Source organism: Heloderma suspectum, chromosome 4, assembly GCF_057233095.1.
Source record: "Heloderma suspectum isolate Gila_16-S chromosome 4, 16-S_ref, whole genome shotgun sequence".
NCBI classification, from domain to species: Eukaryota; Metazoa; Chordata; class Lepidosauria; order Squamata; family Helodermatidae; genus Heloderma; species Heloderma suspectum.
In genome coordinates, this window is record NC_139461.1 from 276,632,473 (window position 1) to 276,877,001 (window position 244,529).

Consider the following 244,529-nt stretch of genomic DNA (forward strand, 5'->3'; position numbering starts at 1 on the left):
CCGGTTTAGATTCCCATCTCCAAATCCCGCCCTACAAAACACGCCTCGGGCTGCAGCGCAGCGCAGCGCAGTTTCGTTCAGTCGCCCGCACACAACCGCACCGACTTCTACACAGACGCATTGTGTCTTTGCCCCGAGAAAAGCGTCAGCCTGCCTTTCATTTTTTTATAGGTCTATGGCGGTCGGTTTGAGGAACGGAACGCTCGGCGTGCGGCCCTTGTTTCCAGTCGGAAAGGGGAAAAGCACGGGCCGGGCGAGAGGCGCCCTTCCAGCCGGGCGATGGAGGCGGCCGGCGGGGTGTTCCCGTTCCGCGACGCCCGCTGGGAGCCGGACCCCGTGCTGGAAGCTAGCCCGGCCGTGCGCGCGCCGAGTCCGGCTCCCCTGGTGCTGGACAATGGCTCGTTTCAGCTGCGGCTGGGCTGGGCCTGCCCGGACCCCGCGGTGCCCGGCGAGCCGCTGCTCCGTTTCCGCTCCTTGGTGGCCCGGAGCCGAGGAGCCCGCGGCGGGGCTGGCCCCGAGACGCAGGTGGGCAACGACCTGGGCAGCCCCGAGCCCCTCCGCTGGCTGCTCCGGTCGCCCTTCGACCGCAACGTGCCCGTCCAGATGGAGCTGCAGGAACTGCTCTTCGACCACGGCTTCCAGCGCCTCGGCGTCTCCTCCGAGGTAGGGAGGCTTGGTGCGGGGAGACACCAGCGAGGGCTTGTGCCTTTGGCGTGTGGAACACTTGGTATAAAGGTCCACTGGGCTGGCACCTGCGGAGCCCGAGGCTGTTGAGCCTCGTTTAGCCAGAAGGCCGAATTCAGTGTCGGAGAAGCTGGGGAGGGGCGCCATTCCAGCGGTCGGTGGGACCAAATTTAAAAGGGGTGGAGTCAAAAACACCAGCATGTTTTAGCTCAAGGGTGCAGTCTCCTTCAGCATGCCCCAGCCAGCGGTGCTGGGAGTTGTAGGACTTTTTTCTGTCTAATCGTGCATAGGATTGCACCCTTAAGCTCTTGCTGCCAGTAACTAACCCTTAGGAGAGGCATTTCAGCCTTTTACAATGGGGGTAAAATCCTGTGCATGTTTACTCGGATCTAAGTCCCATAAAGTTCAATGGAGCTTTGTTGTTATTCAGTCGTTCAGTCGTGTCCGACTCTTCATGACCCCATGGACCATAGCACGCCAGGCCTTCCTGTCCTGCACTCTCTCCCGGAGCGTGCTCAAGTCCATATTCATTGCATCGGTGATGCTATCTAGCCATCTCATCCTCTGCCGTCCCCTTCTCCTTTTGCCTTCAGTCTTTCCCAGCATCAGGATCTTTTCCAGAGAGTTTTCTCTTCGCATTCGGTGGCCAAAATATTGGAGCTTCAGCTTCAGTATCCGTCCTTCCAATGAGCACTCGGGGTTGATTTCCTTTAGGATGGACTGGTTTGACCTCCTTGCAGTCCAGGGCACTCGTAAGAGTCTTCTCCAGCACCACAGTTTGAAAGCATCAATTCTCCTGTGCTCAGCCTTCCTTATAGTCCAGCTCTCAAAGCCATACGTTACTACTGGGAAAACCATAGCTTTGATTAGACAGACATTTGTCGGCAAGGTGATGTCTCTGCTTCTTACTATGCATGGCTACAGTCATGGCTTTCTTTCATGGCTACGGTCACTGTCTGCGGTGATCTTTGAGCCCAAGTAAATAAAATCTGTCACAGCTTCCATTTCTTCCCCTTCTATATGCCAGGAAGTCATGGGGCCAGATGCCATGATCTTAGTTTTTTTTAATGTTGAGTTTCAAACGAGCTTTTTCACTCTCCTCTTTCACCCTCAACAAGAGGCTCTTTAGATCCTCTTTGCTTTCTGCCATTAGGGTGGTATCGTCTGCATATTGGAGGTTGTTGATATTTTTCTTGGCAATCTTAATTCCGACCTGTGATTCATCCAACCCAGCGTTTCTCATGATGTACTCTGCATATAAGTTAAATAAGCAGGGTGACAATATGCAGCCTTGTCGTACTCCTTTCCCAATTTTGAAGCAATCAGTTGTTTCATGTCCAGTTTCTACTGTTGCTTCTTGACCCTCGTACAGGTTTCTCAGGAGACAGGTAAGGTGGTCTGGTACTCCCATCTCTTTAATGATTTGCCACAGTTGGTTGTGATCCACACAATCAAAGGCTTTAGCATAGTCAATGAAGCAGAAATAGATGTTTTTCTGGAATCCTCTTGCTTTCTCCATGATCCAGCGAATGCTGGCGATTTGATCTCTAGTTCCTCTGCCTCTTCGGAACCCAGCTTGTACTACCAGTAGTTCTCGGTTTGCATACTGCTGAAGCCTAGCTTGCAGGATTTTGAGCATCACCTTGCTGGCATGTGAAATGAGCGCAATTGTGTGGTAGTTTGAACACTCTTTGGTGTTGCCCTTCTTTGGAATTGGAATGTAAACTGACCTTTTCCAGTCTTGCGGCCACTGTTGAGTGTTCCAAATTTGTTGGCATATTGAATGCAGCACTTTAACAGCATCATCTTTTAGGATTTTAAATAGCTCAGCTGGAATACTGTCATCTCCGCTAGCTTTGTCGTTAGTCATGCTTCCTAAGGCCTTGACTTCACTCTCTAGGATGTCCGGCTCAAGTTCAGTGACTGCACTATCATGGCTATCAGGGACATTAGGATCTTTCCTGTATAGTTCTTCTGTGTATTCTTTCCACCTCCTCTTAATCTCATCTGCTTCTGTGAGGTCCCTGCCTTCTTTGTCCTTTATCATGCCCGTCTTTGCACAAAACGTTCCCTTGAGATCTCCAATTTTCTTGAAGAGATCTCTAGTCTTTCCCATTCTGTTGCTTTCCTCGATTTCTTTGCATTGTTCATTTAAGAAGGCCTTCTTGTCTCTCCTTGCTATTCTCTGGAAATCTGCATTCAGTTGGCTATATCTTCCCCTTTCTCCCTTGCTTTTCGCTTCCCTTCTTTCATGCGCTACTTGTAAAGCCTCATCAGACAGCCACTTTGCTTTCTTACATTTCTTTTTCTTTGGGATGGATTGAGTTGCTGCCTCCTGAACAATGTTACGGACCTCCGTCCATAGTTCCTCAGGCACTCTGTCTATCAGGTCTAATACCTTGAATCTATTCCTCACCTCCACTGTATGTTCATAAGGGATATGATTGAGGTCATACCTGAACGGTTTAGTGGTTTTCCCTACATTCTTCAATTTCAGCCGAAATTGTGCAACAAGAAGCTCATGATCTGAGCCACAATCAGCTCCAGGTCTTCTTTTTACTGACTGTATTACTCAGTCAGTAATACTGACTGTTACAATTACATTAATACAGTAATTGTTTTACTGACTTCTCCATCTTTGGCTGCAAAGGACATAATCAATCTGATTTCGATATTGACCATCTGGTGATGTCCATGTGTAGAGTTGTCTCTTGTGCTGTTGGAAAAGAGAGTTTGCTATGATCAGCATGTTCTCTTGGCAAAACTCTATTAGCTTTTGTCCTGCTTCATTTTGTACACCAAGGCCATGCCTGCCTGTTATCCCGGTGATTTCTTGACTTCCTACTTTAGCATTCCAATCCCCTATGATGAAGAGGACATCTTTTTTGGGTGTTAGTTCTAGAAGGTGTTGTAGGTCTTCATAGAACCGAACAACCTCAGCTTCTTTGGCCTCAGTGGTTGGGGCATAGACTTGAATTACTGTGATGTTGAATGGTTTGCCTTGGATTCGTACTGAGATCATTCTATCGTTTTTGAGATTGTACCCCAGTACTGCTTTTCCCACCTTTTTGTTGACTATGAGTGCTACTCCATTTCTTCTAAGGGATTCTTGCCCACAGTAGTAGATATGATGGTCACCAGAATTAAATTTGCCCATGCCTGTCCATTTGAGTTCGCTGATTCCCAAGATGTCGATGTTCAGTCTTGCCATCTCATGTCTGACCACCTCCAGCTTACCTTGATTCATTGATCTGACATTCCAGGTTCCTAAACACTATTGTTCTTTACAGCATCGGATTTTCTTTTCACCACCAGACACATCCACAGCTGAGTGTCCTTTTGGCTTTGGCCCAGCCGTATATTGGACACCTTCCGACCTGAGGGGCTCATTTTCTGGCGTCATCTCTTTTAGCCTTGTGATACGTTCCATGGGGTTTTCTTGGCAAGAATACTGGAGTGGGTTGCCATTTCCTTCTCCAGTGGACCACATTTTGTCAGAACTCTCTGCCATGACCTGTCCGTCTTGGGTGGCCCTGCACGGCATAGCTTATGGCTTCACTGAGTTACGCAAGCCCCTTTGCCACAACAAGGCAGTGATCCATGAAGGGGTCAATGGAGCTTACTCCCTAGTAAGTGTGGTTGAATTGCATGGTTAGAATACGCAACTATTGGGTTGGCTAGAACTATGGTTACTCCTGAAGAATAATCATGTGTTGTCCAAAAGGAGGGAGGCATGCAAGGCTTTTTTTCAGATGACAAATTGAGACTTAAGTAGATAAGGAGAGCAGGATTGTGGCAGTTGTATTGGCCCCAGGAATGTAGCCAAGTCATTTATAGTGTTAGAGGGTCCTAGAGATCCATAATGCTTGCTTAAGTTCATTATTGTTGCATTTCCCTTGCTGGTAAACCTCTGAGCATGTGAAGATGATTCAAAGGGCTGATGGCACTGCCAAGCACATTCCATACTAATGAGTGAGAGTGTTATCAAGCCCTCTGCCTGGGAAGCGGTTTGTTTACAGATGGCTGTGCTTGAGAACCAAATGCTGTTAGTTTATGCTGGGAATGAACACTAGGGGCGCTTGCTGCTGCTGTGCTGCCTCATGGCTAACATGTATTGTATAAAACCCATTTGACCCAATGGCTCGGGGTTCAGAGAAGCTGTCTGATCCAACCATTAGGTACTCCTGTGAGCTGTAAGTTACCCAATAAAGTCTCCTTGTAAGTAAACCTTTGAATCTGATTTATCACTATCTTGGCACCTCTAACCTAAGAGTTCAACGCCCACGGCCGGGGCAATACAGCAATTATGTTCCTGTCCCTGAGTTACACATGTATGTCCAAGGTCCAAACAGGTCCTGCATACATATAAGTGTATGTGTGTAGGGACCTTTCTGCATACCTGGGAGCCTTCCTGTCCCCTCAGTTTTCAGATTTGTCTTCTGAAAAGGGACTTGGGAATGGATCTGAGAAGTTCAGTCCTCTCTTCTATTTTATTGCACTTGAAATTCACAATAAATGCTCTTAGGTAAGCAAGGTTGCTAAAGGAACTTCTGCCATGGAAAGCTGATGCCAGACAGACTTGTTATAAGGCAACTTGCTATGACAGAGAGACACAGAAATGCAGGCTCTCACTGCAGGTGTGAGGAGGCTGGCTGTGAGCTGTGGTTCAGTGTACATTGTGCTATCTCTGCATGACCCCCAAATATGTTGACCAAAAACAGCATCCTAGCCACTGTAATAAAATTGACACTACGTTATCGGAAACGCTTCATGGTTATAGTATACTTGCCCTGTGATATAGCCAGAGCATTACTTACGAACCCCTAAGACAAGACTGAACCTTCATTGCAATATGTCTTGATGCAATTCACAATGTTAGAAAGCAATTTCCTTTTATGCTGAGAGAAACAGTGGCCAACATTTTACTACCCCTTAATTAGAATTTGGTAGAATTCCAGGAGGCCAGATAAATGAGTCTGATGGGCAGAATAGAGCCCATGAGTTTCGAACATTTCCCAAAACAAAGTAAATGCTGTTTCCTGTTCACACATGTTGAATACTTTACTTTAGAAAATGGCAGGTGTTGTGGCTGTAAAATATTTTATATTCTCATGTGCTAACATTAGCATATTAAGAGCTACATCGAATATCTTCTCTCCGTGTCCTTGTCGAACTTTACAAATATTTCAAAATTTAGACACCTATTTGACCAGGTACTCAGATTTCCTCTAACCCTTCTTTTTTGTGTTCCCCAACTTCATTATAGGGCTGTGTTGACCATCCAGTTGTGATAACGGAAGCTGTCTGCAATCCTCTCTATTCAAGACAAATGATGTCGGAGCTCCTATTTGAATGTTACCAAGTACCAAAGGTTTCTTACGGTGTGGACAGCTTGTACAGCTTCTATCACAACAAAAGGCAGGGCTGGCCTTGCAGTGGTCTCATAGTGTCCTCTGGATATCAGTGTACCCACATTTTGCCAGTCTTAGATGGCAGGTGAGTTGTGTGATGATTACAAGGTTGGATATAATGTTTTACAATGTGCGCAACCTGACTTCTGGCCTAGGTTTCGAACAAAAACTGCCTTCATGGATCACTTATGCAGGGGAATAACTTGGTGGATAACATGCTGGGGAATGGTCAAAGCAAGTGCAACCCTGTTGTTTCTCCTGGACCTCTCAGTGGCTTTTGATACCATGGATTATCTCTTTGGGATGGGACTTGGGAGCACTGTGTTGCTGTGCTTCTGGTCCTGTTTGGAGGGTAAGGTCCAGAAGGTGGTGTTGGGGGTCTTCTATCTCTTAGTCACTGGCTTTTTGGCTCCTTTAGGGTACAATCCTATGGCTGCTAGACAGCGTCTAGACAGCCATAGGATTGGCTGGTTTCCGGGAGCTGACTTCAGAGCCTGCGCTCCAAGGTCAGTTCCTGGAGAACCACTTACCCACCCCCTCCCCTGCCACCTTGTAGGCAGCACAGATCATCCCTGGGCTCCGGGCTCGTAAGAGCACCACGGAGCGGGAGAAAAGGGGATGTTCCTGGGGGTGGAGAGTGCACAAGTGCTGGTGCAATGCTTCCTATGCATCATCCGGCCTCCCCACCCCACACTCCAATGTCCCGTGGCTACACAGCCAAAATCAGCCGTCTAGCTGCGAATGTAGGGTGGCTGGAGCATGGAGGAGGGGATTCCCTCCCGCTCCTCCTGCTGTGCATTGGATAGGCAGTTGCCTCCGAATATGGAGGGGGCCTCCTCTTCACATAGGATTGTACCCTTAAGGTTCCAGCTTGTCCCCATGCTTTTTAACCTCTAAGTGAAACTGTGGATGAAGTCAACTGGAGCTTCGGATTGACATGTCACCAATATGCTGATGATATTTACCTTTCTTTGCCTTCTCCTAATCCCAAGTAGGTGGAAACCCTGAGGGCGTTTTTTGGGTGAATGAGGGCAAACAAGCTGAAACATAATCCAGACAAGAATGAAGTGTTGTGGGTTGGGAAATCTGCTTATCTGGATGGAGGTGTAGAACTGGTGCCAGATGGGGTTCCAGTTTGGGGGGTCTTCTGAACATCATGGAGGTACTGATGGTGTTTGTTGCTAGGAGTGCCTTTTACTAACTGCAGCCTTACTTTACTAATAAGGCAGACCTTGCCTCAGTGATGCATGCCTTAGTTAAAATCCAGGCAATCTGCTGTATAAGTGGTTGCTCTTAAAAGCAGTCCAGAAACTTCAGTTGGGTGCAGAATGTGACAGCTAGAACACTTGTAAGAGCTAGGTGTTTGGGTCATATTTTACCTATTCTGTTCCAATTACATTGGCTTCTTATCCATTTCTGGGTCTAATATAACATCCTGGTATTTACCTTTACTGTCCTAAATCAGCCTCCCCCAACCTGGTGCCCTCCAGATATTTTGGACTACGACTGCCAGCATTCCTGACCATTGACCATGCTGCCTGGAACTGATAGGAGTTGAAGTTTAAAATGTCTGGAGGGCACCACGTAGTAATGTGAGTTTTCTGGAAAATTTTGAATTGAAAAATTTCCCTGTGCAAATTAGAGTAATTTGCGTGGGGTAATTGGCATTGGAAAAATTTCTTATGCTGTAGAGTGATCTAATTTAGCATGTTTAGTTTACTTGTGTTTGGTAAACAAACCTTTAAAAAGTAACCTTCGTTAATTTTTTGTCCTAATACACAACTATTTGACCTGAATATTTGAGTGAGGGAATTAAAACACACAATGTGATTTAAATGTTTTATTATGTAGAAACTTGTATTGGAATACTTGTAAAAATTTAATGACAATAGCAAGTACTTCCCTTATATTGTTTAAATTTAAGGGGAAAAAACAAAGGTGCTGAAAACTGTTAACATGCTAATAAATTTTAGCAACTGAAAAACTGCATGGTATGTTGACAACAATTCATCTGTTTCAACAGAGTTCAACTCTCTTTCACTGAGGTGGTTGGTGCACCTTCAGTTTTGCTGTCACTACTTATTTGTACATTAACAAATGGTAGTGACACTACCATGTCACACTGAGACATTTATGTATTTCAATGACATATATATATTCTCCCATATACTGGTTAGGGATAATCACCTGAAAAACATTAATTACAACTTTTGAAACGGTCAAACGTACCTACTATTGTATTTGCAATGGGCATCCATTACTTTAAAAAAATATTTTATTGAATTTTACATTAATAACAAAAGGATATAACATCCATTACTAAGGAACTTATGAAATGGAAACTTTTCTGTGGAAAAAATAAAGCACCACATCACTGCCACCAGGTTGAGGAAGGCTGTCTTAAATGGTTAGTGAGTACCGGAGTCAGGGCCTTCTCTGTGGTGACCCCACGTCTCTGACATATACTCTCCAGGAACACACGTACACCGCCTTTTAGAAGATCCTTAAAGACCTTTTTATTCTATTTTGCATTTGGGTAATTGTACTGTGCTGTGTTTTAACAATTGTTTTATCTGAAGGTCTTGAAGGGAGCATTCCTATGTGGATCGACGGTCGCCTCTGAGCCTGGGAGCGACTGCCTATCCAGTGCAGGGTGGGAGGAGCGGATCTCCTCCTCGCTCCCCCCCTGCTCGGCTTTTGCAGCTAGACAGCCAATTTCAGCTGTCTAGCCGTGGGACCTCGGAGCGTGGGAAGCAGCAGCCGGACAACACATAGGATGTGTCATACCGGCATTTGTGACTTCCCTGCCCTGGCACACCCCCAGGAATGCCCTGTTTTTGCCACTCCGTGCTCCTCTTCCGAGCACAGGGCCGTTCCGCGCTGCCTATGAGGTGGTGCAGGAGGGGGTGGAGGTCAGTTCTCAGGGAACCCACCTATCCTATGGCTGTCTAGCCACTGACTAGCGGCCATTGGATTGCACCCTTAATGTACGTTTGTATTACTGTTTTAATCACTTGAATTTGTTATATGATTACGTTGTAAACTCCCTTATGAGAGTAGATACCAGGAAAGGCAGGCTAAAAATCTACTGAACAAATATACTTCACAGGACTCATTTTTAAGGTTCAAACGGAAACAAAGAGCTCCACAGATTTGAGCTCCTAACATCTTTCGAAAATGTATCTTTATCAAGGGAATGTTATATTCCCTTGATAAGGTTATGTTTTCGAAACATGTTGCGAACACTTATCTGTGCAGCTGTCTCCGTTTGATTTCTTTACAGCTGTAATTGATCCCTTGCTTTTTCTGTCCCTGACTTTGAAGGATCCTGTTGGCTAGTATATGCACAGATTGTACTTGGGAAGATGCTATAACAGTCTTCCCCAACCTGGTGCCCTTTATGTGGATTGGTCATTGGCTTGGAATGTTGGGAGTTGTAGTCCAACCCATCTGGAGAGCATCAATTTGAGAAAGACTGCTAGAATCTCTTGTTAGTGGGTCAGTTTACATAGCTACACGTTTAGTCATTGGGCAGTCACCCCAGTTTGCACTTCTTGAGAAGGAGGGGGAGGAGAACTTGAAGGCCATAGCTGTTTCCCACATTTGGCACTTCTTATTTTTGCCATATGAGTGCCCAATTTCCTGAAGGCAACAGAAGGTAGTTGCCATATGAACTGTCATATAGACACTTTCATTCAGTTTCTTCCGAATAGCTAGATAAAGTGAGAAGTTGGATATATAAATATAGTACATCTTACAGGCTAGAGGCATAGTTGTGAAGATGTTGAATTTAGCACAACACCATCAAGTACTTCCTTATGGTGTTAATTATGTGTTCTTTTTAATATCCTTCTGTAACTCTTTATGTTTGATCTCCCTCAATGAGTTTTCTCTTTCATTTTCTTCTGGCTGCAAATATTAAAATAACTTAGGTTCTCTGTTCTGGATAACTTCACTTTAAGCATTTTTTTCTTCTATGGCATTTACAGAAGGGGAGATAGTGTTCACTGTAAATGTTTCACTAGTTTTTCAATGTTTTATTATATTATATTTTTCATTATATGTAAAAGATGTAGATCTCTAAGCATTACCTACTGATTAGAGGGGGAAAGTATACCAGAAATGTGGTAAAGTATAGTGAAAATGTTGGCTGTGAACCTGTATGGGCATTTATTTTAAAACTGTTCAGCATCCAGATGACAAACCTAGATGACGAGATGTTTGGTAGAAAGAACTCAACAGACTATTCTTTCCATGTTATGTACAGTCTCACTTTTGCTTTGTTTCTGTGAGTTGCCAGGTTGGATGCTAGAAACTGCAAGCGTATAAATCTTGGAGGATGTCAAGCTGCTCTGTACCTTCAACGTCTCCTGCAGCTAAAATACCCTGGGCATTTTGCTGCTATCACTCTCAGCCGTGTGGAGGAAATACTTCATGAGCACAGCTATATTGCAGAAGATTATAAAGAGGGTAACCATTGCTTTCAATGGCTCTCATGCAACTTTAATTAAAGTTTCCTACTTGTTACCTCTTTGATCCCATTGGCTCAGCTTGCATATCTTGGCCAGTTCTGGGCTCATTTAGCCCAGGAATTGGTGGGGGAGCAAGTGAGTGCACTGCCTCCCACCTGCTCACCACTTCTGCTTTCAATTACTAACCCAGGAATGTGACATCCGAAGCAGGAAACTCTGAATTGTTTAGGAGCTCAGACATCACGATAACCCAGGAATGTGGCATTCCTGGGTTGCTAATTGAAAGCGGAAGTGAGCGAGAACCAGCACGCTTGCTCATGGGTGCACACTCACAAACACGCTTGGTTAACAACCCACGCTTTGTTAACAACCCACACTTTGTTTGATAATGTTAACCAGGGCATTGTTTGGTGGTAATAATAACCATAATGCAGACATAATTCTGTGTCATGGTTAGTGCTGGAAATTAATTTGATTCTACATTATTAAGTTTTTGTTTGGTGAACACCTGCTCAAATTCAGTACCTAGCAAAGTTATTCCAAGCTGCATTCAACGGTAGAGACTGCTTTGAGCAAATTTATTTAATCATTATGTATACTTATATTAAAGAAGTAAAGCACAGAAGTAAAGTTGATCCAAACTAAGTGAATTGAACTTCGATCCCATTTAAATCAATGGTACAAATTACTCTTAACTTGATTTAGGATATGCACAATGGGGTCTGGACAGCAACTGGTTTTCTGAGGATCATTTTGTGAAGGCAGTGGAAGTCTATAGGCCTACTGTTCACCGTACCCTGCATTGTCAGCAAGTCTCACTGCTGAATATTCTTTGAAATCCTTCTTCCTTTCAGGTCTGCATCTGGGGTAGGGGGGGCAGAGGGGTAGTTTTGTCAGGGAATAGAATTAGGCATTGGGGCTTCTACTTGCCTATGGCAGTGGTGGGGAACTTTTTCCATCCCCAGGCTCAGATTCCACTGTGGGAAATGTGGTAGTAAGGTAGGGGCTGAGCTGTCAGTGTGGTGCTATGTACTGTAAAAGGGGGAGTGGAGGACCGATTTAATCCCAGGGTGAAAAAGTCAGAGGCGCTTCCCCAGCATTCAAGCAGCATTGCTACGTCTTGCAAAGCTCTGGAAAGAAACAGAGAAGATCACAAAGTGTTCTGGAAAGGGCACCTGAGGTCAGTACAGGCTGGAAGGCAGGAGAAAACCAGAGATCACATTCTATAATCAGTAATCAGAGGATACAAAAGGCACAGAAAAAAGTTGAAAAAGGAAGTTCAAAGGCAAGTGGGTGATCTGGATAACAGCTAAGGCCTGAAAAAGGCAAGTGGGTGTGGTGGCAGAAAAGGAGTGTGTCTGACTTGGAAAGCTTCACAGATCGGAGAGCCATGTGTGCTGTATTAGTTCCCCTGGCTGAAGTTCCCCATGTTTGTTCTATGGCACTGTTGGAGCAAATATGAACATCTTGGGCACCTTTCCTTTCCTTTCCTTTCCTTTCCTTTCCTTTCCTTTCCTTTCATCTCTCCTACAGCTTGGTGCAAAGACATTAAGTCCAGTGCACTTAATTTCTCCTGGAATGGCTTGATCACTTAGACAATACGAGAGAGAATAGTGGGCAAAGGGGATTTGGTGCCTCCCTGACTACATCGCTTCACCTTAATTTCCAGAAATGTGTACAGTACTTCCCAAAGGCATTTGTGCAGGAGGGTGTTGGTTACACCTGGAAAATCTCATTATTGTGCTTTTTAAAACATTTGAACAGAGATGCAGAAGTGGAGATCGCCTGAATATTATGAGAGCAATGTGCATAAGATGCAGCTGCCTTTTTCAAATAAGCTCCTGGGGAGCACCCTGACGTCTGAAGAGAAGCAGGAGAGGCGGCAGCAGCAGCTTCGACGGCTCCAGGAGCTTAATGCTCGCCGGCGAGAAGAAAAATTTCAGCTTGATCAAGAGAGGTTAGACAGACTGCTTTACGTTCAGGTAAGCCTGTGCAATGTTTGAGGTGCAGTTTTGATTTTGAGGAAGCTGAAAAAGAGAAGCAAAAGGGAGAGTGTACCATATGCAAAGGCCAAATGTGATTCTCAGAAAAATGCTTAATGTATTGGATCACTCATCCTTCCAGTGAAGGAATTGCCGAGATCACATGGTTGTCATCAAATAACGACAAGTTCCTTACTCATTTTGGAAATGCGTTAGTTTCTCTTTGCTGTACAGCAGATGGGACTTTCTACAGTATTCCCCTTGGTTATAAAGCATGGAGTGAAAGCCAGTGGCTCTGTGATAAATTAAGTGCTGATAGTAAAAACCACTTCATTTGTTTCTACAGGAACTGCTAGAAGATGGTCAGATGGATCAGTTTCACAAAGCTTTGGTGGAACTGAACATGGACTCTGCTGAGGAACTTCAGTCTTATATCCATAAACTGAGTTTGGCCATTGAGCAAACCAAGCAGAAAATCCTACAGGCAGAAGTTAGTGTTGAAGTAGATGTTGTGGATAGCAAGCCAGAGGTACCACAGTGAGGTTATGTTACTTCGGTTAATGCATACAGATACACAAAACAGTTTCAAGGCTTTGTCTTAATTGACTGTTCTACAACTCCATGCAAACGTATCTACTGCTGCCCCCTCTTTTGTCTTTTTCTTGCCACCTATCATCATTACTCCTTCTGATAGTGAACTAAGATGCTGGGGCTACTGAGAAACAGGACGGAAACTTGGGGAAATCCCAAGGTTTGCAGAAGGGAAACTTGGGGAAATCCCAAGATTTGCAGAAGGGAAACAAAAAAAATCTTTAGGAAAAATCCTAAGGGAGATTCCCTTCCCTCCAAATAAGGCCCATGCTCAGTGGCCTCTGGGAACCACTGAATACTACTTTTACCAGACAGTAGAAACAATTAAAGAAGCAAAGAAAGAAGTCTTGCAGTGCCACAGGGAGAGTGGGCAAGGAGGTGGGGAAGGTGAAGGAGCACCTGCTGCCAGGGCCATGATGAGACAAAGGGAGGAACTGCAAGCAATTTCTAGTGTCATACGAGAAAGACTGTAAGCATTTCTTTTTGAGTGAATGTGGGTGCGTGCGTGTGTGTGTGTGTGTGTGTGTGTGTGGCAAAACTAACCTGAGTTCAGTGGAATGGTTTTGGGATTCAGCTGACTGATACTCATGCTTAATCTTTATCCCACATTCAGCTTCAGAAAGACAGAGCCCCCCTAGCCCCCCTCCCCCAGCTTTCCTTCCCCTTCCTTCACTGCAGGCTTCTCCTTTCGCCTACCTGAGGCAATCTCATATACCCCCTTTCTTTTTCTTTCTCTACCTACCCACCTTCCTTCCACTCTGTCTATATGCCTCTTTCCATCTGCTACAGTTATTTCTCTCCCATTGGTCTTGCCTGCTTGCTGATCAGTATCATTCTGAAGCAGCCTGGACTACTGGGTCCATGCCATTCATCACTAGAAGGCCCTCCCCTCACACATCCAAAGCTTGCTGGGACTTATAATCTGGTAAGGAGAGATAAAAATAGAAGGAGAAAGGGAGCGAACTCCAGCTCCCAGAATGCACTGCACTCTCCAACCTAATCTTAACCCATAACAATAGAAAAGCTTTAGATTTATATACCCCACAGCATCCAAATTTAAAATCATGGAATTTTAGAGGACAAATTGGAACCCAGGAAAAAAAATGGACAGGACTAAAAATAGAGGACAGTCCATGACAAAAGAGGACATCTGGCCACCCTACCTCTGCCAAGGAGTGAAAAGCTCTTACATCCAATCACCAGCTGATCAAAGTGCTGTTCCCTGCTTAGCACTGAAAACAGCCCCCTTTCTCAGTGCTTGGCAGGGGAGAGCACTTCTCTCCATTCAGCGATAAGACCTTTTCCCTGCAGGGCAGAGGGGACAGAGTCAGGAGAGGAAGCTGCTGAGTGAAGTCCTGCTTCCTTCTGAGTCTTGTCCTGCTTACCTCTTAGGAGTCATGCTGAGGCTTGCTGTGCATACTTGAAAGTAGACATGCTCATGCTTACTTCTGAGTAGAAATTCTATTTGACAGTGCTGCTGAGTGATTCAGTCCTGCTTCCTTCTGAGCCTTGTCCTACAGGGGCTCAAGTAGGCATGCAAAGGCTTGCCCTGCTTACTTATGAGTAGACATAATACTCATGCTTACTTCTGAATAGACAATGCTTCCTACTATAAACTAATAACAATGGAATTGGGGGGTGGATTTTTTCAGCCCCATCCACTTTTGCTTGTGGCTGCATCCACCACTGCAAAATGTCCCCTCCCCCCTCCCAAGAGCTTCTCGAAAATGGAATCCGTCCCTCAGGCCAAAAAAGGTTCCCCACCCCGATCTAGAGAAACTAGATGGTAGAACAATGTCAAGTTATGAGGATAATGGTAGAAAAGAGAATGGAATGTCCGCAAAAATGGATGTGTGTGGAAGTTCAGGGGGGCAGGGGAGCTAATGGCATGCCACATTCTGAGCCTATGATTTTTATAGTAGCTAAACTACATTTTCATACTGGCTGTGTGTAGCATTGTTTCCATGAGCATTTATGTTAAGTCTGTATATTTTTTTCAGTAGCGGGGAAGGAGGACCATGAACTGAAAGCAGTTACATCTTTTAGGCAAGAATATTTTTTGAGAACACATTTTACTTACATGCAGAGTAGTCTCTAATCTTTATCCTTATGTAAGCCTTTTTTTAAGGTTGTGTAAACAGTTTTTTTCCCCGCATTTGCTAAATTTAAAAATAGCACATTTGGTTTACAGCTGGCAAAGCAAGTTCTTGGCATAATGTTCCCAAACCCCAATTCCCTAGCATTGAAATTCTAAGAAAAGTAGCCTAGCTTGGTTTGAAACCTCACTTAGTAAATACCTTTAGCCAACAGTGAGCTATAGAGTCATACCTATTCCTGGGATTTAGCCTCCTGGTCTTTATAGCCATTTGGGGGCATAATAGCCACTTTCACTAAATATTGCTGCCTGAAACTAGCAATTTTCCAAAATTCACATTCCATTTATTTATCCAGCAAATATTGATTTTCCAAGATCACATCAACAGGGTACAGAATAAAATGGCTGATCTATTGATCATTTTGCAACCGTACTGAGTTTGGAACATCTTCAAAATCTAGGTTAACCTGATGTGGAATGATCACACCTTTGAGCAGTGATTTTAGGGTGGATAACCTGCCTGGGCATGAAAGTAATTGGAAATACATAATATGTGATTGCCAAATTTGCAGTTCTAACTTCACTAAGTAGGGCATAAGCCAGGGGCGCAGAACCTCTTTCAGCCCAAGGGCTGAATTCCATTTCAGAGACGCTCTCGTGGGTTGTATTCCAGTGGTGGGTGGGACTGAAGACAAAAGGGGCGAATGGACGAAAAGCAAATGGGACAGGACCAAAAATATCTCTCTTAAAGCACTTACTGCCAATAACTAAGCCTTAGGAGAGAAACGTTTTAACCTTCTAGAATGGGGGGAAAGCTGCTGAAAAGCTGGGACAGAACCAAACGATTGGTGGTCTGAGGAAAGGGTATAGAACTAAGGGAGGAGTGGGTGGCCATCTGGGGACCCCAGGTGGGCCGGATTGGGATCCTAGAACTGAAGTTCTGCACCCCCAGCATAAACTCTACTGAACATGGTGGGGCTTTAAGAATATTTGCCTCTTCTCAAAACTGAATACTGCAAGGATGGAGTTCAGCCAGCAGGAAAGGATCATTTATCCTGGTCACAGCTAGTTTTAGACTTTGGCACATCCCTGATAGCTTGTGTGGCTTTCCTGTTTCCTGGAATAACCGGTGGTTTTTCTTTTCCAAGATGCCTGACCTGGATCCATTGGGCAGTGAACAATCCATGGAAGATGTGGAAAGTATGAATGAATTTGAGCCTTTATTCGCTGAGGAGCAACCTGAAGTTGAAAAGCCAGTTACTACAGTACAGGTTTGTCTTTAGATAACACACACTCTCAGTTCCACAAAAATGTCTGTGCAGTCTACTGTCTGAAATCTGTTGCATCCAGTCAGTTATGCTGGGCATCCATCTGAGAACAGGATCACTAGTGGCTCTTTGAGGAGTGTCAGTTCCAGACTTCAAATAGTCATGGTGGTTGCAGATGTTGGGAGTTGTAGTCTGTCACATCTGAAGGGCATCAGGTTGGGGAAGCTGGTCTATTCCTTGATGAAAGTTTCCTTCTTTGTAAAATAAGAATATTACTGCCTTAAATCGCAGGGTTGAAAAAAGAGAGATGGTAAGCCATGTTTTTCAGACATGGACTGCTTAACTCCCATTGATTGCACCCTAATCCTATGCACACCTGGGAGCAAATTCTATTAAATTCTGGAACATGCTTCTGAGTAAACATGCATAGGATCAGGCTGCAAGGAGTGCTATGTGGACCACTTCAGGAATATAACAATCACATTCCTAGATCGAAGTTGTCCCTAGTCCAGTATCCTGTTCCAAACAGTGGCCTGCCAGATGATTCTAAACTATGGAGGGGAACCAGTGGCCCATGGGATGGATGCAGCCTGCCAGGCCTCCCCAAGTGGCCCATGACGTCCTCTCCTCAGCCTTATCACTGTGCACAGAAGTTGAGCTTTTAAAAAGCGTCCATTAGTGCCAATGGACATTTTTAAAAAACCTAATTGCGGGGGGGGGGGATTTTAGGGGGCTGCAGCTGTGGAGGGAAGGATTAACTGCCTCCCCTCCATGCTGCAACTCCCCCTCCCCCAAACATAAATTATCCCCTGCATGACAATTAGGCTTGAGAAGTCCCTCCCAATGAAGGCAATAGGCTTTTTCCACATTTAATTGTGGGTTCTGAGGGGCTTTCTTCATCTGTGAAATGTGTGTGTGTTTATATGTGTGGATGTATGAATGTGTGCGTGAGTGGCAGGGGGAGGTCCAGTGTGTGAGGGGCAGGGGGAGGTCCAGTAGGCAGCCCCTTTTGCAGGAGGGGCTGCCTACTGGCATGCAACCTCTGGAAGTTTAACCATGAAGGAATGGCCCAGTTTGCACATCACACTGCAATTCCAGGGTTGATTAACCCAAGATTTCCCAGGGACGAAGGAAGCAGTGAGCACGCTGCCTCCCTCACGCTTCCTGCTTTGCTTGTCCCCAGCAATTCCTGGAATAAACAATTCAGGAATTGCAGCATGACATGCAGATCAGGTCAGTGTGTGTCCCTTGGGCTAAAGCAATATTCCCTACCCCTAGTCTACATGCTTATATGCAGAGCATGGAAGTAACTGCCTCCTACTGTACTTGCCCCTAGCATCAGGTATTTAGAAAGATCCTTCCTATGTATTTAAAGGTTCTGTTTAGCTATTGCAACTGAAGCGGTCAATGCTTGGCTAGTTCTGAGAGGGGCACAAAGTGGAAGAGATGTTCCCAGAGGTATCTGCTGTCATCTTGATCACAGGCTGCAAAATGTATATCTTGTATGACAGATGTAATCAAGACCACCCATTCAGCACAAATGTTTTCTAGATGCTGTACAAACATAGCCCCTGCCTGCAGGCTTAGAATCCCAATAGGCATGGTACAAAAGGAATATGGGATGGGGAGGGAAGAGGAAAAGAAGCAAATTCAGACACTAAATTCCATAAGTATACAAATGTTTAATGACCAGTTGGCATGGGAGAGAAGTCAAACGGTAGCTAGCCCCGGCCGAGCCAGTGGAATGGGCCATGCTCTCTCACCTCTCCCTCAGCTGCAGCCAGGTGGAATGGCTGCTGAGAGAATGTGTTAAAAATATGAAGACTCTCTTTGGATGGGGGCAGAGAATACACATTCTGGTGGTGGAATAGCTTGAACCATACACATAACTTGTTCTCTATAATATCTGAAGTGTAAAAAAGTTGTTCTGAAGAGTACCAGTACTCTTAAAGAAGAGCTGTTCTGACTCTTGATGTTTTCACAGCCTGTGTTTAACCTGGCAGAGTATCACCAGCTCTTTCTTGGCACAGAGAGAATCCGAGTTCCTGAAATTATCTTCCAGCCATCCTTGATAGGAGAAGAGCAGGCTGGGTTAGCAGAAACCATGCAGTTTGTCCTGGACAGGTTAGTTTACAGGAGTGCTGAACTACTAATTGAATTAATGTGCTTAGCAACAGGCTGTTGGTATTCAGCCAATATTTGCTTTTACATTTTCGGATTCTTCTGTAGAACCCAAATGATTAGTGTTCCTAGTCCTTCCAAAAAAGAGAGGAAAGGCTAACATTTGCAGGATTCTGGGGAAGCCACCATTTTATGCACTGAATAGGGCATTGTGCGATTATGCGTTTTGTGAGGTACCATGAACATAGTGCATGAGGCAGGATACACGTCCAGCAAAAAGGTGTAAAGGAGGAGTATTCAGACACACATTTCACACTAGGTTCTCATGCCTTTCTGAAATGCTGTTGAAATGTGTGACTCGCACAGTGGCTGCATTCAGGCAAAATGCTAAGCCACGGTGTAATGCTACATATAGGAACCTCAGTGAACCTCAAGATTCACGTGCTGTCTTCTCTGCCCAGCAAGGGGTGGTGTGTGTGCAAGTGGGGGAACTCCTGAGGATTAAAGGTTCCCTGTCCCTGACATGTTTTAGTGTTTTCATTCAAATGCAGGCAGTAGATCACCTAAAAGAGGAACATTTTCTCTCTTGAACAAGGGTATACAACCTTTTCAGCCACAAGGACTACATCTAGTGCCAGCTGGGGTCTGTACATGTGCACACTTCCCCCCCACATACACACACACAATCTCAGCATGCAGGGATATGGAGGTTTAAACCACCCTACCTTCCCACAGAAATCTAGGGATTGCTGTGTGTGGTGTGTGTGTGTGTGTGTGTGTGTGTGCGTGCGCACGCACGTGAGGAGGGGGCGTGTTTTAAGCCTTTATCGCCCCCAGTGTTCACCACCAAAATTATTGTTTTGGTGCCCCTGATAGCAGCAGGAAAACAGAAGCCAAGGCACATAAGGAGAAAGTGGGTAGGGTCCTGCCAGCTTTGAGGGCTACACTCCCATGAACATAGGTTGTGCTCCCTTCTCTAGAAGGATTTTTAAACTGGAAAAACTAAAATCTGATTTTTTGAAAAAGTTCTTGAAATAGTTTAAGTTACATCTGCCTCTATAGGGATTTTTCTCCTTGGAGCTGCTTGCACCAGGTCTTTATGTTGGGGGAACTAAATCCTTGCTTATATAATGACAAATCTCATGAATTTGTTATCAGGTAGATGAAGTGCTATTAACAGATGGAGCTTACAGCAGTTTTTTTTCTTTAGGTATCCTAAAGAGCAGCAGGAAAAGCTTGTCCAGAATGTCTTCCTTACTGGTGGGAACATGATGTATCTTGGAATGAAAGCCAGAATCCACAAGGAACTGCTAGAAATGAGGCCATTCCAGTCATCTTTTCAGGTGCAGTATTAACTTTGGCAATGCAGTGGGTGCATGATAGCTGAATACTCTGCACACCAACATCAACAAGACTTTGTCATGTGTGTGAAGCTATTAGGCATTTGAATTGATTTGAAATACCATCTGAATTAGATGACGTACACATATTGAGCAGTGTTCAACACTGCTTCTTGACTTATACAACTGATGTAGTGCTAACATAAATAACTTCTAGTGCTATGCCAATGTGTAAGCTGGCACGAGAGATTTACCTGGAAAATTTGCTGTGCCAGCGTATGCTATTGATGCAGTGCTAGAGGTCACTTACGCTAGGGCTACATCGATTAAGTGGAGTAGCAGCATTGGATACTGCCTATCAGGTTGGTTCAGATATAACGCTAAACCATAGCTTAGCATTATGAGAATGAGCATGGGCTCTCCCCAGGCTTGTGCACTCTCTCCTTCCCTAGCTTGGCCAGGAGGATGAGTTCGGAAGCTTTCACTTCAGTTTTAAATTAACTGTACCTTGCTGTGTCATTCAAAATCAACCAACTGGGGTTAATCTTAACTGTGGTTTGTTTGAAAACAAGCCAGCTTCAAATCATGGGTTATGAGGCTGGCTTGTTTCAACAAACCATAGTTAAGAGTAACCACAGTTTAGAGTGTTGCCCAAAATTGTGGTTAATCTAAAACAAAAATGCAATCTTCTGATCTCCTTGCGGTTGTACCAGAGGAGGAAAAGGGAGGCAGGGACCATATTAGCTCAGGGCTCACTGTGGCTCATTCTTGGAACACTGAAGAAAAGACTAAAAGCCCTGTAATTGTGCCTCCATATTCAGATACAGCATGCTATTAAATAAACTTACCGGGAAGTAATAGTGTAGGAGAGCTGTTGCTTTCACAATCTAAGTGTGGATTTCCTGCAAGCATATGGTTGGTCACTGTGGGAAACAAGATGATGGACTAGACAGACCTTTGGTTTTGATACAGCAGTTCTTGCAGTGGAATGATGAATAGGGCACAGGTTCTTGCTCTTCTCGTTTTAAACATATACCATATTCCCTTTTATCAGCCTCCAAGGCAGCTAACAAATAACACAATGAACGATAAAGATCCAAATATACAGCACTACGAAACAGGAAATTTAAACACCAAAGCAGCAGTACCATCAACCCAAAAAACGTTTAGGAAAATAAAATCATTTTAGGTTGGTGTCTGAAACATTAGCGTTGGCACCAAGCAAATCTTTCTTGGAAGATATTCCATAAGTGGAGAGCTGCCACTTAAAAGGCCTAATCTCTGGTTGACACTTTGTCTAACCTTAGAAGGCAGCAACACTTGGAGCCCAGCCACAGAAAATAAGCAGGCAGTTTCCCACACAGTTCTTCAGGTGTTTGCACTGTACAGCTTTGCTCATGTGTCATTATTCTGGTTCTCTGACATCCACTTTCGCTAAGCAGATCCCTCTGTTTTCTTGTTGGTGTGTAGGTGCATCTTGCTTCCAATCCTGTCCTAGATGCCTGGTATGGAGCTCGGGAGTGGGCCCTGGAGTACATGAACCGCGAAGAAGGCTGGATTTCCAGAAAAGATTACGAGGAGAAAGGTGGTGAATACCTTAAGGAGCACTGTACTTCCAATGTCTATGTACCCATCCGTCTCCCCAAACAGGCTCCGCGGACAGCTGAAACTCCAACATCCAGTAAAGCAGTGGGGAGCACCCCAAACAACGCCTCTGAGCAGGTGTAGTATGCAGATCTGCGAGGGTATGTAACTGCAAGATAGGCATGATCTGTGCGAAGGATACTGCTTTCCAGAGCTGCCAAGCAGATGCCACTCTGCAGAACTGGATGTGAACTGAAGTCCAGCGTTTCTTGTTGGGCTTAGCATATTAGGCATCTCAGTCAAGGTATATAAACAAGTTAAGGGGCAGTTAACTTTGTATCTGATTCCTACAGTGATAAATCTCGACTGTATTATGTACATAGTTGCCATGGAAAGATTATAGGCTCTGCATCAGTTTTTGGTGTAAAAAGAAGCAAAGTAGTATTTCAGAGAAAATGCTTATTGGCCTCATTAGGGCTAATATGTTTTATATTATGTTGTAAAAGCTGTTGGCAATGTAAATAAAGTGCCTTGTTTTGTTTTTTTCATGGTTTTTGGTGTCAAGCACTTTGTTCCTAACACACTAGAGTAGCAATTTCCAGAGGGGTTGCTGTTTCAAAACAACAGTCTTGTGCCACCTTTAAGACAAACAGGTTTACTGTAGTGGAAGCTTCTGGGGTAAGAGCCCATTTCATCACGTGCACCAGTAACAATGTTAGTCCAGAAGGGGGAGCCTTTACCTGAAGGAAAATGTTACTTTAAAAACAACTCTTCACTGAAATTAGGATTTCAGGTTGTTGTTTTACATTCATTATTCTCAAATCATCTTTTTAGCTGGCTGGGGGCCTTTTCTCTGTTTAGTAGCTAAAGGACATCACTCATACATAGTTACAAAAGTTGTGTTCCAGTGCAGATATGTCATAATTGGGAGTTTCAGCGGTGGCATAGGTTTATGAAACCTTTTTTTTTTTTAAATAAGGGAGGCAGAGGCTGTTGGTGGCTGAGAGAGGGACTCCACTTTAAAACATCCTATGCATTTGGTTCATTTTAGGGCTTCCTACAATAGTGTCGGACCACTAATTGAACACAACCTCAATGCTTAGTGACCCCCCCCCCCGCCCTGCCAGCATCCACAAGTGAACAAACCCCTTGTGCATTTGTTCTCGCTTATGTTAAGCAACCATTGTTTTTAGTTTGCCACAGTGCCGTATGGCTTCTCTTCTCTAAATGCATGTGTCCTTATACACTTGAACATCACCTCTGTTAATCAGACTCAGTTGTATATTAAGGAAAAACTGTAACCCTAAAGGCCACAGGAAAAAAAAGTAGGGAAAGCAATTAGCCCAAATTATGTTCCAGTTTCAACACTCAATTACTTGTAGTGCCACCTAGGTAAAAGCAGAACATTTACCGGCTAAGAACTGATCTAAGATCCCTCTTACCTCCAAAGCTGGAGACATTTCACAATGTATTGCTGTCTACATTCTTGTCTGTTGGGCTTCAGCTAGCCCCTGACACTTATTTCATCACGTCTGTATTTACTGGCCCCGGGTGAACTAACAAACTTTCATTAAGGTGTAGCAAAAAGTTATGTCATTGTTTTCATTCATAAGGGGAGAAAACTTCAACTTCTCAAGGGGGAGAAAGATTCCTTTGAGTTCATATGTAAGTGTACTTAAATCGAATGCTGTGCTTGAGAGCATGTGCAGCATAATTTAAACTCCTTACTGCCAGTTGGCAGGCACCGTTCACTTGTAAGGGAACCACTTTGTGCTGGGTAATATACATTTGGTCCCAGACCACACTCAGGACAATAGTGGCCCCTGAGACTACAGAACAGAGACTGGTGACCCAGTCCCCTCCAGATGTCTTGGACTACAACTCCCATAAGCCCCAGTCAGCATGATCAGTGGTTAGGGATTGTGGGAGGTCATTTAAAGCATGTGGTGGGCACTAAGTCACCTATCCCTGCTATATACCTTGGCCATCAAGGCAGCTCGCAGATAGTCTGGTTTCAAGCTGCCTCCACCCTGTTTGTTTTGCACAAATAACTCTTATAAAGTAGTTTGAACTCTGACATTTTTCCTGAATAAAGGTATCCAGAACTGAACAGTGCTGCAGATAAGATCTTGACCAGTGCTGGAGAGAGTGGTACTATTTCTTACTTGCTCTAGGTGCACAATGCTTCTCTTCAGGTTGTGGCAGTGGTTGCCTTTCTTCCACACCTGTGTTTAAAAGGCAATAGACCAGATTTTGTAAACTTTATTATACCTCACTGAAAAGCTAAAGAGGCTCTTAAGAATTCTGTATCCTAAGCAAAGTTGTGCATCATTGCATGTATTTGTGAAATATACAGAGCCCTGAAGACATATACAGGATGAAAAAATAATACTCCCTAAATGTGGAGCTTCTTGCCCATGTTGCCAGCATGCGTATGATTTTGTCATGCTAGAAATCTGCTTATAAATAATCCTAACCTTATTTATACACTTCTTATGCTCTTTGAAAAAAGATGAGAAGCAGCAACTTAATGCAGCTGACTGCACACTTTTGTTGTTTTTATACCCCCTCCTGGTTAACTTAAAATGGTTGTGCATTGATTCATTTTGGCAATTTCCCCAAAGATCGTCAGTTGAGGCTGCAATCTGTAGTTCAGAAGTGCTGCTCCATGGGTCGAGAGGAAACCTACCAGCAGCGCAGTACTTACACCACTAGAGGAGGCACTGTATATCTGTAAAATTGCACCAACATGCATCATTGGTGGTCCCTAAATGCGGAGCTTTTTGAACGGGGGTGGATCGCAGGAGGCCTCATTCCCGCAACACGTGCCCCAAAGGGGGGTGGGGAGATTATCCTCGCAGGCAGTGGTGGCTGCAACCCCTATTCCACACACCTTGAAATTGCTCTGCTAACCTTTTCCAAAGAAAGTGGCAAAACTCCCATTGATTTTTAATGGGGCAGGAGTATCTTGACTTGATTCTGCAAAGATAAGCAGGAATAAACAGGTGCTACTATTTTTATTCCATCCTGCTCCCTTGGCAAGCTTTCCAACAGCACTTTCTCATCAAAAGTCATTCCCAGAACTCTACCATTAACAATAATAATGGTCAATTAAGTGTACCAGGAAGTAATGATGAGGAAATAAGAGAAGTGTTGATTTCAGCTGCCCCCAGATAAAAGAAAATTAATGTTTGCCAGGAGGAACAAGGAATCAACAGCAAGGGAGTAGAATAAATATTTTCAAGTTTATAAAGTCTTAAGAAGAACACAACACACTACAATCTAGGGCTGCAATCATAAGCACACTTTCCAGGGAAAAAGGTCCCATTCAACTAAGTTGGGCTTCCTTCTGAGTAAACATATCTTGGACCAGGTGGTGTCACCTCACCAGTGTCCTTTAGAGCTTACAATTCAGTTTAACTGATTTACAACACCTTAACCAGCAGGTTCTCAAGATCTTGACTTCTGAAGCATGCTTACAAAGCACATTCTTGCAATGTGGTTTTCTTTAAATCCTGGAATGTTTTTGTTTTGTGTTTTTCATTTTTGTAATAAATGAGTCAATTTCAACACTGAGCATTGTTGGGCAAAACTGATATAACTGATGTCAGAAGAAACCACACTTAGAATCATAGAATAGTAGGGTTGGAAAGGGCCTATCAAACTATCGAGTCCAACCCTCTGCTCAGTGCAGGAATCCAAGTCAGAGCATCCCTGACAGATGGCTGTCCAACCTCGTCTTGAATGCCTCCAGTGTGGGTGAGCCCACCACCTCCCTAGGGAATGGGTTCCATTGTCATATTGCTCTAACAGTCAGGAAGTTTTTCCTGATGTTCAGCTGGAATCTGGCTTCCTGTAACTTGAGCCCATTATTCCGTGTCCTGCAGTCTGGGATGATCAAGAACTGTCCTTCCTCTCTGTGACAACCTTTCAAGTACTTGAAAAGCGCTATCATATCTCCCCTCAGTCTTCTCAAGGCTAAACATGCCCAATTCTTTCAGTCTATCTTCATAGGGCTTTCATAGGTATAACCACTTGAAACTTGTGATTATAATTAGGCAGGTAGCAAATGAGTTACTGGTCATTTTGTCTTCAGAATGCAATTCTGCTGTCTTAAGTGCCAATTACAGATTAGACTGGGTTGGATCCACACTTAGTCATACTTAGAGTAGACCGACTGAAATCAGTGGGAGTTATGTTAGTCATAAGTAACTTCTCCCGCTGATTTCAATGTATCCACCCTTAATATGACTAATCTGGAACCAACTTTTTGAGTTGTGGCAGTTACTAAATCAAATGTGCTAACCAGTTTTTCAATATGGTCCAATGAACTTCTTTAATACATTTCTAACCCACCTTTTAGGAATGTCTTCACAAGGCAGCTTACAAGAAAAGCAAAACAATTGAACAAACCTAGAAAAATGTAATGAAAACATCAGAGTAAGAACACAAATTATCAAAACACCTGCCAGAATTTTAAGGCCAGAATTAAAGCTTTTTCATATTGGCTTGAGCTCTACAAAGCCCAGAAATTGGAAGCTTAGGTTGATGCCTTAACAGACATGACCTGCGAAAAGTAACGATGCTGTGCAATGTTACAAATTGGGTTTGCTTGCAACTTGCCCTCCATGCACCCACACTTTTCCTGGGTCTTTCAGGCCCAAATCCAGATGAGGAGGATGAAGTGCCTGGGACCAGCAAAGATGCCCCATGTTGTCCTGGCCCTGTATTGCCTTATGAAGCATCCAAGCCCTACTGCATTGTTAAAGGAATCCTCCTGTGAGGTGACCCATGTCTGTTTATTGCTTGTAAGCACGATTGTAGGAGTCATCAGCTAGATTATGGATGCCAAGTTTCACATTATTAGCTCTACAGGTGTCATTTTTATAAGCAGCAGAATTTTGAGGCTTATAATGGTGGAACCTTTTGTTTTTTCCAGCTCACCTTAACTAAAGGGGCACTCCCATGCCCCTTTAATATAGGGGACCCATAATAACTTCAATAAAATCTTAATGGGAGATGAGTGTAGGTATTTTTATATGATAAAGGTTGGGTACCTTACAGGTGGGTCTCTGTCTAAAAATCAGCCCATAGACCGGATGGGAAGTGCCACTGCAACTTCCTGCTGCTACTTTGCCTATTTCTGATTTATGCGCTTGGCTATTCAAGCCTTTTTGGAAAGAATGGTTCTAGTCTAGAGTACAGTGTGTGATTGGTCATGAATGGTTGAACTTCTCTTGAAGTTTGCAGGTTACTGCTTGGAGGGAGGATTGAAGATGGTGATCTAAAGATTCGGTCCAGTTTCTCTCATACACACACACTGTGTGTGTGTGTGTGTGTGTGTGTGTGTGTGCGCGAGAGAGAGAGAGAGAGAGCGAGAATGTGCAGTTGTGTAACTGGGATTTATATATATGGTATTATTAGGAAAATACCCTGGGCTCTATTTATGCTGTGGCATGAAGAGATAGTTGAGTGACTCCAATATGCATGTATTTCCTTTACAAAACACACAATGCTTTCCTCCCTTCCTGCATGCTGGCTGCACTCTGCCCAACCTGCCTTCTGCCAGACTTTCAATTCTTTGCCACTTAGTTTCTACCTAATAAAGTATAAACAGCACCTACAGTTTCCTAAAGCTGCTTTGCAAGATAAATCTCAGGTCACACTGGAAACAGAACCTAGTGTACTTTAACTCATTGCAAATTACAATAGTGCCTTAAATTCCCTCTAACTGGCTTTCTCATTTTAATAGTTAAATGCCCTAACTTTGCTTTTAAGGAGATACAGCCATGTGTTCTTTTTCCTTGAGTAATTGAACTTCTAGTCAAACTATTGGGGCTGTTCACAAAACATGCTAACCCCCACTCAATAGTTGAGTGTGGGTTGTTTTGAACTGTGGGCTGTTTGTTGAACTGTGGGTCATCATGTTGTCTGAACGCAGTCAGGGTGGCTTGTTAACCACGCATTGTGACTTGTTAACCACCCTGAACAACCCAACAACAAACCATGGGTTATTTAGGTGGCTTGTTCGAGAAAGAAGCCACTGCATGCTTAACAAGCCACCCTGGCTGCGTTCAGACAACATGATAACCCATGGTTCAACAAACTACCCACACTCAACCAATGAATGTGGGTTTGTTGTGTGAACAGCATCATAGTACATGCAAATGCATAGAGCAGTAGCCTGATGGCCATGTTAGAGGGTTGTTTTTTTAAAGGAACTGGGGATGGAAACACAGACAGAATGGGTGTCTAATCCTTTCCCCATCCCCATTTTCCTGCTCCAGTTCCCTCCTAGTGTCTCCTGTTTCTCACAGGATTTCAGATGTTTGCAAAAGCAAATATACTTTGAAATCTTGTTTGTGTTTCACCAGAAATGAAAGACACTGGGTTATATCCAATGTTACGCTAGAAGGAAAAAGTACAAGAGGTGGTGGTGTTCCCCTAGTGCTTGTGTGCAACTGCCAGCACAGCCTTCTCCAGCCTGGTGCTCTCCAGATGTGTTGGACTGCAACTCCCATCAGCCCCAGCAAGCATGGCCAATGGTCATAATGCTGGGAGTTGTAGCCCAAAACATCCTGAGGCACCAGGCTGTGGAAAGCTGTGCTAGCAGAACAACTAGTGGAAACAACACCTAGCCCAATGAAGTCGAAATGCGTTGCAGAACGACTTGCACAAGTGGAATCAAAGTACTGGATTTGACATTTGCATGTATATGAAAATGGATTTGTGCTTGACATAATGACACCATTGGATAGAACCCACTTCTATTTCAATGGGTTTTTAGCATGTAACACCTAGCTTTACTGTTGCTGGTTTTAATATAACATCTCTTACGCTTGCTGCCTGTCAGGAGCGCCCTAGCGGCCTCTTTCAGTACACTCCAATAGCCAACTCAAGACACAGATGAAAGGATTCTTTTTAAGGCTTTAATCCTTTTACAACTTAATGACTCTTTCAGATGCTAATCACCAGCGACTAAGCAATGAACATCAGAGTAGCCTATGCTCTGGGTAGGCAGATGGTGCCCGTTCGAAGGAGAATCACTTGAAGACCCTGAACTTATGGGCTAGGGAGAGATCCTCCCTCTTTCCCTTGGGTCCACGGGACGTGGCCATTGCTTGCATGCCAAACGGGCGCTACACCTCCTTTCCACGCCCTCCCTCGCTTGTCACTCCCTGCGTCTGCGTCGAGCATCTAGCAAGCCCCCTCCCGCACTTTCTCACTGCCAGGGTCACTATCTATCCCAGGAATGCTGGCAGGAGGAATCTCTGCCAGCTGCTGTGCCTGTGAGGGGTGAGTGGGCTCCTCTCCCACGGATTGCTGATCCTCCTCAGAATCAGAACTGCTCTGGGGTTCTATCGGCTCAGTTTCCACCCTGACACTGCCGCTAAGTTTGTGTTTTGTTTTCTTTTAGGTGTTGGTTGTAGTTTGTTATTACTTTTAGAAATTGTTTGTACTTGATTATATTATATGGTGTTTAATGACTATGCTACACATTGATCTGGGTACGTAAAGTAGAAGAGTAAGGTATGAATGTCACTATCATTAAAACCCCATGGAGGGCAAAAGCTACTCATTTGCAGGGACATTGGGATTAAGTACCCCTGCCCTTAGCTTTGTTCAGTCATGGGGTTTCAAATGTGTGTTTTTCTCTTGTAATCAAACATTTGAAAAGCCATGGGTAGGACAGTGGAGAAAGGAAAGGGCATAGGCATCTCTTCCCCTCTGCTTCTACGGGGAACAGGGAGAGATTTGGAGTATGGAAATACGTGGTGAAAAGATTTACATACCCTTACCCAGCTCCTGTTTGCCTTCACCAAAAGCAGTTTCTTTCTTAGACTAAAATAGCCATAAAGCAAACTGTTCTATGCAGTTGTATATAATGTATAGTTTGGGCTTCAGTAAGCATAGTGTTAGAAGTTCACTGTTCAGCTTGGTCAGATGCACTCTTTCAAGCAACTGAATGGCAAAAGAGATTGACAGCTCTGAACTCTTTTCAAGACATTTATTACCTTGGGAATTGACACACATTCCTGTTTCTAGGTCGCTCAAGTGTCTGCTAGTGCTTTGGAGATGGATATTGCTGACGAACAGTGTCATATCATCGGAGGTCTTTAGAGGAGGTCAAGGGCTCCTGGGACTCCTTGTCCCGCCTCAAAAAATGGAATGTGGCGGGAATCACACACACCCCTTCTGTGTTTTAGAGTAGGTAGATTCTTTCTAGAAAAGACCTCTCCCATGCCAGCTATTCTGCACTCAGGGTCACTATTGTTATTCATACAATAAAATGGCCCTGTTTACTAGTTATGCATGCCAAAAGCACAAACCTCATTGTTGACATAAAAGGGGTAGCTAACACTGCTGTATTTACTGGAGGGAAGAAACAAAATGTTCACAGAAAATACATATAGATTTTGGATTTTAACCTTAAATATACTTTAGAACAAGCCTGCTGAACTCTGAAAGAGTGCCTCGGTGCATATGTCTTAGAGCATACTATGATACTCAGTGTACCTACCTGTGCTTTTAAAATGGATAGATGGATTGGGGGGGGGGGAGAAATAACTAAAAATACACCTTATGTCAGAAGGGACTGGTATGAGTATGACTCATATATAGCAGTTCTCCCAGAACTTTCTTAAAAATGCACTTCTTGGGTCTGGCTTTTCTTTCGAAGCAAAGATAGGAGTTTTGAGACATCTTCCAGATGCTTCCTTACATTTGTTTTTAAAAGGCAAGTAGGGAATACCTAGAAGTAGGCTTCAGAAAATATCTGGATACGAAAGCATTGATTGATGTTGTGGTTTGCAGGTCTTGTTTTGGAATGAATTACATGTGATCTCTCAAGCAACATGCTGGTTCCACCTATTTTTGCACAGTTGTGTTCCCATCTATGTAACATTTAACTCAGAAAGGAGACTGAGGGAACAATCTGTGGATATGAGGTATTGATCATAGATTGCCAGTGATGATGAGACTTACTTGGGAATAAGTTCCACGGAACTCAGTAGAACTGACATGAATAAACTGGTATAGGATTGGGCTGTTAGCTATGAAACTTCTAATAATCACTGTTGTCATATTAGCAGCCCAGACAGCATTACATTCTAAGAGTTAATTACTTTTTAGTGCCTTTAAAAATCCCCAGCTGTAATTCTTGGGGTTTCTTTTATTTAATGGCTGTGGGCAGGATTTGTCAGATCCTGTCTGGAGTCATTCCTAACTTCCATTAAGCCTATGGCACATACGCATTTAATTCCATCATGTGCCTCCTTGTCTCATTCATGATGATCATTCCTGCCCTGAGCCACCTGCTATTTTCTACAGTGCTCAGATAGGCATGGCAGTAATGTTTATTTCTCTGTTAGTGAGTCAGCTTCCCAAGTGGCTTCAGAGTGCAATAAACAGGTTTGTGGAGAAGGGTTCGTGTTTGCCTTTTTGCTAAGAGAATAAAGTCACATTGCCTGTGTCTTCAAAGCATTAACTTAAATGGCCCTATCGTACCTTATTGCTTGGGTGGTGTGAATGCCAGGATTCTGTAGAGGTGCACAGAGAATGTAGTATTGGATGCAGAAGTCAGCTTCTTGAGAATCTCAGCTCCGTGTGTGTGTGTGTGTGTGTAATATATATACATATATAACATTGCTGTTATATCCTGCCTTTTTTCCTCTTGCAAGGAACCCAAGGCTTACATTATCCTCCTCCTCCATTTTATCTTCACAACAACAACCCTGTGAGGTAGGTTGGGCTGAGAGTCTGTGACAGGCCCACAGTCATGCAGTAAGCTTCCATGGCCAAGTGGGGACTAAATCCTGGATCTCCCGACTCCCAGTCCAACACTCCAGCCACTACACCACACTGGCTCTAAAACCAAATTTCTTGCCTTTCTGCTTGGGAAGATATGCTTGAAAGTCAGTGATGCAGCTAGGTAATTTTAGACCCGGGACTTAATGGTCTTACGGGGTCCCCTTTTAAACAGTCATGTCTATTACTCTAGTTGTGAAGAACACAAATAGCATTTCTATTCTCTACATGCGCGCACGCACGCACACACACATAATTCCAATGCTTTACAACTGCTTCTAAATTCCTGATATATTAGAGCAAAAACCCCCAAAAGCAAAAGTGTTTGCCAACCCTGATACAAAAAGAAATACTCTGAGCATGTGCAGTTTTGCATTTTAAACTCACTGAAATCATCGCATCATCATGACTACAGGGGAAAAAGTGGGAGTTTGCTTCTGCTACCCTGGTGCTAAATGGGGAATATGCATCATTTTGTTGTAGAACAGGATAATATATTGTTAAAGCAAAAATAATAAAACGAACATCTGTTACCACCAACATGCCCAGGTGGGTGGCCCTGACTATAAAACATTTTTTAAAATAAGAAAGGATGCTACAGCAACCTTTAGCATCAGCCCCTTTTGCCGGGTCTGTTTGCTGTTGCCCCCATTCCCTGCCATTCTCTGCATGGTCATTTGGAGGGCCCCTGGGCTACGGGACCCTGACTTTGGTGCTGAGGTCTAGCCCAAGTTGCACCACTGTTGAAAGTACATGGATGGTAGCAATACTTGCTGCTGTCTCAGAACTCAAGAGGAATGGCTAAGAGTTCTAGTAGTTGGGCATGGGGTTTCAGGGCCTTGCAGAGCTCAGTTGTCCTCCTCCCTGACTAGTGAATCAAGAATAACAGTGTAATCCTATGCATGTTTGTTGTTGTTCAGTCGTTCAGTCATGTCCGACTCTTCGTGACCCCATGGACCATAGCACACCAGGCCTTCCTTTCCTCCGCTCTCTCCCGGAGCGTGCTGAAGTTCATATTCATTGCATTGGTGATGCTATCTAGCCATCTCATCCTTTGCCATCCCCTTCTCCTTTTGCCTTCAATCTTTCCCAGCATCAGGGAAAGATTTTCTTCTTTTCCAGGGAGTTTTCTCTTCGCATTAGGTGGCCAAAATATTTGAGCTTCAGCTTCAGTATCTGTCCTTCCAATGAGCACTCAGGGTTGATTTCCTTTAGGATGGACTGATTTGACCTCCTTGCCAGTCCAGGGGACTCGTAAGAGTCTTCTCCAGCACCAGAGTTCGAAAGCATCAATTCTTCAGCGCTCAGCCTTCCTTATAGTCCAGCTCTCACAGCCATGCATTACTACTGGGAAAACCATAGCTTTGATTAGATGGACCTTTGTCAGCAAGGTGATATCTCTGCTTCTTACTATGCTGTCTAGGTTTGCCATAGCTTTCCTCCCAAGGAGCAAGTGTCTTTTAATTTCTTGGCTACAGTCACCGTCTGCGGTGATCTTAGAGCCCAAGAAAATAAAATCTGTCCCTGCTTCCATTTCTTCCCCTTCTATATGCCAAGAAGTGATGGGGCCAGATGCCATGATCCTAGTTTTTTTAATGTTGCGTTTCAAACCAGCTTTTGCACTCTCCACTTTCACCCTCAACAAGAGGCATGTTTACTAGGAAGTAAATCCAGCTGTATTCAGTGGGCCTTGCTCCCTGGTACATGTGCATCAGACTGCAGCATTGATGATGCAGAGGGACAGAAATTATACATACCTGTTCAATTTGCATCCTGTAGACCAGTTTCAGAATCCAGCGCAGAGTGACTATATGTATATACTCTCTCTCTCTCTGTCTCTCCTATCTGTTGAGCTTTCTTTGCCTATAACCAAAAGTAAATGGGGACACGAGAAGTGTATCAGACGACAGAACTATATTCTGGGTGCAGTGCTTCAAGTCACTGGATGCAATGCTACAGGCTGGCAAATTATAGGACTGGGGTGCCAGCCACTGCCCACTCCTTCGTCCCATTGCAACAACATGTTCTGCCAACAGTTGCGATTTGTCAGGACTTTTATTTTGATAGATTCCTTCCTGTTAGATGTGTTCAGCAGAAAAATTACCACTGTGGTTGCCAGACAGCTGCGTGATTAATACGTATTATTGCTAAACAAACAGCTCATTAAGTTCTCTCTATGAAGCATTCTACAATACACCACTTGAGTTTAACATGAAGATGTTCTAAGGCTTTTGGAGATAAGTAAAAAAAAAAAAAACACTTGAGGTTGAAAATGAGCAAATGTTGCTTAACAATAAATAGATCTAAGTGCCTGTATTATGGGGGACTACTGCCTAGGTTATGAGCTTCTATCCAATGCCAGATTTCAAAAAAGACCATTGAAAACCTGGAAAGAAAACAGTAGGCTGCTATGATGAAAGAAGTATGCTTGTTCAGATGCAATGTGTTAGTTAAAAAAATATCACCATTGTATTCTTCCTTTCTTCCAGAAAGGCAAGCACATAGGACATTTCCATGTTATCGTTACAACAAAACTGTGGGGTGGGTTAGATTGCGAGGTGAAGGCTAGCCCCAAAGCTAGTGCTGTGCCGAAAATTTCTCCCACTTTTTTTGACCATTCTCATTCAATTTGATAGAAAAGGAATTGCTTTTGAAAAGAAATTCAACCGAAGAGAAATTTTGGAGAAATTCTCATGGGTTGGGCGTGGAGTTGTTGTGCTTACCTTACTTATGAGGTGACTGAGCAGTGTGCATGACTGTCCTGTCTGTCATTGCACAATAATCTCTGTGGCAGCCTGTAGCCTCCTTGGCTTCCCGCACTTCAATTAAAGCCATCTTGAGGCAATTCCTCCCATGGGGCTTTTTCAGTTCAGAAAGTGCAGATGGCCTGGGAGGCTGCAGAGCAATGGAAAGCTGTGTAATAGAGAGAGAAAAAACACACACAGCACCATCAGCTGCCTTGCGGTGATTAGGTAAGCGCAAAAATACCACCATAAGAAATTCAACATTTGCCCTCAAAAAAGTGGAAGCCTCAACACAGCTGATGCTGTTGCCACCTACAGAAGCCATGCAATGAACCAAAAACCCTTAGGAAAAAAGAAGCTGTGCTACAACCCCTGCCAATAGAGAGCGCTGTGAGAAATGGTTGGAGAATTTCTCCTCCCTTAGGAGAAATTTGGTGAAAATGTGCTCCCAATTTCTCTGCCCAAAAATAGGCTGGAGAATTTGGAGAGGCCATTTGTGCACAGCTCTACCCCAAACCTTCACCTAGCTTTATATCAGACTGGGAGTGGAATCCAAAGTCCAATACTGAACTCTAAGAGTGCCTCTTTTGAGTAATGGGAGAAGCTTTACTCATAGAACTACATGGTCTTACTAAGAACATTAACAGTCTTGCTGGGCTTCTGAGCATCTTACTGGTATGACATGAACACGATGGTTTTGCACTCGCATATGGAGTTCAGCGGTATTGTAGCCCAGTGGTGCAGATCCTGTTTCACCTGAGGGCCATATTCCATTTTGGGGAAAGCATTCAGCTTTCAGTGGTGGGCAGGGCTGAAGGCAAAAGGGGCAGGGCCAAAGGCTAAAAGTGCAGGGGCCAAACTACCAAAATATTTTAGCGTCACGCTCTTAGTGCCAGTAACTAAGCCTTCGAAGAGGGATTTCAAAGTTCTAGAATATGGAAAAATTTCATAGAAGCTAAGAAACCACCAAAAGATTGGTGGTTGTGGGGAAAAGGAGGCAGAAATCTGGGACACCCAGGCAGGGTGGATTTAGTTGCTGGGCCTGAGGTTCTCCACCTCTGCTATGCATTCATTCATTCATTCATTCATTCACTTACAATATTTATATACCGCTCTACATCAGAAGATTTTGGAGCGGTGAACAACAAAGGTAAAAGAATAAAACACCAGATTAAAACAGTTAAAATGGTTTTTTTTAAGACAAATTCCCATACGGTCGAATTTAATAAACTGCGTTTGGTCACACAAGGGAAGCCTCTCGAAATAGCAATGTTTTCAGAAGGCACTGGAAAGAACACAACTAGGGATGTCTGAGACTTCCGCCACGGACTCCAGTGAGGCCGGATTCCTTAGAATCCGGCCCCCTGGAATCCGTGGCGGAACAGCCTCCCCCCCCCCCACCGAATCCCCTGGGATGGAGCTTGCCTGGCAGTGGATGCGGCGGCGGATGCAGCTCTGGCTGGTCTCCCGGCCACTGCCGGGTTGCTGCGGCTGCAAATGGCAGCCGTTGTAGCAGCCGCCATTTGCGTGGCTTCCTTTTGCCGTGATAGGCTACGTAAATACTTAGCTACGTGATAGGCTACGTAAATACAGCCCCTGCTCTTTGCCGTAATAGGCCGTCATACTGTTTGGCGTAGCGGCCATCATTTGCGTGGCTTCCTTTTGCCGTGATAGGCTACGTAAATACGTAGTTACGTAGCCTATCACGGCTTGGCAGCCACGCAAATGGTGGCTGGCGTAGCAGCTGCCACTTGTGGCCGCAGCAGCCCGGCGGCTCTGCAGAGTCATCGCGGAGCACAGCCAGCCAGGGAGGATTCCGGGGGGAGGGATAGAGCGCCTCCCCCCAACCGCCGATGTCCTGGAACGGATGGGTGAGTACATTTCGTACATCCCTAAACACAACATTGGCGTCTGCCTGACCTCCAAAGGCAGGAAATTCCACAGGAAGGGGGCTGCCACACTGAAGGCTCTTTTCCTGGTAGACTCCAACCGGCCATGGGTCTATGTGAAACCACCAAGAGCATGCCCTCTGATGGCCTCAGTGACTGGGCAGGTTGGTAAGGAAGAAGGTGCTCTCTCAGGTATCCTGGTCCCAAGTTGTTTAGGGCTTTGTACACTAGTACTAATACCTTAAACCTGGCCCAGTAGCGAATAGGCAGTCAGTGCAGTTCCCTCAGCAAAGGAGTTGCACACTGAACATGTAGGTTCCATTTAGTTTCTTCCCCTTTTCTGCCTAAAAGAACTCCATGCCAACTGCCAGGTGCCATGAGACTACAGAAGTGAGGGAAAGAACACCGCCTGTTTCTCTGGCCGGTGGCACAAGGGCTGCTGGGAGCATGCGCTATTTCTATTCAAGTAATATGATCCTATGTATGTCTACTCGAAAGTAAGTCCCATTGTATTCAATGGGACTTACTCTCAGCTGTGTGTGCATAGGACTGCAGCCAAGAATATCAGCAACAAAAGATCAGGTAGCCCAAACGGGGTATACACTGTTTACAGTTCACCACTTTGTTCTGGACTGTCAAACCCATCTCACTCCTTTACCTTCACCTTGCACTCTCCTTCCCTTGAGCTCCCCCCCCCTTTTTAGGAATAGACATGTTCAACTGGGGAAGGGGGGGCGCTTTTAAAGATCTCAGTGCATTGTTGCAGAGGACAGGTAGTGGTCTCACCATTATTGTAAAAGGGTTACACAAGTCCTTATGAAGTCCGTTGGGGCACAGCAGGGAGTGAATTAACCTTTTACAGAACCTAATAAAGAATATTTTTTAAAAACCAACAGCTGCACAGGCATGGGAAAAGTGTCTCCTATCACAGCGGTGGTTATAGCCACTAACTAACCAACAGGTGGCTGTGGCAGTCACACAGCCAGATATGTATGTGGAAACACACATTTTTGATTGAACTGCTTGAGTTTGCCAGCAACTGCAAATTGTTGGTACAACCTGATTTCCCTGCAACAGAGGCATGTGTTGTATGGAAGATGCCAGAATAACGTCCGCAACTTGAAGGGCTACAAGTGCACTTTGATCACAAGACCTTTGTATACACACAGGGCCCTGTTGCCCTCTGCTGCTATTTCAAGAAAAAACTGACTAGGTTTAAAAAAAAAAAAAAAAAAGGAGTTCAGGGGCCAAAAGGTTAGGACAACTTTCAGCCTGAGGGCGGAATTCCATTTTTGGAGAAGTGCTTGGGGGCCACATCCCAGTGATGGGAAGCCCCCCCCCCCCATACCAGCATACTGTAACTTAAAGCTCTGGCTGCCAGTAACTCAACCTGAGATTCTGCACCTCCTAGGTTAGGAGGAACAAGATGCCAGAGTTTATGCTAGCAGATATTGACAGAGCAATCCTATGCATATCTAATCCTATGCATGTCCCAAGGAAGTATGTATAGGATTGCAACCTAAATCACACCAAAAAATATGCCAGTCTGGACACATCTTCGATCTACCCAGAGCACCCTCTTAATTAATCCATCCACTCGCCAAGTTCTCCAGACAGCAATACGTGCACAGGCATTCTTGGTGGCTTCCCCACAGCTCTCAAACTCCCATTGGGAGACTGACCTGGACCTTTTTCAAAAGTACTGGAGACTTTCATATCCAGTCTGGCTCTGGTAGCCAAGTTAAAGCTTTGAATTGGGTATGACAGTTTAGTATTCTTGGAGTTGTATATTAATGTTTATTGTAACCAGGGCTGTCAGCCTGTTAAACAAATCCTAGTCAGTTGACTAATTAAATCTGAAAATGGGTAGTAGCAATAGTTCTGAAGCAAGAAGCACCCTATGTTTTTAGATGTATTACAGGCAAGAATTATCTTAACATTTATCCTTGCAGTTATTCTGCATATGAGAGAATGGGGAATTCCACCCTTCTTAAGATGGTGCTTGCTGTCTCCAGTTTTTGGAAGTACTTGTATTTAAAATACATTTTTTAAAGATCTTCTGCTTTATTAATAAAAGAGCACTTTCTAGTTGATTTAGAGTGCAATCCCATGAAAAAAGATCCCACAACTCCCAGCATTCTCCAGCCAGCATGGCTGTCTGGGCAATGCTGGGAATTGTAGGCCCCTTTTCTGTCTAAACATGGATAGGACTGCACCTTTAAAGGCCTTATGATTGAACAGAATATGCTTCAGTGTTTAGTAACTGGTCCTGAACCAAATAATGCTACACAGATTAGGCATTTAATATGTTAAATGAATAATGTTAAGAGATGGGACTTGTATGCCATAAGGACTTGTATTTAAAATAATGTTTAAAAAGTTCTGCTGCTTGATTAATGAGAGGGAGCTTTTCCGTTGATCTAGGGTGCAATCCTATGCATGTTTAGACAGAAAAAAGTCCTACAACTCCCAGCATTCCCCAGCCAGTCATGCCCTTACAGCACAATCGTTTACATTTCTATTCAGAAGCCAGTCCCAATTATATTCAGTGGGGCTTACTCCCAGGTAAGTAAATATAGGATGCAGGTATAAAGTTTTAAACAGCCCAATCCTATGCATGTCTATTCAGAAATAATCCCATTAAGCTCTGTGTGACTTACTCCCAAAGTGTTGATAGGATCGCAGCCTAAATTGATCAGTTGTTCTAACCGATCAATTAAAAGATTACAGCCATAACTATGACCTACCCCAAAGCCTTGGTGTTAGGTCAGACGCCTGAATAAATAAAAACAGCTTGCCAAATAATGTACTTGAACGGTGAGTTATAAATAAATCTGAATAAATAAAATAAAGCAAACATGTCCTTAAACTTTTCTTCAAGTGCAGGTTTAGACACCTTTTGCTATGAAGGCAAGCGTATGCTCAGTTAAGGGAAAAGGCTTGGTTAAGAATAAGTTGGTTTTTCCAAACTGGCCTGTAATGTGTTTTCTAGTTTAATTGCACCCTCAACACTAACAGTACAATCCTATATATGCTTATTCTGAAGTGAGCCCCATTGTGTTCAATAGGACTTACTCCCAGGTTAAATGCTTAATTTACAGGCTTGCGGCCTAACCTGGTGTGTGTGTGTGTGTGTGTGTGTATGTGCATGTACACGCACGCGCACACACACACACACAGCCCCCCCTACCTGAAGTGAATCTCTCAATTTCACCTCAAGAATGGCCCGGATTAAGTTTACACACCCAGTTAAACCTACAAAACACATGAACTTTGGAATAACTTTATAATTTGCAAATATAAATGAACAGAGTTAAATATTTACATATGAAAAGCAAACAAAAACAACTCATACGTATAATTAACACATAGGAACATGAAACATATAAGAACACTCGGAGAGAAGGTTAAAAGTAGCCCTGAGGGGGAAAATAATATCACAAATGATATATCCACAAATGGAGGATACATTTACATGGTACTGTAATCCACACATTCCTGTAATCAACCAGTTTTCCCCCGCTACCAAGCCTGCTCTCTCAGTCCCCTTTGCAGCCTCTCTTGGTTTTTTCCCCTCACCAGCCCTTCCCAACTACCACTCCAAGATTCTTAGTTGACATTTCCCACTCAGAACGTTTGCAAGCAGGCCTTACATATATAAGTACACACTGATATGCTTTGTAATGGCTGATTTACTCAGAATGTGGATCGAAGGCATGCTGTATGTAGGCGCAAATGAAAACCTAGAAGATCTGCTGATTCTGCATTTTCAGTCATAATTAAAATGCTACTAACATTTGGAAGCAAGCTGGGAGTCGCAGCAGTCCACAACAACTGCTTAGAATTTCAAGGACTAGTAGTGCGCCTTCTACCAACATCTTTCAGTTTGGGAAGGAAGATCGGCAAATCACCAACCATAATCTCGGTATCAGATATTCTTGAAGCCTGAAACAAACACAAGGTATGGGAAGAACTTTGGGGATCCTCTGTTCCCAAGCATAAAAGTCTTTTAAAAATGAGAAGTCATGCATCTAAGGCACTTCCTTTCATCAGTCATGAGTGCAAACTTTAATATTACAATTGCAACATTTATCTTTTCAATAAAGGGTTGGATCCAGACTTAGTTATGACTAATTTAAGTTCCACTGATGGAACTTAAGTTACTCTGTTTGACTAAGTTTGGATCCAACCCTACAAATTATTGATATTAAATTTCAAACCTTGGATTTCAGAACTGTGTTCCTTGGAACCCTAGGTTCTTTGGATGCTTACCAAGGATACTTCAGTGAGGCCAGAAATGACTGATAAGGTTCCATGAAAGATAGTTTGCCCGCTAATTATTATTCCTTGCAATGAGCAGCTACAGCAGCCTTCCTCAACCTGGTGCTCTTCAGATGTTTGGGACCTCAACTCCCATCAACCCCAGCCAGGATGGCCAGTGGTAAGGATGATGGGAGTTGTAATCCAGAACAGATTGGGTGCCAAATTGGGGAAAGCTGAGCTACAGGCTTTAATACAAAAGAGGTTCCCTTCAAGCTGGAAAGGTTGAAAATTACTGCTTCAAAATAAAGCACTCTACATCTTCAAAGTACACATTGTACACATTGTGTACACATTGAGGTATTGGACTGAGCCAACCTTGGGACACTTAAGTGCAATCTTAGACATGTCTACTCAGAAGTAACTCCCACTGAATTCAATAGGGCTTCTCCCAGGTAAATGGGTATAGGATTGTAGCCTGAAAACCTCAGATGGCATATGTGTGTTTAATACATCTCTGCTATTAATTTTATAAGCCCTATTTGCTCTGTGTTAGGTCTGAGGAAGTGCCCGATACAGACAACACAACTTGCCAAGAAGTAAAACTAAACAGTGTTTATGTACATTTCTTTCCCTCCACATCTTGAAGGCTTTGTGAGGGTAACATTAGTTTATGAAAAAATATTAAATAGGAAGGAAATCCTGTAATATTCTATATTTTCTAAAATCACCTGGCTCTGGGATAGCCCTAGCCATAATACTCTTAACACTCATACAAGATTTGTATTACTTATGTCAGATGAAAGTGGCTGTTTCACAGCAGTATTAAGAAAGCTGCAGCATGGTTGTTTTTCATGCATCAAAAATCATGGACTGAACCTATTTTAATCCCAACATCTAACATGGGGCAGAAACTCCTGCTTGCCAGAAGGAAACTATGCCATGAAATAAAAAAATAACTACCAGAACAGTGGAACATAAGAAAAGCCCTACCGGATCTGACCAAATGTCCATCTAGCCCAGTATGCTGTTTCCAACAGTGGCCTGCCAGATGCCTTGAGGAAACTCTCAAGCAAGTAATGAAATCCACCCCTTTTCTGTTGTTACTCCCCAACAACTGGCATTTGGGGGTACACTGCCTCTGACCACAGAGGTTCCACTTATCATGAGTAATAGCTATCGACTGACCTCTCCATGAAATTCTCCAATCCCCTTTTAAAGGTATCTAAAGCAGGGATGGGTAACTTGTGGCCCTACAGCTGTTTTGGCCTACAACTCCCATCAGCTCTCACCACTGCCTGTGCTAGCTGGAGCTGTGAAACAGCCACTTTCATCTGACATAAGGAGTTATCCCAATTTCGGGCCAGGAATGCACTGGTGGTCTTAGGCATGCCACTATCTTTCAGCATCCTTGTGACAGAGAGATAATTATGGATAGTTGATGCAGTTCTTTCTGTCTAGATAGACAAATAGATAGAACTAACTTCAGTCGCGTAACCAAAGATGAGAGGTGCCTGTCCTGAGGAACTTACAATCTCAGTTTTGAAAGTGGAAAAAAGGAACAAAGAAGGGATAGAGGTAAGCAGATACAGTTACACACATGTAGTCTTAATTCTTGGGAAAAGTGGGTTTGAGAAGGGAGAGATGTGAGGCCTTATGAGAGAAACTTTTAAGCATAAAGAAAAGCAAGGGAGAGAAATGGGCAGAGGCATTTAAAATAGCAGGGGACTTCTAGGGTGCTAAGAGTTACTTACATCAGGGCTGTTTCTAGGGTTGAAGGCAAAATGCTCTGGTGGACCCCCTCCTACATCAGTGGGCCCAGCAGCAGTGGCAGGTAACTGCAGCAATGCCGCAATCAGTGCCAGGAGCCTCAGGGTCGCCATTTTAATTTCCCACAAACCCCTCCAAGCATCACTTCCAGGCCATTGTGAGAAATTTAAATCATGGGGACAAGTCCTCAGTGGGCCTGGCAGAGCCCCTCTCAGCTGCCCGATGATGCCGTGTCTTGACGCCGGTCCCAGTTTATATCCTGCTTCTTACTTTGTTTGAGGCGGCTCACAACCACATAAAGCATTCCAAAAACGGCTATAAACAAACCATAACAATTGTCCAAAGACACATACATGAAATAAAACAGCAGGAAGGAGACGCAGAACCATCCTAATAAGACATTAGCAGAATCCTCAACGCCCTGAACAGCTTTCTGGTATAAAGAAGCCTTCTGTTTTTTTCCCACCCTGAAATCTAGCAGCAACATACAATTAAGAACTAGGGAGCTCATTTCACAGCGTTTACTGGGTTACTGAATTAATGTATGTCAAGTGCTTTGAGCATTTTGGAAAAACACCATTTAAAGACCTGTGTATACACTTAGAAGTCCATTAAAATGATATAATAAAGGCCAAAGAAATAGGACCTGGAGCCCTTGGATTCCAGTCATCTATGCCCCATCCTCTGTGTAGCCAGTTGTCTTGGTTGTGCCGCTGTCAGGGCTGTACAAATTTCAACTCAGAAGTTGTATGACTAGGCCAAGCTGTGCAAGCAGGCAATACATGTGCGAGTTACAGTTCAACAGTGGATAGGATGACAGTGTGGTCCACTTTTCAGAGGACAGTCCTCTATCTGAAGGTGTCCTCTATTTGAAGGGCTGCCTAGTCCTAGTCAGTTTTAAGGATAAAGAAGGGAGAGCAAGGCCTTAGTTTCCCATCAACAGTTGGGAAAAAACAGCGCCTGGATAGCACAGTGAGCAGGCACACAGGTCATTTAGTCACAGTCTTCCCCACTGTGGTGAGATGTACTGCATTTTCATTTAAATTATAGTAATTATTTCCAATTTTCCATCTATACATATAAATTAGCATATGCAAATAGTACGCGAACCAGCGTCACCTTCTTTGGTGATGCATTTCCTCTTTTTTGGCAATTTATTTGATTTATTCTATTTGCACGCCACCTTTCTACCCAAAAATGGCACTCAAGGTGGCAGTGCGTAAATGGGCCACCCTAACACCGGAACAAGTGAACAGAGCCAGGCCAGGCCTTCAAGGGGTTTCACATTACCAGCATGTGCTAGAAAACCAGGCTGATAGAAAACTAGGTGACCCTGCATGAAGCTCTTATAAGAGCAGATAGAAAAAATTTTGGCAGGGGCAAACCTAGCTGAAACTCTTTGCCAATTGCTTGTATTCGAGTTGGTTCTTAGGGTGCCAGCAAAAGCTATTGTTTGTCCTGCTAAGGCTCCCTGAGGGCCAAACTAGGTGCAATGATATAGGTTCTTTATTGGTACTTTATCTCTAAAATTTCAACAACAACTTAGTTTGATTGGGACCACAGGGCTAGGGGGAGCATTGACTTGGGGGGCATTATCAATGAAAATATCCTCCACCCCAAGGTTGCTATTGCCTCATTAAGGAAACCTTACACGTACATCAGAAAAGGAGAAAGAGTAAAAACCCCTCCTGTTTCTACAGTACTGATCCAAACTGGGTTTGAGCTGCATTTTGCAAAAATGTACAGCAACAGGAGATCCAATCATAGATTTCCATTTTCATGTCCACCTTGACCCTAAATTGGTGTGCAGGCAGATGTAATATTCCAAGAGCAGTCACAGTAAACTCTTCACCAAGCGTGAACCCAGCTTTGCAACTTTATCATATCCAAAGGAACAGGAAAATACAAGAAACAAATATGGTTTAAATCTGTTAGGGGGTGATCATTTGTATGTGTAAAGTGAATAATGGGTGTTATCCAGCCATAAGTTAATCACTTTTAAGTTAATTGATTTTTCAAAGGGAGAGCATTTAAATATTTCCTATTGAAATCAATGGGATTTAAAAGCAATTACCTTTGATTGGATCATGTCCAATATCTTAACAAATATTTTAAATTCTTTTCTACTAGTCTTCTAAACCTCCCTGGCTCTACTCTGGAATTCAGTTTTGCATTGTGAAGTGTGGGCAATGCACATGAATAAGTTCTTTGACTCATGTATCTGTTTATGTTGTTCAGGGCTGAAAACTAGTCTCTGCAGTTTTGTTTTACCCATCACCACTTTCTGTAAGCAGCAATTTATGGGTTATATATTGGTGTCTGCTAGAACATCCAACCAAAAGCTAATAGAGTTTTGCCAAGAGAACACACTGATCATAGCAAACACTCCTTTCCAACAGCACAAGAGACGACTCTACACATGGACATCACCAGATGGTCAATATTGAAATCAGATTGATTATGTCCTTTGCAGCCAAAGATGGAGAAGCTCTATACAGTCAGTCAAAACAAGACCTGGAGCTGACTGTGGCTCAGATCATGAGCTTCTTATTGCAAAATTTCGGCTTAAATGGAAGAACGTTGGGAAAACCACTAAACCATTCAGGTATGACCTAAATCATATCCCTTATGAACATACAGTGGAGGTGAGAAATAGATTTAAGGGATTAGACCTGATAGAGAGAGTGCCTGAGGAACTATGGACGGAGGTCCGTAACATTGTTCAGGAGGCAGCAACTCAATCCATCCCAAAGAAAAAGAAATGCAAGAAAGCCAAGTGGCTGTCTGAGGAGGCTTTACAAGTAGCTGAGGAAAGAAGGGAAGCGAAAAGCAAGGGAGAAAGGGGAAGATATACTCAACTGAATGCAGAGTTCCAGAGAATAGCAAGGAGAGACAAGAAGGCGTTCTTAAATGAACAATGCAAAGAAATCGAGGAAATAGAATGGGAAAGACTAGAGATCTCTTCAAGAAAATTGGAGGTCTCAAGGGAATGTTTTGTGCAAAGACGGGCATGATAAAGGACAAAGAAGGCAGGGAGGTAACAGAAGCAGATGAGATTAAGAAGAGGTGGAAAGAATACACAGAAGAACTATACAGGAAAGATCTGAATGTCCCTGATAGCCATGATAGTGTGGTCACTGAACTTGAGCCAGACATCCTTGAGAGTGAAGTCAAGTGGGCCTCAGGAAGCATTAGTAACAACAAAGCTAGCGGAAATGACAGTATTCCAGGTGAGTTATTTAAAATCCTAAAAGATGATGCTATTAAAGTGCTGCACTCAATATGCCAACAAATTTGGAACACTCAACAGTGGCCACAAGATTGGAAAAGGTCAGTTTACATTCCAATTCCAAAGAAGGGCAATGTCAAAGAGTGTTCAAACTACTGTACAATTGCACTCATTTCACATGCCAGCAAGGTTGTGCTCAAAATCCTACAAGCTAGGCTTCAGCAGTATGTGAACCGAGAACTACCAGAAGTACAAGCTGGTTTTTGAAGAGGCAGAGGAACTAGAGATCAAATCACCAACATTCGCTGGATCATGGAGAAAGCAAGAGAATGCCAGAAAAATGTCTATTTCTGCTTCATTGGCTATGCTAAAGCCTTTGATTGTGTGGATCACAACCAACTGTGGCAAATCCTTAAAGAGATGGGAGTACCGGACCACCTTACCTGTCTCCTGAGAAACCTGTACGAGGGCCGAGAACACAGCCAGACCCCGCTTATCTTCAGCAAAGTAGCTGCATCGTGTATCCTCAGACCATGCTCTAGGACTCTAATATGAGCATCTCTTCCTTCAGTTGGTGAAAGCACAGCCCCTAGGAAAATCTACTTGCCTTTTCTAGACACAGCTGTGGTGCTTCTACTTTTGCAGAAGAGCTTTACAAGAGGAACATGAGCATCATTGTATGGACACAGTCTCACCCTGGTCAGCCTCTATGCCACTAAGTGAAATTCCTTCCATACAGGACTGTATATGTGCTTTAAAAAAAAGAAGTTTGCAGCAAGGCAACACAAATATTACCAAAAAAGAAAGAAAGCTGAAGTCAGCGGCTTGTAGACATTACTTAAACTTGTGCATAATTGCTTATTTTGCAAAAAGCACTGCAGGATGCTAAGAAATCTTGCTTAGTACCCTGGTTGTGTTGTATTATTCAGGCCCAATTAATTCCCTGTTCCCTCAAGTAAAGTACAGCCCAGCCTTCTGAGCTCCTTCCCTTGGACTAGGGAGAAACCTGGATGCAGGCTTGCTTTAAGGACACTATTCATAGAGCTAATTAAGCTACCAAAATTTGTGGAGCCTGCACCCAGTATCAAGATTCAAGAGACAACACACTGGTCACCAATAGCCAAAGCTCTCTGGATGCTTCACAACAATTAAAACCATAAAATATAGATGATAAAATACAATATAAAAGTTTAAGAGTTTAAAACTACAATATAAAAATAATAATCAAACAGAAGATAGAGGCAAAAAAATTAAAATACAGTCCCAGATAAAAGCAAGCTGAAAACTGTATCTGGTGAACTCTTACCTCCAACACTATCTTTATGTCCTATGTTACAAAACACAGCTGGGATTATCAAGATGGTGAGTTGTGCACCCCATACAACTCCAGTGCTTCGGAATATGCTGCTTTGAAGACCAAAGTGCTGGAAAGGCAGGATATCAATCTTTCAAACATACATACACATGATTGTAGGGCAGGGGTACTGAACCTTGTTTAGCTCCAGAACGGAACTCAATTTCTGAGAAGGTTGGGTGGAGGGGGTGCATTGCAATTGTAGGTGGGACCTAAGGCAAATGAGGTGGGCCTGAAGGCAAAAATGCCCCAGCCCCATACAAGCATGTGGTACCTTAAGGCCGCAATCCTATGCATGTTTAGACAGAAAAAAGTCCTACAATTCCCAGCCAGTCATGCTGGGACTTGTAGGATTTTTTTTCTGTCTAAACGTGCATAGGATTGTGCCCTAAAGCTCTTACAGCCAGTGAGAGTCAGCAGAAGCATTTTAACCTTTTAGAATAGGAGAAAAACTTCACAAGAGCCAGGAAACCATCAAACAATCAGAAACTGGGTGGAAAAGAGGCATGGCCATTTGGGGAAACGCCTAAGAATCTGACTGGGGCCCTGGGGATGATGGGAATTGTAATCCAACATATCTGGAGGGTGCTGGGTTGGGGAAGGCTAACGTGCCATCCTAGTACTAGCAGTATACATTTGTCCAGTAGTATAGCTGCTAGTTGACACTGAAAGGAATATGACCACAGCTTCTTTCCAGAGACTCTCAAGTCATCTCTATTACACTAAACACATCATTCTTTAAGGGCACAATCCTATGCATGTTTACACAGAAGAAAGTAGATCTATTGTGGCATAAACTTTCATGGACTGGAGCTATGCATTATATTCAATAATGCAAATTATACATGAACTGTGTAATCCTATGCGTTACTCAGAAGTAGGTCCTTCTGAGTTTAATGGGACCCACTCCCAGGCAAGTGTGTCCAGGATTAGAACTAAAACCTGTTAGCCTCTAAGGTGTCACACTTTTTGCTGTTGGCTAATGGTCACACTGTCTGTTATGGTGATATTTAAATTGATATTACTTCCTGTGTTCCACTCCTTAAATTAATTATGGACAGGACAAGATCCTGGAGTAGTTCATCGACCAAAGGGATATAAGGTGGCAATTCAGTCAGTGTGCCACCATCTAGCTATGGTCAAAGGAGAGAACTACTGAGAGACCAGCAAAAAGCCTCCCTTAACAAATAAGAGTTGTATTTCTATATGATAAATGTCAGGACAGAGGATGTGCTACAGATAATCAAATAAATGCTCGGCATAATTCACATTTCCTCCAAACTCTGCCTCCTCCCCACCTGCAGAAATATGAGGAAAAATAATCTTCCCTGTACTTCCCGCCCTTTTTTTAGAAACGTGCATTTATTAAAAATATTTATAGCCCATCTTTCCAATAAAAAGGCACCTTGCAAAACAATGGAATAAAATGAACAATAAATGCAATAAGATATAAGTTATAACAACAGTAAAAAGGATAAAACAGCAGGAAGACATAAATTCTGATTTAAAAACCCAGGGATATTAAAATTTAGCAAGTTGGCAAAGCAAATGTTTGTTGGAACCAAAAAACATCTTTATACTGAACTGGTTTAGGCCATCCTTCCCCAACATAGTGCCCTCCAGATGCTTTGGACTACAACACCCATCCCCAACCATTGGCCATGTCAGCTGGGGCTGATGGAAGTCATGGTCCAAACATCTGGAGGGGATCAGGTGGGGGAAGGCCGGGTTAGCCTAACAAAGAGAAAGCCCTGATAAAGAAAGACCTTACATCTCTTATAGTTCAGTCCTAAGCATGTTTACTCAGAAGAAATCCCATTGCCTTCAACAAGACTTACTCCCTAGTAAGTGTATTTAGGGGTTGCAGTCTTAAATGCTGAGCTCCTACAAAGCAAGCAGTCTGCTGATATTTTCATTCCCTGTCACTTCCTGTCTGTAACTTTCCTTTCTGCTTTTTAGGCCAGGTACATGGAGGACTTTGCTCCATCTGGGTCACAAAGCTGTGTCAGATTCTCCAATCTCTTGAGATTAAACAACTTTTACTTCCATATCTAGAGAGGATACATTTAAGGCATGTCTATTTAGGTCAACAATTTTCTCCTCCTCAGAATTATTGGTCTTGTAGCCTTAAGAACATGATCAGATTTACTTGGAGGAAAGTAAAGGAGGGAGGGCACCTCTTGTACTTTAATAGTTATTAATGTAGAAGAGGGAATTTTAGTAGGTGCAGCTTGTTTTACAGGGATGGAATAAGCTACACTTGCTGAAAGCCCAACTTCTATACAATTGTTAAAAGGGTAGGTTACCAATGTTTGGCCTATCCCTGTAGGAAAGCTTTTAACAGCAGTTTTATCTCTAGCAAGTAACAGGTGAGAATGTTCCAACCAGCTATGAAAGGCTTCTGCACATCCACAGGTATTCTAGGCCCAGGAACAGACCAAAACCTTTCCCCCTCCTGATCAGTTGGTAACCTTAATTAAAGGTACAGGAATCCTTTCCTGCTTTGCCTCTGGTCACCTGAACCAGGACAAATACTACAGTGGCCTGCGTGTTCCCCAAACCCCCATATTGTAGCTTTTGCCACAGTCTAGTTCTGGGAAAAAAGTAAAACTGGAGCTGCAGAGCAAAGAGAGATGAGGAAAGGGGCCAAGCAGACCATAGCTGCACTATAACATTGGGGGAATGGCAGAAAGACATTCCTCCAGTTATAGAGTTTTCAAGAATACTAGTATTCCAGGCAGGAAAAGAAAGGGGAGGAAAATCTTCCTGCTATTTTTATCAAGAAAGAGCTCACAGCTCATACAGTAAGCCTAGAGCTGAGTATACATGGGAGAGCTCTAATAAATACCCGTTTACTTGAGCTTACCTTAATAGACCCACTACTTTAAACCAAACCTCTGTCAGTTGTACTTAAACCTTGGACCTCTAATTACACTAATGAACTCCCAAAGGCATTTTAGGGGGATAGCTGTATGTCTTTTTTACAATACATATACCCTTTGAATGAGCATTGGCATTATAGTCTAATGGTTAAAGCAGAATGCTTTGAACAAGGACCTCCAACTTTTGCTTTTGATTAGGCCCTGTCTCCAGTGACTTCTTTGCTTCGTTGATTCATTAACTTATACTGGAGCGCTTTGAGATTGTTCAGCAACCTAGAAGTACAAAATAGTGTTAATGCACCAGCAACTTGAATTTTACTATTCAGCTTTGCTATAGACAAAACAATGATTCCTTCTCTAGCCACCAGAATGAATCCATTTAAGGGCAAACAGGCTTCAGATATCAAAATGAACTTTATGGAAAGGGAGGCTCACTCAGCTGCTCCCCTCTCTCAGCCTTCAAGAAGAACATCAAAAAGAGTTTATTTAGACATGTTTTTAATGCTGTCTGATCCCCAGAGTTCTATTTACAACTCTACTGGGTTTTTTAAGGCACAATCCTATGCATGTTTAAGACAGAAAAAAGTCCTACAACTCTCAGTAGTTGTAGGATTTTTTTCTGCCTAAACTTGCATAGGATTGTGACTTTAATGGGTTGGATCCAATGCTGGTTGTCTGCTTCTGGAATGGATTTTCCCTCCCCCCTGCAACCCCCTCTGGAGGAGATCATCCAGAGCAGATGTGGGGGCACTTGGGGGGACCGTACAGGGAGGAGAGCAAGTGGAAGTCCTGTTGTGTGAGTGGAAGTCTGCTCATGTGATATTCAATTTAAGTCATTGTTATGGTTTTGAGCCATATAAATGTTTATATATTAAAAGATTATACGTATGATTATTGGGGATGTATATAAAGCACAATTACAGTACATATGTATCATACAGCTGGGTTTGTTGTTTATTTAGTCAGTCGCTTCCGACTCTTCGTGACTTCATGGACCAGCCCATGCCAGAGCTTCCTGTCGGCCATCGCCACCCCCAGCTCCCCCAGGGTCGAGTCCGTCACCTCCAGAATATCATCCATCCATCTTGCCCTTGTCGGCCCCTCTTCCTTTTGCCTTCCACTTTCCCTAGCGTCAGCATCTTCTCCAGGGTATCCTGTCTTCTCATGATGTGGCCAAAGTTTTGCCTTTAATATCCTTTCCTCAAGTGAGCAGTCTGGCTTTATTTCCTGGAGTGCGGACTGGTTTGATCTTCTTGCAGTCCAAGGCACTCTCACAATTTTCCTCCAGCACCACAGTTCAAAAGCATCTATCTTCCTTCACTCAGCCTTCCTTATGGTCCAGCTCTCGCAACCATAGGTTACTATGGGGAATACCATTGCTTTAACTATGCGAACCTTTGTTGTCAGTGTGATGTCTCTGCTCTTAACTATTTTATCAAGACTTGTCATTGCTGTCCTCCCAAGAAGTAAACGTCTTCTGATTTCCTGGCTGCAGTCAGCGTCTGCAGTAATCTTTGCGCCTAGAAAGACAAAGTCTGTCACTGCCTCCATGTTTTCTCCCTCTATTTGCCAGTTATCAATCAAGCTGGTTGCTATAATCTTGGTTTTTTTGAGGTTTAACTGCAATCCAGCTTTTGTACTTTCTTCTTTCACCTTCATCATGAGGTTCCTCAGCTCCTCCTTGCTTTCAGCCATCAAAGTGGTATCATCTGCATATCTGAGACTGTTAATGTTTCTTCCAGCAATTTTAACTCCAGCCTTGGCTTCATCAAGCCCAGCATGTCGCATGATGTGTTCTGCGTACAGGTTGAATAGGTAGGGTGAGAGTATACAACCCTGCTGTACTCCTTTCCCAATCTTAAACCAGTCTGTTGTTCCGTGGTCTGTTCTTACCGTTGCTACTTGGTCGTTATACAGATTCCTCAGGAGGCAGACAAGATGACTTGGTATCCCCATACCACCAAGAACTTGCTGCAATTTGTTATGATCCACACAGTCAAAGGCTTTAGAATAGTCAATAAATAATTGTAAATAAATAGTCAATAAAACAGAAATAGATGTTTTTCTGAAACTCCCTGGCTTTCTCCATTATCCAGCGGATATTGGCAATTTGGTCTCTAGTTCCTCTGCCTTTTCTAAATCTAGCTTGTACATCTGGCAATTCTTGTTCCATGAATTGCTGTAGTCTACCTTGCAAGATCTTGAGCATTACCTTACTGGCATGTGAAATAAGTGCCACAGCTGGGTAGGGTGATACATTTTAAACTTATGGTTTTTATATTTTACTTCGTTATTGTATTTTATGGTTTTAAGTTTTGTCTTCTGAGCCACCCAGAGAGCTTTGACTAATGGGTGGAACAGAAATGTAATAAATAAATATATAAATTAAAAATATCCTTCCTGTAAAGCACTTATCTAAAAATTTTACCAGTTCTCAATGGCAGGCTGTTTAGGAAGTCTTGGAAATAACAAGTTTTTGTTGTTTTTACGAGATCTCTAGCTCGATATGAAAATTGTTCTAAATTTGAATAAAATTGGCTGCTTTTTTAGGCTTTCACTGTTGCATCCCAGTTGATAAATACAGTGCCAAATGGGATTCAAAAACAATATTATTGACTTGATATATGTTAGAAAAATTCAGCATCTTCCTGTCTTTTAAGCAGTATGAGCAACTTGGCTTCAGCTGACTTCAAAAGGTCTATCAGTCTCTAGCATGGTGGAAAATGCATACAGATCTTTACTGTAATTCAGTGATTTTTTAAAAACTGCTGCTTTAAGACCAGAGTTAAGACTATCTCAAGTTGGGTCAAGCTCCGCACAGCTGGGAAGGTAAGGCTGATGCCCTAACAGACATGCCAAGTGATCAGTAATGATTTTGTGCAATGTCACAAATTGTATTTGCTTATAACTTACCCTCCATGCACCCACACTTTTCCTGGGTCTTTCAGGCCCAAATCCAGATGGAGAGGATGGAGTGCCTGGGACCAGCAAAGATGCCCAACATTGTCCTGGTCCTGTATTGCCTTACAAAGCATCTGAGCTTTACTGTATTGTTAGAGGAATCCTGCGGTGAGTTGACCCATGGTTGTATGTGTGTTCATTCAGCCCAGGTTCATCTGTACGCATTATGATTATGTAGGATTCATAGAATCATAGAATAGTAGGGTTGGAAAGGGCCTACAAGGCCATCGAGTCCAACCCCCTGCTCAGTGCAGCAATCCAAGTCAGATGCAGGAATCCAAGTCAAATTCTACTATCTGTGTACAAATCAGGTATGGACACACATAGACAATAGCTCTATTCAGGCATTTGAAAAGCATAAGTGTAATGGGGAGATGGGGAAAGGATCCACAAGATTGTTTGGAGCACTGTAATTGCATTCATCCAAACTCTGATTCAGTTTCCCCATCAACATGGTTAGGTCAGGGTAGAGTCTCTCCTCTATACTTAAGATTTTCAAATGTCTGAATAAGGTTAGATTCTCACAACCATCTGAACAGGCATACATAGCGTGGAACCCACATCCAGTGTAACATGTGAATACCTCTACTGTCAGGCAGGGATCAGGGTTTGTGCTATATTTCCGCCCTCAGAAAGGCAGCACAAGGGCCCCAATCCCCACATTTTTTTCTCACCAAACAGAAAGTAAGAGCAGAGATTGGGACCCTTGCACTGTGTTTCTGATGTCAGGAAAGTAGTGTGTGACTCTGATCCTTCCACTTCTCCCCTCACCCCCCAATTCCCTCAGGGTCAAACTACATGTTACTCTAAAGCTGTAGATATGTCTTGTCTTCACTTAAAAAAAAACAACAACCTCAAAACTAACTGCAGGGGACCTGATATGGATTGGGACCCATGTGTAAGGGGAGGTAGGGGGCATTAACCCTTGCTCCCACTGTGGTCCCTATCCAAATCACCCCCACCCACCTGTGTGTGGAATTTATGTCACAACTGGATCACTTTTTGACAATGGAAATTGCAGGTATGGGCCCTCTAGTCTGGACTGGAACTACAGGGGGGACTTTAAGCTCTCTCTCTATTACCCATGCTAGGGTCCCAGTCTATATACTAACAGGTGGTTTGACCCTGAGAAGTCACATTCCATATCTAAAGGAATAGGCATTGCACATAAAATCCAATGGATTCCTTCTGCAACACAGAATCTTTCTGCAAACACTGGAGTACTGGCTGTATGCCAGCTTCAGAATGTAACTGAGCATGTACTGCATAACTCTGCCAGCAGTTGCTACCATAGGCTTTATTGGGCAGGAACACTTTAATAACTTTTGAACTGCTGTTCAGAATTTCACTGAACCAATGAAGGATGATTGCCATCCTCAACAAGTCTGAGTAAAGTACATTAGTAACTTTCATCAAAATTTGAAACACACACATATATGCATATTTTTTAAAAATCAAATGAAATAAGTAAGTGTATCTATTTTCAGCACCTTTTAACTTGCTGTACGTGTGGTAATTTGTATTGGATAGGCTTGAAATTTGGCACAATCACATAGCTCATGGATGCCAAGTTTCAAGATATTAGCTGAACAGAATGTTGAGACCCTTCTTTTTTGGCAGCTTGCCTTAACTAAAGGTACCTTCCTGTGCCCCTTTAATGATCTCTGCTCAGAATGAAATCCTGGCTTGATATAATGTTCATGGGAGTGGAGTTTATTTTTTCCCTACATGTAACTCAGATTTCATGGTAAATGTGCATCAAATTGCAGTCTTGTATTCAACTGGGCTTATTTATTGTTCTGCTGTTTGCTGGATTGTATGACAACAATCATTCCTGTGGCTGAAAGCCACAAATCCCATGAGCTAGAATGCTTGCATTTAAGCTGACTTTGTTTGCAAACCTCAAATCAGGTAAACCAGAGTAATTGGACTTGGTTCTTCATTTTGTAGAGGTTTAGACCTACTTCTGCTGTTCTAGTAGTTCTGATGAAGTCGCCCATGCTGATCCAGTGAATCTGTTTCAACTAGCAATTGGCAAAAGATCAGCATCCTGAACCTACTGATTACAGGTGTTCTGATTTAGTGATGATCATATGCAACTGTCTACATGCACTATCCAGTAGAAGTTTTCATGCACAATTAATTTTGGTGGGGCATTTGCAGAGCTTCCCAAGAGATTATGCCCTCTATCTCAAAGTGCCCTAGTTTGCATAGCGCTTTGGAGTGTTACAAGAAACCCACTATCAAAAATGTGCATGGTTGTTTCAGGTCAACATGTGATTCTTCATCTCTGCACCTACCTCTTGGCCATAGGTAGCTCTCTTCTCCATTTATGGGCCGGTTTTCTTGCCCTCTCAGATTCATGGTGACCCTGATTTCCCAAATTCCCTGGCTACATAGGTCTGCTGCTGTTTCCAGTCTCTCAGTGGTCATGCTGGCTGGGGATGTTGGGAGTTACAGTTCAGCACATCTGAACAGCATCATATTGGGAAAGGCTGCACTAGGGCAAGTCAGCCAATCACTGCCAGGGGCTTCACCATATCTTCCGCCATGACCTGTCCGTCTTGGGTGGCCCTGCACGGCATAGCTTATGCTTCACTGAGTTATGCAAGCCCCTTCGCCACAACAAGGCAGTGATCCATTAAGGGGTTAGACAGAATAAAGTCCTATACATTGCAGCATCCCTCCAGGCAGTCTTGCTGACTGGGGTATGCTGGGAATTGTAGGACTTTTTTCTGTCTAACCCCTTCATGGATCACTGCCTTGTTGTGGCGAAGGGGCTTGCGTAACTCAGTGAAGCCATAAGCTATGCCGTGCAGGGCCACCCAAGATGGACAGGTCATGGCAGAGAGTTCTGACAAAATGTGGTCCACTGGAGAAGGAAATGGCAACCCACTCCAGTATTCTTGCCAAGAAAACCCCATGGAACGTATCACAAGGCTAAAAGAGATGACGCCGGAAGATGAGCCCCTCAGGTCGGAAGGTGTCCAATATACTACTGGGGAAGAGCAGAGGGTATTTCGAAGTAGCGCCAGAAAGAGTGAAGTGGCTGGGCCAAAGCCGAAAGGACACTCAAGAAGAGGTGGAAAGAATACACAGAAGAACTATACAGGAAAGATCTTAATGTCCCTGATAGCCATGATAGTGCGGTCACTGAACTTGAGCCAGTCATCCTAGAGAGTGAAGTCAAGTGGGCCTTAGGAAGCATTAGTAACAACAAAGCTAGCGGAGATGACAGTATTCCAGCTGAGCTATTTAAGATCCTAAAACATAATGCTGTTAAAGTGCTGCACTCAAAATGCCAACCATTTGCCAACAAAAGCAGAGGACAAGAAGGCCTGGAATGCTACGGCCCATGGGGTCACGAAGAGTCCGACAAGACTTAACCACTGAACAACGACAGTGCGTGTGTTGCATTTGCTTGAGCAACAGATCCCTTTCCAGGCCCGGCTTGGTCTCGCACAGCACAACCCAGGCCTGTGTGTCACTGTGTTCAGTGGGGCCTACTCCCAGTTCAGTGTGCTGCTTTACTTCGGCCTGCAGCCTGAATCTCTCTCCCCTTCCCCAGCCCCTAACTGCTGGCGGCTCCTCACCTTCCCGCTCAGCATCTCTGGTCCTCCTCCGCCCCTCGCAGAGCTCCGCCTCGGAGGCGGGGCTGGGCGGGGGCGAAGAAGGCTAGACCCAAACGGCTGTATCATCAGCGCCGGCTGCTTCTTTAGCCGCGGGTTAATCAGCCAGCCAAGGAACGGATCTGCGCCCGCGGGGCCGCAGTCGCCAGGAGCTCCGCGTTGGGAGGGCTCCGCTGCTCTTGCTGCCAGAAAAGCTGCCGCCAGCCCCGATCGGGCTCTCCCGGCCGAGCGCCAGCGGTGAGGGGCTGTTGCTGCGGCGGCGGCGGCGGCTTGTGGAGCTGGCTGCGGCGGATCTCGGCTGCTGCTGGTGAGTTGCATTCAGTGAGCGACAGAGCAGCTGCGGCTTGAGAGGCGATTGGAGCGGGTGGGTTGCTTGCGGGCGTGTTTCGCATCGAAGCCCACGATCGCTTCTTTGGGGTTCGCCAGGGCCGCGCGTCCAGGCAGCTTTGGAAAGGGGTGTGTGCGTGTGTGTGCGCGCGCGCGCGCGTGTGTGTAGGGATTAGACAAGTGGCGGAGGGGCAACAAGCCGGCAGTAGTTCCCGTTAATTACCTGGAGGGCTCATTATGACTCTAGATCGCCTGCTAGACTGCGCCACCGTTAGTGTTATTATTATTATTAGCCTTCAGGACATATTATTTCTTGGCTATTCTGGATAGTATCCGGTGTTAGTCCTATGTAGAGTAGACCCATTGAAATGAATGAGGCTTAAGTTAGTCACGGCTAACTTAGGCCCCACTCCTTTCAGTGGGATTACTCTGTGTAGGACTAACGCCGGATACTACCCTCTCTTTTCCTCCAGGATGGAGAAAACTTCCGTTTTTTTATTTCTGAAGTTCGTAAGCAAAGGTTAATGAGGAGGCACTGGGACTCACGGTTTTCCCGAAGCCGCCTTTTCCTCACCCGCAATACCCCCGTCAGTGTGGCGCCGGATTGCGGGCATTCAGAAGCCGTGTTCACACGTTCAGCGTGAACTTTTGGGGAGGCGAGGAGGGGGATCGCGTTCCTCGTCCCCGCTTCCGACCTCCGTGAGAAGCGGTGTGTGTATGTGTGAGTGGGCGGAGGAGGAGGAGGGGTACTCTGCGCATGGTTAGAGATACTTTTTTCTTTAATTTTTGTTTCGGATGTTGCGGAGCTGACCTCGGTATTCGAAACATGCTCGGGCATGGAGCCTTGACCCAGATGAAGTCCGGCTTGTAAGCTGATCTTAGGGCAAAGAGGCAGAAGGCTGGAAGCTGAAGCACGGGGGAAATCGAGTCCCTGTAAAAAGAAAGAAAGAAAAGCAGCCCTAAGCTTTGCTTTTACTCATAGGGATGCGCTGTGCCAAAGAGATCCCCATGTCTTTTTATGCTTCTTCATAGCATGTCTGTATACACTGCCGTGTTTGTGTGTGTGTATATCTGTTTCCCTGGCAGCTTCTAACCTTCCATAGCAAGGCGACTCCCAGATCTCAAAGCCGTGGGCAGGTGCAATGCCAACCTGTCCCTCCCATGTGCGTGTTCCTGCCCCGATTGCGTATGTTCAGTGCTTCTCTCCTGCATATCTCTGGTGAATACATATCCGTTATTTCCTGACACCCCTCTGCTATTTCCATTCCGTACCTCCACCCCCTCATAATACCGATAGGATGGAAATCAGGGTAGGGAGTGTGATGATGGTGTGTTGGACTGAGGGTGCGGTTATACTGGCCCCTTGTTAACAAGCCAGAGCAATGCTGGCATGCTTAGGTTGGGAAAGACTCCTCTGAAGATGGGGCAGAGCAGAGGCACTGAGAAGTTATGGAGGAAACTGGTATAGAGGGGCAAATTGGGATTTTAATCTCTTTTTTCCAGTGTGAAGCTTAATTTTAAAAGTTATGTTTATTATGTATGTATGTATGTAAAGTATATTTATCCTGCTTCTTACCCAAAACGTCTCCTGGAGCAGCTCACATATAATACATAAAACAAGACAGTCTCTGCCCACAGGCTTACAGTCTAAACAAGACATGACACAGAAGGAAAAAGGGATGGAAGCGGGGAAAATGTTATAATTATCCTTTTAATTTCCAAGAATTCATTTTTAGCTGCTAGACATAAATTGTTACCTCTTTTGGAAGAAGGTGAAATTTAAAATACTTTTGCAATAACATGCTCAATTTGTGATGATGGTGTGTGTGTGCAGGAATTGTTTGCTTTTTGCTCGAAAGAGCAAAGTGATGGCAGGGAGGGTGAGGACAGAGTTAAAACGTTGGGGAAAGTAGGTGTGGAGAGAGAGGTATACTCTTCCCTCCTAGCTTCAAATCAATTATTTAAGGGTCCTGCCCCTTGGACACAGCCCTGTGCTGGTGCCTACCAGAGACCTTTTTAGACAACATAATGTGTAGAGTGAACTCACACAGCCCATTAGCCCCTGGCCTATGGGTGTTCAATTTACGCATTGTGAACGTATCCTACCACACAGGTAGGTTCTGTGCATGCAATCTGGGGTCCTTCAAAAAGTTGGGTACCTGACAACACAGACAAACGACCATGTCTGTCGTTTGACCAAACATAAGATTTGTTTAAAGGTTAATCTGAATATGTGTGTGTGTGTGTGTGTTGTGGGGTGACGCCAGCAGATGTGATGCTAGCTCAAGCACACCCAGCATGTTGTCTGGAAAGGGCTTTTGTGTTCTGTTTCTCTATAACCTTGAGGGCTAGAAACTTAATTTTTTAAAAAATCAGAAGGTTAAAGTTAAGGTTCTCACTACAATCTATATTTGTACCAAGTACCAATTTATATGTGGAATCATGGCAAATGAACAGCAGTGATGTTTCCTAATGTATAGAGTATCTCCCAGTTCTTGGTTTGTTAATTCACTTAAATCTCTCTGCTACATACAGTGATGATTCCTTTATATTATTTGGCCTGCATGTTCACAGCCAATGACTGTTGTCCAGAACCAACTGCTGTGATGTCACAGTAGGCCTGGGCAGGCAGAAACATCTGTGGCAAGCTGCAATGGGTTGCTGTAATGATGCACCCTTAACCTCCAGGGTATTTTGGTGATAGATGAGGTTGTAAAGAACCCCTTGGATAATCTAGTTCAGCCCTCCTACAGCAAGGGGGATAAGGCTGTGTATGTTAATCCTTGTGTACTACTTTGGAACATGAGGGCAGTTTCTTCCATTGCACGACTGGCTTTGGTGTTATCGATTTGCATAGTTTCCATTATCGCAGAGTGGTAGCAAATTCAGATTTTGTCTTCCTGCTGTCATTCTTCTGTGTCTTTCAATTGCTTCACTTTGAATGTTCCTCTGCCTTGGATGCAATCTAGGTACCATCCTGTAGTTAAGCAAATTGTGAGCATTATTGAAATGAGCAGCTCTTTGAAGAGTAAGAAAGGAGTTCTGGAGCATCTGGCCTTGATTGACTGCTTCTGCTGTGTATCTCAAAGTGAGAATGTCAGTGAAAAAACTTATTTGGGGGAGAAAAAAGATGGTTCCAGAGTTTGGGCTGATATATATTGTCTGAATAAAGCTTCTAAACCAGCCTTTCCCAACCTGGTGCTCCCAGGTCGTTGCTGCTGCTGCTGGTTGTTAATATTTATATAACACTTCATTTGCTAAAGCAACATCAAGGTGGTGTGTTGTTGTTCAATTGTTCAGTCGTGTCTGACTCTTCATGACCCCATGGACCATAGCATGCCAGGCCTTCCTGTCCTCCGCTCTCTCTCGGAGTGTGCTCAAGTCCATATTCATTGCAGCGGTGATGCTATCTAGCCACCTCATCTTCTGCCGTCCCCTTCTCCTTCTGCCTTCAATCTTTCCCAGCATCAGGGTCTTTTCCAGGGAGTTTTCTCTTCTCATTAGGTGGCCAAAATATTTGAGCTTCAGCTTCAGTATCTGTCCTTCCAATGAGCACTCAGGGTTGATTTCCTTTAGGATGGACTGATTTGACCTCCTTGCAGTCCAGGGGACTCATAAGAGTCTTCTCCAGCACCACAGTTAGAAAGCATCAATTCTTCGGCGCTCAGCCTTCCTTATAGTCCAGCTCCCACAGCCTTACATTGCTACTGGGAAAACCATAGCTTTGATTATACGAACTTTTGTCGGCAACGTGATGTCTCTGCTTCTTACTATGCTGTCTAGGTTTGCCATAGCTTTCCTCCCAGGGAGCAAGCGTCTTTTAATTTCATGGCTACAGTCACCGTCTGCGGTGATCTTAGAGCCCAAGAAAATAAAATCTGTCCCTGCTTCCATTTCTTCCCCTTCTATATGCCAGGAAGTGATGGGGCCAGATGCTATGATTTTAGTTTTTTTAATGTTGAGTTTCAAACCAGCTTTTGCACTCTCCACTTTCACCCTCAACAAGAGGCTCTTTAGATCCTCTTTGCTTTCTGCTATTAGGGTGGTATCGTCTGCGTATCTGAGGTTGTTGATAATTCTCCCAGCAATCTTAATTCCGACCTGTGATTCATCCAACCCGGCGTTTCTCGTGATGTACTCTGCATATAAATTAAATAAGCAGGGCGACAATATACAGCCTTGTCGTACTCCTTTCCCAATTTTGAACCAATCGGTTGTTCCATGTCTGGTTCTTACTGTTGCTTCTTGACCCTCGTACAGGTTTCTCAGGAGACAGGTAAGGTGGTCTGGTACTCCCATCTCTTTAAGAATTTGCCACAGTTTGTTGTGATCCACACAATCAAAGAAAAATATCCCTAAAACAAAAAACCCCAAGAACATTATAAACAGTAAAAATATAAACATTCATATTTTAAAAGTCTGAGGGCTTTTCTGTCTAAACATCTGATTCATATTTAGACAGAAAAAAAGACTTACAACACCCAGCATCAGAGGACTTCTTTCTAAACATGCATAGGACTGCACCGTAAATTGAAAAGATGTGTCTTTGCACCCTTTCTAAAAGCCAAGAGGGTGGGAGCAAATTGTCATTCCATAGTTTAGGAGTGACAAAAGAGAAATCCCTTTCATGTGTACTTGACAAATGGGCCTCTGCAGGTAATGGCACCTTCAAAAGGGCTTCTCTTGCAGATCTTAATAACTGGAGAGGTTCATAACGGGATAGGGCAGTCCCTTAGACAGCGAGGTCCTAAATCATTTAGGGCTTTAAAGGTTAAAACCGCCACCTTGAATTGAGCCCAGAAAGCAATTGGCAACCAGTGCAGGTCTTTTAAGACAGATGTAATATGGGCCCGATATCGTGCACTGGATAGCTGCTTAGCTGTGGCATTTTACATTAATTGAAGCTTCTGGATACTCTTCAAGGGTAGCCCCAAGTAGAGCACACTGCAGTAGTCTAAGCATGATGACTGGCTGAGGGATGCTGGGAATTGTAGTCCAACTCATCTGGAGGTAACCAGGTTGGGGAAGGCAGCTGTTCTAAACCACTTAAGAGACACTGAAATTTAATATTGCTTATCATTTATATAGCACTTCCGATAATACAAAAGAGTATGTTACAATAATATTATTTTCCATCATAAAACGCTTAGTATTTATATTTGTATTCCACCGTATTGCGCAAGCTTGGAGTGGGTAACATTATTTTAACTTTTATTAAAAGCAGGTCACTATGAGAAAATGATGATTGTTTAGTGACTTAGCCCTCTCACCCATTTGCAATCTAACTTAGCCCAATATGTAGTACATACAAAAAGATCGTAGGACTGATTCATGTATTCAGGTCTCCACACTTTACTGTTCTTTATAATTTACATCTCTCTTTTCCTCCAAGTAGCATAAGGTGGCACACATGGTTTCCCCCTGTTATCCTCACAACAACCCTGTGAGATAGGTGAAGCTGAGAGTGACTGGTTTAAGGCCCCCTACTGAGTCTCTCAGCCGAGTGGAGATTTGAACCTGGCTCTCTGTGGTCCTATTCCGACACAATAACCACTACATCTTGTTGACTTGTGTTAAAATATAATTTACATATTCTAGACACCACATCATATGGACTTCCTGAGGTCTGCTCTATGCACGCAACAGAATGAAGTGGTAGCATGGACTGTATACCACTTCAAACTGTGGGTGGTGGTGAGGAATGCCATTTTAGAATTACATTAAAAGCAAAACTCCCTACAAGTAGAAAACTAGCATGAAGGGAGCAGGCTGGAGTAGAATCTTTCCTTGTCATGTGCTAGCTTTTTACTTGCAGAGAACTTCTTCCCATGGAGGAGCATTCAGAATTGGTATTGCCCTCACTTACTGTCTGAAGCAGTATAGTTCATTCTACCACCTCAGGCTTTTGCACTGTATATGAGGTGATCGAGCTGTCTGTGGTTTTAAATCTGTGATGGCTCATTTACACCTGTGGGTGACCCACTTGATGCTACATTCACTGGGTGACATACATGCATGTGCAAGCTTTCCCTGGCTTGTCGTTGACTATTATGATGCCGCTCCATTTAATTGTTTCTTTTTATTTATTTCTTTTTGTAGTTGTAGTTGCAATTGTTAACAGTATATTTTAACAGTGATCTTAATATCTTTGTATGTAAACCGTTTAGGCATTTTATATTATTAAGTGGTGTACACATATAATAAATAAATAAATAAATAAATAAATATGTGAATCAGTGCTGAATCACTTCAGAAGACAGGTGAGGGGTTACATGTTAGAATATTACCCTTTATTAAAACCCAAAACCTACTCCCTTCATAAAGATAACTAGCATATTAGGTATAAAGGTAGGAGCATTGGAAGATGCATTAAACCGGATTGGACTATTTGTCCATGTAGCTGTCTGGTGGTAGCTCTGTATGGTGGAATAGCTCTCTGCGGTGGAGTGCTCCTGTTCAGGATTTCAGCCAGCCATGTCCTTTTCCACAGCACTCCATTCCATCCCCCCATCCCATGGTTTTCCGCCACCCCTCCCCAACAGACATTCAAGATTATTTGGCCGGAATGAGCATACTCTGTCCTCATTGAGCTATTTTGTTTTTTTCCCCCACCCTTAGGGCTTCCCCCCCAAATATTTTTGGACTTCTGCAAACTTTGGGGTTCCCTCAAGCCTGCTGCTCTAACTCCCTTTTTAGTATGGATGGTGCTGTTTGGGCTACATAAGGATCCACACTTGGAGAATGAGCTTGCTTCTAGTATTTAGGATGATGAGGTCTAGAACTTTGAAAAAGGCACAAAAGATTCTAAGAAATGGTGGACTTAGAGGCCTATCCCACTCACAGGTAAGCCATTTTACTCTCAGCCAGCTGCAGCTTCTGGACATAATTTTTGAGGGAAGCCCTATGAAGGATACATAGGGATGTATGGGTTATATAAAATCCATTCCATCTGTGTTTTGCAGATTGTCATGTTCTGTCGTATGCCCAGCACCGAAATCGGATTTTTTTGTTTCGAGACTTGCACAGATTCGCATTAGTGCAAATTCACACATGCGAAAATGGGCCAATTCCCCCCCCCCCCCCGCTAATTTTCATGCTTTAGCCTATGGGGGAAATGTGAATTTGGGGCTGAGTTTTTTTTATTTTGCATGTTTTTCTACGGCAAAATTTGTGCAAAGTTTGGGAAAACGGACTGCACGTCCGTGGAATCCGACCAACAGGGGAAAGGCCGGTCTGCTACAGAGTCTGTGGGTCGGCCTCATGAAAATCTGTACTCAATTTGTTTCCGTTGTGGATTTGTCTGACATCCCTAAAGATGCATTTCCAGAATTGGTGGCTGCTTCAGATGTTGTTAGATGTGTTGGTGAGGAGATGCACAAATGCTTTGTAATGTCCGAAGTAGAATTCATGCTAGGAAGATGTGCAAACTTCAGCTATGCAAGCACTGTTTTGAGAGAGACCAGAGTATCACTGTCTGCTTTGTGCGAAGACAGATAAAAGCCTCCAGATGACTGACTCGGCTATAGGTGCCAAACATTCCACATCTGATTGGAGAGCCCATATTTCAAAATAGTGCAGCACAGCAGATGTTTGTAGCCAAACTAGCGCCTTAGATTGTTTTCACAGGTGCTATATATATGTATATATTTGCTGGAATAATGTATGTTTGATTTGAAACATCTTTCCTGTTATACTACATCAACATTTGCTAGTGAGGTATTCCAGATCAAGGCTGCAATCCTATGCGCACTTACTTGGGAGTAAACTTTATGAAACCTGGTGAGACTTCCTTCCAAGTAAATATGGATAGGACTGCACTGTGAAACCTCTGAAGGTTGCAGTCTTGTGTGTATTTACCTGTGAGTAAGCCCTACGGAAAGTAGTGGGGCTTTCTCCGGACTAAATATGCATGGGATCACACTGCATGTATCCTTGTGAAAATACTCTTACTGTGCAATCCCATTCATGTCTAGTCAGAAAGAAGCTATACTGAGTATGATTGACTTCCAGGTAAGTGGGCATAGGATTGCAGCCTTAAAGTAATTTTGGATGTTACCAGAAATGTAAACAATCAGCTCTGTAAATCCCTCTCCTTTCTCCTTTTGGGAGCACGGAACTCAGCTTCCTGGGAAATGGCTGTTTTTAATTTTTTTAAAAAACAAGCTTCTAGCCCATATGGCTACAAAGATATGCTCAAAAGTATGTGCCTGCTAAAATCTCAGAAGGAGGAGAGGCTGAAAAAAAGGGTCCAATGGCATGTTAAATAAATATGTGCAACAGTACTTTGTCTTTAAAAACAGCACCAACAAGAGGAAAAACTGCTTTTGAAGGGGATGACTGGGAGAGGAGAAGAGATGGGGAAGGGGTACATAATTCTTTTCCTGCTGGCCATCTTTCCACTCCATATAGCATCACCTTTACAGGATTTCAAATGTTCATATTTAGAATAGTTGCAACAGAGAAATGGTAGGTGGGGAAGGGTTATACACCCCCTCTTCCTCATATTTCTTTGTCCCCAGTTGCCCCCAAATGAATTTTCACCTTTAAAAAGGAATAGGGGCTATTGTACACATTTGCATATAACCTTGCCCCTAAGTTTTCAATTTTTGGAGGGTGGGTCTTCAGCGCCTTCTGTAATGCCTTGCCCTTCCCCACGACTAAAACCAGAATATATTTTGCAAAATAGAAAAAACAACAACAAACAAATAATCTGGGCAAAATGTGAGAGCTTCTTTAATTAGCATAACTTGTACAGGCTGCTGAATTTAGCATTTCTTGAGCAAGAAATCGAAGTGCTTTGGTGCAGTGTGTGTGTGTGTGTGCATAAAGTGACACAACAGCAAAGCAACAAGGATGCTCTGGATTCACTATAGATGCAGTCAGTCTTAAGGTAAAATATATAAGAAAGGTAGGCTAACAACAGAGTAATTTCAAAATATATTTAGAGCTAAATATTTTGGCTTCCTCCCTCTTCAGTAGCTGTGATATTAAATGGATGCCAATAGTGGCAGTTCAGAATCCTGGGAGATGAACATTCCTAAGAAGAAAAAAGCAGCGCTTTGAGTGGTATGAAGCTTATGAATTGTCCTCTAGATTAAGGCCATATGGACTAAGAGTTCATATTTATTTATACACACACACACACTTAAAGCTCAGAATGCATACCGCTCTGACCACTTCCAAACAAGTTCCTCTTCAGGCATTACGATGGAAGAGCAAAAATATGGAAGTGCGAGTCACTCACAATCCCTTTGTCAGCATTTTTTAATAAAGTGTGGAAGTGGCTCCAAGCCTCAAGGTTATGATTATATTAATGATAATTGCCAGATTGAAATCTGGGGGAGAAGGTCACAGGTTTCTTATGAGAGGGAGCTGGTGAAACGCAAAGCGTTCCTAGTTAGTTGCTGCCGCCGCCCGAGTTTCAAGGTGTACAATGTTGAATTTAGAAGTATCCCCATGCTGTGGATATTATCTGAGTGACCATGGGAGGTAGGAACCAGCAACACTCCCTTAATCTTCCTTGATCAGTTTGTTGTCTTGTGTCCATCCCAGCCTCATCCTCAGCCAAGCCCTGCTTAAGGACAGTGCCCATTAGTGTTCTAATTTTCCCCCCTATCTGGTTTGAAGCAATATTGTGCCCATAGCAGGTGAATTCCTAAGGTAAGTTCTCTGACCTAGGTCAGCTCTGATCTATTTTCTTGATTATACATGTCACCCTGCCAAGTGGCAAGCAGAATTTGACCATGCAGCGAGTGAAAATGTATGGCTGGGTAAGTGATAAAATGGTTGTCTGTATGGGTCTGTTATCTGCCCTGAATGTTTGGGATAGGGCAAATAATAACTGCATTGCACCCCCCACCTCTCCCTGGTGCTGCAGTATGCCACCCATCCCCTTCCCTTTCCTGTACTGCACCCTTCCCCTTCCCTCATTGTGCCCCCATCCCACATTGCACCCCATCCCACACTGTGCCCCCACTCCTTCCCTTTCCTGCATCATGTCTCCCACCCCCTCCTTTTGCTACATTGTGCCTCCCCTCCATTCCCCTTAACTTTACTGCTGAACCAGGCTGCACGGCTATTCAGAGAGCCAGCCAGGCCAACGTGCCTGGCTCTGAGGGGGTCCTTATATGCATAGATGCAAATTTAGAAATTGGGCATTCTCCAGTCTTCTGGTACAGAGGCTTGATGTAAGGACATGTTACATATTTTTGTTGGAAGATCAGCAATTTCACGTTTGAGTTCTTTAAAAATGTTACGATGGATATCATCTGGGCCCTGTGATTTATTAGCTTTCAGTTTGTCAATAAAGTTGAGAACATCATCTTTTACCACCACTATTTGCTTCAGTTCCTCAGACTCCCTTAGCCCTCCTTTAACTTCATTGTCTTGCAACAGTCCAACTGTCTCCCTAGCTGGTTTCTTGTTTCTGATTTAAAGAACTCTTTATTGTTGTCCTTTTTGTTCTTCTCATTTGGGCAAGACTACCATTTTCTGAAGGAAGCTGCCTTTTCTCTGATAGCTTCCTTGACACTGCTTATGAACCATGCTAGTGACCTCTTGGACTTGGTGCTACCTTTTCTAACCTTTGGTCTACATTCTAGCTGAGCTTCTATTGTGGTTCTGAGTAACCTCCAAGATATGCTCTTGGCTCTTGCTCTATGTTGCAGTAGGTCAATGAAATGTTTAAATTTGTCAAGGAGGTGGGTTAATGAGTGGCTCTCCATGAGAGCTCCTATTTTAACATGGGGTGGGATTTGCTGATCTTCAGGTTCCTTCCTGCCCTGTGTCTTACTCTGTGAAAAAACAAATGTTACAGTTGGGTGGTATTAAGAGACGGAGGCTAATGTTTTGTGAATTGCAAGTGTGAAAAAGGGCATGAAATCAGTCATGTACAAAGGCTTGTGCTGAAACCTATGCACAAAGATCATCAGTATTCTCGTCCGCCTCCCTTAAAACTCTTTATCCAGCCAGTTCATTTCTAACAAGGTTTCTTTATTGGGAAACTGACCTTGTATGGATTCTGTTGTGCCCATAGTACCAGCTCTATCTTGGTATCTTGAGTGTTCTCCCGCTTCTTTTTTTCCTGCATCATATCTAGGGTGGTTCTGCATGTAAAACAAACAACTTTGTGTTTTTAGTTGATGCCTAGTACTTGACTGTCAACTATAGAACTGTTTCATGCCCTACTTTGACTGAATGCTAACGTTCATGGGGTATTTATGCCAGTGTTTGGCTGTGGTGCTGATCACGCTGTTTCTGTTCTTTACATCTCAGTTATAATTATATTTCTTAGTCATGATCAGTTCTCCCTGGTTGTACACCAGCAAATAAAAGCACTGATGCTGAATAGTTCTCTGTGTCTTACCTCCTTCAAAACCTAACTGCGTCTGTCTATAAATTCATTTGGTGCCACCTTAACTTGATTGAGCCCCATTTCCACTGAGATCCAATTTGATCTGCTGGATAAATGGTGGCTTTCAAAATACCAGTTTGTTTGCCAGGGCTTTTGATGAATGATGCTGTTCTCTGCAGCCAACAATTGGCTTAGTTTAGTTATGGCTTTATGGGATTTTATTGTAGAGTGTTTCTAATTTTTCTAAAATACCTTTGAGGGTCTGTTATGATGGAACTTTGTTATTACATTTTAGCTTACCCTCCTCCATGTCTATATCTTGAATGAGACTATATTTATTCAAGAAAGAACATATATGAAAGCTCACTGGGGAGAAAGCTATAAGTAGTCCTAATCTAATGCCATAGAGTTTCTGGATTCCCATTCACCCAATAAATAGTACAGCAAAGAGTGTACCTATATAGGCAAGACTTAAGATACTTTGGCTTTGCCCCTTTGTATGCTCTTCCATGTTTCTGGCTGTTCACCACATACCTTGTAGGGTGGCCGATTGTCCTCTTTTACAGAAAGCAGCTCTCTGTTTGAAGGTGCTCTCTGTTTGAAGGGCTGTCCTATCCAAGTCCAGTTTAAAGATAATAAATCATAAGAACCATTGCCTGTCAGCCGCTGACAGCAGGCTGAACAGGTAGGCACGCAGGTCACCTGGTCACAGTCTTCCATATCTCATGGTATGGTGAGATATATTGTGTTTCTATTTATTTATGATTATTTCTAAATTTGCATCTATGCATATAAATTAGCATATGTAAACGTTATGCAGATCACTGTCCTCTGTTATCCACTTTTTTTTTTCTTTTACTATTCATAAGTGGCCACCCTGTACAGTAATAACCATGTGCCATCTGATCAAAGTCTCAGTGATTGTGGGCTCAGCTTTTTGACTAACAAACAGCAGTCAAAGGTTTTGATATTCAAGTTCCCTATCAAGTGTTTTTCTCTGATAATGCCCAAATTGTCAGAAGACAATCTGCTGGAGGCCATCTTCTAGTTTTAATTCCTTGGAGGACCTTTGAACACTTCCACATATGTTAACTTGTTATCCAGGCTACATCTTCATTTATAACTGGCCCAGTATGCCTATATCATTTTTTCACACTGACGAGGCTTTACACAAAGGGCATCTACTAGTAACACATTCAGAGGGGTATGTGTTTGAATTTTCTAGGCATTGCTAGCTCAGTGTTCTTCACTGCAATGCAAAGGGCAGCTCCCAATCATCTCAGGTGCATCTCTCCAACTTTCTGTCTCATATTCTCTCTCTCTCTTTCTCTCTCTCTCTCTCTGCGGTAGCAGCTTCCTCTCAACAGGGGCTCTCTAGGTTTGCCTTGTTTGCTTTAGTGGTGGGCCAGCTGCTGTGATCTGGGCTACCGGAGGAGACATCAGGGGTGGGGAGTCAGGAGACCTGTTGCTCATCAACTGTAAGTTAGCTGTAGGGGTGGGAGGGAAGGAGCCCAAGAGGCAAATTGCAATGGAATTGGCTAGCTACATTCGGGTACTGTGCAGGCATTATTATTATTATTTGAGGGAGTGCTGCGCTGTCCATACAAAAAGGGCTATACCACGTGCTCCACACACAGACTCACACTGTCCTCCTTCTAGAAGTGATCTCGCCCACCGATCTGAGAGATTCAGCCCCCTTCCCGCTTCCTAGTTCACTTAGAATCATAGAATCATAGGGTTGGAAGGGGACTACAAGACCATCGAGTCCAACCCCCTGCTCAGTGCAGGAAGCCTGATTCCCAGGCGGTCTCCCATCCAAGCACTAACTGGGGCTGGCCCTACTTAGCTTCTGAGACCAGATGAGATCAGGCACCTTCTCCTCCTCCACCCACCGCTTAGCAGGTTCTCCCTGGCTGGGTTGTACCCACTACCCCTAAAACTCTGTTCCCCTCAGAAGCTGGCTGTGGAGGCCACGATGGTCACTTGGGCAGGGAAGCCATGCTCAGTGTGCTCGCACAGCTGCAGCTGCCCAGCGTGTCACAGGATGAGCTCAGCTGAACGCAGCCAGGCAGCAGTAGTGCTGCCTCTGCCTCCCCTCCTCATGGCCCCGCCTCCATCTCCCTCTCTGGAAGCCCCAGCCAAGGGTGAAGAACAAAAGCAGGGCCAATGGCCGGCACATGCGGTCACTTCCTCTCTCACTGGTTCACTGCTGGGAAAGTGGAGGGGAGCCGGCTAGGACACATCTCCAAAAATAGTACTGGGTTGAAGACCCGGTGCGACCTGTCACAACTACAAACCTGTATGCCACATGGCCCACCCTATGCCCCCTAAGCTTGGCTGCTGCCCTCTAGTGCAGTGGAAGATGCTGACCCCTTGCCATTGTCAAAGGTAAGATTCAGCTGCCAGTCTGGGAGGGGGACATCATCTTGTGCTTTGCCTTGGTCAGCAAAATACTTTGGCCAGGCCCTGCTAATCCATACTTCTTGGAGCATCTCTACACCAGCCTAAAATCCTGCATTTAAAATGGGACTTTCTGCTTCCATTTTAAATTCAGGATCATGACATACTCCCTTTACACATGCTTCTCCCCCCCCCAATTTCCCCCCTCCTTTCCCCCTTATCCAATTCTTCGGTATGTTTCATTATACAGCTGCTAGACGGCTCTGTGGTCTAACTCCTCTCATTGTGAGTTTTCCTCTTTTCACTGAGGGATTTCAAGAGGAATACAAGCAGGGTAATTTGATACCTCATTATCTCCAATCTTTTAAAAAAATGTAAGCAAGGTCATTTAGTGCGGGAGACGCCCTGGAGACTGATGGAGTCATCTAAAAGGCCCACAAACTTCCATGAGTAAACAATCTCAGTAGCAGGATAAAAGCTCCGTGTGGAGAAACCCTTGGTCTACAGCTTCTGTTTAGGATTTCTGGTTGCATACTTTTTCTTTAGCAAGAAAACAACATAGACAGTGCAAGGCAGGTGGAAACTTGCCTTCTAGTGAAAACTTTCCTTCATGGGTCAGAAGTAGGGATGTACGAAACACTTACCTTATTCTGCGCTGGGGCATCCGCAGTGGGGGGGAGGCGCTCTGTCCCTCCCCCCGGAATCCTCCCCAGCCGGCTCCGCTCCGCAGTGGCTCCGCCATTTGTGTGGCTGCCTTTACCGTGATAGGCTACGTAAATACTTACGTAGCCTATCGCAGCAAAGAGGTCGCCATTTGCATCCCTGCTCTTTGCCATGATAGGCTACATATATACTTATGTAGCCTATCACAGCTGCCTGCAAGCACACAAATGGTGGCCACTACGACAGCTGCCATGCAGCAGCCTGGCAGCGGCCAGCCAGGAGACCAGCCGGAGCTGCTGCATCCGCCCCAGGTAAGCTCTGTCCTGGGGGGATTCTGTGGGGTGGCGGGGGGCGGGAGGCCGTTCTGCCATGGATTCCGGGGGGCCGAATTCTAAGGAATCTGGCCTCACTGGTGTCTGTGGCGGAATTCTCTGACATCCCTAGTCAGGAGGACCCAAAATATGAAGGGTGAATTACTAGAAACTGACAGTCATCCATTATCTCTAAACCCTGGTGATTTCCCCTTCCATTGTGGTCCTGTGCTCCTCAGGTAAGTAAGTAGTAATTGTAGACAAGCTATTAAAGGAAACAATTTAACAAATTAATTTGCACTTTCACAAATATGCAGCAAAACAAATGCCATGGTGATTTATTATGGATGAAAGGATTCTCTAAGCCCATGTCAAGTGTGACATTGGCTGTGGGAGATGGGGACATTTCTTTGCTTAAGATGAGGGTGAGCAAAATAGCCTGAAATGTTCTGGTGCTTGAGGCAGAAATACCAAATGGCATCATCCCCATGAAAATAAAAATAGAATAATACAAGAAGGTAATGGACAATTTCCTTCCCTTTGATGGTACCCCAAATCGGCTTGAGAAGTTTAAGCATGATGTGCTCTTGCTGGCTGAGGCAGCTTTATGAGGAAATCTAAGACATTTGCTAGCAAGAGATGTTTTCCAAACAATGCTTGGGCCGATCTATCCACATTGAAAAGACATTCTGTCATAGAATACTTTGGGTGTTAATTGTGGGGAGGGAGGTGAGGAGGGATCATCCCAGGCAGTGCTGTATATAGTAAGAGAGGAAGTAAATGCCATTTGCAAGTTCTGTACTTCTTTCATTGTTGGAATAGAACAATCCAAAACAACCCTGGTGCCCTTCAGATGTTTGGGATTTCAAATACCAATAGTCCTGGCCAGCATGGCCAATGGTCAGGAATGCTGGGGGTTGTAGTTGGAGGATTAACCCTCACCTCCCCAGCCTGCCCTGTTGATCCCAGTTCCCAGTATGAGATTTCATGCCTTTCCATGATGACCCTGGAAAGAAAGCAGACAGAGCAATCCTACCCACGTGGCGACCATTAGTGGTGGAGTCATGGCGGTATCCAAAGCTCTGCTGGCTCACAGCAGGCAGGATGGGCAGGTGGTGAGTTCTCTGGTCTTTTCACCAGCAGTTTTTTTTTTCTTTATCTTTTCCCTCCCCTAGAAACCAAGTGTAGGAAAATTAACATTGCCATCTTCAGGCTGGCATTGTTAAGGGGCCTGATCCAGGGGCCTGTTGAGGAATACTGGGGCTTTGTATTCAGTGGTTACAAGGCCACCTCTGACATGACCCCTGGAATGCCCTACTGAGCCCCCAATCACCAGTGGGAACACTGCCAGCAGTATTCCTTCACCCACGGAGCTTTCTGCAGGCATACTGGGGATCTCCACAGCAGATACTTTGCCTCAGTGGTGGAGCTGTTCTCCACCGGCACTGTATATCCCATCCTAACTCCCTCAGCATGCCTTCAGTGGGGTTTAGGATCGCTCTGAGAATCTTCAGGTCAAACCTTGGCAACTCTATTTACTGCAGCTTTAGAGGACCAATGATCTAGGTCAGCCTTCCCCTACCTGGTGCCCCAGCCAGTTGTCATCCAAAACATCTGGAGAGCACCAGGTTGGGGAAGGCTGCTCTAGTGTATTCCCTCCTTCTGCTTCACCTGTCACAAACAGTGCCAGAGCGACTTAGTAATAAACTGCTCATCTTTATTTTTTTTAATAAAAAAATAAAGGAATAGATGGCTGAGAGGGGAACAATATTACCTGATGCTAGTACAGATGTTCTTACCAGTTACTGCTTACCACATAAATAGCTTGAGCTATGCTTCATTTTTTTAATAGACCTGGAGTGGGGGGGTTGGTGTAAAGCTGCACACCAGCAGAGCAGCAAGGAGGCTCTGGATCCCCTGTAGATGTCATCAGTCTTAAGGTAAAATGTATTAGAAAGATAGAAAGGCTAACAACAGAGTATTCAAAAATGTATTTTAAGCTAAATGCTTTGGCTTCCACCCTCATGAGGATGTTAGCCGAAACGTTTAGCTTAACATATATTTTGTGATACTCTGTTGTTAGCCTTTCTCTCTCTCTCTCTCTCTCTCTCTCTCTCTCTCTCTCTCTCTCTCTCTCTCACACACACACACACACACACACACACACACACTTTGATCCTCTTCTGTCTAGCCTGAATGGAGTAAATACATTTCCTCATTCATTAAGTATATCCATTAATCTTTCTGCCATTCTGTGGCTTTTCTTGAACTTGCTTTTGAAAACCATGCTGCCTACAAGGCTTAGAAATGGTAGGTTTGAAGCAAGATGTATGCCACAGAATTCTATTCTGCATTGATTACTTTGCCCCCCCCCCCCCCGCAATTTCTGGTCATGGAAAAACTCCAAATTCTGCTATTTCATTCAGGTAAAACTGGTTACTACTGGGGGAAAAAAACCTCTACATGTAATATTGGTGAAGCGTGAAGAATGAGAGGATTAACGGCACAAGCCTTTCCAGGATACTGGCTGGGAAACGCTGGGAATTGTAGGACTTTTTTCTCTCTAAACATGCATAGGATTGCACCTTAAGTGTTTTTGTTAAGAGTTTTTGTGGTAGATGATAAAGGTGGCATAGAATGTGAAAGACATTGGGAGAGGGGACTGTGTACAGTCATGGAGTGAAGATAACCCAGTCCCTCTGCGTACGCACACTTCAAGCAAACTGCCTTTTGCTTACACAACCAGACTGTGGGCATCTCTACACCCGCCTAAAATCCTGCATTTAAAATGGGGCTTTCTGATTCCATTTTAGATGCAGGATCATAACGACTCCCTTTTCACCTGCTTCCCCCCCCCCATATCTGAGTCTTCCATTATCTGTCATTGATCTCGCTCCTCTTCTTGCCGCTTTTCCTCTTTTCACGGAGGGAACTCAAGCAGAACACAGCGGGGTAGTTTGATAGCTCATTAACTGCGATCTACTTAAAAACGGAACAGAGGGCATTTAATGCAGGAGACGCCCTCAAGGGGCATGGTGTCAGGTAAAGATCCTGCAAACTTCTGTGAAGGAGCAATCTCAATCGCAGGATAAAAGCTGTGTGTGAAGAAAGCCTGTGATGGGGAAAGGATGAATTTTTCCAGTCTGATCAGGGGTGGCATGCTGCCTGCTTCACTTCAGTGGTAGTGAGAACATTTGTATGCTAAGGGCCAAAACAGACATTAATTCCTAGGATCACAATCTGAAGCTGCTGTTTGCATTTCAGAGGAAGCCTGTATTGGTGCTGACAGGAGCTTGCCTTGAAATGCAAACAATAGCTTCAGAGAGGAGATTTTTGTCAGACCTTGGCAGGGAGAGAAAGGGCTTGTTCGCACGTCATGCTAAGCCACCCTGAGAAGAAGACATGGTGAGTGGGTGGGTGGCTTGCCCCTTACTCCAGATAGATGATTGCCCACTCAGCAGCTTCCTGTAGTTTGCTTCCTGTGGCTTATTTCCTTTTTGCGATCTGATGTCAGAGGGGGGTGAAGTTTCCCTTGTCAGCCAGTAACTGCAGTAGACCAATTGCCAAAAGGGCGCTTCCCTTCCTAGTGAACACCTTGTGTTTTTAAAGGCTGCTTCACGTTACATGTTACACTGAAGGCAGCACACTTGCCCATAAAGCTCCCTTTCTCTTACAGCTGCCAGACACAAATCTCATGGCAAAGCAGTAAAACGGAGGGGAAAATTGCGCAAATCTCATTGCAGAGCAATAAAACAGATGGGGAAATTATATATATAAAAAAATCCTAGCAGCGGTTACTCACTCCTGCACACTTGTGCAGAACCAGATTTTTTTGAAAAATTGTGAACATATTCAGGATACTCTCTGGTGTCCGGTCTTCAAGATAAGTTAGGCTTAAAAAAAAAAATCCATCCTGGGGCTGAGAAGGGATAAAAGAGAATGGCGGCGGCACTAGCGGGATTGTGAGGAGCAGCAGAGGCTTTCACTGCTCTTGCCAGACAGCTCTGTAGCCGCTCACAACAACCCTTGAAAAAATTGCCCTGTCAGGTTCAGATGTAACTAAAGCCACCCTGAGAACAAGTCACTTAAACAACCCTACTACAAGACATGGGTTCTCAGGGTGGCTTGTTTGAGCAAAACAATGCACGCTGGGAAACCTGCTCCGGGTTCGTATGTCATACTAAGCCACTCTGCGGCCATCGACAATAGCACTCCACCATGACTTAGCATGACATGTGAACCCAGTCCAAGAGTTAAACCCACACTTCAGAGGCTGCTCTGGCTTCTCCACAGCTGCTATTTACGTAACAAGAACATGCACATTAATTGCATTCACTTAATTAACAAGTCACATCTACTTTGGCCCTTGTGGTGTAAGCTTTCACAGGTAAAAGTTTTGAAGAATGAGAATTGGAATGGAGGTACATTCTGCATTCATAACAAAGTCACCTTTCCCATGAAGTTTTTATCGTAACCCCTTCTGTCTCCATATCCTACTAAAGCCTTCACCAACCTGGTGCCCTCCAGATGTTTTGGACTTCAACTCCCAACACCCCTAATCAGCATGGCCAATGTTTGGAAATGCTGGGAGTTGTAGTCCAAAACATTTGGAGGGTACCATGCTGTTCTACTGTAACTAAGCCTTACTCCAACCTGGCGCCTTCCTGATGTGTTGGGCTACAACTCCCAGCATCCCTAGCCAGCCATGCTGGCTGGTGATGCTGGGAGTTGTAGTCCAACACATCAGGAGGGCACAGTTGGAGAAAGTTGTGTTAAGACGTGTAACAAACAAATGCATCTCCTTCCACCGTTTACTCCTCCCTCCATCTCCTTTACCTCTGTTGCCTTCTCCTTGTTGAATTTTAGCTTGTGAGCTCCTTAGGGCTGGGACTGTGTTCTTGTATATCTCAAATCACCATGCACACTGTGAATGTGCATGCAGATACATAGTCTGATTTCTATTTTACCTGTGGAAGCCTGTAAATTTTCCCAGCTGTTCAAGCAAAGTTCCTCCCAACAGAGCAGGAAGAGAACTGAATGGAAGAAGCAGCCCTAGGACAGGAAAGGAAATGACTGTTCTAACTGAGCACATTTGTCAACTTACACCTCCTTGAACTAACTTGCCAGCTGGATCACCCTTTAGGGAAACAAAGTGGCTTATTGTGATCTTACCTGAAATCTGCCTTCTCCAATCTTCTTCCCATGTGCTTGCTTGTTCATCCATGCAGATAGATCCATTCCATTCAGGTGTGTGCACACCTATCTCGTCACAACCTCGGCATTAATGAAACATGCCTTCATTTAACAGTGTGCTCACTTGTGAAGCAGGCTGCAGCTTCTTGCTGGCTTCTGAACATCCTTTTCTCTTCATATTTGCTTTTTAAAGGCTGTCTCCTGGGTACGATTGCTGCCAGTTTCTGGGGGTTTTGTGCAGTTGCCCTCGAGCCTTGGTTGGCAACTTTAGATTGTGTTCGAGGGTCACTTTGACAAGGGAGTGGCTTGAGACCAAAGCCCCCTGCTTCCCAAATGGCCTCCATCAGGCCCAGGGACCACCAGTGCCTTATTCATAATCTATGCTGATGCTTCTGGGGGCTCATCAAGACTTAGCTCAATTATGATGGAGTCATAGCTGCCATTACTATTATTAGCAATGTTGGATCAAGACTAAGGCTTCAATCCTATACTCACTTACCTGCGAGTAAGTTGCAATGAATTCAGTGGGTCTTACTTCTGAGTAGGCATGTATAGGATTGGTAAAGAGACAGAAGGGGTGCGTTTTTGTTACATTCTGTATTATTTTATCTACTCTAGGGCAGAACCTCCAAGGAGGGCTAGATGCTACCTGGCTAAGTGGCTTCAGGCCCATCCCATCCCTCATAATGGTGTCACCCTCCTTGGAGCTGCTGAGTTGGTGGGGAGGGTCCAGCTCTCCTTCCAGGCATGTCCATATGTCCATTGGGAGCAGCCTCCTGTCAAACACTGTATGTTGTCTTGAAGACCCTTTTTGGGCAGAAAGGTGATTTAATAAATATTTTAATTAATAAAATAAAAACAACTGTGAAAATATAAGTGGGGGAAGATACTGTGGGGGGATAATCCTTTTAAACCTTTTCTTCATTATTAATTTGAGTTCCTTTCCCATAGAAGTGGTAAAGGTGTTTCTGGCCTAATCAATTTCACTCCTAACTAAGGAAACCTGAGAAAAAGAAAGACAACTGTGCATGCACGTTTGTGTGTGTGAGAGACTTTTACCTTTAAAATAAATAAATAAATGGAGCTAAAAGTATGGATAAGTGATCATCCTTTCATATACTTACAAATTTAAGATTACAAGAGCAGAAGAATGTAGGCTTTTAAACTCCACCTGACCAGCCTTTTCCAGATGTGTTTTACTACAACTCCCATCAACAGTGGCCATGTTTGAAGATGATAGGAGTTGTAGTCCAACACATCTGGAGGGTACCAGGTGGCTGGTCAGGTGGTTTAAAAGCCTGTATTCTTTTGACCTTGTAATCTTACATTTTTAAGTAGACTATGCTGTATCACCAGCCTTAATCTTTCGTCAGTTGCATAATGAAATATACGATATTTCAAGCTGGGGTAAGAGATATTTTGTTTTTAATCTCCTCTGGAAAAGGTGATTTAAGGGTGGGAATACATTTGGTACGCTGAGATGATGGGCTTGTGTTACAGTGCGGCAAACGTCTTGTGTATTCCACCACCATCACCCTGCTTCTCCTGGAATTACGGAAATGAATTCTGTGGTTATTGTTCTGTTCACACTTAGAGCGATTTGATAGAGATCAGGATTAGTGTGACTAAATGGAGAATGTGGAGCCAATCTGATAAATGTCTATTTACCAAGAGGAAGGAGTGTGTGTGTGTGTGTGTGTGTGTTTCAAGGTAAAGTTTTTCACCTGAAGCAAGCACGGTGTTTATTTCAACTGATTTTCATAAGGCTTGAAACAATGTTGACTGTTATTGGTTAAGTAGTATAACAAGATAATTAAGGCTGCAATCCTATCCCTACTTTCTTGGGAGTAAGCCCCATTAATAGGACTTATGTCTGAGCAGACATGCATAGAATTGTGCTGTAAGTTGGTTTTACTACCTGATTAGTGTGTGTGTGGGGGTTCTCCCTCTCTTTTGGTGGCAGCGCTCTGCTTTAATAATTTGGGGACCACTGTGTCATTACCCCCTTTCCCCTCAAAGGGTTAAAGTGCTGTAAACATGTTGTGTAATTATTTCCATTTTATTGAGATGAAAGCACAGAAAGAAAAACCACAGAATGTGCTCTCAAATTGCTTGATAAAGGAACAGTACATTGTAAATACTAATAAAGGACCCCTGCTTTCTTAGCAACCTAGAATAGTTACTCTTCACAGGATGGAACCCAACAAGGGTGTATTTCTGAGCTTAACAGTACAGTTTGAGTGCTTGACTTCTTAAACTAGGTTGAAGCCTGTGGGGACGTTGCATACCATTTGACTAGAAACTATTCGTTTTTAATCCCAGATGTGTCTAAATTGGTTGGGTTAATGGTCAGGGAAATCTCTGCACATGCTCAAAGGCAACTAAATTATTTTGACATGTATTTGAAAGTTAACATGGCAAAACCAAATGAAATACAAGATTCTGGGGTGGAGTCCAAACTCAGTTTTAAGTTCCATGAGTTTTGTCAAGAAGTCTGAAGACGTTTAAGATGATGCTGTGAAGGTTTGAGGCCTACAGAGGCAAAGGGAGAAAAGGTCGGGTTTAGAGACCTAGATTTTTTTTTGTTTGGAGGGGGTATCCCTGAGAGGAGTAATTTCATTTCCCTGGGTAAGTTTCATTTTCATTTCCCCAATTTAAGTTTCATTTCTTGAGGTTTGAAGCAGTACTTTTGGTTTTGAGGGAGGAGGGTATATAAAGAGAGCGAGAGAGCCAGTAAGAGCAGAGCTGAGAAGACCAGAGCCTGAAGGGAGAGCAGGAAGGAGCAGCCTGGAGAAGTCTTAAGTACAGCTAGGATAAATGCAACTTTTATTTTCGCTTAATCCCTTTTGTATCACTCAGCTCTATTGTGTAAATACTTTTAGTTGTGATTTGCTTGCTTTAATTTACCAGTAAACTGTTGTGTTTATACCCTGTGTCTAGAGTGTCAGTCACCCCATGCCTACAGCCTAAACCCCACGTTATTGAGATGGGAAGTTTAAAAGAAGGAAGGTGGGACTCTTAAGGAGGCAAGAGATCCTTAAGGGCTTGCTTCGGCAGGTCTAGGTCATAAGGGGAAACCCTGATGCACTGAATGAAACTCATTTTATAATAATTGAACCATCTAGTCCTCCTGGCCTGAATAGATATTTACTGTTGTGAAGCTCATGTTAATAGAGCATTCATGAGTTTCACAGCCTACATGAAGAGGAAGGGAGAATGGAGAGATCAAACTGCTACAACAGTGTGTGTGCGTGCCTTGTGCTGAGTTCTTTCAAGGTACCACTTTGTTTTGAATGGGGATGATGAGCAAACCTAAAAGGAATCAATCAGGTTGTATCTTCATAATTTCTCCCACTCCCTTTTACTTCAGCACTAATTTGCTGACTGATGTGCCGTTGGCCTAGTCATAACATTGCAGAAGTGAGTAACAATGAAAGCCTATTCATGCTGACTCCAAACCAAGCCCCCCTGTGCTCAGTGGGGTTTACTCCTGGGTAAAGTGTGTATAGGATTACAGCCTAAGACTTTCCCAACTGTATGGAATACTGGGATATTATGCAAAATCAGGGGACAGTACAGGTAACAGGAGATGAATTTCCAGCATGGCTGACGGAACAAACTGCTCCTTACTGTTGGGCCATGCTTGCTGCCCCCCCCCCCAAATTATATTTGTAATCCATACATGGGTTTCTCCCTATTTATATTCTCCAAACAGCCCTTTGAGACAGGTTAGGCTGAGAGACTAATTGAAGGCCAGCCAGTGAGTTTTGTTTTTTGAGTTAAAATTTGAACCAGGTTCTCCCCAGTCACAGTCTTAATTAGTGCTGTGCTGAATCCTGCCTCCTATTTTTGGGAACGTTTCCTCTCCCTGTGAAAGAGGCATTGTTTTTTTCTGCCTCCTTCGCAGGGAGGGGGAGAATTTCAGAGAATGTTGTCCTTGGGAAGGGGGTGAGGTTTCCATGTACCTTTTATTAAGTGTAGGCAATTCTCGAGGGGTCTTCTTTCTATTTTTTATCTTTTTAAAAACACCCCCTGCACCTGCAGGAGCCCAGGACTCTTCTCCAACCAGGAGTTCTTCCTGAATGCCTATTGGAGAGGGTGAGGCCACATGGTCTCCTGGGAGTTCAGAAAGAGCTGCTGGGCTGGAAAAGAGTCCTGGGCTCCTGCAAGTGCAGGGGGTGTTCCTAAAAAAATTAAAAACAGGAAGAAAACCCCTCAAGAATCACCTACATTTAAAAAAGTGATGTGGAAATCCTGTCCCTCTCCCCAAGTACAAAATTCTCAAGCCCTCACCTCTCCCAGCCTCTCCCGCTAGAGTTTTCATCCCCCCCCACCCCTGCCAAATGCTGAAAATGGAAGAAAGAAATTTTGGCACAGCACTCGTCTTAATACAATAACCACTATCCCACACTGATAACTATCTGAAATGCACTAGAGGGGGAGGCAGGGGAGGAATCCAGATTTTAGTTTTCTTTCAGCCCTACATTGGTGTCACCCTGTACTATACTAGTCAGTCGGTGTACACGGCAGCTATCATCTGAGGAAAGGACTGAATGGCAGCAGTGCTTGTAGATCATTTGAGCTTTGTGCAGGCAGTAGGCTTAAATAATTTTTAGCCATCCGTTGTTTTTTTCATGGCCGTTTGTCTCTTCTTTGCTGCTTGGTGTTCAAGATTTGGAAGAAGAAGGAAAAGGCCTAGAATGCTGTTCACATGTGGCTTAGTCCCAAGCTAGAGGTACAGTAGCCACTTACACATCACCAAAAAAGGGGACAAAAGAGTAAGCAGATTTACATTACATTTGCACATGCTGGTTCATGTATAGATGAGAAATTTAGGAATAATTACTAACGTTTAAATAGAAATGTGATGCATCTCATTATAGTGGGCAAGACTGTGACTAGGTGAGCTGTATGTCTGCTTTCTAGGTGCTAAATGCTGATGGGCAACTCCAAGGCCCTGATCTGGACTTGGACTGCACAGCCCTTCAAAGAGAGGAATATCCTCTGTGAAGTAGGATACATGGCCACCCTAACTGCAGGTGCTGTTAAGTGTGTGTTTCCATGTAATGGGCAGATTTTAAAAGCTGCAAATAGCATGAGCTGGAGAAGAGTTGACAATTAACAGGATCAGAGCAGGCTTGGAGGGGAGAATTTAACCCTTTCCTTCCTTCCTTTGGTCTGGAGGAAAATCCCTTCTCTGAGTCCTTTTCCCATCCGTTAAGGAGGAAAAGACAGAATAGCTGCACAATGCCTTCTGAGTGGTAATGATAGGAACCCTCTGTCTGGAAGTACCCAAGCCATCATACTGTTCATTGCCCTTTCTGTGTGGCATCTGTACATTGTTGCCCCATTTTTGAGGGGGCTGGTGACTTCATGACTCATACCTAGCCACTATAAGGAGGTTTGGGGGAAGACATAGAAAAGTAGCAAATCTGACTAGTTAATCCCTCACTTGAAAGAGTTCAGCTTTAGGCCTTCAAGGGAACAAGGTTCTACAAGTTTCATGATGGCTTGTTTAACATTCAAAATCTAATTCGACACAATTAAACACTCATTTTGAAGTCCAGAGATACTTCATTTCAGCAGTACTGGAGGAAAGCAGCTTTGATGGAAACTCAGTTACTGGAAACATTGTTTAGGAATCGTTCTTGTGCCTAGGAAGCAATTAAAAGGAAGACGCACTTATTTCTTTGGTGCCAGAATATGCAATTCTCATAGCAGCCAATAGCTTCATAGTTTGTCACGGTAATCAGTATTTATATTTTGGTGCTGCTCTTTGCATGTTCCTTGTACATGTGCACAGAAGACTGCTCTTTAATATATATGATAGTGAATTTCTCATTGCATTATAGATGGCTAGTTAGGTGAGATGCCTGGGTGAGGGCCAGTTATATGCCTACCTATATTTATTCTTGACCCTTTGCTTCCACATTTTGTTAAGGATAACAGCCTTTGCCTCATTGCCTAGTGTGAGGTATGCTGGTTGCTAGGCATACAAATAGGTCTGAGATGATGATGGGGACTGAAGTAATGCCTGCTGATACCAAACACACTGATTTTTGTCCTAAAGCTCAGGAAAATACTATAGTTCTAGGGGGAAGGGGTACTTCTTTGTGGAAAGTTTCAGGTTCTCTATTAAAAGTTGATTACCAATGATCCCCCTCAGCTTTCTGTCAGTTCTTCTGCTCACTCCAGCAAAACAATTTGGGAGGAAAAGGTGATAGACAGGCAAACTCACAGACATTTGGAAAATAAATGATATAAGTGTGTATGTTGATATATGTGCAAATACAGCCTTGAGGTCTTGTGAGAAAGCTGTATAACAGGATGGATGCTACAAAGATGCATGCTCTTAGGTGGAGGTACAGAGCTAAACAAAAGCAGGGCCTCTGCAATGAGGATTACTGCTTCCCCAGATCTATTGCATCTTGTAAAGGAGAACTGCAGCAGCTGCTGCTGCAGCTTCAGAATTACTTTTCCTGGGGCTTAAGTGTCATTCCTGTGCACAGCGCAATTACTCAAGCCATGGATGGGAGCACAGATTAAAGAAGCCTCCTCATTTACTGAGCTGCTTCTGTTAAAACACAGTCTTAGAAGACCTGCACTCATGTGCCAGGGAAGGCAGCAAGTTCATCGCTCCTGTGCTTCTTTGTTTTTCAATTTTCCTCTTTTATGCTGAAGGCCACTTAAGTTCCTGACGGTAGAGGCTGATGGCTCCAGTGTCAGTGGGGCAGTGAATTCGCTCTGGGTTTCAGTCAGAACTTCGCACCTTGGATAGCTCCTTTAGAGTTCTGACTGGTTCTGACTGAAGCCTGGAGCGGATTCACCGCCTCACTGACATTGGAACCACCAGTTTCCACAGGTTCCAGAACCAGAGAATCCACTTGGGCGTTTTGTCCCAGGCTGCTGTTGTGTGATGCTTTGCTCAAGAATTGAGCTCATAATAAATAAACAAACAACACCAAGATCAGCATAAAATACTAGAGGGTCCTTGACATATCTTATGCTTTGGAAAATCAGCCCTGGGACAGTGGCCAGCTATTGACAAGTCAGCTGTCAGCAAGCGCTGAGAAGTTAATTCACTGCTTTTAAGATGACTAATGGTGTCATTTATTTATTTTTATTTGTTTTTACATTTATTTCTTGCCCTCTTCCCTCTTGCAAGGAGCCCAAGGCAGCTTGCATTGTCCTCCTCTTAATTTTATCCCCACAACACCTCTGTGAGGTAGGTTAGACTGAGAGTTCGTGATTAGCCAAAGTCACCTAGTGAGCTTCATGGCCGAGTGGGGACTAGAACCCAGATCTCCTGGGTCCCAGTCCAACACTCTAACCACTATACCACACTAGCTCTCCAGTGATTCTGTTTTGAAAAAGTTCAGGTAAGAGGGGATACCTGTTTAAGAAAGGGAACATTTCTTGAAAAAGAGAGACCCACTTAAGATAAACAAGACACAAAAATATTATTATTTATTACATTTCTATACTGCCCCATAGCCGAAGCTCTCTGGGCAATTTACAGAAATTAAAACATTAAAATACAATATACAAAGCTTTAAATCCATTTACATAAAAGTGCACAGACAATATACACAAAATAACATATAACTAAAAACAACTTTTAACAGTCAATCATAACTAAAGACACATCCAGGACCGATTAAAACTCATCATGTGCTGCCAAATGCCTGGAAAAAAAGAAAGGTCTTAACCTGGCACCAGATAACAATGTTTGCACCAGGCGGACCTCATCGGGCAGCTTGTTCAATGGAGGGGGGGGGCACCACTTAGAAGGCCTTCTCTCTCGTTGCCACCTTCCGAGCTGCATAGAAATATGTTCTAAAATTATTTCTATCAAAATATCTGGGTAAGATTTCTAAGAGGGCAAGGAAACCAAAATCGTCCACTATCACCGGAACAGCCTGCTTCTGGGCTTCCTAGAGGCACCTGAATGGCCAGCTGCTGTCGGATGCAGGATGATGAGCCAGATGGGCCCTTGGCCAGCTCTATCTATTCTCTTCTTTCATGCAAGAATAACTGAAATGCTAAAAGATCTCCCTGCAGAAGTATATGAAGGGGCTGAAGGGAAAGAGGGGTTTCCCCTCTTTTTAAAGAACAAATTTGTTATATATACACACACACACACACACACACGCATTTGCACACATATAGAATCCTTATAAATGTCAACAGCCTCCATTAAAAATGTTCCTCTATGACATTTCTCCTCCTGGTACTAGGGAAAGGTTTAGACAAGGGAAGTCTGTTTCTAGCTTGCCAGATACAGGCAGGAAAATTAAAGTGATGATTTTTCAAAGATTTTTATCTGATAGCTTTATTATCTGGAAGAAGATTGACTTAACTGTGTCAAGGCAACAGCTTGAATTTTAGATTAATTGCTCTCGGAAGCCACCCATCACTTGCATAAATGCGTGTGAAGTTTTCATTATATGGAAAGCTCTCCATTGTCAGAAGGAGAATGATGCCCTGTGTAAGGCATTGTGTATGATAAGAACATGAGAAGAGCCCTTCTGAGTCAGGCCGAGGGTCCATCTAATCCCAGCCGGGATCTTGCTTCCTGCAGTGACCAACTATTTGGGTATGAAGACAATGGTCTCCCTCCAATGTTTGACCTCAGCAGCAGCAGCTAAGAAGTCTATTGCTTCTGGAGGTCCCATTTAGCTGTCACTCATGGCTAATAACAGTGGTGTTCCCAGTGGCCTCCCAACCAACAGATGCAGGAGGTCTATGCCCAGGCAGCTTTAGCAGTGTTGTGGCAGCAGTGCCCCCAGAACATTCACTGGCTATTTTATTTATTAATTAGTTAGATTTAGATCCCACCTTTCCTCTTGCAAGGAGTCCAAGGTGCTATACATGATCCTCCTTTCCATTTTTCCTCACAACAACCCTGTGAGGTAAGAACATAAGAAGAGCCATGCTGAATCAGGCCAAGGGTTCACACAGTGGCCAACCAGCTGTCGACCAGGAACCCTCAAGCAGGACATGAGCACAACAGCACCCTCCCATCCATGTTCCCCAGCAACTGGTGCACATAGGCTCACTGCCTCTGATACTGGAGGTAGCACGTAGCCATCAAGACTAGGTAGGTTAAGCTGAGAGTCGATGACTGGCCCAAAGTCACCCAGTGAGTTTCATGGTCAAGTGGGGACTTGAATCCCAGACCTCCTGAGTCCCAGTCCACCACTCTAATCACTACACCACACCGACTTCTACACTGAAATGATTGCAGTTATTTGTGCATTCCTCCCTAAATGGCATTCTTGATGATAAAAAAAAGGGGGGGAAAGGCTTCTTCTGGAAAGGTTCTTATCTTAGGGAGACTGGAATAATGTTTTTCTCTCCTTGATTTAGGGGAGTACACTTGAGAAGCCTTGCTGTAGTCTTCAGTTCATTCTTTTGTTCTCCATCTCAAGGCACATCTCATAAATCAGTGCTTGGCTTTTGGTCAACTTGCTTGACCCTCTTGTTCTGCAATACACTGCTGTCTTCTTAATTATAAATCATTGCTGCCAAAGAGCATTGGTAACTATGGAATTGAAAGACACATTATTAATGTAAGGCATTTCCTATTAGTAATGGTTCTATAGTTTTTGCTTCCAGCTAGCTGTCAGTGCCCTTCACTGTTGAATAATGGTCAGGTCCAAAAGCATTCTCTAGATTAGCCTTCCCCAACCTCATGCCCTCCAGATGTTTTGGAGTACAGTTCCCAGCATCCTTGACCATTGGGCCATGCTAGCTGCTGGGGCTGCTGGGAGTTGTGGTTCAAAACATCTGGAAGGCACCAGGTTGGGGAAGGGAAGGCTGCTCCAATTGCTGGCATATTTTGGTGCAGAGCCACAGCGCTACAGGAAAACGAGACTAGGGACTCTACATGACTGGAGATCTTTGGTATCAGTTTATGTCAGTTCTATTTCTAAAGCTTCAGGGAGGGAATGCCATTTTTTTAATCTTAAATTTCTGAGATAGGACATTTTTGCCAAAACTATCTTCTGTGCATTTTTCTTTTGTTTGTGGTAATAAAATTCTGATTTCTGTATAAATGTTTAAAAATTCAGTTTGCATATATTTGGTTATTTATGCACCTGCTGATTATGAGGAGAGTCAGAGAGCTTTGCAGGGCATTGAAAGTCTGGCAATTGGAAAACCGGTGCCTGCTCAGCTGTTTCTTCACCTTGAGACTCTGAACAGGCAATTTATTTCTGAATAACAATGGGAATGTGTTCTACAGTATATCCAATTCAACATTGGTAGTTTGGTCACTGTGCAACCATGATAGAAATATGCATGTGTGGTGAAGGGAGAACACTAAGGGAACCTCACTAGAGGGGTGAGGTGCGGGTGAGAGAACCTGTTGTTTCCTAGCCTGATTGCAGTGGCTTTCTCTAATCTATATATAAATCTCAAGTGGTGAAATTGATCACACACAGTTTCTGGTCTAGTCAATTTCACTCCCAAGGGAAAGGGTGTGTTAGAGAGAGATGTAATTGAGTGACAGGACATAGTTGAAAAGGAGAAAAAAAAAACTTTGCACTCAGGGGTTTTGTTTCCTTTTAAAGGAAATGTGGCTTTGCAGATAAGTGTTTGTTCTTTACACACTTTGGGAAAACATATTAAGGTTTTAAAACAAGTTCCAAACAGTTGCAGGGGGAGGGTATTGCTTATCAGGGACACTATGCAATAGGTGCCCCAAACAATCACCAAAACGTATGCTCAACTATTGCCACAGTGTTGGTTACAGTGTGGGCATTTAATGTAGGTTTTTGAAGGACCGACAGAACTAGTTTAACTGTAGGTCATGGTGAGATACCAACAATGAGTATGTATTACCAAGGAAATTACCCCTCTATATTATTCTGTCCAACTCTTTGAAAAGCGATAGTCTTTATGTAGACTGAGATTTCATCTGCTATTGCCCACATAATTTCAAGCCCATTTTCATTGTCTTAATGGTTAGAAGAGTGACATTTTTTATTAAAAAAAAAAGAGATTCTCAGGATGCTAAATTTTGTACCTAGTACAAAATTTCTATACTCTCTTGGAGTGACCAAGGAATCATCTCTGGGAGCTCCGCTATGTGAAAAACGGCCACTATGAAACTTTTAAGTTCTTCCTGAGATGCTAGCATTCTTTGTGCAGACAGTATGTGAAGGACCTGGAGAGGGCAAACATTTGAGTGCAGGGTTCTCGAGGGGAATCTCCTTGGAAGAATAATTGTAGGAGCTATTCGGTTGCATGATGATTTTGCAATAAGGAGACTTAAATGTGATCTACCAAACTGGCTGTCACAAGATGGACATAGGTTTTCATCATAATGTTCAGGGGGGGGGGGTGAGAAAAGAAGCAGAGAATACTGTTCCTCAGCATGCAGCTCCTTTGTTGAGGGAACTGCACTGGCTGCCTATTCACTACTGGGCCAAGTTTAAGGTGTACAAAGTATACAAAGCCCTAAACAACTGAGGACCAGGATACCTGAGAGAGGGCCTTCTCTCTTACCAACCTCCCAGTCACTGAGGTCATCAGAGGGCATGCTTCTAGTGGTTCCACACGGACCCATAGCCAGTTGGAGTCTGCCTGGAGAAGAGCCTTCAGTGTGGCGGCCCCCTTTCTTTAGAAATCCCTGCCCCTGGAGGTCAGGCAGGCGCCAACACTGTGCTGCTTCCAGTTCCTCCTGAAAATAGCTCTTTTCTAGAAAGCATTCTATATCTGACCAGCCACAGTATTTATTGGTATTCTGTTTTTAAAAGAATAATTTTAATATGGTGTTTTAATGCTTTCTATCTTTTTACTATTTTACCTCTTATGTTCACCACTCCAGAATCTGTTTTAGATGTGGAGTGGTATACAAATGTTGTAACTAAATGAATAATAATAAATTAACTTGTAATCTAATGTGGGATTAACTGCTATTCTTTTCTGCCAATGAAGTTCATTGGCACATGACTTGGCTTGATTGCTTGAGTCATCTGGGCAGAGGACTCTTAGTCTCTCTCTAAAGGACACAGGAAGTGGTCTTATACCAAGACCAGCCATTGGTCCATCTAGCTCAGTATTGTCTCTGATGACTGGCAGTGGCCATACAGAGTTTCAGACAGGAGTCTTTGCCAGCCCTGCTTTGAGATGCCAGGGACTGACTCGGATCTTCTGCATGCAAAGTACGTGCACTGCCACTGAGCTATGGCTACTCCCTTGGTTTGGATATCCTGCCCCTCATGGTTAAAGGGGTCCACAGATAGTTTCTCGTTTAGAGGCCCCCAAAATCCTTTACAGAGGGAGCCATGCTGGGGTGGCAGTATACAGCGTCTTCCGCCCCTTGTTGGCTTTCTCTGCTATCCTCTAGTCTGATTTCATCTATTGCACTTCCTCATGTCTGAACCCAACATTGTTCCCTTAAAATTTGGATGAGGAAACTGTGTTGCAAGGGCTGACTCCATTGGGAGCAGCCATGCCAAAGTGCTCACCTCTTGCAAGGTGCAGCTCTGCTGTGCCACATGATCAGACAGCCTCGTTGGACTCTTTCATTCAAATATTCTTGGCTATAGGGAAGCGGCAGCCATGCCATTCCAGTACCGTCTGAATGGTTTCCAGAAATCAAGACTGAATGCTGGCTAGCAGCTTGTGGTTTTCCTTGGGATTGTGGGCAGATCACTCCCTCCCCGTGCCCCATACAACTGATCTGTGATTTCTGCAGATATTAAAATGATCCTTTGAACCTGCCTTTAGTTTGAATGTTAGAAGGGACGTTAGAATGTTAGAAGGGATGTTAAAAAGGGGTTAGACAAATTCCTGGAGGAAAAGGCTATCAATGGCTACTAGTCTTAATGTCTGTGTGCTACCTCTGGTACCAGAGACAGTGAGCCTGTGTACACCAGTTGCTGGGGAACATGGGTGGGAGGGTGCTGTTGCACTCATGTCCTGCTTGTGGCTTCCTGGTCGACAGCTGGCTGGCCACTGTGTGAACAGAACGCTGGGCTAGATGGACCCTCGGTCTGATCCAGCATGGCTGTTCTTATATCCAGTGTTTTTTTAATTTTGTTTTTAGTTGACAGCCACAAAGAAGCTCAAAACAGGTGTTAACATCATTTGGACACTTGCCCTTGGTATTTGGCGTGGGCTGGTAAGAGCATGCCTATTGCTTAGCCCAGGGATTACAGGGAGCTCCAATTTCCATTGCCTAAGGCAGGATTGACTGGTTCCAGAACACCTGCTTGTAGGTATTGCATGGTATTTTATGAAAGGTTCTGGCACTGATGGGAAAGGCTGTGTGCCAGGAAGCCTTAGGCTGGTGCTCAGCAATGCAGCAGACAACCTTGAAAGATGTTTGGAGATGCTTTAACTCAGCCTTTCCCAACCTGGTGCCCTCCAGATGTCATCCAACACATCTCCCATTATAGTCCAACACACCTGGAGGGCACCAGGTTGGAAAGGGTTACTTTAAAAGTTTTTGAGGGGAGGGGGTGCAGAAGAAGTGGTATGGGCCAACCTGGCCCCATTGCCCCTAGATCCAGACTGCATGTGGGAATATCGCTCAGGATCCTTTGACCAGCAAACGCGTTCTATGTTCTGCTCCTTTGAACAAGCAATTACATATACTTATGGCTTAGATACACAAAGTGGAGACCTGCGACAATACATTGAACTGGATCCCCAGCCTGTAACACAAGTGTTCCTATTCAGAACTCCAACCAGCCTGGAAAAAGAGCCTTCTTTTGGAGCTCAGGAAGGGAGGAGAAAAGAGCAACTTTTTTTTTCTTTCCCATCTTCCTGAAACCTTCCCCTGTGGTGCAATATAATGCCGAAGGACTAAGATTTGGGGCTGACTGCTAGTCCTGAACCTGTGCTTTATTGCTATATATTGGGGTGTAGTGGTACATTTTTAAGTTCATCATGACAGTCCTCCTAGCTATGCCCTCAAGGAGAGCTGGGTTGATCTATATCAACAAACTAGTTACATCAGATTTCATCTGCAAGGAGCAAGTATACTGGGTTTTCACTAGGGATGTACGGATTCCCCACCGTCCATTCCAGTGGGGAGTCTGCAGAGGGGTGGAGGTGATCCGTTCCTCCCCCCCCCCCGGAATCCTCGCGGAGCGGCTCCGCTCCACGAGGATTCTGCAATGCTGAGGGCTGCCTACCTGAATCAACCGGAGCCCTTTGCCTCTGCACCAATCACCATTAAAAAAAAAAAATGCGATTGGCAGGATGTGCCCATACACTTATACGCAAAATAGAACCATGAATCTTGCGTATAAGCCTATGGACACATAGACTTATACACAAGATTCATGGCTCTATTTTGCGTATAAGTCTATGGGGACATCCTGCCGATCGCCATTTTTTTTTTTTTAAAGGCGATCGGTGCAGAGACAAAGGGCTCCTAGTGCAACAAGCAGCCATGCTGTCCCGCATGGAATCCTCCAGGAGAGGAGGTAAGTGGGGCCGATCCGCCACGGATTCCTGAGGCTGGATTCCAAAGAATCCAGCCTCATTTGAATCTGCACCAGAACATCCCTAGTTTTCACCCATTCAAGAAAAGACCACCCCAGAATACTTTGCATCACAACAAGGATAGCTCACAACTATACACTGATGCTGAGAAAATTCATTCCCCTCTCCTGCTACTGTGAGAATTACAGCTAAACTCAGAGGGAACAGGGAAGTCTGAGAGGTGTGGCTGATGACATCAGAGTCCCTGCTAATGAAAAAGTGTTGGTGCCCCATCTATGTGAGCTCTATACCACTGTTAGGTTGAGGAAATGTCTGGAGACCGGGAAGGGGAAAATGTGTCCTCGCTCCTCCCTGAAATTTCCCCCATAAAGCGCAAGGAGAGGTGGTTTTTTTTAACTATCTGGCCTGCATTCCCCGCCTCCACCCCACTCCTAATTCTCACCTCCAGGGGGGTGTCTCCACCAGCGATTTACTCCAAGCCAGCTGCGTGTTGAAGTCGTTAGGGACACATGATGTCATGGCCATCCAGCAGCCACCCCAGAGCTTATCACGGATAAACTGGATTTCCTGAGACTGCTTAAAAGTTCGATTCTTTTCCTCAAGTCAGGTTCTCCTTGGTATAGTTGCTGGGTGCCCCTATCCCCGCATTGATCTTGCGTATGCTAGCCCTTCCCAGGGGTGTGCCTTTCACTGTGACCCCAGTCAAGGGGTTTCCTGTGTGTTTCCCATCCTTGCACAAACCAATTAGTGTCTACTCAGAAGTAACTCCAATTGTGGTCAACGAAGCTTGTCCCCTGAGTGCCCACATCAGAATTTACAGAGCTCCCCCTCAATTGAAATGGCACAGTTTAAAGCACTTTCCCTAAATGCTCTAAAGCACGATCTCGAGGTTCTGATTTGCCATTGTTTGGTTTATTGCCTTAGGAAGTAACTACTTCACAGCTTCGTTATAGAGATACTGTACAGTATCAGTTTCGTTAGAAAGGGGTCTGGTTTCCCATCCCTGTGTTCTCCCCCTGCCCTGCCCTTCCCAGCACAAGCATATGTGTGTCTACTTAGAAGTAACTCCCATTGTGCTCAGTGAGGCTTGCTCCTGAAATGCAGGTACATCTGGACCTTCAGGGGAAAAACAGAAAGGGGGGAGGGGAGGGGAGGGGGGAGCCTCTCTTATTGGTTGAGCAGCCCCTGCCAGTCAGATGATGTTCACTCCAACCCCCACCTGGAAGTATGTTCTGGGAAGCGATTTTTACTGGTGCAGAACACTTGCTTGTGGAGCCCTGCATGGACCAAAGTGCAGCAAAGCTGATTCCTTAAAAAAAAAAAAAAAAATCTGTCTTCCGTGTTGTGGAAACACCTCCCAGGATACTTACTAAGCTCTTAGGAGCTTGAGCAGCCTGTTTCTCTCTCTACTTTTTATTTTCCTTCCCCCTCAACAGATAGCTTCAATGTTCTGTTGAATTCTAAAAAATCTAAAAACAATTGCCCCACAAATACCCATGTAGGCCTTTTCCTCCATATTACAGGGAAAGAGTGTTGTACAAAAGCCTTGGAAGGTATCCCATTGTTCATATTGCAAGTTAGAGGTAGGTAAGGGAGAAGGTGTAGAGTAAATTAAGTAAATTAAGAAATCTACTTAATTTGCCCCCCCAAACCTTCGCAGCCCCAATCCAGCTCATAATCACATGCAGAAGCCATGTGCTCCACTGACTTGCATGCTGCTGCATTGCATTTTTAAATGTTTAAGAACTTGGACAAAAATGATGAAATCACTACATATTTAACCTGAAATAAAACCAGAGTTAGAAAGAATACAAACTCTCTTCTCTTGGCTGCTACTTGCAGGTTCTGAGCGAATATGCCACTCAAGCCAATATGCCACTCAAGTTAGTTCACTCAACTCCCCACCCCTCTGCAGTTTTCTTTCCTAACCAAGTCTGCAGTGGGACCCACCGTTAGCACAACGAGGAGCTAGTGGTTCAAAAAGGCAATCAGAAATGAGAGGAAATGCTTGCATTCGGAGCAAGGCAGCTCGGCAGAGCTTGCAGAAGGAAGCTGCACTGACCTGTCCCTTTCTGGAAACTAGTGTTTCTGCTTGCTTCCAGAGTTGCCTTTTGAACCGCTAGCTTTCTGTTGTGGGGGCGGTGGCTCCCGCTCGTGCAACAGGACTAGCAGGAGCACAGCGGCAGTATTGGATACTGCCCCTCGTGTCTACTGAGCATGCCCAGTCCTCCTTGCGCTGGCTTTTGGCTGGGGATGCCTCCTTTGGGTGGCTTTTTTGGTACTTCCACACACCTCAGGCTGAGCTTGCTGATATCTCTCTCTCGTTTCTCAAGACAGTGGCCCCATTGTGGTTTCATTTCTACTGGTATTTGCGGCACAGAATTCACTATTAGAGGGAGTAATGCTGCAGCTGATACCAAATGTGTGAATCCATTCTTTATTATTACTTTGTTTCAACAGATGATTTATTTTTTATTGACATCTATATCCTGCCTTTCTTCCATGATGGAATTCAAAAGGAGCATGCATAGAGTTTGTCAGGCGATGCAGTCTTCTATCCCAGCACTGCCCGGGCCTGCTTAGCTTTAGCAAGTTTTCTGCCTTCTGTGCCTTCAGGACACATGCCTGGGCCTGGATATGATTTGTCTTATATTGACCCAGCTATAGTGTATCTCTCTTAAAATGCGTTATCTTGTTACAGTTTATCCTTGATTACACTCACAAGTGAAATTTGCTGTATCAACTCTGAAATGGTACCCCAGTACAGAAAGCATATTTGACAAACTACTTTAGGGTTCCATAACAGAGTTCTCAAGGCCTTGCTGTGGTCCAGTTCCCAGGATTCTTTGGGGGAAGTCATAACGATTAAAGAGGCATAAGACTGATTTAGGTTTTTAGTGTGGATAGGGCCATACAGCGGCTGTTGTTCCTGCCCTTTCTTTGGGGCTGTCTGACTCCCCACTGCACATCCCAATCAACTTCAAATGTCTTGATTTAAGAATCTTGCTCTCCCCCCTCTCCTGTTTTACTGCTTTATCTTGCTACACTTTTTAGAATTGAAAAAGCATGAATGGATTTCACCTGGCCAGGCCAATGGTCCAAAAAGTCCAAAAAGTTGGCTAATGACATGTTTAAAATATGGAGTTCAATCAGCCTTTTAAAATATGAGCTGCTGCTTCTAAAAAGGTTATTTAGTGCTGATGGCATTGCTAAGCAGTCTCTGAGCCGTTTTGGAAGTTATGCTTTTAAAAAAAGATGATTTCCTAAACAATAATCAACATTCATGTTCATTCACTTAGACACGTATGTCATTTGTATTGAAGTCATAGTATTTTGATAAACATACAGGGGGTGTGGGGAAGAAATGTTGAGGTTGAGCGCATGCTGGGGCCTTAATTTCTCCGTGTGTCATGTCCATCTTTTTCCTACCACTTTCCACTGAACAGATTCTTTTTACTGATGGCCAACTGAGTGCCTTTATCCAGCTTTGTCTGGGTCACCAGTTATGACTGTTCCTGCATGGGGATGGGCTGGCTACAGTGATCCATGATCTGAGTAGCCTCCCGATTGGATTACTATTATGTATTGTATGTGGGGCTGGACTCAAAGACAACTCAGGATCTTGAATTCACACAAAATGGGTCTGCGAAAATGTTAACTGGTACAGCCAGATGAGATAACGTTACACCAATTCTTGAAACAGTTGAATTGTCTGCCCATTTGCTTCCAAGCCCCATTCAGGGTCCTAGGGCTTACCTTTTAAGGCCCTGAACAGCTTGGGGCCAAAATACCTGAAGGAGCATCTCTCCCGAGACCAACCAGACCAAGGCTTTTATCTGGGTTCCTCTTGTGTACTGTGCTGATATCCTAGGATGAAGGGCAGGTTTAATAATACTTTTAATAAATACAACTTAAATTTTTTCAGCTGACTAGCTCCAACCCAGGGAAAATGTTTGCTGTTTGGCTGTACTGTCTGATTGTATCCAGGATTAGGGCCACAATTTGTTAGTGGAGCGTGACAGTAGTGTAACACATAAGCAAATCCTACAACGTTCAATGAGAGTTAAGTCTGCATCAGTGTGCATAGGATAACAGTCTTTCAGACCAACCCTACATGTGTCTACTCAGAAGTAAGTCCCACTAATCTTGGTAAATTGATATAGGATTGCAACCTTTGATTTTCTTCAGAGTGGTAGATTGACTTGCCTGGAGGCTTAATGAGTAGTGCAAACCAGGTTGAGCAACCTTGCACTTTGTCATCAGTGCAATGCCTGCAGTGTAATACATTATAAAGCATCTGAATATTTCTGGGGATAGGAATGGAATTGGTGGCATGACTTTTTGTGTGTGTGCTCCATATACTAAATGTTGATTGGAAACTTTAAGGCCCCTGCTCTCTCTTTTTATGGTTTTATCTTTAAACTGAGCTTGGCTTAACACAGTTCTGCAAATAGAAGAACTGTGTTCAAATATAGAACTGTCATCCGTGAAGTAGGATGCATGGCCACCCTAGGAAAAAGGCAGAGGCAGAAGTGGAGGGTGGAAAGATGCTGGAATCCCCCACTGTTTATATGGCATAGCATTCGTGAGAGGGTGAAGTCTGCAGGATGAAGGTTTCATACTGCTAACAAACATCTCCGACACTAGACATATCTGAGCAGTCAGTATCTGCAAACATGGGGGAAAGAAGAGAATAAAAAAGCAAGGGTAATATTTCAGGGTGAGAATACATGTTAGCAGAAACTGTGTACTGAACTTTTGTTAGCTAAGGAAATATAGAAATGCCTGGCACCTTCTTTTTTCCTCCTTAGCAGCTTCTGGAGTTTTGCAAAACCTGTAGCCCAACAGTCATAAAATGGCTTTTCCCCTTACCACCCCCCCTCTCTCCCTCATATTCATATATATATATATATATATATATATATATATATATATATATAAAATTTGCTTTGGTTTCTGAGGTAGATATTCTCCTTTTCCACACTTCTGCTTGTGCATCATGGCTTGCAGGATGTTCTCAGCACATCTCAAGAAACGGAAGTGCTGAGCTCATGGAAACAGATCTGGGCTCATAGAGAAGAGCAACACTCTCCTTTGAGAGGCCGAGGGGGCGGGGAGAGGGGGCGAGACAGAGAGCACATAGTTGCAATGCCTTGCGAACTACAGTGGCCTCCGCTGCTTCACAGGTAAGTGAACATTGTGGCTGTGCTATAATTAGACTGATCAGTGTGTGCAAAAAGCAAAACCGGCAAGTGTATTAAAAAAAAAAAAAAAAAGACTGGGAAGGAAACTAGGTCATTTTGAAAACAGGCAGCCTGAGCAGAAGGACTGAGACCTGCATGGGGTTTCTGAACTGTGTCAAGTGCTAATTAAGAAGTTGCACCAAAGTCACAAAGAAGCTGGCTGGTTGCCCTTCTCTCAGAGTTTGCATGCAGATTATGTTGTCTGCGTACCTGCTGCTGCCACCCGGCCCTTCCCAGCTGCTGCTCTTAGTGGCAACTGCTGCATTTGCTTCTAAGAAACTGAACGCCTTCCTCTCAGCAGTACTCATGGTAGTTCGTTTGTAGTGAAACGAAGAGGTTGCTTGCTGGTAGCAAGTGCTGTGCTCAAGGATGATGGCTGGTTTTGGTTAATGCCTGAGTGAGTGCACGAAGGGCTGCTGATTTGATAGAGTGCCTCTGCTTTTGCCTTCGTCTCCACCCTGGTACGGCTTCCTTAGCAGGTGAGCAGGGTCTGCAGAGAACTGCTTTTGTGCTAGCTGTGTCACGTGCATGTGCACACATAGAGGAAGCGGCCTCATCCTGAATCAGACCGTTGGTCCTTCTAGCCCAGTATCGTCAGTGGCTTTCCAGGCTTTCAAGCAAGTCTTTTTCCTGCCCTTCCTGGAGATGCTGGGGATTGAACCTGGAGCATTCTGCACACAAAGTATGTGATCTGGCACCCAGCTACGCCCCCTCTGTAATAATAATACTTTATATTAGAATGTTCAGTAGACGAACTTTGTATACATTATCTTGATCACCTTTACAATAACCACTTAGAGAAGGTAAGCATTTTTATGCCCATATTGCTGATGGGGAACTGAGACTATGATAAGAGAGACTTGCCTGAGTCCACCTGGTGAATTTATGCCTGCTGTGAGATTTGAAACAGACTTCAATGCCTTGCATCCTTAGGCAGGTGCTAGTCTTGGCACAGCCCACTGCTGATGCCTGCCCATTAAATACATGCTCTGAGCAGTGCTGGGCACCTGAGTCTAGCCACCATATTAACTTCCTGATGTAGTATGGCACTGGGGCATTGTGGGAAATTAAAATTAAAAGGGGCTAGATCTGGTGCTGCTTGTACCGTTGCTCAGAGCACTGTGGCCGGCCATTACCAGATAAACCCCAGAGACCCCACTGACAGAGAGAAGAGGAGCCCCACCAGAGGTCACTTTGCCCGGGGCCCCTCAAAACTTGAGCCAGCCCTGGAAACGGGAACTCCGCTTGAAGACTTAAACTGTAGCATGGGGACAGCTGGCCAGCAACTGAAGACAGGCATAACTTTGCCACAAAGCAAATACCATGAAAACATCATATGTACACAGCCCTCAGAGATGTATTTGTTTCTTTGGGGTTCCTCTCTTAAAATGAATTACAGATTCACAGGGTACGGGAAGCTGCCGTGTTACCAAGTCAGACCATTTGTCCATTTTACCCAGTAAAATTTTACTCCTCTGACCGGCAGTAGATGGCCAGGGCCTCAGGCAAGTGGATGCTCCCATCACTTGCTACTTGTCTCTTCTAATTAGAAATTCCAGGGATTGAACCTTGGGGCTACAGAGGTCTCTAGACTGTATAGTTATCCAGACATTCTTAGAGATGTCTGGGGTGTTCCATCCTAGCGCCTATTTCCTCTCCTCCAGTTCTTTTTTCGCGTGCCCTAATGTGGTCAAGATCTGTGTAGGTTTCATCATGCTATTGGATAGAATAGAGTGGACAAAAATACTGATTTTTAAAAATTATTATTTTTGTTTCCATTGATTTAGTACCAAAAACAGCAGAGAAATGGTGGCAATCATTGTATGGACATTATGAACCACCCAATTAAATTTTTTTTGTGGTGGTGGGGGGGGGGGGATTCACAATTTCACAAAGTATGATCCGGCAACTATAAAGTAAAAAAAAATTACCGTTCATACTTTTTAGGACATTTTCTCATGTACTAGAAAGAACTAGTGCTTGAGTATGTTCATTCCCCCGCCCCAATCCCTTTTCCTTTTGTGTCCATGTCTTTTGGATTGTAAGCTTGAGAGCTGGGACTGTCTTACTACTGAACTTTGTAAGCTACTCTGGGAGACTTTTTTGGCTAAGAAGTCGAGTAAAAATGCTAATAAAATAATGTTATAGTAGATTCTAGTGTATATGTGTGTGTGAATGAGGTCTGGCATAAGGTACAACATGCTTTTTTCTGGGTTCAGTAGTTCTAATTTTAATTTTTTAAATGGCACTTTAAAGTGTTTTTAGACTGAAATATATCAGGTGATCAGGCTACAGTACGGGCTGAAGTAAAGCAAGCATCACATCCACGTATCTTCTTCCTTCTTTTCTGGGAGCACTTTAGGAGTAAAAAGGATACTAGGGCAGAAAGTGAAAGTGAAAGAAGAGCTACTATATTGCATGACTTTCCAGGCTCTTACCAAGTTTATGCTATTTATTTATTTTTTCCCTCACAGTCTTAGGGTCAGACTGCGACTTACCTTAATTGCATAGTTCTGGCTGAGGATAAACTTTTTTTTTCACTACAGAAGCAGTGGACAAATTTGGGGGCTCCGGGGGCCACACCTTTGGCGCTGTGTGCCACTGAATTTGAGGGGCAGCACCAGGATCAAAACAATTGGCAGTTTTCCACAGAATTTTGATGGCAAACTGCAACACTGGCTTTAGCTTTAAAGCCTTGGTTTAAAGCTAAATTTGGCCTTTTAAGGCCACCATTGAAGTTTGCCAGCAAATTCAGCAGCAAACCACCAATTGTTTCACTGCTGCCATCACCACAGCAGCAAATTTGGCAGTTGCGAAAGGGGGGATGTGGCCCGCTGGCTGCGTGTTGCCCCTCCCTGCTCCAGAGTAAGCACGCACAGCCCCAATTCAGATCAGGACCACCACACACAGGGTTAAACCTCCCCCCAGTGTTTTTGCCTGGACCTCCCCAGCAGGGGCCAGTTAAAGAGGAAAAACATCCATTGATTTTTCTTTCTTTCTTTTAACCCTGCCCCCTCCCTCATGCATGGTGGTGAATTGGAGCCATATACACTGTTAATTATCCCAGGTAAGCAACGTATGTTTATGAGAGGAACAGTTAAAATAAATTCACAGGAAATTGAAGCCAGGAATGAATACGATGAATACTTGTAATCTCCTAAATCCATTCCCACCCAGTTAATTCCATCTACCTTCCAAATATTTAAAATTTGCCTGAATTCTCAATTTTTCTATTCAAATTTAAGCCTAATATTTTAAGTTTAAAATTCAAAGTCTTAATTGAATGTACATTCTCTCCCTCCCCCATTCAAATTTTGCGGTTTTCATATTGGCAGGTATCAAACATGAAATCTCATGCAGACAACTGCCAAATATAAATACCATTTTGTGTTCTCTATCAAATACTATGTATCACTGCAAGCCAACTAGCGAATATATCATTACTGAATAAAATATCAGTACCTACCTAGGAGCAACGAAAGGTTACAACGTTTGGGTTTAGAAAAATGGTGAGTAAGAGGAGGGCATGATCAAAATGTATTTCAGATGCAGCTTGTTCAATAGTATGTTTCCATAATGTTTATTCATGCTGGAAAATTTGCATGTTATGCACCCTTGCGGTTTCACAAAAAGAAAAAAAGTTCTATGCAACTCTCATCCCGAAGGTGGACAGAATTGTGTTGATGACTATAAAAGATCCTAAAGTTGTTCTAGCTTTTCAGGGGCAGCATTGTTAAGGGACAATTCTGATAGCTTGGGCATTTAATTTAAACTCATGATTACTGTCTTTTCACCCACACAAAGCTAGAATTTGTTTGTCAAATGCAGCGCCTCCCCTTCCAGCTGCAAAAGCACATGGGATGGTTATTTCTTGTTCTTGAGTCACTTGGCTATAATGTGTGTGTATGTGCGTGCGTACGTGTGTGTGTGATGATGATGTTGTTTGTATGATTTTAGTGTTTTGGGCTGTAAGCTGTTCTGAGATCTCTGTCTTGGAGCAGAAAAGACAGAATAAAAATTCTTTTATAAATAATGTAAAGTGGAGGATGAGAAGAAAGTAATGGAAAATGTGGAGCAGTGGTTTCAGACTCCTGATTTCAGTTAACAGACATAATTATGTAATGTCAAATGAAATGTGTGTAACAAAGGGGAATATACACTGTGTGTGTGTGTTTTGGTAGCCACGCTGCTCCATCAGAAAAAAAAGCCCAAACACAGTTAGGGTAATAACTTCCTTAGGATTGACTAAAATGTCACAAGTCATAAGCAAGCTTTGGAATTCTCCAGTACTTTTCTTCATGCTGGATATTAAGCATTACAAAAGGGAGGGGAAGCAAAGCAGGAAAATGTTGGGCATGATGTACAAACCCCAAGGTTTGCACTCTGAAACAGTCTTTAAGAAAGAGTGCAGGAAGTATTAATTCAATTAGGTTCCATCCTCAGCATCTCCAGGTAGGGCTGGAAAAATCCTTCCTGAAAGCCTGGAGAGCTGCTGCCAGTCAGTGTCAACAGTTCTAGGCTAGATAGACCAAGGGCCTGTCTTGGTATAAGGCAGCTTCCTATGTTTCCATTAGTATTCAGTGAACTTGCTTGGAGGAGAGGTTGGGGCCAATAGAGAGAGAAGAATTATGGGCATTGCAAAGGAGGCAGTTAAGTACTTGTTGGCTACACATTGCAAGACACCAAGGCCCTTATGCTTTCCATAAGTCATCCTAGGATACAAAATGGTTTGTAGAGGGATGTTTGCAGCTAGGTTCTGATCAGCCTTCCTTGTGCTTCTTTCTCTCCTCCCCCTGTGTTGCTAGGAGTAGGAGTTGAACTGTTCAGATTTCCACCTCTGCCTTTGCTTCCAGCCATATCTATCCCCCCAGAGGCTCTCTCAGCACTAATCTTTTTCTCTGTGCATCTCTTTTTAGCATGGATGTTTCACTCTGTGTGGTAGAGTGTTGGATGAGTCAGAAATGCTCTCCTTTAAAAATTAAAAGAAAATACTGTTCTGTTTGCCTTCCAAAGGATGAAAGATTCTTCTAGCTGCAGAACATTTTGGGGAAGAGATGGGGCAAGCTATTGTGTCCTGCCCTTGCTTCTGTTGCCCCAACAATTCATGTTTCTACATCTGTACCTCAATTATATTAAACCAGAGATTCCAAGTGTGAGGCAGAATGCCTTGTTTTATTCCCCAGTGTTGAACAGTTTGCCACTGTGTCCTAAAAACAAAGCTTGTAAACTTTAGTCATCGTTAGCAGTAAATGGATGGGCTCATAGTTGGCAGAAAGTGATATTTAGGCTGCAATCCTATGTGTAACAACTTGGGAATAAATCACATTGATTTCAATAGAGTTTCAAAATAATTCCCAAATAATTCTTGATTTAGATTCTTAAATGAGCCACATTTCTCCTTTTCTAACTCAGGAGCATCTCTGCTGTCTATCCATATATAAGAATTCCTCTGCTCATACCACATACACCACCTCTCAGTCTCAACCTTACCAACAATTCCCAGAGGAACACGCATTGTAAAGAGAAGAAAAGGATAACCTTACTACAAACTCTTTTAAAGTCCCTTGGCCAAATTCCTCTCTATGGACCATGGTTTAAAGGATTTAAGGATGTCAGTGAGACTAGAATACTGTTGAAATTCCTTCGGGACAAGAAGAAGCCCCAGTCACTGGATAGAATTCCTGCATGAGGGGATTGATCAAATTCACCAAGTCTGTAGAATTGCTTCACCAGAGTTGTTGGTCCAGGATCCAAATCTTTAGAGCAGATGTAGGCAACCAGTGGTTCTCTAGATGCTGTTGGACTCTGCAACTCCTATCAGCCCCAGCTAGCATGGACAACAGTCCAGGATGATGTGAGTCATAGTCCAATAACATTTGGAGGTTGTCCACTCTTGCTTTAGAGTATCATGCTTTGACAGGAAGCCGTGACGTGACTGGGTCCACTATATAGAGTTGAAGATCTAAGGTTACCTACTCTTCTTTCTGGCAGGGCTCCTGTGCCTTTGACAGCTGTCTGACTTGCAGACATTCTGGCATGGAAGTGATGGGGAAAGCTTTCCTGGCTACATTTCTGCATTTCAGGCAACTGTTAAGGCCCACCAGGAAAAAAAGGTAAGACCTTATGAAAACTTATAGGATCGATTTTCACTACACGTAGAGAACTTAGAGCTGAAGAAGATATATTCCCATTTTCAGCAAGGTGTGAATGTTCAGGAACTTGCCCTTGAGAAGTCATTCTCACTCTTGGTCTGATATATGTGATCTCATGTTGTGTAGACAAGCACAACACCTGGCTGTCATGGGTCTTTTCCATGAGATCTGCACCTTCCATTCCAACTAGGTGCCCAGCAGGTATGAAAAACCAATGTGATAAGCCATACCTGTGTAGCTCTATTTTTCACATGCAACCCCTAGCCATGTGGGATTACACCAAAGCTCTGTACTTTGTATAAAGTTCTCATGTGCAACTAGGCCAATCTGAAAGTGTTACTGCACATGGCTTGTGTGAAACTGGAACTCTTTGTGACTTGTGTAGGAGGGAAAGAGACCTAATTAATGCCAAATTCTAAGTCAGACCTTTGTACAAAATTCAGTCTATGGCATAAAATTTCCCATTAGAATTATGGCCTTTTAACGTTCTGTTGCACAGTGATTTTTTTGAAAAAATAAGTATTTGTTTTTATTTGCATTATGATAACCTGTTTCTTTTCCACTGCATGTAAGTTTCAATGGAATAAAGGTCTATTTGCACTCACTGATAACTCACAGCATTTAATTTTACTAACTCGATTACCTGTATTTACACTGTCTGAGTAAGACTATCAGAAATTATATTTGAAAAAAAAGTTGGTAATGGTATTTGAAGTCATTTGGATTTCTAGCCCAGTAGAATCTGCTGAAGACTCAGAAACCAAAAGTGGCCTTGGTCGTCATCCTATCTGATTTCATAATTCCTTGTCCTGTCTTCCTTTGCTAACTAACCTCCTTTCATTTAATGACTGTAGTCCAGAGGTGGGCAAACTTCAGCCTTGTGGGATCTACTGTGTTTTTTATAAGAACCCTGAGATCCAGCAACAGAAGCCTGGTGCAAAAGATATACACATAGAATTAAAGAATTCTGATCTGAGTGCCAGAATGAAATGCAGCTCACAGTCCTTCTTCAACATAAAACTCCACTCCTGATTACCCCAAGCTTTCTTCATTTTTCAGCAGTATAGTTTAGAGCAGGACAAGTCATTTTGTTGTTGCCATCACCAAAAAAAATAGGGAGTCGGAAGTCCTTGCTGATCTACTTCAAATTGCCCAGAGATCTACCACTAGATCCTGGCCTAACTTTCTTGCCTTAGTCCTCAGCCATGCTGAAACTGAAAATGAGTTGACATAATTAAGGTAAGATAGAAGAATCCCAGTTGCTTGGGACCAGTGGCAGTGGGCTATTGCCTTCTTGTCCTGCTTGCGGGCTTCTCAGAGACATCTGGTTGGCCACTGTGGAGAAAAAGGATGCTGGATTAGATTGGCCTTTGGTCTGATCCAGCAGGGCTCTTCTTATGTTACAAAAATATTAATATATATGTTCTTAAAAACTGATTCAAAATAAAGCAAATGGATGAGTTGAGTAATCTTTTCACAGGAAGTGGCCTTATACCGAGTCAGATCTCGGTCCATCTCAGCATGTTGTCTTTACCAGCGTTGAACAGACTTCAGGCTTGTGAGATCTACTTTTTTTTTCTCCTAGAAACTTGAGATCCACCAACCACAACTAGACACAAAATGGTGGCTCAGGCAGTAGAGCCAATGACCTCCTGCAGCCCATGAGCCATATATCTGAGATAACCTGCCTATACATGTACGGAGTTACTGCAGATCAAGTATTGTGACACAAAACTCTAAAACTGGCCAGTAGAGCTGAACAAAGACCTAGTCAAAGGCAACCAGTCAGTTCTCATAGTTTACACTTGAGGAAAACTGCGGCTGAGAGAAAAGTATTTAGTACAAGGTCAGCCTTTTTGTTACTTAAAATTTTACTTGCTATTGTTTAAACTGCTTGGAATCAGAAACTGCAGTCTCTAGTACAAATCACCCAGAAATCTACCAATAGATTCTGATCTACATTCTGCCCATCTCTGGTCTACATTGACTAGCAACAGTTGTCCAGGGTTCCAAACAGGGGTATTTTCCAGCCCTTCCTGGGAAGGCCAGGGCTTGAACATGGGACCTTCTTAATGCAAAGCTATGGCCCGTTCCCAGTAGAGTAGAGAGTGCATCCAACCGATGTCATTTTAATGTAGGATTTTTCAGATATACACAGTAGATGAAGTAGGCATGCATGTTTAATTTCTTTGCATAGAAATTAGGCAAGCTTTAGTGCCTGTTCATGCAGTCAAGATTTAGTGAGTTGCTATTCTGGGATACTTCTGTCTACAAGAACAAACAATCCCCAAGTTTTTGTGTAACTCAGGTCCCCTCTGAGTATCTCGTTCATGCACAATGATTGTGTATATTTTATAAATCTGTAAACCCCACCTATCAGTAGTGCCAATCTTCTACATTATCATTTATCTTGCCATAAAATCAAAGTGATTTAGAATCCCTGACATTGCCAGGTTGGTGGAACTGTTTTTAATTCCAGTTTGAGTTTAAATGCCTAAAGAAACAAAATATGACAACTGAATTTTGGTGGGTTTTGTGGTTGTGTTCTTTGTTATGACCTATGGTATTGACATGTGAATATATGGATGGATGGATCGAAACAAAAACAGCAGTAGAAATTAGTTCAGGGGTTATTGTCTTAGGATAACCCAGCACGTAAAAGAGATCTTTTAGAGTTCAGTACTCTTCAGTGTACATCCAATTTCTATATATTTAGATAAGATGCACAGGTCTGACCGAATATCTAAATGCATTAGTAGTTTGATGTACAGCTGTTGGGGAAAATGCTTTTCTTGTTTTAATTATTTGTTATAGAAGAAGTAAAATAATTAGTATATAAAATAGCAATTTAGAATCTAGCAATTTGGGAAAATGCTATTTTCCTATTTTCTATTTGGCTTGGTGTTTTGGTCTGGCACAAGATGCACATACTTATTTTTGTGGTTCTCTCCCTCCCTCCCTCTCTCTCTCTCTCTCCAGGATTCCACCATGTGCTCTCCAGACTCTAGAAAGTGCTGGTGGTCACGGTGCAGCCACATAGTGCTCTCTTAGTGCCAGGCAGCTGTTGCAAGGTGCTCAGCGGAAGTGTGGCTGACCCATTGACCCATTTGCAGAAGCAATGGACGCCCACATGGACTTATTGACAGAGCTCCAACTGCTAGATAAGGTCCCCACCCTAGAGCGGCTCCGGGCAGCTCAGAAACGCAGGGCTCAGCAGCTGAAGAAGTGGGCTCAGTACGAGAAGGAGATGCAGCACAAGAAGAGGAAACATGAGAAAAAGAGGACTGTTGTCAACCGCAAGAAGGTTTCTTTTGAGGCCAGCGTGGCACTGCTGGAAGCTTCTTTAAGGAATGATATTGAGGAAGGTAAGAGATGCTGCAAATTCAGGGATCACATCAGCCTTCCCCAACCTGGTACCCTCCCAATGTGTTGGGACTGTAACTCCCATTCCCAGCCAGCATGCTTTGCTGGCTGGGAATTATGGGAGTTGTGATCCCAACATCTGGGCAGTGCCAGGTTGGGAAAGGCTATTGTACATCTTCCGTACGTGTGACTGTAAACAGCATGTAAGCACCAATTGATGTTCAGGGCTGTCACTGGTTGGGGAGTTAAAAGCAGATTTTGGCCCTGAAGCCACAACCACCACATCTGTACAGTTTTGAGTGGTTATGTTGAGTACTTTGGAATGAATATTCAGAGGGTATTGTGGCTCCAACATCTTCTCTTTCTATGCTGGGCCTCATTCTGCTGCTATCTGTACTTGGTATATTGCATCTACTGTTAGATTGATCAAGTTTACAGCTTGAGGCACTCAGCGCTATATGTGGATGTACAAGTGGTGGGGGTGGCCAGGAGTTGCCTTCTACCAGTTCAGTTTAGTGTGCCAGGTGTGATCCTATCTGGGAAAGGCAGATCTGGCCTCAGTTACTCATGCACTAGCAACATCAAGCCTAGACTCCTGTCATGCGCTGTATGTGGGGCTGCTTTGAAGACTGTTTGGAAACTTCAGCTGGTGCGAAATGCTTCCTCTTAGATGATGTTGGGGGCAGTGTGGTTGGCAAATGTGAAACTAATATTGAAACAGCGGTACGGTTTGCAGGTGCATTTCCAGACCCAGTTCAGAGTGCTGGTACTGATTGTTAAAGCTCTAAATGGTTTGAGACAAGATTATCTGAAGGACTCCCTTCACCCATATCAATCTACTCATACTTGAGATCAACTGGAGGCCCTGTTTTTTTTTTTTTTTTTTGCCCTCTGGTGAGATCAATTAGGTTGGCAGGCATAGGGCTGCCATAGCGGATAGGGCTTTCTCAGTAGTGGCCACATGCTGGTGGAACTCTATTATAGTATGGGCCCATATTTTCAGGCCTTTAAATGGGCTTTAAGGACTCACTTGTTTTGAGCTGCCTTTTCTTTTTCTTTTATTTGCAAATACAACAATAACAGCAACTACAACATAAAGCACCCCCCCCCCCCACACACACACAGAAAGCAACAACAGGGTGGGGGAAGAAAGACTATATCATAAAACAGATCCATACGCAGTAATCATTAATGTCACCCTTGATATGGAGGAAGGAAGGAAGGAAGGGGGGTGGGGGGGAGAGAATTTAACATTTCCATTTCAAATATATATGTCAATATAAGCAATATAAGCAGTCCATAATTCTAAATAAGCATGCCTTTTCCTAATGAGATATTATGATGCTGTTGGTCTAAACTGATATTGAAATAGTTTTTATTATTTTTTCTGTTTTATGTGTTGGCCTAGGTGTTAGATTTTAATTTTAATTCTTGTTAATTCCCACTGTTTTATGGTGTTCCTGGTTAAAAAAAAAAAAAGATGGTTAATTATGTATTCAGTGTTTCATATGTTAGAAGCAAGGGTTTTGTCCCTAAAAGGTGGGCTATAAATATTTTAAGTAAGTAACTTACTTTTGTGTTTTCTGTACATAATCTTCATAGGGCCTATTCCTACAATATCATGTAGTGGAAAAGTCATTACACAGTGACTATTTCACCACAAAAGAATGAAACTTTGGAGGAATTTAATTTGTCCTAAGGTTACAGTACAAATAACTTCGCATTTTACATAGCAGTGAAAAAGAAGTTAAAGACAATTATCTTTCCTAGAATTGCTCTCAGGAAGACTCCTGTCTGAAACTCTGGAGAGCCATTGCCCATCAGCGAGTAGACAATACTGAGCTAGATGGACAAATCGTCTGACTCAGTGATCCAATTTGGACAATCAGCTGGGGAAACAATGTAGTGTTAGTTGTTTTGCCTGCCCCTGCATGTGCTGGTTGCGTGACTGGGATTACCCTAATTACCCGTGCCGTGGGTTGCTGAATCATCCAAACCTGGCACACAGTGCAGCCGTGATGACTTTTCACCCACCCTACAACTCATGGCTTGCAGTAGGGGTTGTAAGGTGGGTGAAAAGTTGTGCCATGTGCCAAGTTCAGGCAACAAGGAAATCCATGACACGGCGAGTAATTAGGGAAATGATTTACCTTTTGCGCAACTGGCGTGCATGGGGGTGGGGGAAACAACCAACGCTGCGATGTTTCCCCTGCTGATCGTCTGAACACCCCCAGTGTATAAAGCAGCACCCTATATACCGAAAACAATACTTGAAGTGTATTTGCATATTCCTGTTGAGAATAAGGCTCACAAAATGTCTAAGGAGGATTCTGTACATCTGTAAATTGTTGGATTTTGCCGAAAGCAAAATTCAAAGTGAATCTGGAGGTTCTTCCTCAAGTGGAATAGCTGAGAAATGTTGAAGCAAGTCAAACGAGTTTTGATAAGAAGGATGAAATTGGTTGGGGCGGGGGGAAGAGGAAGGTTCACATATCCTTAATCTGTCTCTCGACAACTGAATTTTAGTGTTTGGTCTGAATAAATATTGGCTATGAATATGGACATTTTACCTGAAGTTTAAAACTAGGTCTGTTTTTCCTCATTTACTTTGCCAAATGTGGAGCAAAATAATTGGGGCAAAGTTTAATGATCAAATTCTGAGTTAGAGAGATAAATAGATAGATCCTACACACACACACACACACACACACACCCCTCTGTGTGTGTGTGTGTGTGTGTGTATAAATTAGAAGGACTAAATACAAATACCCTGCAAAAACAAACAGAGAAACAAAAACGTATGTGTAAAGGGAGGAAGGGAGGTGCTCAACTTCTGGTAGTGTAGGCCTGGGCATAAGGTTGATCGGATTGAGCACTAATCCAACAAGGTAGGCTGCCCCCACCCCTTTATGTCCAACTCAGCCTGAGCCAGGGGACTCTCAGACCTTACAGGACACCCTTAAGATTTATGAAACAAGGGTCCAAGTCAGCACCCTCTATTTCAAAGCCCTAAGCCTGAAACCTTATACAGTAGTGATAGTCAAGAAGAAAGCTCTGGACTTAATATCAAGGCTTATTTGGAATAAAGCACACACATTTAATTTTGATAGGTGGTAAGTTTATTTACAGAAGGAGAAAGGGGAAAGGGAGTTACATGAGAGCCAAATAGCAGGAGAGACATGTTTGGAAATATTATTTCCAGGACAAAGCAATAAAGCTGACTAAACCTGTCTATATGTACCAGCAGTACAGGTCCTCAGTAGAACAGGACCTCAGACAGCTGGCATCCAAAATCAACAATGGAAAGGGCAACATAAAACCAGATGAAGAGAGAAGACAGCTTCTTACCCCCTGGTTTTATACCCAAAAGCCTTTAGCACAAAGCTAAGGTGATTCTTATTAGCCAATCACAAACCAGCTGAAACAGTCTGCTCAGGCTTTTGCAGCGGTGCGGGGGGGGGGGGAGTTCCCACCAACCCTCTGCTGAACTTGTTCAACCCAGTTAATGACAGTTCTGCTCTGACCTGGAAGCCAGGAATGGTACGAGATAACACCTATAGAAGGCCTAACAAGTACGTGCAGGCCCAGCCTTACAGAATGGAACTTTTACAGGCTGCTAAGACCCAGAAAGAAAATGGATGTCTTGATAATATAATAAAATGTATACCAAATGTTCCTTTTTTATTACTGGGCTGTTCAGCTGAAACAGATCTCTGATAGGTTTGGTCATTCAGAACGTGATTTGGCTGTACTTTAGACTACGACAGAAAGTACAGCTGGACCCATTAGAAGCATTAGTATAGCTTGAAAGGAAATACCATGTAGGTCTGAATTATACAACAAATTTGTTTAGAAGCTGAGAAGATGAAAGTAGGATTAGCCCAGATATTTCCCTACTTGGCTCTGTCATTACGCATAAATTGTTCAACTAGGACAAGACAGTAGGACCCTATGGTGTAATCTGATCTCAAGATGTAAAGATTGGACTGATGGAGGGAAGGTGATATCATCTAAATGATGTAGTAAACAGAACGAGGAAAGGAAAAACCTTTTATTTTTTTCAGCATTCACACACATTTGACATTTTTATATCAAATGTTTGGAAGCAGTTTTAAAAGTAAATGCAAGCCAAATAACTATCAGGATATGACATGATAATTAGTTTGGTATTGAATAACAAGGAAAATAATTAGAGAATAATGGGAAAAGATTTGTAATTGATATGTACATCTGGAAATGTTGCAATTTACTGTTGAGATCTGAAAGAACTTACTTTATACAATAATCACAAGAGGACCATCTGAGCCCCCTTGGGTTCCTTGCAAGAGTAAAGAAGTGGGAAATAAATGCAATAATAAAAATATGAAAATACTTACCTATTGATGTTATCTTAAATCATATAGATTAAATGTAACCATGCAAGTTAATTTCCAGGACTCAATATATACAGGGCTAGCCCAAGACATGAAGCTGCCTAAAGGCCAAAGTAGACATTCTTTTGATGTGTAGGCAGCAGCAATGTATCTTGGGGTGGCTGGGGAAGGGATTTTTCTTGGAACACACAGTTCATGGGGTGGAAGCTTATTTGTTCCCTCCCCAATGTGATGGGAGTAACCTCCCCTCCCCTGCACAGCTAAAAAACATAGATGAAAGGCCCACATTGACATCAATAATTGTTCTAGGTGCCCATCATGAGGGTTTTTCATTCCAATCTCCTTTTAAACTCCTCTGGAAATGTCCCCTTTCTTGGACTGCTGTAGAGACACTGGTATTTTGATTGATGGGCAACTGCGATAAGAAGTCTTCCAATGGGCACTACCCATTAAGGACCTGACTGTAGATTTTGAGATACACTTTACCTGGTGGCAGCAGAGGGTGCTCATTCCATCAGCCTAGCTGGAACCAACTGCCACAGGGCTCCTTCCCTCCCTGAACAGTCGCTGTCGGAAGCCCTCTACCTTGTCCTCATGTAAACAGTATGAAAGCATTGGCAGTTGAATGTGTTTTTTCCCCCTCCTCATTCCTTTTTTTCCATTTGTATTATATTCCCCAGATTATAAGCCATTGCTATAAAATGTAAGCCCCCTTGAGTGCTTCAGAAAGGAGGTAGTGTATAAAAGTAGTAAATAACCACTGTAATTTTGTGGTGTGTGGATAGTGTTATTAAATAGTCCGGTCACTAGGTTGCACTGGACGTAATTGTATCTGGATGGAGTCAGGAGTTTCCTGTTACTGCCCTGTTTTTGTGTGAGACACAATCAAGTTTTAGCCTAACTTCCTGACTAGTGTTTCCTCAGTGCCTTCTATAACAGTAATTTACTGTATGTTGGAAGCTGCCTTTCCCCCACCCCCCATCCCCATGCCATATACTTCCTGACATCCTTCCAGATACAGTGGTTTTCAATAAGAGGTGACTTAGCCATTTAGCTCTAAGCCATTGCTCACTAAGTGAGTGAGCTGGTGTGAGCTGCCATTAGGCAGATTGAAGCAGTCACCTCAGGTGGTAGATGCTGGGAGGTGGTAGCAGGGTGTTGGAGGAGAGACCTGTGTGCAGTGCAGCCTGCTCTGCACCTCCTAAGTTACCTGCTGCCTTCAGGTGCAGTGCAGGATGCTCTCTTATCATCAGTGTTCAAGACAGATGCTTCTGCCAGTCCAGTTGGCTTTTGTACATGGAATGGGAAGGAGTGCCACCTTGTCCTTTACCACAGGCAGCAAAAAGTCTTGGGCTGCCCTTATTTTATTTATTTATTTATTTCATTTTTATACTGCCCAATAGCTGAAGCTGTCTCGGTGGTTCACAAAATTAAAACCACAAAAATATGACAGAAAATACGATATAAAATATAATAGATTAAAACTACGGAATAAAAATACAACCAGAGTAAAACCTAGCAGCAGTGCAGATATTTAAAATGCAATAGCAGATTTAAAACAGCAGAGCTAAAAAATTGGAATGCTAAAAATGCCTGGGAAAATAAAAAGTGCCAGAAAGAGTTTAACGTAGGCGCCAGGGAAACCTCTTTAGGGTTTGTTCCACAACCATTTGTTCCACAACTGGGGTACTACAGGAGAAAATGCCATTTTCCTGGTAGCCACCTGCCTTACCTCGTTTGGCAAGGGCTCCCGGCGAAGGACCCCTGAAGATGATCTTAGGGTCCAGGCAGGCACATATGGGAGGAGGTGATCTTTCAGATAACTTGGCCCCAAGCTGTTTAGGGCTTTGAATGTTAATACCAGCACTTTGAATCGGGCTCAGAAAGGGACGGGCAGCCAGTACAGTTGGGAAAGTACTGGTATAATATGATCTTGTTGGCCAGTCCCCGTTAACAATCTCTCTACACTGTTTTGGACCAGCTGAAGTTTCTGGACTGTTTTCAAAGGCAGCCCTGCATATAATGCATTGCAGTAATCCAGATGAGAGGTTTATCAGAGCATGGATAACTGTAGCTAGGCTATCTCTGTCCGGATAAGCATGTAGTTGGTATATCAGCGTAAGCTGATCAAAAGTGCTCTGTGCCACTGAGTTCACCTGTCTCTCAAGTGACAGTTCTGGGTCCAAGAGCACCACCAAACTATGAAACTGATCCTTTAGGGGGAGTGCAACCCCCTCCAGAACAGGTTGAATCTCACCTAGCCGGCCAGATGAACCACCCGCTAACAGTACCTCTGTCTTGTCTGGATTGAGTTTCAGTTTATTGGCCCTCATCCAGTCCATTACCGTGCCCAGGCCCTGATTCAGAACAGCCACTGCCTCACCTGGGTTTGTTGAGAAAGAGAGGTAGAGCTGGGTGTCATCCACATATTGATGGCACCTCAGCCCACACCTCCAAATGACCTCCCACAGTGGTTTCATGTAGATGTTAAACAGCATGGGGGATAAAATAGAGCCCTGTGGAAACTCATGGCATAGTTGCTAAGGCACAGAGCAATAATCCCTCAGCACCACCTTCTGGAGTCGGCCATCCAGGTAGGAGCGGAACCACTGCAGCACAGTGCCTCCAACTCCCAGCCGAGACAACCTATCCAGAAGGATACCTTGCCCTTACATGTAAATGTCAGTTAGCCAGTGAGCATTGTTGTTTGAGTCTGTGATGAGCATGCATTATCATAGAGCATCATGGTTAATTGTTGAACAACTGATATAACCTGTGGATGTTTAAATCCAAAAAATACTACAAGAGCATGTGGGAATGTTGACTGCTTTGACATGCTTTGTTCAAGATTTCTTTTTCCTTGGCAAAAAAAGAGAAAACAATGACAGAGAATGCTATTTGGTATTTCTGATGCTGCTTAGATTTGGGACTCATTTGTCAAGGAAAAAAGAAAAGAAAATCTATTGAAGCCTTAGCATATCCTATTGCAAATGCTGCTGCTTATTTGTGTTGTATCAGCTACAGGCTTAGCTCCCATTGTTGTTGGTTGTGCAGAAGAAACAAAATAAGAATAATCCCTGCTTTAAAAATCTATCAATCTAAATCCAAGATTGATAGTTAGGCATGACAAAGGGGGCAAGCTCAAGGAAATAGTGGCAGGATTGGGTTTATCCTGATAGACAGGATGCCTACAGTGTAATCTTTATGGAGGACACTGTAGGGGGCATGGCACAAATAGATCCTAAGAAGAGATTTGCACAAACATTATGTTTTTGCAGCAGTAATAGGGCTTGAGGTAAATTACTAGTAGAATGTTAGTTCCATCCAGTTAATTACCTCTAGCCACTGCTTAGAGGTCTAGGGCTCTAGGTCATTAACTGGATGGAAGTAAGAATTTATACTAGGTTTGCAGTAACCTCAAGGGAAATGCTACAGCTACCATGTGATGAAACTACTATGGGTAAAATGTATATGTGTGTAAGTGGTAGCCCTTGGACTACTTTTGGGCAGGATTTATGGGCAGATAGAGTTCTGGCTAAGAGCAGTGTGGGTGTTGAAGTACGTTACCATTTGATCCCTTATAACTCAAGGATTCTGAGGACAAAGAGAAGTGAGACACTAAAGATGTAGTCCACACACAAATGACCACATTTTGTTGGCTTCTAAAAACATTTTTGTTCAGATAGGCCATAAGGCTGCTTGATTTTGATTGACTTCCTTCCTGGTGTAATTTTTATCTACGATTTGTTTATTTTTTTTACTTGTCTTGTTGATTGTGGCTTTCATTTTCTGTGTGATAGCTGCCTTGAACGGTGCAATTTTGAGCTGGAAAGGTGGGATATAAATATTGTGAAATGAATGAACATGGTAAAAACCTTTCTAGACTTTACTAGTTCAGACTCCAGGTGGGAGATCACATGTTTGATAGAGTCCTCACACTGAAAGGACAAAGCCCTCAATTTACATAGAAAACCAAATGTTGGAGCAAAACATACTAGCCCAGCCATCTCCCTAATGTGTTTGGTTTTCTTTATGTAGAGGTTTTAATTTTGTGAGTTACCATTTCAACATGGATCAAACCTGCAACCTTGCAGAAGTGGAAAATCCAGGAACAGTTGGACCTGGCTTGTATCGTATCTGTACATAAGGCCTGCCTAATTTATTGTGCTATAAGCTTTTATAAGCCAAAGCAGGAATAGAACTGGCCAGAACAGCCCCTTTTTAAAAATAAATTGATGCTAAAAACAAACTGATGTCTGTACACTGCCTTACAAAAATCTATTTACCAGATACATGAAGTGGATAGGGGAGTTAGAAAGGACTCCCACATGCAGATACATGGGCAATGGGACAGATTTACAAGATGAGAAAAGGAACACATCCTGACAGCAGAAAACATAATTCTTTAAATGGATTCTTTACAGCATATCATATGCATTGTTTTATGTTTTAACCCTGTTAAATGAAAACATCTGACCCAAGCAAGGACTGAAGAACCTCACCTATTTGATATTCAATTGTGGTGAATTATGTCTGCGCTGAGTTTCCCTTTGTGATGACTCCTTAATTCAGTTATAAAATAATTGTATTAAGTAATAATGAGCAGAGTAGATTTTATCATACAGTATATCTATATCTAATATCTCTATCTATCTATCTATCTATCTATCTCCTGTGGGCTGTTCACCACTTTCAACATAAAACCAACTTTCTCAGTTAGAAAAACACTTTTAGAAAGAGCTATTAATTAGCTTCTGTAAATTGCTTTCTCTAACTATACTTATTTTTTTAATGCCTGTAATTCCCTAGGTGTCAAACCTTTACAAGGTGCCTTAAATTTTCCATGTACTTTAAAAAATATATTATTATTATGGTCCTTCTGAAACTGGCATTTTATGCCCATTCAAATCTGAAGGCTTTGATTCAGTACCTTTGTCCCCAGAAGTTTTTATGTACAATATTTATAGCAATTAAAAGGAATAGCAAAGGATGGAGAATTAAATATGCAGATGTAGGAGCCCGAGGTACCTATGAACCTAGAGAGCTGGCTTCTACAGAATCAGTCCATTTACCATCTATCCCTGTCCACTCTGGCTGATGGTAGCTCTTCAGGGCCTCAGATAAGGATCTTTCCCAGCCCTGCTGCCCAAACTCCCTTTTGACAGGAGATGGTGGGGATTGAACCTGGGACCTTCTACATGGAAAGTATGTGCTGTACCACTGAGCTATGGGTGAGCCCCTTTTGGCTTGGTACTGATGGTAGATGGCTACTACTGTGAATGAAAGAAGGGTGTGTGTGTGTGTGTGTGTGAGAGAGAGAGAGAGAGAGAGAGAGAGAGATGCTGCCCACAAAACTCTGCACACATGGAGTTGTGCATAGCCCTTCAAACCCACAATTCCATCTGTAGGAACTTAAGAAGTTGTCTTCTTAAGACCATTGGTCCATCAAGGACAGTATTGTTGACACTGACTGGCAGCGACTCTCCAGGGTTTCAGGCAGGACTCTTGCTAGCCCCACCTGGGGTTGCCGGGGGATCAAGCCTGGGACTTTCCGCTTGCAAAGCATGTGCTCTACCACTGTTTGCAGTGGGATGCTACAACTGTGTGTGACATTACAGCTAGTTCTGCTCATGAGGAGCTTCAGCTGACTGCACCGTAAGGTGGTCTGGACTGCTGGCTCTGCGCAGCTGGCATTAAAAGGGTACAGGCTGACTGACTTTGATTTCTAACTTCTATACAGTACTTTAATTATTTACACTGAAGCAATCATCCCACCCACCACCCACTATGCCCTGAGACTGTTGCGAACCACCTTGGGTTTTGGGAAGTGGCAGGACAGAAATTGCAACTGGAGGGTAACAGCTTCATTTGTCTACTAGATTATTCTATCCTATTGTTTTAATGTCAAAGTATAGTATAGAGCACATCATGCGACGTGCTGGGCTTGATGAAGCCAAGGCTGGAGTTAAAATCGCTGGAAGAAACATTAACAATCTCAGATATGCAGATGATACCACTTTGATGGCTGAAAGCGAGGAGGAGCTGAGGAACCTCATGATGAAGGTGAAAGAAGAAAGTGCAAAAGCTGGGTTGCAGTTAAACCTCAAAAAAACCAAGATTATGGCAACCAGCTTGATTGATAACTGGCAAATAGAGGAAGAAAACGTGGAGGCAGTGACAGATTTTGTCTTTCTAGGTGCAAAGATTACTGCAGATGCTGACTGCAGCCAGGAAATCAGAAGACGTTTACTTCTTGGGAGGAGAGCAATGACAAATCTTGATAAAATAGTGAAGAGCAGAGACATCACACTGACAACAAAGGTCCGCATAGTGAAAGCAATGGTATTCCCCTTAGTAACCTATGGCTGCGAGAGCTGGACCATAAGGAAAGCTGAGTGAAGGAAAATAGATGCTTTTGAACTGTGGTGCTGGAGGAAAATTCTGAGAGTGCCTTGGACTGCAAGAAGATCAAACCAGTCCACACTCCAGGAAATAAAGCCAGACTGCTCACTTGAGGGAATGACATTAAAGGCAAAACTGAAGTACTTTGGCCACGTCATGAGAAGACAGGATACCCTGGAGAAGATGCTGATGCTAGGGAAAGTGGAAGGCAAAAGGAAGAGGGGCCGACCAAGGGCAAGATGGATGGATGATATTCTGGAGGTGACGGACTCGACCTTGGGGGAGCTGGGGGTGGCGACAGCTGACAGGAAGCTCTGGAGTGGGCTGGTCCATGAAGTCACGAAGAGTCGGAAGTGACTGACCGAATAAACAACAAAACATAGTATAGAGCAAGCTTTCCCACCTGGGTGCCCTCCAGATATGTTGGACTGCAGCTTCATAATTCTCAGCCAGCTGCAGTCTGACACATCTGAGGGGCACTTGGTTGGGGAAGGCCAATAAAGGGAGCCAATATCACCAATGATGGTAATTTTGCCATCTATCTTACTAGGGAGTTCTCCCAGGTCCTGCTACATGGAAGCTGTGACTGGATTCCTGATGCTGGATCAACCCTATTCAGGTGGGGGGGGGGAGGAAAGGGCCTGCACTCGCTAGCCCTGCCTCCTCTGTTGTGTCATTATGTCCACCCCGACATCCGTACAGTTTAGAACCTGCAGGAGTCACCTATTGCTTAGTGCCCCTAGAGCTCGCAGCCTGCCTAGAATAGTGCCTGCATCAGAAATTACTTGCTAGGAAGCCTCCCATGAAGGAATTGCAATGGAAACTCTGATATAGTGTCATAATTAAGTCTGTCTGTCTGTCTGTCTGTCTGTCTATCTATCACATTTCTATATGACCTTTCTGGAAAAACCAATTAAAGCGGTTTACAAAAAAATCCAGAGTGCACAACTTAGAAACAAATAAAAACAGAGTAAAATGTTGAAAAACAACCTTAAAAACCATAAGAACAATTTTAAAAGGCGAATTAAAAAGATGTGACTTGATCCCCTTCCTGAATGCAGAGAGAGTAGGACCAGTTGTAGATCCAGAGAAAGTGCTGTCCAGAGTTTGGGAGCAACACAGGAGAAAGCACTTTTCCACCTTTCCGACAAAGCTTCAGTAAAAGAGGGTGTCCAAAAGGGCCTCTCCTGCTGATCTTAATAACTGAGCAGGTTCATAGCAAGATAGGCAGTCCCTCAGATAGCTAGGCCCTCAGCTGTTTAGAACTTTAAATCTAACACCTTGAATTGAGCCTGGAAACAATTGGTAACCAGTGCAGGTCTTTCAGTACTGGGGTGATAAGATCATCATACTGTGCACCGGTTAGCAGCCATTTTGTACCAGTTGAAGTTTCTGAATGCTCTTCAAGGGTAGCCTTACGTAGAGTGCATCACAGTAGTCTAACCGTGATGTAAGCAAGCCATGGATAACTGTTACCAGACCAGACTGACTCAGGAATGACCACAACTGGCATACTAGATGTAGTTGTGCAAACATGCTCCTCACAACCCCTGCTGCCTGAAGGTCTAGGGACAGTATAGGATCCAGAAGCACTCCAAAATTGTGAACCTGTTTTTTCAGGGAGAGCATGAACACATCCAGAACAGGTTGAATCCCACTTCCCAAGTCAGGCTTTCTGCTGACGATGTGACTTTCTGACTGTGTGCAGTACTCATTTCCTTCATCCCCAAATAACTATCAGTGTTCATTTTTACACTTGTGCTTTAAAGGAAGGCATGTTTTTCTGCACATCTTTTGCAGCAGTTAGGCTAACTAGTTTGCCCTCCCATAGCAATACTTTTGGAATTAATCAGCATTACTCTCATTGGTTTGTCTGTATGAGGTAAAAAATTTAAGGTTGCCATCTGCTTTCCAAGCTCTGTGTTGCCAGATCTCAACAGGGGAACCTGAGGACACAGTGTCCCTCGTAGCTCTCTGAATGTTATTGATTTTGGCAGCTGAAGACAGACTTTAAGGACTATCAACTGGCTAAAGAATGTTTAGTTCCTTAATCAGATATTTCAATTGATTTGATTAATCTGTAAAATTCATAAGTGTACATATTGTCAAAACTTCAACATGCATGCCTTTTTTAGGTTATTTAAGGAACAGCACGTTTTCTTAAGATGCACTGCTAAAAGGAAAAGCCATTTTCAGTCATGTCTTGTTAGTCAGTTTGGGAACTGGAATACAGAGTATTCCCCGTTATGCCAGAGTCAACAGTGCTTTCTAAAACAGACAAGTCCAAATCACATCAGTATTGGAGAAGGTCCAGATTAAAGACATGGATTGAAATTGATTTCAACTGCTGGCTGGGGAATACTGGGAGTTGTAAGACTTTTTTCTGTCTAAACCTGCAGAGAACTGTGTGTTAAGAGCAGGAAGCATTGTCCTGGTTTTGCTTCAAGATGTTGCCACATAGCCTGTCATATTTGACTATGTGATGATGTCTGGAAGCCAATTCAGAATGGGGGCAAATGCCTTCATGTTGGCATTGTGCTATGTTTAAAAAAAAAAAGTAGTGGGGGAGAAGTGGCACTGAACAGTGGTGTGTGGAGTGCTGTTGCCCCCTTAGCATTAACAAGTGGTAAAGAAGGGGCAAAAGTGGTGAGCAGGGTGGCTTTTATGGAACGATATCTCCCCTCTGCACCCTTTGCCCAAGAGCTGAAAGGATTCACCATCTCAGCCCTAGTACAGGCTACGTCCTTCTAGGTAAATGTTTATGCCTCCTTGTCTGAATATGGACTGTCCTAATTCACATCAGAATATGAGTTTTTTTTACAAAGGCCATGTTCATCACAACGTTTTGTATAGTTCTAAAATAGCCACCTGCAAGGGTGAGGTGAATATCCATGATTTTCCCTAAGAAGGAGAGAACCGCATATTTGTTGTTGCAGATACGTTTCTAAATAGGTACCAGTTTGAGAATACTATTGTTCGATACACAAAAGAATAGTGGAGATTGGATGTGCAGTTAAACCGATTGCACGTTGTGCATAGCACTGCCTCTGAAATGCATTACACTAGTTAGAGGTCTGTGCTCTTGAATGAGGAGACTGATGGGCAAATATGTAGTGTAATCCTATGCATATTTACTCAGAAGTACATTCCGCTGTATTCTGCGGAGCGCTGAAGAAAGCTGGGAGGAGAGGAAAGGAGCCTATAGACCAGTGGTGCACAATCAGAATAATTGATTTGCTCCTCTCTGGGGAAGAGAGAGGGAATGGGCTTTATTGAGAGTTCACTTTCTCCCCACTGCCCCCTGTCCTTAATAAGATAGGCAAGGGAGAGTAGCTAGTTGTGGTTGTGCTTGGCTTGAGACCCTGAGAAACTTCAGGCCAATGCCCTAAGTTCCCTCTCACCCCTGTGGGTGCCAAAAATTGGTTGTTTTTTTTTTTTTAAAAAACAGCATCCATAGCTGCTTCACAGCCCCAGAGGTGTCAAACCTAGCTTGCAAACAAGCTAGTTTTGACCCTTTGGGAGCTCTGTAGCAGCTCTGGAGGCCATTTTGGCTGCAAAAAAAATCTTTAAAAAAAATCTTTAAAAAAATCTTTTGGGGGGTCTCCTGAATTTTTTTTGCAGTGGCAGGGGCTGCACAGAGGTGTGTGTGTGTGTGTACATGTTGCTCACCCCTGGCTTAGGGTCAGCAACTCATAAGAAGTGATATGGTTTTCTCTCACTGTGTAGGCACAGCTCCCCAGGATTGCAAGGGGCCTGCAGCAAGGCCAGTGATCCCAAGATGGTGGTTGTGGTTGTCCCTCCAGAAGGGGGAGGCCCGTGAGTGTCCTATGAAGAAATATTAAGCCCACAGTGTGATTGGGCTGTGCCATGAACAGAAGCTGGTTGGAAAGTCACAGGGGGTGAAACTCTGCCTGGGTGTACAAGGCAGCAAGGTGGTTTAAGCAAAGGGGGAGAAAGGAACTCTGGCCCTGGAAATGTGGGTTAGGAGTGGCAGAGTGCTAGGAAGGATCAGGAGTGGGCTAAGAGCCAAGCAAGCCCTGAGTGGGTCATGGAGCTGCGTGACAGTCTCTCTCTACACCAAGTCCCACAGTGGGTGCTTGACGTCATTGACTGTTACAGGCTTCAGTTCAAAGGGGTAACAACATTGGGTAGACTCGGGTAGGAGGAAGGGAGCAATAGATTGATCCTGGGCAATGAAAGAAAACCCAGAGGCGATTCCTGGCTACTTGATAGAATTAAGCTTGACTGGCTGAGCATTACAAAAGCCATGCTTTGGGGAGACAGGCAGAGGTGTACAGAATGAGAAGGAGTAACGCGAGGGGTGCCCAGGTGGTGAGTTAATCTGCTGATCTGTCTCGGGGGCAAGGGGTATTCTTCAGGATTGAACCTTGTTTCCTGCCAAGGTGCTAGATGGACCAATATAAGGGTACCATCATGGGTTCTCTGGCTGGGCTGGCAACTTGGTGGTTAGGAAGGCATTTGTATTTATCTAGAGTTCCCAAGATAAATGCACCAGGGCAACGCCTTTGATTAAGTTACAGTTGAGGACACACAGGGCAACAAATTATGCAAACGTCAGACACCAGCATAAGGATCTTCTTGCTCCTAGCTTGTGCCCAGGCAGCTTTTCTCTGAGCAACAATACGTATTAGACAACTTGCTGTGGTAGTGATGCCAACATAATACAAAATATAAACAACATGTGTATAAAGCCATCATGGCTGAGCATCTCAGGAACCACTTCTCTGCTTCCCTAAGCCCTTCTTCCTGTCCTGCCTCTTTCCAGGAACTAATCATTTCAGCTTATATCAGCCAAAGATTCTTCCATGGTGCTTTGCCTCTCTGTGATATCAGAGCAGTTCAGTGAATTATTGTCGCAAGCCACCACCAAATCTTTTAGAGCGCAATTCTGTGCATGTCTACTCAGAAGTAAGCCCTACTGAGTTCAATAGGACTTACTCCCAGGTAAGTGTGTATAAGATTGAAGCAGTAGTTTATTATAATATCTATTATGACCCATATTTAGTTCTCTTAACATCGTTGCTAACAAAATAAAATTGTTGAAGGTTGGATAAAGATGAGTGTGCGTGTGTCAAGGGCTCCTTGGAGGGCTCTCAGTCTAATCCAGTAGCCAAGTCCAGACACAGACAAAGGGATTCTTTTCAAAGCTTTATTCTTTTTTTACAACTTAACAGCTCTACAGGTAGCAACTAGATCTGAGCAGCAGCATCCCTATGCCCTAAGTTAGAACAGTTGGTCCCCGTTTGAAGGGCAATTACTGGCAGACCCCTGCATATAAGGACTAGGGAGAATCTCTCCCCTTTTCCCTTGGATCCTCTGGGCGCAACCGTTCTTTGAGCGTGAACCATTTGGCGCCGCTCTCTGCGTCTGCGCTGCGCATCCCCCCCAGTCTGCTATCTGTGCTGAGTCACTCCCTGGACTGCTTTCTAAACTAGGAATGTGGGTGGGAGGAATCTCCGTCAGCTGTTGGTCCTGGGAAAAAAGGAGCGCGCTCCTCTCCCGAAGGAGCGACTGCTCTTCCTCAGCATCAGAACCACTCTGGGATTCTATGGGCTCAGTGTCCACCCTGACAGCGTGTGATCCCCCCCGCCCCATTTTTTATAATATGCTTTTCTTGGTCTGTGTGTTCTGTTCAATACCAAATATTCTTGCAATAGCAAATTCTCATTACAACTGCTACTCTGTGCTTTGATCCCCTTTAGAATAAGGCACATTTCATATGTTTTAAACATGTTGATTAGGGTGGAATAGCCTCCAATCCTGGATTAAGTGCAAGTTGACCAGGGTTACTTGGTGGTGAGGGAAGTACATTCTGTACATGCTCAGAGGCACTCCATTACTTTTTTTTGTTAACATTGAGCCCTGGCCTATAAAGCAAGCTCTGTGGGTAGACCATGGTGTAGTCTGACTCAAAATTAAGAACTGTAAAAAACGTTATTAGCATTAAATGAAAGCTAAATTGGTATCTAAGCAGCCTTGTGAGTGCCCTTGAATCACCACTGAACTGATGATGTCTCTTTCTTGAGGTGGGGGTACTAATCTTCTATATTTGTAGCAGTGACCTTTAATGAGAGGTACTGCTAAAGCATCCCCATGCTTGTGAATATTCTTCATACTTAAAACGGCGACAACTGTGTAGGGTGACTTCCTTTCATTTCCACTACGTGGGAGTGATAGGTCGAACACAGGCAGTGTTATATCCTCTGGCATCCAACCACCAGCATGGGCAGCAGTTGTATTGGTTTCATATATTGGTGAAACTCATATCTTAACTGTTTTCCATCCTTCTATAATTAGCACTACAGTCTCCTTAACATCTGAATTTTAACCACACTCCAAATATCCATGTTTTCCATGGAGTCAGAGAAGTGGTTGAACCTTCACAAAGGTGAACCTTGATTCTTTTGTTCTCTGCAGCCATGGAAGATATGCAGTCCTGTCTGGGATGTAGAAGCATGCCTAAGAAGCTAGTCATATGATCATTTCCAGCGCAGTAACCGCTTGGCCACGTGTCAGTTATGTGTGTCAATGGATTGAATACAGAATTAGTCATTCTTAGGAGAAGATCCATTGAAATCAGTGGGACTTAAGTTTGTCATGACTAAGTGGTCATGATTTCAGTGGGCCTAAGTAGAGGGGCCGCGGTGGCTTAGTGGTTAAGATGCTGAACTGCAGACCGGAAGGTCGGCAGGACAGCAGTTCGAGACCCGAGTGCTGCGTGACGGAGTGAGCTCCCGTCTTCAGTCCCAGCTCCTGCCAACCTAGCAGTTCGAAAGCAAGAAATTGCAAGTAGATAAATAGGTACCGCTTTGGCGGGAAAGGTAACAGCGTTCCGTGCACCTCAGTGTTCAGTCATGCCGGCCACATGACCACGGAAGCGTCTTCGGACAGTGCTGGCTCTTCAGCTTAGAAATGGAGATGAGCACCACACCCTAGAGTCAGACACGACTGGTTGGGGACACCTTTACCTTTTTTTACTCATAAGTATGGCTGTGTCTGGATTCATCTCAATAGCGTGAGGTGAGGCAAGGCAAATCAGGCGATGTTAGCTGTCGAAAGACAGAAGGGCAGATTCAAAATTAGAAACATCTTGTGTGATGAAGAGTACATTGATTAAATATTGTTTCATGCTCCTCATTTCTTCAAGTGATGAGAAGTTCCAGGGGCAGCGCTACTGGGTGTAGTTTCCTTTGGATAAGAGAGCATTCAAGACTTCTGGTGTCTTTTTGTAATATTTGCTTGATTAAAATATAGTAGCCGAGTATAAATGAATGCAAAAGAGGTATTCCTATAAGGAAGCAGATTTGTGACCCAGTATCAGGTTCCCAGACGGAGATGCAGCATTGTAAGGTGCTTCACCTTCAATCAACTCATAGTTCTCTTGGTCCCTGATTTTCTGCGGGGTCTGTCCCTTCCTCTTAACTAGAAAGATGTCATTTTCTCCATGCTCTGTTGTGCATCTCATTCAAGATCTCAACACAGAGAGATCCTCACCTTTCAGGAGATAATAACCATTATTCCCAGTGATAAAGCAGCAGTGATTATTCTGCACTATTAATCTGCCAAACAAAGCAGTGGTCAGCTAGCTGTAACAGTATTCACCCTGCCTACAGCGCCTTTTAGACCTTCTACACATGTTTGTTGTGCAAGTGCATATCAAACATGCACATGTACAGCTGTGCCCCTTTTAAAATCTTTGACTCTGTGTGCAAAACGAGGGCAGAGCCAGAGAGGTGTGGCAACATCAACAGCGTGACCCTACACTCTCCTCCTGGGTAGAGTGATTGTGCAGAATAGAAGGCCTGAAACAGCTGGCTGCTTAACCCCGGCCCAGTGCAAGGTCTGTAGTGGCCTGTGGTGAGAGAGAAGATGCACTGCTGCATCACACTGGCATGCCCACCCCATTCTCACAGTGGCCAATCAGCTAGGCATGGGAAACGCACAAGCAGGACATGAGTGCAACAGCACCCTCCTTCCCATGTTCCCCAGCAACTGGTGTGCATGGGCTCACTGCCTGTGATACTGGAGGTAGCATATACTCATCAGGACTAGTAGCCATTGATAGCTTTCTCCTCCAGGGATTTGTCTAACCCCTTTTAAAGTCATCCAAATTGGTGGCCATCACTATGTCTTGTGGTAGCAAATTTCATAGTATGTGCTGTGTGAAGAAGTATTTCCTCTGTTTGGAAGCTCCCACCAGCAAGGCTGTCCTCCCAAGTATGACTTCTGCCAAAAGGCCAGTAATGCACTGTAGCTGAGCCCTGGGTGGGGTTCAGGAAGCTCTGGCTATACAAGCCTTCAGTTTCAGCCTAGCCATTGCTGAAACACCATCATTCTACCAGCTCCAGTGTCTTGTATCCCTGTCCTTGCCTTGTGATTGAACCTCTGTGCTACTGACCCTTGGACTCCTGCTTGACTCTGCTTTTCTGTGTTTCGACCCTGTTTGTGCCTCAGACCTCTCTTCTGGAATGTACTTGCTCGATAATACCGTTCTTGACCATTTTGCTTGACTCCTTGACTCGCCTTTTGGATTGCCCCGTAGTTTGCCCTTTGAGCCTGATTCAACCATAGCAGGACACGCAGCCAGAAGAAGTGGCTGCAGAGCTGTCTTGAAAGCTCCACAGCTGCTTTGGGCTGCATGCGACAAAGGAAGGAGAGGGTATACAGCTGCTCCAGGCAGCCCTGGTGGCCACTTTCTTGCTGAGGCAAATGCCATGGCAAGAAGGCAGGCGGGGCTGTCTAGAGCACCCACTGGAGGCGGTGGCAGGGATGGGGATGGGAAGGGGGAGTTGCGTGGCACAATTTGCCACTCTGCCGCCTGATGAGAGCACCTCACTCTGCTTCATGGGTGGGTTGGCCATTGTTTAACCTATTTAGGAACCTGGATTTTTCATTCACTTTTAGAACTTTCCCAACTTGACTCACATTTCATTAGTTTTTCCCTGTAATTAGTACATTATGTCATACTTCTTTTGGACAGTTCAGTGGGACTTGGTTTTAATTCCCTTTGGCAAAACTGCGTGAAATAACTCTTTGTTAGGAATGAATCTTAGTATTTATTTAATTCCAAAATTCTCCAAAGCATAGCCCCACAGGTTTCTCCTAGTATGAGATCAGTAATTGTGTATGATACCAGGTGAGTTCTGACTTTTCTGCTAGCTTTGTTGCCTATTTACATGGACATACGTGGAGCTACTGAGCGCTGAATCCAATGCCCCAAACAATTGCTGTCCATTTGCAGGACGGATAGCTACAGAGGGTGATTACATTGGGCATTTCCAGGACTCCCAAGACTAGGAAACAGGACTGCAAGCACCCAAACAGCGCAGACTTTATGTATGTATACCACCCTAATGGCAGAAAGCAAAAAAGATCTAAAGAGCCTGTTGTTGAGGGTGAAAGTAGAGAGTGCAAAAGCTGGTTTGAAACTCAACATTAAAAGAACTAAGATCATGGCATCTGGCCCCATCACTTCCTGGCATATAGAAGGGGAAGAAATGGAAGCAGGGACAGATTTTATTTTCTTGGGCTCCAAGATCACCGCAGACGGTGACTGCAGCCAAGAAATTAAAAGACACTTGCTCCTTGGGAGGAAAGCTATGGCCAACCTAGACAGCATAGTAAGAAGCAGAGACATCACCTTGCCGACAAAGGTTCGTATAATCAAAGCTATGGTTTTCCCAGTAGTAACGTATGGCTGTGAGAGCTGGACTATAAGGAAGGCTGAGTGCCGAAGCATTGATGCTTTTGAACTGTGGTGCTGGAGAAAACTCTTACGAGTCCCCAGGACTGCAAGGAGGTCAAATCAGTCAATCCTAAAGGAAATCAACCCTGAGTGCTCATTGGAAGGACAGATACTGAAGCTGAAGCTCAAATATTTTGGCCACCTAGAGAAAAGTCACTGGAAAAGACCCTGATGCTGGGAAAGACTGAAGACAAAAGGAGAAGGGGACGGCAGAAGATGAGATGGCGAGATAGCATCACCGATGCAATGAATATGAACTTGAGCACACTCCGGGAGAGAGCGGAGGATAGGAAGGCCTGGCGTGCTATGGTCCATGGGGTCACGAAGAGTCGGACACGACTTAATGACTGAACAACAATGTATGTATGTATGAATGTATGTATTTATTTGCATTTTTAGGCTGCCCAATAACTGAAGTTCTCTGAGCAGTGTACAGATAAATTGAAAACAAAATGCAAGATAACGATAAAACCATGACAATAAAACAGCACATGATGACTGTAGCAAGATAAAACTAGCAGCAGGGAATAGGCTAGAAATAATGCAGACAATAATAAAACCAAAAGTAAAACCAGCAGCATGGATAAACTGCACCAAGATCTAAAATAGTTCCTAAAATGCCTGGGAAAATAAAAATGGTTTTCACCTGTTGCCAAGAAAACCATAATGTAGGTGCTGGGCAAGCCTCTCTGAGAAGGGTTGATAGTAGGACATCACAACTGAAACGGCCATTTCTCTGGTAGTCACCTGCCATATTTGGCAAGTGAGAGGAGCAGATGATGAGCTTAGGGACCAGACAGAAATATGGGAGGAGACGCCCTTTGGTTAACCTGGTCCCAAGCCATTTAGAAATTCAGAGGTTCAAATCAGCACTTTGAATTGGGCCTGGAAATGGACTGATAGCCAGTGCAGGTGGCAGTGCAGATGACATGATGTGATTGTATCAGCCAGACCCCTTGAACAATCTGGCCCTTTTTGGACCATTCTGACTTCACTTTGCACAGAACACCTAAGGAGGTCAGAGGCAGTCTTCACTGGACAGTCGTTCAAGCAGCATATCTCTCTTGAGCCTTAAGATGCTGGAACAAAATTTGGGTAGGCATATTTACAACATTATTCTGTATTTGAAATTTGAACATCAGCTCAACTGATTTGTTTGTGTTTTTACAAGCAGAGAGAATAAAATACATTGCAGTATAATATCCACAGCAAGGTGTTGAATATGTTGTGCTTTTTCCTTCTATATTATGTTTAAACTAATATTATGACTTCTTGGTTTAACAGGATTTTCTTTAAAAAAAAAGAAAAGAAAAGAAATCCTGTAGCAACAAAACTACTTGGCTTTGGCAGTGCATTAGCATCTGGGTGTGAATTGTTTTTCCACTTGGCTTTGGTCACCAAGTTTAGGAATGTAATTTCTAGCATACACCCTTCTCCTCCACTCCTGTTACACAGGAAGAGTCTCTGTGCTTTTCCACTCATGGCACTGGAAGATGTGGGCGAGGTTTCCAGTGAAACACATAGCTTAATGGTAGGTGTTCTTTCACTGTGATACGTTGTTCAGTGATTCTAGTCAAGACAGGGCAGATTTTCTAGTTTTTTGGGGACAGGGCTGGCATCAAGCATAGGCATGGCTGGGCACTTGCCAAGGCACTTGCCCACACCCCAGCAGAGCCCCACTGACAATAGCCTCTTGGAGTTGCTCCTTCTCTTCACCATTGCAACCTGCTTGTTCACTTTGACCCAGACATAGGTGGTGGTGAGAAGGAGGAAGAGTAAATGCCACTGCCTACTTGCTCACTGGCCTCCTACCTGTCAAGCAAGCAAGTGGTAGCAATGATGAGAGGAGCAGTAACAGCTAGTGACAATGATGGTGAGAAGCTAGACTCACTGAGGGAGGGTGTTTTGCCCAAGAGCCCTCAAAACCCTGGGGTTGGCACTGTTCTTGGACGTATCTCTAAAATCATCTATGCTATAGCTCTTTGTGTCATCCTTACAGTTGCAAAACTGGATTTGGCTTCCACCTTACGGGTGTTCAAAAGAGCCCCCTCCATGTATACAGCCAACATGCAGAACTGGGTGGTATGCAGGACAGAAGAACTGGGAGGCATGTGAGCATCGGTGGTGGGACAGAAAATGTGGTCCTGCTTCTCCTTCTATGCACTTACTAGACACATGGAAGGAGCCCTTCTCAAAACTCCTATTGCAATGGTAATATATGGCTGTTCACATGCCAGCTTCCCATGCCAACATTGATTCTCTGCCAAGGCTGCTGATCCTGGCATGGAAAATATGCTCATGATCTAGGCTTCCCATGTGATTCAGAACATCCATATTTCAGCACATCCCCCTCATTAATGACCTTCTTCCGGATGACTAAAACCTTCCTGTTTAGGAGGGCTTTGTGGATGCGAACGATTTTGGGATATGAATGGTTTTTAAGATTCTGCACCGATCCGTATTTTGACTTGCTGTGCTGAACTGTTTTTATTGCTGGAGCATGTCAAGAAGTTTTAAGGGCTGCCTTCTATCATTTTGTATTCTGGTGCTTTTTTTTTTTAGCAAGATTGATTTTATTTGGTTTTAATGTCTTGTACTTAGCTGCCTTGAGCTTTTAAAATGAAAGACAGGATATAAATGTCTTAAATAATTAAATGTTAAAAAATGGAAATTAAAGGAACACCTTCGGCTACATGAACCTGCCCACCCAATGGGATCTTTGGTGGAGGCCCTTCTTCATGCACCACAACTGTTGGAGGTGTAGTAGGTGGTGACGTGGGATAGGGCCTCTTCAGTAGTGGCACTGGGGCTCTGGAATGTCCCCCCGCCAGGGCACCTGTGTGGTCCCCAGTCTTACAGATGTTCCAATGCTTAGTTAAAATGATATTGTTTTAGCTGGCCTTTGGACTGCAGTGGTTTTTGTGTGTGGCTCCGTTGTTATTTTTGTTGCTGTGGATTTGGCTTGTTGCTGCCCAGGATTTATGCTTGTCCTTTTTATGTGGGGTTTTAAAATATTTTATTGTGGGGTGTGTGTGTGTGTGTGTTTTAGTTATAGGCTGCTTTGAAGGCCTTTGGTGGAAATGTGCTTTAAAAATATAACCAAACAAACATTACCAATTCAGTCTGAGAGCAAAGGCAAAAGCAGCAAATGAATGGAACCTATGTTTTATACTACAGCCTTGGGGTGATGCTTTATCCAGTTGTCAAGCTGTTGTTGCTCAATTATTCTGATATACCTCTGCAAGCAACTATTGGCAGGAAAGGCAAGAGCAGAAAGAGCCACTCAAGTCCCCATGACACAAGATTTCTCTTTGAGCCCATGCTGAGATCTTTCACAGCTAAGATGATACACCCACAAAGCTTTGCACTCCATTGATTAAACCACACTATGACCAGATCACAAAGCAGTCAGGTAACCACATTTATGTATGGTGGAAGATAGCTACCGTGCCCTCAAGTGATTGTGTGAACAGGTGTACTAGAAGATCAAGGTTATAGCAAAACCCATCCGTGGCTTCTCCCAGAGAGAAAATTATCTTTACTGGTCCCCTAGATACAAGTCCATCTCAGTTAGGGATGTGGAAATCAGCAAAACTGAAGTTTTCCGAATTGCATCTCAAAGTTTGTTCCGACTCGAGTCCGTATTAGTTTGTGAACTCTGTTTTATCTTTTTGCATGAACATCCATGCGTATTTCCATGCTTTCATTCCCAAATGTATGTATCAATTGTGCTCATTTTTAAATGTACACATTCTTTTGCCATGATTAAAGTGTATTTGTGCACATTTTTTAAAATGTACTCATTTGGAAATGTATGCATGCTGTCAACAGCTTTTTTTTGGGGGGGGTGTCTGCGGATCATATTACAAGCTCCAAAATGTACGGACTGCAACCACAGATTGCATCCAAGCCTGTGTTTGGTCCAGAAGGTGCGAACTGGGTAAAATCCTTCTCAGAAACAAACTGAAATGCATTTCTCATACGTCTTTAATCTCACTCACCATCCATATATTAAATGTGCCATTCTCTGAAGTATCAAATGAAAGAGCTATAGCTCAGTGGTACCAAACAGACTTAGCTTACAGAAAGTCTCAGGTTTAATCCCTGGCATCTCTAGTTAAAAGATCTTGGTAAATAGGGCTGGGGAAACTTCCCACTGAGACCCTAGAGAGTTACTGTCAGTCAGATGTTACTATGACTGATAGATCAATGGCCTGAGTCAATATCAAGTATCTTCATATGTTGGTCTCATGGACCAGGACCCTGCACCCTTGTCCTCAGAGAATCCTGACCCCTTGTCTTCTGAAGAAGAGGCTCCAGAGTTAATGGTTCAGGGAGAGGACTCAGCCATGGGAAGGAGTCATGAGGCTTCCACCTCCCCAAAACTCAGTTCTCCAGGAAAACCCTGGGGGTCAGCTCTCCTACATCCAGTGGAGGTCACATTACTGTCCTCAGACTCCAAGGACTCAGGCCATGAGGAAGCTAGCATGTCACAGCGACTTCCATGTCGTTGCAGCCTGAGATTGCTAAAACAGCCCAGACCCCTTTAAGAGACAAAGCCTCTTGTCAGTATGGAGGTGGGAAAAGAGAAAGAAGTACCAAACAGAAGAAGGTTCCTCAAGATGAAGGAAAAGCAAACAAATGTGTGGAAGCCCAAGGAACCCAAATGGTATAATTAAAAAGTTTCACAAAAATATTGATAAGGATGAATATATTTGAAACCCAATATGCAAAATACATAGAAAAACAGAGAATTAAATATGGAATTTTACAAGTATACCAGTTTGTAACTTGTTTCAAAACTTCTTCAGAAAAACATCCCTCAAACACTTCTTCAGACAAACATTCCTCAAACACTTCTTCAGACAAACATTTCTTTACAGTTTTCTTCCTTCAGAAAAATACTTCTTTACAGTTTTGTCACTGCAGTTCTTACAGTTCCAATTAGTCTCAGTTGGTTCAAGTGGACTCAGGGTTGACTATAACAAATAAGAATTTTTTATTATCTACATACTGGTAATATACAAAAAAATTGTATGAAAATTTTAATGAAAAATTTGTATAGGAAATTATTTGCTTGAACTGAGAAAAATTTCACCCTTGAGAATATGAGGCAACTCCCTGGAGAGAACCTTCCATAGTATGGAGGTGGGGCCAATCAGCCTAAAGGCAGCTAAACTCTTATTTAAACCTCAGTCTTGTTTTGCTCCTTGTTGAGCAACATACAGACAACCCCGTACAGCTTCTAGCCCCACTTGGAGCTTTCCGTGGTGCTGAACTCTTTCTGTCTTGCTTCCCTGAGAAACCTGACCTCTGCTCAAGATCTGATCCATAGCAGAATCCTGCAACCCAGGCTACAACAAAAGGGTATCAACAGAACCCATGGCATGAAATGGTACAGATTGGGGGATGAGGTGAATGCCTTGATGCACTAGAGCAGCCTTCCCCAATGTGATGCTCTTCAGATGTGTTGGATTGCTATCATTCCATCAAAATGGGAGTTTTAGTCCAACACACCTGGATGGCACTGGGTTGGGGAAGGCTGTACTAGAGATGGAATGTTCTTTCTCAGCCCCAATGGACTCGTTTAAACACCGAAAAACAGAACACTTTGTTTTGGAACTAGCTAATGAGCATTATGTCACAGGCTAACAGCAAATGGTTATTTACTTCGGAGACCTGTGCAGATTTAGAAGGAAGAAATGTTTATTGCTTCCTTGGTGATACTGGTAACAAAATAGGCACATTTGAAGGTGTTAGAAGCAACCCACTTGGAAACTTTTCTATTTTAAAATGAAGCTGTGTTTAGAACAAAAATGTTTCTTTCTGGGTGAAATATTTTAGCTGTATTTGGAGGTAGCACATTTCAAGAGTAAAAAGGTGAATATTCGTTCTCCTTCTCTCTTTCACATGCACTCGTATGCTCAGTCTGACTGCTGTGTTCTAATTGTATATGGACTGTCTTCCGCTATTCCTCATATTAATAGAAGCAGAGTCAATGTTATGCACGGTCTACCTGGCATCATGATACCTGAGTGTCACTGTTAATGAGATGAGTTTATGTTTCAACTCTGATATAGTTGAACATTTTAACTATTGTTGTTCCTTGTCTTGGAATATTGAATTGAAAGGAGCATCAGGAATTTCCTGAAAGGGTGAGGGAAGTCAGGTTTATTCTAATTAAAAGAAAGAAAATGTAGAAAACGGAAATCAGTGATGGCTATGTTGGTTTCCCCTATGCAAGTGTAGGAAAAATCTATGCAAACTGTTAAAAGTATGAAGAGTGTTTGTATATGCTTGCTAAAATAGACCTGTACACACATCGGTAAAGTACACATTTGGGTCTACTTTGCCATGCACATACACATATATTGGGAAACTCAGATTGAAAGAAGATGCCCAATGTGGTAAAATAGGACTATGCACACTTCTCACGCAACAGTGTATCTCCACCTACGCAGGAGAATGTTGTATGTAAATGGCTCTGGGTGATTCACACGGTTGGCAGTTGTGGAGCTGTGCTGGCATGGATTTTGACATTTGTATTAGGGCAAAGTGGTGTAATACTTGAAGAAAAGGTCTCTAAAGAAAAGAAAATGCAGGCATTTTAATAAAGTCAAGCACATAAAAGATCTTCTAATGTAATTCACTAACTAAGGGTCAAACTGGACAAGATGTTCAAGATCTGTGATCAGATCTCTCATCTCTGTACATTTCTTTCAAAACCAGCTGCAGAGGTGAATTACATTGGGACTGCAGTGTTGAGTGAAGGGAGGATGAGTAACCCCCTTTCTCCCACCATTGCAGCCCTAATCTGTCCCCCTCTTTCCACAGCTGCTTTTATAATTTTTTTTTAAAAAAAAATTATAAAAAAAAAATGCTGCATCTTGTCTAGTTACACCCTCATTTGGATTTTTTTAAAATCCGAAAAATAAATACGCCTAAAAAGGAGAGGGAAGATGACAAATGTAAAGTGACGTGATATTCCTTTGCCAGCTAGTTAGCTAGTTCTTGCTCTGAAATTGGAATATAATATGGCAGATGCCTCAAAAAATGGCTGCTTGCTCTGAAATCCTATGGGAGGGACGGCAAAGTAAGGCTATGTGTATCTGCATGTATGGGGGGGGATGACATTCGCTAATCACCTTCTTAAATGGTTATTATTTCAGTTTATACTTTACTTTCTAGCAGAGTCACCATTTGTCTGAAATTTCTGGAGTAAATTATTAACCAGTGTTGTCAAAGTACAAGCACACAAGAACTACTGGAAAGAACAAGAGCTGCCTGACCTTTTAGCCTTGAAATACTTCCTGCCTGCCTGCCTGCCTTTTCTTTTGCTCTTGATAGCCATCATCGTCATAATTGTGATGACAATAGAGGAGAAGTTTTAATGTGTTAGATAAAGATTGACTCAAGCTGCTAGAGCTCAAGGGGGTCAAGAAAAAAGAAAGTTTCCAAGCAAATGGCAGAGGGAAGCTGAGATGCCTGAAGGAGGAGCTCTGTCAAACTGACCTGAACAAAATGAGATGTGGAACAAACAAACCAAGCAGCAGAGAGTAAAAGCTAGGGATGTCAGAGAAATTCATAATGGATTCAAACAAGCTTGGATTTCTATGAATCCAACACGCAGATTCTGTAGCAGAACGACTTCTCCTGAGTCACACGGATTTTGTGGACCTGCAGAACAGTTTGCTACTTGGGGGGGGGGGGATTTGTGCTAATTTGTATTAATTAATACGCAAATGCACATTTGCACATTAGTGCTAATGCGCACTTGCGCTAATGCACTAATGTGAAATAGCACAAGTAGAACGAGATTCTGGTAAAATCTGATACTGCCAATGAGTGGACAACGGAACCAAAGACATCTGACACTCCATGAAACACAGACGTAACGGATTTAACAAAATCCGTACACCTTTGGTGAAAGCTCTTTTTCCATCACCACCACCCTGGTTCCTTGGTGTACTTTATGGTAAACATTGAGTTTTTGATTTCAGGAGTTCACAGCACTATGTATACATGAATATGATTACTAGTTGGGCAATCATGTGCACATATACATGTTGCACATGTACACGTCTGTTATGCAGGCACTGGCAGTATCAGTATGTAATTGGTGTTTGAATTACTTCTGCTACAGAGCCACTTCTATTACCTCCTTTTTTTTCTTTTCTTTTTTGAATGAAATCCCTCCTCTGCCTGAAAGCATTGATTGTTTTCCTTTGCTGCATTTCCTGAAGATCTCAGAAGAGTACCAAGATTTGGCTTCCTGTTTGATAGCTACAGTAAGCCTGTTATCTTTCCCCTTGACATAGGAAAAAGTAGCTTTGGGAGCGGGGGCACTTTTGCTTGGAAAACAGCTATATTGGAAAGCAGACACATCACCTAACCTCACAGCTTCCCAAGGTTACTTTTGGTTAAAAATAACAACAAACTTCTGTTGTGTATCTTTTCCCCCTGTTTTTTTGTTGTTGTTCCTAGTCAAAAGCAGCCTTGGGAAGCTGTGAGTTTAAAGGGTGGTGTGTGTGTGTGCGTGTGCGCGCATGGGTGGGCGGGCGGGCAGGTGTGTGTGTTTCCTCTGTGACTATTATCTGCTCAAAATTGCTCTCCCCCCTGCCCCAATTACGGAAAATGTGGTTGCAACTAACTGAACAATTTAGGTAATTGAAGCAGTACTGGCTCCAAAAAACTCAGAAGGTTTTTGAGGGCCCTTGGGCGAGACACCCTCAATGGGCCCCCTTCCTCGGTGAGTCTGCCTTGTTATCACCATTGTCACCAGCTGCTATTGCTCTTCATCCGCTCTCTCATCATTGCTACCACTTGCTTACTTGACATGCAGAGAGCCAGGGAGCAAGTAGGCAGTGGCATCTACTGCTCCTCTTCCTCATCAGCATTGTTGTCTAGGCCCAAGCAAGAGGCAGGTGAACAAGCAGGTTGCATTGGTCCCAGGGCATAGTCTGAAGGCACATGAGGCAGCCATCTTGCTGAAGCTAAGCAGGTCTGGGTCTGGTTAGTGCTTGGAGGGGAGACCACCTGGGAACCACATGTAGCTGCCTTGAGTTCCACAGTGGAAGAAAGGTAGGGTATAAATGGAATGAATGAATGAATGAATGAATGAGGAGGAGCAACTCTAGCGGGCAGTTGTCAGTGGGCCCCTGCTGGGGTGTGGGCCCTTAGCAGGTGCCTGACCATGCCTACCATTGATGCTGCCCCTGCACTTAAGTGCAGCCCATCTGTATCATTCCTCCCTCTACTTTTCTAGCAATTAAAACTATCATACCTAGGACAAAGGCAGCTGCAGCTTTTGCTGCCTGTCCTGAGCACATTCCGTTTCCCCAGTAGGTGACTGAAGCTGAAACTACAGGTAATACAACCATGTGGATCTTTACCTTGTATATCATATGTAGTTCCAGCTTCAGTTGGCTACTTAGGAAACGGGGTGTGCTAACTTCTGAATTAATTAATATTGCCGCGATCAGTTGCTGATCATAGACTTTGGTTGCATTTGAAAGTGTAATGTCATACACTTCCCAAAGCTGAAGACCTTCTTTGCATTGTAGATGTGCCAACCTTACACACATCATGGACATAAGGTTTATGTCATAAGGTAATGACTGACACTAGGGCTCCACACATGGTCCCCATCAAAAAGAGGAGGGCGGGGGGAAGATAGTACACATTGGGCCTTTCTGCATATAGCTTTATGTACAGAAAGGATCTCTCACATCAAGTATTACCTGGAGGTAATGGGGGGGGGCAAAACTGCTTCTCCACCATATGATGAGGATCCACTTCCCAGCTAACTGTATGAAATAAGCATGAGATGATGTGCAACTGAGGTGCAATTCTACTTGGAATGGTCACATTGAAGTTATCTACTCTCTATAGCGCAGGGCCTTTCTACTGCTATGGGGACACTGCTGTGGATTCCCCTTGCCCAAGAGGTGAAATCAGTAAGGACAAGAAGCAAGGCCTTCCTTCTTGTAGCTCCCCCAGTTCCAAGTTTCTTCCCAAAGATCCTGACCCACTGTTGTTCTTTTTAGCTGACAAACATGAAACCTGTTTGTTTACACATTTTGTTATGAGACAATTGTGCCTTACCCTGCCAGCTAAAGGAACTTGGTATGTGACTCAGTCGGCAATTTCTCAGCCATTTTACCCCCCTCAAAATGGGCTGCTTTGTGTTAGCTACATTTGGGGTAGAATTATTTGAGGAGGGGAGAGAATCAAAGTGATTGCCATTTTTTTTTTTAACCCAGAAAGCCCTGTTCTGAAATATTTTTTTGAGTTTTGGGGGAATTCAAAATGGCTGCCACCATAAAAAAGTGACTGCCTCCTTTGACACTCATTGTGGGCTGCCATTATAGTGGACAGCAGCTGAACAACTACAGAAAAACACACTCTTTTACAGAATGGGTGGATGGTTCTTCCAGCTGCTCATTTTATTTGAGAGCTGTGCTCTTAAGCAGCCTTCCAAAGAAAGGGTAGCAATTGATGAAGATGTGTTAAAAATATAAAGCTATAGCATGTCATTCCTGAAACACTAGGAATTTTTTTTTTTTAACTTGTGGGAGGGGTTGCAAGACATTCTTTAAAACAAGAAATAAAAAAATACATCCATAGATGCTTTATTTGGAAACATACACAAAAGTTTAAAAGGTATCCCATGTTGGGAGTTTTGAGCGGGGTAGGGGCAGGGGGAATCAGAGATTAACAGTACGCTCTTATGCAGGTCTAATAAGAAGTAAGCCCTACTGAGTTCAACAGGATTTACTCCCATGTAAATGTGCTGAAAAATCAATGAAATGATTCAGAGAAACAAAGTCAGGGGAAGGGCCATTTCATAAAACTGTTTCTCCTTGAATTACTCGGTCAGTTTTGCAAGTTTTTGATCTAATCACAGTTGTTTCTCAGCCCTAGTTAGGCCAAGGCTGTGGCACTTTCAACCCTGCCCATAGCCCTATAGCCATCCACTCAGTTGTGGCCTATGGCTTGCTCCTCATCAGCCACCTCAGGCACAAAGGAAGTCCCTCTTTTTATTCCTCTGTTTTCCCCCCACTTATGGACATTCACAGTCCCTGAAAGACTTGCACATGTCCAACTCTAGCTACCAGGTCTGAGGGGCGTCATTCATTGCAATGACTTATTCGTGTTAAGGGCACAACCACATCCCTTTCCATGAACTGAAGGATGACGACATTGGAAATGGTTGCCTTACCACATGCTCCATAGTTTTGATGTAGAAATACCCTGTTCAAAAGGGTTGTAGTGATTCAAAAGAGGTTATAAAGAAGAATGGGTTTCATATGGACTCTTTCCTTCAGGGAGATGGCCAGTAAGTTGGTTTTCTTTCACTATCGGTGTTGCTCCCATCTTCATATCCTCATTTTCTGTCTTCTCAACGGTGTCAGTACACTGCTGAGGGGTAGGGATGAGGGGATGACTAGGTAGTTCACTGCCACTGTGGCTGAGGGAGATGAAAGCTGTTGACTTCTCAGGGAAATGAGGCTCTTAACAGAACAGGAAACCCCTGCTGGTTGTAAGCAGGAAACTCCAGGGTGTGTTTTGAGCATATCTGGTACAGAATTTTTCTAGAATATAAATGCTATTGGATTGTTCACATACTGTTTCTGGTAGAGATAACCATAATTAAACCTATAAAACTCAATTCTCCCCCCATAATGTTCCTTTAAGAGTTTAAAGTTCGGTGTAGTATATTGGCTAAGAAATTAAGTAGTGAACAAGGAAATCCTAGGTTCAATCTTATCTCTGCAACAAATTCTCTAGGTGATCTTAGGCAAGCTACTCTCTGCAGTATCATACTGGATCTATCTTATAGGGTTGTTGTAAACGTAACTAAGCTAATACATGTGAAGCGCTTACATTTCATGATTCCTTACAGCCCTGTTGGGTGGTTAAAAAAACAACTATTGATGCAGCTTCTGAACACGGTTGTAAGTGGCTAGATGGCACTTGTGGGTCAAACATGATGACACATCAGAGATCCATACTTGAAACACCTGTCTCTGTAAGTTTCTTTAAAAAATCATCCTTGGGTGGCCTGGATTGCATTGGGACCATGGAGCTGGAAGAAGGGGAGCAAAACCTTTCCCTGTTTTTCTGATATAAGTCACCCCCAAGTTGCTGCTTGTCCCAGTTAGGATTAGCAGAGAAATCTGCAATGGATTCAAATGTGTTTGGATTTCTACGAGTCTGAGCTGTGGATCTTGCAGCAGACCGGCTTTTTCTGAGTCACATGGATTCTGCGGACTGGTTTTTCACTTTGGGGGGATTAGCACAAGTGTGTATTAGCACTGATGCAAATTAGCGCAAACAGAACAAAATTCTGGTTTAAAAAAATCGGATTCCATCAGTGAGCAGATGACGGAACGAAATATGTCGGACAATCCCCAAAACACAGATGGAACAGATTTAACAAAAAGTCCTAATCAGGAAAACATGTGAGTTAACCAAGCCCCCAGTGCCAATATTCGGATGGATCTCCACCCCAACTCCGCCCCGTTTTCCCTTGGCTGTTTTTAAGAGAAATTTAAAGAGATGGGAAATTTCATCCTAGATCTCCAACCTCTTGCCTAGCCTGTCCCTTATTTAACTATAAAATGATTCATAATGTGTGAACAACCCTTAAAATAACTCTTAGTGTTCCTCTTCTAGCAGAACAGTGCAATGCTAGGAATGTATTTAGGTCAACATACTCTGTCTCAGTGGATAGTCAAGACACAACTAAATATGAGCAAAGCCAGACACCTCTCCTGAAAAGATAGGTGAGCAGCAATCCCTTCTTGACTCCAAATTGCCTTCATTTTTCTCTTTCAGACAGTGATAAAGCAAAAACCTAGGTCAGCACGTTTTCATTGGATCCTATTTTTCTTGTGAAAGCTAAATGTCATCTGTGAGTTTGGGTAGATTATTCTGCACGAGAAGTTAAAATCAATTTAGCACTGATCTCATTTAACATGGCAGGTCAGTATCAGCCTGGCTTATTAGCCCTCTTGGCGAAGCCTGAGGCCTGTCCTCCCAGGTGCCTTTTTGTTGTCATCATCCTGGTAGCGCTATCTTGAATGTAGCAGGAGATGCACTGCAAAGGGCTCTAAAGCTAAAAGTGGTCTATGAGCTTTTTCTTTCAGTAAGAAGCTTCACGGGCACACATTGGTATGTAAGTAGACCCCCTCCTGATGTGCCTGTGCAGAACCCCTTATATATTGTTTCAGCACGTGGGGGGGGGGAATCATCTGAACCCTCCCTTTGTGCACATGCTACAGGAATCCAAGATTACTCATAGGGCAGCATGTACCATATGGTGTACATGCGCTGAAAAAGGACATATAGAGATTCCCTCCTTCATGGGGTACACTGCAGATAAGTGCCATGTGTGATCTAATTGTGGCGTATCTCTCAGGAGGAGTGAGTTGGGAGACCCTGACTTTTCCAGAAGTTTCTGGTTTGTGTTCATCTAATTTTGACTTTCAGTGTGTTTACGTGTTCAAGGGATATATGGGAGACTGAAGCAAGTTCAAGGGATATATGGGGGACTGAAGCAAGTTCAAGGATTGCAGGATTATTAAGCCTATAAACTGACCACAATTTGAGATTGGTTTTATTAATTGGTGTAAACCACTCTTCATCCATATTGATGAGAAAGCTCCCATTGACCTCAGTGGGATGTGGTTTTTGCCCTTAGAATGGAAACATTTCATTACCGTAGTTTCCTGTTAATGTCATGAAAATAACAACTACTGTGACTTGCTGCTCTAGGTCTGGAGTGATAATGGAGTTCAGTGACCATTACTTTGACATTCTGCTATATTTATCTCTTCCTTCACGGCTATTGTGTGTGTGTGTGTGTGTGTGTGTGTGTGTTTATGCACGTGCATGGGTAGATGTGATGATGATGATGGTTATTATTATTATTGCTAACCTTTCTAGGGAATTTTAGCATTTTCTTTAACCCTTTCATCACCGCTGGGTGTAGTACAGCAACCTGCAAACAGCTCCAAAAGATTGGAACCTTTCAACTGTTTCTCATGCTTTTGTAATGCTCTGAGCCAGGGGTGTTGAACCATTTTCCGCCTGAGGGCTGAATTTCATTTCAGAGCAGCTCTTGAAGGCTGCATTCCAGCGGTGGGTGGGGTTAAAGGCAAAAGGGGACTGGTCCAAATGCAAAAAGGGGTTGGGCCAAAACACGAGCATGTTGTGACTTAAAGCTCTTCCTGCCAGTTAATTACTGGCCTTCGGAGAGGCATTTCAACCTTTTAGAATGGGGGGAAAAACTGCACAAAAGCCGAGAAGCCGCCAAAAAATTGTTCATTGGGGAAATGGATGGGGCCAGGGGGAGGGCCATCTGAGGAACCTCAGAAGGCCAGACTGGGACCCCAGGTGAGCCGGATTTAGCCCCCGACCCTGAGGTTCTGCCCCCCCTGCTCTAAGGGCATTTCCTTGTGTGTATATTCCCCCCTCTTTGAACCCAGGGCTGCTGAATCAGCACACTCAGCCTTCTTGAGCCACTCAGCATGCCTGTGTTTGTCCATTCAGCAGGGAAAACCCCCCCCCCCCAATTGCAAGTTTGGCTCATTGGCCCAAAATAAGTGCAAACCATCTTAGCGGGACGTGCTACTGCTGAGAGTGTAGGAAGCTTCTGTGCCAGCTTCCCCAAAGAAACCCCAAGCAGATGCACCCTCTGCATTGCATTTTCTCTCCTCTTTCTAGGTTGGTGTTACAAGTTGCATATGTGAGAACAGCAGCAGACCTCTTCCAAAAACTCAAACTTTTCAAATTATAACTCACTGGGAAACCCCAGAGGTAGAAAACATAGATTGGTGGGGAACAAAAACAAGGGCTCCTGGTTACTAGGCCATCTAAGCCCAGGATTATTTTGGCCCCTGATGAGATTATGCAGGCCCAACCACTCGTAAAGGTTTTTGCTGCAAAAGTGAAAATGTTTCTTCCAGTTCACTCATATGGCCTGCTCATGCTGATGCCTTCTGGGCTTGCCTCTTAAAGAGGCAATGCAGGACTATTACCTTCTGTGTTACCTCCCTTTTATTAAGATAAAGTCCTTTTAAAGCAACATCCAACACATGGTTGCCACTATCGTTTTGTCGTATACTTGCCAGGTATATATCAAAGATTTCTGCCTACATAAAATCAGCCAGGGTGAGTAACTTATGGCCCTCCAGATGTGGTTGGACTCAGTGTTGGCTCCAGGCTTTTGAGGGCCCTTGGGCAAGACACCCTCAATGGGCAACCTCTCTCAGTGAGTCTACCTTCTCACCACCATTGCCACCGGCTGGTCTTGTTCCTCATCCTGTGTCTCATCATTGTGACCACTTTCTTGCTTGATAGGCAGAGAGCCAGTCAGCAAGTAGGTTGTGGCATCTATTGCTCCTCCTCCTCACTACCACCGTTGTCTGGGCCAGAGTGAGAGGAAGGAGAACAAGCAGGTTGCAATGGTGAAGAGGAGGAGAAAGTCCAGGGAGCTGTTGTCAGCGGGCCCCTGCTGGGATGTGGGACCTTGGCAGGTGTCCAACCATGCCTACCCTTGACGCCAACCCTGATTGGACTGCAACTCCCCATCACTCCTAGCCAGCATAGCCAACAGTGAGGGTTAGTGGGAGTTGCAGTCCAACAACATGGTGTGGTGTAGTGGTTAGACTGTTGGACTGGAACTCGAGAGACCCAGTTTCTAGTCATCCCTCAGCCATGAAACTCACTGGGTGACTTTGGGCCAGTCACTGAGTCTCAGTCTAACCCTCCTCACGGTGTTGTTGTGAGGCTAAAATGGAGAGGAGGGCCTTTGACCCCTTGGAGGAAAGGCAGGATAGAAATGTAATAAACAAAAACAAACAAATAAAACTTCTGGAGGGCCACAAGTTGCCCACCCATGAATTAGGCTGAGCTCCATCGCCCTAAGGGTATGTGTTGCACCCTTCTGTTCCAGATGTATCTCTGCTGGTGTTGGAGCAACTATGGAGGTGGTGCTAACCATGATGTAAGATTCATGTGTAAAACGTATGTTAGAATGTATGTTCTGGTAGATCACAAACCCTCTAAGGAAAGGTTGTTACCATAGCCTAGAAAACAAGGCAGAAAAGCAGTACTTGTAGAAGGTTTTTTTTTCCTCCACTTTTTGCAGACAGAGACAATTGAGCCTCCCTTAGGATAGCATTCCACAGCTGTGATTTGAGAAAACCCTAACTTGCATTCTCCCCAGCCATACCTCGAATGGAGCGGTGTAAGATTTATATTTCAGTATAAGTGTTAGGAAAGTATGGCCCTGCAGATCATTCAGTCCATTTAGGGTCATGAAGATCAAAACGGTCCTTTTGAACCTCTCCTCAGCTGCACCAAGGTATACTACTGAGACAAAGAAGCAATGGCTAGTCTCCTACAGCAGATGAGCTTTGATTCCTTCATAGAACCAAGAAAGAGAACATTTAAAAACCTTTAAGTCCCTTCTCATTCTATGATCTATATCTACCTTTTCACTTTGTTTATCAGAGTGGAACAATTTTGGACAGTAAGGGAGTGATGTATTGTCCTTTTCCTTTGCTAAAACCTCCTGACATCCTTTTGACATGATTATGTCAAGCAGCCATTCATATGTCCTTTGACAATATTAAAAAATAAAAGCTCAGCTCAGCTAGATCCAAATTTCTGGTCCACTGTGGTTCTTATAGCGAAGTTGTGGTTCAGAAGGCTGCAGAACTGGAAATGTTGGCTGTCTCTAAATGGCAGTAATTTGGTCTTAAAAAACAACAACAACAACCCGAAACACTCCCCCCCTCACAATTTCACCCTCACATAAATCTGAGTCTTGCCTCCTAATTAGAAGTGACTCATGGCTCCCTGGGAACATTAGTGTGATCTACGTCCATAGCATGTAATTATCTCTCTCTTCCGTGGAGCAATATAGGCAGCCACTTAAGCATTAATTAACTTTAATGAACTTACTGAGATCAACTTTGGATTCTAAAGCAGTTTGGTTTATGCTATAAAGTTTGAAGACAAAACACTGCACTGCGGGATTAAGTAATATCCTAATAGCCAGCCTTGAGTGTTGCATCTTTGTCCTTTTCTGTGGCGACTTTTGAAATATCAGCTTATTCTCTTCTGTTTCGAAGAACTGGTGTTGACTTATTAACAACAACAAAATGCATGGGATTAAATCTTCTTTCCCCATGTTATTAATCTTGACAATGTAATAGGAGGTTAACGAATGTAGCGCAGCTACTAAATCAAATTCAATGGGTCCCATGCTTTCTAATAACTGGGCATCAGGAGCAAAACAAATTAGTTGAATAACAGAAGTGTATTTGGGTTGCAGTTCTCTTCACACTTACTTAGGAACAAGCCTGATTGAACATAGTTGGACTTATTTCTAAATAAACAAGCACAGGATCAGGTTATCACTTGACTCATTCTGCTGTTTGACGTACTGGCCATGTTCGGACGTCATGGTAAACCATAGTTTGATGAGCATGATGAGAATGAGCATGTGGCCATGAAGAGGAATTCAGAAGCTTTTGCTTCCAGTTTAGATTAACTGCAGCTTGTTGTACTGTATGTACCAACAAACTATGGTTAATCTTAACTATGGTTTGTTTGAAACAAACCAATGGCCAGGAACCTGTTGGGGGAGAAACAAGACAGAGTTCTGAATTCAGATGTCACAATAAACAATCCAGGGATGGAGCATCACTGAGTTGTTTAGCCACTCCTGCTGCAGTGATTGAGCTGCAGTGATTAGGATGCTAGCAGCGTTCATGATGAGCCAATGTGCTAAAAAAAAAAATCCAAGTTTGTTGTTGCGTGCTACCTAGGCCAATTTGTTATAAAGCTGGCTTGTTTAAACAAATCAAGTAGTTAGTATTTATTTAGTTATTTATTGCATTTATATCCCACCATTTTTCCTGTTGCAAGGAACCCAAGGCGGCTTACATTATCCTCCTCCTCCTCTCCATTTTATCCTCACAACAACAACCCTGTGAGGTGGGTTGGACTGAGAGTCTGTGACTGGCCCAAGGTCACCCAGTGAGCTTCCATGGCCGAGTGGGGATTAGAACCCGGATCTCCCAGCTCCCAGTCCAACACTCTCACCACTACACCACACTGGCTCACTACTACTACTACACTAGTTAGTAGTTAACTACTAATGTTAACTACTACTAGTAGTAGTTAACATTAACCACAGTTTAGGGTTTGGATGACATGCTAAACTGTGAAATCTGAAGAGAACGCTTCCAAATTCCTTGCAGCTGTACCAGAAGAGCAGTGGGGAATGCACAAGCCTGAAGCTCACTTTGGCTCATTCTTGCCACAGTAAATGATAGTTTAGCATGATGTGTGAACATGGCGGCTATTGTAAAGATTATCTGTGATAAGTTGACATAATACTTTTCCCTTTTTGAATTTGTAGATCTCTATGGAACCTGGCTGGAAACATATGTTTCTTTTTTTTAAAGTGTTACCTGCCCTTTCCCAATAGCTCAGATAACTGTATTTGATCTGGGACCATCTGATGGTCAGCGTATTACTGAACGAAAGCAGGGTGTGGACTAGAATCAGTGCCTGGGTAGGAGGCCAGTCAGAGCCTCATGTAATGGCCTATAAGCTTACTAAAAGAACGGAATATAAGTATTAGTCGACATAAACCAAGAATATATTCAAACACTCTAAAGTCAAGCCAGTGTGCATGAATATAAGAAGAGCCATGCTGAATCAGACCAAGGGTCCATCCAGTCCAGCATTCTGTTCACACAGTGGCCAAACAGCTGTTAATTGGGAACCCACAAGTGCAACAGCACCCTCGATGTTTATTCTAATATAACTCCAGATATTAAAACCCTTCCAAAATTGTTTTACAGTTCTTTCGGAAAATGCTCAGAGGTAATTTCGTAAGTGGTCCTTTTCCCCATTTCCTGTGTTGTTAATTCAGTTCTGAGACCTAAATTATATGAGATGTACACCTAATTCTCTTCAGCTTTCTGTCCTGCATTAACAACATTCACAGCTTCAAGGCCCTTTTAGTATCACATGTGATAACTTGCTCAAACTCTGGCAGGTCTGCAGGAGGAAATGGGAGCTCTGTGTTGTCAGCATAGTAGATGCCAATACTTGATGATGATAGTAATACTTTAGCACTTTAGGGAGTTCAAAGTGCTTCACGTACATTATCTGACTGTAGCCCTTCCAATAGCCCTGCAAGATAGGCCAATATTATTCTCACATGGCAGATTATTATTCTCACAATGCAGAGGTTGACAGAGAATAGTTCTCCTAATGCCACCTTGTGAGCTAGGTAACATTTGAAGCATAGACTTCCTGGCTCTCAGCTCAGCCTCCTATCAGCTAGGTTACCACAGCTCTCAGTATAAAGGTGAGCCAGTGTAAAGGTCTACCTCAGGCATTTATTTCAGCTGCCTATTCAAAGGCAGGTATAAATTGTGTCCAAGCATTTCTTGAGTCCAAGGCCAATGAGTTTTTCAAAAAGTGTCAGTCTCTGCCAGGACCTGTGTCAGATGGCAACTATGCATCCTTGGGCAGCGCAACCCAGCAGGGCTGACCGCTGCTGATGCTTGATCAGGCCTGGCTGTTGTGGGAGAAAAAGCTTGTGTAAGGCCTGAACCAAAGTATCAGGCCTGAACCAAAGTCTCTAAGAGGGTTGATCAGGCCTGGCTGTCCCTTTCAACAGAGTCAATCTGATGGTGTTTTTTTATGGTTGGTAGCTATCACACAGGGTTTGAAAATAGGATCTTGTGAGCCATTCTTGTGCTGTATCTACCACATAGGAACATCCATGAAAAGAGAACCGTTTTTGTTTTTTTTGTTTTTTAAGATGAATGGATATTTTGAACCAAATAGAGCTCTTGCATTCCAGACCCAATTTAAGTCTGATATGTAAAAATGCTCCAATTGATGTCTTTTCTCTTTGCTGTTGATTTTGGAAGGCTGTCCTTCCTGCTCTCTGGGGAGCTGCACAGCAGCTGCTGTAAGCACAGTCAGACTGTTAACATGGTGTCAGGCTGCATGGGTGATCATGTTACAGACAGTGAGATGGGAATTCTTTAGTTGCTTTGCTAATTAGGATCGGCATGGCTTTCTTGTTCTCTCTCTTTTGAATTCCAGGCCTAAGAGAAACATCTGCTATGGGATGGCCATTGAATGTAGATTTCGGAGGGGATCTTTTAGAGATGAACAGAATAGAGACCAATATATTAGGCTGGTCTTCCCCAATCTTGCACCGGATATATGTTTTGGACTTCAACTCCCATCAGCCCCAGCCAGCATGGCCAATGGTCAGGCATTCTGGGAGTTGTAGTCCAAAACATCTGGAGGGCAGCACAATGGGAAAGGCTGCATTATGCTGTTGATTCCAAATGAATCTAGATTATGTTTTTTAAGTTCTTAAAACTGTGGGCAAAACATGAATCTGTTCTTCTGTGGAATTGTTTTGAATACTTTACTCTTGATGAAGAGATACATGAATTCTGAAATTGTTTTCATGTTGATATTGAAGGAGATCAGAAAACATGTACCAATTTAGGACTCATGCTGATGACTGCTTCACCTAAAGAAAAGCAGCTCCTGGCAAGGGAAAGTAATAGTGTGGGGGGTATGTACCCTTTTCCTGGCCGCTGCTCAGATTTCCTTGTCAGAATAATGCCTGTTAATAGTGAACTTAGGTGGTTGAGTGCCTATCATTTCCAAAGAAAATAGGGACCATCCAAAACAAAACAAGGTCATAGTTTCTACATACTTGAGGGGCTCCCTAGGTAAGCAGAAGTATATACGTTTGTAAATTAAAATAACTTCTCAAAAAACAGCCTGGTAAGAACCTTCCAGGGTTTACAAAACATTGAGGTTCCATTGAGGAAAAGTAAGAGGCAACTTGAGATATGGGAGAAGAAGAGAGAATTGGCTTGGTCAGGCTTACAGAAGTTTATAGTTAAGCATCTTGGGCCAGGGATTAAGATAGAAAGGGAAAAACTCCCTTCCTTGCACTATACTTCTGGAGATGATGGGGACTTTGTTGAAGCCCCTACTGTCAATCATTAAACGATTGTGTGTTGTACATTTCCCCCCTTGAGAACTGCATGTAAGATCTGCTGTTTCAGACCACTTTAGGCTGCAATCTTATACACATTCAGCTGGGAGTAAGCCCCACTGAGTTTATAGGGTCCTACTTCTGAGTAGTCTTGTATAGGATTGCACTGCACATCACTTCAATAATCAAATGAATTCTTCTTCTCACCTAATATGGTATTTCCCTAATATTTTTATTTCCTTTTGGCTTGGATATAATCTGCTATGATAGCTTAACCTTATATTGATTTATATGTATAATACAACTTAGCCTGAGGTGGGAATCTCATCCTCTTTTTTAGAAAACAAGGGAAGACCTCCCTGTAGGAAGCTTGCCAGACTTGGAGTCAGAGGCCAACTGATTTGCAGGATTAGGCCCAGGAATCAGGGAGGTTTAGATATTTCATTGGTAGGAAATAGCCAGAGGAAGGATTTATTCCTTGAGCTAGTGTCTGCTGCCACAAGGGAACTGATGTCCTCCAGCCCAAGTCCCACCGCCCTGCCATGCCCTAGCTAAAGAACCCATCCCAGCTCCCTGCCCACACTCCGTGTGGCCACCCCCAAAAAGCCAATGGGAAGTCTGATGTAGGTGAACAGTTCACTTAGGTGGAAAGCCCGATCACCAGGGGTTCTGGGGGCCAAATCCTTTTCCCCAGAACTCACCAGGGATCATGCCCCTACTGCTGTGCCACTGAAATTCAGTGGCAAAAAAGTGGTAGTTTGCTGCCAAATTGTTAATAGACTTCATGTGCTCATCTGTTGAATGGTGAGTGTTCCATGAAGCATTTTCAAGATAGGTGTGGATGCAGATTTGAATATTAGAGGGCCTTGTTTGCTTTGCTTTGCTTTTCATACATTGAACCATCCAGTCCATGGTGTACAGTTTGGATTTGTCCAGATTTGTCCAAGTGAATTAAATCTCATGTATAGTAGCATCTTTGAAAGGGCCCTAAAATATCTAGCAAAGCAGAAATTTGTGATGTATCAGAATATTGATCTGCACAAACTCTGTAGTCTTTCATCTAGCTACAAAGCAGAGGAGAGAGGATGTTCTAAACCCAGAAGGTCAATGACCTTTTAAAACTAAAGTCTGGGGAGCATGAGTATCGGTTAGAAAATTACAGGTGAATTGGTTAGCATTGGGAACAGTCTGTACTGCCTTTGTCTGACAATCCAAGTAACAGCTGCTACTCAAGTAACTACCAGTAAATACTTGATTTGACAGGATCACACTAAGTTGGCAGTCAAACAAGTCATTTTCCTCCCTCAGGTTTTCCATAGTGTTTTTCAGAATATATGTTTTCATTTTTTTAAAAAAATCTAATCACTAGGTTCTTTGCTTCTCAGATTGAACCTTTGATACATGAAGTAAATGTAGACAAACAACTTGTAGGATTGCCATGATAGGTGTTGTATTGAACTGCCCATAAGAACACAAGAAGAGTCATGCTGGATCAGACCTAGAGTCCATTAGTCCAGCATTCTGTTCACACAGTGGCCAACCAGGTTCCTGTGGGAAATCCACAAGTAGGACATGAGTGTAATAGCACCATCCCACTCATGTTCCCCAGCAACGGCTGTACATAGGCTTACTGCTGGAGGTAGCATATAGCCATCAGGACTAGTAGCCATTGATAGCCTTCTCCTCTATGAATTTGTCTAGTCCCCTTTTAAAGCCATCCAAAGTGGTGGCCATCACTACATCTTGTGGAACTGAATTCCATAGGGTTGTAGCAAATGTTAGTCCTACTTAGAGTAGACACATTGAAATTAATGGGACTTACATTAGTCATGACTAAAGGAAGTTCCATTAATTTTAATGAGTTTACTCTAAGTAGGACTAACATTGGATACAACCCATTGTTTAACTATGTGCTTTGTGAAGAACTTCCTTTTATCTGTCCTGAATCTCCCACCAATCAGCTTCATGGGATGACCCTAGATTCTAGTATTATGAGTATTACTTATGCCACTTCCGTCTGCAACATTTTAAATAAATAACATAAGAAGTGCCCTACTGGATCAGACCAAAGGCCCATCTGGTCTAGCATTCTTCTTCCCACAGGGCAAACCAGATACCTATGGGAAGCCCATAAGCAGGACAGGAGGGTAATAACCCTCTCCTGCTGTTGTTGCTCTGCCTCTGATCAGGAGGTAGCATATACCCCCTCTGACTAGTAGCCGTTGATAGCCTCAACCTCCATGAATTTGTCTTTGTTGTTGTTGTTGTTGTTGTTGTTGTTGTTCAGTCTTCAGTCGTGTCCGACTCTTCGTGACCCCATGGATCATAGCACGCCAGGCCTTCCTGTCCTCCGCTCTCTCCCAGAGTGTGCTCAAGTCCATATTCATTGCAACAGTGATGCTATCTAGCCATCTCATCCTCTTCCGTCCTCTTCTCCTTTTGCCTTCAATTTCTCCCAGCATCAGGGTCTTTCCCAGTGACTGTTCTTTTCGCATTAGGTGGCCAAAATATTTGAGCTTCAGCTTCAGCATCTGTCCTTCCAATGAGCACTCAGGGTTGATTTCCTTTAGGATAGACTGATTGGACCTCCTTGCAGTCCAGGGGACTTGTAAGAGTCTTCTCCAGCATCACAGTTCGAAAGCATTGATTCTTCGGCGCTCAGCCTTCCTTACAGTCCAGCTCTCACAGCCATACATTGCTACTGGGAAAACCATAGCTTTGATTATATGAACCTTTGTCGGCAAGGTGATGTCTCTGCTTCTTACTATGCTGTCTAGGTTTGCCATAGCTTTCCTCCCAAGGAGCAAGCGTCTTTTAATTTCATGGCTACCCTTTTTAAAGCCACCTGAGATAAGAAACACACACACAGCCTTTATACCAGGTCATACTTTTGGTCCATATAGCCCATTAGTGTCTTTTCTGATTGGTGGCAGTTCTCCAGCAGCTTTTCCATCATCTGCTACTGATCCTTTTTAACTGGAGAAGCTGGGGATTGAATGTGGGACCTTCTGCATGCACAGCAAGTGCTCGTCTACTGAGCTATGGCCTATCCCCAAGCAGATGCAAAACTGAATTAATGTTGAAGGCTTGGAGACATATTTTACTTTTTGATTACTAGAACAAAAGGTAAGTGGCAGCTAAAAGAGGAGGTGAAATGCACATTTGCCTTTTGTATGCCACTGTGACCTGTTTCACACTGGTGGCAACAACAGTGGGGCTCCCCCTAGCTGCATTCTACTCTCCCTGGTGGCTAGCAGGCACCATTTTATTTCCATTATAATGGCATTGTGACCTAGGGATGGGCAAATCTGTCAGTTTCAGTTTCTCATTTTTCCAGTCTCAAGTTCATCTTGAACCTTAAGAATTTCTTCAATCTTAAGTTTGGCTTTCCCAAATTTAGAGCATTTTGTTTAAGTTCACATGAAAATTCTTAAGCATTTTTGTATACATTTATCCTAGTATATGCGTTTGTATGCATTTTGCCTAATGTACACATTTTTGCAATCAATTTTCCTAATATAATACATTTTACATTATTTTCCCTCATATAGGCATTTTTGTATGCATTTTTAATTCGATTGCAAAATTCGGACTTTGCGCACTTTGCAGAATCAGTTGAATTTCGGTTCACATAGTGGTTAAAAAATGTGAAATTAGGTACTGAACAAATTTCTCCTTCGTTCCTATTGTGAGCAACATTTGTCATCACACAGCTTCATTCACAGGGGCATTCTGGTGCAGGGGGAAGGGGATGGCAACAGTGGCCAGGGGTAAATTTAGCCCCTTTCTGAAATTCACTCCGCATGCGCCAATAAATAGTTGAAATACCCCCCATCATTTTTCTTCCTATGAATTGGGGGTGGGTGGCACAGCCCTGGCCAAGACTTACTGTGACAGCAACTAAAGCTGTATTCATGGATTATGAAAGTGTGGAGAGGGTGGGGCGAAATCGAATGCATGGACCTTGGCCCTTACTTCTGTACATTCATTTTCCAGTAGAGCCCCGACGTGTAGAGACCACGTACAAGGTTATGTTATTATCATATAAAGCCCTAAACAACTTGGAACCAGGATACCTAGTAGACTGCCTTCCCTTATGTATACCCAGATGACATTTAAGATCCTCAGAAGAGGTCTTGCTAGTCACCAGAACAAACAGAATATTGCCATGAAGAACCTCGATCGTAGGCCTTCTCTGTAGTGGCACCCTCCCTCTGAAAAACCCTCCCTTGTGCAGTTGGGGGGGGGAAAAATGTAACATCTTTCAAATGCCTCCTGAAAACACACTTTTTCACCCAGGCTTTCCCTGGGCTATAATTACTGCTGGGTTTTACTTTGGCTTTATGTGGTACTTTTAAACTATTTAAAGTTTTATATTATATCTTATGACGTTGCATTTTCTTATTTTAATTCTGAACTGCTCAGAGATCTTCAGCTATTGGGTGGTATAAAAACGTAATAAAATAAATTACAAAATTAAAATGTAGAGCTCTTTCCATGCAATCAGGAATACTAAAAAATGTAGGATTTCTGCTCATGGAGAAAGATTTCTAGTTACCTACACTTGCATGGGCGGGGTCTCTGTTCTGACCTCAAAATGAAGGTAGGGAGGTCAAGGGTGGTGCTTACTCTTGCAATGCCATTCCCACCCCATGCATTCATTAACAATTGAATGAGTGTCTGAAAGAACCTTAAATGTTTGTGATTGGCTATACCTACCAGTTTAGTGTTGTGGACGTTACTTCAGTGGCGCAGGTACCAGCTTAAATGGCTGGTGCAGATATATAGGATCTGGGGACAAGGTAGATGCCTGTTTTTCACAAGTTCTGTATTCACCTTATGTTAGCTAATACGCTGTGTGGCCAATTTTGGCCAATCTCAACAAATCATCAAGCCCATCGATATAACATTAAAACTTCAGAATAGCTTCCTTTAGTGAAATCCTCTGCAAATTTGCTGATAGTATCTGCATTTCAAATATGAAGTTAATAGTGATAAAAAAATGTTCCATTAAGCTTTCCAGTTTCGGTAAGTTCAGTTATTTGTGTATTTGCCTTTCAGTTCCTGGACCTGAGATTTGTTCGCCAGGCTTACGTAGCTTGGACTTAATTTAAATGTTTACATTCTCTTCCCAGATAGGTTTTGGTCCAATGCAAGAGCACTTTTGGAAGAAGCATTTGCTTAAATGGGCTTTACTGTACTGCTGATATAAAGAGCTTTTTAGGCTCATCAGAATGAATATATGGTTTCACAACTCATTCTTCAGATAAAGCAACTGCTGGGGATAGTCCTGGAAATAATTCTTTGCTTTGCAGTTCCATAAGCATAGAGTTTATTGTAGTTTCAAAGAGAACATGCCCTCAGGCAGAGATAAAATTTTGGTGCCAGAGCAAAAATTAAAATTAAACTCCTGCTCCCTGCCCAATATATACACTTTTTAAACTATATACGTGAAAGAAAAACATTTGAATGGAAATGGCTTGAATGGTAGTATCTGTAAAGATGATCCATTAAGGGCAGAATTATATGCATGTTTAGACAGAAAGAAGTCCTACAATTCCCAGCATTCTCCAGCCAACCATGCTGGCTGGACTTTTTTCTGTCTAAACATGCATGGGATTGTGCCCTAAAATATTGGTCTCCTTTGAAACTATCAAAACAAGTAAAACAAAGTGCCAGACTAGACATTATTCTGGGAGATCTGGATTTGATCTCTAGTATCTATTTATATTATTTTGTAATAAATGTACCTGTAGGATATTGTTCATTTGACCTGGGAAGTGGCGTGGGATTGAGGCAATATAATTATTTCCCCCTGCGCTCTTTTCCTAATCCAAATCCCTCTTGCTAGTAGCTTTTTAATCTATGGGGGAAAATACAGGCACCCTCATCATGCTTCAATTCCACCTCCCCATGCAAACAACAGCTCTCTTTCCCTCTTCCTCTCTTTCTCTGTGTCTGTGTGTGATTTAAATTGTGAAAACAGCATAGAGGGAAAGGGTTAAAACAAAACAAGTTCCCATGCTGTTTTCCTGTAATGAAATTTGCAGCCCCTTACAGTTGCATGAATCATGCATTACTCAGGGTAATATGTTGCTTTGTCCTTCCTCTCTCTCCTGCCCTTTTACACAGTTCTTCCCTCCCTCCTTTTCTGTTTTGAGGCAAACCATAGTTTGTCTTTTTGTCAGAACTGGCAAACTATAGTGCACACATGTCCTGAAACTAGGACTGTGATCTAGGATCAGGTTGTGGTTTCCAATCCTGGTTTGCAGGGCAAGCATAAACCATAGCTTCCCGGTTCATGTGCAATGAACCTCAGTGCCTCAAACCAGGAAAAGAAGAGAGGCAATCTCCATACAAGAGCGGAGGAGTCAGATGTTTTTCCCCAGGGCGTTGCAGATGGTTGGAAAGAGAGGTTGCTGCTCATTGTTTGTGTTGTTCAGTCGTTAAGTCGTGTCCGACTCTTCATGACCCCATGGACCATAGCACGCCAGGCCTTCCTGTCCTCCGCTCTCTCCTGGAGTGTGCTCAAGTTCATACATTGTTTGTACAATCATTCATTTTCACCTCTGGGAAAACAGGTTTTTGTAGTGTTTCACCATGGGAAGTGATGCCACTGTTATACCACTTTCTAGTGTTATGAGTTGACTATCAGATTTCTGGGAATTTGTCTATCACTATGGATCACCTTGAGGCAATATCTTGCTAGAGTCTTAGACTTGACAAAGGAGTAAGCCTGGGATGTTCTGGCAATATGTTTGCATGGGAAGTAATGGCTGGATCATATTCCTTAAGTCTTCTGAATGGCTAGGAAATCCCCGAAAGGGAGGCCCCCACCCTTGCCTTCCCCAGTTAAGAATGATGTAAGCTAGGCATCTGTGTGTGAAAAGCGACAATAAGAACTGAAGTCTGAGACAAAGATGAAGATAGTCTAAGAGTTGAGTTTAGGCTCTGTAAGCTAACACATTTTTGGGGTGCTCCCTCTGAAGATCTGATATGGGGCAGTGAACTTTGGCTGTCTGCTGGAGTGTTTAAGCTAGTTGACTCCACCTATGCAAAACCTGTATGTTTGTAGATCAGTTCAAATATTACAACATGCCATAAGCCCCTAGTGATCATTTTCCAAAGCAAACTAAGCCTGGGTAAGTGCTGTGCCACTTGAACATTTTGCCACTTATGGAAGTTGAGAGAGTGTTAGCGTTATTGTGATATGTCCTGCACTCCCAGAGTGCAGGACACGGAATAATGGGCTCAAGTTACAGCAAGCCAGATTCCGGCTGACCATCAGAAAAACTTCCTGACTGTCAGAGCAATATGACAATGGAACTAATTACCTAGGGAGGTGGTGGGCTCTCCCACAGTGGGGTCATTCAAGACAAGGCTGGACAACCATCTGTTAGGGATGCTCTGACTTAATGCAGATTACTGCATTAAGCAGGGGGTTGGATTCGATGGTCTTTTAGGCCCCTTCCAACCCTACTATTCTATGATGCTATGATAAAAACTATTATCTGCCTTCAGCCCTAAGGAATTCATAGAGATGTGATAATTGAACTGGGGGGGGTGCTTCCTGTCTCACAGCTCATGCGCTTAGCCCCTTTGACACACTAGCTCTGTCATCTTGCTCTATACATGTATACATGTTGCTACCATCATGAACACCTACTAGCAGAACTTGTGTGCAATTATAAGCAACTTTTGGCTTGCTGTATTCACAGATTAATTGATACCATGCAATACAGAGCCATGCAGTGTAAGGTGTAAAGAAGCCTGTAGCTTATTTCCTTTGTAGACCTGATATTACTTGATCTGCAATCAGCCTCATTGTTCCTTCCACACTGAACCAGTGAGTCAGTTTCCGTTGTTTATGTGCCTTTTTTTTTTTTGGTTCAGTTATAAAAAAGACCTTTTTAACAGACAGAAAACTGCAAACACAAAAGCCTAACGCAGGAGGTGTGGGCATATATTTTACTTAATAACAGTGGAGTAGATTGCAGTTTGACTGTGTAACTTTAAGCATGGAGGGAAGGAATGGTCTAGAAAATAGTTTCTTGTGTGGGCAGCCTTAAAAACAGGGAAGAAAGAACTTTCAAAGGAAGTTGAAGTATTAAAGAATGCTTAAAGAGAAGAGGTGGTTAACGTTCAAAAGGGCAAATTCATTGCTGGCTCCCAAAATATTAAGTTATTATTGGGCAATATAAATGCACCAAGGGACAAAGGTGTATGCCTCTTCTTAACCTCTTCAGAAGTTATATGATCCCTGACAATTATAAAATAATTTGCATTGTGATTAAAGACATTTTGTTCATTAATCATACCTGTCTCAATTATTTAAATCTGCATATGAGAAGGAAAAAACAATAGTTCTAAAGAAAAAGAAGAGCTGTATGTCAGTGTTTGAGTCCATGTTCTGCATTCAGAAAGTCCCAGGTTCAATCCCTGGCATTTCCCGGTAGGGCTGGAAATAAGCTCTGTCTGAAACCACAGAGTGCTGTGCCAGTCAGAGTAGACAAAACTAAATTAGATCAGGGATGGGTAACTTGTGGCCCTTTGCTTCATTTGCATGCCTCAGAACAATTTCAAAAGCCCCCTGTAAACAAGTTCAGACTTCTAGCAAGAGTTACATGTCCTTTACCTGGTTGGCTGCTAGATAGGGAGAAAGAAAAGGGGGAGGGGGGAGAGAGAAAGGGTTGTCAGAAAGAGAGAGAGAGAGAAAAAATGGGGGGAGAGAGAGGGGGGGAGTGTCAGTGAGAGAGAAAAAGGGGTGTCACACACACATGCACTCACAGAAAAGGATGTCAAGGGAGAGCGGGGTGTCGAAGAGAGGGGGTATCAGAGAAAGAGAAAGACAGAGACAAAGGGCTGACAGAGAGAGAGAGAAGGGGGTAACAAAAAGATTTAGAAGGGGTGACCTTTTAACTTTTGGCTCTGGCCCTGCCCACTACCAGCCTGCAGCCCCGATCAGAGTGGCCCCAAAGGAATGCAGTCCTCAACAGAAAAAAGATTCCCCATCCCTGAGCTAGATAGGCCATTGCTCTAGTATGGTACTGGGCAGCTTCCTAGGTTCCTAGCCAGCTTCTTTGTGTTCAGATGATGCAAGCATGAGGCATTTCCCCTTCTCTTTCATACAGGAGGGAATGCCTGTTTCTAAGATGGTGCTGTCTGTCTGCAGTTTCTATGAGTATTGGTTAAAAACATACTCAAAGACACTGCAGACAGTTGCTGATAGAAACTGGAGATTGGGGCTGGGTGAGGGTGAGGGGGCACTTTTTAGTCCATTAAAATATTCATCAAGTATTCCCATTGACTACAAGTTGCAGCCCTAAGAATTAGGTGCCTTAAATTAAAAGGTGCAATTAAAAGGAGGAAGGATGCAGGTAGAAGAAATGTACAACGAAAGTAAAACGGAGGTGGCCCAGTTTTAATTGTTCCCCCTTGCCCCCCGGTACGCTTTGCTGCTCCTCTCTTTGAGTTTTCTTTCCTCTGTTTGTTAATACTTCTCCTCCTTGCTCTTTCTCCTACTCTTTGTCCATTTCTCTCCACCTTCTCTTTTCTTTTTTCAAAAGCATATAAATCCTTAAACTAAAAAGGAAATAAGGTGATATCGCTGGCACGATCCACTCCAGGTCAGGGCTGAACCCATACCGATCAGAATTCAGTGATCTGTAGCCTCTGGCCACATGTTAAGTGGTACCGTTAATATGCATACGCAACACTTTGGGAAACAGGGCTAGGGCATGATAAGTTTCTTCATCAGGCTCTTTAAGCCTGGGGCATTGAACCTCTTCCAGACCAAGGGCCAAATTCAATTTCAGAGAGGCTCTTGGGGGCTGCATTCCAGTGGTGGGCAGCAGGGCTGAAGGCAAAAGACAGGACCAAGATATTAAACATAGCAGTATATTTTAGCTTTATTATTATGTATCTCATTTCATTTCTACATTGACCAATAGCTGAAGCACTCTGGGTGGTTCACATCAATTCACAAAATCACAAACCACAGATGCAAGATAATAAAATACAGCATACAGATTCCATATACAAAGTTGAAAACAATTTAAACAGCTAAAAACAATTTCAATAAAATACTAGACTGGTTAAAGACAGCAGACATAAATGCCCCATCATATGCCATTAAATGTCTAGGAGTAGGGCAATATTAGCCTGGTGCTGAAAAGATTACAGTGTTGGTGCCAGGCAAGCCTCAGTGGGAAATCATTCCATAATTGGGGGCCCACCACTGAAGGTGCTCTCACTTCTTGCCACCTTCTGAGCCTCTCTTAGATGTGGCACTTGGTGGAAGGCCTCAGATGTTGACTGTAGTACTTGAGTAAGTTCAGTTTGGGAGAAGCACTCCATCAGGTATTGCGGCCCTGAGCCATGTAAGGCTTTATAGGTTAAACCTAACACCTTGCATTGGCTCAGAAATATACAGGCAGCTAATGCGAGTGGGTCAGAATTGGTGTTATATGCTCAGACCTTCTGGTCCTAGTTATTAATCTGGCTGCTGCATTTAGTACAAGCTGCAGCTTCTGAACAGTCTTCAAGGGCAGCCCCACATAGACCACATTGCAGTAATCTAACTTGGGGGGTTACCAGAGTATAGATTACTGAAACCAAATTAACCCTGTCCAGATAGGGATGTAGGTGGGCCACCAGCTGAAGTGGGTAGAAGGAACTCTGTGCCACTGAGTCTACCTGAGCCAATTTAAAGCTCTTACTGTGAGTGATTAAGTCCTAGGAGAGGCATTTCCACCTTTTAAAATGGGGAGGAGGGATGTGCAAAAGCCTAGAAAGAACCAAATCATTGGTACTTGGGGAGGAGGCATCTGAGGAACCACAGAGGGCCAGATTGAGACACTAGGTGGGCTGTATTTAGGCCACAGGTCAGGTTGAACACCCCTACTCAAAGCATTGTGACCCAATGTTAAAGCCTGCACACAGATGAAAGTCTGAAATGTAAACAAAAGGTCAACAGAGTGAGCATATTGTAGGAGCGCTGACTCAGGACCAAGCAGTAATCTGAAAGCAAAGAGGCTTTGTCAAGCAATATTCATGAAAATGAAACAGAGATTTTGTGGAATGAAGTAACAGTCTATCAGTTTATCTTAGCTGTGTGAAATTTCCTCTTTCACATGGCAAGAAACAGATGGTTCCCTGGAGGCCCAGATCCTTTCACAGCGATACCATATTGTGTAGTGCGCATAACAGATGAGCAAGGCTGTGCATTATAGGCATGAGATATTCCCTGTAGACTTTGAACTCTGGGTACTGAGGAATCTTTCTTTAGTGTCTGGATTCATAGCTCAGCAGGTAAGAATGGCCATATACCATGGAGTTAGTGATAAACAAGCTATGTTCAGACTAGAGGCAGCTATTTGGGTATTGCCAGACCTGAAGAGTGAATGGATGCTTTCAGAGGTAAGAGGAATATCCCAGATGGACTGGAACAAACTGCAACTATATATCATGGTACACTATCCTTTTAAGTAGTTATCTGTGCAAAACTAATCAGTCAAATTTAACTAGAAAAAATGCCAACTAGTGAAATAGAAGTAATCCCTAAACTTCTGCAAATAGCATGCAAAATTGCCTGAGCCGTTGCTTGAGGAAATTGGTTCAGTTGTCCCTGAAGAACAGTCATTACAAGCACAAACTACCTTGAGCCTCAGGCTTTTGAGCTCCCCCCCATCTCTCACATGCTCAGATTAGAAGCTTCCATTCCTGGTTTGTAGCAGACCATCATTTTTCCATTTTGCCCAAACCTGGCAAACTGTGGTTTTCACTATTTCTCCACAAACCAGGATCAGAAACCACGGTTTGATACCTGTTTGCAGGCAAGCTTTAGTTTGCAAAAAACGTGTTTTGCTGCTTTTGGATGAACTGGTAAATCACTGTTTGCTGCAGAGCAAATGTGGAAGCTTCAGATCCCTACATATGAAGGGGCAGAGCAGAGCACATAAACCCATGGCTTGAGGCTGCTTGTGCTTGTAATGCTCAATCTTGGCTGGTGTAAAAAATAAAACAAAAATTAAATGTATCTCTACCCCCACCACACACAAACTTATGTTTTGTCTAAACAGCTCCACGAAATAAAAGCGCTCTCCTTGTCTTGTGAATATCAGCACTCTACTTTTGTTTTTTTGAGTTTTCATTAGATAAGGTTCCATGTTCCAATTTAAAAGCAAACACTGTAAATGGTTCTTCAGATCAGTGGTGCAGCTAGGGGCCTGCAACCCAGGACCCCCCTCAATTGACCACCCAGAGATTGGCAGGTGATGGGGCTTTGGCAAACAGGTCCAAGGCCAGCAACTGGGCTGGCATAGGCATGCCAGGGCCTATCAGGGCTGACACTGCTCTTTTTAAAAAAAACACACAAAACATTTTATAGGTGAGGGTGGGGGGCCTGGCGTGTACATGGCTACAGATGCTAATTCTGTTATTTTTACTTTAAATATGTATTATCCCTTTCTAAAAGAAAACTGTTATTATTTCCAAGTAAATGTGTTTAATGTCAACGCAGCAGAAGCAAACTCCGGTTTACTCTTGTAGTCATGATGATGCTCTGGTTTAAGTGATTTTGAAGCGCAAAACTGCACATACTCAGAGTATTTCTCTCTTTCTCTCTCTCTTTTTGTGAGGGCTGGTAAATACAGGGGAGAATAGACAAATGTTAGTTGCTTGCTTCACAGCTAAAGTAATGCACATGACCATCTAAAGGGCCCCCACCCCCGTAAGACTATTTAAGTCCAGGGTCTAAAATTACCTTGCTGCTTGTGCCACTACTCATGATTCTCCCCCCCGCCCCAATACACACTTATGTGTGGAGTGGGGAGCGGGGCTGTTCCTGTTACCTGTCAGTCTTGCAGAGAATGTTCTCTGGCTCCATTCCCAACATCCATGCATTTGGTGGTGGGACCAACCCGTGTGCTGATGTCAGTGATGGGGTCGGTGGGTGCTGGCCCCCTCCCTCCTCCAAATATTTGGTATGTGCATGACAGAGGAACATCTGCACAGGGCTTAAATGGCCATGTGTTTGAGGTCCAACAAATAGGTTTCAGGTATCTAGTCTAGGCACTCACACCGGAATAGCAATTCTAGCATTGTCAAACTTTGATCATAGCTACAGTTCAAACTCATTTTGGTTTAAATGTCTTGACTTCTCCCAAAGAGTTCTGGAAACTATAATGCCCAGAACTTTCCATTTTCTGCTACATTTCCCAAGGTTTCCTGGGAAAAGGGGAATAACTATTAAAGTGGTGTGAGGCTGGAGTAGATTTTGCAGTTCTTTGCACATTCAAAGTCCTTTTGCTATACTGCTGATATCTTGCCAGAGCATTGTTGCAGGACCTTGGCTGACTGTTCTGAGGTGCAGCAGGAAACCAAAACACTCCCATTGCCAAGCCAGCAGGAACACAATCCCACCTACGCTTGGCCATTCATAGTATCATATCCGTCAACCAGAAACTGGCCTAAATTGGCTCTGAACTTTACAGGGTCTCCTGAGTGCCCCTGGCTTTGGAACTGAGTTAATCTTGTGCAGTGCCATAAAATATCAGATGGATTACAGCAGACTGAAAGCTTCCCCATGGTTAACAACCTGTATTTCAGAAATGTTTAAACCAGTTTCTGTGGGCCAAATCTTGTAACTTTTTTTTTCTAAAGTCATGGCCATGCATTCCTTTGTCTAAGGGGGCAGGGGTGCACTGAGCCAATTATTTTTCTGAAGCAATGGAAACAGCTTCCTCAATAAACCTGGTATTAATTTTTCTTTCCTGGTAGCTTCCTAATCTATTCCAGGAAAGCAGCTGTAGTGCAGGGATTTGGGGAAGATGGGACTAGGGGAGGGGGGACCCATGTGATTATTTGGTGTATCTAATCCATACAAGCACAAAGCTGTGATTGTATTTATTTATTTATCTATCTATCACATGTATATCCCACCTTTTTTTCCTCTTGCAAGGAACCCAAGGCGGCTTATGTGGTCCCCCTGCTCTCCATTTTATCTTCACAATAACCTTGTGAGGTAGGTTAGGCTGAGAGTCTGACTGGCCCAAAATCATGGCCAAGTAGGAACTAGAACCTGGATCTCCTGAGTCCCAGTCTGACCACTACACCACACCTCTGCCACCGTCTGTGTGTGTGTGTGGGGGGGAGAGTGTGGCTTTATTTATTTTTTAATCTTTTTGTTTGCAACACAAAAACAACAAAAGCGAAGTGGGGGAAATGATATCATAAAACATATTAATATACAGTAATGATTAACATCATTCTTGATATAGAAAGAAAAAGAGAAGGGAAAAAACACAAGACGAAAAGAAGTATCAAACACTTCCATTTCACACACACACACACACACACACACATATATATATGTATGTATATATGTGTGTGTGTGTGTGTATATATATATATATACACACACACACACACACACACACACATTGATGTAAGCAGTCCATATATCTAAATAGGCATCCATACAACTTTGACAGTTGTAGGAGATACACTCAAATGCAGCAAGAACAGTGAGATCTTCAGTTCATTGAGTGATAGGTGGTGGGTGTTTTTCCTTCCAAGCTTGGACTATAAGTCCCTTTGCAACTGAAAGGGCTCTCAGTATCCACTTTTGCTGTCCATCTGCTAATCTCCATATCAGAGGGATGTAGTTGTGAACTGGCTTTTGAACACAGCTCTCCCATTATAAGCCAGCACCTTATGGAAAATAGAACAGAGAAAGAAGGTGAATAGAGAATTTTTAGCCCTTGCTGATGACCGTTGGCCATCTAGACCTCAGTGTCATACAATGAAATGTATCTGCAGTAGATTCAGAACAGACAATAGGAAGTATTATTTCATGCAATTTATAGTTAATATGGAATTCTCTTCCACAGGATGACTTTTAGATGACTTTTTATAAACAGATCAGGGAAGGGTAACCCAATGCCCTCCAAATGTTTTTGATTATAACTCCCATAATTCCTGCCCATTGGCCATGCTGGCTCAGGTTGATGGGAGTTGTTAACAGTCCAAAATACCTGGAGGGCACCAGGTTGCTTAGCCTTGGGTTAGAAACATTCATGGAAGATAGACCTACCAGTGGCTCTTAGCCATGATAGTTACATGGGATGTCATGTTCAGAGGCAATATACCTCTGAATACAGATGATGGGAACAAACAGTAAGAGATGTCTGTTGCCTTAACACCCTGTTTGTAGGTTTGCCAGATAAAACTACCTTGTCACTGTTGGAAATGAGATGCTGGGCTAGATGGATCTATGGTCCAATCCAGCAGGGCTCTGCTTATGTTTGTATGACTTTTGGTATACGTGGATACTGTACTTATCCCAGGCTTAAATACCATGCAGTGGAGGAAAGAACAGAACTGGCAAGATTAGTTTGTTCTTAAATTTATTATTACGTAAGGGGGTGGGGGGGAGAACTGGCAAGATTTAATCTCCACAAAGGAACATGACCATATCACTGGAGCCAACTGATAATAGATCCCCAGGTCATGAGTACACAATGGCTTTTAAATGAGCCAGATTGAATTAAGCGTCCTAATGGAAATCACATCCAAAGTAAATAAGAAGAAAACCAGAGCCACGGCTGAGTGACGCATCTATCAGTCAGTTCTTATTAGAATGGCAGGAAGGTGTGGTCAGCCAGCAAGAGAAGTATAAACATAAATTTGGATATGCTGACTGGGTTGCACATTGGATTTTGTGAGAAGCAAGATAACTGCATTTGCCATAGGTACTGGTTACATTCTGTCCTCCCAACTGATTTTTTTGTTGGGATGGGAAAAGTAGGGAGAAGAAAAGAGAAACAAATCATAATGATAAGTATATAAGAATATCATGCCATCTGATGTAAATGCTATTGAATATTTGAAGATTCCTCTTAAAGAAGAAACACATTTCTGGAAGAAAAACACTACCATTTTTAGGTGTACACCTAAGATGTTTTAAGTACAGCTGAGCCAAAATGATGCACATTTCAGTTTTTGGCTTGAAATGCGCATGCTCAATAATGGAGAACATCTAAGCCAGGAGTAGGCAACTTGTTGCTTTTCAGATGTTGTTGGGCTGGAAAGCTCATCATTCTTCACCATTGGCCAATGCTGACTAGGGCTGATGAAAGTTGTACTCCAACAACATATGGAGGGCCAGAAGTTGCCCACTTGCAAATCACACAGAAATCATACGAAATTCAGAAGTGTTTCTGTGTTTTTCATCTATGTCCTGGACTTTGATCATGTCTGTAACTATGATTTGAAAGTTCTTGCATTATGCTTTCCTGCTGCATTGGTGTGTTCTGTGGAAGGAGTAGGCTCCTCATATGTACAAGAAAATCCTATGTGAGTCAGCTAGTAGTTATGCAAATTACGTTATGCCCATGCAGGCAAGGTCTCCACATATAGAGCTAATATGAAGGGAGATTACAGCCACACCTTCTGGCCCTTCCCAGAATATCACTGTGCATGGCTGATTTGACCTCTGTGCATTCCAAGATGGCAGACAAAGAGGAACCAAGGGATTTGGCCACTCAGGCTTTGGTGGCTAATGTTATTTATTGATTGTGGTGAGGATGTTTTTCCCCTCCCCTCCCCACCTCTTTGCTGCCCCTGTTAGTTGTACATAATGGTAATTAGTTTTAAGGGCTGTTTTAATTACTTTTATTTATTAAATTTTATTTATTTATTAAATTTATTAATCGTCCATCTGGCTGGTCACCCCGCCACTCTGGGCAATGTACAAAGTATATAATAAAACAGTTTAAAACAATAAAATTCTACAGAAAAAAAGATTTCTAAAATACCCTAACCCATCCCAAATGCCTGCTTGAACAACCACATTTTTAATGCGAGGCGGAAGCTCATTAAAGAGGGGGCATGACGGAGTTCCCTAGGGAGAGAGTTCCACAGAGTGGGGGCCACCACAGAGAAGGCCCTCTCCCTCGTCCCCACCAGTCTAGCTGTAGCTGATGGGACAGAGAGAAGGCCATCCGAGGCTGATCTTGTTAAGTGGCCTGTCTGGTGTTGCTGGAGGCGCTCCTTAAGGTAGGCTGGGCCAGAACCATATAGGGTTTTAAAGGTCAAAACCAACACCTTGAATTTGGCCCGGAAAACAAATGGTAACCAGTGCAACTCCTTCAGCACTGGAGTGATGTGATCTCGCCAGCGGCTACCTTTAATCAGGCGGGCCGCCGTGTTCTGCACCAGCTGCAGCTTCCAAACCATCTTCAAGGGTAACCCCACGTAGAACTGTATCCACAGCGCATGGAATAACACTCCTAATCCTATCAATTTTATCTGCGAAGTGCCTTGCCAAGTCCTCACAGGAGGCCTTAGATGCTCCAGTGGTTCCGGAGCCACTGGACCGACCAGGCTTTGGACCACTTGGAACAGCCTCCTGGGACAGCACTCTGCAGACGTGATAGAGGCAGCATAATAATCCTTTTTTTGCTGCCTTCACCACCACGTGATAGGCTGAAGATACAGCTCTAGCCTGTGTCTGATCGCCTTTGGAGCGAGACTTCTCCCACCGGCGCTCTAGCTGTCTCACCTCCTGTTTTAGAGCTCGTAACTGCGGATTGAACCATGGTGCAGTCTGAGCCCTGTTCAGGGGGAGAGGGCGTTTTGGAGCCACCCGATCTAATGCCCCAGTGATTGCGTTCCAGCCACCCACCAGGGTCTCGACCGAGTGGCTGTTGGCATGCTCCAGAGAATCCCCAAGCACGTTCAGGAATCCATTTGGATCCATAAGACGCCTGGGGCGGACCATTTTAATGGGTCCTCCACCCCCGAGGAGGGGTTGTGGAACCTAGAAGTCTAACGTCACCAGATAGTGATCTGACCATGATATACCCCCGACTTCCAGATCACTCCCCGCTTCTCCAGAAACAAACACAAGGTCTACTGCATGACCGGCTACATGGGTGGGCCCAGCTGGAATATGGTGCAGCTCCCAGGAAGCCATGGTCTCCATGAAGTCCCGAGGTGCTCCTGTGAGGATGGCCTCTGAATATACGTTGAAGTCCCCCAACACCAATAAGTTAGGGGACTGCACACGCACATCAGAGACCACCTCAAGCACCTCGGCCAGGGAGTCAGTCGTGCAGCAGGGTGGACGGTACATGAGCAGAATCCCCAGACTGCCCTTTGGGCCCAACCTCCAGTACATACACTCAGCAACCTTGATCTCCCGGAGAGGGGGTCTGGTGAAGACCAAGGACTCTAGGTAGATAACAGCCACTCCCCCTCCCCGATCCCCAGCCCTTGGCTGCTGTGCATACGAAAACCCGGCTGGGCACATGGCTGCCAGAGTTGGAGCAGCAGCCTCAGCCAGCCAGGTCTCTGTAATACATGCCAGGTCTGCACCCTCATCCAGGATCATGTCATGGATGAGGGAGGTTTTCTGGGTAACAGACCTGGCATTGCAGAGCAGCAAACGAAGGCCAGAAGGTGGAGTCACACCTCCCCCAGCCATCCTTTGGTTCTAGACAGGCCCGGAACAGGGGACAGATATTACACATCTCCCCCTTGTTCCCCTTACCTGGCGTGGCCTGCCCCTAGCGCCCCGCCAGCACCTGCCGCCAAGCCTCGGTATGTTCTGGCCTCCAACACTCCTCCCACTGCCTCTGTCAGGTGGACACATGCCCCCTCGCTCCCTCCTATCAGGAGGCTACCCACCCCTAAAACACAACAGAATCCCCCCAAAATTAAAAAAAACCCAATTTAAAAAATCCCCTTTAAAAATACTGCTAGGCAGGAGTCCATGATAATGATAGTGGTGGAGGCGGCGGCACAGCAGTAGGCACTCCTCTTCCCTAGTGGTGGTGGCTTCTCCTGCAGGCCCTGACTCTCCCAGGCCACATCAGCCAGCCAGCTTATGTAGCCCCTCCAGGAAGGGGCAGGTGGAAGCAGCACAGCTGGTTCGGTACCTGGGGGCCTGGTCCTGCAGGGACTGGTGGTCTGCCAGGCAGAAGTCTGCAGGGAAGGCCTGGTGTTGGTGGCGGGAGCAGCCGCAGCAGGCCCAGCAGCAGGCACGCCTCTTCCCCAGTGGTTGCAGCTTCTCCTGCAGGCCCTGGCTCTACTTTTTAATTGGGATGCTGTTAACCAACTTGGATCCCACTTTACAGCAGAAATATTTTAAATAAAGGGATGGAATACAATTACAAAATATAAATTAACTCATATTCAGCAGTTCACAGTGTATGCACAGTGATCAGGCAGACGAAATGGAATAAAACCTAAATCTTAACATCTTAGTTACCAGTGTCCTCATTGGAACACACAGTGCTGGCTACTTTTTTTCCTTCTCAATATGATAAATGGGTTGCCTGACTTGTCACTGTGAGTAGAAGCTGCAGTTTTTCATGCCACTACAAACTACCCCAATGCAAGGGGATGATGTATGTCAGCCCTGAGACTCTCTTATACCATGAGAGGGTTAAATCTACATGGAATCCTTGTCCCATTTAGAAAATTCACACTCAGCTGTGGATGTGTCTGGTGGTGAAAAGAAAATTCGATACTGTAAAGAACAATATTGTTTAGGAACCTGGAATGTCAGATCAATGAATCAAGGTAAGCTGGAGGTGGTCAAACATGAGATGGCAAGATTGAACATCGACATCTTGGGAATCAGCGAACTAAAATGGACAGGCATGGGCGAATTTAATTCAGGTGACCATCATATCTACTACTGTGGGCAAGAATCCCTTAGAAGAAACGGAGTAGCACTCATAGTCAACAAAAGGGTGGGAAAAGCAGTACTGGGGTACAATCTTAAAAACGATAGAATAATCTCAGTACGAATCCAAGGCAAACCATTCAACATCACAGTAATTCAAGTCTGTGCCCCAACCACTGAGGCCGAAGAAGCTGAGGTTGATTGGTACTATGAAGACCTACAACACCTTCTAGAACTAACATCAAAAAAAGATGTCCTCTTCATCATAGGGGATTGGAATGCTAAAGTAGGAAGTCAAGAAATCACTGGGATAACAGGCAGGCATGGCCTTGGTGTACAAAATGAAGCAGGACAAAAGCTAATAGAGTTTTGCCAAGAGAACACGCTGATCATAGCAAACACTCTTTTCCAACAGCACAAGAGGCGACTCTACACATGGACATCACCAGATGGTCAATATCAAAATCAGATTGATTATGTCCTTTGCAGCCAAAGATGGAGAAGCTCTATACAGTCAGTCAAAACAAGACCTGGAGCTGACTGTGGCTCAGATTATGAGCTTCTTGTTGCAAAATTTCGGCTTAAATTGAAGAATGTTGGGAAAACCACTAAACCATTCAGGCATGACCTAAACCATATCCCTTATGAATATAAGTGGAGGTAAGGAATAGATTTCAGGGATTAGACCTGATAGACAGAGTGCCTGAGGAACTATGGACGGAGGTCCGTAACATTGTTCAGGAGGCAGCAACGGAATCCATCCCAAAGAAAAAGAAGTGCAAGAAAGCCAAGTGGCTGTCTGATGAGGCTTTACAAGTAGCTCACGAAAGAAGGGAAGCGAAAAGCAAGGGAGAAAGGGGAAGATATATCCAACTGAATGCAGAGTTCCAGAGAATTGCAAGGAGAGACAAGAAGGCCTTTTTAAATGAACAATGCAAATAAATAGAGGAAAACAACAGAATGGGAAAGACTAGAGATCTCTTCAAGAAAATCGGAAATCTCAAGGGAACGTTTTGTGCAAAGACGGGCATGATAAAGGACAAAGAAGGCAGGGACCTAACAGAAGCAGATGAGATTAAGAAGAGGTGGAAAGAATACACAGAAGAACTATACAGGAAAGATCTGAATGTCCCTGATAGCCAGGAGAGTACGGTCACTGAACTTGAGCCGGACATCCTAGAGAGTGAAGTCAAGTGGGCCTTAGAAAGCATTAGTAACAACAAAGCTAGCGGACATGACAGTCTTCCAGCCGAGCTATTTAAAATCCTAAAAGATGATGCTGTTAAAGTGCTGCATTCAATATGCCAACAAATCTGGAACACTCAACAATGGCCGCAAGACTGGAAAAGGTCAGTTTACATTCCAATTCCAAAGAAGGGCAACGCCAAAGAGTGTTCAAACTACCACACAATTGCGCTCATTTCACATGCCAGCAAGGTGATGCTCAAAATCCTACAAGCTAGGCTTCAGCAGTATGCAAACCGAGAACTACTGGAAGTACAAGCGGGGTTTCGAAGAGGCAGAGGAACTAGAGATCAAATCGCCAACTTTCGCTGGATCATGGAGAAAGCAAGAGAATTCCAGAAAAATGTCTATTTCTGCTTCATTGACTACGCTAAAGCCTTTGATTGTGTGGATCACAACAAACTGTGGCAAATTCTTAAAGTGATGGGAGTACCAGACCACCTTATCGGTCTCCTGAGAAACCTGTACGAGGGTCAAGAAGCAACAGTGAGAACCAGACATGGAACAACCGATTGGTTCAAAATTGGGAAAGGAGTACGACAAGGCTGCATATTGTCACCCTGCTTATTTAACTTATATGCAGAGTACATCATGAGAAATGCCGGGTTGGATGAATCACAGGTCGGAGTTAAGATTGCTGGGAGAATTATCAAGAACCTCCAATATGCAGACGATACTACCCTAATGGCAGAAAGCGAAGAGGATCTAAAGAGCCTCTTGTTGAGGGTGAAAGAGGAGAGTGCAAAAGCTGGTTTGAAACTCAACATTTAAAAAACTAAGATCATGGCATCTGGCCCCGTCACTTCCTGGCATATAGAAGGGGAAGAAATGGAAGCAGTGACAGATTTTACTTTCCTGGGCTCCAAGATCACTGCAGATGGTGACTGTAGCCATGAAATTAAAAGACGCTTGCTCCTTGGGAGGAAAGCTATGGCAAACCTAGACAGCATAGTAAGAAGCAGAGACATCACCTTGCCGATAAAGGTCCATCTAATCAAAGCTATGGTTTTCCCAGTAGTAATGTATGGCTGTGAGAGCTGGACTATAAGGAAGGCTGAGCGCCGAAGAATTGATGCTTTCGAACTGTGGTGCTGGAGAAGACTCTTACGAGTCCCCTGGACTGCAAGGAGGTCAAATCAGTCCATCCTAAAGGAAATCAACCCTGAGTGCTCATTGGAAGGACAGATACTGAAGCTGAAGCTCAAATATTTTGGCCACCTAATGCGAAGAGAAAACTCTCTGGAAAAGACCCTGATGCTGGGAAAGACTGAAGGCAAAAGGAGAAGGAGACGGCAGAGGATGAGATGGCTAGATAGTATCACCGATGCAATGAATATGAACTTGAGCACACTCCGGGAGGGAGCGCAGGACAGGAAGGCCTGGCGTGCTATGGTTCATGGGGTCACGAAGAGTCGGACACGACTGAACAACTGAACAACAACAACAACAATCGTCACAGAATAGTTAAGGAAAGACAGAACATTTGAGTGGGTGTTTGAAAACTCTGTGTTTCTAACACTTTTTATGCAAATCTACAGTCTGAACAGGAGATGGTAGGGAGCTAAAAATATGATAGTTGGTTTCAGTAGACTTCCTTGTAGGATCAATTATAGCCTTTTAAAAACAAAGATGAATGCCAATGTTTCTGCATGTACACGTTCATGCACACACACTATTAAACCCCAGTCATGTTCACCTTGTTTCTGCATGTGTACACAAGCATGCACGCACACTATAAACTATTTTAGCTTACTTGCTAGTTTGTGGAAGAAAAGAGATTCTGTACTTTAACATCAGAGTTATATTAAGTTAGATACATACCTTAAGAATCTGGTGTTCATGTACTGCAGTCTTGAAAATAAGGCTCATGAATAAACATCCTCTTCACCCCTGGGAGAATATTTAAGAGGCATTCCTACCTCATTCCACTGCAAATGTGTATATTAGGCTACAGTTCTCAGGGTTCCTAAGGGAAATACATAACAGTGAACCAATATTATGGACCAGTTCATATGGTCATTTTGATGTGATCATGGTAAGTGATGTTCTTTTGGTTTTGCAAATGATCAAACAAGCATTGAGATACCACCATCTTAGTCAACCCATGTTTTGAAAGTGTTGTGTTTTTTTACCAGAAGATCATGAACTGTGATCTTGACACATTTTTTGAACATTCACTGTGCCTAACAAAAACTAATTCCTAATGGCTTCAGATTGTCACCTGTACCCCCAGATCCAATTGGTTATATCAGGTCACCGTAGATATGGAGTATAGATGGAGCCTTTGAGTTTTGTGACTTTAATTTCTTTAGATCCTAGACAGAAGTTTATACCTGTCCTTTTAGGGGCCTGCCTGTAACTTGAAAGAACAGGTGAGAAAGAATTAGCTTTTGACAAGTGTATTTCCTCCTGTAATTTCTTGGAACCATCTTATGTTGTTCACCCTGATGTCCACAGCCTATAACCTTTTATGAGTGTCCATTATTCCCTTTAATGCTCTTAATTTTGTAGCCTACATTTTTCCTAATGTTTAAATATCCTCTGTCAGCATCATGCTGGTTTTAAAGTAGCACTAGCAATCTCAGCCCTTGGAGGGGAGAGGAAGTGATATTGATGATACTCTTGGCTGGTGCTTTCATTAGCTCAGGAACATTATGTTGGGATGAACAAAATGCTAGAAGCAGTACTTACCTTTACAAAATTTTGGGGATCCAAAAACAAACCATGTAGAACTGATTCATGACATTTACAGGCCAAACCTATGCAAGTTTCCTCGGAAATAAGTCCCAGTATGTTGAATGGGAATTACTCCATAGATAGCCCTCTTCAGGTGTTTTTCTTACCATGGTGAAATAACATGTGAAGACAGGAGCACTCCAGTCCCACGCCCCGCCATCATTGCTCTCGTACATGTGGAGGGTGACTGTCTGAAGCAGAGAGCCTCCTCTGTCTGTGGAGATCCTGCACGTGATTAAGAACCCTTATAAAGGTCCCTTCCAGCCCTACTATTCTATGATTCTATGAATCCTGGAAAATCAGGGAGTGATGACAGAGTGGGGTGGGGCTGAAGCACTCCTCACATGTTCTTTAAACATGATAAGAAGAACGCCTGAAGAGGGCTGATGTGTGCTTAGGATTGCAGCCTTAGTCACATAACAATAGTAGCCAGTCCTCACATTGCATACAAAGGCCTTGTACTATTCAGTGGTGGTTGAATTCTGGACCCTAAGAAGGGTCATATTTTTGAATGCCCCCACTTAAAAAGCTCCCTGTATGTAGGAATTGCCACAAGATGTGAGGACCACCAAATTGGATGGCTTCAAATTAGACAAATTCATGGAGGATAAGGCTATCAGTGGTACTAGTCATGACAAGTATATGTTATCTCTAGTATCAGAGGCAGTTTGCCTTTCAGTATGGTTGCTGGGGGACATGAGCAGGAAGATGTATGTCCTCCTTGTGGGCTTCCCATAGCCATCTGGTTGGCCACTGTCAGAGCAGAATGCTAGACTAGATAGGCCTTTGGTCTGATCCAGCCCAGCTCTTCTTATGTTTAGAGTAGTCTCTCTCCAGCATGCTAATTTATTTCATGCAGGCAGGTTTTGTTTTTTTTTAAGTGGGGGGCATTAAAAATGTAACCCTTTCACCAACAGTCGAAGTGGTATAGTCCATAATTCTGCTTCCTCAGTTTACAATGTGATTCTGTATACTAATAGCAAACTCATTCTTTGAGTGCTTATGTAGCTAAAATAGCACCACCCATCCATAAGAAGAGGTATTGATAGAGGTTTTCAGAAGTATAAAAAAAATCTTTAGAAATGGATCCTAAGCGGGAGGGGGCGAGGGGAACTGCAGAAATAGCCCAGTGAGGACTGAGCATGCTCAGTGGTCACAGAATGCCTAGTGTTTTGGGGGGAGTAGAGAATGGAACCCTTGGGGAGAAGGAGTTGGGGTACTTCTAGACAAGGCTTTTATCATGCCTTCACCCTGCCTAAGTCATGGAATTTTAGGGGGAATCCGGTCATTGTTATCTTCCACTCGTAGCCCTCCTGTGTTTTCCCACCACTCTTTTCTGTATTCTTGTTTACTGCAGAAAACCTGTTAAGGAAGAAAAGATAGAATAGCTGCATTAGCGCTAGGAGTCCGTTGCCTGGAAGCACCTATGGAATGGAGCATCTTTGTTGAAGGCATGGCTGGCTGGAACCCTGAATAGGAGCATTCCACACTGGAACATTTAGTTGCAGGTCCCAATTGCACTTTATATTGCATGGAACAGCTCTATTAAAGACTTGCCTTTGACATCCTTAAGGCTGCTGTTGTTATCATGCCAGAGAGGGATTTCTTTCATGTCCAAAGGTGGTTCTGAGATCAAGATCAACAATGGAACCAATTACCTAGGGAGGTGGTGGGCTCTCCCACACTGGAGGCATTCAAGATAAAGCTGGACAGCCACTTGTTAAGGATGCTTTGACTTGGACTCCTGCATTGAGCAAGGGGTTGGACTTGATGGTCTTATAGGCCCCTTCCCACCCTACTATTCTGTGATTCTATGATTAAATCAAAGCTTCACTAATATGTTGTTTTTAAATAAGGAAGGTGTTATTAAAAACTAAATGAAGAACCCTATGGGAGGGCCAAAAATAATACAACTTTAGCTGAAAGCTCATTAACTGTAACATCTCTGTGTTTCAGATATGTGAAATAATGTACCAACAAATATAAGTCAAGATTCTCTGAGCAGGTAGTTTAAAACGTAGCAACACACCCACCTTAGTTTGGTGCTGTCAATTAGAAATGTTTTAAATGCTCCATTTTCAGAAGAGGGCACCTTGTATTTCCTGTCAGTTAAACCACATCTGGACTGATAGGTCTCTTGCAAAAATGTGGATATTCTCCAGCTGGGAGCCCTCTTAAAATGATTTCCAGAAGGGGAGCTATGTTATTCTGTTGCAGCAGAAATAACTGAGAGTCTTGTAGCAGCTTAAGATGCTTACAAGGCTCTTTGCTGCTCTTAAAATGTTAAAAATGTTTGTACAGTTATCAGAACTAAATGAGAGATTGTGCTCTGCTTTTGTTTTACTACGTTTTAACGATGTTTTTCCATGCAGACATTTATGCTAACTGCACATCCAAATGCAGAGCAGCCTTTGCATTTGGAATGGGAATAATCTCCTGGAAGAAGGAAAATATTTCCATATAGCACCATATATTTTTCTGAGTTGGGGGAAAAGCTGCTCAGGCAACAGGGCTACTCATTGTAAAGTTGCAGTGACAGTCGCACACAAGGTTGTGGCTCCTTTTCCACGAAATGGAAAATACCAATTTTTGGACTTTTCTAAGGACCAGACTAGATGAGACAACTACATGATTCTAGCGCAGCCTCCTACAACCTGAAGCCCTCCAGATGGGTTGGACCACAACACAGCCATGCTGGCTAGGGCTTATGGGAGTTGTGAGCCAATGCATCTGTGGGGTGGGCGAGCATCCAATTGGGCAAGGCTTTTCTAACATGCCTAGTTTTATAAACTGAAATAGCCAACATGGAAAAGTCTGTGCAGGATTGGGACTGTGGGAGATGGGGAGGGAGGGTTTAACCCTTTCCACCACACTACGGTCCCATTGAAAATCACCTCTTGGAGCTGCTATTTGCACCAGGAGGGGAGCTTGTGCTATTGCCCCTACCTCTCCTCATTGTGGGTTTCCTGTTGGGAACTGGTTTGCCACTGTGTGAATGGGATGCTGGACTAGATGGACCCTTGGTCTGATCCAGCATGGCTGTTCTGATGGCTCACCGCCGCCACCCTCCAAACTGGTTCAGTTACATTCTTATGGGACATTGTCATCCTACTGTTTAGATTAATCAAATGCTCAAGAAAGAAAAGGTGCAGGATTGCTCCGTTTTATATGGGGGGGGGGGACATCTGGCAGCCAGGCCTACTCTGCCTGGCTCACAATTATCAGAGTGCCATTGCTCTAGACCAGGGCCACAATTCCCAGGACCAATGGTCATTGTGGATGGGAAGCCAACAAGTAGGACATGAATGTAATAGCATCATCCTGCCCATGTTCCCCAGCAACTGGTATACAAAGGCATGCTGACTGTGATACTGGAGGTAGTATTTAGTCACCTTGACTAGCAGCCATTGATAGCCTTCTCCTTCATGAATTTGTCTAATCCCCTTTTAAAGCCATCCAAGTTGGTGGCCGTCACCACATCTTGTGGTAGTGAATTCCGTCATTTAGCTATGCACTTTTGACTGTTCTTGAAGAAATGTGTGGATGCATGCGAAGTGGAAGGTCTTGGATTAAGATGGTTTTCATTCAGTTGGCATCAACCAGACTACATTGGCCTAAAATAAAACACATTTAGTTTATCTGGGTATCTTAGCCACAGAGATCCTAATTGTTGCCAGTTGTTTGTTCCATCTGAAGCTGAAAGCAGTGATGATATTTACTGAGAATATACTTTCCTATCTTGTCTCTTGCAGTCTGTTATTTATTGAACAACAACTTCAGTCCAGACCTGTGCAATGAAGATGGATTAACTGCACTGCATCAGGTAAGCATTCGGGAACGTTGAAATGTGACATCAGGCAGGGTCAGATGAAGGAAAATGTTTGCACAGCTGGTTTCTGTGCTGTTAGTGTAATGCTCTAGGAATAAACCAGAGCTGCAGAAACCATTAGTCTGCAACAGATTAACATGGCTACTACACTGGAGAACACATCCAGGATGAGTTTCTCAGTAATTGGAATAAATCAAGTTATCTGTTCCTCATTAGCTATTTGGAAAGTTGGTCACACCCTCATTGGTCTGGCCCCCTTTTGTAGTTCAGAATCTGCCAGAAACAGAAATAGTGGCCTTCTCCCTCCCCACCCCCACCAAAAATAATGTAACTGTCTTTTCCGCCATCTGTGGCTCATAGGTTTAGATCAGGGGTGCACAACCTGCAGCCTGAGGGCCATATGCAGTCCCCCAAAGCCTTTACTGCAGCTCCCAAGGATGCCCTGACCACATACCACCACCAAATTCCCCCTGCCAATTTCCCTGGTGCCTCTTCTTTCCATGCTTTCCCCTAGAACTAGCAGTGAGGAAAGAGTGATCTGTATCAGCATTGCTGGGGATGTGTGTGTGTGTTTGCGTATGTGTGTATGCATGTGTGGCCCCCAGCGCCCAAGCTGGCATCACGTGAAGCAAGGTTGTGCACACCTGGTTTAGATGGATGATTTAAACTGGGAAATGGTGTGAGGGCTAAGCCTCCCTCCTGCTAATCCAGATCCCCTCACCCATCCACAACTACTTTTAATCATTTTTTGTGAACCGCCCAGAGAGCTTCGGCTATTTGTATAGAATACTGGTATATTGATATAGAAATGAAATAAATAAAAAATAAAATCAAAATCAAATCAAATAAAAAAAGAAGAGATCAGTCATGTCTAGTTCAGCCCTGAGACTTTGGCGAGCACCCTTGCCAGTCAGTATAGAAAATACTGGGCTTATGTCAATAGGTGGCAACATACTATATTTTCAGTCAGCTGTGCTGGTGAGTGGAAGCATAAGCAGAAGACTTCTGGAACTGTATATACTATGTGTGTATTTCTGATTCCACACACACACACATACACACACACAAATAAGCAGTGGGTTGATGATATGCAGGACAAGTGCACATTAGAAGGTTGGTAACTCACACTGACATGCTTTTGAATGGGCTCTTACATGGGGACAAAACAAGGCCGAATTCAGTATCTTGCCTATCTTTCCTCAACATTCTGAAATCCAAAGGCTGTGGGACTTTTGGGACAGGAGGCGCCATCTGGAGTTCTTTTTTTTCTCGGCACCAAGGAGGTGGGCAGTAACAACAGAGGGAGGGTTGTTAAGCTGATTCTGAAGGCGGATAACCTCACCCAGAGTTCATTAATTCTCAGTCAGTGCTATAAATGTGACTGTTGATGGATCATAGCTGAAGCCCAGATCCTTCTGCAAGTTGTGTTCTTTTATTGGCACTGGATAGATGTTTACTTAAACATGCAAACTAGCTCTTAGAACGAGGAATTTTGTTGTCTCTGTGACAAAGGAATTTTTTTTGTGTGTGCAAAACCTGGGACCACTAAGATTATTGTGTTAAACACCATGCGTTTACTAGGTCATAAAGCGGTGTTCTTCGCTAGTAATGTAGCTTACTATATTTTTGAAGGTGGTACCGTTCTGCATTCACATTTCCATGAGCGAAAATAAGGGCATACAAGGATTACTTGACACTATTCTTGTGTTTAATGCAAAATCAATGGATACTATTGCGTGACATTGCCAGGTATCACCTATGCTGATATAAGAAAAATATCTGGATTCTAGATACCCGAGTTCAGACCTCCTTTTGTTGCTAGCATTTGACATTAGACTTTGGAAAAGCAAAATTTATTTTTTTTAATGAAAACATGTTTTCTTAGGAATCCCTAAGAATGGTGCTGAATTTCAAATCACTATGCAGTGCAAGGGTATTAGCTATGTTGATTCTGGCATAGCCTGGAAAAAATTGTGAAGCCCTCTCTGTGGCATTTTTAAAAAAATCTTGATGGGATTTATAGTACTAGTTTGGCTATGGTAGATCAAGAAGGTAAAGGAAGAACCAAAATGATTGCAAAAAGAAAATTTTAAGGGGGGGAAAGTAGAATGGAATGCCTAGACGGCTCTTATTTTCAGCTATCAGTTGTTGGTAATCTACAGTGCAAGTCCTGTTCCTACATGCCACTTGAGAAAGTAGCCATGTGGGCAAGTCCCTAAGATCTGGTGTGGTATAGTTGTTTAAGAGTTGGATTATGATCAGAAAGACACAGTCCAAATCCCCACTCAGCCATGAAGTGACTTTGGGCCAGTCTACCTAACCTACCTCAGAGGGATGTTGTGAAGATAAATGAGGAGAGGGAACCATCTGCACTTCTTTAAACATCTTGGAGGAAAGTTAGGCTTGAAATGTAATAAATAAGATACTTCATAGTAGTCTAAAATATTATTTTATTATTTATTACATTTCTATACCGCCCCATAGCCGAAGCTCTCTGGGTGGTTTACAGAAGTTAAAACACAAAAGTATACAAAGTTTAAAAGCCATTTACATAAAAGCACACAGACAATATACACACACAACATATAACTAAAAACAACTTTTAACAGTCAGTCATAACTAGTAATATGCAGAATCTCTGCAGCAGGGACCTTTTCTTTAAGATCATTCAGCATCTGTAAAATTGCTTAGCGTTCAACAGGCACTTTTATAGCCATTGTGAACCGGGATCTTATGATCTGTTTCTGAGAATGCATCGTCTACATTCTCTATGCAAGAGAGAGCAACAGGAACCAGGCTATGTACAGATGGTGGCTTTAAAAAACAAACAAAACGCACACACTTGGAAGCAGTACTGTAGAGCAGTCATTGCCTGAGATGCATATTATCACTTTTTGAGTCTCTGGTCAGATTGATGTTTGTGGGTTTTGGTTATGTTTCACATTTTACCCTGGAGAAATGTTTTCAAAAACCTGAAGCCAGCATTGCTATAATAGGCATATACTTTTCTGGATGGGACTGTTAGAGGTACCTATTGGATAGTGCCCATGAGGAAGAGCACACTTTTCACTCTCACACCCCATCCCTAGCCAATGCCTGAAGCTTTTCCCCCAAACTGTATTTTTGTATATAAAAAGATAGTCACTTTCCGCTCATGTAGCCCTTTCATTGAAATTGACTTGACCATAAGCTGTTTGTGATCTGTTGTGGTCAGTTATGCACCACCCTGCATAAATGACCAGAAGCAGATGCTATCAGACGTTAGGAAAATGGAGCACCCTCCCTGCCCTGCCCCCCCCCCGACTGGTATGAGTCTCCTTGCCTTCACCTTTCTTCCATTCCATTTGTACAGTGATCAAGCTGCCAATGCTAGATCAGGTGGCAGTAAAGTGGAAGTCACTGCCATTGCTCCAGAGAAAGGATCATCTGTACAGAGTAAAGCTAAACTCTGCTGGGTTTGATTCCTCAACAGTGCTGCATAGACAACTATGAAGACATAGTTAAGCTTCTTCTGAACCATGGGGCCAATGTCAATGCAAAGGACAACGAATTGTGGACTCCTCTGCATGCAGCAGCAACCTGCGGACACATCACCCTGGTGAAGATCTTGATTCAGCAGTAGGTGACCTGTTGTATTTTGTGTTTTATGCTGGGCCAGCCTTGTGCTGGATACAAGTTGGGGGTCCCTGTGCTTAGCTTTGTGTGAGCAACTCCTACATTCTGAACAAAGCAAGGGTGCCCCTTGGAGTGTCTGTGATCAGAACACTGCTCTGGAAGTCTAAAACAGACAGATATCCTGTCTTTTCTTCCTAAATATACACCCTTGGGTTATTCCCTTCAAGCTGCTAGACAGCCTAGAGAGTACAGGTGAGGATCAGCTGGTGGGGGCAGCCTACCAGTCATTCTTCTTTTTTGGTGGGAGAGAACCCTGACAAAAAGTGGTTCTGCCAGTAAGGGAATGTCTTTCTCCCCTGCTCCTCGATATCCATCCTTTCTGCTTTCGGTCTATGGTAATGGCAGTATGCTTTCCCACCTGAGAACCGGTAAACCAGGGACAAGATGGCCACCTACTTTGGCAACCTAGCCATACAGCACCCATTATAGATTTTAGGACTGGGCTTCAGAGGCCGATTCACAGCTTTGAATTTGGCTCCTATCTGCTTCGGACCAATTCAAGACCTGATCCAACCTGCTTTGGACTCCAGATCCGAAGCAAGATTTGGAAATCCTATTTATTTGGATTTTACATTTCCCCATTGACTTGCACTGGAAAATGGAAACGACCATAACTTTTTTAGTTTTTATGATGAATACATGACATTTGGAGATCTGGCAGCCCCTATGGAGGAGAGTGAACCTGCCAGATTTCAGACAGTTTGTTCAGTGGCTTTTGTGCTAGCCACAGGTAAAACTAGCTTTTTTCCAGAAAACGTGTCAAACCAAAGACTTATAATCTTTGTGTGTTTCCACACAAGTGCATGGAATTTGGGGACATGGCAGCTCCTGTGGAGATGACTGAACCTGCCAAATTTCAAATAGTTAGGTACAGTGGCTTTTGTGCTAGCCATGCATAAAGTTTCCTTTTTTCAAAAGCTAAAGCAAAAAAAAAAGCCTAACAAGCCACACAGGGGATTAGAGATCCTAATCAGAAGGTGTTTAAGATGACAATTAGGAGGGCACTATCCCTAATCTCTGGTGTGCGCTGTTGTTTTTTTGAAGTGCATTTGCTTCCCAGAACAGAAGTCCTGCTTTCTCCCATGGATAAGCGAGTAGCCCTAGTGTTCTTCATGCACATCTGATCTACTCAGAATAAGACTTGGCAAAAGTAAATATTTGGATTTGTGCCACATTTCCTTTCATGTTACTGTTTGATATAAAACAGGGTGTATGCTTTAAAGCAGGGGTGAGAAATCTGTGGCGCTCCAGATGTTGTTAGACTCAAACTCTTCTCAACCCCAGCCAGCATGGCTGATAGTCAGGCGTGATAGGGACTGTTGCCCAACAACATCTGGAAGGTTCTCCATCCCTGCTTTACAGGTGATGCACTGGCCAATTTCTGACAATCGCCAATTTCTGGTGGGTATTTGCTTGCCAAGAATATGCTCCAGCAGGGTGCTACTTATGTTCTTAAGCAAAAGTGCATACTTAGGATTAATATTAAGCTGCTCCGAGTATCTGTCTGGAGGGACCATAGCTCAGTGGCAGAGCACATGGTTTGCATGCAGAAGGTTCCAGGTTCAATCCTTGGCATATCCAGTTAAAAAGAGGGATCAGGTAGCAGGAGTTCTGCCTGAAACACTGGAGATCAGCTGCCAGTCAGAGCAGACAATTAAATAGTAAACAATAAATTGTGGAAACTATTAAAAACAAAACCATCACAACAATTAAAACAGCTCAATTAATCACCCACAACAATAAAAAAGAAGACAAAACAGCAGCCAGATATACAAATCAGGGCATTTAGAGTTAGCAAGCATTTCCACAACAGAGTTCACACTTCAACAAAAACATCTTGGCTTCCTACCCAAAGGCAACTAATAAGGTGGTAAGCCAGGTCTCCTGATGCAGAGAGTTCCACAGCTGCCTGGGTGCTGCTGCTGATGAGATGGCCCTATCAGGCATCCCCATCCTCTTCACTACATAGGACCAAAGGACATGGAGCAAAGTCTCTCCTGATGACCACAGTGATGGTCTTTCAGAAGTCCTGGTCTCAGACTGGTTAAGAACCAGCAGCTTGAATTGGATCTGAAAACAAACTGGGTATGCACTTCTGCTTTGTCCATTTAAAACAAATTGAAGGACCACAGAGATTCTATTTTAAAATAAAAAATATTAAACCACACAAGTTTGATGTCAACCATCTTGCATATAACTTATTACAACCTGTTTCTGAGCCTACCACAGAGGGCTGTTGTGAAGATAAAATGGGGGAAAACCTTATATACACTCTGCCCTGAGCTCCTTGGAAGAGAAGAGGAATTCATGTGATATGATAAATTCTGTTTGGCCTGTGCCTCAGTAATAAGAATACTGTTGTCTTTGCACCATGTGTGTTGACACTTTGTACCAGAGGGAGCAGTGGAGTGAGGTTATGTTTCGTGTTTTTTTGGAAAAATACAACACAATCAAAGTTCTGTAAGAAGCCTTTCAGATCAAAGTGCCTGTTTCAGGACAGAATCAAAAGGCTTCAGTGTCAGAACATGGAGCCCAGAGAGACCTGTAGAGGTAGCAGCAGCACAAAGGAGGTCTGATCCTGTGCTTTGTTTGCTGATTTAGAGAGACTCTATAAAAATAGCTTGCAAGTGTGTTTTACATTGTAATTTCCTCTGATCTTGTGGGGAGGAAAAAATGAACATGAGTATCAGTGTGAGCAGTTGCCTGGTCTCCACTTCAAAGGCTGTAAACGTCAAGGCAGATGGAGCTTAATTTGTATTAGAATACTATTTTCATGTTGAGGCCACCTGTGGTTCAGAATGCACTGGTACGTCTCTCCTATCTTATTACAAAGACAGGAATTACCTTGTTGAATGAAGCAGAGTGGCAGGTCTATCAATTTTGGTACCCTGATTTGGTAGAATGCATGGATGATGGAGAGAAAGGTGGGAATGGAACCGTGAGAGCGTGTGCATATACCAGGCCTCAGCCAAGCAAGTTGCAGGGCAGAGGGGGCGCTGGTTCTATTGCAAGCAAACGAAGACGCGATTGAAGACAGGCTGCTGGTAAGATTCCAAATGAAGGAAAGTATCTGAGTAGCTCCTTGGTGAAACAAGCTGGTCAGACTGAGCAGCCAACCTGGATGTGAGGGCTTTATAAGGCCTGGTGTATCCCTGTTGGCCAGTATTCAGGCTGTGTGGTCAGCTGACTGCATTCAGGCTAGAAGTTCAGTCTAGAGGGTTGATCTATAGAGGCTGGTTTGTTGAGGCACCAGAGTGCTGGTGGCACAGGCAGTAAGGCACTAAAGCAGCCTTCCCCAACCTGCTGCGCTCCAGATGTGTTGGGCTGCAACTACTATAAAAGTGGGAGTTGCAGCCCAACACAGCTGGAGCGCACCAGGTTAGGGAAGGCTGCACTAAAGTGTGGTTGCGGGAGACCATGGTTTGAAGCTCACACACGTCTTGGTGCCTTACTTAATTCCATAATGTAGTAAGGAATTAGCTGTTCTCCAAGGCCTTAAATTTGGAATCGGGTTAGTTTTTTTACTTGAGGAATGTTCAGCTCAGCTTAGAAGTCTTCTTAGCATTTGCTTTTCCTTATCTCCTTGGTGGCAGTCCTTTGTAGGGGGAGATAGAAACATGGGGTTGCAGATCCCCATGGCAAAAAAAATGCCTTGTTTTGACTGGCTGTAACCTGCTTCGCCTCATTTGGCTCTTAAACTTACCTGTGAGACCCACCCAGCCAAATACGTCTTCAATAAGGCGCTATTAGGGGCCAAACTGGACATTCTCTTGATATACTGTTGTTGTTGTTCAGTCGTTCAGTCGTGTCCGACTCTTCGTGACCCCATGGACCATAGCACGCCAGGCCTTCCTGTCCTCCGCTCTCTCCCGGAGCGTGCTCAAGTCCATATTCATTGCATCAGTGATGCTATCTAGCCATCTCATCCTCTGCCGTCCCCTTCTCCTTTTGCCTTCAGTCTTTCCCAGCATCAGGGTTTTTTCCAGGGAGTTTTCTCTTCACATTAGGTGGCCAAAATATTTGAGCTTCAGCTTCAGTATCTGTCCTTCCAATGAGCACTCAGGGTTGATTTCCTTTAGGATGGACTGATTTGACCTCCTTGCAGTCCAGGGGACTCGTAAGAGTCTTCTCCAGTACTACAGTTTGAAAGCATCGATTCTTTGGCGCTCAGCCTTCCTTATAGTCCAGCTGTCATAGCCATATGTTACTACTGGGAAAACCATACGAACCTTTGTTGGCAAGGTGATGTCTCTGCTTCTTACTATGCTGTCTAGGTTTGCCATAGCTTTCCTCCCAAGGAGCAAGCGTCTTTTAATTTCATGGCTACAGTCGCTGTCTGCAATGATCTTGGAGCCCAAGAAAATAAAATCTGTCCCTGCTTCCATTTCTTCCCCTTCTATATGCCAGGAAGTGATGGGGCCAGATGCCATGATTTTAGTTTTTTAATGTTGAGTTTCAAACCAGCTTTTGCAGTCTCCTCTTTCACCCTCAACAAGAGGCTCTTTAGATCCTCTTTACTTTCTGCCATGAGGGTGGTATCGTCTGCGTATCTGAGGTTGTTGATAATTCTCCCGGCAATCTTAATTCTGACCTGTGATTCATCCAACCCGGCGTTTCTCATGATGTACTCTGCATATAAATTAAATAAGCAGGGCGACAATATACAGCCTTGTCGTACTCATTTCCCAATCTTGAACCATTCGGTTGTTCCATGTCCGGTTCTTTGTCAGGGTGGAAACTGAGCCCAGAGAACCTCCGAGCAGTTCGGATTCTGAGGAGGAACAGCTATCCATGGGAGAGGGGCCAGCTCATCCCTCACAGGCTCAGCACCTGGCAGAGATTCCTCCTGCCAGCATTCTAGAGATAGAGAGCGACCCAGGTAGTGAGGGAATGCTGGAGGGGGGCTTCTTAGATGCTTGACGCAGACGCAAAGAGCGACGAGCGATGGAGGATGCGGAAAGGAGGCGTAGTGCCCGTTTGGCGCACAAGCAACGGCCACCTCCCATGGACCCAAGGGAAAGAGGGAGGATCTCTCTCTAGCCCATAAGTTCTGGGTCTTCAGGTGACTCTCTTTCAAATGGGGATCAACTGACTACTTGAAACTTAGGCTACCCTGCTGTTCCTTGCTTAGTCACTGGTGATTAGCATCTGAAAGAGTCATTAAGTTGTAAAAGGATTAAAGCTTTGAAAAGAAATCCTTTCGTCTGTGTGTGTCTTGAGTTGGCTATTGGAATCTACTGGGAGAAGCTGCCAGAGCGCTTCTGACATTCTTACTGTTGCTTCTTGACCCTCGTACAGGTTTCTCAGGAGACAGGTAAGGTGGTCTGGTACTCCCATCTCTTTAAGAATTTGCCACAGTTGGTTGTGATCCATACAATCAAAGGCTTTAGCGTAGTCAATGAAGCAGAAATAGATGTTTTTCTGGAATCCTCTTGCTTTCTCCATGATCCAGCGAATGTTGGCGATTTGATCTCTAGTTCCTCTGCCTCTTCGGAACCCAGCTTGTACTTCCGGTAGTTCTCGGTTCACATACTGCTGAAGCCTAGCTTGTAGGATTTTGAGCATCACCTTGCTGGCATGTGAAATGAGTGCAATTGTATGGTAGTTTGAACACTCTTTGGCATTGCCCTTCTTTGGAATTGGAATGTAAACTGACCTTTTCCAGTCTTGTGGCCATTGTTGAGGGTTCCAAATGTGTTGGCATATTGAGTGCAGCAGTTTAACAGCATCATCTTTTAGGATCTTAAATAGCTCAGCTGGAATACTGTCATCTCCGCTAGCGTTGTTGTTACTAATGCTTCCTAAGGCCCACTTGACTTCACTCTCTAGGATGTCCGGCTCCAGTTCAGTGACCGCAGTTCAGTGAACTATCAGTTCAGTGATAGTTCTTGGCTATCAAGGACATCAAGATCTTTCCTGTATAGTTCTTCTGTGTATTCTTTCCACCTCTTCTTAATCTCATCTGCTTCTGTTAGGTCCCTGCCTTCTTTGTCCTTTATCATGCCCGTCTTTGCACAAAACATTCCCTTGAGATCTCCGATTTTCTTGAAGAAATCTCTAGTCTTTCCCATTCTATTGTTTTCTTCGATTTCTTTGCATTGTTCATTTAAGAAGGCCTTCTTGTCTCTCCTTGCTATTCTCTGGAACTCTGCATTCAGTTGGATATATCTTCCCCTCTCTCCCTTGCTTTTCGCTGAATCCCTGAAATCTATTCCTCACCTCCACTGTATATTCATAAGGGATATGATTGAGGTCATACCTGAATGGTTTAGTGGTTTTCCCTACGTTCCTCAATTTCAGCTGAAATTTTGCAACAAGAAGCTCATGATCTGAGTCACAGTCAGCTCCAGGTCTTGTTTTTACTGACTGTATAGAGCTTCTCCATCTTTGACTGCAAAGGACATAATCAATCTGATTTCGATATTGACCATCTGGTGATGTCCATGTGTAGAGTCGCCTCTTGTGCTGTTGGAAAAGAGTGTTTGCTATGATCAGCGTGTTCACTTGGCAAAACTCTATTAGCCTTTGTCCTGCTTCATTTTGTACACCAAGTCCATGCTTGCCTGTTATCCCGGTAATTTCTTGACTTCCTACTTTAGCATTCCAATCCCCTATGATGAAGAGGACATCTTTTTTTGATGTTAGTTCTAGAAGGTGTTGTAGGTCTTCATAGAACCGATCAACCTCAGCTTCTTCGGCCTCAGTGGTTGGCGCATAGTCTTGAATTACTGTGTTGTTGAATGGTTTGCCTTGGATTCGTACTGAGATTATTCTGTTGTTTTTGAGATTGTACCCCAGTACTGCTTTTCCCACCTTTTTGTTGACTATGAGTGCTACTCCATTTCTTCTAAGGGATTCTTGCCCACAGTAGTAGATATGATGGTCACCTGAATTAAATTCGCCCATGCCTGTCCATTTGAGTTTGCTGATTCCCAAGATGTCGATGTTCAATCTTGCCATCTCATGTCTGACCACCTCCAGCTTACCTTGATTCATTGATCTTACATTCCAGGTTCCTACACAATATTGTTCTTTACAGCATCGGATTTTCTTTTCACCACCAGACACATCCACAGCTGTGTCCTTTCGGCTTTGGCCCAGCCACTTCACTCTTTCTGGTGCTACTTGGAAATTCCCTCTGCTCTTCCCCAGTAGTATATTGGACACCTTCCAACCTGAGGGGCTCATCTTCCGGCGTCATCTCTTTTAGCCTTGTGATACGTTCCATGGGGTTTTCTTGGCAAGAATACTGGAGTGGGTTGCCATTTCCTTCTCCAGTGGACCACATTTTGTCAGAACTCTCCGCCATGACCTGTCCATCTTGGGTGGCCCTGCACGGCATAGCTTATGGCTTCACTGAGTTACGCAAGCCCCTTCGCCACAACAAGGCAGTGATCCTTGAAGGGATTGATATATAGCATGATATATTTGTATTTATATATATATATATATATATATATATATATATATATATTCACACACACACACACACACACACACACACAGCTTGATATATAGCATGCAGCTATGTATTAAGATTTTCTTAATTACAGGTGCAGGGGGTGGGGTGGGGCACGCAATACTTACGGGGAACACAACATGCAAGTAGAGTGATCTCTTTCCTCCCCAATGCAATGGGAGCCAATCCCTCCCCCGCCCTGCCCTTGCTAGAATACTTAGGGAAAATGTCCCCGTTGGCATCAATGAGGACTTTTCCCCAAGGCATTCTAGCTAGGTGCAGGCTAGGTAGGTGAGTGAAATTGATTCTGATCACACCATGGATGGAACAACTAAGACATCCCACCCTTGGCACTGCATTTCCTGTAGGATCGTCTCCCCCACCCCCCTGGTGTGCAACTGTAAGTAAATAAGTAAAAATTTGAGACTTAGCTGCATTCTACATGTCAAGAGTTTGGCCCTTAGCGTTTGGCAGCATGTTGCAGTTGTTACCATGCATGCCCTGACATCCTTGCATCCAAGTATGCAAATCTTTCTCATGCCTGACTTTCACCTTGCAGTGGGGCAGACCTGCTGGCAGTGAATGCAGATGGCAACATGCCATACGACCTCTGTGAAGATGAACCAACCCTAGACGTCATTGAGACTTGCATGGCATACCAGGGTAAGACAAGATATGAGAGCTTGATGCTTCAGATGTGGGCTCATGTAGCTCTCTTATATTTTCCTTCCCATGACACAGCTTTTCTACTTGGAGGCTGAACATCTGGGACATGGAGGCTGCATTCCTTACACATTTACCTGGGAGTTAGTCCCACTTGAACTCAGTGGGGCTTACTTCTGAGTAGACATTGATAGAATTGCACTGTGATGTTATTCTTCTGCATCTATGAAATTATTTAGGTATAAGGTACCACCGTTCAGCTACCAACTTTCTGAACCAAATTTCTATTTCTTTTAGTAGCTTTGCGTTTAGATCCTGACCTGAACATAAGAAAGCTGCTACTCCAAGCAAACAGGGCAGCAGCAGAGCTTGTGTATGCCTTGGTGTTCCCCGCATGTACACCAGAGCTTCTCATTTCAGGTTAATGGCTACAGTCCACCAGAAACGTTTCCACCCATCCATTCAGCCATTTCATCCACTATTCAGTCAGTGATGCTTTCTATGTAGACACGTGTATTCTAAGGGGTTGATAACGACATGCTATGTACAAATGTTACTATGCTGCAAAAAATGTGAAAATAATGGATTGTTATGCCCTTTGGTTTTTTATTTTAAAAACTGCTTGGTAGAGGTGAATTTGGAACAGAAAAACAGCAGGGAGGCTTGCTTAACTCTTTTCTCCACCTGCTGTGTCTTTGCACCAAATCCCTCCCTCCCCGATCAGTCTTTCCCCCATGGAATTAAAAACATGTGTTTGTATGGGCAAGCAGTATTCATCAATCACCCTTTCTTATCAAAAAGACTGCATCAGACTCTCTTATACATGTTTGCCCATTATGTGTTGTTAGCCCATAAGGTAGCCACAAAACAAATATAACTGTATGATGTTTCTACAGACTAATCCCCCCTCCCGCCCAAAGTAATTTTCACCGTCATCTCCTCTCATTCACTGTAGGAATCACACAAGAGAAAATCAATGAGACACGAGCTGCCCCAGAACAGACAATGGTTGATGGTATCACAGAGATGATGGCAACAGGGCAGGATCTGGACAGAATGGATGCACAAGGTGCTACACTGGTAAGCCATATTCCCATTGTATTTCTACAGTGGATACGATTGGAGGTTGGCTGCTTTGAATATAACTGGGCTTGCAAATCTTGTTGCAGTGTGTGTTCTTGAAATGACTGTTGCGCAAGGCATACAAGGCTTTTTTAGCAAGTTGAGAGAAAATTAACTTCCCATGCTGTGCACCAGCTTTCCCCAACCTAGTGACCTCCAGATGTTTAGGACTTCAACCCCTATTAGCCCCAGCCAGCCTGATCAATGGGAGTTGTAGACCAGAACATCTGGAGGGCACCAGGTTGGGGAAGACTGGTGTACACACACATTTTTGTCTCACCTTTGCCTTTCTTCAGTCAAGTTTTGCAGGTTTTTGCAAAACCTGTTTTATATGAGAATGGGTTGCGAGCACAAGCAGTGATTCCCTTTTCCAAACAGCTCTTGACTCTGTGTTGGGGGGTGGGGAGGGGGTGGGTGGGATTGTCCTGCATAAGCACAGAATTTGGGAACTGTCTGCACAAGCACAGTATTTGGAAATCTTGGTAGCATCCAATGCTAGTCCTACTCTAAGCAGGCCCAACATTGGATTCTACCCCTTGTAAATATATTGAGAAACCAGCAGAAATAGGTGTGTGTATCTTCATTTTGGGCTTGTTACTTTATCCTGAATGATAGCTCCCTGCTGCTGTTCGTCCCTTCAGATTCAAAATGTTTATATTCGGCCTAGATCAGCCTTCCCCAACCTCATGCCAGGCTGGAAGGCTGGCCTAGGTTCGAGTTTGCAGATCCATCACATTAGGTTTGCGTGCTACAGTAACATGAAATATCATTGTGCTGGGTACATATTATATTGAACCGCAGGCCAAATCCAGCCCACCTGAGATCCCAGTGCAGCCTTCTGGGGGTCCCTAGATGGCCAAGCCCCTACCCCTGGCCCTGCCCTGTTTCCCCCCAACACTGGTGGTTTCCTGGCTTTTGCACAGTTTTCCCCATTCTAAATGGTTGAAATGCCTCTCCTAAGGCTTAGTTACTGGCAGTACACTAAAATATGCTGGTATTATTGGCCCTTTGCTTTCAGCTCCACCCACCACTGAAATGGGGCCCATGAGAGCTTCTCCAAAATGGAATTCAGGCTGAAAGAGGTTCAACACCTCTGCTCTATGCATCTGGCAGTGGTATGATGGGGTTATTTTATGACAGCATCACTAAACCTCTCTGAGGGAGGTTAAGCTGAGACTTGGTGACTTGGACAACCTACACGTGAAACTTTTTTATAAATGATCTTGAACACACATTACACTCATGCTAATCCGAATCTAATATGCATCAGTGCTTGGAAGAACAGAACCATGAATGTTCATTTTAAATTTGGAATAAATCAGTGACTTCTAACATTAGCTTTATATGCTGGTAACTGCGGTGGGCTACAAAAGGGAACTCAAATGTACAGTACAGAACTAAAGCTGGATAAGAGGTCAGTACAAGCATGTGCCATGTTTCAAATTGGAGCTGGGAATATAGCTTAGGTTTCTGGGCACAGTTAATGAGGAGGGGGGAGCCAAAGGTTATCTGAGATACTGCTTAAAAGATGTTACACTCTCCTTCTCCTAGCTACATATAGCTGCAGCCAACGGCTATCTGCATGCAGCAGAGATTCTTCTAGACCAGGGAGCAAGACTGGATCTCAAGGACTGGGATGGCTGGGAACCTCTCCATGCTGCTGCCTTCTGGGGACACGTATGTGTTTTTGTTCCAAACCGTTTAAAACAGGGCTAGGCCAATTTCATGGAAGACAGGTCTATTAGTGGCTATTAGTAATGATTGCTAAATGGAACCTCCATTTTCAAAAGCCATATACCGCTGAATACCAGTTTCTGGGGAGCTAAAGTTGGCAGGGGTGGTGGTGTGCTAATTGCCTTTATGCCCTACTTGAGCCACTGTGGGAAGTGAGATGATACTACAGTTCTCTTTTGGTGTTATGTTCATCTGAATGAGACATAGCCATGGCTTGGAAGACTCCTAAAATGTTGTTTCATTTCCTTTATTCCAGATGCACATGGCAGAGCTGTTAGTGTCCCATGGTGCAAGCTTAAGTGCCCGAACAGCCATGGATGAGATGCCAATAGGTGACCTGTAATTCTGCCCCCTTTTTCAGTTTCTGTTCTTGGACAAATCAGTGAGACTCTCGTAGGCAACTTTGTTGTTCAGTCGTTAAGTTGTGCCCGACTCTTAGTGACCCCATGGACCATAGCACGCCAGGCCTTCCTGTCCTCCGCTCTCTTTCGTAGTGTGCTCAAATTCATATTCATTGCATCGGTGATGCTATCTAGCCATCTTATCCTCTGCCGTCCCCTTCTCCTTTTGCCCATTGCCTTCGATCTTTCCCAGCATCAGGGTCTTTTCCAGTGAATCTCTTAGGCAGCACAGTGAAGTTAAAGCTATCCTGGTTCCCTTTATGAACTGCTCTCTTTGGATTGGATCCAACAAGACTTCACCATCCTCTCCTCCCCACTGCACCTTCTGCACACACCACAGATCTGGTCCAGAGGGTCTCCCAACCCTCTGGAGCAGATTTTGGGTGGTGGGGCTGCAGGGTGGAGGAAATCCATTTCACCAGCAGTTCCCTTCCAGGCAGATGTCTGCAAAATGGCTTGACTTCCATGCCATAGGAAAGTTGTAATTTTGACATTTTAAGGACCTTTCACATTAAGTGTTTATTTCCCTACTGATATCGGAAAGGGTTTACAATGGCTCATCATTGTCAGATTAACCCATGTGACTTTAAAAGGGATTTGGAGAAAATGAATGATGCCCCCCCAGAAGTGGGGAGGGGGCTTCAGAGTTGGTGAGTGGAAGACATGCTGGTGTCTTGTTTCTAACTATGAGGCTGGTTCACTCAGTGACACTGCATTATACTTTGGGGGTTTGTGTTTCTAGTCTGTAAAAGGATCACAAGTAGTTTGTAAAGTGTAGCTGTAGACAAGGTATGATAGAAGGGCAAATTGTTCCTCCTTGTCCATTGTCATAATTTTTCAGATTGCTTTCTGAGGTTCATTACATATGAAATGTTAGGTTATGTACCTCAGAGACTGCTATTGTATAAGGCATTGGAAAAACATGCCTTACATCTATGGGTATAGTAAGAACTGTATAGCCTCTATCCAAAACTGAATGGAGGAAAGCTCTAGATCAATATGGATTGCCTCCATATCAGTGTAGACTTAAAACAGAATAGGAATGCTATATATTACAATGGCTTTTCAGCCCTGCTTTAGAAGTCCTGACACCACATAATGATCTGATTGCCCTGAAAGCTGTTTATGCATTTAACATTCTGTGGCTTGAAATGAGGGCGCATGCACATGCATACACCTCTTCCCAACTTCCTGTGCCATGTGCATCAACTAGAGATGCTTTAGGAATTTGATCTTCGTGAATTATGATATGAACCGACCCAACCTGTATCTCCTTAAAAAAATATCAAAATACATTTATAAATGTGTATTTTGAGATAATTCATGTTTAGAAGTGCATATTTTGAGAGAAAATACATTTCGAAATGTGTATTTTGTGAAAAATACATATTTAAACTACATATTTAAATGTGAATTGAGTGTGGATTCTTTTAAAAAAAGTTTTAAAAAGCACGGATTAATGCAGAAATGGGACAAAATAGATTTATGAATGAACACATGCAAAAGGGACATGGACCTGAAACAGACTGATCTGTCCAATCCTAAAACATGCCCAAACTGGCCAGATGTTTTTTTACTGCCTCTTTCCCTGAAATCATCTTACGATGAAGATGGGCTAGTCTGTAGTCAGCTGTATTGTGCCTAAATTGATGCAATGGATGTTCATTCACATCGATAAAAGGTCATATTTTTTATCCTCAGTCCCGATGCTGATCTTGTAGTACTCCTAATAATACCACGTGTGAGCAAAACATTAATAATCATGCCAGTTTTTCTGTGGCTTCATCATCACAGAGGATCTCGCCTCATGGATTTGGTTTATATTCCTTTAGACCTATGTGAAGAAGAGGAGTTTAAGGTTCTGCTCTTAGAGCTGAAGCATAAGCATGATGTCATCATGAAGTCTCAGATGAGACACAAGTCCTCTTTGAGCAGGAGAACCTCCAGCGCTGGAAGCAGAGGGTAAGCGAGCAGGAAATGCCATCTTAGTAGGCTTCCTAACTGTCCACAGTTGACTGTGTGAATTGTCTTAGGTTTATTTTCAACATGAGGGCTTACTTCTGAGCAGCAGAAATGCTAGTAGGTTAATACAAATAGGTTTTGTATAAAGACACAAGCCTTAAGCCTTAAGTCCAAGCTTCAACAAAAAAATTAAAATTATACCCAGCGTGTTTTTTTCCACCTCCGACATCAGGGCAACAGTTGTTAAGACTTTATTTGTAGACTTCTCCTAGCTGTTTCGTAGATCGTTGTCTAAAGGATGAGTACAATATATTAATTTTATTTTCCCCTGCCCTTCTTCCAAAGAACCCATGGTTTCCCCACTCCCCATCTCACTTATCCTCACAATAACCCTGTGAGGTATGCTGAGGTGAAAAAGTGACTGGCGGTAGCTCATCCAGTGAAGTTACATGGCTGTTCAGGAATTCGAAGACAGGCTTTTTCATTCCAAGTCTGACACACTATCTGCTACATCATATGGGCCAGTTATGTAGGTCTGGGGAGAGAGCTGTTCTGCTAGAAGAGATAATGTAGGCTGAAATCTGACAGTTTGGTTTATTGGGGCCAAAATTCTTCTTGTTGTTATTATTATGCACTGTTACTGTATATGTTGTTTTGCAGAATGATAGAAGCAAAAAGGATAGGTGGTTGTTCCAAGGACTTTACAGTGGTAATTTCAACAGCGCCATAGTGTTAGGGTAGAGGGAGACACACACATACCAAAAAAAGGAGGGGAAGGAGAAGAAAAAAAGGGAGAGGCACAGGTAGCAAGGGACGAATGTGATCCAAGCTTCATTTGAGCTTGCTCCCAATCTTTTCTCAACCTTTGTATCTTGTAAGACAGTAGACACAGAAGTTACTGGCATGGAATGAGAGCCACCTGGTGGCCATTTTTCATCATTGGAACCAATGTTTTAGTGTAGTATGAGTCATAGAGCAGTTACTTTAGAAATGTAAAAAAGAAGGACAGCCATTAGAAGAAATCCAAAATTCATAGTGTAATACCTTTATTAGGCCGACTCAAAGATTGCAAAAAATGTGTAAGCTTTCAAGATCTCTATATCTTTTCTTCAGGCAAGATGTCACAAAAAGCTGGGTGGGTGGGAATAGGAGGGGAGGAAAAGCTTGATTGGATATTATAGTCAGAATGTCTGCATAGTCAGAATCTTAAGATGATATGGAGGAAGAAGGCTTGCAGACAGACATTCAAATAGGGGCTCTGCCAGGTAATATGATGGTTTCGGTGTCTGTAGGACCACTGGGAAGAAGAAGTTAGCAGATACTTGTTGATCCTCGACTTTTAAAAAATATAAAACCCAGCTGTCAAGTCAAAACTGTCTGCATCCTGGGTGAACCAGACAGTTCTTGGTTGATGGAAAACAAAAACAGAGATCAGCTAGGCAGTCTTTATATTAATAAAGCTGGAGATAAATTTGGGGTGGAATCCTATGTCGATTGCCAGCAGCCTCCGAACTTGGAGGCTGCAGAGTATCCAGTGGAGGGCAGGAGGACAGCAGAGACCATCTCCGGCTCCAGCCACCCTACATTTCTGCTAGACGAATGGTTTCTCCTGCCTAGCAGTGGCACCTCAAAGGGGGAGGGAAGGAGGCTGGCGCAGCCATAGGATACATCATATTGCAGCCACCCTGGTCTCCTCCCTTCCTGCTCCTGGGAATGCCCCCTTTTCCCTGTCTCTGCGCTTTGTTTTCTAAGCACAGAGAGGTAGCCGGCCCGGTTCTCTCCACGCCAGCTACAAGGGGGAGGAGGCGGGGAGCACAGTTTCGTGGCTATGAGGTCGGACCCCTGTCTCCAACCTCGGAGCCGGGAAACTGAACTGCCTTTTGCGCCCCCCCCCCCCCGATGCCTGGAGGGGCATAAGATCACTCCCTTAGATGCTGTGTTATGTAGAAAAGATTCAATATAAACCAAACTGGGTAGTTTTAAAATGTACTCCTCCTGAGTAGAACTATTACAGCTACGTTGCCTAGCAATTATAATGTATGTAAAGATTGACATGTATTCAGTGAATGCTGGGTCATGGCTGGTAAACATAAGTTATCTCGGATACTGTATTATAAGATACATCTGTGAGTTTGTCAGTTTCAGAAAATAGTTTGGGAATATTAGGAACTAGGATTTCATATGTGCCACTCAAAACACATTTGAGCCTCTCCTACTGTTAATGTGGTTGTGTGAAAGACAGAATTGTAGTTGTAGATATATTTAAAATCAACTTATGGCCATGCAGGAACCTGGATCTAAAACCACACTTCAACCTTCCTGTAATCCTTTGAGATCTCTCTGAGCAGACATGTTTTGTCTGAAGCAACTGTTTCATGTTCCACCCACTATGTGTTTTTTTCCCATAGAACTGTGCACATTTGGGAATGACTTTAAAAATATTTTTTAAAAACTTATTTGCCCTGTATTGAAGTGACATCGGTCACTATTAACAGGTTTTTATGTTGGAAAATTGTGCAACTATTGGGGTGATGAGATGAGGGGACAGGGTGGGGGGACAATACTTCAATATAAGAAAGGAAAAAAGAATATTAAAATGCAATGTGATCTCACCAATGCTAGAGTCCATAATATTTTATATTAAAAGAAATTGACAAAGCATTGGAGAGGTGAAATTGACAAGAATGCCTTGTATGTTGTGCTACTAGGACCAGGCAATGTGGAAAGAATTAGGATTGAACACCATATTATAGGATTTTATTTAAGTCTAGTTGCAGGGCAAATTGGGCTAGCATCAGGGTTAGGACATTTTATTTATTTCATTTCTATACTGCCCAATTGCCGAAGCTGTCCCCAAAAGGGGGAGTGTCTTCTCCTGCACTAGCTCAAGGGATGTGTGGTGACATTTTAAAATGGGAAAAGCAAAATTTCTAAATGGTTCATTTACTAATGTTCATTAACTGAAGCTGGGGAAGATTCCCAAATGATAATTAGAAAGCATTTCTATTGGTCAAGGCTGGCCTTCCCCAACCTGTTGCCCTCCAGATGTTTTGGACTACAACTCCCAGAATTCCTGACCATCGGCCATGCTGGCTGGGGCTGATGGAAGTTGAAGTCCAAAACATCTGGAGGGCATCAGGGTGGGGAAGGTTGGCCTAGGTGATGTCCCTTCTCACTGTCTGTGGGTTCCAATTCTTTAAACAGTTTCACATGTTCATGGGATAGCTCTTCCTAACATAAGCTGAGGAAGCTGAAGTTACAATCCAAAGAAGGTATGTGTGTGTGTGTGTGTGCACATGCATACATGGAAACCAATATGTATGTGCTGGATAAACACTTACATTGCAACATGCTGTGCAGCAAGTTCTGATACAGGTAACTGGAAAACTTATGCTGAACAGTCCAGCTTAATTTGCAGGTAAACACATTTTATTTGCACTGTTAAAAGGGATGGCTGAACAATTATAAGCCTGAATACAGTGCAGTTGGGTTTGGTAGGGACTGTAGCTCAGTGGTAGTGGAACCTTCTTGCATGCAGAAAGTCCCAGGTTCAATTGGCAGCATCTTCAGGTAGGGCTGGAAAAATGCCTGCCTGAAAACCTGGAGAGCTGCTGCCAATCACTGTTGATGCTACTGAGCTAGATGGACCAATGGACTGACTCAGTACAAGACAGCTTCCTATGTTCCTATGACCTAAGCTGAGGGAGTGACTGGCCCAAGGTCACCCAATGAGCATCTTGGTTGAGTGGAGGTTTGAACCAGAGTATCTGACAATGTAACCACCATTCCACACAACACTCTTTCCTTGAAGACTGGAAACTACCTTTTAAATAAATAAAAGGAGGGCTTCTCAGGAGTTTAACAAGAGCAGCAGGCAGGTCCCACAAAACCATGGTCTGTGTGCTTGAACTCAGGTATATATTTTTTCAGTCTTCAGAATAATTTAGTTTACATGGCTTCTGAAAGCTTCCTTGTTGCCCTTGTGTTTTGTCCTATGCCCAGGGTAATGACTCCTTAAAATATTCTGAAATGGCCCTATGTGTTGGGAGTGCAGATGCAAAAGAATGCCCATTCCTCTTCAGTAATTATTGTCTTAGTAATTCCTTTTCTGCTCTTTGAATCTTTTACTCAGGAAAGTGGTGCGGAGGGCAAGCCTTTCTGACCGAACAAACCTTTACAGAAAGGAGTATGAGAAGGAGGCCATAATCTGGCAGCAAATAGAGTCTTCAGAAGACCAAAGAACTTCTGACTACAATGGCGACATCCGGGAGGTTTGCTCCAACCAAGAGAACACAGATCCAGTAAGGGACAGTGCAATGATGACCTAATCCTAACATCAAGGTTAAGGCATTTCCAGTCAGGGAACCTTAAGGAGTATGTTAATACCCTGTGCTCCAGAGAAGAAATCCCATTATCCAAATCTCCAGTACATGCTCTTCTATAGCCCCATGTTAGTCTTATGGATTTCTCCCCAGGTAGTTTGGATAAGTTATTGCTAAAGATCAAAAATAATGTAAGCAGATTGTTCTATACAGGACATCTCCTTGTCTAGTTATGTGCACATTTGCAAGCCAGCAAAAAAAAAAAACAAACCCGCCATGGACCAACTTAACATAGTAGAGGGAAGGGGCACCTGGGACTGACTGATGTGTGAAAATCATGCAATGTGTGAAATTCAGCTAACGTGATCAAGTAGTAGAGGGATGATCATAACTGAGCTTCTTCGTGTATTTATTTTCTGTTGCAGAACTCCTCAGTAGACACATCCACAGTCCTTCCAGAATTGGTAACCAAAAGCACACAATGTGACTCAGAAACTCTGCTCCAGAATGGGCTCAGCTTAACCTCCCCCACTTACCAATACTGTATCCCCAATGGAGACGTTTGGAAAATGCATTCTGCTCTGGACATTGATGCAAGCCAAACATTGCCCTATGATACCCCTGAGGTCCCTGACTCTCATCAAATCTGGGGCGGCTACAAAGAAAGGAGCCATCAAACCCTTTCTGAACTGAAACGGCAGCGGGCAGCAGCCAAGCTTCTCAACCACCCCTTCATCAGTACGCACTTTGGTAGCAATGTGGGGAGTACAGCAGAAAATGGGGGAGAAGCTAAAGAGCACTTGATTAACTCCAGGACTCCTTCCTATACATCCAATGGAACTTCCATTTATTACACAGTGTCGAGTGGTGATCCGCCTATCTTAAAATTCAAAGCTCCCATGGAAGAAATGGAGGAGAAGGTGCACGGGTGCTGTAGGATTTCCTGATCTAAGTCCATTCTTAACTGGTTCAGATACCAAGTTAGATGGGAATGTTGCATCCACAAATGAATCTTGGTTGTTACCACTGCTAAATGGGAATATCTAAGTCAGTCGTTTTAAGGCCAGGCTCTACTGGGTTTATTTATTTTTAGTACTTTACTTTTGCAATTCCATTAAAAATCAAGCAAATATAGGTGGCAAAGAGAAGCACATGGGTAAAACTCCTTATTGCATACTCTAGTCCACTACAGTGAAAAATAATTAAACCCATTTGATTATCAAACCCCATTTGATTTAGAATTTCAATTTCTGGGCTTCCTGGGCTCCTGAAAACTGGCACTTTGGGAACACAAACCCTCTCAAACACAACCTTGGTGTACCACTATGAAAGGTATGTGATCCAAATCCAGCACTTTTGCAAGCAGAATAGGTGGACTGGTAAAGGACCCATTAAGGTTTTTGCACAGAAGACATATGCACTTTACTATAACAACCAGTCTGGAAATTTAGCCTGTTATGTGATAACACGGTTGGGACTTATTTGTCGCATTGCCAATTATTTGAGCCATTGTTCCCTGCTGTACTCTTTGTATAAAACAGGGATAGGTCTTCTCTGCAAGTTTCAACCCTGTTATAGATAGGTGGAATATTTGGAGCTCCTTAGAGCAGTGATACAGCTAAAAGGAGTTCATGGTTCTTGTGTAACCTTCTCCATTGATAGTTCTTCTACTTTTCACTTGTGCATATTTTGACATATATTAGCCTGGTAAATTCCAGTTTAAGTTCAGCATGTTCCATCAGAGAGCTAATGTCTTTGGATTTTCCACAACGCGCTATTGGGCAGGGGATTGGGGCGATCTTCTTCCATTCATCTAAACATTATTTCTCACCACTTGGACTCACATAATATCTTTTTAGTTAGCTTGAAGTCTGTGGCCAGTGCGTTTTGCAAAAATCTCTCTGTACTGCTATGATTTTCATTTCATACTCTGACATTTACCATTTTCTGCTTTTTCTCAGCAATACTTTCTGCCAGGGCCAAAAGAATGAATTGGAGGTCAGAATTTTTAGGCTTGAGAAAGAGCGAATAATTCATGTAGGTAGTACAACACATTCTGGAATGATGCCAGGCTGCCATTAAAAACAGCATCCCTGTGTTGACTTCTCCCCCATCACAACATGTAGTTACACTTTTCCCATGTTGTGATGTCATGATGTTGTGTATTGCCCCACTCCACTCAGCATCATTGGCTGCCGCAACTCGGGATGGGAAAACATCCCACGTCATGGCATTGTTGGAAGTGTTACTATATCTTATGGAAGGATCATATGTCTATATGTTATGGAAGACCCAATGTCTTCTGTAGCATTTAGTTCTGCCCACCTGAGGAACTCTTCACACTGGTAAAAGCCATCACCTAGCAATCATTTTAGAATACACTGGTATGCAACACCATAGCCACGGGCTGGAAGCACATCCTACAGTCACAAATAAATGTGTGTACTTGCTCTATATGAGGGTCTCTTTGCACATTACTTTTTAGCTTGGTGATAGGGTTGTCAATGAAAGTTTTTAGTATCTCTTCTTGCCGCTCACTTTGCTTGTCATCATCCAGTTAAGCTCTCGTAACTAGTCTTTTGGGGGAGATGTGATGACTTCTGAAACTCTTCTTAGTTTTGTATGTGTTGTGATGTCTCATCTCTGAAGATTAGATCTAGAATTCTTTCTCTGACAACCCAGAGGCCATGTCCGTGCGGCAGCTGTTTTGAGAGGGAGGCCTAGCTTTTCCTTAACAGCAAAAGCAATATACAATAATCAGTATAGCTTTCTAAGATAGCTGACTAGGCATCTCAGCCTGTACACAATATGTACATGCGGCTACATGTATTGAAGCAACTACAGGCCTTTAAAAAGTATATATACACCTAGACCACAGAGTGGAGGGGAGATGTGTAGCCACTTCAGCTGTTGCAGTTTTATCAAGTACGTGCTGTGGGTCCGCACTGTCTATCTGCTAAAATGTATATGAAGCAGCCCTCCATGTTAAGAGAGAATGGTAGCAAGAACAGCTGTGTCTTGACAAAGACTGTGTGATTAACATGGGTATGATTAACACGATTGTTTCAGCAATGAGGATCCAATATCTTATTTCAAGTGATGGGGTCAGGAAGGTACCTCTGAAGCAGAGCATGCAGCTACAACTGAGAATAGCATAGTTGAAAATTGCACCTACAATGCAATGTTCAGTCCATTTCATACTTACAAACACTTCTTTCAGCACAATGATCCATGTTATTAGATTACATTTATTAGCCATCCATTCTTTGCTTGTCCTGGCAGTATAATTTAAGCTTCAGATTTTGGAAAAAAGCAGCCCAAAAGATGCAGAAGCATAGGATAGTACTGCAATAGAAGTATCTTCTAGTGGAATTTTCTTTTGACTAAATTGCTCTGACAGATGATTTCTTTGACTATTCTTAAAAGATTTTAGATATTTGACCATCTAATCATGGCCCTCAATTAAATTTATCTTTTTTCAATTATGTATTGAACTTTTAAAGTGTCACTGATCACAATACAGAATACAAGCCAAGTACAATATAGTAGAACAGCTATCTTCCTTCTTGTCTAAGGAGGAAGGCTGAAATGAGTCTCAAATACACATTCCACTCCCTAGGTTCCTATATAGTCCTCCGTTTACTGTGGTCTTCAACCTTTTCAGACTGGGCCCCAATGTGTAATAGGAGACCTAGTTTTATTTTTAATGCATATGCTCCTCTTTCTCCATTTGGTGCTTTGCCTGTCACCCAGGGGTGTGGCATTTTCATTTGTCCCACTGCTAGCAGGGCAGAAAATGGGGAAAATATAAGAAGGGGATGTCCCCCCCATCCCCCACTTGGGTCCTAGCCTTGCATGCTGTCTGGGGCCTCAGTTTTTGAGGGAAGGAGTTTTTAATTGTCCATTTGTCTGCTACTGCCGCTTTCCTACAATCTCCTTCTGGCCATTCCTGGAGAGGAGTTTAAATAGCCCTTGGCAAGCTACACAGTAAAAAGGTAAAGGTGTCCCCAACCAGTCATGTCCGACTCTAGGGTGTGGTGCTCATCTCCATTTCTAAGCCGAAGAGCCAGCGCTGTCCGAAGACACTTCCATGGTCATGTGGCTGGCATGACTGAACACCGAGGTGCACGGAGCGCTGTTACCTTTCCCGCCGAAGCGGTACCTATTTATCTACTTGCAATTTCTTGCTTTCGAACTGCTAGGTTGGCAGGAGCTGGGACTGAAGACGGGAGCTCACTCCGTCACGCAGCACTCGGGTCTCGAACTGCTGTCCTGCTGACCTTCCGGTCTGCAGTTCAGCGTCTTAACCACTAAGCCACCACGGCCCCAAGCTACACAGTAGCCCTTCCCAAGAGAGACATCTGGAATACGTTTCACTGCTCGCCACACCCCTGTGGCCATGACAACAGGGCAGCAGCTCCCAGAACCTTTGTGTGCAACCTGCTTCTGGGGCAACAATTAGGAACGTTGCAGCTGTGTACGGTTCCTTGCCCCGCAGTCAGCAACTCTGGTTCTGTGCCAACTATCCTGGGTGCTGCTTTTTCCTCAAGTCCCATTATTGTTACTTAGATCCCATAAATAACTTCTTCCTCTGCTCTCCTTGACTTCTCTCTGCTTTTCCTCTTTCTCAGGATATATCTACCCTGTGTAGATACTGAATTTATTTTTGTTATTTAAATAATTCATTGGCCACCCTTTCTGTGAAAGCATAATGAACATTAATCAATCCAACAAAAAACATAATAGCAGCCCCAGATACAATGAACAGCATAAAACCTAAAAATCCTTAAATAGTAAAACCAAGAACCAACAAATCATCCCTCAAAAGCATTGTTTTAAAAGGTTGTGCTCAAAATCCCTAAATAGAAGCACCTCATGGATCTGTCTGGTGAGATTGCTCCAAAGGAGAGGCCCAACGGGAGTCCCTCTCCCTGCAAAATTAGTTGCAAAGGGAGATTGCCTCTCTTGTAGCTACCCAACTCACCTCACCAGGCAGTGGGTTCAGCCATTCCTTCTCCCAAGCCAAGGGGATCCTGGGAATTTTTGTTCTGGAGTTGGTTGGATTACTTCCCTTTAACACAGAATTCTTAGCACCCACATCAAACTATAGTTTCCAGAATTTGGGGTTGGTGGGAACTGTGACAGTTAAACCCATATAGTACCAGAAACAATCTGTAGACATATTCTGTTCTGTTTTTCATTCTCCTCTCTCCTCTGGTCTTTCTACTCCTTAAAAAACAAAAGGGAATGCTGTTCTGTCACAGGCACAACCCGCCTTAGCCTGCCTGTGGGGCCAACTGAGTAGTTGAAGACCAACGATGAAAACAAAACATGATCAAATAAAGACAAGAGTGGGTGTAAATATTCCCAGTTTCTGTTCCTTATGTCACAGGAACATAATCTGAAGCAATGATTTAATAAACTGAGGAGCATTTATTCTTGATTAAAGAGAGATGGGCAGACATCTACCATAGTCTCCCTGCCAAGTAAATATGAACATGTGGCAGAAAACTAGAGCCTCTCTACCCTTTACATGGCAGGTAAACTACAGGGTAGATATATTCTGGAAACTTTACTGTGCGCTGTGTGAAGGGTCCCTTAGTGATTTATATAAATGCTGCAATCCTATGCACACTTACGTGGGAGTAAGCTCTACTGAACACAGTGAGACTAACTTCCAAGTAAGCATGCATAGGATTGCACTGTAACAATGCAAACCTACGCATGCTTACTGAGATGTTCTCCTGTGCTCAGTGGAACTTATACACTAACAAGTGTGTTAAGGATTGTAGTCTCAGTCATTTACAATTATTAGCACTTATCTGAATGTGTTACTTGTACTGAGGTAAATGTTTCCAAATCAGTTGACCTAGAGGTTGCATTAGACGGGAGGTGGATTATAACCTCACGGTGTTCCATTCACATGATCAGGGCTAGAGTAGGAACTGTCAGCCCTCTTAAGAAACGTTGAACATCATGAAAAGGAAGTGGCTCTTTCATCTGGAGACACAGCTATACAATATATACAGTCCCGTTTTAAATTGGGATTAACTGCCATGCTCACGCAAAGAATACTGGGAAATTGCAGTTTTGTTAGGGTGCCGAGACTTGATTGGTAGAGCCACGGTTTACAATTCACAGGGGTTCTAGGAGTGTGTGTGTGGTGGAGAGATGAGCATGACGTTTAAACAGATTTGTTTTCTAGTGCAGCCTTGCCCAATATGTGTGGTGCCCGAGACATTTTTTTCAAGACATTGTTGGTTATAACTCTGTATATGCACAGGCATACGGTATGCCTCTCTTTTACCAAATGGAAAGACACAAGCAGTATTGGATAATTTTTAAAGGAGATTATGCTGTTTTATCTACTTCTTGAATTTGACCCTGCACTTTAATAGATCGAGTGTGTCTATTGTGCACATAAGCTTGTCATGCCCTCGGCTGGAGACTAAAGGACATTACACATTACCTTTTTTCAGATATTTTACGCAGTATCTATGTGACCAAAAATAACTGTCGCAATTTATGAAGGCATTGTCCTTTACAAGATTTGTACCCCTGCATCAGTGGGACTCTTGCCCATATTTTCCAAGCATGAGTTCACGTGATGCCCAGGGATCCTTGGCAGAGGGCTGTAGGAAGAAACAAGACGATTTTCACATGTGTGTGTTGTGTATTTTAGCCTGCTTACATCTCACATACTTTCTTAGAAACGAAAATGCCAACTTTTAAAAAAGAGTCATTGCACACTGACTTTCACCAGTATGCTGTGTTCTCGCTGTAATTTCTTCCAACACCTTTTTGCCTTGCATGTGTCCCTATGGGCAGGACAAAGTGACTCAGATTTAAGGGTTTCTTATTCCAACATGTCTGAAATGTGGTGTGGGATGTGGCCCTCTCTCCTACCCAGTCCATGTACTCTTTTAAAAGCACACTTGCAAAAGAACACTCACATAATCAAATAATATAGGGTACACTCTCTACCCTCCAAGTGGTGATTACATTTTTCCTGTGCAGCAGAGGAGATGAGTGAAGCAGCCCCGACAGCTACTGGAGAAACCACATCCCATAGTTCATCATATACCAAAAGTGAGAATGTCAAGCTTTTGCCAACATTTGTAGCAGGATTTTCCCAACAATCATGCCTTTATCAATCAGAACTGCTTAGTAGTACACATAAGGAAATTGAGATTTTCCATAGGCCAGAACACACATGAGCTTTATAACCCTGATAATAGGGAGCTGAGGTAGTTGACTTGTATCATTCTCAAGGACTTCTTCAGCTGTGTGAAAGCTGTTGAGAAGTTGAATTTTCACAGCATCAGATCATTTGTCAGACCACCTGACCTATGAAATGTAAGAACTGGTTCTGCAGCAACATTTTAATTTTGCACGTAGATGGGGTTGAGAGGGCACCCATTCTTACCAGAACCTAAATTTTGCTCATATTGCAGAGCATAAGGCCTATCTTGTACAAAGTAGAAGGATATGTAAGCTATTTATTGAGAGAGGAGAAAACGTTGTAAATGAGAGAGTCCTTGTAGATGGCATGGAGTCTTGTTAATGGCACCAAAGTTCTGTAGCCCGAATCCACCTGTAGTCATGCACAACATCCAGTGGCTTTGGATGTAGAATCCCATCCACATCAAAGACCTATCTCACCATTTCAGTAGGTCTCAGATGAGCATCATGATGCATCCACATAAATTCACCCATGGGTCTCCCTTGCTGGATTGGGGTTTATGTCTGAAGAAAGTAACAAATGTGCTCTTTTTGTTTAAGGTTTTTGGTGGATGCAGACTTTTAAGATCTATTAAGTAGCTTTCAGCCCTATATGTATGTGCTCGCTCTTCTTGGTGTTAGGGTGTTAATGGAATTGTTGCCAAAGTCTCCAGGTTGCTTTTGGGATCTTGAAAAGACAAAAAAAAACCTATGCGTTATTCTTGTAGTGTAGCATTGAGCCATCTTATTATTATTATCTCTTCAGGGTCTTTGAGCTTTGCAATTACCAGTTTTAGGTAAAAAACAAAACAAAAAACCAGACAAAGTGTATAATAGTAACCTTACTGTGTAAAACTATTGCTTCTTAATGAAAGGGAATGTTAAACAAGGTCATCCATTATGTTATAGAGGTACAGCATCAGATTTTTCCTGATGGTTTCAGCAGCAGATACTTTGGCTACATCTGTCGTGACAAATACAAGCCTGTTTTAATTCATCCAAGTTTTATTTCCATAACTGGTGATGCGTGTGAAGACATACAATTCCCCCATGGCTTACACAGAATGAGACTTGGGTTGCAATCCTCAAACTCTTCTGGTTAACATTAAAGAGGCTGTTCTATCTAACCTTCAAAAGAAGATTTCAGGATTGCCCATTGTACCCAACTGAGGATTAAACTGGTCTTCTGGTCCTACACTCAAGGGCAATGTGCAAATGTTTACCACTGGAGAAAATTGCACCCCGTCAAGATAGTAGTATAGATATGGTCTTAGTTAAAGTTTAACATGATAGGTTCGCATCTAAAATTCTAGTTTTCCCAGTGTTGCCTAGAAAGAAACTGATGACGGGAAGGCCTATAAATGTAGAGTGAAGATAAGCTAGCTACATTAAGAAAATGTCAACAGTTTGATCAGCTCTCTGCAATAACTTGACTCTGTGGATCTCTATGTGTGATGTACAAAAATAAGAAAAAAAATTACTATGGGTTTTTTTTTTGTGGGGTGTGTGTGAAGAACACACTTGTATATTATATTAGCAGCATTGTATATAAAGATGTCATTTTGGCCCCCAGAATCTAATATATTAAACTTTTAAAAGCAGGATTATTTGATATTTTTATGGAATATTGCTGTATGTATGAAAAGATGGTGGCTTTTTAACTTGTTGAAACAATACTTAAAATCTCAAACTGACTTGAGAGTCCGATGGCAAAGAATATGTGTGACAGTATTAATTTCTGACTTTGGTTAACAGAACAATTTTTAATTGAAACTATTAAATTTCTTTTATTAAGATAGCAATTGGGTGCTGAGTCTTCATGCTTATTTAACGGCAATATAAGTAAGGAGGACCTATGCTCTTAGACAAGTTTGAATTATGCTTCCTGGCCTTGTGTATGAACAGCTTCTTTTAGCACAAACATTAGAGCTGATGTTTGGGGGGCATGCTCCTGAAGGCACTTGATGCAGCAACCTTGCTGAAGTTAGGCAAGTCTTGGTTTGGTCAATACTTAGATAGAAAACCACTCAGGAGCCCTATGTAAATCTATCTTAAACTTCATGGAAGAAAGATGGGATATTAGTGTAATTAATAAATGTAAAGATTCAGCTCAGAAAATTGTTTGTAGCAGCTCTGTGCATGAGTAGAGCTGCATAGGGATCCCTTTCTAACATGCCAGAAATGGGGAAATCCTCAAGACCACTTTCTGTCACAGCGTGAGGACCCCTGGATGGAGAGAAAAAAATTGGTATGCCCTGATCTTTGCATGGTAGTGCTTGCGAGCAGCCTGATCCCAAGCATGGTGATGCCCCCTGTGTTCAACAGGGATTATTCCCAGCCAAGTAAGTACGTACAGAATCTTAGCTTAAGGGGCTCTTTCAGTTCTTGTCCACAATTACCCGGAGGGCTGCAAGTTGCCCATCTCTGCTATAATTGCGCCTTATACCTGTTTATGGGAGGGAACTGTGGAAGCTGGATTTGGTCCCTCCACTGCCAAAGACCAAATCAGTACAATTACATGTTTTTGAAGAAGGCATGAAGAACGTGTGCTAGCTGCATTCATCAAATCAATTTTCAGTACCCAGAGAATGGTCTGAAGACATATACCACCGTTCTGCTGCTTAAAGCTAAGCAGATTTGTACCAGTGAACTATATGGATGGGAGACCACCTGGGAATAATATGTACACTTCGTAGAGGAAGAATGATGAATAACAGTATTACAAATTCAGTATGACATCAGCAATCCAGTGGAGCCAGTGTGGGTAGTGGCTAGAGTGTTGGACTGGGAGTCAGGAGATCTGGGTTCTAGTCTCCACTCAGCCATGGAAGCTCACTGGGTGACTTTGGGCCAGTCGCAGACTCTCAGCCCAACCCACCTCACATGGTTGTTGTTGTGAGAATAAAATGGAGAGGAGGATAATGTAAGCCGCCTTGGGTTCCTTAAGGAGGAAAAAGGGTGGGATATAAATGCAATAAATAAATAAATCCATACACACAAGGAGAAAATATGCACCATATCTATTAAAAAAGGTGCATTTGGAAAGTGCGTCTGTGTCTACCTTTCATTGTCCTGCACCAGAGCTGGCCCTCCTGTGAGGTGGTATGAATCCCCCACCTCAGACGGTAGTGTCAGGTTAAGACCTTCCTCTTCTCTCAGGTGTTTGGCAGCATATGATGTTTTAATTGGGTCCTGGATTTTTCTTGTTGTTGACTAGTTAAAATTACTTCGATATGTGTGTGTCTGTGTGTGCTGTCTATTTATATGTTTGTATGCAAATAGTTTTTATGCTATGTATAATGTATTTTTAATCTCTGTAAACCACCCAGAGAGCTTTGGCTATGGGGCAGTATAGACATGTAATAAATGAAATGAAATTACTAGGACCCCTGAAAAGTCAAGAGTTCCTGTTTGAACAGAGAAGTGTCTATGTACATGGAAGCTTATGTGTGTAGGGATGCGACATGCTGACACACACATACAGCAGGAGTGGGGGAGGCACAGCCAACTGGCCCCTGCCATATGCCCAGCCAATGAAAGAGGGCTAGCGAAACAGTATATGGTACTCTTCGTTCAGCCGCTGTGTGCAGGGTGGCTACCCTGGGCTACAGCTAATTGCTGGAATGGCCTAAGTCTAGAATGGCCTAAGTTATCCAAATGCAGCTTCAACTGCACAGTTGACACAGATGCATCCTCTGGTATTGCCATGCCAGATTTAATGTAGTCAATAGAAAATGACCATTTATAAAAGTTAGACTCGAAATGACCTCCTGAGGGAAATATACTATTGGTTTTATTGTATTTTACTGTGCATTTGTAATTTTAGAGTCATGATTTTAACAGTGTTTATGTGTTGTATTGTTTTAAAAAGGATTGTCAGCCGCACTGGGCGCCTTGCAAGAAAGGGCAGGGTATGCATAAATAATAATGAAAAACGAGAAACAAGGTCTTCTTCAGACACACACACATGGCAAGAGGACTGCATCAGCCAGCAGAAAGGCAATGGAAATAGAAACTATAGGTGGCCATCATGATGTATAACAGCAGGGACAGTGACCAGAGGTGACTGACGGAAATTCTTCAATATAAAAACTCTGTAGGGCTGTGGTATTCCAAAAGTCAAGTCCAACGTATGAACAAGTGCCACTCTAGTGCATGCCAAGGTAAACATGCAGCCTGCCCCTGGCACTGGTGTAGCTTCATCTTTAGCCTAATGGGCTGTGGAACACCCAGCCATACAGCATTGGAGAGGTGGGCAAGAGTGCAGGCCTTATGCTGTCCTATAGCCAGGCCCACAGGTATCAAATGTACAACATCCCTGCTGCCCATGCCACATGGCTTGAGTGCCATCGCTTGGCCACCCCTGCTCAGTCCAAGCACCACACCTAATCCTAAAGCAGGCTTTTCCATACCTCTGTTCTCTCACCTTCCAGATAAACTGATATAATAAGTCATTATATATGTTAATCAGTGCACCGCAAGCCCAGCCCAGAAACAAACGAGTCACATCACGCTAAAGATGCCCACAGAACAGACGTCTGCGGATGACTAGAACGAATGAGCCATAGAGATGAAAGAAATCACCCTATAGTCATTAGCTATTTTTCTTCATAATCTCTGAGCATTCCTACATGACGGACCATACATACAGTATGTGGGGCTGCCCTTAAGGATGCTCCAGAAGCCGGAGTTAGTGCAGAATGCAGCAGCTCAGCTGTTATGAACAGCTGCCGCTTTTCAGCATGCAACTCCTTTGCTGAGGGTACTGCACCGGCTGCCTATTCGCTACTGGGCTAGGTTTTGGTACTAGCGTACAAAGCCCTAAACAACTTGGGACCAGGATACCTGAGAGAGCGCCTTCTCCCTTACCAACTTGCCTGGTCACTGAGGTCATCAGAGGGCATGTTCCTGGTGGTTCCACACGGACGTATGGCCCAAATGGAGTCCACCCAGAGAAGAGCCTTCAGTGTGGTGGCTGCCATCCTATGGAACTCCCTGCCTCTGGAAGTCAGGCAGGCGCCAAGTTGTTTTTGGCGCCTCCTGAAAACACCTCTTTTCCAGGAAGTCTTCCTTGGTTAACCAGTCTTGGTTTTATTGGCAATCTGGTTTTTTAAAAAATAATCTTAATGTCATATTTCTTTTTATCTTTTATTCATTTTCTCTCTTGTTGTTCACTACTCCGGAATCTGTTTAGATGCAGAGCAGTACACAAATATTATATATAACATTACGTACAAACATACTTATATACACACATATAAGCTAACTAACCTTCCAGGGCTTCAGAAAAGAAGGGAAGAGCTCAGATTTCTGCCCCTTCTCTTGGGTAGACTTTGTTTTCTTCCTGGCTGTAAGAAAGCAAAACCTCAACTCTCTGTCCTTAGAAGAAATCCTATCTTTGCCAGAGATTATTGACTCCATTATAGGAAAAGGCGTGCGAAATCTCTCCCCATCCCCCCAGCACACAAGAGTATGTTTGTCCCTTATAATTACATCCCGTCTGACAGGAACCCAGGAGGAAATCATTTCCAAACCACATCTCTTTCCCTAGTTCCTATCAATGGCAAAGTACTAAGCATCCCTCTCATGAGATGCTCAGCCTATGAGCAATCATTTCACACGTCTTTTTATTGGATGCTTACCCCCACCCCCACAATTATTGTCCCTCCTGGAACATAACTTAAAAATGGGATAGTGATTATATTTTCCTTTATCGCCATCTTTGTTTTGTCTGGCAAAGCTCCAATTGTTCCCTTCCAGGCCAGAACCCATGCCACTGGCATGTAGACAGTTGCTGTGCTTTCTTAAGGAAGTGCTAAAACTAATTTTAGGATCCATATCAAGTGTAAGTAAGAGCTAGTTAGAAAATACTATATTATTTCAATTTCTCTTTCTCGCTTCTCTGAATCCTTTGATTATAAAAAGACTTAAAATCAGAAGCCTGCAGTTGACTTAAGCATGCTGCCCAGCCACTAGATCAGACTAGTAATATGTCCCTGCTACAAGCTTTTCAGGAGAGTTAAAGACAGCTGTGAAAAGGTCTGTCTCTTCTCCATAAGTAAATAATGCAGAGCGGGATTCCATGATGTGTTGAGATTTAGGAGAGTTAACATGGTGGTGCCAGTTAACGGTTAATGCTGGTGTGGGTGTGTCCTACCTAACAAGGCTGGTGTGTGCCCAAGGACAGTCACACAGTCATGCAAATACTCAGTCCCGGCCTGTGCAAGGGGACATTGTGTGCCCCCAGATTGCTATCAGTGGGCTGCAGCTGAAAAGGCTACTTCACTTAACAATCACCCCTGAGTGTTGACTGAAGAAGAGGTGATTTTGGAGTAAGTCTATGCAGGGAAGGCTCTACAATTGGCACGCAGAGGTCTTGGAAAGCCCTGCAGTGTTCGATGATGCTACTGGATCATGTTCACATACGCTGCCAAAGACCTTCGTGCCTCCATTCAACAAGTGAAGAGCTATCTTTTTCGTCAATGGAAAGTGATGTCTCGACCTTTCAGATCTAGGGTGGGTGATCTGCAGATCTTGGCCTAAATTCATGAAGCCTTCAACATCATCTGGCTTTCTGGACGCTGTGGGCCCAATCTTGCATTCTAGACTGACCTTCTGGGAATTGCTTCCTCTTCCACTGTGTGCACAAGAGAGGTAGAGAAGGGGCCAGGTGGTACAAATGTAAAAGCTATGCAATGCTGCAAATTCTGCCCATTTTTGGCTCTGACTCTGCTCACCATTGGCTGTAGCCTTCCAACTTTTCCCATGGATCAATAGCCCTTCATAGGAAAATGGTACCTCACTCCTGTTCTAGATTCAATGGGGTTAGTGCCTTCCCACCCAGTTTTCTTCTGACCACCATGGGCAGCAATAGAAGCAAAAGAGGAGCTTTGTTAGACCCATCAACAGAAAACCACCCCCGAATTGCCTGTTTGGGACATATAAAGCAACCAAAACTGACCCATCTCCCAAAAGCACACTGGCACATAATGATAACTTGAAATGAATTCCTAGTTCCCAGTTTGTTTTCTGGAGTTCCTATCTTATTCAGTTCACAGAAGCATTTTAAATAAGTAGGTGGGAATTGAACAACAGACCGCCCTATATCAGAGCATTGGTAACTGTACCATATCAACTGCAATAGACTGATCTATCCCAAAAATAAATTTGCATGCCACACAAATGGGGGGATGGTCCCATCAGCCAATTTGGAAATAAGTGCCTAGAATAGACTGGGTATCCAGGGCACGGTTGAAATCTAATAACCTTATATGCAAAAAGAAGAAAAGCAAATCAGCAAAAGCAAAATTTGTGAACCGCCCAAAGAGCTTCAGCTATCGGGCGGTATAGAAATGAAATAAATAAATCAGAACCTTCACATTAAAACTCCTATACCTACATCTCCATCAATAAGAACCTGAAAAGAAGAAAAAGAGATTTGTGGCACCTTAAAGGTTATCAGATTTACTGTGGCATACGTTTTGTGGACTATAAAATTCATCCCACAATAACAGCTCAATCCTATACCTATTTACTGAGAAGTAAATCTTACAGTCTTCAGTTGAGCTCATTCCAGGTAAATTCATAGGACTGCAGGCTAGGACAGCCAATCCCATGCCCACTTACCTAGCACTGAAGACAGTGGGTCTTACCTGTGAGTAAGCATGCATAGGGCTGCACTGTAAACCTTTGAGGGGCCACAAGGTTCTGTGTGTGTATGCTTGCATGCGTGCATGTGTGAGAGAGAAACAGTGAGGGAGCGCAGTAGTCAAGAGGCTGAACCCTGGGGCCAAACTCCAAGGCACTGCAGCCCAGCCCACTTCCAAATGACCCCCCCAGAGAGCAGCAGGTGATGAGAGCACCAGCGTAGCCGACGCAAAGCCCATTTTATTCTTGTAGTCATGACGGTACTATGCTTTAAGTGAGCTTCAAATGCAAAACTGAGCATACTCGAAGTATTATTATTTTTTAATCATGTTTGGCAAACATTCTGACATCAAGAATGCAGAATTCGTAAAGCATAAGCATGACAGCGGTGGCAGTAGGGGGAGACAAATATTAGTCACGCGCTTCACAACGCAAGACCGTCTAAAGGGGCCTCTCGTAAGACCACGAAGGACGCAATCCGTTGCATGTTTAAACAGAAAAAAGTCCTAGAACTCCCAGCATGCTGGCTGGGCGTGCTGGGACCTGTAGGACTTTTTTTTCTGTCTGAACATCATTGGATAGCGCCCCAAATCCAGGATTTAACACTACCTAGGTGCGCCACTAAGGGAAATCATTGATTTGCTGTCACACACTGAGGCGGCTGCCGTTCTGGGATGTAACCGTGCAGGCAGAGAGAGGCGGCAGCAAGGTGTGCGGCAAGAAGACCGCCCAAAGGGTTGAGTTTATCCACCTCCATCAGGATACAGCTGACGCGGCAACCTGCCTCCTTACCTGCCTAATCGCAGCGCAGGAGCGGCCGCCGAAGCCTCTTTCCCACCGCGCCCAGACTTCGGGCCAGGAGGAGGGGGAAGTTCAGCGCGCTGGAGCTGAGAGCGCGGAGAAGGGAGAGCGGCTTTTGTTCAACCTCCGCCGAGATCCTGCCCTCTTCCTCGCTCGATTGGGAAAGCAACTTCAAACGCAGCCAACCAGCCAGTCCTTTCCGCCCCTCAAAGGCGGAGCGGGAGCCTCCCCAGCCTATCGCGGACGCGCGGAGACGCGTTTCGATTCAAACTCCCTATAAAGAGTGGCTGCCCGCCTCTCCGCTGCCTTATTACTCCCAGGGGAGGGTGGCCCGCGGCGGGCGGAGAGCGGCCCATGGCGAATCAGTCTCAGTGCTTGGACGACGCGCCCCTCAGGGGGTTCCGCGGGCGGGAGCCGCGCAGCCCGCCCCAGGCCTACAGCGAGGCGCAGCGCCTGGCGCTGGAGGAGCTCGTGGCCGCCGGCCGGCCGGCTTTCCACGCTTTCCTGCGCCGGGAGAAGATGCGCGCCTTCCTCTCCGAGCCCGAGATCCGCGCCGTGCTGCGCGCCGCCGTGCCGCCGCCCGGGGCGGACGACAGCGCCGCCGCCGAGCAGCCCCTGAACGCCTCCCCGGATTGCTCGTCGCTCACTTACTTCCCGGCGCAGTCCGACGCGGAGCCGCCGGTGCTGGAGCTGGGCTGGCCGGCCTTCGTCAGCGGCTCTTTTCGGGGGCTCACCCGGGTGGAGGCCCACTTCCAGCCCAGCTTTGGCGAGACCGTCTACCCCTGCAAGGAGGCGGTGCGCAAGCAGATCCGGTCGGCCAGGGAGGTGAGCGAGAGTCGAGCGTTGGGTGGAATCCTGACCCCTCCAGCAGTAGCTGCCCTTGGTGGTTTGAATGAACTAGGAGCACAATCCTACGCATGCTTAGAGAGGCAAAAATCCCATAACTCGCACCAACCCCCAGCCAGCTGCCTGGGGTGTGCTGGGAATTGTAGGACTTCTGCTTCTCTAAACATGCGCCCCCATAGGATTGCGCCCCCAGTTGTGTGGACTACATGCGCAATAAGCAAATTTATCTAGCATTGTATGTAGAGTCAGATCAGACTCACGTACTATGATTCCGAAGTAACTAGTATCGTCTGACCGCGTTCCAGCAGCCACGCTCGACCCGGAGCCTTCTCGAACATTTTCCTACCACTCTTTAACAATCCTGCATGAGTACGACAGAATGGGTATGGGTAACCAATCCGTGTTCGGTGATCTTGAGTAAGTATCCTCCAGGCGACTTGTACGCTTTAGAGGTGTGCTAAATTGGTGATCACTTTGGTGGTGGTAGAAATGCTTTAGTTGCTCCTCCTTTCCCCTCCCCGTTGTTTGTTGTTAACCGTTGGCTATTGCCAAGATCGAGCCCAGCATAAATCAAAAGCACGCCTCCTCGATAAGCCTCAATAAAATACATTAACCAACTTTTTAAAGAAATGTGCGATAGGACAAGCCACTAACTGCAGAAAAAATGGTGTGTCAGTTTTGAGCACATGTTAAATTGCTCTGCGCGTGATAATTTTCATTGGATTGGTTTGAGATTTTGCACAGTTGTGGACCGCGTGAGGTAGATCATCGGTGCCCACTTTCAACCAACTAGGTCAGCAGATGTCATTTGATAAACAATAGAAGTTTCAGGCTTATAATGGTAGAACTTTTAAAATATATATGTTTTTTGTGACTGGTCTTAACTAAAGGGGTGCTCCCCTGTCCTGTTAATCTCAGACCCTTTTGTTGAGGATTGATCAAGGTGGAATTCTTTTTGCCCACCTCTCCATGGTGCCGAACTAATAGCTGTGTTGTGAATTGAGTCTGGCCCGTACTTGGGTTGTTGATCCATTTGTGGGGAGGGATCTGCGTGTGAAGTTGTTGTTCAGTCGTGTCCGACTCTTCATGACCCCATGGACCATAACACGCCAGGCCTTCCTGTCCTGCACTCTCTCCCGGAGTGTGCTCATGTCCATATTCATTGCATCAGTGATGCTATCTAGCCATCTCATCCTCTGCCGTCCCCTTCTCCTGTTGCCTTCAGTCTTTCCCAGCATCAGGGTCTTTTCCAGGGAGTTTTCTCTTCACATTACGTGGCCAAAATATTTCAGCTTCAGTATCTGTCCTTCCAATGAGCACTCAGGGTTGATTTCCTTTAGGATGGACTGATTTGACCTCCTTGCAGTCCAGGGGACTTGTAAGAGTCTTCTCCAGCACCACAGTTCGAAAGCATCAATTCTTCGGCACTCAGCCTTCCTTATAGTCCAGCTCTCACAGCCATACGTTGCTACTGGGAAAACCATAGCTTTGATTATACGAACTTTTGTCGGCAAGGTGATGTCTCTTGTTCTTACTATGCTGTCTAGGTTTGCCATAGCTTTCCTCCCAAGGAGCCATGACTTTTCCGTCTTGGGTGGCCCTGCACTGCATAGCTTATGGCTTCACTGAGTTACTCAAGCCGCTTCGCCACAGCAAGGCAGTGATCCATGGAGGGGGCGTGTTCTGTTAGGTGTAGTAAAAGCTTGAAAATCCCCAGCTACTTGTCCTTATCTATCTATCTATCTATCTATCTATATATCTATCTATATGCTGTTTAATGTGAATAAGAGCGGATAAGTAGTCCTTCAATAGCAGTACAGTTTGAATGGAGCAGAAGTCTGGAACAGTCCTTTTATGGAGTGTGAGCAGAGGCTAAGCTTGAGAAAAGGAAGGATTATGTGCCTCCCATTTTTATTTGCTTAAAAGTGAGCCTCATAAGCTTTTAAAAATCAACTGATACTGCCATGTATGAAGAAATACTAAACAGCTGCCTGTATAATTCCATAAGGGTGCAATCCTGTGCATGTATAGACAGAAAGCAGTGCTACAACCCCCAGCGCTGCTGGCTGGGGAAAGCTGAGGGTTGTAGGACTTATTTTTGTCTAAACATAGACATAGAATACACCTTAAGTTGCAAGTTTCCATGTTGGCTATCACCCTTTGTTAATTAGTGAGCGAATCTGATGCATATTTTTCCACACTTAATTTATTATAGTTTTAGAAAGCAAATTTAGAAGAATAACTGTCATAAGTTAACAGATCAACTCAAAATGCATGATAAAAGGTATTTCCCTCCTCAGCCATGTGAACTTGAATATTGGAGCTAAATGAAGCAGTGGTTGGACCTGGGGGCTGAAGTCCACCCAGAGGGCAGCAGAGGATGAGGGCAGCAGACTCAAACTCAATTTTTACCTATGGTGCTGTGTGAGTTAGAGTTTGAAATGCAAAACTGCTCACGCTTGGAGCATTGTTTTTCATCAAGGTTGGCAAGCAGTTGTGTTGTTGTTCTAACATGTCAGGAATGTTGTAAAGCATTGAAAGGCAGTTGGAGGGGGAAGATAAATGTTTGCATGCTTCACAACTGAAGTAATACACGTGGCTATCTAAAGGGGGGCCCCCATAAGATCAGTAGGTCCAGGGTCTAAACTTACCTAGCTGCACCACTAATATTTTGCGAAGAGAAAACTCTCTGGAAAAGACCCTGATGCTGGGAAAGACTGAAGGCAAAAGGAGAAGGGGACGGCAGAGGATGAGATGGCTAGATAGCATCACTGATGCAATGAATATGGACTTGAGCATGCTCCAGGAGAGAGCGCAGGACAGGAAGGCCTGGTGTGTCCATGGGGTCACAAAGAGTCGGACACGACTCAACAACAACAACCGCTAACATTTAGGCAAAATAATTAGAAATTCAACAAAGGAGGAACTCCTGCAGAATACATGTTCTGGGGCATATATGATCAGATCATACTTCTGCTAATTTGTATCAGTTCTGTGTATTGGGATGACATGAAGCCAAAGATAGCTCCTTCACTTGACAAACGCCAGTGATGGGAGCTTGTTTATTTTGAATTAATGTATGAAATCCAGCCTTCATTATAATGCTGAGTGGTTTTTTTCCCCATGTGTCCAAAACACTTCAGATGCGTTCATATTAGTTATTCAGCACTTCAGCCCTATGAAGGAGTCAGATGATCTGGCTACTGTAAGCCAGTATCATTCCTCTATTACAAAGGGAGGAACATTTGCCTAAGGCCATCCAGTGAACTCAAGGTTGGGCTGAGACTTTAACCTAGGAGCTGAGAAGATCTGCTTCAACTGCTAATCAGTATGCTGCATTAGCTCCTGTATGTGTTTGTTCTCTAAATCAAGAGCACACACACTCCTCTTGCCTCACTCTGAGTTTTCTCCATCCTTCAGCTGTTTTGTAGGCACAGAGAACCTGCTTCCAAAGCCCTTGAGCTCAGTGGGCATCCTGTGTAGCACATATCCATTCTCTTTAAACTGACTGTAGGGCTTCTACAATAATTTTTTTTTTGCATCCTGAGAACCTGTTTCTCTTCTTTGTGATGTACTTTAGATGCCCACCTCCTTCTGTTCTCTAAGTTGACTGGCCAATAGTATTCAGTTTACAGCACAATCCTATTGGGATGCCCATCAGCCCCTGAACTTGGAGGTTGATGGGTATCCTATGCAGAGTAGGAGTGCAGAGGCGATCTTTGCCTCCGTGCTCTTCCCACTCTGCATTTTTCCTAGACAGGCTTTTTTGTCTGTCTAGCTGGGGCTCTGCAGAGCAGGAGGGAAGGAGGCTGGGGAGGGCAGAGGATTCTTCATAAGCTGACCTCCCCAGTCACCTCCCCTCCCTGCCCATAGAACTGTACCCTTTCGCTCTTCTCCAAGGTCACGTTTGCAACTTGGGAGAGTCAGCTGGCGTGGTTCTCTCTGCTCTGGCTGGGAGGGGGTGGTGCTGTCTCTGACCTCAGATTCAGGAATCCGAACTATCCTATGGTCCCCCAGACACTATCTAGGGGCCATAGGATTGCTCTCCTACTTGTTTTGACCATTATCCCTAACAAACTAAGCCCAAGGCGAGGCTTTTCTCTCTACCTAATCAGCCCTGTCAACTATGATGACTTTTTGTCATCATTCCATGACTGACCCTTCTCCCTAAGCAGTTTAAGTGAGAAAACGTAGCTCAGCAGATGGAAAGAGGGACTTGCCAAGAAGATCACAGGTAGCTTTTTAGTTTTTATTAAAATGCAGATCTGTGATAAGATTCTGATCAGGGCTTTGTACATCTGGGACATATGGCAGTGCTGTCATGCATCATACAGTGGAGCTATATTTGGCATGGGAGTGGTCTAGTGATCTAATTTTGAAGTACTGGATGGTAATCCTAGCTAAGAATATTGAAGTAGAGGAAGCTGTAGCCTTGTGTAGAGGCAATAATTAACTGATTTTTCTTGAGTTGAGTATGTCCTCATGATTAATGAGTGTAGGGTGATGCATACTAGGGACTCCATTAGCTGGCTGAATGTTTCTTTGCCTGCACAACACTGAAATGCCTGTTGTTAACAAGAAAAGAGCAATATAGTCAGTGGGAAGAAAGGATGTCTTGGTAATGAGACCTAATAGTGGAACAGAAGTGGGAAGAGCAGATCTATTAGGTGTGTACCTACACTCTTGACTGTGCAAGGACTGATCTGACTACTGTAAGCCAGGAGGATAAAGCAAAAGTGAGGATGGCTGAGGCTGACCACGTAAGAGGATATTAACCAGCTCTATCTTTATGGGTGACCAATTTTTAAAGAGTAGTTATAATCTAATTCAAATGCCATTGGTGTACATGACATAATTACAGCACTTGGTAGTGGTGGTAATAATTAAGAACATTATAATAGTATGTTTAGAATTCTGTTTCCCAGGACAGGCTATGCATTCTCCCTGAATTATTCCACCTGGTGGCATTTGTCATGCCATCTAGCGGACCTCCCTTTAGGAACACAGGAAGCTGCCTTCTACCAGGTTGGACTACTTTCCCATCTAGCCTAGTACTGGCCACTCCAGAGGTAGGCAACCTGGTGCTCTCCAAATGTGTTAGACTACAACTTCCAGGATCCCTGTAATTGGCCTTGCAAACTGGGACTTATGGGAGTTGTAGTCCAAAACATCTGGAAAGCTCCAGGCTACTACATATCTTTTGCTGTTTTAAAACTAGAGATGTTAGGGAATGTTCTGCAGGCAACGCAGATGGTCTACCACTGAACTATGGTCCCAGCCCTTATACTAGAGCTATACCAAATACAGTCCCTTTTTGATCTTTGCTTCAAAGTTAGCAGGTTTTACACTACTAAATAAGTCGCCAGAAAAAAAAAAATCTTGCTGAAAAGCCATGTTTCAGTGCTGTTCCTGTTGGCACCATTTTGTCTTTCTTGTCTTCATTGTCTTAGCATGGGGCTTTGCTTACTGGCATCCATGATGTTATGCTGAGCGTGGCATAAGGATGTCATTGACAAAATTGCAGGGGCTGTCACTGACAATAAGAATAAATAGCGGCAGGTATGAAATATAGTGCCAAGAACAAAGAACATGAAGATAGTTGGAATGACATTACCCAAATCAGGAAGCATACTTTGACATTTGCAGACATGACATCAGGGGAGGAATTCTGGCCCAGCCATTTCTACCACAAGACTAGCAGTAAGCCTTGTTCCAGGGTCTGTGGTGCTCTTAGGTCTTAATCTATTATTAGTCTACCTGTTGCGTTTGCTGATTCCTGGAGATTGTTCGTCCCATTCTTTCCGTTTCCTGCAGCAGTGGTGGCCTCTGCTCCACCCAGAAATAGGCGGACTGAAATTGGTACATACCAGGATGTAAACACTTCACTTACCTCTTTTCTAGTATTTCCAGCTGTTGGACTCTGTGACATCAGCGGTTTAAAATGCTAATATAACTCTCAATTTTGTGATTGCTAGTCGTTTTGCTAATACAATTCAAAATGATTCATTGTATAGCTGAAATGTGCATGAACATTCTCCTCTATATAACTTGATGGAAGCAGGGGATTTTTCTTTCATTCATTCAAGAAGCATCTAAAACATACATTAAAGACTTGAACTAATTACATTATCACAATTTCCCTCCCACTCTTGCCCTGCTGTCTGAGCTTGGCAACTGTTTCCACACCCACAGGGAGAGAATTTTCTTACAGGAATCTCTAGTTAGGGCTGCTTCGTACATCTTTCCTACATTTTTGCTGCTATCTATGTAGAAATGATGTGTATATTTGAAACTACATGGAATGTGTAAGTGTTGCGAGTAAGCTAGAGTACTACGGGTGACTGCTGAATTGCTTCCAACCAGAACTTTCAACTAAGAGTACACGTTTTCTGTATTACAAACCTAAACAGGTGGTAGTGTTTAGATCTTTGATGACATTTAAATTGTCCAAGATGGGGTTTAGAAGATCTTGTAGCAGAAGCCAAGTAGTCAGAGGTATTGATGCAACAATAAGATAACAAAGACTTCTAAGCTTCTCCTGGAGGTATTTGGGCTGCTTTGCTTAATTATTCCATCAAAAGAAACCAGTGACTGTGATGTACTGCTTTCTCCAACCTCTAGAAGTAGGCTCCAACTCCCATCAGCCCTAGCCAGCATAACTGGATAGGGATGATGGGAATTGTAGCCAACACATCTGGAGGGTGCTAGTTTGGGGGCGGCTGTGTCATTCATATGTTGTTTCCAATAGGTCTCTTAGACAGCAATCCTATGGCTACTAGACAGCCATAGGCTATGCCGTTTTCCAGGAACTGACCTCAGAGTCCACGCTCCAAGGTCAGTTCCCAGAAAACCGACCTCCCCCCACTTCCGCGCTGCCTTGGAGGCAGCGCAGAACAGCTTCATGCTCAGAAGACGAGTGTGGAGGGGCCGGAAAGGGGTGTGGCTGGGGGTGTTCCGTGGCAAGGAGAGCATAGCTGCGTGTACAACACATCCTATGTGTCATTCAGCAGCCTCCTTCCCCGCTCCATGTTCCTGCAGCTAGACAGTCGCGATCGGCTGTCTAACCAAAAAAGCAGGGCAGGAGAAGCACGGAGGGCACAATCCCCTCCGTGTTTCTCCTGCCCTACTTAGGATAGGCAGTCACCTCTGAGTTCGGAGGCGGCCGCCTATCTCGATAGGATTGCGCCCTTATTCTGTGTTCTTTAAATGTCTTAATAAAAAGAACTTGGAAGTGTATCCATTTTAACCATGACGGTTCTGGTTCCATTCCACTTTGTGTGATGCAGTGCTATTTGCTCCTGAAAGAAAATAGGCTTAAGCTCACCTCCTTCCCCACTGGCCTTTGAGAAGATGGTGAACTACCAAATATGCTATGGGTTTCCAGAATTATTGTCTGTGAAAAGAGGCTGTAGTGGAAGCAATATCCAATATAATTTGCGAAGGCACCTGTCATACTGTTTAGTCATGGTATAGAGAATGGACAACCGCTTATTTGCCATGTGATATATTCATGTGCCATACTAGTTCCTAGGAATCGAAAGGGAGAGAAGCTGTTAACCTTGTGTCCTGCTTGTGGCCTCCCCATGGACATCTAGTTAGCCATTGTGGAAAACAGCTTGCTTGACTAGATAGGTGTCTAGGTGTTCAGGACTGCTCTTTTGTTATGTTCGTACACTCTACTTTGGTAATGATGTCCTAAAGTGACCAGAAAGAGCACACCAGATTTCTGAAGGGAGAAATGGGAGCGGGTGAAAAGGTGCAACTTGCCTCTGACATCTTTCCAATGGACTGTTGCTTCTTGGTCTCTATAGTACACTGCAAAATATTGTGTCTGAGAATGCTCCATAATACAGGATTCATCAACACTACCTCCCAGTTTCCTTTTGGTAAAACCAGAAGGTAACTAAGTTTTTTTTTTTCTTCCTCTTTCACAGGGCTGGTGTCAAGGGTAGGCATGGTTGGGCACCTGCTGAGGGCCCACATCCCAGCAGGGGCCACTGACAAGAGCCCCTGGAGTTGCTCCTCCTCTTCACCATTGCAACCTGCTTGTTCTCCTGCCTCTCGCTCTGGCCCAGTAGTGGTAGTGAGAAGGAGGAGGAGGCAATGCCACTGCCTACTTGCTCACTGGCTCTCTGCCAATCAAGCAAGCGATTACAATGATGAGAAAGAGGATGAGGAGCAATAGCAATGGGGGTGAGAAGGAAGGGCCCTCAGAAACCCGAAGCTGGCACTGCTGTCTCATAATTCTCAAATCCGGGGTTGTCAAGTGAAGCTGAATGGTGGCAGATTCAGGAGAGACAAAGGGAGTTCTACTTGATACAATGCATAGTACCACAGGATGTATTGAGGCTACTGGCTTAGATGATTTTTTTAAAAGGTATTATACAAATTCATAGAGGATAGGGGGTTGATGGCTACAACTCATGATGGCTATATCATTAGGATTCATATACATGATCAGAAGCAACATGACTCTGAATACCAGTTGCTGCAGGAAGGTCCTGTTGCACTCATATCCTGCTTGTGGGCTTCCCGTGGGCATCTGGTGGGCCACTGTGAACCAAGATGCTGGATTGCATACACCTTTGGTCTGATCCAGCATAGCTCTTACATTAACTACACTACATGTAGTTACATGGCCTGGGGTGTGGGTGGGAAAAGGGGAAGTTTTAACACATTGCACAGAGATTTCATTGATCATTTGACACTCATGTTTTCTCTCTTTTGATTAAAATCCTAGACATTAATATTGAACTTATTCTCAGTGTCAAGTCTTCATGTAGCCAAAATGGCACCATCCAAACCAAGATGGCAGCATGGGCAGACTTAGGGGAACTCCAAGGCTTCCAGAAGTACAAAACCTCTTTAGGAAAAAAAAGTTCAAGACAAACCCCCTCAAAACAGCCCAATGAGGAACGAGCATGCTCAGTTGGCATGGAATGCTTACTGTTCTGTGCATGTGGAGAATTTGGGTGTGGGGGAGAATAGAATGGAGTGGCTGACTGACTGGAACCCTGAACAGGAACATTCCAGACTGCAACATTTTGTTTCAGGGCCCACTTCTGTCTTGTTAGAAATGTGGCTGAAATGATCACTTTAGAGAGGCATGGTATCAACTGTTCTGAAGGATTGTGGGGTCTTTTGGGTCAATCTCTAACACAGTTGCTGGTTCCATGCCTATTCTACAATGCCTTCAGGTGACTCTTTTAATCCAGTTTTCTTTAACAGATCAGTTGGGAGTTTGCTGATCTTGTTGTATTCTACTTTCCTTTATGAGGAAGGAAACCCTCTGCAATGGAGATGCAAGTGATTCAGATAAGACAAAAAAGCAAGTGATTCAGGTTCCAGAAACGACAGGCAAGATGAAGCTATTAAATGGAGCTGTCATGATGCATACCTAGCAGACACGTGGAAATCATGATTATAATTTGATGTTATTGTGAGTGTGTGTGTGTTGACCACTCTGAGAATGTTTCTGCTGAAGGACGGGATTAAAATTTTGAAATCAATTACATAGCATGGAGGAAAATGACCACAATAAAATCTGACTTTCAACCAAAATGAGTATTTTGTGGATGCTGGAGAAATTGCTGATGAATGTAATTGATTGATCTATGGTTGATCCCTATATCACAGGGGGTGGGCAACTCTGGAGGTCCCTGGGGCTGATTTTTTGCTCCCTGGGCCCCACCAGGGCCACATACACACACCCTCCCATCACTGCCACCAAATTGGTGGCGAATTTTGGTGGTGTGGCTTTTTTGCAGCTACATTTCCATTTTGAAACAAGGTGCATGGTTAGTGTACACCTTGCTTTAAATGCAGATCGCACTCTCAGAAGAGTGAGATCTGCCATTAAGACTAGAGATGCGAAGACCTGGAAAAGGGGGGGGGGTCTCTTTTTCCAAGGACTGTTTTTTTTTTCCTGAAATTAAACAGCTTTGGCTTATGAAATATTTTCTTTTAGAATATAAGATGAAGTATGTATTGTTACCAAGTCTTTACTCCCCAAAAATTATTTCTAAAAACTATGTAATAAGAACACTTTTATAGAAAGACAAGGGATGTAAAATGTCTGCAAATAATGAAGCCATGGGGGAAAATATATTTTTCATCCTCTCTGTAAGATTCCCAGCATAGTTAGTTCTTTCATTCCTTATTAAAATGATTGATCTAAAGTATATTCTACTGCTAGAAATTTATGTTCAGCTTCCCAACATGTGAGTAGAGTCACCATTGTGCATGCTTGACAGTAAATGTGCATTCTTGGCAGCTTGGGTTTCGTTCTGTAGAGTCCTGTGTTTTTTTGCTGGAAAGGAAAGGTTCCTCCTGTGCAATCACCGGGTCATTACTGACCCCTAGAGGGATGCCTGCTTACACTGGTGTTTTCATGGCTATAGCGGGGTGGTTTGCCATTGCCTTCCCCAGTCGTGACTACCTTTCCCCCAGCAAGCTGGGTACCCATTTTACCGACCTCGGAAGGATGGAAGGCTGAGTCGACCTGAGCCAGCTACCTGGGACCCAGCATCCACTGGGATTGAACTCAGGTCGTGGGGAGAATTTCAGTTGCAATACTGCCGCCTACCACTCTGCGCCACAGTCATTTAATGTAGTTATACTGTATTCAGATAATAATTACAAGTTTACTGGGTTTACTTTTTAAAGTTTTAAAATATAATAATTTTATGAGCAAACAAAGTCATATGTAAAATATCTTTTGGAAGAGAAAGGCTGCTTTATGTTCCTAAAGCAGCCCTTCCCAGTCTGGTGTGCTCTGGATGTTTGGGACTACAGTGCCCAACATCCCTGACCATTAGTCTTGTTGCCTGAGTCTTATGGGAGCTGAAGTCCAAAATATCTGGTGGGCACCAGGTTGGGGAAGGCTGTCTTAAAGCAACAAAGTGAGTTTAGATCTGTAAAGAGCGCTAAAAAATAAGTACTGCTTATTTTCCTGTTTTTCCAAAATTTCCAAATTTTTGGACCCCCCCCCCCCAAAAGCCAGTTTTTTCCATGGCCTCAAAATTTCCAGAAATTTTACATCTCTAAGACAAGGCACACACAAAATTTCGTGGCATGACGCCACTTCGGGCAGTGCGGAGAGGAGTCTAGCTTAGCATTGCAGCACCAGTATGTGATTCATTGTAGTCTAACACCTCTGGAGGGTGCTGGGTGGGGAAAGGCTGTTCCATATTATTGAAACTGAGCTGTCTGGAAAACGGTAGTCCTAAAAGAAAGGGTAAGAAACCATGATGGGGCAGATGAAACTGTGTAGTTTCGGTGACTTGAGGAGGGTGTGAAGTCTTACTGCTTGAGAACTTCTTGCAAATTCAGTGCCCTGCATCCTTCTGAGAGGGCTGTGATCTGTAGAATTTGGGGATGTCTTAATGGAAAGGAGGCGTGAAATGGGGAACCATGCTGTAGCCTTTTGACTTGTATGGCTCGGCTTTTAGCTTGAGGTCACTCACGGTCCAACCAGAGGGAAGGGTGTAAGGCTTATGCTGTAAGCTATCAAATAAAACATAATTAAAGAGTGACTGAGATGACAGTAATTAAATAGAAACGGCTTTTTTTCCTTAGTGACAGGTGAGTCAACATAGGCACTTTTGATTTAGCCTTGGGAATGCTATTCAGTGACTGGGCTGGCAGAAACGCCCCAAAGCCACAAATTTCACCTTGATTCTGGACTTGGGCACCACTGGTTCTTCTGTCAACGAAAACCAGGGATAGTCACTGAAGGCAAGAGGAAAGGGCTCCTGTGTTTTTTTTATGTTTGTATAGAAGGTGTCATGCAGGAGTGGGCAAAGCTGCACCTGCCAAAATGCACATACTGAAATTCTGCAGTCCTGCTAAAGGTACATGAGCCCTGTCCTCCTTGGTAACTAGTTCATCTTCAGCTTCATCTCCATATCGTTGGCGGATCTTGACTTGGGGCCTAAACAGACATTACTTAAGGTTGTGTCTAGCAGCTATGTCTTTTTCATTTTTGCTCAAGACTAGTCTCGGGGGCCTAATCCAGATCTTAAAAGCCCCTTACTCTCTCATTATGGTTCTGATCCAGATTAGGCCTACTCTGAGGAAAAAATGAGGGTGAGAGGCATAGATGGTAGAAACACATTTAAAGTTATGACTGTTTGGGCTCAGAGTTCCAGATGTATTAGAACTCAAGCTGGCAATCTCTTAAAGCTGAGGGGTGGATCGGAAACGAAGCATGAAATGGGGGTTGGGGCTGGTTTTTATTCTTTTAGAAGGCTTCAGAATGGTCTTCCCAGCCCTGTACAGGGCACTCAGAGTGGTGGGAAATGTAAGCAATAGTCCTTACCCATGTGTTCAGTGTCCATAACTGCAGTAGAATCACTTTACATGCAGCCGGTTTTTGTTAACTTGGTGGCTGAAATCACTTGGTGGGACATGCTGTACATTTACAATATTCTTTCTCTGGAAATCCTTTACCCTTTTTTTGATAGTTGGGACTATTTAAAAAGAATCAGGATATATTGGCCATAAACCAAAATACTGTGCAATTAGTTCATCTGCCTAACTGAGCTTTTTATTTTTTATTACAATATTTATATACCACTCCACATCAAGAGATTTTGGAGCTTTTGGCTCTTGCTTATTGTATGGCTCCCCTTATTGCAAAGAGCTTTTGAAAGTCAGATGTAGAAGTTTCTTTAAAAGTGAAAGCTAGGGCTTCAGGATGCCACAAGCTGCACAAACATGCCTCCCTGCTGGGGGGAAGGGGGGGTTAAGAACATAAGAGCCATGCTGGATCAGACCAAGGGTCCATCTAGTCCAGCATTTTGTTCACACAGTGGCCAACCAGCTGTCGACCAGGAACCCGCAAGTATCACATGAGTGCAGCAGCGCCCTCCCACTCATGTTTGCCAGCAACTGGTGTACGTAGCCTCACTGCCTCTGGTACTGGAAATAGCACATAGTCATCAAGATAGCCATTGATAGTCTTGTCCTCCAGGAATTTGTCCAACCCCCTTTTAAAGCCATCCACATTGGTGGCCATGGCTACATCCTGTGGTAAGCAAGTTCCTTAGTTTAACTATGCGCTGTGTAAAGAAGTCCTTCCTTTTATCTGTCCTGAATCTCCGACCAATCAGTTTCATAGGATGACCCCAGGTTCTAATATTTTGAGAGAGGGAGAAAAATGACTCCCTATCCACATTCTCCACACCATGCATAATTTTGTAGACCTCTATCATGTCTCCTTTTCCAAGCTAAACAATCCCTGCTGTTGTAACCTCTCATAGGGGAGATGGGCTGTTGCATTATCAGTTGTCCTTGATAAAGATAAAAGGTGGAGGTGGTTCAGAATTCCACAAACCGTATTATAGACTACATATTAAAGACTAAATATGACAACTGCAAGTCTTTATTCAGTTTCTAAGGGCGCAATCCTATGCATGTTTAGACGGAAAAAAGGCCAACAACTCCCAGCATGCCCTAGCCAGCCATGCTGGGAGTTGTAGGTCTTTTATCTGTCTAAACATGCTTAGGATTGCACCCTCAGTATACTAAGCAAGCATCTGAATCTTAGTCAGAAGGAAATGTTAAAGATATTCAGTGCAAACATGACTGCTGCTAGCCACGCCCCTTCCCCCTCAACTTGGGCCACCAAAGGGTCGACACATTGCAAAGTTGACCTCTGATCATCCAAACATGGGGGTGGTGCCATTAGGTATAAATTTGTTTTGATTCATACCTAACCATGAATGTTTTGAACAACTGCAATTAACTAATTTCACCTCTTTGCTATTTCTGAGCATGTCCTCTGTTTGCCCTGTAGCCAAGAAACAGCAAGGACTTGTCCAATGGGTGAATCTGTCATACAGTTCCAGGTAGATTGAAGATGATAGTGTTGAGACCTTTAGGGTAAATGTCTGATTGCTCAAAATTGGCTTATATTGACTGGCTTATTGTCTCCTAATAACTAATTGTGTTGCAATGCTAAACTCGTTTAGTCATGGGACTCTTTATTGACTCTACATGCAGACATGTTGTTGATTTTTTTTACCTGCGCTCTGGCAAAAAAAAAAAAGCCAACATGGATTAGATGTGTGTTTCTTAATTTGAATTTCAGAATTCAAATCCATGGGTTTTATGGATGCCCTTGGTTGGTTGCTGCTTCAGCACGTAAGGAATAATCACTGTCTACCAAACAATATAGATCACAGTACTTTAAGCTGTTACCAGAATGCTTCTGGTTTCTTAGATAGTTGCTTTCAAAGTCAAGGCAGCTTGCTCACTTACCTAGGTTTCTTCAGGGTTGCTTTCAAAGTCAAGCTGGCTTGCTCACTTACCTGGGAGTAAACCACATTGACTTTAGTGGGACTTAATTCTGAGTAGACATGTATAGGGTTGCACTGTAAATAAAGTTCGTGGCTAACTGCAAGGCAGCTTTGAAAGAAATGAGCACATCCCATTCCACATTTGGGAGAAGAGCATCTGCTTCATTCATTCCCCACAATTTAGCTGTTGTGCAGAACTGGTGTGGGAAGGTACTGTGCACACATACCTAGGATTCAGATGTTTAAATACTGTATGCTGCTGTAAACAGATGACAGGGTTGTAGGAATGAACACCTGGATCTTCCTGTTCTATGAGAATTGACTGAATATACCACACAAGCTAAACATTTGCATAAGATAACACACCCAAACACTCTGGGGTATGAGTACTGCAGCGTGTGTGTCTTCAACTGCCTGACACAATACTAGACCAGTGTACCCGTAATACTTGTATAACCGCTTTCTGTTAGAAGACTTCTTCTCTCTCAAGCCAATATATTCCAGCCTTCCGTGTTGTGGTAAGATTGTTGTTGTTCAGTCGTTAAGTCGTGTCTGACTGTTCGTGACCCCATGGACCACAGCACGTCAGGCCTTCCTGTCCTCCGCTCTCTCCCGGAGTTTGCTCAAGTTCATATTCATTGCATCGGTGATGAGGACTTCAGATGAAAGGCTTGAGGTCTATTTAAATCATGGGTGCACATAGCTCCACTGTAAGTTAGGAGAGGCTGTGAGAAAAGAGAGGCTTGGAATAGCCTTGCAGGAACACTGATGGGCAGAGCTCATTGCTTAGTGGCAAAATTGGTGCTTTGCATCTGTAGATCAAACCCTGGCAAATTTCTCCCCCAACCCTTCATCCATACAATATGAATAACTCTTCATATGTTCAAATCATAGTATTAGTGTTGTAATAATACTACAAGTATTAAAAGCTGGCAGTGTGCCCAGCAATGTGAGCCCCCTAGTGGTCAGGTTTGGGGACTCTGTAGGACATATCAATTGCAAGTAGCATGGTACAGAGGAGGCACAATTCAAGTACCAGAGGCAGCAGTAAATGATCAAATAGGGTCAGAGGCCGGTAAGACAGGCAAGAGTCAAATTCCAGAGGAAGGAACTGAAGCTCTGAATTGCCCTGCAGGCAATCCAAGATATGAAGGGATTGGCCTATCGACCAGCTGATGGAGTATTTGCCAAAGTTCCAGGGATGGTACTTTAGCCTAGGAGCTCCTTTTGAAGCATAGAGCTCAATCTGCCAGTCCTGTGGTCGAAAGAGTGCTGGTGGTGCAGGAGGCAAACGTGCCCAGTGGTGTGGGCAGGAAATTTTCCAGTGCTTTATTTTTTTTTGCGGAAATTTTTCTGTTTCATAAGGTCATTAGTAAAAATGAATTTATGCCAATTGCAAATACAATATTAGGCAAGCTTGGCAGTTTCAAAGTTGTAATTAATTTATGTTCTTCAGGTCTTTAGCAAGTATGTGAGAGAATACATATTTGTTATTGAAATACATACACGTCTCAATGAAATGGAGCTAATAAATAAGGACAGCAAAACTGAAGGTGTCCCAACACCCTCAGTGGAAGATAATGGAATTCTGTTGAAATGGATGAGTGGTTGTCAGCATATCATGCACATTTATTTGGGTTGCTAAAATTAATTAGGGTGTCAACTGTTTTCAGTACCTTTGTTTTCCCCCCTTTAAATGTAAACAATGTAAGGGAAGTACATGCTATTGTCTTTAAATGTTTACAAGTATTCCAAGAAAAAATCCTATATAATATAACTTTTAAATCTCATGAAGGGAGCAATCCTATGGCCGCTAGTCAGCGGCTAGACAGCCATAGGATATGTGGGTTTCTGGGAACTGACCTTGGAGCCCGCGCTCTGAGTGGGTTCCCAGAGAACCGACCTTCCCCCTCCCTTCCGCGCTGCCTCACAGGCAGCACAGAACACCCCGTGCTCCACGCTCAGAAGAGGAGCACAGAGCAGCCAAAATGGGGCATTCTGGGCCGGGGAGGGCGGAAATGCCGGTACGACACATTCTATGTCGTCCGGCAGCTTCCTCCCCCGCTCTGCCTTCCCGTGACTAGACAGCCGAAATCAGCTGTCTAGCCGTAAATACAGGGCAGGAGAAGCGCAGAGGGAACAAACCCCTCCGTGCTTCTCCTGCTCTGCATTGGATAGGAAGTCACCTCTGAGTTCGGAGGTGACTGCCTATCCCCATAGGATTGCGCCCTAAGTGTGCTTTAATTTTTCCCATCAACTATTTCAGGTCAAATACGTGCCATGTATTGGGACAAAAAATTAACATGGAGTACTTTTTAAAGCTTTCTTTACTAAATACAAGTAAAGTAAATTAGATCTCTGTAGGGCAAGGTGGGCAATACATGGCCCTCCAGATGGTGAGGGATGATGGGAGTTGTAGACCAAAACTTCTGGAGGGCCACAAGTTGCCCACCCCTAATCTAGGACATCAGAAAATTTTCCAACCCAAACGAAAAATTTTCCTACGGAAATGACCCTATGCAAATGGCATCGGGAAATTTTCCAAAAAACCCACATCACAGACTGTGCCAGAGCCAGCTGCTCAGAGCCCTTGGAGCACATGCACCCACCCACACAATGCTTTGCTGTAGAATGGATAACAACTCTTCCCAGTTACCTTGCCGTTACCCAGTTACTCTGCCTGGAATAGATTTGGAGGGCACACGGGGGGCTGCAGGGAGGAGGAGAAGACAGGGAAGTCCCTCCAGAGCAGATCGGGGGCTGCAGGGAGGAGGGGGAAGTATCATTCCGCCAGTGGTATCCGTTCTGTGATCGGAACTGCAAAGTTGAATCCAACCCCCAGTCCACACAAAGGTCAGGATTTGATAATGCAACAACCTTTCTCTACTATATCACTAGTACAATGAGAATGTGATAGTGTTATCTTGATCCAGGAAAGGCTTAGTAAAAAGTGGCATTCTTAATAATCCATGGAATGTGCGTAATAGGCCCAGAGCCTCGAAAGCATTACTATTTTGTCCTCATTACATTTCTATAGTAGTAATAGTCAGCTCCTTTCTGTCTTACAGGTGGGGTCTTCAACTCAGAACAGAAAGGAGAAGGTTAAACTTTTCTGTAATGCAGAGTTAGAAAAAAAATCTCAGGAACACTTATTGTTTTCTTCCAGCACTTGAGATTCCTATGCAGATTCCTACTGCCAAATGTTAACTTTTTTTTCCAGACCCACCTTTAATGCTTATGAAGTGTTTTAAAAAGAAGATAGAAGACACGTGCATCTTGCAGATGTGGTTTTAATATCTGAAACTATTTCAAATCCTACTGATAAGCAGCACTGGCCTTCCCAATAACCAGCTGCATCAAGCTGGTACTTGGTGTGGCATGTGCCCTGACTCAGAGATTCTCTCAGACTACATTGTCAGTACATTGGCAACCACTGTTCACCTGTCTACTGTGTATAGCCAGATTTCTCTTACAACCAGATACTATCTAGAGCCGGTTTAATATTTCACTCTGGTATGGGTAATACAGAATTCTAGTTCTTAAGAAACACTCAGGCAAGATTTGTCTTTTTACTACAAAGTATTAGCATAAATACAAGAGCATATGCATGCATAAATTCAAACACATGAAACATCTAACATCATTCTTAAACAAGGCTTCTAAGCAGAGTCAAGTACATTTGCTAGTTCTCAATGATAATATCAAGCTTATCAGGTTGATTCTACAGGCAACAAGTTGGGGGTAGCTGATCCAAAAGGATAGCTGCAACTGTTGTATGTTCTGAGTCTCCTTTATATATTTTTTGGATGCTATTTTTATTTTATTGCATTTATACCCTGCCTTTTTTTCCTCTTGCAAGGAACCCAAGGTGGCTTACATAATCCTCCTCCTCTCCATTTCATCCTCACAACAACCCTGTGAGGTGGGTTGGGCTGAGAGTCTGTGACTGGCCCAAAGTCACCCAGTGAGCTTCCATGGCCGAGTGGGGACTACAACCTGGAGCTCCCGACTCCTAGTCCAACACTCTTGCCACTACACCACACTGGCTCTCTATAAAATATGTCCAAACTATTTTTTACTACAGTTTATATTTCTTATCCAAGAATTGTAAAGATAACCTTTCTACTTTAGATCTTCATGTGTCTAAATAAGATTATTGAATTTTGAAGCTTCTTATCGAGATTAATGCGCATACTAACATACTTATCCAAACATTTTAGCTTCCTTTGACATGTTACAGGTATGTTTTTGACACAAACATATTTCCTTGACATAAGCCTGTCTTGTGAGCTTGTTTTTCTTACTATTTACAGTCTGGGATGAGGCTTCTTGATCATTTATCTGATGGCCCATCTGGCCTTATAGTTTTATGACACCTTACTAAAGTGAAAGTCGTAACCCTAAATTTAACATTGGCACCTCCTTATCTAGATTCCTCTCTAATCAGTAAAAGGATACTAATGATCTGTTTCTCATGGCCTGGTACAGTTGTATCTCATCTGGCAAACCTCAGAGATGAGACACACTTATTATTCCTGGGTCAGAAGACTATACTGGGTGGTATTAGGCACTGGAATCTCACTTTTAATTCCAGAATTCTCTTGGAGGCATTTGATTATGCAGTTTCCAAATGGAGCAGCAGGGGTAAGATGATGCAAATATGAAAGATTTGCTTGATCTGCCACATTGGCCCAACCTCTGCCTGGGAGGAAGGGAGTGGAGAAAACGGTGAAAGAGTGTTGACTCTACCACAGTATCGCTGCAGGCACTGAGATGATATTAACTGCAAAGGCCCTAGAAGCAAGGGAAACTGCAGAAACATGTGAAATCCTTAGCAGTAATGAGGTGGGTGGAGGTATCTACTTATGACCATAGTATACCCTTTGGATTGTGAGAATATATGTTTAACCAGGATCTTGCCAAATGGGGACCAAAGCCTGTTTGTTACCAGATGCAAACACGGGTGTGAATGCGCGCGCACTCACATATGCACGCACGCAGAGGCCAATTGCAGTAGCATGAATCATAGAACCCTTCCCAGATAAGCTGCAATTCTATTTTATCCTCATAACATCTCTGTAGTGGAAGGCATATCTTTTTATTTTACAGCTGGGGTCTTCAACTGAACAGGAGAAAGTTATACTTTTCCTTAAAGTAGGGATGGAAAAAATCTCAGGAACATTTTTTTTTTATTTCCTCCCAGCACCTAGGAATACTTGAGATTCCTATGCAGTGCTAGTGCCAAATGTTAACATATTTTTCCCCAGACCCACCTTTAATGCTTATGAAGTGCTTTGAAAATAAGATAGAGGTCACGCGTTGCTTACAGGCTTGGTTTTAATATCTGAAACTCTTTAAAGTCCTTCTAATAAGCAGCCCTAGCATTTCCAACAAAAGCTGTACCAAGCTGGTACAGTACACGAACTGTATTGGGCAGATTCTGTTGCTCCTGCTTAACACTTTAGTGACTCAGGGCACAATCCTAACTAGATAGGTGGCCACCCCCAACCTCGGAGGCGACCACCTATCCAAAGCAAGGCAGGAGAGGTATGGGGGGGATTGTTCCCTCCACGCCTCTCCTGCCTTGCTATTTTTCGCTAGACAGCTGTTTCTGGCTGTCTAGCGGCGGGGGGGCCAACCGGGAGAGGAAGCTGCCGTACGACACATCGGATGTGTCATACGCGCAGCTCTGCTCTCCCTGCCCTGGAACGCCCCTGCCCCTTTTCAGTCACTCCGCGCTCCTCTTGCAAGCGCAGAGGGTGGGGCTTCTCCGTGCTGCCTCCGAGGCAGCTCGGACCAGAGGGGCAGTCAGTTTTCTGGGAACCAACCTCAGAGCACAGGCTCTGAGGTCGGTTCCTGCAAATGAGCATAGCCTATGGCCCGCTAGTCAGGCCATAGGATTGCTCTCTTAGGGGCTATACAGCAGTGGCAATTATTCTGCAGCAGTGGCAATTTGTCACCAAAAGAGACAAGTACACACACACACACACACAGCCAAAGATTGTCTTGGATTCCACCCATTCTTCCCTCACAGTTTCATGCAAACATTCCAGGTGCACAGCCATATGCAAAAATGCCGGGTAGAATGAGAACTTTCATATAGGCCTGATTCATCCATATAGCCCTCTCCATGGAGCACCTGCGTCACATCTCACCCTTCTGCGCAGCGGATACTCAGCTATACGCAGAGAATCTTTGGTTAGGTGAGTGTGTCAACAAGCTATAAGGCAGATCAGGGGAGTGGCCAGGACTTAATGAAAAAGTAGCAATAAATGAGACTTTGGAGGGAACTAAAGCAAGAGTAACTGGAGGGTGGAGGCTCTCCCCGGGGTCTTTGCACATAAAACATGAATTATATCTATGTCCAGAAGCCCAGTCAACTATGTCAAATGGCCTTGTCCTCCTTAAACATCTTTTGGCAATGTTCAGATAGCAGCAAGAGGATAGTGGCACTCATTCCGGAGGGAGATGGATCCCAGAATGAATTTACATGGCTTTATAGTTGGGGGTGATGGGAAGTGGGAGTTTTAAGAGGAAAGGTGAAGGGTTGTGGAGGGTGAGGCTGAAGTGATGTGGGCCATGAGTGTTTGCTCTAGTTTCCTATAGTTTCCCTGTGACTGGATGGGGTGTTGATTAATACTAGGAGCAAGAGCAAGAGGCCATGGTTAAACAGGGGTTTTAGATCTCAGGTGGGCCTTTGCTGAAGGCAAATTGAGGTGGCTTAACTGTTAGAGGGGAAGAATATCCAAATATGAAGTTGCATGGAAGAAGGTCCAAAGGTAGGACATGATGGATACATAATCTATCACGGTGGGATGATGGGTCAGCTGCTGTAGCCAGGAAAAGTGTTTCACCTTGCTAGGTGCCAAAACTGAAATCCCTTTTATAAAATAAACTCCTGCATAACATCTTGGAATTATTTGTTTTTTCTTAAAGATGTTTAATCTTCCAGGTGATTGCTATAGTTATGGACTCCTTCACAGACATGGACATCTTCAGCGACCTCCAAGAAGCCTGTAGAAAGAGGCTGATTCCTGTTTACATCCTTCTGGATCAGGCCTTTCTCTGTCATTTCATGGAAATGTGCAAAAACCTGGAATTCTGTCCTGAACAGGAAAATGTAAGTTACAGGACACTTCCATTTACAAGAGGAAAACAGGTTTAATCTGGGTTATGTGAACACATTTAGTCAAGGAAGAAGAAATGCCTCATGCTCCAAGCTTTATAAGCTTCTACAATTATGTATAATTATAGAAACTTCTACAGCTTGGAGCATGAGGTTTATCCCCTCCCTTGACTTAAAGAACTTGGTGCCAAGTTCTTTACTGAGTTCACGTTTCCGAGTGAAGTTCTCTTTAAATCTTCATCTTCTCCTCAAATAAGTCTGTTTCCCCCAGTTCACAGGCTCTGTTGAGGTAAACAACTATCTTGAGCAATTAATGGCTAAGCCATTTGATTTTTAATTGGACATCTTCAAGAGTTGTTGGTGAACTGTCTGCCCTTCAATGCGTTATACTGCTCATGAAGATCTATAAGGACAAAGCAATGTTAAAATCCAGTGTGGCGCCTTTGCCAATTATAGTGACCATGGCTGTGGAAAGTAAACCCATAGTCGGATTATAGAAATGAATGGACACTCCACTTGTAAGGTGTTTTTGCAGAGCCACTTTGGCATGTACCAAACTGCTGGCTTCCAGGAGAAATAGGGCTCTCCACCTACTATGCATGAAGAAATCAAGAATTTAGGCTTTCTTCCAGACTCTAGGCCAGTGACTAAATTCTGTAGCCGGTATTTTTTAATGCCAGCATGAAGCAAGTGTCTCTTGACAGCTCATGTTGCTTCTACAACAATGCTAGCGTCATCCACAGCACATGAAAGTGGGTGGGCTCTCCTTGGCATTTTTTCATGTTGGCCTCTATGCCCAACCCCAGGTAAAAACTTTACAGTCTCTCATTATGTGAGGCTGCACAGAGGCCACAACGGAGAAAACTGCCATTGGGAGGTAAGGGCAGCTCTGTTCTTCAAGTAGCTCTCTGTGCAGCCGTACAATCTGTCTGTCTTCACCACCAAGACTTCTGTATTATGGTATCTCTACAGCATCAAAGGAACTGAGTGGGTGAGATACTGGCCCCACCCCCTTGACTGATATGAGGTTTTGCACCACAAGGCCTATGTTTAATTTTGAACAGATTCGCTACTGGGACTAAGAAACAGGAAACTCCATTAGTAGTCTGTGCATTTGTAAAGGACTGGTACCTTGCCCATTAGATTATCGGTGGCTTTCTTGATGGAAAGGCGGGGTGCAGATCAAATTTTAAAAATACCACTGTAATATGGGTGGTGGTTATTTATAGTTCTGGCAATCTCCATACCTTTTGATGGAAGGAGACTTGATGCTACCAAAACGTTTAGCTTATACTACATCATTTTCATGTGTAGTCTACCATATCCCTAATTCACACATGGATAGCAATGTTAGTTGACTTAAAAGTGCAAACAAAGGGCTAATCCTATGAAGACGTGTCCCAATTACATACAGTATGCACTTTGATTGGCACTGGTATTAAGGATATAAATGCCAGGCAACCCTCTCTAAAGCCTTAACATGCATCGTATGTAGAAGGAAAGGCTATAACCATCACAAAGGAATGCAAACATGGGCTTGTTTCTACAAATGGTATAAGATATTGCCTTGGCAATTTTGTCTAAAATGTGTGCCATTTTGAAAACAGCTGATGAGAGTCCGAACTATTACTGGAAACACTTATTATGCAAGAACAGGAGCCAAGATAATTGGGAGTGTCCATGAGAAGTTCATGTTGGTTGATGGTGTAAGAGTGACTACAGGCTCCTACAGGTAAGGAACCTTTTGTATTTGTTACAAATACCGAGAGAGCTAGTGTGGTCTCACGGGATGTTTGCCATGGCCTCAACAGTTAGAAGGTCAAATTGCTAGCCTCCAGTCCTGAAGCATCATTTCTTTAAACCAGGTTCCAGCATGCTGCATCCCCATTTCTCTCCATGAACGCTTTATCTCTTTGAAAAATTGACAAGAAAGACCTTGTCCCCATTGAAGAAAGAATGGAAGGTTGATTAGTGTCCTTGAGCTTCTTTGCGCTCTCTTCTCTTCTGGCTTCCTGAATTGCATTTATACACAGACATGGCAGTATGGCATATGTATATATATTAATTATAAATAAGTGACATATGTCCTTTTAGACCAGCCTTTACCAACCTGGAGCCCTCCAGATGTGTTGGACTACAACTCCCAGCATCCCCCAGCCAGCCAACTCACCTCCATGCTCTGGCTGCCCTGCATTAGATAGTCATCAGCCTCTGAGTTCAGAGGCTGATGACTATCTCCATAGGATTGCACTAATTTCCTTTGTACTTGCCAACTATCAGTAGGTTAATACCATTATTAGGATTAACTACAGTGTCCCAAAATAGTGAACAAGCTTTCCGGTTCTGCAGAAGTCTTATTTGTATTAGATTTTAAGCAAAACTAGGGTGGTGAGTTTGAAAAGCCTGGTTGTGATGGCAAAGTCCAAAGATCTGTAATTTGTAGCTGTCTTAAGATGGAGTGGAAAAGGTGTTATACCAGGCATGTACAACCTGTACACCACATGCCACCTTCGCAATGGTGGGACAGCAATCTAGATTGAGATCATTTGGTGGGGGAGGGGGGTTCAGCACTAAGCAAGGAAACCCCATTCTCATCTCCAATCAGTGATCCGAAATAAGAGCAAATTGAAGGCATTTAAACTTTAAATACCCTGCTCTTTAAATACCTTTACATTTTAAAGGTATTGGACAGTGTCCTACACTTTCTGTGTGCTAGCAGTTCCTGAAACAAGCAGAAAGGAGGAGAAATGCTTGTTTCCAGAACAAGGCAGGTCAGCGGAATTCAGAAAGGAGCTCTGCTGACCTGCCCTGTTCCAGAACTAGTGTTTCCACTCACTTCCAGGGTTGCTTTGGGAAGTAGTAGTTCCTGTTGTGCTAGCAGTGTGTCCTGCTGGTGCAACAGAACTAGCAGAGGCACAGTGGTCGTATATGATACTGCCCATTTAAAGAGCAGGTCTCTCACAGGAGAAACTGTGAAAAGAGACATAGAATTGGGCTATGTTTTGCATGCCTGAAACCTGTTGCACTGGGGGTTTTGTATGAGTAGACATGCATAGAATTGAGCTGTGCTTTGTAGGCTTGGTAGGAATATGTCCAAATTGGTAAGAATTATGTATAAACACGCGCACTGGAGGCAGCCTTGGGCCTCCAGCATAGCCCAGATATGGCCCTCAGGGCCAAAAAGGTTGTGCACCCCTGTTTTAAGCAGATGTAATTAGATTAGATTGTGTGAGGTGCAGAACAGATTTTAGATTGACTAAGGCTTACTGGGACAAAGAAATGAACAACCATGGCTGTTCCCCCGTTACTGTTTTTAAGTATAAAAGTCAGCAGTTACTTGTATCTTAACAACTTGTGTAAGACAGATGCGCAAAAAGAAGAGATACACCTAGCAGTTGCAGCTACTTCATTAGCTAAACTTTGAAGAGAACACAATGATGGGTGTATATTTAGATCTCTGTTCACTCATGGGCTCATTAGATGTTCCCAGCTGAGTCATTTTCCCAACCTCATTTTGAAATTGGAGAAATGGGAATGATTTGCAATGCATAGCAATAAACAAGAGGTCATAAAATCTTTCTTTGCTTTTTTAAAGGAAGAGTGTTTGCTATTGACCCATGCTTTGATTTGAGTGCATAGCATAATGCTCTGTTTTCTCTCCCCACACCTTTCTTTGTAGCTTCACGTGGACTGATGGGAAACTCAACAGCAGCAACTTGTTACTACTCTCGGGCCAAGTGGTTGAACACTTTGATCTGGAGTTCCGGATCCTTTATGCACAGTCGAAGCCTATTAACACAAAGCTGCCATCCAGCTGCAGGAATAGTGGTGCCCCTGAGCAGCCAGCCAACCGAACAACACCTTGCAAAGACTTCACTGTGGGTAACCTCTTGAGAGCCGAGTTTGCGCGGCTCTCAAGCACCCCCAAAAAGCTCGAGAGAGAAATAGAACTGGCTAGAGAGCTCCAAGGAGGCAGGGTGAGTGCAAAACGCCCTCACCTTAGTGGTGAGGAGCAGTGGCACAGTGGTCCTGAGGCCCTGGTAAAACCGAAGGAGACCAAGAGCCAATCAACTCAGACTGAACCATCGGAAAAGAAGCCCACCTCAGTACTCTTTAACTGTGCCACGCAAACCAGTATTTCAGTGGCGACAGCCACCACTCAGACAACTACTCGATCCAGAATGGTGGGCACTCAGACGGCAGTTGTGCTGAAGACTGCTGTAACGCAGACAGACAAGGGGGAGGGTGTGGAAGAGGTCCCAGATCAGAGGGTACCTGATCAGAGAACTCAGGATCAGAGAATATCCTCGAAGGAAGGATCTCCTATTTCTAGAAAGTCCACCTCAACTTCTTCTAGTGCACGGTCGCTTTCTTCATTGTCCTCCCAGTGTTCTCGGGCAAGCTCTGCTGGCTCGCTGACGTCCCTTAGGTCCTTGGACTACTCCGCCAACCACCGGGGAGACTATTTCCGCAAACTAAACAAGGAGAGAGAATTCCACTACTCTGTCATCCGGTCCAAGCTTAACCACATGGTTTCCATGCTCTCTAGGAGGGGGAATGTAGCTGAAAACTACGTGGGCTGCCGTCCAGTGAGGTGCAACTTAAAACCTAGGCAGCAGATCAGCACTAGTCTAATAAACCTCAGAGACTTTGCACTGTATACATCAAGTGATTGCTTCTGAGGAACAGGGAATGGGAGATCTGGTGCCCGCACACACTAGCCACCACTTGATTGTTTCTTCTTTTAAAATATTGCTCGCCCAGCCATGTGCAGCAGTTTTTCTGTGTCACTGCAAGCGCTCCCCAAGCTTTGCTGTGGCATGGAGAAAAATCATTGGCATTTCAATCCAGTAGACAAACAGAGCTTGTGCTGGGAAAACAGCCACCACACGGAGACTTCATTTGTGTTGCTTATGCGCTTTGTGTGGACCAAATTGTAAATGGTCCAGTCTTTGCACTTGGTCCGATTAATTCCATGGTACCTTATGAATGATGCTTTCTGGTGCTTTTTTGCCTGAATTGTGAGGTAATTTTTGTCAAAGCACAAAAATGTTAAGATTTTTTAAAAAAATCCCGAAATGCCTTCTACTCCCACCCTGCCCCAATATTTAAGCGCATGAAAAATTATTTTAAGTAAGGGCATGGGTGAGTTATTAAGTGATGGCTAGCAAAAGGCACTGTTCAGTGTCTCGTAGCTCTTCCAATAACTATAGCCATATCTTACTATTAAGGGATGGGGGAAATTCCCAGCTGTCTTTTGCTACCTTTCCTGTTTGTTTGTTCCAGTTGTGCATATTGTACCGATGAACTTAACTTTGAAAATAAAATGTAGCCTACAAGAAACGACCGTGGGAAGTTACTGTGGAGTCCAAATCTGGTCTCTAGTTTATTTTATTTGGAGGGAGGGGCCATGGCTTAGTGGCAGAGCATATGTTTTGCATGCAGAAGGTCCCAGGTTGAATCCCAGCATCTCCAGGTGGGGCGAGAAAAGAATCCTGCCTGAAACCCTGGAGAGCCGCTGCCAATCACTGTCGACAATAATGAGCTAGATGGACCAAGGGTCTGACTTAGTGCATGGCAGCTTCCTAGGTTTCTAACTTAAGTGTGTGCGTGAGGATTGCAACTTTAATCTGGGGAAACAACAAAGACCCTTGTGCCACCTTAAAAATTATATATATATATATATATATATATATATATATATATATATATATATATATAGGCACCCACGAAAGCTTATACCATAATACAGTTTCTAATCTATATGTTGCCACAAGACTCTTTGTTGTTTTGCCAGACTACTGCAACAGACTAACAAGGCTGCCTCTCTGGGTTCACCGTTCATTCTCTCAACAGCTCTTTGAGGTACGCCAGCTCTATTTTCCTATTATAGATGGGAAGCCATAACTGAGGTGACTCTTGAATACCTCAGAAACGTAGATCCAACTTTAAAGTTTAGAATAATGCAGAATTTAAGAAAGCAAATCCTAATATGGTTCAATTTAATATTACTTTAATGTTTGTGTTTTACTTTATTCAAAAATGCAATGAACAAGCCATCCAGAAAAACACAAAGTAACAACTTTGAAATCTGTACATCCATTGTTCCTAATGGGCTCTGCTCACATCTAGATGCATTTAATACACACACACACACACACCCATCTGGCTATTGACCATTTCCAATACTTTCAACTTAAGCTAACATCGGTAGTTGCAACTGCTCTCTAACGTCTGTTTCACTGCATGTTTATATCCATAGGCGAACAAGTGGAATAAAACAGCTCAGAGAAAGCTAAGGAACATCTGTCTTTCTTTCTGATTTACTTAAGACAGGGAGTTTGCTAGCCATCCCTGGAAAGTTGGGATCTCACAAGACCAGCAGGGGTAGTGTGCAGCAAAACACTCCTGTCTGCTACAGCTGCTGCTCAACTCCTTGACTGATCATGTTGCTAAGGCCATGATTACAGAATATTCATGACACATGATGGCTGCATTCAGATATTCACCCACAGCTTCATAAATCATGATTTGTGAAGCTGTGGCTGCATGTTCCTCCCCAGGTGTTCCGGCTTCAGTGCAGAGATCTTGGCTTGTGTTAATCCAGAGTCCCACATTGCATTCAAACCCTGCTTAATGTTGGTTAATAAACCACCATAGTTTCTGGTTGACCATGATTAAACCAGCTTTCCCCAATTCAGATGTAAGGAGGAACTCTGGCTTAATGAAAGCCAAAGTCTCTGCACTGAAACCAGCATATGATAGGAGGGAGGAGTGTGTGCCCATAGCTTCATAATCATAGTTCATGAAGCTGTGCCCTACTGGAGTTTTAGCTCTTGACGGTGGGTCCCATTGCTTAATTGCATCCATTTCATTAATGGAATCTATTGCAATTTATTGGACAGTCAGCTGAACACTGCAGCCTGTTTGACTATCCAAAATGGATTACAGAAGGTATGCTTAGAAGCATAAGACCATAACAAGAGGCATGCTGGAGCAGACCAAAGCGCTATCTAGTCCAGCATTCTGCTCACGCAATCACAAAGAGCCTGACTGTAGGAAACCCACAAGTAGGATGTGAGTGCAATAGCAGCCTCCCGCTCATGCTTCCAGCAACTGGTGTACATAGGCATACTGCCTCTGACACGGGAGCCATTGGTAGCCTTCTTTCATTTAATTTATTACATTTCTAAACCATCCAACAGCCAAAGCTCTCTAGGCGGTTTACAGAGATTAAAAACTTTAAAAATATGGTAATTGTACATAATATAAAAACAGTTTACATATAAACAGACAAGAGAGAGGCACACACGCACACAATTCTAACAGTCAACAAGAAACCCCATGACTTGATTAAAAATCTTAACATATGCTGCCAAATGCCTGAGAGTAGGGGAAGCTCTTAACCTGGTGCTGAAAAGTCAACAATGTTGACACTGGCCAGGCCTCACTGGGGAATTTGTTCAATAATTCGGGGCCACCACTGAGAAGGCACTCTCCCTTGTTTCCATCTTCCAATCCTCCTTGGAAGAGGCACCTGGAGGAGGGCCTTAGATGATAAGCATAGTGTACAGGTAGGTTCATGGTGGGGGAGGTGCTCCATCAGGTATTGTGGTCCCAACAAATGTAAGGTTTTATAGGTTGAAACCAGAACCTTGAATCAGGCTTGAAAACAAGGTAGCCAGTGGGACTGGGTCAGAATTGGTGTTATATGTGCAGACCTTCTAGTCCCAGTTATCAATCTGTCCACCACATTTTGCACAAGCTGCAGCTTCTGGACCATCCTCAAAGGCAGCCTCATATACAGCACATTGCAGTAATCTAACTTGGAGTTTACCAGAGCATAGACAACTGAAGCCAGGTTATCCCTGTTCAATAGGGATGTAGCTGGACCACCAACCAAAGCTGGTAGAAGGCACTCTGTGCCACTGAGGCCACCTGAGCCTCAAGTGACAAAGATGGCTCCAGGAGAACCTCCAAGCTGCGAACCAGGGGGAGTGCAACCCCATCTAGAACAGGTTGACCACCATCTGGTCAGAACAACCACCCACTAACAGCATCTCAGTGTGGTCTGGATTGAGCTTCAGTTTGTTAGTCCTCATCCAGTCCATTGTTGCAGCCAGGTACTAATCTAGCACATCCACAGCCTCACCTTATGAAGATGAGAAGGAGAAACAGAGCTGCATGTCACCAGCATACCGATGACAATGCACTCCAAAACTCCGGATGACTGCACCTAATGGTTTCATGTAGATGGGAGACAAAACCGAGCCCCATAGATCCCCATACTGGAGAATCCACAGGACCGAGCAATATTCCCCAAGCACAAACTTCTGAAGCCGACCCAGTAGGATTGAAACCATTGCAATGCAGTATCTCCCACTCCCAACTCAGACAATCGTCCCAGAAAGATTCCTTATTCTCCATGAATTTGTCCACCTCCCTTTTAAGGCCATCCAAATTGGTGGTCATCACTACATCCTGTGGCAGCACATTTCATAATTTAACTATATGCTGTGTGAAGAAGTCCTTTTATCTATCCTGAACTTCCCACCAATCAGCTTCTACAAAACTCCAGTTTGTAGGTATGAACACTTTGTAGGCAAAGTGAATTAAGTTTTGCCAGTGGGAGTCGCTGCAAAGCAAGCACATTCTCATCTATTATATTTATTTTAATATAATATAATAGATATAGAGGGGGCCGGACAGATGCAAATTCCAAATCAGCATACCGTATTCTTGTTGCTGTGCTCATGTTTCTTCGTGCTCTTTCTCCCCCAAGTGAAATTTCAGTGTTGAAAACTGCATAGTCAACATTACCTAATACACTATAGTCAACATCCTTTTAAGCTACCCTATCATATTTGTGCTAAGCTTGTGCCTGATTCACAACTGGAAGCACCCAGAGGTGTGGCTGCGTGCAAGGCAGCCATGTATGAAGAGCCCTGCTGGATTAGACTGAATGCTATCTGGTGTAGCATTCTGTTCCTACGGTGGCCAACCAGCTACCTGTGGGAAGCCCACAAGCAGGACATGAGTACTATAGCACCCTCCTGCTCATGTTCCCCAGCAACTCTTATTGAGAACCACACTGCCCCTGATGCTGGAGGTAATATAAAGCCATCATGACTAGTAGCCATTGATAGCCTTATCCTTCATGAATTTGTCTAATTTCCACATGGGAAGCCATTCAGTGTTGCAGTAATTCCAGTTGCATCATTGCAAATTATCTTTATGAAGCTCTCAATGTTTTTGGTTTAAAACAGCTGAATGGGGACCCAATTCACACAAACAGGTACCCCTCTGGTGTTGCAACTCCCACCCATGTGTTTGGTTGTGAACTGGGCTACAAAGAAGTCACTAAAGTGCATGGAGGAATCCACATTAGTAACCTTTACAATCCATTTTAAAACATTTACAATGCTTTACCATCCATTTTTATGAGCGATGGAATAGGACAGGCCAAAGTAACTGGGGACAGATCTTCTACACAGATATTAAAGGGAAGAGAAGGTGTGTCAGAGTTCTACTTCTTGAGCTGTTTGGTATGCGTGTATGCACTCCTTGAGTTTTCTGACTTGGAATGGCAGCTGAAAGTACACAAGCTCCTGGAAAGCATTGCAGGTAAAATAATGCAGAAGTCCAATTTGTGACAATTAATTCACATGTCCAAGTCACCACCTGCTAACTGCATTAACGGGATGAGCATGCAATAAATGCTCAACTCCTGAAATTCCTACTTTATTTGGTGATCATCAACTCTCACAAACAAAAGTAGCCTCTGCACGTAGCGGGAGCTGTGCGGGCAATCCATAAAGTTTATAAATAGCCTAGCCAAGTGGAAAATCTGTATGCCAGCAGCCCTAATTCATGGAGACTTTCCATGTGGCTGCTTGCACATGGAAAGCCGTTCATGCTTCCTTAGGGTAAAAAAAGATAGGATGTGAGAGATCTGTGCTTAGAATCTCTTTTAAAATTAATAGTCAATCAGAGATGTTGCAGTGCTGGGGGTGGAAGCTTAACCTTTTTCCACCACTCAGTTTTCCTAATTAAAATTGTCCTTCCACCCAAAGTGACTATTTGACCTACAAAGGAAAAAAACCTGACAGGTTACATTGACTTACCTGTACATTTCCCCCCGTGGGGCAAACAGCTTTAGGAGAGGGCTGATTTTTAGTTGAGAAACTGGGAGTGGGGAGTGGGGAGGGATTCTCTCTCACCTCCCCCCCTTCAACCTCTCTCTGGCCTTGGTACCACAGCCCTCATCTAATCTCTACACACACACAAGCACACACCTATTAAAACATCATCCGTCTATAATCAGTTCTCCAGCAATATCTCTTTGCTCACACAAACACCAGGCGTGGTGATAACACTGGCTCTGGATTGTAAGACCTCACACTACAGGTGGGTGACCGCCCAGCGGAGTGCCCCCCAAACATTAATGAAAAACAAACCTACCCCTGTAAAATTAGACGTCGGGGAGAACAGTCCTCGCCTACTCTACAATGCTTGCTGGGAGACGTTTTCTCATGAGGGAAACATGATAGCCCCTTCCGACGTAGTGACAACCGGGAACAAGTTGTACCAGCCAATGG

General features: G+C 43.6%; 3 protein-coding genes across 7 annotated transcripts; all 3 read left to right on the forward strand.

Moving 5' to 3' along the window:
* The first annotated feature begins 246 nt into the window (after positions 1 to 246).
* On the forward strand, positions 247 to 22,101 carry ACTR5 (actin related protein 5). Of its 3 annotated transcripts, none has more exons than XM_084853931.1 (9): positions 247 to 663; positions 5,951 to 6,180; positions 10,396 to 10,565; positions 12,332 to 12,549; positions 12,896 to 13,078; positions 16,384 to 16,506; positions 18,488 to 18,627; positions 19,835 to 19,967; positions 21,435 to 22,101. In XM_084853931.1, the coding sequence occupies exons 1-9, from the start codon at positions 280 to 282 to the stop codon at positions 21,690 to 21,692; spliced, it is 1,839 nt and encodes a 612-aa protein (XP_084710057.1). In that variant the 5' UTR covers positions 247 to 279; the 3' UTR covers positions 21,693 to 22,101. The 3 variants fall into 3 exon arrangements, with proteins under 3 accessions (XP_084710057.1, XP_084710058.1, XP_084710059.1); XM_084853932.1 differs by having other exon boundaries at positions 12,896 to 13,039; XM_084853933.1 differs by lacking the exon at positions 12,896 to 13,078.
* A 33,976-nt stretch (positions 22,102 to 56,077) lies between these two features.
* Positions 56,078 to 197,218, forward strand: PPP1R16B (protein phosphatase 1 regulatory subunit 16B). 3 transcript variants are annotated; one of them, XM_084853936.1, is made up of 12 exons: positions 56,166 to 56,380; positions 103,764 to 104,024; positions 105,158 to 105,543; positions 174,576 to 174,646; positions 178,125 to 178,270; positions 186,346 to 186,449; positions 187,405 to 187,529; positions 189,123 to 189,248; positions 189,562 to 189,637; positions 191,539 to 191,668; positions 195,801 to 195,969; positions 196,416 to 197,212. In XM_084853936.1, the coding sequence occupies exons 3-12, from the start codon at positions 105,297 to 105,299 to the stop codon at positions 196,935 to 196,937; spliced, it is 1,716 nt and encodes a 571-aa protein (XP_084710062.1). In that variant the 5' UTR covers positions 56,166 to 56,380; positions 103,764 to 104,024; positions 105,158 to 105,296; the 3' UTR covers positions 196,938 to 197,212. The 3 variants fall into 3 exon arrangements, with proteins under 3 accessions (XP_084710063.1, XP_084710062.1, XP_084710061.1); XM_084853937.1 differs by lacking the exon at positions 103,764 to 104,024 and having other exon boundaries at positions 56,078 to 56,380; positions 196,416 to 197,218; XM_084853935.1 differs by lacking the exons at positions 56,166 to 56,380; positions 103,764 to 104,024 and adding an exon at positions 95,895 to 95,969.
* Positions 197,219 to 211,927: 14,709 nt separating this feature from the next.
* On the forward strand, positions 211,928 to 239,301 carry LOC146348741 (protein FAM83D-like). The gene is made up of 4 exons (XM_084853939.1): positions 211,928 to 212,484; positions 233,758 to 233,925; positions 235,539 to 235,663; positions 237,611 to 239,301. The coding sequence occupies exons 1-4, from the start codon at positions 212,014 to 212,016 to the stop codon at positions 238,611 to 238,613; spliced, it is 1,767 nt and encodes a 588-aa protein (XP_084710065.1). The 5' UTR covers positions 211,928 to 212,013; the 3' UTR covers positions 238,614 to 239,301.
* Positions 239,302 to 244,529: the final 5,228 nt, after the last annotated feature.

Excerpts from the sequence above, each read along its gene's own strand:
- PPP1R16B (XM_084853937.1), top strand. The coding sequence starts at position 105,297 with ATGGACGCCCACATGGACTTATTGACAGAGCTCCAACTGCTAGATAAG. Across the intron at positions 105,544-174,575 it reads AAGGAATGATATTGAGGAAG|TCTGTTATTTATTGAACAAC; the intron begins GTAAGAGATGCT and ends TGTCTCTTGCAG. Across the intron at positions 186,450-187,404 it reads GACTTGCATGGCATACCAGG|GAATCACACAAGAGAAAATC; the intron begins GTAAGACAAGAT and ends CATTCACTGTAG.
- LOC146348741 (XM_084853939.1), top strand. The coding sequence starts at position 212,014 with ATGGCGAATCAGTCTCAGTGCTTGGACGACGCGCCCCTCAGGGGGTTC. Across the intron at positions 212,485-233,757 it reads AGATCCGGTCGGCCAGGGAG|GTGATTGCTATAGTTATGGA; the intron begins GTGAGCGAGAGT and ends TTAATCTTCCAG. Across the intron at positions 233,926-235,538 it reads TCTGTCCTGAACAGGAAAAT|CTGATGAGAGTCCGAACTAT; the intron begins GTAAGTTACAGG and ends TTTTGAAAACAG.
- ACTR5 (XM_084853931.1), top strand. The coding sequence starts at position 280 with ATGGAGGCGGCCGGCGGGGTGTTCCCGTTCCGCGACGCCCGCTGGGAG. Across the intron at positions 10,566-12,331 it reads TGCAGAAGATTATAAAGAGG|AGATGCAGAAGTGGAGATCG; the intron begins GTAACCATTGCT and ends ACATTTGAACAG. Across the intron at positions 13,079-16,383 it reads TTGTGGATAGCAAGCCAGAG|ATGCCTGACCTGGATCCATT; the intron begins GTACCACAGTGA and ends TTCTTTTCCAAG.